The sequence below is a fragment of the Agelaius phoeniceus genome, chromosome 17, assembly GCF_051311805.1.
Source record: "Agelaius phoeniceus isolate bAgePho1 chromosome 17, bAgePho1.hap1, whole genome shotgun sequence".
Classification (NCBI taxonomy): Eukaryota; Metazoa; Chordata; class Aves; order Passeriformes; family Icteridae; genus Agelaius; species Agelaius phoeniceus.
The window spans coordinates 5,946,959-6,210,556 of record NC_135281.1 but is presented as its reverse complement, the minus strand read 5'-3'; the positions used below and the strand labels follow the sequence as shown (position 1 = coordinate 6,210,556).

Genomic DNA, 263,598 nt, shown 5'->3' with positions numbered 1-263,598 from the left:
GCAACAGTGAAAGAAGCAGAAAGAGGCAGCAAAAATCTTAAGCACTGTGTAATCCACCATGATTTTGTTCAGTATTATGTAAGTAATTTCAATTTTTGGTGAGTGAAATGGTGTCTGTTGACATCCTTCTCCGTGTCCCCTGCACAAACCCAGACCCCTCTAAGTCACTTTCTCCCACCAGTTTCTGTAAAACCAACCTCCCCCCAGAACTTATTCCAAATACTGCAAATCAAATTTTTATGCCTGCAATGCTTGAGCTCCTTTTTACAGTACATACATATTTCAGACTTACCACTTAATACAATTATAGTTCATTTAGCCAGCAATTACAGTAATAGGAAGACTGGCAACCACTGTCATTCAGACTGGAAAATCAATGTTGCACAGAGGTACTTTTATTCATTCTATGGAGTGCCTCCTTCGTTAGATGCACATACTCTGGAATCACAAGGAAAGTTTCAGATCACTCTGGTTTTTATTATTATTTTTTTTATTTATCCATATACTATCAGGTTTCCAGACAGAAATATAGTGAATGACATCCCGAGGCCCTCTACAACCTGATTTATTCTATGATTCTGTGAATTATTGGTTCTGTTCTTTCAGCAGATCCATTTTCTATTGCATTTCACCTGACACAGGACCTTTGACAACCCATTTCTTAGCAGCAGCTCAAAATATGGCTGTCCATGGGCAGAGAAAGAGATTCTTTGGAGTTTTTCTTAAACCTTTAGTACAATGTTTGCTTTTAGGCCAGATTCTATAAACTTATGTCCAGGAAGGCATTTAAATAGGTGTTTCAGTTAATCCTTAATTTAACAGAATTTGGAAGAATCCACGTAAACATATGGCTACAGTTAAGCATATGTGCACTAGACAGGAATGAAGTGCTGAATTACAGATGTAGTGCTTCCAAGAGAAAGCTAAGACTATAACCACATCTCCTGAGTTTTAAATCCTCTCTCAGTCACTTAACCATCCTGCAGCAAACCTACTTTGGACTGATGGCTTAAATAGCTTAAATAGCTGTTATATTTGCATTTCATTATGTGAAAAATTAGGACTTGCAGAGGGCAAAAAAGGATCTGTAATTTTACCTGGAATATTCAGTCCCAAAATGGGTGGCTAGCAATGGGAGGGCTGCCTTCGTTGTTCAAGAAGGAGAATCCTTAAATCACTGCAAGGAGTTGTTTCAGCAAGGAGAATAATGGTATTTTTGCAGGTTGCCAAACTTTTGCTGTAGAAGAGTCTCTTGGCAGCAGATCCACTTGATTGGATGAGCATTACTGAATTTCCTCGTTGATCTGTTTGTCTCTGCATGGTGCCATCTTTTGACGGTGTTACATTATAGCCCCTTGTTCTTATGATAAATTATTTTAATCCATCATCAGAGCACACTCTTGCTCTAATGATGGATTAGTGCTATGCATCATCAGGGCGAGGAGCATTGATAATGTACCATACAAACCCCCACTGACAGTGGAAAAATCTGCCAAAAGAATTAGTTTGCACTGCACCAAACTGAGAGCAGAGATAAAGGTCCCATTACATCCCACAGGAAAAATTCCATAACTGGGATAAAGATGCCCAAAGGTGTAGGAGTGTTGTGTGGGTTCAGTGTCCCTACATGGTGTCACAGCAACTCACCCTGGTGCACAAGAGTATGGAGAGACCTGAATTCATTTAGGGCTGCATAGGAAGTTCATAGAATCACAAGAAACACAGGGTGGTTTGGGTTGGAGGGACCTTAAAATTAATGTGTTGGCAACTAATTGCCATGGACAGTGACATTTTTCACTGTCCCAGGCTGCTCCAAGCCCTGTCCAACCTGGTCTTGGACACTTCCAGGGATCCAGGGGCAGCCACAGCTTCCCCAGGCACCCTGTGCCAGGGCCTGCCCACCCTCACAGGGAGCAATTTCTTCCTAATATCTGATCTAACCTTACTCACTTTCAATTGAAAGCTTGTTCTCTGTCTTCATGCCTTCATCCAAAGTCTTTTCCCCTTTCTCTTGGAGCACCTTTAGGTACTGGAAAGTTCTATCAAGTCTCCCCAGAGCCTTCTCTTCTCCAGGATGAATCTCCCCAGCTCTCTCACCTTATAGGACCCATGGACCATGAACCATGGATCTTCATGGCTTCCTCTGGCCTTGCTTCAACACCCTGCTTACATTCAGGGCTCCATATAGCTGCCTACCTCACAGGTGGGTGCAAATCCTTGGTGCAGATATCCCCCACTGAGCTCCTTTCCTGTGAAGCCATACCTTATGTAAGGGCTGTGATGATTAACATCAAGAAAACATTGAACATCAAAGAAAACACACAATAAATTGAGCAGACTATCACTCACCTTCAGGTAAATCCATAATACAGAACATTAAACAATATTGGCATCATCAGAGGCGAGGCTCAACTCCTCCTGTAATTTCAGCAATAAAAGGGAATGAGCCTGTTGGCACGTGGGTTCTCCAGGGGCTGCTCTGCACATCCAAAAGTGTCTGTAAGTGCCTGGAGATTGTTCTCAAACAGAGAATTTCCCATGATTTGAAAGTCGAACTACAGAACCTGAGAATGGGAGATGAATTTGTGACCCCTACACAGGAGGCTGGTCCTTTTGGATGCAGCCATCTGCCTCTTTCTGTCAAAACCATCACATTTGCTCTTCATTCCAGATCAGCTATGTCAGCATTTTGCCTACCCAGTTTTTCTAGGGAAGGTGGAAGAAACTCTATAAACAAGCAGTGATGGAGAAATCTATGATTTGCCAGATTTGGGGACAGGATTACTGTTTTAGAATGAGTTTTGGCATGGAAAAGCTTGTCCTGATGAACAGTACCACTGAACAAGGAGTTCTGCATTAAAGCTAATGATTTGCTGTGGTTTTGGAAGAAGAAAGGCTTTCTTCTCATTAATTACCTTTGGCACATGGACTAGCCTACCCATGGAGGTTACTGAAACAGGGAAGGACAGGGATATGTGTGGGAAGAGCAGCTGTTGGGGCAAAACCCCTGTCCCCAAGCAGGTATCGAGGATTTGGGACCACTCACAACTTTGAGACTTTTCATCAGCTTTGCTGAGCATTTCCTCAGCTTACTGAATCAGCACTGTGTGTTTATTCCATGTCACCTTTGGGTTGTGCAGAGAATGATCCCAGGCAAGTACCAGGATTGCAATTAATTATTCATGTAGTGCACTAATGGATAGTTGGTCTAGGAACTAAACTTCCTGAAGTATATAATAATAACTACTTTTTTTTTAGTGCATCCTCTGTAGGACAAGTCTGAGCACATCTCCTGTCTGGCATTTCATGTGTAGTTAGTTCCTCAGTGCTGCCTTTGACCTGACACCTGGAGAGGATCCAGGAGGAGATTTGACCATGAAGGGGAGTATGACATGGAGCCTTCTTGACTTCTGATTGAAACCCCTGTGCCAGCCATCCCATGAATATGCCCCAATGGCTGTGATTTATTGCTGTGTTATCATGCCTGTCTGCCTCACTGCAGACTTTGAATTTTATCGGGCAGCTTGTCCTCCAGTGTCTGGTAACCAATTACTGTGGTCTGCAAAGAAGCCTGAGGTACTTTGCCAAACACTGCTAATAAACTGGGAAAGAGCCTGAGCACAGCTTCAGGTTGCCTTAAGGAAATTCCAGGGAGCACTTTCCACTTTATTGTCTAGTTCACAGTATGAACTGGGAATTATCTTGAGGAGTCATTCCTTACACAGAACTAAACTCCCCTTTAAAGATCGTGCCACACTGGATTACTGCACATGGACTTGCCTGCATCCAAAGACTGCTGAACTCAGTAGGAGTCTTTCAAATGACAACAGTGAGAGCAGGACTCAGCCCACAGTCTGAAACCAGATATTTCAGAAGAAAATGAAATAAAAAATAAAAATCCTTTATTCCTTTTTATGATACTGTAGCTAAAGCTGGAAGGAAATACCAGAATGGCCAAGTGTCTGCACTACAAGGGCAACATGAACCTGTTGATCCACACTTGTGGAAAAAAAAAAAAATCTTAATGGGTAAAATAATCAATAGTGCTTTTTGCAAGTCCTCTGCAATGAAGTGATAGTGTCATATGAAACTGTAGCATGTGCTTTGTTATATATATATATATATATAATATTTTCTTTCAAGGCTGGATTGTCCTAATGATCCAAGGAGGAATGAGCTGACATCCATCCTGCAGAAGTGACCACCAGCCACCATTCCATGGACAGAAAAATCCTCTTAGTCCTGCTTATTTCTCCAGCACTCCAAAGGGCTTCACCTGTTTTCTGGCAGCTTCAGGTGGCTTGGTGTAGAAGGTGAGCAGGCTGGGAGCCCTGCTCTCTGAGAAGGGCTGGGAACTGCAGAGCTGCCCTGCTCACATCCCCATGGACACACACACACACACACACACACAGAGTTTCTCTCTCTAATTTTTACTGCAGGGCAGTTTTCTAAAAAGTTTTTTTCCAGGTTGTAAAAGACCAATTCCATAAAGGAATGGCTTAGTGCTGCAATGACATGATTTGTGGCTTCCAGGCTACAAAGCTGTAATTTATTCAGACAATTAGCAGCAGCCCTGTATTCTTGACAAATTCTTCACTTGTGTGCAGCTACTACACAACAAGGTGCTTTTAAGAACTGTGCCTTATGGATTAAAAGACTCCCCCCTCCTTTTTCCTCCTTATTTGACAAGTTCTTTTCACAGTCAATGGAAATTAATACAGCAGGTTAGAGAGGTGATATGCAATAATCCAGCCAGCCAAGAAAGCATTGTCTGAAAAGAGCAAGCAGAGAGCCTACAGGAATGTTCAATACAAAAAAAAGGGAACACTCCAGCATTTGCCTTTTGCTGAAGTTATTTCACTCTTTGCTTCACAAAACCCTCCAGAGTTACCGTACCAGATGTCACCGTGCTGCTGTTAATAGGTGTAAATGGCATTTAAGTGTGGGTTAGCTGTCCAAAAATGCACATCTGAACGCCTGCCCCAGCACTCAGGTGGCTTTGCCTGGCCCATAAAGCAGCCAGAGCATCAGTGGCTGAGCACAAGGGGCCTGTGCAGAGCCCCCCACACTGTGCTGCTCCGACTCACAGAGGAGCAATGGAAACCCACCCAGAGCCCTTCTCACACACAAACCTGCAGGCAGAGCACAGTTAACAAAATCCAGCCCTGCTCTAAGTCCTGCCCTCCTCCAGCACTGCTGAAGGCCAGCCTGGCTGGATGCAGGCGTGGGGTCAAGGTCCAAATCCTGTTCTAGCTGGAGCCTCATCTTTCAAGAGCAACAGCCCTGCTGGAATGAGGGCTCTGCTGCCAGGCACAATGTGCTTTTTTTTTTTTTTTTCTGGGGATCTGTTAAAGCTGCCACATTACTGGCAGGATGAGCAGCCTCTCAGGATCACAGAATCACAGAATAATGAGGTTGGAAGAGACCTCTAAGATCATTGAGTCCAACCTATGCCCTCACACCTCAACCAGACTATAGCACCCAGTGCCATGGCCAGTCTTTTTTTAAACACACCCAGAGATGGTGAATCCACCACCTCCCTGGGAAGAGCATTCCAGTACTTTATTATTCTTTCGGCAAAAATTTTTTTCCTAATACGCTCCAGCTCATTCTGACACCAACCTCTTTCAGCAAAATGAGGACAAAACCAACCAGATCATGGTGGACTTGGGCAGAAACTCTCTCTCTTCATTGCAAAAATCCTGAGACGATACTTGGATTAGTTTTTGGGGTGATATTCTCTCGCTCATCTCGCTCCAAGGAAGTTAGCCATGCAGTGAGACCTCTGCTGAGGGCTCTCCCCAGCCTTCCTTGTGCTGTGGCACAGATGGGAAATGACATTAATGATCTATACTACCAATTTCACATGATGCTATATAAATGCCAACGACTTGGAAAAAAAATGGGGGTTTGGCCAGACTGAAATTTGTTAGCATGAAATTTTGAGCAAAGTGCAAGATGATAACAGATTTTTTTTTCACTGACTGTGGGCAGAGAAAAGGAGGTTTAACAGGCCAAGTATTCATAATAACTGATTCATCTGGAGCTCAGTTGCTGGTGTGAATGGGTATCTTAGAAATACTTGGAAGGTTACAGAGATGTCCATAAAATCTGCAGGACTTGGCCCACTCTTAATTTTGCTGTGAGTTACAGAGCATTCAGTTCAGTAACAGCAGAGCTACACTCCACAGCACAGGAAAATTCAAAGTATTTGGCCTCATGTGGCAAAACAAAGTGTTTGTTCAGTGGAACTAACCTAGGCAAATTCCTCTTAATTAATAAACAGATGTATTTTCTTTCAACAAAAGCAAGATTGCCATTGAAATATAATGAAGATCTTTTTAAAGATCTTGTCGTGTTTAGAAATGGATTTTTGTTCGCTACACTAAAAGGGAAAAAGATACAATAGAACAATGATTGAGTCAATAGATCTGTTAATTGTAAATAATTTGGAATGGTGGATAAAAACACATCTTGGAAAATTGCATCAGTAAGTTAAAAGCATTAATAAGGTAAAAAGAGAGAGTTGTGGGAAGAAAACCACATTGATGCAGTAGGCTGTGGTGCTTGCCCTGACTTTAACTCCTCCCAGGGATGTGTGTGCTGTTCCTGGGTCTTGTGTAAGTGGGTGTAGTTACACTGATTTTAGGGGAGTTGTGCTGATTGATCCCTGCTGGAGATTGATACACCTTGGTGTTTAACCCTCAGGTGTTAATGAGGCTCACAAAGGAAGAACAAGCCATTTTCCTTGCAAAGTTAATTTGTAAAGCCACCGGGATACAGGATTTCAAAGTGTTCGTTATTTATTTAGGAGCCCACTTGAACTGGCTTCCTTTTTCTTTTCTCTTTTATTTTCTTAAAGAACAAGTTTCCTCTCTCCTGTTTCATTGTCTCCTTTCTCAGCTACCACCTTGTTTTGGGTAAATTTCCCTAAACAGAGACATAAATACCATATCAGATTTTCTCTTTCTTGGCTGTGAGTCAGGCCTGCTGTGCTGTGAGTGCTTGCTGGAGCTGCAGAACCTGTCTCTGCATCAGCAGCTGCACTTTGCATTTGGAAAAGGAGGCAGGGAAAAAATACCTTTTAAAAATCTTTTACTCCCTCCAACCCTTCATTAATCTTATAGCTTAACTAGGAGAAAAAAAGAATTTAAAACAAATCAAAAAACCAAACCAAAGGGAAGGGGAGGATGGGATGAGCGTGTCTCATTTCTTCTAGCATGCAACATATCTTTATTCTCTCAGGTGAAAAAGCCACCAAAGACCAGGAATGTATGTTAGAGGGAAAATTCTTAAAAGACAGCTATGAAAAAAGTCTTGAGAAGATCCATCTATTACCAGTGCAGCTTTCTGGTGGGACTACCAAGGAGTGGAGTACAGGTTTTTTTTTGTTTTAGGCACTGGCAGGACCCTCTGGGCAGCATTTGCCAGGAAATAAGGAAAGGAGATCTTATTCAGGAGTATTTTTGGCATGCATTATTAAAACAGAGAACATTTCATCCTCTGCTTACCCCTGCTCAGAGCCCCCCAAAAGGCAGGAGAGCTCCTACAGTGAGGACTGTTTATTTTCTGCTCAGTTGGAAAGCAAAGGTCCTATTACAGTTACAGGGAGTTACAAGTATTCATCAAAGAAAGAAATGACCCATAAAGGCAGTTAAGTTAGTTTTATTCCTGCTGCATAAGTCAACCTCTTTTCTATATATAAAATGATGGGGTTAGAAAAGGATATTCATCAGGCAGTTCACTGATTTGATTGGCTGCACTTCCCCAAGTACTTTATAATTTGCAGTTATAAATAAAGATGTTTTTAATAATCAATTGGTATTTAAATAACATACAATAACTGTCTTATTAAATCCCACTTTTTAGAATGAATAAGCAGTTAGACATTAAAGACATGGGTACCAAACAGCCACAGGATTTCAGACCATTTTCTTTTTTACAGACAAGCCATAAATATCACTATGGAATTAGCTGGTTAGCCAAGGCCCTGGATGAAGCCAGCAGAAGACCCCACTCTCTGATGTTGCCTTTAAGTGATCATATACTTTTCTGGTAGGATGACTTTTTAAACAATAACCACATGTTATTTTCTTTGGCCACCTCGAACAGGTCAGAAGGGGCAGCCTCAGACTCCAGAGCTGAAGTAAAGTAATGTGTCCTGAAACCAGAGCCCCAAAAGCAAGGAGCATCTAATAGCAGGTTTGAGATGCTTGGTCTCAGCTGGGTCTGCAGCATTTCCAGCAGTCAAGTTCAGGCAGTGCCTCAGGAAGGGGGAAAAAATTTCCTATTAATTAGGAAATATAAGAAGTCCTACATACACAAGAGTGATTGGTTTTGTCTTTGTGAGAACACACAAGAACACATAAATACAAACACATAAATACAAACATTTAGATTTTAGAAGGAACAACTGTGCGCTGATCTGCGTCCTGTCCTGCTGCTCTGTCAAGGATTGTCTGGAATGGGGATGCTTTATCCCTGGAATACCCTGGTTTTCCCTGGATGCCTTTTGGAGACAGACACCATCCTGCACAGTGGTGGGCTGCATGGGAATCCCCTCAGGAAGCAGCTGCCAGAATCATGCTGGTGGAATAATCTCTGTGTTCCAGGTGTCTCAGGGACTCCAAGTCCCAAACATCACCCACCTCCAGCCCCCCACGTCCCTTCATGTGCCACAGGAACAGGCTGAGGTGGGGTCTGGCCAACTGGGGGAAAAATGCAGAATGTTTGAGAGGAAGCAGTTTGTCGTTTGACCTCTTCTTGGTTAGGGAAAAGCACAGATTCAGTGTTGGGAATTGAACAGTTCCCTACCCCATTCCCAAACCTCATTCCCTCTCCCTGCATTCAGCAGAGGATGGTGCAGGTCTTTCAGGTCAGGCTGATGCCAGCAGATAAAAACCTCAATTTCAAGCTGGACCTGAAGCTGCTTGGGAAGAGAGGCACTTTGTGGTGGTGTGAAAGGGCAGGGGTGCATGTGCTGGCTGTGGGTCCTGGGGGCAGGTGTCCAAACAGGATGGGCCATCCCAGGGGTGTCCCTGCCTTCCTGCCCCTAACCTGCAGCCAGCCCCTCACACCTGTGCCTCCAGCAGCTCACCTCGCCCTTGCCCTTGTTGGGATCTTTAGCTGCTCACAGTGACCCTGAGATGTGTTAGAAAGTCTCTTTTCCCAGCCCGGTGCTTGAAGAAAGAGTCAGAGCTCTTCAGTTCTCGGTCTCAAGGTTGTTTATTGTTCCTTATCTATAAAATTCTCCTGTCCAGCTGAGGTCCATCCAGCAGGACAGTTCCAGGCACTCTGCCTGCCCCCAGGGCAGGGTTATGTCTTTATACTAAAAACTACCTGTACAATGTTTACAGTTACTTCCCAATACCCATCACCTATGTTAGACAGGGAGCTTCTACTCTAAACCAATCTGTAAGTGCCAACATCACAGCAGAAGATGGAGGCTAAGAAGAAGAAGGAGAAAGGCTGGACATGCCCAGATTCCTCCATCTTGCCTCCTGAACCCCCATTCTAAAAACCGCAAAATCTACTTTTCCACCCTGTGATAATTTCACTATTATTCTACCTAAACTGTTGCAGCTTACTGATCTTCATACAAGGTTGGTAATTTGCTCTACAGGTCACAATCAAACCCACAGGTGTTTTGGGCTCTGTGCCAGGGCTTCTGAGCCCCCTGGCAGGGGTCTTGGCCATCCTGGACAGCCAGAGGGATGTCCTGGGTTCCCATATGCCCTCTTCTTCTTTCCTTTTTTGTTTAGTTTGGTTTTGTTTTCTTTTTGTTTTGCTTTGGTTATTTTTTCTTTTCCTTTTAAGCCCCTGCCTGAGCTGAGATTAACTCCTTGGCCCAGAGCCCCTCTAGAATTTGCCACCACTTCACTGTACACAAGGCTCTGGGGCTGTCCCACTGGTGCTCCACGCTGGACCATGCTCTGCCAGCTCCCATGTCACCTGTGTCCCCAACAGCCCTGCCCAGCAAACCTGCACAGCTCCCAGCCCCACACCCTCTGTTGTGGTGTGAATTATTCAAATAACCCTCCCTCTGGAGGACACCACCAGATCACAGATAAAGTTTACCGCCATTCTTGCTCCAATAACTTTTCCCATCACGCTTTTTTTTTTCCCCAGTTATTATTTTTTCAGCCCCCTCCCATCCCCTCTCCCCCCCTCCTTATTTTATTTTAGGCGCCTCTGAGAGTTCAACTGTCGCCTGAGGCTTCAAACTAATTTTCTCTTCAGAAATGATTGCAGAAAGCCGCATGCATAATAAATCCCGTTATTGCTCTTGTTATTAAAATAGGTTGTTAGGGATGTGGACTTGGAGGCCTTTTTGTCTGATGACAGCAGTTCTTCTTAGCTTGGTGCTTATGGCTTATTGACTAAGGCTGCCAGGTTCAAAAAAAAAAAAAAAAAAAAAAGAATAAGAAATGAAAATCAAAAAGAGAAGGAGCCGTAGCTGCTGTTTAATAGTGAGAAAGTTGGGATGATTTGAGGCGGTTCTTTTAATCATGTCCATGGGCCCTGTGTGAAAGACAGTGAATTTCCAGCAGCTCCAAGGCTGTACTGAGGGCCCACAGAGAGTGTCTGTGGTGAGCTCTTTTCTGGAGCAATGATTAATTAATATTTCTTTGGCATGGTTTATTTGTATGATTAATTAATATCCTGTGACAGTCAGGACTGCAAACACTTACCACTTCTCACTTCCCAGTGAGAAGCAGAGCCTCTGATGAAGAGTCTGGAGGGATGAACAGGATGAGGGACTGCAAGGGAAAATGAGTAGGACTGTTCTCCTTTTTCAGGTGTGGAGCTGACATGCAAGGCAGCAAAGTGACAGGATCAAGGGCACCCAAAATCTCAGTGTCAGGGCTACTAACTGAAGAAGAACTTATGAATTCCTGTAAGGACAATAACAATATAAGTTCCTTATAAGGACAGTGATGGTTCTCCTGCCAAAAGGAGCAGCACAGAGGTATAGATTTGTCCATGGAGCTTCAAACCTCCAAGAAAAAATGACAACAGCTGGCACTGAGGCTGCCCAAGCTTATTCTGTAGTACACCTTCCTACTCAGCAGAACATGGTATATTGACCATCAGCTTGTGTTTCCTCACCTTGCTCCAACAAACCACACATTTAACAAGAAACCTGGGAGCTTTGGCAAACCAGAGCAAAGCCCCCTTAAGAAATCTGGTCAAAGCAGCAAAACTCCTGTGAAAATAGATTCTTAAAACAGTAAAAGGTTTTCAAGCAGGTTTGATAAAGGGAAGTACACTGCCCAATCATTAAATGGAAACCTTTTCTGGTCACCACATGAAAATATGCTTCATAAATCACTGTTGCCCTGTGAAACAAAAATCTAATCATAGATGGGGCCGTGCACTTAGCAAGTTTCTTATGCATGGCAGCTGTGAAGCAGGGTGTGCTCCTACCCAGGGAAACCAAACATGTCACATCCTTAGGGGAGCCTGTGCCAGGACTGGCAGAAATCTCACAGGGAAACCTCTTGCTGGAGGCACAGGGGAATGCACACACTGCCCAGGAGCACAGCACTTCCCAGGCCCTTCCAGTGCAGACCTGGAAAACACAGAGCATTGCTCTGAGACCTGAAACACAGCTCATTGCCTGGGCTGTGTGCTCTGCAGCAGCTGCTGGTTTGGGGTGAACAGAGGGGACAAATCCAGCATCTTCCCTGAGAGTTTGGTGCCAGTGCTGACTCTGACATCTCCCTTTAATGTACATATAGATGATGTTATGCAGTGTTTGAAAATTAATTATTATTATCATCATCAGGGATATGTGGGTGATTTAAATAATTTTTTCATGCTCAGGTCAGGATAGCTTTTATAGCACCCCCAAGGAGAAACCTCTGGAGGTTTTGCTGTCAAAACTGGGATACCAGGGTACTCCAGGCTTTGCTTCAGTTTCAAGCACTGGGAGATTTCCATTCAACCCCTGAGCTCAACCTCTGCAGCAGCAAATTCCCCAGGTGGCACAGAGAGCAATCTCAGGCACAGGACAGGTACCAGTTCACATGTCAGATCTATCCTTGGGACAACCAGATCAGGTCCTTTGGCTCTGAGATATGAAACCACACTGCAGGCTCGAGGGAATGGGGATATACCCCTCATTTCTGGTGCCAATGGGCAAAGATTTTGCTGGGGAATTCAGTGGAGCTGGGACTTGGCCTGAGCTTTTCATGAACCACGTTGCTGTTTAGGTTATGCTAAAAATAGGTGCTATAAACTAATAATATAACTGAATGTAACAATGCAGAAGAGTGAAAAAAGCTAAATCTAGGAAACTCTATTACCCAGAGAAGAAATATGGTCACTCAAAAGCTGTCAAGACTAGCTAAATTCAAAGACTCCTCTAGAAAATATAGAGTCCATTAGAGAAAATACAGACCCAGCTGCATATTTAACAGGTTGAGAGCCCCAGTTTGCAATTCTAGATCAATTAATTTAAAGTATCCATTTGAGTGTGGAAGCTGGCAGTAGATGTGAGTAAATGAAGTTGGACATTAATACTTGAAATGCCCAAATTGAAAACAACATGCTTGGCTTCAGCAAGGAGAAAGAAAATCATGCAGAGTTTCCTTGCCCATGTTCCACTTCTAGGTGGATTTTAAAGAATGCAATTCATGCCCCAGCAATACAGAAGCAATTACAGAAATGGAAAATGACCAAGTCATTCTCAGGTATTCATAGAAAATTGGCATCTCCTGAATATTGAATTGTGCTGGGTTCCAGCTTTCTATAAATACAGAAGATCAATAATTATCAGGGAAATGCTTTGCTAACGTCTCAAAGCTGGCAGGATTGAAATAAGAAATGCCATTTACGTGCTACTGCCTGAAAGAGAGGAATGGTCCTTCCCGTTCTCTTGATGAATACTCCACTCGGCCTCGTGATGAGGAATAATTATGGGCTGCTCCATTTGCACACTCAGAAAAGGAGAGAATGAACAAATGTTGGCTGCAGCTGACTCCTTCTCCGTGATGAACATTGCAGAGCTCCCAGCCTTTAGGGCCTGCAGGGCTGCAGCAGCACACACCTTCCTGGGGAGATGGTGGGCTAGGAACAGCTGCTCTTGAGAACTGGAGAGTCACTGAATAACAGAAATGTTTATTGCTAACCATCCAAAGGTCTTGGGGCACTTTTCAAAGCAGATAACATCACCTACCTTATTATATAGGGAAAGAACTCACTGAAGCTTTTAGGAACAGGGCAGGATGTGAATTAGTGTTGATGCCTCTGGACTTTGAGCTCCAGTCTCCTGCCTGTTCACTTTTTTGTTTCTTTTTTGCACCATTCCCTCCTGGGAATATTGCAAAGGCAGCTGTGCAGTCCAAGGACTGCAAGTTCTCCCTTCCCAAACTCCAGCATCTTAAGAGTTTTCTTCACAGCAGTAGACTTCAGAGTTTGGGAGAGTAAAGGCAGAAGGGAATAAATAAGATAGAAAACATATCATCATCATTACAAACATAAAAAGCTACAAATCTGTCACACTGCAGAAACTCTCACTTCATTGTTACTGTGATTTATTGGGGAGCTAATTTTAAACAAGTTTTCTTTTCCAAAACCACAACACAAAAACAAACTGAATAAGCAAGCCAGAGGACAGAAGCTAGTCGCTACCGGACAATTTAAGCAATAATCTCATTTGCTTTGTAGTATAAAAAGCAATAAAGGGCTGTTTACTGAGTGAATAAACACTGAATGAATCACAAAAAGCTCTTTATTGCGATTATACTCCAAGGCAGAGGAGATTATTGTTATTACACAAGAAGGCACAATGTGAAAATTTAACTCAATGCGCCAGATTTTCAGCCCGTTTCAGTGGTACAATTGTGTTCGGGGAGTACATTGTGTCTAATCTTAGCAGGCTGTTTTGACAATTCTGCATGCAAATCAGGTGGTGGGGTACAAATGCATTTAATTAACTATTTACAGCCAATTTATGCAAGCCTGGTGGCTGGCCACGTGTTTTGCACAAGCAATGGCATGTGAACTGGTTGGAGAATCAGTTGCCCTGTGTGATACGTTCAGCCCTGCACAGGACCCACGGATGCTCTGCTGTGAGGAGCCTCCTACATGTTCAGCCTCAAGGTGCACCATGCATCCTCCTCATGGGGCCAGCCTGCACAGCTCCCATGTAAAACTAGTTTTAAGGAGGTGGAAAAGTGAAGTATAAGCTGTTAAGAACTACACTGATGCATAGAACATCATTCTCTTCTTTTCCCATTGTGTGTTTTTTATATATTTTCTTTTTTTTTTTCTTCTTCTAGTCAGTAGTTTTGACTTGCAGTCCTGATAATCGTGGCAGTGCTGAGAAAACTAAAAAAAAGTTAAATCCATGCAGATTTTTTAAAGTTAATCCATGCAGATTTTTTTTCCCTCCTAATTTTCCCTACTGCAATCTCTTCCTGCTGTCAGATCAGTGAAGATGGAAAGAACTCTGCAAATCTGACAAACCCTGGTGCAGTTGAGGCGTGCAGTGCTCAGTGCTGCAGGAGCCAGCAGCCTTTGAAGGTGTGTGTGCCAGGTGTGTGTTCACACTGCAGCTCTGCCTCGTGCACAGGGACATTGCTCAGTCTCTGGATGTGGCCCAATGTCTTCTGGGCACCAATCTCCTCTCAGCTGACACAATGGACATCATCTCCTTCAAATAATTACCTTGGGTGATGGGGTTTGCTAATTCTCCACTGGGGCCCTTTGTGTCCTCATCCCACAGAAGGATTTGGTGAGATGTGATCTTTCACTGCTGTCCTGTCTTCCAGGGAAACCTGCAGCCTTGGCAAAGCACTGGCCCCTGCACTGGGAAATGGCAGGAGAAGATGCTCCCAGTTACAGAAGATGCTCTCAGTTAGAGAAGTTTTTCCTGCTAGGACTGTTCCAGATTAAAAACTTGTATAGCTCATGCACAGAGCTGGATTAGCAACACTTGGTCACCAAGTTGTTGTCGAGTGAGAAAGTGAGTTAAGCCCTGATGATATGGCAACTTAAAGCTTTATTCTCCTTTTAACATGGAGCTGGGAATCTGCTGGGGTTCATCTCCAGTGTGGCTTGGCTGGCATGAGAACCAGTCAGGTAGATATTTGAATTGGACTTTTTTCCCTCTTGGTTTCCATTTTTAAGGTGTTCTGGAGTTTATGACTGACTGTAACCACTGATGGGCATGGAAGAAAACCCAAGTAATGCAGGGGCCTTTCTGTTATGTATTCATTAAAATAAAAGAGAAAAGGCCCATAGCAAAAATAATATAGTTTGTTAGAGAGGAGACACAGTTAAAACAGCAGGCTGGAACTCCCTTTCAAAATATGCTTAAAAAGGTCATTATGGATTTTTTGCTTGTTTTTAATTGCTCTTGGTTTTTGTTTCCCCCTCCTCCCTACCTCCCATTTGGAATGCTTCAGCCACACAAGGAGGGAATAGAAACAACATAATGTGATATTGGCAATCAGTCTCATCAGACAATAATAATCAAATCCAACTACTTGGATGCAGCAGAAAAGCTTCATGATTTTTTTCTGGAATTGTAGGTCTGCTCTGTGCATTTGGTCTGATTTCTGAGATATCCAGTAAAAAAGGAATGAGCTAAACTCACAAGAGTAATTTGTAGCAAATATTTCAGATTTCCTCTGGTACTTGCCCAGTTTAGGGGGCAATTAAGTAGATCCCAGGAATTGAGTTTTATTTATTTTTTAATGAAACTTAAGCAGCCTCCTGATGACACCCTTTGTGAAGCTCACATTGAACTGTGCTAGCAGCACAGGGAACAGGCACTGTAGAAACAGCCTTAGTGTTGATACTTGAAAATATGGCCTTTTTGGGTCTATTTTAGGCCAAACCTCCCATGTGGAAAAGAGGCATCAACTGGGACCTCTCAGGTAAGGAGGAGGAGTGTAGGAGGTTTTGCCATCAGTATTTCCTCACCTCACCTATCTTACTGCCAGTATAAGGAAAAAGCAAGGGCTGTAATTGCCAGCAAGAGCAAATGATGGTTAAAGTAAAATAACAAAAGGAAAAAGAAAACATAGAATATTATGGAAAGTGTACATGGAAAAATAACACCACAGACCTTAAAAATATCAATTACCTGAGCTCAAAGCAATGGATTTATTTTTTAAATTGTTAAATAAACATGGGACAGGAACAGAGGGGGCTGTCATGGATGAGAATAGAAAGCATTTTGTTGCTGATAGTTCTAAATCTCCTTTGAAGGTTTATTTTGTGAAGGCCAAAGCTTTCAAGATCCTGAATTCAATTCCTTTGGGCTCCTGGCCTCTGTAAACACTTTCATGGGCTACCAGTGCATGGAGAGGAGCTCTGGCCCTGGAGAAAAAAGCCTTCATGTTCAAGACACGATTTCTGTGAGTAAAATGTGGTTTTGGCTGTTCTGTTGAAACCACTTACACCTGGTTTACTTCAGCAGTGCTGGGCAGGATATGGTAAAAGACTTGGAGTGCTAGGACCAAGCATACCAGATCTTCCTGCACATACATTCCCTGTCACAGGGAAACTCCCAGCAACAGCCCTGTCCCCTTCTTCATTCCCTTGACCACAATTCAATAATCTAAAAATCTAAATCTAAAGAAACATTAAATCTAAAAAATGTAAAATAAAAATGTAAATAAATAAAATGTAAAAAAACATTAATTAATATAACATTAATTAATAACATTAATTAATAAATAAATTAAACAAAATTAAACAAAATTAAACAAAAATAACATTAATTAATAAATAAAAATGTAAATAAAAAAAAGTAAAAAAACATTATTTTTGAAGTATACATATTTTTCTTCTTCCCCCTCTGATTCCCATTACCCTTCTGACCATGTCCAATTTTAATTCTCCCTAGCAGCAGGGCTCCTGTGTTGTTAGCATTTGCTATGTTGGATAATTCCTGGAATATTTTTTTCCATTCAGACCAAGAGTTCTCTTCTGACAAAAGTCAGGGATGATCACTGCCCATCCTGTTTTCATGTGAAGGTGTGACAGCCCTTCTGGGAGGTTCATCACAAGCAGGGCCTTGCCTGTGTGCGCTCCCACCAGGACATATGAACGTGGATGAGGCTGATGAGCAGGGGAGGAAGGATTTGCATTTCTGAACAAAACCTTGTCAGGTTAAATAGGAGAAAAGCCAACATTCCCAGTGGATCTGTTCCAGGTTTCATTCTAGTACCTCCTGAGACAGGCCTCTATGAATATCAGGCTTACAAATCCTCAAGCTGTTCAATAAATCTCCTTTAGTAGGTACAAACCAGTCCATTTTGAAGACACAAGGAGATGTAAGACCTCCAAGCCTGACTTAAGTTTTCTCCTAGATCAAGAAAAAATGATAAGCCATAGAAACAGATTTAAAAAATCCATTGAAACATCACAGCCCCTTGTCAGAGCCAGTGTGGCAGCCTCACCTTCAAACTGCCTTTTCCCCAGACCAGCAGAGAAGCTGCTTCAGCTTCCAAAGTGTTGTGACCACAACACCTGTTCACAGATCACAGCTGCACAGGGACAGCAACAACTCATTGAGGGGTGACCATGGTTGTAAAGAGGAGATCTGGCCTGCAGGACAATGATGGTTCTCTGCCAAAATGAGCAGCATTCAGGTGTAGATCTGTCCATGGAGCTTCAAACCTCCAAGAAAAAATGACAACAGCTGGAACTGAAGCTGCCCAAGCCTATTCTGTGTTACACCTTCCTACTCAGCAGAACATGAGTGGATTGTTACTGCACCTGTGCATTTCAGTAATTTTGTCTTTTTAAGATTTTTAAAATCTCTTTCCCTGGCACCAACTTCTACATCATCTTTAATTCTGATTAATCTCAGGTAGCTGAAACTTGTTGGAGTTATATTTAAATGGAGAAAGAGACAAGCTGAAATAGTGCCAATATTTCCTGCTCTTCACTTTTTCTGACTTGTCCATCTCTTCAGTGCACACCAGCCTCCCCAGGTCAGGATTGTGTGACATCTGACATTTCCTTACTGGTCTGTAGATGCTGCACCAAGCAATACAAGCAATACCTGACAGTGTTTAAATGCTGACATCTGAAGTTCACTTGTTGAGAATTTTATAAGGAGAAAAGAAAAAAAAAAAAAAAAGAGCTCACTTTATATGTAATTTTACATGTCACAGCTTTGTTTTTCATTCCCAAATATCATCTCTTTCCCTCAATTAGTCAGCCTTCCATTGCATGAAATGACTGTCATCTTGTGAATGTTGTAATTGCCTTTTGCTAAACCAAAACCAGATATAGGACTAAAAAAACCCCCAAAGCCCAACCACCTAATGGGGCAAATGCTGCAAATATAGCATTTGTTTAACTTCAGAGGTGGTGGGAGTGGACTGGCTTGAAAGGAACAGACTCTGCTCCTTAGCAAACTGTTATTGAGGAAAAATATTTTGGCCCTACTTTGTGATTTAAATAGTAAAATCCTTACATCTCTAGAGCTTTATCACAAGTGATTTCAAAGGCCTTCGTAGCACAAGCAGAAACTCTTCTGCTCCATCCTGAACAGCAGCCAGCCCTGGGTGAAGCAGTAGGGCTATTTAAAAGTGATTTACAACACGAGGTTAAGAGGAGCATTCGATGCAAATGAACTCACTGGATGATTTCTGATGGCTAACATGCCATTAGCCTTCCTTAGATCAAGCCAACATCCCAGGCTTCTGCGAAAACCACCATGATTTTCTTAATAAAAGAAAAATATAAAAGCTCAAAGGGCTTATCCAGGTGGAGCTGGGAGGGTGGAATTGAATTTTCTTCATGAGGTGCTCTCCAGGTGAAATTTCACTTACAAAAGAAAGCAGTTTTTTTAAAAAAAAATAACCTGTCTGGGTGGAACCTGGCAGAAGTGCCTAGACAGGGGACTTTCCCTGCTGCCCTGCACTAACTTGTTCCATTAATCCTCCTAATTTTGTGCATTCATTTTTACACAGCTTAGCTTGTTCGCTGCATGCCAGTACAAATCATGTTTTGCTCCCTCTCCTCTCAACGTGCTGCTGTGTCTGACAGGGCCTGGCTGCTGCTGCAGTAACTCATGAGCTCTGGCAGCTGGGGCACGGGGATGCAAATCTCTTCTTGTCCCCTTGGGGTGCCATCGATACTTTATTAAGAGTTTGCATCCCTCTTTATCCACTGAAGTGATGGACTAACTGCATTTTCCTTCCTCTCTAGTGGTCTCAGAGGACAATAAATAAATAGATATTCTCTAAAAACGTCTAGTAAAGAAAGGCTGAAGGAGAATCAGCCCATAATATATCTAGGTTTTCTTAAAACTGAAGTTTGTTCTAAAAAATGTACGTTTCAAGTGTCATTTCCCCCCTCATTTTCCTGAAGCCATGTCATAAAACAAGTTAGGGATGCATAATTGAGATTTGTTTGCACTGAGTATCCAAAACTGTCTCAAAATCCAGTGCATCCACACACCAGATTTTGCAAATACAATCTCTAAATTATATTCAGCTGGGGACCTGATTTCGATGTGATAAGTTCTCCCTTCTGCAGGGAATTCTTGGAGCTGTGATTTAATTGAGTGACAAGTCCTAACAAACACCTGAAATTTCACCAAAGCTTCACAGCCAATAGCTTAAGCTCACCCCAAGGCTGGCAATGACCAGTTTGTGCTTCATCTGAGGTAAATGGCAGTGAAATCCTCAGAGAAGCTTCTCATTACATGCAAAGCTAAACCCACACTTTGCCATTCTTCTGGAAACACGGGAAAACATTTTTCTGAAGCCACAGCATCACCCTGAGTCACTTGGGCACACGTGCTGCAGCACAGCTGGTCACCCTCTGGTTTTCTCCAAAGCCCTCTCAGTATTTTCAGGATAAAGGTCAGATGCTCTCTCTGAAAGAGCAGCTCCTCCATATTCTATGTTTCCCCTGCCTAAACACAGGGCCCCATGCACTATATATGGCACATCTTTCAAACCCTTCATCAAGTACAGAATTATTCATTTCCTTGTGGGCTTTTCAATAGGCTCATCAGGACAGCATCCAAATGCTTCTCAAATACCCACGGATGTTTCCTCAGAGCAAGCTGATGAGGATGGGAAAAGATGAGGTCCTGAAGGAGGAAAACTAGGACAAGTCACTGAGGTCCTGAAAGGTGAAGACCAGGGTAAGTCATTGTGAGTTTGATGCTTCCAAGGTAAGATAAGGGAGCAATGTTGTTTTCAGAGCTGAAGTTACTGGCACTTCTTAGCTCAAGGCCCTGCTCCAACACCTCCAGGCAGGGAGAGCCCAGCACCCCAGAGACCTCCCAGACCTGCACAAAAGGAGCTCTGTGGCAGGGGCTGGTCCAGGACTGCACCCTGGGAGAGAAACCCTGTTTCCCACCTGTGCTGTTCACAGCCTTATTCACTCAGAGCTTTGTCACCTTCTCCAGGAGAGGAGCCTGGGGCCCCATGGCTTTGTCCTCCCAGATCTCTTGGTAATGCTCTTGGTAAAACTCACTGGGCACTGATGGGATGTGGCTTTGTCCACTCTGAACTTCTCCACTATTGGTTCTCTTTATTCTGATGGAAGGTACTCCTTCCCAATCTTGCTTGTAATTGTTCTTCTCTATGTTCTAGCTTCCTTAAAAATATTCCTGGGTCCATATTCCTGGGTCCATATTCTCAAGAAGCTGCTATTTCAATTTAAAAAGTCACTGTCTTCACCAAAGAGTTCACCCTGTTTGTCAGTCTCACCTTGCTTCACTCCCTCTCCATCCTTCAAGACTTATGAATGGATGACTTATGAATAAGAAAGGTTTGTTTAGCAAGTAAAACTGCAAGATGACTTTAAACAGAAGGCTATGAATAAACAGAATACAGAGCACAGGCATTTAGCATGGCAGTTGGATCACTCTCTAATTGCTTTGTCTTTGTCTGGAATTCAGCAGGTCTTGCCCTGAACATGAGAGTGCACATGGCAACATTTGGGAGATAAATGCAAATACTCAGCTTGAAACCTGGTGTATCATGATCCCCTACCACATGCCCATGGGGGTGAAGGCTGTCCCATTTCCTCACATCATATTTTAAGCAAATATTTCCTTCCCATCTGCAATCTTCTGGCTTTGTAGATCTTGTTTTCAGCACCCCATTACACAGACACCCAAAGTTGCACACACCATGTTTCACAGCCCAATTAGACTCATTTAATTTCCAACTGAATTTCACCAGCACAGTGACCACAGACTTGTGCTCCACACTACTCAGGGCTCCAGTGCTGTGCCCCATCAGGGACTCTTGTCCCAGCTTTCCCAGCTGCTAAGGAGCAGAGCTGTCAGTAGTTCAGGGCTTCTTCCACACCTGCAGGCTGCACATGCTGCACCTGCCAGCACCTTTCCCCTGGGCTGGATTCTGGCACTTCACAGTCTCATGGCCTTTGTTCCTTTTGTAGATGGAGCCTGGAGCAGGAATATTTGCTGTGCATCTTTTCCACTTCCTCCAGAATCCCTTTTGAAGATTGCACCTGAACCCCCCTACACCATCTCTTTTGTTTGTACATGAGCACACATCAGACACAACACCTTAAGACTCTTGATTAGCCTCTTCCTAATTGCCTTTACCACAGCACTCATGGACCAGTAAAGTATTTACAGTGGATGTAAATATACTACAGAAGGTTCAACTTTTACCCTTGTAACTCTTATCTCAGTTTCTCCAGGCAGTATTCTCTTTGAAGAGTAAAATGCTCTCTTCTCAGTCTTACTTCTGATACTCTTATTTAAAACAGAGGAGTCTCACTTTTCTTTTAATCACCAGTAGTTTCCTCAATCCCTTCCCATCTTCATAATAAGATGCAGAGCTTTAGTTCTGGACAGGTGTAATGCAACATCTCTAGGATCTCAAAAAGCCACTGTTCTTTTGGAAAAAATCAGGAGAACTTAAGACAGTAAAGAACAAGTTGGACAACAGTTTGATGATGGAGCCAATTCTGCCTTGAGTCATGGAGAACTAGATGACATCTTAAAGCCTCTTCCACCCCATTGTATTATAAATTTTATTTTATCCAATGAAAGATGATCAGAGCACATATTTTCCATTGGCATTTCCCAGCTTTTGAGCATTTGTAATCTTAAGAATGTTCTTTTGAGGGGAGATTCTTGCACATATGGGCACCCTTTGTGCAATAAAGAGAAGATAAAGTTGTTTGAACACTGTCCTACAATCATTCCATCTGTCACAGGATTGTATGGGATGCTGTCAAACACTGCTTGGAAGAGAAGGAGAATCACTCAGTCTCTGCACACTGAGGAGCCCCACGGGCCAGCAACTACACCCAGCTCCCCACACCGTGTGCCTCGGCAGTGAGGCAGTTAACAAAACATTTTTGTTCATGTGAAAATACAAAGCAGCTGCTTAGTTCTACACTTGGCAGAAGACAGCAGCCCCCTCTGCACTCCTTGTCTTCTGCTGCTCTTGGATCATTGCAGACCTAACCAGCTGTTGCATTCCACATGCCAGTTACACCAGTTTGGGAAAGCAAGGGCAGGGAAAGCTGTATGGCTGCACAAAAAGGAGTGAGAATAATACACTGCTGAACCAGAAAGGACAATATTTATATAATAAACGTGTTCAGGAGCATAATGATTCCTTTGTCATCAAAATTTTGGAATGGCTAATTGTGCACATGAGAAGTGCACCTAATGCACACGCTCAGGGGCAGTTCGTGTGCTCCCAAAGTGGCTGTGCACTGCAGATCTGGCCATCTGCACAAGTCCTCACAAAACAGGGTGGGCAAATGCACAAACACTTCTGAAAATAAAGTTGCATGCATGAAATGCCTCATTTTTCATGTCTGTGAATATGCAACTCAGGGGATTTTGTTTCCAAGTTTAAAAATAATGTGCTAAACCGAGCTCTGAGGGTTTATTGCAAAAAAGTTCTTGGTGGTTCTGTGCTGGGGAGGGTGTTCAGGTATGAGCTGCAGTTTGGTCTTGAGATATGGTGGACACAGTCCCAGGCATCAGCTGCAGACTGAGATTCTGACTCAGAAGCTGTCTGCTCCCTCAGATGGGACTGAGTTCTGTTTCTGACTCAAATTTAGAGCAAAAATCTATGTGAGTCAAAACAAGCTTAGTGTGAAAACTTTCCTGATACTCAGTCTCTAGGAGTCGATTTCTTATGTTTGATTTCTTGGATCTCCAGCTTGTAGCAGCATTTGCCAGTAGTGCAAGTCCTCAGTGGCCACCACATGGATTCCCAAGCTTTTTTTTTTAAATGCAAACTAAAAATCTTTAGAACAGGGGAAATACAGCCAAATGTCAAACCAACATTAAATGGCATCCAAGCAAATGGTACTTGAAAGAGGAGGGAAAAGATTTTTTTATGTTCAAGACTTTGAAATTTCTGAATCACTTCTCTCAACAGATTTTTGTTTTAGAAGGAATTATCTGAAACCTTTTCCTTTTGCCATAATACATTTAAATTATACATACCATAATGATATCATTAGGTCAATAGAGAGATCTAAAGATTTAGAACATTGCTATTTCATAATTGGACTATTTCCTATCTGAAGAAAAACTATTCCATCTTCAAATTATGAAGTCACTTTCAAATGAGAAACACAGCTTTCTTTATGAAAATGTTGAAAAGTCCTTGTTCAATAATTTCTTTCAAAATTCCTGAGTGTTCATAAAAGGCAGCATTTCTCAGAGAATTAGGTAGATTTCACTGAAGTAACAATCATGTATTAAACCAAAGTCCTTGAGCAACAGCAAAACGCTTTATTAAAATAATGAAAAAAGCCTTTTCTTTCCTGTACAGCTCAGGAGGTGAGCTCAGTGAACATAATGAAGTATGGTGCATGGTTGTCTACTCTGGTTAATTTGTTATATCCTGTAATGCAAAGAGGTTGGAAACTTGACTTGCCCTCCAAAGAGCTTTCCCAGCACCTCCCTTCCCCATCCAGCCCAGGGCACAGAGAGACTCAGCAGAAATATTCCTCCAGGACAGCTGCTCCTGGCAGTGGGGCTGCCTGGGGTGCCCCATTGGGGCAGGGTGAGATAACTGCAGGGAGTGCTGGGTGCTGGGTGATGCCCACCTGGGAGCTGTTCTCTGCAGGCTGGAGGATAATGGCTTGTTGGTCAGGCATCCTATGTCCAAAAGAACCCTTTTTTCTTCATGATGGAGTGAAATATCGTTTTAAGCTAGTGATGTGTGGGATTTGTGTTAATGGCTTTACTAACTGAGTTAACAATGCAGTGATAGTGCCAGGCTGCTCATTAATCACTTGTAAGGTGCTTTTGGTATTCAGGTCTGCTGGGACTGCAGAGATTTGGGTCTCCCCCTAACAAATTGTGCCAGGGGAGATTTAGATTGGATATTAAGGTTGTCAAGCACTGGAAAAGGCTGCCCAAGGCAGTAACCACCCCTGAAGGATTTAAAAGACATGTGAAAGTGGCACTTGGGAACATGGTTTAGTGCTGGCCTTGGCAGTGCTGGGGAAAGTGTTGGACTTGATGATCTTAGAGTTCTTCTGCAACCCAAATGATTCTACTGTTCTGTGAATGGCCCTGCACTCACCAGCAGTGGGGTCACTTCAGCAAGAGCTCATCTGAAGGTTATCCCTCCTGCACAGCTTTTCAATAGCACCTTTTAAAGACATCTTCTCTGTTTTGAGAGCTACACATCAAGTCCTTAAACTTGGTTGTGCTTCTGAAATAGAGGAAATAACCAAGTATCCCTACTCAGTCAGGCAGATCTCTTTGAAACCCTTGCTTTACAGTTTGCATGAACACCAGGAGAGCTCAGAATCCTTCACTGTTATTTTACAGTGATGGTTTTTCTGTGTAAGTAACCTGCACTTTCACTGGGACTTGGGGTGGAACACAGCTCTCCTTTACCCAGGGCTAGTGGTTATTCCAGAATTTATTCCTCTTTGACATTAGAAACCTCCCTCTTTATTCCAAAAATTTGTTTCAAAGAACTGACATTTTCTAACCAAAAGACTTTTAATGACAAAATTCCTGAGCAGCTGTAATTATACCCTATGGCTCAGTCTGAGGGATAATATTGTTATCCTCTGTAAAACAGCCCTCCAGCATCCCATTATGTGTCCCTAATCCCCAGGAGCCTGGAGGAAGGAGCATTGGTGAGAAGCACAGGAATTTGGGGGGCTGTTAGGTGAGTCCACACTGCTTCTTTGGATAAATTAAACCCTGGATAAATTAGACTCATTTAGTTCCTGCAACTGCTGCAGGAACAAAGCTGGGTGGAGAAATTTTACAAAAGCAGCTGTGCACACAGTGGGAAAAGAGACAGACAAAGGACATCCCCACCTCACCTGTCCAGCCCCAGCTGAAGGCAGGTGAAATCAGCCTCCTGCTGAAGGCAGCAGCTCCGGGGGCTCAGGCTCCAAGTGCTCCCCAGCACCAGGGTGATGTCAGGGGCCGTGCGTGGGCAGCGATTCCTCAGCACATCCTCCAGCTCTCCCTCCAATTTTGAAAGCACATCACCAAGCTTTGGAGCTAAGGTCCTAATGAGGATAATTATTATTATTACATGCACATATATATATATATACATAAAACCCCCAGATCCCTGTGAGGTTTCTTCAGATTGTCCCAGAAAGAAAACATTTTCATTGTGTGGGCTGTGATTGGGAACACATGGACCCGCCGCACCCCACTCTGGTACTAATTACAAGGGAAGCAGAGCCCAGTGCAGAGGTTTCTTTAATTCCTTGGGTTTGGAGCCTCAGCAGTGGAATTACCTGAGGAGGCTGGAAGGTCTCTGGGGTACAATCAGTCATGCAGCCTTTGGGTTAGGCCAGGGTGGGTAATCTATGCACGCTGGCAGCATCGTGCAGCCACCCAACTGGGGAAAGAGGAATTTCTCTTAATTAATGGCATGATGTATGACACGTTAGCAGCACAAACTCTGTAATAAACCCCGATGCCTCCTTTTACAGCTCACACAAGATGAAAGCTTGCTGGGATACCTGCAGGAGTGGGGCATTCAGAAATGCTGGCAGAGCAGCTTGTGGTGAGGGAGCTTTAATAGCTGCACACGGAGCTTTTGATTCCAGAGTCGATTTTAGACAAAGCTGCCTTGGAGCAAAGGAAGCAAGTTTCACTTTCAACCTTGCCCAAGGCTGCTACCCAGAGATGAAGATACCAGTGAAGACGACTGAAATCTTAATTTAATTAACTACAAATCCCAATAGGGCAAGTTTGGGAGGTTTGGTTCAGAGCATGTTTACCTGAATCTGAGCTAAAGTACTGGCTTTCCAAATTCCAGTTCCAGTTTTTGTTTGGCACAGGACTAAGAGACAGGCTAGATGTAAAGCTCAGATTCGCTCAGGTTTGCCCAAAGCATGAGGGTACTCAGATTTTCAAAATACATGTTTACATTTAGAATAAATTTGGCCTTTTCCCACACTAAAAGCTGTTTATTTAAACCTCTCATTTTGGTCATGTCTTTTCCATCTTATATTTCTTAGACTGCTAGGTCAAAAAGTGAGTAAATAGGTCAAGTGTTTCATAGAAAATGGAATACAGAGGCGATGTGGCTAGGACTTGGACTCCAGAGCTCTAAATTAAGCATATTAGCAAAGACTGCTATGAATTACTATTTATTCTTATGCTCTTTGATGGTCTTTGCCTCCTTGAAGACCAGTTTTTGGTTTCAACCAAGAAAGGGTAGGAAATGAAAATGTCCCAGCTCTTGGCAGCTGTGGAGATTCCTCAGCTGGGATCCTGGAAGCACAAAAACCTCAGAAAGAGAGAGATGGGGACAATAAAAACAAAATATGAAGAAAGTAATAAAATCAGGGCCCACCAAATTCCACAGAAAAACCAGGCATGACCCCTACGGCTCAGAGAAGGGACACAGACCCCAGGCTGCAGATGTGACAGGAAATTTCAAACTTGCCTAATCATAAAAACAATTTTAAAAAGCATTTCAGGACTCTTCTGTAAGAAACTTACAGCATCTTGTGTCACTACATTTACAAAGGGAGGACAGATGTGTTTGACCTGAGAGCAGGACCAGGGCGCTGTGTGACACTGTCCAACTCAGATCCATGAGATCCATGCAGGGCAGACTGCAAGGAAAGAGCCCATGGGGCAAACACAGAACATTGGCCTTATCTCTGCATCACTCACCACAGCCCCTTTGCCTTTCTCCCTCTTCATGAAGGTGAGAAACTCATACGGCTTTCCATAAAGGTGAGAAACGACAAAACTCTCCAATGAGTAAAAAAATAGCATTCCTCAAAAAGGAAAGGAAAGAAGAAAGATCATGCTCCAAACCTGCTGCTTCATTCCAGTACAAAACTTTCTTATTTTCCTTTTCTTTTTTTTTTTTTTTTTGAGAGAGAGTAATTTAGTGTGGCAAATAAAAGCCCAGCTAATTTTTAAATCAGCATGTAGCCAACTCAGCCACCCAGTAGCTCTGTCCTTGGGCAATATTATTGAAGCACACACAATCTATACTAAAGTGATCAGCTTCCCTCAGGCCTGCCAAGGGGATGCGTTAGGTGAGCCCAAAATATGACAGAAGGAAATTTATGTGCAACTTTTACACATAATATCTCATTATGACTCTCCCCAATCTTTCAATTTTAAAAATAAACGGCCTTTGTAATGATTTTACCAGGAGCATGTTGGAAAAGAGATTGAAAAAGAGAAAGGAAAGTGGCTTTGGCCACAGTTATTTCTTTTGCTCTTCTTCTCTCGGGTTTTTCTTTAATTTTCCTGAAGAGGTTTCCACTCAATTTAGGAAGAAATGGAATTTCCCCCTCCCTGCCATCACTCTTTTTCTGTTTTGCCCACGTTTTCAAAGAATGGAATGGCTGACATAATGAAGCCTATGTCAATAGCAAAGTCATTTTGACCAGTTGGTAAATAATGAAAGTTTCCACTTAACGTGCAAGCCAGCTCACCCAGGGGACGAGGGCTTGGTCCCCTCCCAGGCCAGCAAACTGTCATCCCTTGCACAGCACACAGAGCTGAGAGCTGTGCCTTGCAGCAAGGAGAAACCAGAGTCCAGCTGAGCCCGGGGCCAGATGCTGCCTTGCCATGAAGAACATGCACTTTTGGACACTGGAGTGCTGGTTGCACAACCTCTGGCAGGACCAAGCCCAGAAGAGAATGGGAAAAAAAAAAAAAAAAAAGCTAGAATAAATAAGTATGCACAAATAAGAGAGGGGAAAGCCCCAGTGATGATGGATCTGCCATATACAATTGCCAGGGATGAGCTCCAGCACTCAGTTTGATAAAGAAAGGGCAATTCTGTTACTTCTCCCTTGAGATGCCAATCCTGACATGATTTCTACTGTTTCATTGTGGGAACCAGCAGGAATGGTGCTGCTCATACTCCACAGACCACAGCTTGAGAGCCCAGGGGAGGAGCAGATACCTGAAGTGAGAATCAGTTACAAACATTTTCGAGAACTCCTCCGAGTGGGGGTAAGGAAAACAAGCAAAGGCAAACTCTCACAGCTCCTGCTGGCAGCAGAGTGGGATGTTCTCAGAGTGGGAAGCAGAAGCACTGCCAATGTACACTGACTGCTGGGGAGAGAGTTCCCACTGCGGGCAGATGGGCAAGGGACCATTGTCAGGCAGAGAGAACTGGAGCAAATGTAAAAAATATCCCAATCCATACAAAAAAGCTTTCACTGCTACACAGCACTGTACTGTGTTTCCTCTGCATCCCAAATATCTTCTGAGGACACAACAGTCCTTATGTCTGATTCCTCTCATCCCCTCTCTGAAGGTCCTGCTTTTAACCATATTTCCTTCATTCATACATACATGGCTGCTCACTTTTCTGTATGACTGCACACTGCTTGCTTCTCATTTTTGATGCACTTGTGAGACCAGCAGTAAAGTTATTGGAACCAAAGATCTGTAAATACCTTCTGGAGGACTCATTATTCTCCTCATCAATCCCACACCCCTCTGGTGTGTCCAGCACTGACAGCTCATCAATATCTGCCCTCCTGGAGTCTGTGGGTGATCCCTTCCCTCAGGTGGCTTCAGCCACATCTTTGCTCTCAGGGATGAGTTATGAATTATTTGTGTAGTTCTGGGCAAACCACGAGAAATATTGAGACTGGGTACTGAAGTAAATAAGAAGAATGTATACATATATATATATATATATATGTTCAGCAAATGGCCATGACAAAAATAACATCAGAAAACAAAGACAGTGGAAGAAAATATATATATTTTGACAAGAAGTCTGTGTGTTTTTATTGTATTTATGATGTATTAGTTCTACATTTGAAGAGATCATTCAGTTTAGGCAGGAAAATTTCCCTTTGTTTACTCTCTTCAAGACAAAAAAGACAGAAGTCAAAAGGCTGATCCTCAGTAGCTTATTCCATATTACCTAGTACAAAACAAGTAGAGGTAAGGACTGAACCAAGATCTCTCTCAGGTGATTTTACAGACTAATTCAGCTCTTTTAACCATCCCACCACAGCCTGGAAAAAAAAAATGTAATTCATAAAAGGAATCTTCCAACAGAGAGATGAAACTGAACATACTGAATTCAGAAATATTTAAAAGCAATTTACCAGTTAATGGTGGTCAAAAGCAACATCACTGCAATATTTGTTTTGTGAGGGAACAGCTACATGAACTCTGGTACCATTAATATTAGTGCCATAAAATGTCATCAGGTGGGTAGAATTTAGGAGAGTGGCAGAAGATAATAAATCTGGGAGTTCTTGTGGGCATAATGCAGTCAATGAATTCTCTGGACCTCATTTTTCCCCACTGTAAAACAGGTAAAATCCATTAGGTTGGTGAGAACTCATTTGTTCTTAGATGCTTCTTTGAACTTGGCATCTGCCATGGACACACAATGTGTGTGAAGAATGGAGGAATCTTAGAATGGTTTGGGTTGGAAGGAACCTTAAAAACCTTTTCATCCCAACTCCCTGGGCACGGATGCCTTCCACCAGACCAGGGTTCTCCAAGCTCCATCCAGCCTGGCCTTGAAACCTTCAAGGATGGGGACTTCAGAGCTCATCTTGGACACCCCTGACTCAGGCTGTACATGAAATACCTGGCAGTAAAAAACCTGAACACTGAGCATCCAGAGCGAATTCTGCAAGTCCACTGACTGCAGCAGAAATCATGAAGTGGTTGGAAAAGACCTGTAAGATCAGCCAGTTTGTGTTATACCATAATTGCTCAGCTTGCAAATCAAACAGCAAAACAATTAGCATGTGACTGTACTTCACACACCTGAACATCCCTCACTTCACTGAATCCTTTATATGGAAAAAAATTGCCTCTTACTTTAAACAGATTTAAAGCAAATTTGCCTCAGATCTTTCCATGCTTGCCACATTGCCAGGTAATACCTGGCAGTGCTACTGCTCTCACTGAGCAATGTGAGGCTAAAACCCTTGAAGTGAAGGCACCTTTGTTCCACCACTGGATTCTTTGGAAGTACAAGGCATTGGACACATCCCAAACCCATTTTTCCATTTGTAGAATGAAGAGTCTTTTCTACTCAGTTGTTATAACTGGATCCACCACTACAGCAGTTGGGTGTATCTTTGCCATATTTTCTACGTGGGGTATGAACACATATTTCTTTCCAAACACGTTTATTTCCAAAAGAACAGACTGGCTAGAAGTCTCAGAATTTAAGAATATTAAGAATGACAAGAGTCTGGGAATGAGGAGAGCAGAGTACACTGCAGTGGGGTCATTTCAGCCTCATGTTCTTTTTTGGAGGCCTCCTGTCCCAGGCCAATGTCACACTTCTGCTCCCAGGATGGTGACCACAGAGGAGAGGACCTGGTCTGGCCACTTGGTCACAGCTACCTAAGGCAGCCAAGAAGTTCAGTGCCTGCCTGTGGTTTCAAATCCCAGAACCCATAAAGCACAAATACAGGTTTCAAATGCGAGGCTGTGACCTCTCCACTCACCAATAAAACATGCCCAAAGTCATAATAAACAAAACATTACAATCCAGGGTGGCAAGGCATAAACCAGTCATATGTATTTTCTTTCTGGCCACTTAAGCAAATCTTAGGCTTTACCAAAAACTACCTCGGTGAACTAAGTTAGCAAAACAATCCTGATTACAACATAGGTTAGAAAAAATAAGTCAAATAAACTTAACCTAGAGTTTCTCATGGGATGTTTTATGTTCTTGTTGCTGCAGAGTGGAATGTGGGCCAGGGTAAACATGGAAGGGACACAAGTGTGATAATATAATGACACCTTTTATTAGCTCAAAGACCAAAAAAAAAAGAATAACAGAACTTTAGATAAATCAAAGCTCTTTTTTCTTCACTTTCAAGATGCAGAAAGGAAAAACCACAGCTTGTATATTCCTGACAGGGCTCATCTTGTCAGGAGCATGAACCCACGTTGTTGGTTTTTCATGTGTCTGGAGAGCCAGAAAAGGAGGGGGAAGGGGAGAAAAAGAGTGGCTTTGTAGGAATTGAAGGAACTGACATCTGGTTATACAAGGATACAAATTTCCAGGTCACACTCAAGAGCACCAATAATAAACTGCAAGGAGTTGCTGGCCACTTTCAGAGTGACACTGTGGTAACCCTGTTAAGCTGCTTTCCCTGGGCTACCAGCACAGCCCCAGCCCATCACAGTCAGGGCAGCAGCTGAGGCAGAATTTTAGGAAATACTTTTGCAGGAGATAAAGATGGGCACTCCTGTGTGTCTGGGGATCTTCACAGAGGGGACAAGATTCAGAACTGCTGGATGGAAAAGAACCCAAACCAAACAAACACAAAAAAAAAACCCCAAATAAAACAAACAGTGCCCAAGAGGAGATAAACCCACAGATAAAAGAGATGTGCTGGCAGTCTGGTATCTGCTGGCTATTATCAGAGCTGGTGCTGTGGATTAATGATTTCTTTTCTGTCCTCTTACATCTTTTCCAGCCCCTGCCATCATTTATTATAGCATCCTTACTTTGCTGCTCAGATTGACAAAAGGGAAATAAACTTTACTCTGCAGGTGTTTTCAGGAGAACACCTTTTCCCCAGGAACTGGATACTAGATTTAGTGAGTAACAGCTATTCTTCCCAACAGTTCAAGACAGTGTAATAGCAGACACTTTTTGCCTGGGTATTTCAGATATGCCCACCTATGTCCTAAATAATACTGGTCTCCTGTGAATACACATTTTTAAATGTGGGAAGTATTTTACAGCAATAGGCTAGAAAGTGTATTAAAGGATCTATCACATTGATTTTAAAGGATTACATTTTGACATCTTTGATGCAGACACACCAAGAAGCTTAAAATGTATTTATCACACAAGAACCAGATTAAATCCATTTTGCTCTTTCTAAATAGATCTCAAACTTCCTTAGCAATAATGGCATTTTTTTCAATTGACTAAAATAAAAAGAGGGATTAATAGGATTTAGGATGACTGGAAAAAAAGAAGCAGTCTCTAAAGGAAATTTCAGAATACAGACAAGGGAGATGGACAGAGGGGGCTTTCCTAACATATTAATACCCTCCTACCTTCATTTAGTGCAAAACTACAAATCACCCATTTCCCTAAATGTTAGTACACAAATACAAAATACATATGTAGTTATTATTTATTACATATGTTTATGGCTGAAGAGATGCAAAGAGGGAGAGCAGGAGGAGCCTCATGCAGGGAGAGGCAGCCAGAGAAAGGCTGCAGGAACAGGAGAGAAGTCATCAACTGATCAGCTCTATCAGGAGCCAAGGATGGGCTCAGCAAGTGCTTGAGAAAGGCTCAGGGAGAGCCTGGCCCCATGCAGGGAGTGCAGCAGCTGAAGGAGCAGCCACAGGCCTTGGTTTGGGCTGCAGCGCTGGCTTCTGACCCCATGCCTCTGCCAAGCAGTTCTTCATAGAATAAGACATTACATTTTTAAATATTTGCTCCAAAACCAGGACTCTGAAACACAGAAGCACAGTAAAAGAAGGAGAACAAAAATCTGTATTTATACCAGGAGCAGTTTCTGCATTTTCCATAGAAGAAGGAACCTCTGGACAAAGTGGAAGTGCTGGGAATGTTCTGCGGGGCAGCCCTGGGAGTGTGAACCACTGCACTGCAACCCAGGGCTCAGCCCTGCCGAGCTCCAGAACTCCAGGAAAAACCTTGATGGATTTTAAAAATGGCTGGAGAGGACCAGTTCCATCTCCAGGATTGCCTGGAAGCCTGGAGCATGGCACAGGAGTTACCCCACTGCCAAGGCCTGCAGGGAGGATAATTCAGCTGGTGCTGGGCGTGCCCTGGCTGATTCAGATACTCAGACAGGACCAGGGAGAGTGCCCAGAGACTGGAGACAGAGGCCACACTGAGCTGGTAGCTGCAAGCACTGGGGAGAGAAACACTGCTGGCCACCTCCTCACTCCCACCATTGCCCCACTAGCTCCCTAAACCTAGGAGAGGGAACCAAATGGCAAAAAAGCAAAAATGCCTTTATATCCCTTAAAATTGATTTTCTGCATTTCTCCTGGTCTCCTGCCAACCAAGCTATTGTTTGCTGCAGTAGCAAGCTGAATGAAAATGAAATCTCTTTGGAGTTATTTTTATGGATTATACAGCTTTTAGTTAACAATTACTCTGCCACTAAGGCTAACATGATTTAAATGTTCTCTTTTTTGGAAGAGAACAAACTGGCACATGGACACATTGACAATGCCAGGTTGCAAAGCACCTCTGATGTCCAGTTAACATCTGGGCAATTTCACAGGACATAGTCCATGGGCTTTTTTGCATTTCTTTGCCACAGGAAACTTTGGAGGGTGAATGTTTTTGGAGACGAGGCCTACAGAACAGGTCAAACAAAATGATGCAAACACATCAGCTTTACCTAAGTGCACTGCACCTATATCCAGGTCTAACTTGAAATACTACTCTTTGCAATAAGCATAATGAAAAGAGAGCAAAACCCATTTTTTGCCAATTTTGGAAGGGCAAGGTTGATTTCTACTGTAGCTAACTATACATGGCTGTTTAGACAACAGCTGAAATTGGCCTTGATACAGGAAATGCAAAAGAAAGCGAAATGCATGAGTGATCCATAGCATTATTTATTGTAGCAGCTTTGGGTCATTCCACAGGTCACATATTTGCTTTATTGGATTAGAAGTGAACACATCTGTGCATCACACAGAGCAAATTCTTGTCTCTTTTGGTCTGACTTTTTGGTTAGGTGGCAAGAAAATACCATTTTTCCTTTACCATAGTGAAGGATGGTAAAACACTGAGAGAAAGCTTTACCCCAGCACCTGCCAGCCTCACCCCAAATCTCTGTCCAGCTCTCCTTCAGCCATGTACAGGTGTCCCCTTCTGGTCCCAATATGGTCCCATTAACCTGAGCCACTGCTTCAGCCTCCCCTCCAGGCCATTCATGCCTGTGGAGTGGGCAGCTGGCTGCCAGTCTCAATCCTGGTTTTGTGGAAATCAGACAAATCTCCCATTTCTGGAAGGAGTAGCTGCCCTAAATCTCCGTCACTGGTGCAGCTCTTTAAGAGCACAGTAATTCTCCACCAAATTGAATCTTCCCTGACAATTGGCAGCACATCAGAGACAATTCACAGGCATATTTTTTCCCCTTTCCTAACAGGAAATAGGGCTTGTGTTACATTTACAGTGACCTGGAGCTCCGGGGGCAGACTAATATCTCACCTAAACAAACAGACAGTATTTCTTCCCTGATACAGGCAGATGGGCTGAAAGGGAAAGCTGACTTGGCTCTGGCCTTCCCAGCTCCCAGCAGCAGTGTGGGAGGCACCAACAAAGTGCAAACCTGTGAACACCAACACAGGGATCCCCAACGCAGCACAGAAGTTTGGAGCTGCAGTTCAGCCTTTACACTTGGTCTCTCTTTTTGTTTTTTATGAAATTACCATTGTCTCACCTCCTGTGGATCTCACTGGGGTCCCTCTGATGGTGTGAACTGGGGGGTTTATTGCTCAATCCATGGTAAAGCATGGAGGACCCAAACAGCCTCCTCTGCTAAACCTCTCCACCTCCTCGCAGTCTGCAGCATTTCCCCAGGAGGTTCCCACTTGCCTTTGTGGGCACTGAGAGATAATTCTGGGCTTTATTTGTGGTGGATTTGAAAAAGCAAACTCCAAACTGTGTAAAATGACTCTGGGGGACAGTAACTTACAACAGATGTCACAATTGTTCAGTGTCTGACTGACGAGAGAGCTCTCAGAAATAATAAACGCCTACATGTGCTTGCAACACAAATAATATTCAGATACTATTTTTCTTGGATTTCCCTGCCCTGATGTGCTACATGTCTGCTTTGCCCTGTTCATCCCTTGTAAAAATCAGAGAAACAAACCCAAACTTGATGGGGAAATCTCCCGATTGCAAAACTCCACACCATAAGTACATCGCACCAAGCATGCACACGAAAAGCAGAAGTGAAAAGAAGTTTCACACCCATTAACTCAAAAAGCCAAAGGCAGCAGAAAATACTGCATGTTTCAATGACTCACCTATCCCAGAAATGGGATTCACCTCTCTGCTGCCCACAACCCCACTCAGCTTAGCAGGAGCTGCTGCTCTGGAGTAAGAATGCATTGCTTGAGATCCTCAGCTTCCCCCAGTGTGCACAGGATCAGACCTCACAAACTTCCCATGCCTGTAGGACAACCAAGGAAAGCACAGTTTAGAGGTGAAGGCAATATGTCTCCCATGTCTCAAATATGTTTTGCTTTCCAAAATACCATGGAGAACTAAAAACTCTGCAGCTCCTCCCCTGCATGTCTGTCCCCCATGGCAAAGAGGGAGTCACAGCAAGGTAGAGGCACTCCCCAAGAGCTCGGGGTGAGCACCCATGTGAGGGAGCCCCTCTGTGCAACACCTTCCTGAGCCTTGGCCCATCCAACAGCATTCCTGTCTGAATCCAGTACAGGAAAAAATACACTTCAGGCTGCTGAGAGCCAGACAAAGTCTGCCTTTCTAGACAAAACCAGAATAGCGGCAGGAGGAGTGAAATCCAGAGTGGGATAAATGTCTGTAGCAGAAAATATTCTCTGAGGGAGCAGCAGAGAGACAGTGTCAGGGGAAGGAGCGATGCTGCTGGAATGACTGGCTTTGAGCTGTGGTGTTGGCTTCTCAGTGAAACCACAAGTCTGTTCATGCTAGGCACAGAGCTCTCTCTCCCTGGTTGTTTCCAGGAATCGGCCATCGGCAGTGGACAATTAGAGGAGCAGTGTGAGAGCTGTGGCTGGCTGGGCTCCGCAGCTCCGACGTTCTTGGTTCGCTTTTTTTGCAAGAGAAACAGCTGTTGACCTTCGGTTTTCTGTGTCACTCACGGCCATGGTGTTGGATTGAGGTATTTTAGGATGACCATGTCTGTTTACACCAGCAGTTACAACAGATCCCCTACAAATCTCACCTTGTGGGGTGGACAAGCCATATGCCAGCCAGCCACCACTTCTACTTGTGTGGATACTCTCTAATCATCCCCTTCTCTACTTCTGCTAGGCCAGGGCTGAATTTGGGAAAGCAACTGAATTTTAACTCCCTTAATCTATTTTGGGGCCCCCAAAACCTCCTGCTGAAGCTTGGTGAAACCCTATGCCAGCCTCAAATGAGTGAGAATTTTCTGTGACTGCATCCTGTGGTTTCAGCTGGTTTTGCAATTAAGTTTGTGTCCTAGTTTCATTCTGAATTTCAGCTGATGCCATGCTCAACTCAGATAAATCAGAACCTTAAAATGAAGCTCAACCCTGTGTGAGCTTCTTCTCTGAACTAACTGCTGCCTGACATTTTTCTGTTTTGTTGTTGCTATTCTCTTTTTCCCACCTCACTCCCAGTCAAGTCAAACTCTCCTCTAGTCACTTCTCATTCCTTTATGGCATAAGGAGTCTCTCAGGGTGTTTGGAGGTGGCTACTGGGCCTTTCCTTGCAAATTCACATTAATCAGAGGCTTTGCTTTCAGCCCTCATGAGTTGCTGAAAATATAAATGCAAGCAGCTCTGCTCTCCATGGATGAGCTTGTGCTGATGGGCTTTGAATACTGGGCTCAGGGTGCCCCAAAAACCCACCTGGGGTGCACACATGGGTGACTGCTGCCTGTGCATCAGGAGAGCTCAGCACATATGACAATGTTTGTGTGGACTGAGAAACACTTTCTTGCCTTGTTAGTAATAGTCCAGAGCATGAAAAAGCAGGAAAGATAAGCAATAAAATGAAGAAGAGTGGTCAAGTGGCTCAGGTCTTTAAAGGCTCAAGGGCTTCGTGTCCTTCCAGGAGTCTGAAGTTGAGAAGCTGAAATCTGGAATTTAATCTGAAGCTGAGAAATGAGAGGTCAGAGGGAGGAGGCCACTTGTATGTGCTGAAGGTTGGGAGATGCAGTCCTGAGCTTTTGGTTTTGCAAGCAAACGTGTTTCCTCCATCTGTGTACACAAGGAGCAGAGAAAGTTAACATTGCAGGGGAAATACAGGAGAGGGAAAGAGGGCTGAGCAGGTTTTGACTACCCAGCAAAAAATTGATGGAATTTCAGCTTCAGCTCAGTTGTGTCTTCATTTTCCAATACAAAGCATGAATAAAGAGCAAATGCCCAACAAAGGGAGAAAGGGGAAAGACCTTTTGAGGGCTGTACCAGCCAGGCCAGCCACATGACCTGTGAGAACTCAATTTGGATTTTATGTGGTGGGAAGTGTGCCTAGGACTCTAAATAATGCTGTGTTGTCTGGAATGTTTCACAGAGTCCCAGCTAGATGGGGTCCTGGGTCGACACAGCTGGAGGGAAAACTCTGCAGGAGTCCCATGGATATAAATAAATAGATATAAAAAATTCAGCACCATTCAGATATTTATAGAGGTTTTGTTATTAGGTACATTAAAATAATCCCCAACAGCCAATGAAGTCCTTAGCTGTGTTACCTTTGTGTAATTAGTGATCTTTTAAGTATTACCTCTGTATAAATGCATAAATTTTTTGTCTGCTTTATCCTGATCTGCCTTGCCCTACCCAATATTCTCCAGCCTTCCCTTTGTTCCCCATAACTTCTTTAGAGGTTCTCTTATATATTCTTTCAGGTGCATCTAATCTGCTGGATAAGACACTGAATTTGTTAATTTTGCTAAAAATCTCCAGGAAAAAAAAGGATTTGCTTAAAGCTTGTCATGTATTAGTAAAAAAAACTCTGCCTAAACAGGGTTGTAATCAAAATTATCACACAAAGAGCTAATAATGAAATATTGAATAAAGCAATTTTTAAAAAGCTAGATGATCAAATCCCATGAAATCTGTGAGTATCTGAGATGTGGCTGGATTGCAGAGAAAAGGTGCCCCCCTGCAGATCCTGCATGCTGGGCACTGAGGAGCAGATCCCTGCTGGATGTCACTGCAGATCCCTTCTGGCCTGTGTGTCCTCAAGTAAAACCTGGGTGTGAGGGGGTCAGGGAGAGCTCTGCTCCAGCAGCAACTTCCACCCAGGAGCTGCAGGGGCCGGGGCTCACATCTCACCCAGGGCCACTGGAGGAGCTGCAGGCTCCCATGATGGAGCCTGGACAACTGGAATGAAAGTGAAATATCACAGTACTTTTAAACTGTATGAAGGAAATATTAATGATGGACAAATAGAAAATGTATGTAGTGACTAGAATAAAATGACTGAAAAAACCTTAGAAGCTCTTACAAGCAGCTGGCATTGACTCAGGCTGTGTATTCATTGAGACACTAGAAATCTTTCACCAAAAATAATTAAAATCAATCTGTGGAAAAGCTGGTAAAGTTTCCTTTTCTTAGCTTCGAGTGAGGGCCTATAATACAGATTTTTTTTTAAGCTATCAGATAATACCAGATGCACAAAGCTTTCCCTGTGACCCTCTCCCTGTCCCACACAGCCCCCAAATCAGATCCAAACCGGATAGTGTGGGCAGAACAATGGGAAGCTGATAGCATCTGGTGCTGTAAAACTAAACACAAAAGAAAGGAACAAGAAGTAAAATCACACACCAAGTACCTAAGTAACTGTCTCCTTCCCTCTTCCACCTTTTTTTTTTTTTGTTTATTTTTCTGGTAACTTGATGGAAATTCAAATCTCAAAGCAGATCTTCAGGGTGGAGAGCCAGGGCTGGAGAGGAGGAAGGGGATAACTTGCACTTCCCCAAGCCCTGGCTGCTGCCTTTTCACACAGGTATTTTGTTGAGAGAAGCTGGGCAATGACTTCTCTGGGCAAGCCTTTACTCCCTAAAATGAAGAGGAACACCTGCAACCATCCATGAACTTTGATTCCACACTTAAACAAGGCTCTTTACTATTCTATATTTACTATTCCATATCAACAGCACTTCCTATTTTTCTGCTTCAAAATTGTCAGGCAGTGAGTCACAGAGTGAAAAAAAAGAGGGATGGATTTCTATGATCCATTTTGTACAGGCAGTAATATAAAAGGTGTAAACAATGTATTATTGCTGGCATGGTTTTAAGAGCATTTAGGAATCCACTGGATTCCTCTATCACATCCCAGTGCAAAATCTTTGTAGAATATACATAAATTGTGAAAGTACTTAATATGAACTTCAGGTCTTCTTTCTCCTTTTTTCTGTGTATCAAAAAAATCAGTCAAACAAACAAACAAACAAAACCAACAAAAAAAAAAAAGAAGGAAAAAAAAAAAGAAAACCTCAGCAGATTCAATGAAAACACAAAGGCAGCTTTTGAAAGATCAGAAGTCAAAATGAGATGAAATGCTTCACTCCACACAAATACATGAGATTTGTCCTGCCAGCCTAATTACATGAGGAGCCAGCCCTGTGCTCTACCCTTTTTATCCCTCTTAGCTGTGTAAACTACTCAAAACTGGAGGGCACATGTCACTTACACTGACATGCAAATCATTACTGCTTTGTCTGCCAGGAAATTTGTGTAAACCAATGCTGAGTTCAGGTTCATTATATTGACATTTTTACCAACAAGTAAATTGAAAGGTTACATTGTTGACATACCAGATGTTATGCAAACTGCTTTTCAAACCATGGCTTCCATACATCTCTATAAATAAATAAATTAGACACTTACAAATGGTGTGTGAATCAATATATGGTAAATCACCAATTTATAAACACATAGCAAAAACTACTGTGTGCAAACCCCATATTTCACACAATGTCAAAACCTCCTTTTCCACCCAGTACTTTTCATTTCCCTGAAAATAGCTGTCATCTATGTAAATGTTTTCCCTCAAGACCAACTGTTCTTCATGGTAAGAACAGTGCATGGAAACCTGGGTGCCTGAATTAGCACATGGTGTTATCAATGAGAGTTAAGAATCCAAGTGAGAGTTGAGCTACAACGCAGCTTTAAGGTTTTGAGTTTATGTAGCTAAAAGAGTAGATTTGCATGTGCTAATTTCAGGAACATTCATTTTTTTAATATGGATTTGCTCCAGTTTGGATTTAGCCTCGGGGTATTTTGACCCCCTCCTTCTGCATTCTTTTGTCCCTTGACTCGAATAACAAAAATGAGCAAAACGCTGTTTGTCCAATGAGATACTCATTTCTCATTTGAGACTGTTCTCCCTTCTTGGTGATGCAAATCAGCACTGACCTTGGAAATTCAGGCTCCATGAAGCACATGAGGTTCACAACAAAATCTCAAGGCTTGATACTGTGATTTTAAAATGGTGCTTCATTCCCTCCATTACAGGACTAAAACTAAGAGGGGCTGCCCCAGCTTAGCTTACTAAGGACTTCAGGTACCTCAGGCTTTACTGCTGCAGCACAGAAAATGGAGTTTGGTCCTTGTTTGGTCTCCCACTGCAATCACTATTTCTCTAGGAGGCCCCTGCAGTGCCCAAGATTTCTTGCTGTGCCCAGTTTCCAACACATGAATTTATTGTGGTGTAAATCAGGGCATAACAGATAGATATCTTAAATCTCCAGCTGCAGAAAAATGAGATTTCTTGGAATGCCGGTGCTGCCTTCTGCCAGTTGCCTCATCTCCTGATCAAAGAAATGTCATAACAAATCAGCTTTTATGTAGGACCTTATATACATTCAACATACAGATACAGAATGGTCTCAATACACTCCAAAAGGCTCCTCCAAGCTGGAAGAAGCCTTGATCAGTGCAGACCCTTCTCAAGCAGCTGTGACACAGGACTGTGTCTTTCCCACTTTATAATTCTTTGCTGAGTGCTCATACTGAAATTGTTTCATAACCACATGAATTTGGAGTTTTCATTTCGCCCTTGGAAGAAATGTAGAGCCTGGCACACTGACAAGTATAACAGTGTGTAAAAGCACAATTAACTTATGCTCCCACCCCATTTTTTTACATTTCTGAGGAAGCCCTGAGATTTCAGAGTGATTGTTTTCACTTCAGAGCCAGCAGCACACGAGCACTTCATCAGCAGAGCCGTGCAAACCCGGCACATTCGGCCACTGGCACGGGGAGAGCTCACAGCACATCCTGCTCCTTCCCCCTGCCACAGGCTCCCCAAACCAGGGAAACAGTAATTAAAAAGGCCAAACACCAATTAAATACGGTGCTAACAGACTTAGGCACCATAATCCCTAGGTTTTGTCTTAGTACAACCAACTTTTTAATTTCAAAATGTGGATTTGTCTATGCATAAGCAAGTAGCACCTTAGAGGCTAAACATCAAACAAAGTTTTTCAGAATATTTAAGTCAGTTTATGCCTAAAGATGCTGAAGTTATCTGCTTGCCAAGTATTTTGATTGAGATCCTGAATTCTCAGCTCACCTTGATGAAACACAGACAGCTAAAAAGAAAATGGTTTAAGTCACTCCATGCCAAGATCCCAACACTACAAATGTTTATGAACTTTGGTATTTACCTGTTTTCCAAAGACAGCTTGGGAGAGCAGAGTGATTGCAAATGTTTGCAGAATGCTGTGTTACTGAAACAGAGCAGTCTGTGAAAGTGGAGCTTACTGAGGCAAGAAAGTTTTTAATTATTTTGAAGCTGTTAAATAAGCAAGGCTGAAGTTCCCTGTGCTGAACATGGACGCTGTTTGCTGTGAACCATTGCTCTGAATTTGGTTCCCTGATGAATTCAGCTTCTGCCACTTGCTTCCCTGAGGTCTCAATGACACCATGTAGAGCATCTCACTTGCATTTCATCTTCTTCCTGAGTGTAGACTCCCAAAACTCTGAAATTCTTTGCTGGTCTTACAACAGATCTTAGCAATTGTCTATTTTCCTTTTAGTCACCCCGGTATTGACCTATCTTTGGCAGCTACATCTAGATATCTCCCTTGTAAGTGGTGATAACACAGATCAGAGCAGCTTTCAGATGTAATCACCCTCATAATCACCTTAACAATCTTGAGGGAAAAAAACCCCAAACCAAACTTCCAGAGTTCATCTGTCTTAAATTCTCCTAAAGTTTGCTTTAGATACCCACCAGCCCTGTCTCTTCTAAGAGAACACACTCTAAACCCACTATCAAGCTGACTATCACTTCAGAACCAGCATCCCTTGGACCATAAATGGCACGGGGCTCCAGCCAGGTCTCCTATTTCAGCACATTTGACAGATCTGCACATGCTCTGCCTTTACCACCAAGCCCATACAGACATTCTGCCAGACACCATCATCTCTGGCTAGCCTGGCAACCTGCAAGCACTCCCAGGCACATGGTCTGGAGAGCCTGGCTGTTACAGGAGGAACAGCCAACTGCAGAAATGGATAAAATTGCACCTAAAAACAAAATAGAACAAAACACCATGAGGCCTCTTGAGGCCTCTGTGATCTCTCTTTCATAAGCCTGTACCCAGGCTTAAACTCTGTTTAAATACATGGACAAATCAATTAAAGTACTCGGCCACTCCCAAAAGTTGCAAGGGTCACAAATTAAGAGCAAAACACACATATATCCACCCAAAAGGCTAAGGGGACTGGTTAGTTTTATATTGTGATGCTTTGCTCTGTGGATTCTGATTCTTTTTTCTAAATTGATTGTTCATTTTTAATGGAGTTCTAATGAAACACCCTTAAGCTCTGCAGTGGTTTGCATCTATGGTGAGCAAGCCAAGTACCAGTGTGTTTTGTTTCACAAGTAGCATTAGAGATAAGAGAGGGTAAGATCGTGCCCTGGTTTTACAAGGCTGTAAGAGGCACTTAGGGGCCATACAGTCTCCTGCTTGGCTGCCTAAAGCCTCCTCTGGTCATTAAATAATGTGAAAGGCTTATAATAACAGCTGGTGACTAATCTATTCCCTTTGTACAAATGTTTTACATTTGTCACTATAACCATTGTAGAGAGACAGCTCTGCTCTCCTGAAAGCTGAATCTTTCCCAGAATTTTTTTTTTTTTATTTACTTAAAACTGCACCCTCACAAGTCACCACTTGCCAAATACTATCACACCATGATGAGAACTTATATTCTGTAGCAGGTATAAGCAAAAGATTGTAGTCACAGGATCTTTATGATACCAAGGTAAGATAAAATATTAAGCAGGAAAAAGGAGTGGGAAAGGTGTTAAAGAAACTTTTTCTTTAAACTAATTGATACCACACTTTGCAAGAGAAGTTTTCCTCAATCTGCAAAGGGAAAAGAACCCCTTGATTTTCTGCAAAGTGAAAAAAAAAAAAATTAAAAATACCCAGTAGAGCACTGGGAGTTGAGATGCACCACAGATGCACCACAGCTAAAGTTCTCCATTGTGCCAGTCACAACTGAGGCCTGTCAGACATTGACTCTCTGCTTTCCAGACACACAGGTTCATTTTTTCCCACATTTCATGGTTTTAACAGATCACATATGAATTGCACATGAGAATCATTCACACCAAACATGCCTCTCTGCTGGTTCAGTGCCTCTTCACTCTCATTAAAGAAATAATGTTGCATTCTTGGACATCACAGGATATCTATGGGTCACCCTAGGTGAATGGCAAATTATTTCACTGAATGACTTCTCCAGTTGAGACTTACACAGTGAGGTAGAGCCTGACAGTGAGCATGAACCTGGACTTGACCCTGATTTCCTGGAGAAGCACCAGCAGCCTCCTTGTTCTAAAGAAATTTTAATTGTTCACCTTCCACTCCGTGTGGTCATTTATATCTTTTCTGCTGGCCGACTTCCAAGTAAAGGTCCAAGTATTAACCTGGCTTCCCAAGCTTCAACTGCATTTCTCAGGAATATCAGCCACACACTGTCCCAGGTATTTCAGAGCATACAAGTTCCCTTTTTTCCTCTGACCCTCTGCCTTCCTGGCAGTAGTGTGGAAATTTCATATTAAAACCCCTCAAAAAGTTAAAAATTCCAGATAACAGAGATGATGACACTTTTCTTCTATTTTTATAGGTCAGATTAAGACCAAAGAATTTTACAGCCCTTGTCTTGAGTGAAGCCCTGCCCTATCTTTGGCAGTGTCTTTGTATATTCAGGAAGGTAGAAGAGACAAGATTGATGCCTAGAGCTTCTCAAAGTGTTAAAAGAAAAGATTTCACCAAAATCTCATTTCTCATCAACCAAAATGTTCTTCAGTTCTGTGTATGTTGATGCAAAATCTAGATGTTTAAAATACCCTTCTCAAACCATAAAACATTTAAATGTTTAGTTTTCAAGTCTTCAGAAGGAAATATCTGCATTTTTCATTAACAGTTTAAAACACTGATTTTTTTTTAAATTTCAAGCTTAAAAATTAAATTGACAAAATCAATTAAATTAACAAAAATTGAATTCAATGTCCCATTCAACCCCAGAAGGAGCTGACAGCTTTTCAGTTCACACACTTAGATTGTTTTTGAATGCACTCAAAAGTTCTTCACAAATATTTTGCTGCATGTTCTCAGAATTGCCAGAACATAAAAACAGCCATGGCTGCACCAGTAAGCTCCAGGACTGTGAAGGACACAGACTCACGTGGCCTCCAACAGCTGTATTCCATCTAATTCTCCTACTGCAGCTTTAGTTTCCTATTGGTTTGGCAACTCTGAAGGTCCAGAATATCTTGTGGCTAACATTAGGCACGAGAAAATAGGTAAAATTTACTCTGCCTGGAAACAGCAGAGAATTCATGGACATTTTCCATCTCCTGCTGGTCTTCCAGGAATGGTGCCACTCTAGCCCACCTCCTTCTCCTACCTCTGTGTAGGACTCTGTTCCAATGGTACATTTGTGCTCTGCAAATCCATAAATGCACCCCAGTGGTGCCAAGGAATAAAGCAGGGCTGGCTTCAGGTGAAGGGAAGGAGAATCTTGCCAATGGAAAAGAAACCTGGGAGTGATGAGCCAACCAAATTCTCAGAAAGTGAGCACTGGGATGGGATGGGATGGGATGGGATGGGATGGGATGGGATGGGATGGGATGGGATGGGATGGGATGGGATGGGATGGGATGCTCTGGTGACAAAAGGAGATGTGACTCATAGAAAGGTCATATGAAACAAAAATGTGTTGCCCAATGGTCCCTGCCATATCTGGGGATGGCTGAGTCCTCACAGAGGTATCCCCAGGAGGAAACTCTGCTGTTGTGTGTGGCCACCTCTTCCCTGAAATCCAGACTCAGAGAATGAAAGAGGAACTAAGCAAGATTCTGCAAAACTTGTGCTTTTTCATAAACCTTTCCTAATGCTGCACTCTTTGCATCAAGCTCAGCTGTGGAGCTTTCTTTTGTGACTTACACTCAATATCTATTATCATCATCAATTGGTCCCCGATCAAGAGCTCCTCTGCAATAAATCTGTGACTGTTAGAACAATGAAAGCCAAATCAAGCTCTGTCCAAGAAGCTTAATATCTAAATGCAGGACAAGAGAGAGACAGAGACAAACAAACAAGAAATAAAAGAGTTCTGAAAGAGAACAACTGTGATAAGCAGGAGTCCCAGCACATCTTGTTCCCTGGCATTGCCAGCTCCCTTTGTAGGCATCATGGCAGGAGAAAACTTTATTCTCTTGGTCCAAAAAATAACCTATATTTTGAATGTTTTGTTATAAATCTGGTTTGATCAGATATGGGAGCTCTGGAATGAGAATAAACACAGGCTATCTCACCAGACAACTCATTGGGTGGTTATCTTTGGGCTGTTTTTCCCAAATAGTTTTATAATCTACACACACACACATATATATAATTGCATGCTTTACATGAAATGCTGTGCCTTAGCCTCATCATGAAAACACATTTTCTGGATAATTGAGATATTTTAATAAAAAAAATATTTTATGACTTGTAGTGAACATGATCTTTTAGCAGTTTCTGGCTTGTGAGGTTACAGGGATCAGGCCTGTGCTGTACCTCCTGTGCTAGGAAGCAAAGATCTTATATGAAAATAGCTTGAATTAAGGAAGTCAGCAAAGAACCATAAATTATTTCTAAGATAACCCATCCCAAACTAAAGTTGGTGGAAATACTCCAAGTAACATCAGCAGAGGCAAGTCCTAAGTATAGCCCAGACAATTTTATAAAATAGAAGTGTTGGCATGTTGTATTTACACAGAATTTTTAAATTCTTTGAGATATTCATATGCAAGGTCCAGTGAAAGTTAAGGCTCTGTCTCTACCTGAATCACCCCTAGAACTCAATGTGTCTTGCTCTGTTCCCACACACAGGAAGCACAGATAATCCAGCCACAGAGGAAGAGGTAAATTTAAAATATTCAGTGCCTTTCTCATCCAAGCAAAGAGTGGAATTACAGGGGAGGAAATGAGGCAAGCCTCAGCTCAGCGTGCTGGCAAGAGCATCTCAGGCTGTGTGGGGTGGGAGACGGGAAGGCAAAAAGGCCTCCTGAGGTTAAACAGCCACCAGCAAATTACTGGCCTCCCTCAAAGTGGAGGAAGCAGCAAGGAGAGGGATTTGAAGGGATACTGAAATTCCTGCCCAAATTAGCAAAAGGATGATGCAGTTTAGATGTCACCTATTGCAAAACCTGGGCACAACCAGTGGGAACAACATACAACACTCTCAGGCACAGGGTGGGATTTCTGGGCTGTCCTGTGCAGGGCCTGGAGCTGGATATTGATGATCCTTATGTGTCCCTTCCAACTCAGGGTATTTTATGATTCTATGAGTTATCATAACCTAGTGCAGAGAAATCCAAAGACATCTCAAGCTTTTTAACTTAGGTCTGCAGATAGATATGGATCTGAGAACCTCCACCTGCCACTGCAGTGAGCAGAGGCTATTTTCAAATAGGACAGTGGCTCCCACCCATGATGGAGCCTCTAGCACCAAAACCATTATTGGGGTTTTTAGTTTAATTCTCTATAATCCATAGCTCAAGACACCAAACTATTTCCCTCTGTGTAGCTTGTCCAAATTGGTGAAAAAGTTCACTGCTAAAAAGCAGTGTATTACCATAAAAAATAAGAGTTTGGTGGCTGAAATAAGCTGCCAGTAGCATTGATGAGGCCTCAATTAGGCAGAATTTAGCTGTACCACCAGCATTGCCGAAAGCAGGATGGAAAAGGACTGTCTGACCACTGCTTCCCTGGGGACCTCCAGGGAAATGAGATGCATCTCATGAGCTTCTCAATCAGCAGAAATTGGAAGAAAAACAAATAAAACAGTTGGTGGTCTCAACTGTGTTTCTTGTGGGCAGTCACCCATGTTGCAAAAGCTTTCCCTGTGATGGGCACTAATTGCTCTCCCTTGTCAGAGATCTCAGTCAAGAAGTCAGAAGTGAAATTACAACAGAGTAAAGGTCAGGGTGACAAAAGCATTTAGGTGCCTTGTCCTAAATAAGGAGGCAATGGCAATGCTGGGCCCTGCGTAGGAAAAGCCACCTGGACTCACCTGATCCACACTAAATCAAATGTAGGAAATCAATAAGTTTCTGTTTCAGAGTTTTTCTACTAAGTAGGAGGAAAGGCACCTCCAAAATCAGATCAGAGCTTCTGTGGGACACACAGCTTCTCTGAAGGTGCCCATTTCAAATGTCAATAGACAGAAAGTGCTAAAACCTCAGAAAAGTGCCCGACCTGAGGTGTCCTGCCCCTTGGCCTGTGTATCTACAGCACTCTGCAGACCAGCCCTGGTTCTAGGATCTCTCTCACCTCATCCTATTGCCTAAAATACAAGTGTCTAATTTAAGCTGGTCTTCCTCCTGCTCCCTGTTGGGAAAAACTTCTCCACTGACCCAGATGGACCTTTCACCAAAATTTGAGGCTTGGAGCATCTTCAAGCAGAGCTTCCTCTTTTCTCTGCTCTACATAGCCAGTGGACGAACCTCAGAGCTGTTGCCAGGTTGGAGAGGAAGATCCTGAGTTTTGGATTTGAGGTTTTGATTTCTGAATCTTTAGTGAGTTACCACAGTTATCAGAAGTTGCCAGGCTGAGAGAGGGACACACCCTCTCTGCCGTGAAATCTATGGAGAAGTGAACGAAATGTGAAAAAGCAGTTCTGAAACTGCACATTTCCAAAGAAACCAGATGAAACAGGCAGGCAGTGATTCTCAAACCCAAATGTCAGTTCTCTAATCAGAAAGCAAGTCCTTGAGTGCTCCCCGTGAACAATGTATTTGTGGTTATACAATCTGTAAAGGCACAGTTCCTAATACAAATACAATACTGTCATTGCTAGTAAGCTCAGTACATAATTGTGGGTTTTTTCAGTTAAAAATATGTTTTTAATTGCATATCTAATCTTATTTTCAATAATTAACATATAGGCTTGTTTATAAAATTGAGATTTCTAGGAAAAAAAAATTGTAGGAAATACAATCTCTTCATGTTTATCCACATGTACCTAAGAACAAATCCTGGATGGATTTCTCATTACAGAGATACTCTCAAACCCCTGATTTTAAGGAGTTCCCAATCACAACCTTGATCTTGAGGGATCATGGGGAGCTGTCAGAGGGTTCTCATGAAAGACACTCTGAAATGGTACCTATCTGGTGGCAAGAAAGTGGCATTGGTGTGATGTGGAGGCATGGTCCTAGGTTTTATTCTTCTGATGTGTGTTTCCTGCAGCAATAATGTGGAGTGGCAAATCTTCAGGCAAGAAAATTTACAGCTGGGCCATGTCACACAGTGTCAGAGGATGCATTCTGGAGGGTACAAAGAAACAGAAAACAGAATCAAACGAAATATTAAAAGTCAGATTAGATGTGACAAAACTGGAAGTATGGAATTTTATTGAAATAAGTTTAATATTTCTAAGAAGATATCTGGTTGGTATCTGGTGGGAATGATTTTCTAATGTGATATTTCAGCACTCAGAAATGCCAAATTTTTAAAAAGTCACCAATGGTGGTGTTTCAGTGGAAAATGTTGACATTTTTTCACTTGAACATCACTGATTCTTGGGGAATATTTTATTCTACAAAAGCTTTCCAAGACACAGCCAAGAGTACATACATACTCTCAAAAGGAGAGTAGAAGGCTAAGGGGGACATTCCTAGCAGAGCAAATGGAGTTTAGGATGACAGGAGTGGGAAGGTGAGTGTGTGCAGTAACTGCTCTGATCTGAAATGTGATGTCCAACCCCGTCTCCTTTTCAACTTCAGCTCAGAGCGAGTGTCAGATCCCAGTGTAAACTTTCCCATCTGTGTTATTCTATTAACTGAAAGGGAAAGGGATTAGCATGTGTACTTGTCACATCTTTTGACCTGTTGCATACTGAGACCCAAGGTAATGTTAAAGCAAACAGCATTCTTCTCCCTCTGCCAGGATAAGCAGGGCATGGAGGTGGCGTTTTGGGAGAAGAAAAGAAAGCCAGGCCACGGAAAACAAAGTATGCACCCTGTGCAAAAATAAATCCTGGACGTTGAAGATTTCCAAAGGGTATACCTTAAACAGGGTGAGAGAGAGAGAGAGAAAACATTTGAGAGGAAAGTTCCCTTCCCTGCCAAGCAGCAGATGGAGGGCCTTCCCACGGAAATAGCTGCAGAAGACAGATCACTGACAGGAGCCTCTGCCAAGAGAAGGGGTCCCACTCGCTGTGCTGCTAAAATCTCAGTGCACAAGAACAGAATCCTCTGATTGAAACTCCTTCCCCAGAGAAAGGGGTTGGAGTGTGGCACAGAGCTCTATAACAGTGTGGCCCACCCCAAAAGGGAGGCAGGTTTTGGAAGGATTACATGGTTTGGGGTTTCATTCCTTCTTTTCATACAGATCCTGTTTTTGCCCTCACTGTGAGTTTATAGAGCACATGTGCACACACACAGACATGCCTAATGGCAACAATAATCTGCTTTGCCTCTCCCTTCTTCTGCCTTTTATTTCCACAAGGCCTTTGCAGTGATTGGGACAAGATGAAGTGTTGGATGCTGACACTGATAGAGAATCCATTTGGGTATAGAGGGTTTAATGAAGCTGGGCACCAAAAATCTCTTTTTCAAATGTTTCAGTTAACTTGGCACTAAATTATTCATAGAAGAAGAAATTGAGGGCTTTCTGCTCCTTCTGCTTTTTTTTTTCCCTGGGTGTTTCTGATTCCTTTGTAAAAGTCCATAGGAGTGCATGTACTTTGTGAAAGAAGAAAACAAACTCAGCATCTCCAGGACAAACCAGTCAGTTCAAACCAGTCAGTTCAGCAGTGAGAAAAAAGGCAATTAATTGTATTGCTATCACAGAGAGACAAAGGAATGGGACAGGATGACCTGGGTACAGTGTGTTAGGAGAGAGGTTCTTCCAAGCAGGCCTAGCAGGTACTCCCTGATATTCCCAACATTTGAACCAGAGCCATTTTATTACTGTTCTGGCCAAGGCTTGATCATCTGATGTCAACAGAGCATACAATTAATGCAAAAATTTAGCCACAACTGAGGCCCAGTTCCACTTTTGGATGGTTTTCTTTGCTTACCCTGCAAGAACAACATCAACAAATTAAATTGAGTCCAGCAGTAGACTCTCAAGATAGCAAAACACATGAGGAAAGGATGAGGGAGGTGAATTTGTTCAGCCTGAAAAATCTAAAAGTTAAAGAAGGGACTTTAACTGGTGCCTGCTACTACTGATAGATGACTACACAGGAGATGGAGTCCAACTTTTCTCAGATACAGTGAAAGGATGAAAGGCAATGATAACCAGTTGCAAAAAGACAAATTCCTACTTCATTAAAAAATAAATTGAAAGGAGGACAGTTAAGTTCTGGAACAGGTTGCACAAAAAGATGGTAAAACACCTAACCTTGCAGATTTTAAAACTTGACAGAACATGGCCCTGAGAAACCTTAGCTACCTTTGAAGCTGGCCCTCTTTTAAGCAGGGGCAAGTTGATCTACAAATGCCAGTTTCAATCTGAACTAGTCCATGATTCTGAGAGTACCAATTATAATTTCTGCATTGATATAGACAATCACCTTCTGAAATCCCCAACTCTTACCTCAACCCTAATGTCCTCCTCTAAATGAAAAGTTTTTCTTTCACTCCTACAAACCAAAAAAGCTTTGCTGGAAATAGAGTCTGCCCTACCTGCCCTTTGTGCCTTCATGGCAGGGTTTTTAAATTCTCTGTAAGCATCATCATCATCATCATCATCATCATCACCATCTGTGACAAAGAAGTCTCCAGAACAGTGCAGCAATATTGGCAAAAAATTCCCCTGGAACACAGTGCTTTTCTGCTCACTGGCAGAGCCACAATGGTAGGAATCTGGAGAGAAGACCACTAAGGGGTATCAAAATAAACGTATCAGGGAGAGACAAAGAGGAGTATCCTGATTTTCCCTTGATCATTTTAACATAAAATAATTCCCTGTATTTTGCCAAAGCTGGGTTAAAGCCGTAGAGAAACTCAAGGGAGATGGAGCATGGAGTGTGGGGAGCACCACTGAGCTTGTCCTGTGTTGTGGGGCACCAGATGAGAGCCCAGACTCCTCACCATGGCTCATGGTGTTCCCAGAGCAGGTATTGCCCCTCTCTGAACAGAATCCTGAACCACAGTGGAGGCAGGCTGTGATAATAACTGCAACCATTTCAGTGCTGTGATTGGAAATGTTTTCAGGGTGTCATTTTTGTCTAAATAAAGAAGGCATTTTCTGGAGGCCAGGTGGCCTGGGTCATTGTTTTGCTCCAAGATAAAAAGAGATAAGAGCCCTCCCACTTTCACCAGAGCTGGTCTTATCCCTTCTCATGACTGGAAGGACCCAGGCTGAGAGTACATGGCAGTGTTATCCCAAATTTCCTCATACAACAACATAACCTCCTCATTTTCTTCTCAGTTCCTGAATCATCTTTATGGACTTAGAGCAGTACATAAACTGCTCCTTCCTCAGGCTAAGGCTCCACATGCTGTGCAAGCACAGGATGCAACCTTGACACCACTTCCATGGTGCCATCCCTCCAGAAGAGATGTACACAGTGGTATTTGTACAAATTTATAGCCTGATGCCTCTAAAATGACATTTTCTAAGTTCACTGTAAATGCACTGGCTGACAGAATAATTTCAAACACAGAATCTTGACAATACCTGTGCAGAAGTTTGTGGATTTATTCATCTCTAATATTAGATATCAAGAGGTTAAATTACCCAAAGTCAGATGTGAAGGTGCCTGGGTTCTAGGTTTGATATTCACACAAACAGACTGTTCTTTTTAATCAAGTAATTACCTTTTTTATAGCTGTTTCTAATAATGTACATGTAAATATGCATGCACATAAATACAGAAACACCCACATGTTTTTGTACTGCACACTCCAGATAAAGAGGAGCAGGGAAAAGCACATCAGGGCCCTGTTTCTCATCACAAAGTTCCAGTCTCCTGAAACACACAGACAATACATGTTTTCTCTAGCATTATTCAATCTGTGCACCAAGTCAGTGGCTTTAAAAAGACCCCCAAACTTTCAACTAGGACGGCTCAGCAGATTTCCACTCTAGTTCTAGAGTTCTAGGTCCTAGAAAAATGACCTGCATCATTCATTTTAAGTCTTAATTAAATTTTTCTTGATTTATTTATTTCATTTTTAATTCTGTCTGAAGAGAGTTCAAGTATTTGTAGCTCATTTGGTGATGTTCTGACACCAGAATGCCAACATTCCCCCCCAGGTGCTGAAAGACAGAAGGATGCACACACCTGTGTGTACACACAGCCCCCAAACCCTGCCATGCTCTGTGGGCAAGAAACTCCTGATGATTTATCCTTGTTTAGTAGCAGCAAGGTAAAAGGAAAACATGCTGTGGGACCTTTCAATGCCTTAAGGCTTTCAATTTACTTGTTTAAATAATGTTTCAGTTTTATAAATCAGGATTGTTCAATACCTACTTTTTCATAGTCTGTTTAATGTAACCATAATCTACGTCTTCAAATTCTCAATTTCTAGCAATTCTTATCATCTGCTTTATGTCAGAGCTGGTGGGGTCTGAGTTCTGTACAGAGTGGTGACATTTCTGATAAGAATATCTTCAACTTTTTATTCTTTGAACAGGTGAAAAAAAGGATCATCAAAGCATTTTTCAAAGTTGTTGCAAAGATACAGAACTTTCTTTACAGGGAGGAATCTAGACCAAGTCTCTCTGTAAAATAATAAGTGATGGTGAATGGCACTGCTCACATGGCTTAGAAAAAGTAAGGGTTTTTTTACCTAAACTGTGAAGGGCAGCAAATTGCAAATCTTCCACTGGCTTCACTGGAGTTGGGGTTTTACACTGAGCGTTCTGAAGGGCAAAATATATCCTCTGATTGCATAAGTGGGAGCAGTATTTGGTTTGCACTTGATCTTCCCTAATGTCACTCATCATCCCCAGCCTTTGGCTACCTCTAAACTCAGTGTTTTTACTGTTTTTACCCTGTTCTGTCACTATGCTCCCTGCAATCAGTGCTGTCCACACACTTGGTATAAATGGTAAAGAAAAAGCAACTGTACCAGTGAAAAGTAATTTCAGATTTATCTGTCTCGCTTATGTAGATATGGTGTGAATAACACAAAATATAAAAGTAGAGTTCATTCAGAAGCAGTTTTGAACCAGGGTACATCATGGTCTAGAAGCAAATTACTATCACTTTGCTTATTCCTTCCCACTAACAAAGTCTGTCTACACCAACACAAAGTCCACAGAGAAGTCTCTAAAAGGAAAAAAAAATCAAGCTAAATCAACTCTCAAATTCCCATGTAAACTGAGTTTAAGAGCGGAAAATTTCTTTTACCTATTCTTTGGGTGGTACAAAAATCTAAAATTCCTATAGCCCTGCTTCCCTGGGCCAAGTCAAACAAGGATATTGTCCTTTTAATGTCTTAAAGGCTCTGTTTTCTTGTAATGCCAAATGCAATATTTTTTTGAAAACACTACACCAGAAGTTTCCCAGCTGAGAAAACAGGCTGGTGAAAAATGGTTTCAGAAAATGAAATAAACCATGCAAAAGCTGTTCAGGGTGTGTGTATGAAATGAACATCTGGATTTGGCTTGTTAAACTGCCTCTTTTTTCTACCTCTCTGCCCCCACCCTTTCTTTTTCTCACAGCTGTTCGAAAGAGTCCTAAGGGCAAAGAGACAGGTCAATGGACTGGGTTACACCTTTTTTTCTTTTCCTTTTTTTTTTCTGAACCTCTTTGCACCTACGAAAGGAATCCAGGCCACATGTGTGTTTAATAAGTAGGCACAAACACAAGAGAGAAGAAAAAAAAAAATCTCAATTCCTGTTGGTTCTTAGGAGAGACACTGAAGGAAAAATAAACTCCGGATTTCAAATTTTCTCTCTCAAAAAAAGAAACCTTATGGTTCCAATAAAATATTTCTTAAAAAACCCAATGGGTTGTTTTTTTAAAATCATGGTCTTTGCAGAATATATCTTTTTCTATCTTCCTTTGGAGAGGAATAACAAAGGGTTAATCCCTTACCTGCTGCAGCAAGAGAAAATTATGAAATGCCAATGGCCTGGGTTCACTGAACTGAGTCTTCCTACAGACGAAATAGATACACACATTTATACTGAGTGGGTTCTTATTTAATTTCAGGCTGCAACTTCCCCAGTCCAGAAATGAAACAGAGAACAAAAGGAACTGAGAACTGATCTGGAGGTGAGATTTTCTGAGTAGCAGAGGACTCGCTTCCTCCTGCCAGCACGTCCCTGACACTGCTCCAGCCATGGCCAGGAGCAGGGCATCTTCCAGCTGTGCCAGGGCTGGAGGAAGCTCCCTCACCTGCCTCTTTTAGCCAAGCTCTGAGAGTTCTGTTAGGTCTAGCCTTGGGTCCACTGTCTTCACCACACATCTCAACCACGAGCCAGTGCTGCTAAGAAAGCTCCAGCCCACTGACAATGGCCTGCATGTAAATCCCTGTTCCTTTGAGCCACTGGAGCCTCATGGGGACACCATGGAACGAGGCCATCCAGCCTGAGCAGGCACTGACAGCAAACACACCCTCTCATCTGCAGCTCTGCCTTCTGCCCAGCCATGAGCAGTTTCTGTGCTCCCTGTGCACACATCCACACATTCCACAGAATGATGGAATAGTTGGAAGGGACCCCTCAAGCCCATCGAGTCCAGCTCCTGCCTGTGGGGGTCCCAGTTGTGGGTTTCTCTGGGTCTGGATTGAAGGCACTTGAGACAGTAGTTCATGTTCACACTCAGGTGTTCATTGTTTCTTATCAGTAAAACAGTCTCACTGCTGTGAGTTCAGCAGCTTTTCATTAGAAGGCACAAAATGGCCAACAATCTCTTGGTACAAGGTCTTTTAAGACTAAACTGTCCAATTAAGAACTGACACCTGGATTATTTTCCCTTTTAACCCAATAACTGATCCCAAAGAGCCCCCAATGCAGATTTTTCTGCCCAATTACAAAATGCCACCCAAACCCAGGAAGAAGAAGCATGAAGAAGAAACCTAGGATGACACCCTGTGCCCTCCATCTTGCTTCCATTCACAACACACTAAAAATCCCAAAACCTCAATTTCTCACCCAGTGACACACCTACACTGCTCTCTATAATCTATTTCACACTTTTGTGGATTCCAGTCTATCTTGAAGTCTGGGAAACTTTCTCCACGAACGAGGGTCAAAGTCAGTGCTGCCCTGGGGGTCAGGGCACCCCAGAGCTGACACAGAAATATTCCCTGTGCCCTGGGTTTCCCCATATGGCCCTGCACAGGACACCCCAACAATCCCACCCTGTGCCTGAGAGTGGTGTCCAAACACTTCTAGAACTCAGGCAGGCTCAAGGCTGTGACCTCTGCCCTGGGAAACCTGTTCCAGTGCTCGCCCTCTGCATGAAAACTTATTTCCTGATATCCAACCTAAACCTCCCCTGACTCAGCTATTCAGCTGAGAAGTATTGCACTTGTGGGTTGATCTATATAAATACCCACCTCCTGCTGCCCAGAGGGTTTGCACACACAGGTGGAAGAGTTTATGACCCTTGTAGCAAAGCTGAACCATGAATATTTACTCCACTTCCTTTTGCTGTTGCCCCTCTGAATTCTGCTTGGGGTTGGTTACAACACTGCAGTCCAGCAAGCACAAAAATAAGTCCCCAGATCCTTGAGTTTGTTTGAGGAATCTTACTTTGGATAGAAAATTGATGCTGAAAATTAAATATCTGAGCAAAAACCCTCTGCAAAACACAAGTGCTGGTGCCAGGAAAGAAGCTGTATTGCTTAGAGTTAATGCTATAACTGAGACAAGGCAGTGATATTTCCTGGAAAAAGCCTTTGCACAGTAGCCTACATGGAAAAGCCAGTGCTTGGCCATGGGGGCTGCATGTACAGAGCAGATGAAACACACAGTGACAGTGCTGAGCTCTGGCAGGTCCTTCCACAGAGGAGAGGGCAGTGCCTTTTGTTGGTGTGATGACCCTGGATTTGAACTACATAAATACCACCAAAACAAGTGAACAACAAACAAACAGCACATAGAAAAAGGATCCCACTCCAGCCCCAGTGCTGGCTGCTTGTCAATCCTAGGTCTGCAAGGGACCATGACCTGACAAATCTAAATCTGAAATAGAAACCTACCAGTAGGTAGGGTTTTATTTTTGGGGTCATTTTACAAGGGGAATGGCTTCAGACTGAAAGGGAATAGGTTTATATTAGTTATAAGGAAGAAATTGTTCCCTGTGAGGGTGCTGAGGCCCTGGCACAGGGTGCCCAGAGCAGCTGCCCCTGGATCCAAAGCCAGGTTGGACAGAGCTTGGAGCAACCTGGGATAGTGGAAGGTGTCCCTGCCCATGGCAGGGGTGGAACAAGATGACTTTTAATGTCTCTCCCAACCCAAAGCATTCTGTGATTCTATGGTGGTTCTATGATTCTTGCATTAAGCTGGCCCAGTGATTGTTGTAGGCCACAATGTTTGGCCAGCAGAAACTAATTTGCTCATATCTGCTTCAATAGGGCTCAAAAACAGAATTACCTGAAAAATCCAGCTGAAAGTAAAGTGAATTCCCCTTCTTTTCTCTCCTACTATATATATATATTTTTATAAAAGACCGTGAGAAGAGCATGGAAGTGAATATTATTTATGGAGCACCTAATAAAAATGCTGTGGGGAAATAATTACTGGAAACATCTGACTGTGTGACTGTAAATGCCTGGGCCCCAGCACACTGATTTAATGGACCCCTGCTCTACTCTGTTATGCCTTGTGCTACTGACTGCAAGCCCCCTGCCCTCCTATTAAACCCCTCACAGTGCTGGTAGATCAGGACTGGATTCTGCAAGGTTTGTGGCAATTTTCCAGAGAGGGATAATGTGAGCAGGGGTGACTCTGTGTTCACAGAGAGGCCTGGAGCCAGCCCTGGGAGAGAAAAAGTGCTTCATGAAGAAATCACAGTGAAAACCTGGAGAGTTTGTGGTTCTGGGACTGAATAATGTTTCATAATCCAGACACCAGGTGCTTTAGGTATTTCTGAAAGACACTGGTTAGATGTTAACTCTTACCCTTTTTTTTTTTTTTAACCCATTTATCATTCACAAGCCACCAAAGATTTTCATTTTTGGCTGTTACTTTCTCTTCAATATCCCTTTCTGACCTCCTGAACCCAGTGGTACAAAGCCATGCAGCCTCCCTGCTCAAAGGCCACTTCTTACTTCAGAAATACTTCCATCCCCTCCACTGTTTCATGGATAGATGCAAAAATGTTAAAATTCACCAAACACCTTGTAAGTGATATGAAAACCACAAGGATTTGAAGTTCCTGCTTTCATTTGCAAAAACAGTCCTGAAGAAAGACCGGAGGGCTATCGTTTAACTGCTGCTGCTGACTTGCTAAATGAAGAGGAGAAAGTAAAAGGCAGCTCACTGCCACACTGACAGCAAGAACAAAATCACATCCACTCCCTCTGAACCCAGCAGTTAGCACGTTTTTTTGGGGTTTTTTTTCCTTTCCTTTTTTTCTTTATTGATGGTTTTAATGTAATATTTAAGTTGGAGCTAAAACAGACCCATGGAACATTAAATCACTACCAAATGCAAATTTACCTATATATCTGAACTCCATTTTCTCCTGCATTTACAAAGCAAAATTCTACCATTTGAACTGCAAGCTCCTATTGCATTTAATGGGAGGCAGCAAACTCCAGACATTACTTGGAATATACATGCACTTATCTTGTTGTTACAGGTCTCCCTTGCAGAACTAAAAGAGAGCTTTAGTACCAGACAGTATCTCTCTGGGGTCATACCCAATGAATAGTGTTTTTTGAAAGGATTATTTCAAAGGAACTCTGAAAAAGAATCTAATGACTTGCAAGCTACAGGATTGCAGCATGGGAGGAAGTAGATAATGGAATATGACAGCAATGTATTTTTCATAAACCCAGTGATTTCTATCATAACGAGAAGCCCATCTATAATTCGGAGAACTCCCCCCCCAGAAGGAGACCTGCGCTGTTGCAGAAAGTGCACTGGAGTACGAAATGAAACAATAATGATGATGATGTTACTGATGAGTCCCACAGCTCTGGCTTCCCTTCTGTCTCGCTGAGGTTCAGGCAAGAGGAGCCGTTGCAATCCCCCTCTGCCTCGGCATCACTGAGCAGGGAAGCTCAGAGCACACATCAGAGACCTCCCGATAGATGCGGAGCCCCGGAGAAGAGGCTGCTCTTTATCTGCCGAAAGTTAAGGCCTGCATCTGCTCTCAATTAGCAGGCAATTAGGGGAGTTGAAAACAAACCTGTTTACATTGGCTATGAAGTCTAAAATAATTTGTGAGATGTCAGGGCAGGATATTAAGATGTTAATGATCTTGTTTCTGCGCTTTGTTGCGCGCGCTGTAGGGTTGCACCTTCCTTCCGCGGCTCCGCGCACAGCGCCGGGTTGGTCCCTTCTGGGAGGGAGAGAAACCCCCAGAGGCTGCTTTGGATGTGAGGAGAAGTTCTATTTACAAATATTATGTATGGAAGACCTGAGGACAAGGGCCTTTTTTCAACTTCTTTGAAAAAACAATTAAGGGGAGATGCTCATTTGTAATTGTGAAATAATGTCATGTCATGGATTACAGCCTTCAGAGGTTTCAACCACAATTCCCATCGCAAAGGCCCAGGCTGTAACCTCCTGTGAGTGTCAGAAATGGTGACTGAAAAAACCCAAAAAAGGCTGTTTGCAACCCTTTGCTGGGCTTATTCCCCCAGCTCTCCCTCCACAAAAGCACACCCAGGCAGGTGACTGTGGCACAGGGAGCTTGTTTGCCCCACTGAGACATCTAAGGACAACTGTGACCTCTGAGCTTCAACCTAACATTTGAGATAGGCTCCTGCTTATTTCTGTGTCACTTCCTTACAAACATCTATTTACACCTTTAACTCTTCCAGAAGAAAGTTTTCACCACTGACCTCTCATTTCAGCAGCATCACCAGGGGGACATTGCTTAATGTTCAGCTTCTTGGCTTCACTTGGGCCATTTCTGGGCAGCAGCATGAAAAAAGGTTTGCACAAACATTTATTCTCCTTGGGCAGAAGGATGAAAAGCAGCATCAGCGTCCTTTGTTTCTGAAATCACAGAATTCGTTTCCATCAGCACAATACAATACAATAACAGTGGAATTGATGAGGAAAGTGCAGAAACACCTGCCTGGAATGTGCATTTTGTACCTTATTTAATACAATCAGTACATTCTTACTGGCTGCCCACATTAATTCAGTCAAACTTGCAGTGGGGCTTATTGCCATATTGACCTTATATGACACAGTCATCACATCTATCTTTCAGCCACCAAAAAAAAAAAATAATTCTAGTAAATAATCCACTCCAAGTTGACAAAATTAAATTTTTACTGTTCCCACTAATGACCCCTGTTACCGTAATTATTTATGTCATGTAAACAGAGCTCTGAGCTCAACCTGCCCTCAACAATTCAAAAAGCCAGAGAACAAAAAGTGCACCACAGGTGCCACTGTGCCCTCTTGTGTTCTCCTTTGGGCCATCTCCTCTCTTGTCCTCTTGGCTTTTTTCACCATACAATATGGATCCAGCTCTAATAAGAGCCAGGTGCTCAAGCCCACAGGCTACAAAATAGCTTTAATTACAGTATTAATAGCATTCTGCTAAATCAGAAAAAAAATTCCCAAATAGGTCAGTATTTGTGGTTATATTTTTCAATGTCCTGGTGCTTGTTTTCTTTCCAATTTTTTGTTTCTTACCGGTATTTATAATGCCTAAGAGACATTCCAGAGGCCAAAATAGAGGTGATCTGATCTTCACATGATATTCCTAACTTTCCACAAGAAGAAACAGCAGGAAGAGATCAGATCTACGTTACACCAGCCCCAGAGGTACACCCTTGAGTCTTGACCTCCTTAGATGAAAAGCAGAAGAGCTCAGTATTATTAGTATTTATTGTTATTATCTTAATTGCTACTATTATTAAGCAGCCCCTGAAATATATGAATATAAATAACACAAACACAGGCATTTGAAACATGAATTCAAGCACAAAGAAAAGACACATCCTATTTACCAAATATTAAACTACATTTCTTTAATACTTTCCATTAACAACTCTTGCAGATGCCTACTGCATGAGTCAGTCAATACTAAAGGTTAGGATGAATGTGGACAGTATGGGAATGCCAGCTGAGCTCTTTGCTGGACACTTACTAAAGGATTAAAAAAAGGGGGCTTTGTTAAAAGAAAAAATAGTATATTAATGTAGGTTCTGTCATTAACATTGAGATCCAGCTAGTTCACTTCAGAAGTTGAGAAAATCAAACTCTTGTTCATTTGCAGCAGGTCAGGAGGGAGCCTCTCCTGCAGCAGGGGGAGAGGGAGCCATAAACTGACAATTCTGTTCCACGAAGCTTGGAAAGACTCTTCTGTTCTTCAGGGTGCTGGAAAGAAAACTTTTCCAGAGCTTTCCCAGCAGGAGAATCATGGCCATGGGCATCACAGCTCTCCTGACTGCGCTCCCCTCAGGCAGCCCCACCATAGGGTGCCAGGCAGTGATCCCTCCTCCACGGCCTCTTCATCCCAGACAAGGAAACCCACACCTCAACATCCACTGGCCAAATCATGTCCCTTCTGCTGCTTCCACCCCTCTCACCACCAAAACACCTGGGCAGGCACCAAACCCACTGTAAGCAGCCTGGCCTCGTGCAAAGTGTCACGGATTTATTTTATGAAAAATCTTTTTGCTAAGATCTTTTCTCCTGAGAAGATGAGAGGCCTCAGAAATTAAATGTAAACAATAATTATCTGCTGCTGTGGAATGCAACAGGTGCATTTTTGATTAGTGTCATGTAGTTGTTTTTAATTAATGGCCAATCACAGTCAGCTGTCTCAGACTCTCTGGTCAGTCACAAGATTTTATTATCATTCTTTTCTATTCCTTGCTAGCCTTCTGATGAAATCCTTTCTTCTATTCTTTAGTATAGTTTTAATATATCATTTTCTTTTAATATAATATATATAATAAATAATAATTTTTATAATAAATTTTATAATAAATTTTATAATAAATTCTGAAACATGGAGTCAAGATTCTCATCTCTTCCCATGTCAGAGTTGCCTGCAAATTCAACAAGAGGGTGGCAAGAGATGGTCTTTGAGATCCCTTCCAGCCCAAAGCTTTCCATGATTCTGTGATTCAGCTGGTGACCGTGCAACGAGCTCAGCACTTTCACTCCCAGCTCTACTGACTCTCAGTACCAGGAGCAGTAAAACATGTTTTTGTCAGTAAACTACAGTGCTGTGACTCAGCCCCTGACACACAGGGTGCAGTCACCGTGTGTACAGTAACACGGTGCCATATTTAGAGTTTCTGACCATAACCACACTTGCAAAAAACTGCATTAGATCAGCAGCCAGTTTCCCGGACTCCCACTCCTTGTTTCTGACTTCAGGAATTCAGATTATTTGTCTTGTACCAAATAAAGTTGCTTGGGAGATAAAACAGTAAGAAGAAAAAAAACAGAGGGGCCTAACAATTAGCTTTAATCTGTTCTGTCTTGAATAGATAATGCTTATAGAGGAAAACAGCAGATAGTAAAGACACAAAAATTGTAGCAAATTTAAACCTAACATGAAAATAAACCTTTTCCCTTGATTTTTATTTTTAAACTTTGAATGTTATCCTTAGCAGCACATAAGTAATTTGCAGAAATATTGTCCAATCCTCATTAACTATATTTGTCCTCCTTAAGGCTGCCTGTAACTATCACCACAGGCAGAGCAGAAGACCCACAGAGGAAGGTGCCTGAGTTTGCACCGTGGCTACTGCTGCTTTCTGCACTCAGCTCCCAGGAGGGAATGATGCAGCTGGCTCTGTTCAAGATTTTTTTTCCCATAAAGAGCAGGTTTGCTGCAGTGTAAAGACTCTATTAGTTTTCTTTTTGTTGGCTTTTTTCTTTTTTTTTTGTTTTGTTTTGAGTTGGTTTTTTTCATTGTTTTGTTGGGGTTTTTTTTTAATAACTTCAGGTTTTGCTCGTAGGATGAAGAAAGTGGAGAGACTCAATCATACAGGATGTTTTGGGATTAGAGAGGATCAGAAGCTCATGCTTTCATTGCAAGAGAGAGTGTTTAACAGTGAGACCAGATGAGATCAAAGATACCTGTCCTGGGAAAAGAAAGGCAGATAAACATTGTCACTTAGAGAAGGTGATGAGTGCTGGGAGAGGGGATCCAGGACATATCAGATAACTCTGACCTGGGTCCCAAAACATCCCCTGTCTGCAAGGAAAGGGAGGCCTATACAGGTGTATTTATTATTTTGTCTACACTTGTTTCTTTCCCATGCTATTTCAGAGAGAATCACCTGCACACAGCTGCTCCCAGGGAATTGCAGGGATAACACCTGCGGGCTTGGGAGTCTAAGAAAAAATCACGGACCTCAAGTGCAAAAGGTCACGGCTGGTGCTGTGGTTTTAGGGCACCACAGAGCTTCACTGCCTCCAGCACACTGCCAGGCACTGAAGGAGAGAGTGTCCCACAGCTGAGAGCTGGCACAGAGGCCAGGGGAAGTCCAGAGTCTGGAGAGCTGCCCTGGAGAGCAAACTGAGGCCTGTCCAGTGTCCACTCACTGTCCATTGTCGTGGGCAGAGCGCACAGCACTGGCACCCTCCAGTCAGTGCAGTACTGAGTGACCTCTGCATAGCAGAAACTAAGGCAAAACTGGGCTGGAAAGCTGCTCAGCATATTCTTTTCTTTATTTTTTAGTCATTCTTTCAATGAATATACACAGCCTCTGTGATGATGGGGTTTTGTTCTGTGTTTTCTTTTTTTTTTTTTATTTTTATAGAGTAATGTGTTGGAAGGGACCTTAAAGATTGTCTTGTTCCACCCCAGAGATGTCACCCTGGAGATCAGGGTGCTCCAAGCCCCATCCAGCCTGGCCTTGGACACTTCCAGGGATCCAGGGGCAGCCACAGCTTCTCTGGGCACCCTGTGCCAGGGCCTCAGCACCCTCACATGGGAGAACTGTTTCCTAACATTTGATGTAAATCTCTCCTTCTAAGTTCAAACCATTGCCCCTTGAAAACACAAGATAACTGTAAAAATGGTCATAAAGAAAATTGGCTTTTGACCTGTTTGGATTTGTTTAAGTGCTGAGTTTTGAAGAATCCTTTTCTATCGATAGGACTAATAGATCCTACTGACCTGATTCCTTTGGGTCCATTTCCAGGGCAGGGAAACAATTGTGTCCAGCAATCCAACTGAGACTGAAACAAGAAAAAAATCACAATTGTGATAATTGAGACACTTAGCAGACCCTGGAAATCCTTTAGGTGGGCTCTCTCTCCTTTCCACCCTCCTCTCCACTACAGAAAGCCCAGAACAGCTCTGGGTCACCCGCAGCTCTCTGGAGGCTGGCAGCTCCAGGACAGGGGGCTGGCTGGCTCTGCTCTCTCGGTTTATTTTCTGGGAAGTCAGGCCTGGTCAAGTGGAATGAATCTTGTGTTCATTTTAAGAAAGTTTATATTTGACTCTGGTAGGGCTGGGGAGGAGGTGAATGATAGGAAGAGGAGGGAAGGACCAGAGACCTTGTGGGGCTGCCCCCACAACACCACAGGCAGCCCCAGGGCCAAGGCAGCAAGGAAATGAAGAAAAGCACCAAAATCAAACATGCCTGTTGTTGTTTTTTCTTTCTTCAAAGCTGAGAGATGACTCTGAATCTAAATCCAGCTCTCACTCCACAACTGACCTTGTACCTCATGAAAAAAAATGTAAACTAAATCCCCTACTTTTAAAAGTCATCTTCTAAACTGTGGAAAGAAACACTTCCTAACACTGCAGCAACAATCTCTTTTTGCTACCCACACCTTGTGGAACTCAAAGTCTCATCTGCCACTGCTGCCTGCAAGACAAAGCAAGAGGATGCTTTCTTATGCAGTTCTTGGAGCAGTTCTGTTGGGACAAGGCACAGAGTGGAAGTGGTAGAAGGAGCTGAACCAACCTGGACTTTCACATGAGATTTGCACAGTTGCATGAAGTGTTTTAAAAGTTTTTTAGGCTGTATCCTCAAAGCAGGATAACAGAAAGGGTTGATGCAAATCCGTGGCTCTGCATCTTTTGCAGGGCATCATTCCCTGCCCAGGAACTGTGTGGAGGGAGTGTCAGCAATCCTGCCTTGGCTGCTCACAGAGGAAGCAGTAAATGGAGATACTCTGTGCAGACTCTGTGCTCCCCATGCGGTGTAAACCAAAACCAGTTCCTGCAATTCTCTGCAATAATATAGAAGGTTTGCTGGCTACTTCTCCCATCTGTCTCTTGTGGGTATAGACTCCTGGCCTCTGAGGAAACCAAGAATGACATCCTACTAGATTTATAATCACAGGGATTTATAAAATACAGCGTTGTTGTTATGTGAAAGGGGAAAATAAATAAATAAACGACATGGGCGTCGCCACTGGAAAAAATAAATAAAAATCTGATCTCAATCAACCAACCACATTTACTACTCTGCCATGGCCAGGCTCGCTGCATAAACCACCCCTGTCAGCCCTTCATTCTTTCCAATACTTCTTAGGAGCATCCATCTTCTTCAACACAACATCCCTGATTTGAAAAGCCAGACACAAATTAATTCCGGGAATCCTACGGCAGGGAGACATTAAAACCCATTTAGAGGTTTCTGTGGAAGGCTCTCTCTGAGCCTATTTCAGGCAGCTCAGCCCCAGCGTGGCTCGCTGGAGCCAGCCTGGAGGAGCAGGAGGTCACAGGTCTGCAGTGGATGCAGGGACACGGCAGCAGCGAGGGGAAGGCTGGGAGGAGGACACTGGGCAGATCTCTGTTGTAGGGAATTAAATTAAAGATTCCTTTCCTTTCCTTTCCTTTCCTTTCCTTTCCTTTCCTTTCCTTTCCTTTCCTTTCCTTTCCTTTCCTCTCCTCTCCTCTCCTCTCCTCTCCTCTCCTCTCCTCTCCTCTCCTCTCCTCTCCTCTCCTCTCCTCTCCTCTCCTCTCCCTCTCCCCCTTCATTCTAAGTTCAAGGCATTAAATCTCGCAGGTTTCAATTGCAGACCAGCAGCCTTCAAGATTTCTGCTACAGCTCTCCACAGCTAGGATAAAAAAATGTAGTAAAAAAAGGGAGGGGGAGTTGAGCCTCTGTGTTCAGAAATATGTCTAACACATCTCCTGGTATCTGAAGAAAGAGGCTTCCTGTAGATTGGAGGGTTAAATTCCCCCTCAGGGTTAGGAGTTAAGAAGCATCACTCCTTCCAATGTTTATGATCAAGTATCTCACTGGTTCTCCTTTCAAATGGCTGTGCTGAGATGTGCCCATGGCCCATCTGGGAGGACAAGGACAGGGACCTGTCCCCTGGCTCACCTGGCTGCAGTCAGGAGGGTCCATGGGTCACACATCAGCTGCACTTTAGCTGCTGGCACAGAGCATTGCAGCACATTTTCTTCTCTCCAGCTCATAAAAATCCTGCATTTTGTCAATAACCCCACCTATTTTTATATTAATTTTATGGGGACTTTTTTTTTCCGGGTATTGTCAAACCTTGCTCCAGACAATCCATGGGTAAAATAAACATTTCCTGAAGATACATTTCCTTCCTTTGTGCTTCAGAAGAGGAAGAACACCTTGTCCTAAGCGGATATGGTGAAAGGTTTGGGTTGTTTCAGGGAATTGACCATCATTAGGAGCTAAGCTCATGCCTTCATTTGTGACTTACCTGGTATTTTTAAGAGCAGAAAAGAGCACTCAGTGTCATGTCCACCTTTTAGGACTGGTGTGATCAATACTGAATTGCCTCAAAACTCCCTGGATCCACATCTGCAGTGGATGTTGGTGAACACCCCCCATCTTCAGCAAGGACCAACCCAAAACCTGCCCCAGCATTGGGCTCTGTTTGATTATATTGGTTTACATCCCTTCAGGAACTACAAGCTGAAGCCCAAGTGGTCAATTGGTACTCAGGGAAAACAGCTGGTGAGAAAAAGAGTAAGTTGCTGTGTTACCATTGACATCTCCTACACCAACAGCCAGGACTTGGGATGAAGGTGGCAAAACTCCCCAGATATTCAGGTGTTGTGATAAACAAGAAACAAAGCCTATTACAGCCTTCTGGGGGAGCCAGTCCAACCACAAAGACACAAAGGAAAATCTGAAAAAGGACATAAAAACTTATTTTCAGAGGAGACCAGTTCTTACCAGTATTTCTGCCCAACTACTTACATGACATTGTAGTTTATATGATATTTGTAGTGACAGGACAAAAGGGGATGGTTTTTAAACCAAAAGACAGTAGGTTTAGATTAGATATAAAGAAGGAATTGCTCCCTGTGAGGGTGGGCAGGCCCTGGCACAGGGTGCCCAGAGCAGCTGTGGCTGCCCCCGGATCCCTGCGTGTCCAAGGCCAGGCTGGACAGGGCTGGGAGCAACCAGGTCAGTGGAAGGTGTCCCTGCCATGGCAGGGGGTGAAAAGAGATGATTTTTAAGGTCCCTTCCAACCCAAACTTTTCTGTGGTTCTATGATATTTCTGCATTGTGGGAGTCAGCAAAGTGAGATTGCAAAGCCAGTGCAACACGCTGATATTTTCAGTCCAGACAACAACAAAACAGACATTTTTTTACAGGTAGAGATGGACAAAAGAGTATTATTTAGAACCCCCGGAGGCCTAAGATTCAGACAGCTCATTTTAGTAGTTTTTAGAGCTCCATTACTGTTTTTCTTTGTCTTAGTCAAAGGACAAGACTTGTTCTTGCCCATTATAGAGACCTATAGCTTGCCTTTGGCAATCCCACTTCAGCTGCTTGCACCTCAGTTTCCAAACTACCCCAGGAGAACAAAGAGAGCTATCTGCCTCCTTACACACCTGGGGCCAAATGTTTTCTGCCCAAAACAGACAGGAACTGCTATTAGAAGTCTGCCTTAGACACAGACCATGTATAAATGCTTGAGAAGACAGGTTCAAAAGCAACATTTCAGGGAACAGAAACTAAATGCAAAGGAACAGAAACTAAATTCCTTGAAAGATCTATAAGGGGAAAAAACACAACAGACACATTAATTATTTAGCAAAACTCAGATGTCCATTAATGGCCACTTAGACAGCATTTTGGCAGGATATCCTCTTTACTGGGCCACTCTTGTATCCCTGTAGCTGCCCATTTTGCTTTGGTGTGTTTGTGAGTCATTTCTGCTCCTGTCAATGAGCTGAGGCTCTGCAGCTCCCCAGCTCGTTATGGCCACTCCTTATTACCACACCAGCTCCAAAAGCCAGCACCCAAAAGCCTTCCATGGACCAGTGAACAACAAAATCAAGTCATCACCCCTGGGATGGAAGAAACTGAGGCAGATATTAATTTTTTTTTCAGCTTGAAATCAGTGAAGCCTCATTTTACTAAAATGTGGGATCAGATCCTTGTCTCTGGTCCCCAGGAAAGTTTTGTAAGGTGACAGAGACCAGAATCTGGCCAAGGAACACACAGAGCTTGGAGAAGTCATATTCCATGCTCTTGGGTGCCGCCTGCAGGCTTTGGGACTTCAGGCTCCAAACCCACACTGAATGTAGTCACTCGGGGAATAAAAAGGGGACTCGTAGCATTAAAATTCTAGAGAAATCAAGGATTGAAAATAATGAGGTTTTTTGAATCAGTTTTGAGTAAGCAGAAGCTGAGATGGGCATTTTATTCTCACAATGAGTCTTCACGATGATTTAAACCCCCAAAATAAAATTTAATAAACAAGCCAGAGAGCTGTAAACTCAAGGAGATAAGCTTGGGAGGAAACACATCCAGGAATATCCCCAGATGCTGCTCTCTCTAACACAACATTGTGCTTTGATGAGGCCTCACAGACTTTCAGCCACCTAAGTGCTTTGAAGGCTACTCATTCCAGCCCCAAAAGGCAGACCACATACAGAGACTTGGAGAATTGCTGCTATTTTCATGCTCCTTTTTCCTTTTTTTTCCATTCATTTTTGTGATGCTTCCTGCTCCTGCACTCCAGAAGTCCAGAGGCCTTGGCCTCAGTGTCCAGAGACAGCCTGGTCAGAGCTGTGATAGCAGGGCAGGGATGTGCCAGCTGATATCACAGACTGGAGCTACCTGCTCCAGTAGGGCTGGGCTCTCCTGGAGGTCTGGCATCCCTGGTGCCTTCCTGCACCTCTTTGTTCTCTGGCTTTTCCCCCAGACCTCAGAGCAGTTTCCCAAAAGGCTCAGCATTTGTTCTGGCAGCCATCCATACTCTGCTTCCTCACAGTCCTCTGGGTCTGAGGCTGCTGCTGTCTCCCCTCCTGCTCCTGTCCCACCACTTCCTCCCCACGTCCCGTGCCCGAGGTGGGACTGGGCTCGTAGTGACCCAGTTAAACAAACACGGGTTATTTGTTTACGGAGCACATTGCGCGCTCTGAGCCCACAGCAGCTCACAGGGGATGTGGGGGCCCCTCCTTGGGTAAGGAAAAGCTGTTCCTGACCCTCAGCAGCCTGAGCAGGGCTGGGGATGTGGGATCTGCCCTGGGGCTGTGTGTGCAGGGCTGCAGGGGATGGCAGAACCCCCAGGGGTGGCACAGGGGATCCAGCAGGGACACACAGGGTGTGGGGGCGTCCCTTGCTTGGCCCTTTGTCTGCTCTGAGACAGGTGGTGAGCGGAAGGGAAAACAAAAGGGGAAGGAGTCAAAACAATTTAAACAGGGGAAAAAATAATTTGCCTTTTTTGATGATCTCAGACCCAGCCAGTGTTGGATCCTGGCTGTTTTGACCTGTGATAGCGATGGCCATTACAACTTAGCTTTCAAATTCCTATTTAAATTCCTATTTTCTTACAAAAATACAAGTTTGCTCTACCAGCCTTGCCCTAGAAATACATACCCATTTCTATAAAGAACAGTAGATTTTTTCAAAATAGATCCATAATGGCTTTCATGTTTTTGCCAGCTTGATTCAAACTGAAAATACTGATTTGGTTTTAAAATTTATACAATCATAATAAAGTCTGAAAGTTGCTGGTTTACTGGTTGGTTGAGTTTTTTAAACTTTATAACTGGGAGTTATATGTCTTGTATAAATACAAAAGAAAAATGAAAATAATAAAAAGAGGGAATAGGAAAAATCAACAAGAAATACAGAAATGGTAGGTCTGTAAAAAGACTATATTAATTTTAAATATTTTTTCCCCAGAAAAATGAAACCTTTTGCTACTCTAAGAATTTTTCATGGAAATTGCTGCATTGTCAATCCGACCATACTCAGCTTAAAAAAAATTGTACTTCAAGAATACATTTTAACCATCACTTGTAAAATACAGTCTTCTCTCTTTTTCAGTGCTTTCTCTCATATGTCAAATCTCTGCCAGAAGTTCAAGGCCCTTCTCACTGAAGAAGAAAAAAGGGGATGAGGCAGAAGTGAGAGCGAGTGAGATTGAAAAAGGAGGAGAGAGAACAGCCCTGACACAGCAGAACTGGGAGCAGTTCTGTGTCCTGCTCAAAATCTCCAGCAGGAGCCACTGAAATCCATCAGTGTCCTGAGTGCCTGGCCAGCTGGGATTTAGGGACACACGGACAGACAGACGGACAGACAGACGGACAGCAGCTGGGCAGGGAGCCCCTGGCAGCACAGCAGAGCTCCCAGGGATGCTGGGCCCAGCACTGGGAACGTGCAGGGAACAAAACCAGCAGCAGGCACCCCATGGGTGCAGCCTTGAGAGGGGCCAGGAGCACACATAGATTGATCAACCCAGGGCTGGGCAGGGGAAAAGGAGGAGGAGATGTCCAGCTGGCAATTCCAATTAGCTGTTAGAGTTTAATAGGGGTCTGAGTGATATGTTGCTGCTGGTTTGGGCTGAAGTTTATCTCTTGGTGCTTCTTCTTCTAGGGAAAAAAAATCCTAGCCAAAACTCTCTAAAATATGGCCATTCTTCTTATGAGGAGGTTTTTCTTCTAAAGGAGAAACAAGATCTAGAAGGGTTTATGGAAAGTGTTATGATTTCTTTTCTCCTCTTACAGAAATCCAGAAACTGAGTGTTAACATCCATGTGAGAATGTGTGGGAGCAAAGAACATGGGTCTGACTTGATGGAGTATTTTTTCATCCAGAGGATCCCAGTGGCACCTCCAGCACCACTAACACTAATTTTACTGGAGGGCTATGAGCCCACAGTGAGTAAATAGGCAAGACACCAAAAAACAAGGTCCAAGACCTTCTGAAGACTCCAGTGATGGGCTCACTCCGTGCCCAGACCTGTTCCTTTAGTGACAAAAGTCTCCCTTCTACCTCAACTTGACATGGATCTGGTCAAGCCTGGTCTTCTGTTTCTTTTGAAATCAGCAGGAAAAATCTGGTGTGAGAGAGAATCAAATCTATTTCTCTGTCTCCAGCTTCTCCTGACTATCCTCATGCAATGCAACCTGAAGGCTTCCACTCTGACCAGCCCTGTTCCTTCAGCCACTTGGCTTGTCCTCTGGTGTTTGGATTCTGGAGTCCCAGCAGCAGCAAAAACAGCTGCCAACATCCTGGGAATATCTGCCTTGGAATCTCAACTACTGTGTGAAGCTGCTGCTCTTCAGTTTGAGATTTGTGTTTGCAAAGGAAATCTGTCCAACAACAACATCGAGAGAGGAAAAAAGGAGGAAAAAGGGCTTTGTGTAACAGAATTAACAGAGCTGTTGCAATAGTAACATGAAGTTAACAGGCAACTTTTCCTCCTCCTTCTTTCTTCCCCCACCCCAATCTCCTCCTCTAACAACAGTTTAATTTGTTTTTGTTTCCAAGCTTCTTTTACTGGCCACTCACACAGCCCCGCACCCTTTGTCTAATTTGGATCTCGAACTTCCATGCAACAGACTCTTGCTGTAACTGTAAATCTTTTTATGGCCCTTCTGCCTCTGAACTGTAAAAGCAATGCCACTGTAAGCTGCCTAAATGGGTCGTAAATCCACTTAGTGCACTGAATGAGGAAAAAAAAAAAAAAGATTTTAAGGGAAAGAAGGAGAAAAAAAGACAAACTAAGGTAGCTAGAGGGACACGGGGAAAAAAAACCCAAGAGTGAACTTGCTAAATGGAACCAAAATACCAGGAGTCAAAGGGAAAATATGAACATTGAGGTGGGGGAAGGATGAAATAATGCATCTTGGTGGTAAAAACAAACGGCTTCTGCAGGGCTGGGCAGTTCATTAACACCCAGGATTTACGGGACAGTGTTGGTTGCCCTCTCCACTCCTGCTGGACCCACTGGGATCTGGGAGCACCAGGAGGCTCTGCCAGCCTGCTGGCATCTAACAGACTCTTCTTCCACTGGGTGGTCAGGGACTGGTATCTGGGTCTAATTCCAGCTCTTTTTCACTGCCTTACTTCCAGGTTTAGCCGTGGCTCTGCGTCCCAGTTTATTCCATTCTGTAAATGGGAGATAAAGATATTCCCCTTGTTTGCAAAATGTTTTGAGAGCTGCTTAAATGCCACCAAGGAAGGGGCAGAATCAATTCCTGTGGCAGTCAATAGCAACAGTTTAATTTGTTTCTGTCAAAGCAGAGCTAGCCCAAAATGGGCCACCTTTGTCTGTGTAATTTATTGCATTTATCACCATGGTATCTGAGCTCTAAGAGTATTATCCAAATTCCACTGAATTCACTGAGTGTCTTTCCACTGCTTTCAATAAGTTTTGGATCTGACCCCAAAGTCACAAAAAAACCCAAACCTGAGGAATATGTCAAAAGAATGTAAGTGGGTGTGAGTTGAAATTGAGGAGTTTGGAGACAGGAATATGCAGAACAGTAGCTATTTAAAGACCCAGCTCGCTACTGAGTGTTCCCTTTTAATAGGGTTATATAAATACATTCCCGTCTCAATACATGTGGAAAAACAGGCAGTGAGGTGAGACTCTGTTGCTTTATTTCTTATGGGAAATATTGTGCATAGCTAAACTCCCACTTCCCCTTTCCTCACCCACCACCCAGAGTCCCTGGAAGCCTTCAGCAGCTGTGTGCAGTGTGAGGAGGCACAGCCAGCAGCCCCGAGAGAGTTAAAAACTTCACAGCTCTGCCCTTAAAATAAAGGCCCTGTTTTCACTGCATTCTCACCTTGCCTTACAGACTTGATCTGAGTTTTGGCACTCAACATGTCAGAATGGGAGGGGAGACTGGTTATGCCTTTTATTGTTATTATTATTTTATTGGTCTGCTTCTTTGCAAGGAGTGTGGGGGAAAAATGTTCTTGCTTGGTTCTCTGTGAAGAGAAATGAATTTCAGTACAGCTCCCCAGGCCTGGTGTGTCCCCACTGAAAGCAGCTGCCCAGGTGGGCACCAGTTGGCATCTCAATTCCCATTCTCAGGACAAAAAGCCAAGGATAAAAGAGAACTGAGAGGTGAAGCCTCTCTTTTTCCCCACTGGCTGATAGCTCAGGTCAGGAGATGCTGATACTATAACTTAAAAGAATACTATGAAAATGATGGAAATCTTTGACTATGAAAGGTGGAGACTGCACCTGGATAGTAATTACATTTCAAAGGAAATCCATCTGGTATTTTATTGCTTATTTTCTCCATGTATTCTGTGTACAAGGAATATACAAGGGCTGGAATATTTCATATCGGGAGATTTCAAAAAAAAATGTTTTTTGGAAATCTCCCAATTTGCTCTGTCAAGCCAATAAGCTACACAGACTTTTACAATATTATGTCAATTAAGGATAACAACTGGAATATACTCTTTTTTAAAACCCCTCCTATCAACACTGGCACAGCTCCTTGGAGCCATCAAACTCCGAGGAGTTCACGAACAGAAATGCAGTGAAGTCTTCAGTGTCTGGAAAGTTTTACAACTACAGCTGAAGTCAAGGGAATTTAATTTTTGCCATCACCAGAGCTGGAGGAATCTGCTTCACTGAGGACTGAACCCTGTCTGCATGAGGGCAGTGGGACACAGATGTGCCAGGGTGCAGTACAGGGCAGCTGGGGAAATCCTTGGGCCAGGTGAGAACCAGCCCCAAGATGAAGACTGGTCATGTTTTAATAACACCAAGTTAGAGCTGGACTGGGCTTGTCTGGTTGCAAACAACCCTGCCTATATGTTACAAAGAGTGCATTTTAAAAGAAAATCTATATAAAGTCTATCAGTCTTTAATCACCCAAAGAATGCAGCAACAGTCTTAAAATAAAATTACATACAGGCAGAACGACCTGATGACAAGACAAACTCTCCTTCACTGCCAGCTCAAGTGATTTTGTTAATTCCTGTGAATATATTACAGGTCTCAAGATGACTGATGCTTTCATTACCACCTTGGCCTCAGCCATTAGGTGATTGTCATGAATCTCAACTTTCATTTTCAAAGTTTTAGCTGTCACTATTTGAATAAATAATGAAAACAAAACTAAGAGGGAAAAATGTAAGGTAAACCCTACAGAAAAACAGAAGACAGTTAAAAATTATGATTATATAGAATATTTCTTACCTACCTTGAACTTTTAATGATGATGTTTGATGGCTAGAATAGAGGTTACTGGCTAGCTGACAACAGCAATGTTACTGTAAATGAAACCCATGCAACAGAATTTGGCTATAACCCATACTTGCTTTAAATTTGTGCAACCTCTAGTACAGAACTAGGAAACAGTCACAGATTTAATTTACTTTTCACTTCTGATGCACTCTGCATATTGTGGGGGATATGGTTTTGGCAAGGAGTTTGCATTTATTAGCACGTATAAATATACCAAGAATGTTTGGTCTTGCTGTTAAAGCTCAGATCTAGAAGACAGGAATATGTCAGAAGCTGAGTGTCATTTTTAAAAGCAGACTTCAATCCTATGTATTTCTGTTTAAATACTTCACAAGTAAACCAACTGCATTCAAAAGAGTTGAGAAGGCAGAAATTAGACATAACCCGAAATATTATTTTTTTAAAAATGTCATTATTTTTAAGTTTTGGAAAACTGATTCACGATTTCTAAATAGTTGGAATTACAAATACTGCCCTTAACTGCTTGTCATTGTTTCACATAACATCCAGGTGCAAGGACAGATTTCTGTCTCCCTAACTAAATTGGAGAGAGAAGATTTATTGCAATCCTGTGCAGAGCCACACTCCAGCAGGCCAGGCTCAATAGCAGATGCTGACTCTGGCTGTCCCTGCCCATTCCTGTGCTGACATCCCTGCAGGCATCACAAGGCCGAGCATCCCAGGGCACTGTGAAGTATTTGGGAGGATTCAGGTGAGGGATTTTGCTGTGAACCATCCTGTGTGACCCTGGCACAGACCAGCCCAGGTCCCTTGGGAGAAGGGTAACATCACACTGGAGACAACAACATGGCAAGAGATACTAAAATATTCTTATTTCTGAAGTGTTCAAAAAGCTGTTTAGAAGTGTTATAGTTCAGAGAAGCCCTTTTATTCTTCCTTAAGCAGGTTAAAAAACCAAAAGAGATTTTGATGAAGATTTGTGCCTAGCTCTGAACTGCCTCTTTATTTCTGCTTGCTTTCTTTTACTCCTTTTGTCAATGTTTAGGATGAGAACAATTTATTTTGGGGTCAGTCTCAGCTTTCTTGCTCATGTCAGTTTATTTTGGATCAGATTCCTAAATCCATTTACATCCACACAGAGCATACTCACAGGACTGAAGGGAAGAAGCTTCCTCTCAGCTTGAGGAGAACCTGCTGCCCACGAGCTCCTTCTCCTCTGGACCACAACCTTTGACTCCTCCTGTGGGGGAGAAGGGAGAAATGCAATCAGGTGCAGAATTCCAACACCTCCCTCCGGGCTGCCAGACATCCAATTTCCAAGCAACCATTGGAAAGTCTGTGTGGAATTTCATTTTTAATACGAAGCAACAAGGAACAGGAGAAGCCAGGGGCGAACTCATGCCGGGTGTTGCTCCTGCCTGGGGCTTGGGACGGGCTCTGAGCCTTTCCAGGTGCTCTCCTCTGCACAGAGCAGGAACTGTGGGGAGCAGCTTCAGCACACTTGGGGTGCTCTTACATTTTATTATTTTAACTAAGAAACTAGCTGCTTGGTCCATTTGAGGAGGGCACAGCTTTGAGACAGATGTGGAAATAATCTGAAAACATGAGGGTCAGGCAGTGGAACACTTCCAAGATTATATGAAACATTAAGCAAGTGAATGGAGAACATTTCTTTTCCCACCCCAATACTGGATTTCTCAGGCTTATCTTCATATCTGCATTATAACTGACCACTAATTTTGTTTCCCTCTATATTTTTTTGTGTTGATCACAAAAGTTCCAACCTAGACCCTCTCCTTTCATACCAAAGAGTTGTTTTTTTCCACCTCTGGCACCAGCTGAGCAGCCAGGGGCTGGCTGCAGTGCCAGAGACACTGATGGACTGCAGGGACATGCTGCAAACCCATGGACCTCTGGAAATGAAGATGAAATGAGGCTCCATTGTGTGCAGCACATTGATAAGATTTTGGCCCCCATTTCAGTGTGACCCAATAGGTTTAAATTGCTTCATTTCTCAGCCAGCCAAGAGCAAATGGGTGGTAGATGTGATATGGCTGTTCACTGGAAATCACCCTTGATTGATTTACCTTCTCCTCCTCAGCAGTGTATGGGCTCAGTGTGTGGCTGGGGCACATAAATTACAGAGGAAAAACCTTTTGTGGTTGTGTATAGTCTATATATGTTGTCACCCCATCAGAGGAGAAGCTTTTATGAAGTATTAGCTCTAAGTGTATACAGAATAGAAATGATAATTTTTATTTGCTTGTCAGAAGCTAAGTCACATTCAAAGTAATATTTGTCTGTTAAAATCAAGTAGAACCAAGTAACTTTGATATTTTTAATTTTTTTTTAGTTAAAGAAACAACCAGAAAATGCTGTTGCTGCTTATAAAAAACAAGAGACTTTTTGTTTGTTTTCTGAAAACTAATAAGAGCTGTGAAATTCAAAAGTTTTCAGTTTTCATTAAAAAATTGCAACAGTTTGGGGTTTGCTTTTGCCTTTTTGAAAGAAGATACAAAGATGTTTCATTTTAATGTGTTTGCAGAAAAAAAAAAAAAAAAAAGGAAAGGAAATTTCTACCAGCACTGTTACATTCATATTTCTGGGGGCTGAGTAACAAGAGATTGGAGAGCTATTCCTAAGATTCATATTGGTGATTTAAACACTTCAGTGTGATTGGAACACTGCCTAATTCCAGACTGCAATACTCACACTGCCACCCCCTAGGACTGAGAACAGTCACCTGAACCCAGATTAAAAAAAAATTGGGATTCAAATCAGGGAACAAAGAGAAGCGTTTGGCTCAGGTTTGTGCATCACATGAAAGCTGGGTCCTGATTGCAGACTGCATTTCCCAAGGACACAGCACTGGGAATTGTACAGAAATCATGAGGAACTGGAGCAGGGTCTGCTCTGGGCTGGCTGGGACACTCTGGAGAGCTGGGCTGGGGCTGGGAATGGCAGCTGTGAGAAGAAAAGGGAAGGAAGGATCTTGCAGGCCTATGCTCAATATTCATTAAAATTGGGGGTTAGATCTGCTAAATATGGACAAACATGCAAGGTGAGATTTTTAGATTCTTTATCTGAGTATCCCAGTTTTTAGGACACCTGTATTCCACTCACCTCTAACCAATCTGCCTCAAACCTGTTTTCCTTACGCTCAAAACTTCAAAACTACTCCAAGTGGGAAGACTTCTGTTTGTCCATGCCCACACCAGCTCCCACTGAAGGCAGTGATTCACCCCCCAAGGTTTAGATTTACAAGATTCAGATCTATTTTAACATTTTAATGTCCCTTTGGAAATCTGCCGTGCTTCTCTGGTTGCTGTAAGGTAAATAGTGCATAACTGCTGACTGCAGAAACCCTGGAGAAAGTCACCATCACAACCTTTGGTAATTAATAGTTACCAGCAAAAATTCCACTGTTCAGATCAACTTAGGTGATAGAAGAAGGGAAATTTATATATTTTAACCATAAATTGTTACTCATCCAATGCAACATGAACTTCTGTAGCATAAAGACCATCCTGGCAAACCACTGCCAGTCTGCCAGGATGCCAACCAAGGCCTGCCCATTTTCCCCAAGAAAAGCTGTGCCCTGAGCAAAGCACCCCTGCCATAAACCCCAGAGCATTACCAGCACTCAGCACCAGCTGGTAACCCTGTGGCTGGGGTGGTGCATGGCATTCACCAGCTCTCTCCCCTCCTGCACATGCCCCTTTCCCCTCCCTCAGGCATTTTTTACGGTCTCCAGTGTCTCAGGCATTGCAGCTCTGTCCCAGCCATCCAGCTGGGTGACAGGAACTGGTGGCTGCAGCTGTCCCCTGTGCCTGCTGGGGACAGGGGGCTGCAGGAGCCAGGGTGTAATTAACGGGACAATGGAATGGGCTATGGGACAATGGAATGGGACAATGGAATGGGTTATGGGACAATAGAATGGGTTATGGGACAATGGAATGGGACAATGGAATGGGCTATGGGACAATGGAATGGGTTATGGGACAATGGAATGGGGCAATGGAATGGGTTATGGGACAATGGAATGGGACAATGGAATGGGACAATGGAACGGGTTATGGGACAATGGAATGGGACAATGGAATGGGTTATGGGACAATGGAACGGGTTATGGGACAATGGAATGGGACAATGGAATGGGTTATGGGACAATGGAATGGGTTATGGGACAATGGAATGGGTTATGCCTCTCTGATTTCAATTAACCCCTGAACTTTGCAGTGACAAGATCTCATGGTTACCAACTAACTTCAGCAAAATCCAGGTGTGATAACTGGTTAATCTCAGGGTACAGGGGGGTTTGACCAGGCTCTTCCCAGATCACTTCATGCTCTCCAAAAGGTAAAGGAGTCACTGTGGGGCTGAGTGTTTCATCAGAGCTGGAGTCGGATTTGTTCCCATTTCAAATCAATAATGGGAGAAAAATTCAGTAAAGAGACACAGAGAAATATATGAATGGCATTAAGGACACTGGCATTCAAAGCTTGCAAAACAGATTAGTGTAAACAGTCAGATAAACAAGAAGAAAGATCTTTGTTCAAGAAAGACAGAGATAAGCACAGAGCTGACATCAGAGAACAAACCAATCTGGCTATGTTAGGAATAGAGCTCCCCGTTATTTGCTCATGTATTTTAGAGAGCACTTTTCAGTTTTAAAATCAGCACAGAGCTTTAGAGTTTCAATACAAGAGGTTCTTCTAAAATCCTCTATGAACTACAAAGATTTCTAGCTTACAACAAAGCTACAACTAAGAATTAATATTTCTCAAAAGAATGCAAATTTTTTAAATTAAACATTCTTTCCATTGTTCAAACTTTAAAATTCAGATACTAAAGGAAAAGAATCCTGGTTTTGTTGGCCTTTCTTTTCAATATAATTTTGTCACTTAAATTGTTGACCTTCTTTGGTTATTGGAATAGATTTAGTTCTGCTATCACTAATAGGGCTGCAATGGCCAGAGGATAAACTGTTATCACTTTGCCTATTGGCTTAAATTAATTTGTTCTTAATATTTAAGCAGTTATAAATGAGAAACTAATCTGAATTTATGATAGCAGACTGTGAATTTTCATGTGGTTGTAGTTACAGTAGCAGGTATGAGAGACACACAAAATTGTTGAAGCAAAACCAAGGGTTACACTGCAAAAAAGATTACAAATACCAGAAACTGGGACCTGACTCAGAACATCTCAAGCAGATGTATTATCCCATAAGCAATATCAAGCAAATTTAAAAACAAAATCAGTGTTGATGACTGGATAATAAACCTCAAATACATTAATAAAAATATAGGTTTAAAAAGAAAAAAAAATGCAAAAAGATTAAAAATTTATTTTAAAAAAATCCCCTGATTGAACAGAGCAGATTATTGTCAACCACTACTAGGACTTTGTTGTGCAGTTCTTCATAGCTTAAATACCACAATTCATCAAATTAATTGTAAGCCTGCAAATTCCTTATTCATACCATTAAATAACTACATCTATTAAATAACTTTCTTGCAATGAAAATCTCATTGCCTGGGCTGAGATCATGGTGTGTTTTTATCCTAATGGACTTAAAGCACCTACTCTAAACAAGAGCCAAAAGTCAAAGCCTTTTTAAAGCAAAATAGAACACTTTTAATATGTAATAAAATTTTTTCAGACACCTGAATATGCCCATGTCAGAGCAGATTTCAACTCCTTACACATTCCCAGCCCTATTAATAAAGGCTCATATCCCAGTGAAAGAAGCATCTGGCTCTTCTCCCCTAATCAATAACATTCAGGAAAAGTCCCTTCTTCCAGCAGCAGCATAAATTACCAGATATATGCAAATAGACTTGCTAATGTTAATTGCCAGGGCTGATTGGTGATTAATTTTTTGATTATGATCAATCATTCCACAGGAATTTTAATAAGACATTCCAGGCAATCTGCAAATTGATAATAATTAGGGATCCCAACCGGTAACACATCCACAGCCAAGTAAAACACAACCCTGTGATTGAGCATGTTCCTGTAAAAAACAGGCTCCAGCTAGGGAGAAAAGGAATGATCCAAAGCTCCAGAGCCTGCTGGGACAATGGTGTCATGTCCAACAAGAAGTTCCTTTTTTGCCATTTTTAGGCAAGATGGGCTTTGGCATCCCCTAGCACAACTGGCCACCTTCTTTGTGTGCCTCAGATGGCCAGAAACTAAAGGGAGGTTCAATTGTGTGACAATACCTTGGAAATATCACCTCAATTTGCAGACTTCCAGCTGGGAAAATAAACACAGGATCCCAAAAAAACAACCAAAAAATCTCAGAGCAGTCCTGCCAGACCTGCAGGGAACATGGCTAAAGGCAGGACACAATTAGATTTTTAGGCCCTACAAATTAAAAAAAAAAAAGGCCAAGCAGAAGTTCATACAATATCTTTTTTCTCTTTCTTTCTAGTGCACAGCAGGCAGCAGCACTAAATTTTTAGCAGCAAGAGAAATGTTTTCCCTGTGTGACACTTGTTTGTGTACTTTATGGTGAAAGTTCAGACATTGCTGTAAATACAACAGCTCAAAATGCAACATGATTAATAATATTCCCTTTTAAAAGGAATTCTCCAGCAAACATAAATATCCTCCTACAACACACTCAACCCAAACTCTATGGTTGTGTACAAACCAGAAAGTGCGAGTGATGGGAAGAGGACATGAAGTTTTCTAAACTTTTAGAGCAAATGTTTGACTGCTCTGTATTCAAATTGGGCACACAGACCTTGACACCTGCAAAGAGGAGCTTAAAAGGCATCACCTGCTGTCAAAAATGAGTGAAATGCAAGTGAGAGATATAGAGGAGAGTAAATTAAGGGCACAATATATCTCAGCACTGCCCTGTCATGTTCAACTGATACTGAAAGCTTTTGAAATTTCTGTCTCCGTGGCCTAATTCTGATTTGCACAAAATACTCCTCTTTAGGTGTCAAGAATGGCATAAAGGAGTTTGAATATAAATGAAAATAAATCCCTGAGGTCTAGAATTCTTTCTGTTCTTTCCCTGCTGCCAAATGGACCATTTTATGATGAGGTGCTATGTATTTGCTCTTTTATTTGAAGAGCTTGCAGTTAGTACAGTGTAAGTAGCTCAGCTTTTGCTTTTATTAAAAGGACAGAGTAGGATTAGTCCCAACTTTTATGTTACATTTTCTGACACAAGGTAATTTCCAGTTGAATGTTATTTTTTCCCAGGAAATATTTCCTTCCTGAATAAGTCAAATTTTCATTAAGACAGTGAAATACAGGTTTTACAAAGTGCAGTTTTAAGTGAAGCTTTTAAACAAATAGGGAAATATTTTCTTTTTCTCCCAACAGTTTCAATAGGAAAAGAAATACCAAGCAATAAAGAAGTGTGTGTTGCTTTCAAGCAACACATATCCCTGTGGGTTTTAACTATAAAATTACTTTTATCGAGGTGTTTTTAAAATCTTGGCTCCATTCTTGCCTTAATCTTCAAATTCCTAGCCAGTTTCAAGAATTTTAGGCACTTATAGAGGGAATTTACTGGCCACAGCAAGCACAGATAAACACAAGGAGTAAACACGAGTATGTACCAAAGGAATTTACCTTAGACAAATCCAGCCCAATTCTTTTCCAGTTGTTCCAGCTCAAGAACAACTCCTCTATAGTCAGGAACAATTCCACTGTTAAATTGATATATTTGATAAACATATTAGGTCCTTAATTTTTAAATCAACATTCCGCTAATTTTATTTTTTTTAATTCTGCATATTTTCCTAAACCAAATAAATTAACAAATGTTTAAGTTCCCTGTTCAGCTGGGGTTCTTCACTGCTCCCTTTATAAATCTCTCTCAGGAAAACTGAAATGCTGACATGTTCCTTGGATTTGGTCTGTCATTCCTCTCCAGCTCCTCGCACTTGTACAATTCACAAGGTCACGAGTACAAAATGTGCTTGTTAACTTACACAAGAATAAAGCTGTCAGATGGGCTGAGGACTCCTTGTGTACCAGTTTGGTGAAATATGATTATCCAAGCTGTAAAATGGATAAACCTATTAAATTAATAAATCTGCTGCCCTGAAGACTATGACTGATGTCGTTGCCTTACCTACAAGGCACCCTTTCTTAAATTAATACTTGATAAAGGAGTAAATCTTTTAAAGACACACACTAAAGCTTTGCATTGAAGAGTTATCTTTTGTGTTACAAAATGTAAGTACTTTTTACTGCAATGGATGTAAGTGAGAGGAAATGAATTCCAGGGGAAAAAAAAAAAAGGAGTCTTAGAAAATGTTATTACCCAGCTAACGCTGTGGGCTGCTTCTTATCTGTACACAACTAATCACATCCCTGTTTCTTTTTTTATTCTAATGTGTGACTGGATTTTACTGCTCATGAAAGTGAAGGATAATTAGTAGGGTAGTGGATAAAGTGGAAGGCCACTGCTTTATCAAAGGCAGATTGGGTCAGCTACACATAGGCAAAAGAAATCATGATTCTCTTCTTTCAGCTGCTTTGATTTATTACTCTCAAGGTCCAACAATGAAGTTTCACATCAGGGGAGAGAGAAAGAAAAAGAGTTTCAAAGGGTTCATCCTTCTTGACTTCGTAGAAAGCCTTTAGCATATTGTGTTTGTTAGGGCCCAATATCGCTGTTCTTTATGATTATTAATAGTCTATTACACAGACAACCTCACAGAAACAAAAAAACACTCTAAAGGCACCGACCAAATATAGGCCAAGACAAAATATCTGTCACTGAGATTTTACAGTCTAAAATAAAAACCTTAAAAACTGGAAGGGAAATGAGCACACACATACAAAAGGAGCTGCTTTAAGATCACATAGCAACCAAGTAGCAAAAATATGGAACAGAACACAGATTCCCTGATCCACCCCAGGACCCACTGATAAACTTATACTGCAATAATGCTAAAAATGAGACAAAAATAAAATCTCAGTGCATCCAAAGGCATCCAACATCTTGCTCCAAACTCAAAAGTGAATTTGTAAAAGGAAACAGGAAATGAAAACTAAAGAGGGTTGACATGATTACGGGGTGTTAATAAGAAAAGACATAAGCCAGGGGCCTTGATGTACAACTAGACAACAAGAGGTTACATTTGGAGTCAGGGCTATGCTAATTTGCAAACTTGGGTCCATTTCATTAAGTGAGCTGAGAGACAGGCTGTCTCAGTCCAGCAGAGAGGGTTCTCATTATCCATGTAGGGAGCAAGAGATAAGAATCTTTTAATAATTGCTGGGAAGTTTTTTTTTTTTTTTTTTTTTATGATGATATGGAATGCCAATTTATGCCTCTCCACTCAATGTGGATAAAAACCAGCCTCCTTCACAGTTCAAACCAGCACCCCTCTGGCTGTGGCCATTAGGACAGGGAGGGAAAACAGAGACTCATACAGAGCTTGCCCGGGAGACCAATGCTGCAAAACTCCATTAAATGCACTTCATATTGGGAACATGTTTGTTTATGGTGCTTGGAATGCTTTGCCAAAGCTTTTTACTTAATTTTTAATGGCTGTTGGACTTAGGACCAAATCCAAACCCCAGTGCAGCCAATGGGCAGGACTGCTACTGACAACTGGCCTTTGGATCAAACCCTTTACTCACTCCTTCTCAAGGAATGGCTCTGAATTGACACTTTTGGAAAAAGTTGAAGAGCTTATATTACTTTGGCAAAAGCATTGTTTGCAGTGCTTTCCCTTTGTCCCTCTCTCCAAAACACATCCGTGGCAGCCATGAGAAAGGAGCTTTTAGCAGGCAGAGGTTTGTGCAGCTACTCCCTTCCCTGCTGTGAGTATTCTGCCCACTTCAGGCTGAGCACAGCACAGATTTTGTGATAGGGACAAGTTTAGCCTATGAAGGACTGGTTTTGAGAGGCTTGTGCCTTTTACATGACAGCACCAAACACAGGTCTGACCACCTCTAAAAGCATTTGCATAAAAAAGCTGGGGTAAAGTTAGACAAGGTGTCATGCTCATGTTTTACTACATAGTATTTGCTAAAATCTGAGATACAGACACAAAACCTGAGCAAAATCACACTAATAGCATTAAACCTTTAGGAGCAAACTTCTCCCTCTGCACAAACTTGCACTGCAGGGAAAGGAGGAAGCTGAACTGTTCCCACAGCCAAATTTGTTCATTTGCTTGAAGTCCCTGGGTTGGACTGTACATTAGTGTTGGAAAACACTGTCCAGGGAACTCTGAAGCTGTGCTTATCTCTAAAGCTGGCTGCAGGATTTGTTTTTATGCACCAGGTCAACCTAAGGACTATGTACAACTTATCTATCTCCTCAGCAGGAACTAAATTATAAGGCTCTCTTCAGCTGACCTTGCCTCTTTTCCCAGTTTCTGGCTGTTCATGAACCATCTTTAATTTCCCTCATGCCCATTTGCCATTGGAAGTCATTTGGCCAATATCTTTTGTGAAAGGCACTGCCAGACTTCACTTTGCAGATATGACTAGAGACAAGAGGATTGACAAAGAGAAAACTGATTTTTTTTTTTTTTTGATAAAAATTTCATGTTCTGGGTCCTTAATTTGATGGGAACAACGTAAGAATCACCTACTCTTACGTTGTTCCCATTATTATTATTATTCTTATTATTCTTACCTATTCACAGATACTCACCCAGGATGACAACAGTGCCTCCTGCAAGCATGTAATGGTACTTACATTTAAGGAAAAAAGAGAAGGAAGTGCTGGTTTAAGTGTGCTCCCAAGGACAAGGCTAGTCCAGGGAAACCCAGACATCTGGGGAGAGGAGCAGAGGCAGGAGTGGCTCAGTAGGGCACACATTTCTCCCTGGAGATTGTGCTCTCAGGACATGCTAAGCCAACAGAAAGTGTCCCATCTCAGCACTGAGACTGATGGTGCTGCAGCACAGCCCCTCCTCTTCCTCACAGCTGGAAGAAAAGAGTGGGAGATTCACAGAGAGCATCTTCTCACAGCCTCACTGAGAGGGGTCTGATGCAAACTGCTTTTAAGCAGCTGCTGCTCAGTTGTCTAAACCAACAGTGCCCACCACCACTGTCCCACCCCTCAGGGCTGTGAGGAAATACAGGAAAGGCTGCAGGAGATTGTGCCCAGCCAATATTAAAAGGCTCTAATGGAGTTTACACAACACCAGTCCTCTTAACCGTCCAAATGTTCCCTGTAAAGACCCAGGGACTCTGCCACAGAAAGTCTTGGTCACTGGGCAGCACCAGCACTGGCAGGAAGCACCAGCCTTGTTCTTGCCAAACACCTTGAGTTCCTGGTATCTTAAGACTTCTCCTATAAAGTGATGTTTGCAGTCCTCTCTTCTAAATATATTTAATGCACTGGAAAAGCCTCTATACTAAGCATGTTGTGTGAGCTTTCATTACTTGTGAGCTGAAGTAACATATAACACAGTTTCAGACTTGGAGAACATTTCAGTAAATATTCATCAAGCCAATATGCAAATTCTTTCACTTTTTCAGCTTTTTTTTTTTCCCCACATCCATGCAATTACTGTATTGTATCACTTCACCCATCACTTTTAAAAGCTTCCATCTCCCAGTCCTCTGAGCTAAGGATATTCCAAGCCTTGCTTTGTCATCATGGTAAAACATATGGTGATCTTTCCCAGTGGATAAATGATTTCCACTTAGGGGCTTGTGTGAATTCACTTTTGGTTTTGAATTAGGTCACCAAATTTCAGCCCAGGTATTTAAATTCATAATGTGACACTCCTGAGGCTTCACTCTGGTTCCTTTACTCTCTTCTGTCTACTGCCCACAGGTTCCTGTTTTGAAGTTAGGAAGCACATATCCAAGTTACCTTGGCCTGAATTTATTTGCAGTGTACTGAGATAAAAGTTCAGCTGTAATATAATTGGAATTAAGTGGGGTAATAGGCTCCAGATTTTTTAAAACATATTAAAAGGAGATTTCTCTTTCTCTCTGCTTATGCTTCATAATTACAATATGAATTTAAGGCACTATAAAATTAATAGAACCCTGGCTGGTGACTGAAGTCTCCTACACAGGCAGACAGACAGCCTGTCCCTGCCTGTGCCCTCCAGCTGTGACTGTAACCCTACACATGATAACAACAGCTTTACCTCTAGGCAATCTCATTTATTGACCCTTTAAGATGGATGTTAAAAGACCAATTGAAACTAATAATGTGTAATGCTTTCCGTGAGCTCAAACCTGGACCATACACAGAAGATTTTAAATTACTCACCTCATTACATGCCACAGAAAAGCTGTGGGAAAATCACCCTGTACTACTGATTTTATACATACATACATACATACATATATATATGTATATATATATATGCACACTCACACAAATAGGGAGATTTACAAGCTGGAAGTGCAGATATGGCAAATTCACCTTTAGCCTATGATGGGTATGGTTTTATTTCATGTTTTAGGGAAGTTTTGGTAAATTTGAATGGTAAAACAAGTTTCCTTGTCTCATTTCATTGCAAGATATTTTTGACCTGATGCTGCTGTCCAAGCAGGTCAGGGCAGAGTGGGCCATGGTCTGGAGATGTCACAGCCACTGTCCCATGGCCCTGAGGCTCTGAAAAGGATGCACTGTGCATCTAGGTCCACTTAGGAAAAAAAAAATCTGTTTTTTGGGCTCTCATTTCACAAATAGGTGTGGTCATAGCTGGAAGGCAGTGGCTGTGTGTTCTGAATGCAAGAGAGAGGAGATGGCAAAGGAGGCTCTTGTTAGCAGCTTGAGAAGATGAGCACTGTGTCCAGCCATGTACCTGTGAGATGTACAATAAACCAGGTCTGTGCACACAGGCACATTCACTCAAATGTAGGATATGATATAATTATAGCCAATTAAATCATTTTCCCTAAGATGCTTTTTAGAAATCAAGTTGTTACTTATTCATCAGGCTGTCAGTAAACACAACTCTCTCACACACAACATGTTTAACTTCTGCTCAGGTTACATTACTTGAACACAATCCTCATGGTAATTAATGACAGCTCTATCAGTTCCCAGCTTTTCCAGACCTCTGCAAACAAACAAAAATAATAATTGAGGGAATTTTCCTTTACCCATTTGAGAATGGGAGGGCTTGGTAAGTTTGGTTTTTTCTACTCACTGTTTCTATATTAAATACAACTTCTACAAGTGGGGGGAAAGTCACTGTGACCCAAGTCCTGGGAATCTCAGCCACGCCAGCACCTTCAGGTTAGGGAATAGATCACAAACAAGAATTGAAAAGTTCAGCTTTACAGAGTTCAAGGCTTGCTTTGCTATATGTGCATTTGAAAGTGATTCCTATTCACTTCACAAATACATATATATATATATATATATATATATATAAGCATACTTATTTTTGCCAGTTTTTATATATATATATATATATATATATATATACACACACACTTATGTGTCCTGTAAACACATACAAGTGAGCCCTGGGCCTGCAGCCCAGCTTATTTAGCTCTGGGGGTTAAGTTAGTTCTGGCTCAGTTTTTTTTCTGAAGTTATATCTACAGTTTTCCCTTGCATAAGGCAGTTCTTTCAGAGGCACTTTGTGTTTCAGCCACAGATGAATAATGATGCATTGCCTGGTCCAGAAACCTCAAGTGGACTAGTGAGAAGTGCATTTTGGGATGGTCCTGGCAGCAGCATCACTAAAATCCAGTGTGCAAAGCTGAAAGGCTGTCTTAGCTCCTCTACAAGCTGGGCTTGTCCTCAGCATCTACCAGCTAGGCTCACTTTAATTCCTCACAAACAGCTTCTGTCTTTATCCTAAAAAAGTCATGGAGCTTAAACAATGTTATTTAACCTCCTGTGCCCTCTGCCCGTATTTCTACCAGCGCCAAACTCCCGTAAACTCATTCCAAAAAGCCACACGTTACCCAACCAGTGCTGCCTAAGGAAAGCATTCAGGAGTGTTTATGGGGCAGCTGAAGTGTAATGATTTAGTAGATGTTTATAAATGTTTATACTGTACAGATTAACATTCCCCAGGGGGCCTGTAATGAAGAGAGTGCTCCAACTGGAATCAAACCAGCCTGGGCTGAAGGAGCATGAATGAATCCTGCTGGCCTACCCTCACGAGCTGTTTACTCAGTTTGAACGGATTTCCTCCATCCATGCTCCTTCAGCATTTTATTTTGGGAGAGGCAGTACAGGAATCTGGTGTCAGAAGGAGCACAGTTTGGAAACACATTAGAAAATCCAGCCCATCACTTGGATCGTAGGAATTACTCACAAATTGCACCAGACAAAAGAACAAAGGGCCCAACCCCTGGGCTGTGGAAGTGGAGGCTGAAACTTCTGTTGACTTCAAAGGGAGCTGGGTCTCTCTCTCAGAACATGGATTTCAAACATCATTTCCAAGTGTAAACACTGACAATCATACAGAAGCAGCCAAGCCCTGCTGCTGGGCCTTGGCTTTTACAGTTTGTTTCACATTAGGCCACTATGGTCAAAAAAGGTGACTGCAGGTAGTGAGATGCTGTGCCTGAGATTCCCAGAAATGGCTGATGAGAGAAATACTGAGTTATTGTGGTGGGCAGCTTCACCAAATGTCTCTCTGAAGGTGATGAACAGTTTTTATTCAGAGTAAATGAAGGAACAACTTCAGTTTTTTTCAGTGATGGCTCAAAGAATGAAAATATCTGTCCTGTTACTGGCTGCATGAAATGGGTTTTGAATTACCGTGGGTTTAACAGCATGAGCACCAAACTTAAAAATTAAGACTGGGAACTGGTGGATAAAGCTGGGCCTGTGCCTCAGGAAGCAATGAGCAAACAGGTTTAAAAGATCCTAACAGTCTAATGACCAGGAGAAGTAAGAGTGGAAGACAATTTCTCTTGGGCATGGTGCCAAGTGGAAAAAAAAATCAGCCTTTGAAATCACAAGTGAAGAAACAAACCCCACAGATTTCTGCTGTGGTCAGGAGAGTAAGATTTTTGTACATGACACATGTATATATTCAGAGACTGAATCATCTCAAGGGGGCCAGGGAAGGGTGGGAAGAAAATAGAAAGGATCATGGCATGGCCTTAGTCAGCATGGACCAAAAAGAGTGACCAGAAACACCAAGCAGAAATCTGTACCTTCTGCTACCAGAGGATTTGTGCAGAGGGCTTTTGTCCAGGGGTGCTTTTCCTTTTGCTGCTGTGATAAGATTTCTCAATTCTCCAAAGGTTATCCTACCTCTGACTCTGATAGTGACATGCCTGCATAGAAACAAACAGCAGCAACATGCACTTCAGGTGTTCTCAAAACAAAATACCAAGTATTCCTTGCAAACTCTTAAACCACAGCACTGGAAGCTGAAAATGTGTGCTGTGATTCTGAAGGCTCTCCAGTGGGTTAGAGAGATGGAGAGAGCTCAAGACATAAAATAATTACTTTCAATGGCTCTCTGAGATGTTTTTAAAAGGCTCAAAAATAGGTTTGCTTTGAATCTTGAATGGACACAGTGGACAAAAGCAATTTTGTTTGCAGTGGTTTATTTGCCCATCTCATGAAGCTGTCTGAGCTCATTACAGCTGTTGGCAAACACTCCTGGTACAAGTTCTGTGCTGCAACCCCACCTGGGTCTTTAGAGCAGTGGAAAAGACAGATACTCGAAATCTTCTAGAGCACAGTAACCATCAGGTAATTAGCTGCAGCAGATTTACAGGGTAGGAAAGGCTCGCGAGAGCTCTGAAATGAAAGCAAAAAATGCCTCCTGGAACTAATTTTAGAGTGGCTTGAAGTATTTAATCCTGCAAATTATTGCCAGTGAGGAAACATCAAGGTACTGCTGGATCTTAATAGTGGCAAAGCAGCAGGAAGGGTTCACCCTGAGCTGCCTCCTGCTGAAGGCTAAGCAATCAGACACGCTTTACACCCCTCACAAAGTGCAGGGGCAGCTGTGTTTTGTTCCCAGTGACTTGCAAAGTGACGGGGATTGTTCCTCTCTTCTTTGTGTCTGGGAAGGATCCTTTATCAGAGGAGCCAACTCAGCCCTACTTTGCAGAGAATAAGGAAGAGGAGAGCAACCACTGGGGTACAGACAGCATCCCCACTGCATCGTGCTGGACCCCTCTCCCATGGGGGCTCTCCATCCTTCAGAAAGCAGGGAAGGGTTTGTAGAGGGGCAGAAGGAAGCAGAGCCCTTCACTCTTTCATAACTAGGACCTGTCTCATTTGGAAAGATGCTTTTCTGATTCCTTGCTCTGCTCATGAGTCCTCATGAATGAAGTTCATGAGATTGGATTCATTCTTTCATCCCTCCAGAAGCCAATTTCTCCTGTGTGGAGAAAAGAAATGTCAACCTTGTGAGGACTGCTTTTAGCAACAAGAAATGCCAGATCTGAAACCAGAAACAGGTTTCTTAGGGTCTTAAGCCTTATTTGTCCTCACAGACATCCTCAGATCTGCAAACCCCTTCTGTATTTTTACCAGATTCTACCTCAGGATGGACAGTGTTCACTTAATAAGCAGATATTCAATATTTTGCTACAGTGCCATTATTCAGTGTGTGGCTTGGGGCCTCATTTACCATACACTACTCCAAACCTGCTTGGAAGACACAATTGCTGATTTTTTGTGAGTTTTTCTAGGGCTCTTATCAGTATGGCATATGAGTGTTTCACAGCCCTCGTTTCTCCTAACAACACCCTGTAAGACGAGAGGATATTATTATTCTTGTTTAACAGATGGCAAACTGAAACACAAAGAGATTCAGGTCAAAACATTCTGCTAGAGTTGAGTCCCCAAACTGAGATGTCTGGGAATTGATTTCTCAGAATGTTTAACATTGTACAGCATCATATGTCAGGAGAAAGCACTGGCAGTCTACTCTGCAAATGGAAACATGGAAAGCAAAATAAAATTAATAGCCAGTTGGGAAGAATTTAGTGCAAATCGACTTCTCTGAGACTGGATGAAAGTTTTGCAGGATTCAGATGCTTGAACCATGAGATTTCACATTTTCTTTTCAGCTCTCTGCCTTTTACTGTGCTCTCCCTGCTTCCACAGCAAAGCCAGGCAAAGTCCATCAGGCATCTGCCTCCTCCTGTCCCCAGCTCTGACTCATGTCCTGAGCTGCTCCACCTTCTGAACTGAATGAGACCAGGGTGCTCTGCTAAATATAGCACATGGTCAAGTAATTAAAGACTAGACCAAGCACAGGTACAAAAGGAAGCCAAATAAACACTTTGCAGGAAACCCTAATTTCATGATTTCCCGATACCCATTTCTAAATAATAAGCTTTTCAAGGAGAACAGTCTCCCTTACACATGTGTATATATATAAAATATAAATTTTATATACAAATGTAATTTTAAGCTAAAATAGAAATGTATTTTACATATGATAAATATATAAAATGTGATAAAATGTTATTATATATGTGTAATAATATAAACTTATGTATACTTATACTCTTGATCCTGATTCATAATCAGTCAAAATTTTCCAAAGACTGGAAAATGTACCTGGTATGGTATATTATGCCCAAATGATTCAAGTTTTCTGTTTAAAATTAAAGGCGAACAAAATCTGCTCAATAGGTTTCAGTTCAGCCTTCTGACTGTGTCTTTCTGTTTGAGGAAATCAGGATACATGTGCCTGGGTAAATCAGAACCACTTGTATTTTATAGCATTCCCTGCTGAAGCAGTATGTAGAAGCAGAACTCCAAATTTCCAGTATTCAGGAAATTCAGTTATTTCATAATTTCATTTCATTTTGAATCATGGGAACACCTATGCCTCCCCTTCCTCAAACTTCCAAATTCCCTTAAAATTTTATTTGTGTTGGGTTTGAATTGTTTTAAATAAATCAACCAGAGCTGATACCAGCACTGGAAATTTTAATGTGAATATTTGGAGCTTGACAGAGTTACAAGGAAATAAAGAAGCCTGGAAAGTTTCAAGCAATCCTTGTTACAAGCACAACACCAGCTATTTCTAAAATACCATTGCAGTAGCATCTACATTTTGTAATAAAAAACTTATTAAATGTGCTATGTGTTATTTTCAATACAGTGACAGCCAGGAATAGATCCTCATTTTCCAGGTACTTTTACTGTCTCTCCCATTTAGAACAGAGTGAGTCCCATTTAGACAGACACACACAGGTCTGTCTCATTTCATAGACTCATGAAAAAAGACCCAAATCTGAACATTTTTAACCTAAAGGATCCACCACCAACTTGTGTAAGAAGGAGCAGCAGGTCTGAGTTGCCATCCAGCAATGGACTGAGGGCAGAGCTGGCCCACCTCAGCTCCCAGCACAGAGCACACACTCGTGGCTAGATCAAGGGGATGAACCTTGGGGTTCATTTAAGAGATGAACCTGGGGTTTGGGTTAATTAAATGCCATAGAAAGCTAGCCTGGCAGTTTCACTGATTAATATTTTGCTCATTGTTTTCTTATCAAGGGGATAAGACAGGCAATTTGACTCATCCACCTCTGAAGGATGCGCTGGGGCTTGTGTGAACCTGGGCTTCTCCCAGCTCTCAAAGGAACAGTCATGAGAACCGTACAATAATAATAATAAAAAAAAAAAGAAACAAAAAAAAACCAAAAGAAACCAAAACCCCCTATGTCAGGATCTTCTATTTTGAAGGGAGGTGAGCAGTCAGAGCTCAGCTCTCAGCTGAGCAGGGCTCTTTCCGTAATGCTCGGGCACTGGAAACCGCGCAGTGCGGCCGCTGCCAGCAGCCAGCGAGGAATTCCCCTGTCATGAGGGCCATGACTCACACGTGCCCCTGCTGCTCCTCTCCCTCAGATCTAGGGCCATGCTTGTGGTCTGGGATGTGTCAGGAGAAAGGACCTGGCAGAGCTCTCCTCTGTTACACAACCCCGCTGTCCCTGCCCAGAGCCACGCTCCACCCAGGGCCGGGAGCTGCTGCAGGTGGCACGGGCTACAAAATCCTTTTGCAGCTGACATTTCCTTTCTCTCTTCATTTTCCTTAACCCTTCTGCTCCTCTGGAATAACCAGAGTAACCCAGTCAGCCCCTGAGCAATCACAATACTGTTGTAAAAGCCATCCCATAAAAAAGGGGATTTTTAGCATCGGTTTTAGCGGTGTAAAATGAGGCTCCACACAGAGCAGAGCTGACACAGGTATGGAGATCCCTCATCAGTTTTGCTCAATAAATTCGCAGCAGAGCTGCTGCCACAGCAGCATGAGCAGTTTGCAACATTTGTATTTGTCCTCTGGCTATTTATTACTGTGCTTTTCACAAGCCCTTTTAATGCCTCCAGGAGTAATTTATGGGGACAGAATAGCACGAAAAGAGCAGATCCCACTTATTTAAATCTCTGGATGATGAAAATCACATGAGAAGAGCAGGTTTCACATTGTTTCCTCTCCATAAATGGCTTTCTGAGGCAGTAAAAGCCATGTAAAAGCAAACATAAACACTGTACAAACACCAAGATATTCAGGTTTGTTTGGACTTATCCAAACACTGCCCAGAGATTGTCAAGTTTTTTTCAGATTTGGGTTCTGTTTTAGCTCATTCCATAAAACATTGCAGGTTGTAGTTAGTCTTAATGTAACCAACTAGATATATGCACTAAAATTCCCTTAACTAATTTTACTGCACAAAAGGAGTACTTTAATAAAAACAATTCTTAGTACAAATCTTGTTACTTTTCAGATTGATGAGTAATGTGTGTGACTGTAGTGTTTCTTTTTTCTTTTTTTTTTTTTCCCTTTATTTGGCAGTTCTCACAGCTTGTGCTCCAGCACATGAAGCAGACTGATCCGGACACCCAGGATGATCCAAGTTTCCAGCAACTGACATGCTGGTTATTAAATTTATAAAATAAGCAAATTAGTGAAGCATGACTAACAAACTTTTTTGATCCAGTGAATGTTCATTTGTGCAGTGACATTAGGAATCATAACCTTTTAGTACTGAGAATAACAGCAGGGATGTGGAGAGGCCACCACGTTGCCTTCCTAGGCCTGGGGGTATAATTTTGGAGGTATCTGCCACACACAAAAGTTTGAATGACATGAAATTCTTAAAATAAGTAGAATTTCCCTGTCAAAGTTAAATTAAAGAGGTTTCTTTGCCCTGTCTTTTTTCCTTAATTAACATTCTCACTCCCTAACTTCCAGATAAAGTAATGGAATCACAGAATGGTTTGGGGTGGAAGGGACCTGAAAGATCATCTCATTTCAACCCCCTGCCACCTTCCACTGTCCCAGGCTGCTCCCAGCCCTGTCCAGCCTGGCCTTGGACACTTCCAGGGATCCAGGGGCAGCCACAGATTCTCTGGGCACCCTGTTCCAGGGCCTCATCACCCTCAGAGTGAAGAATTTGTTCCTAATATCCAATCTAAACTTGCTCTCTTTCAGTGTAAAGCCATCCCCTCTTGCCATAGGATACAATCTTTTCCACTTCAGCTCTACTATATTTCATGTTTTGCCTCATGAGACCAAATTTATTACAGTGAGGGATGTAATTTAATAGTATATTTCAAACAACCACAAGTGTACCTGCTTGGCTGCTCATTTTTCACAAAGTCTTTCTAGGAAGCATTTAAGAGTCAGAAGACTGCCCCAAAATTTGTTTGAGTAATCCAGGTTTCGTGATTCTGCAAGAGAGAACAGAAAGTTAACTTGAGATATTTCCTCTGCTGCTTGTCACACCAAAATGCCACAAAGGCAGGCAGATCCTTTACCTGTTTTCCCACAGGTTCATGGAGAGAAATCTCAATGTAGACCTTCATCCAGCCAAAAATCCTGAGCTCATTCTCACCTTCCTTCACTGGTACCTCTGTAAAATCAGAGGAAATAATCCACAGTGCACAAAGCAGCCATCACGCTCAAAATATTTGCAAAATCCCAGCCCCTCCAGACCTGAGCTGTGCAAAGCCCCAGGATTATTCATAATTTCACCAGTCTGATTCAGCAGAAAGAGTGTGGAACCATTTTGAGTCACATTTAAAGCTGTTTATGGGTATGGGGAAAAGTTGTGTCCCTTGATCAAAATGTAGCTTTTTCTCAGCTTCATTCCTGGGTTAGAGGAGAATTAAACAGTTCTGGAACTTGCTGGGAAGAGGGGGAGCAGGGGGATAGAGAAGGACAATTTATCTCTAAATTACATTGCTCTTCAGAGTAAACCACAGAGAGCTGTAATGGGACAAGTAATTTTTTTATATAGTATAATTAATTAGAACCCATAAACCCCAATTAAACAGCACTTTTGAGACTATCAAGTGGTGCATGTTTGAAACTGCAAATATGACAGTATAAGTACATTTTTATAGCTGGGCACACTCCTCAGGATTATTTTCAGTGCTCTACTAAAATGGGAAATGGCACCAGTTAGGCCCCTGCTAATAAATCGCTTGGAAACAGGCGATATTAATAATCTTTATGGGGGTAGGATGGAAGCCAGATGGGGCAGGGAGGGGAGTGTGAAAGTGGCATAATATATTGGCCTGGAAAACACAACCCAGGCCAAAGCAGAAATGTGATCTTGGTGTGTATCAGCGAGGGCCGGGAATAGAAAAGGAGAGGTGATGGCTGAAAGGGGAGATCAGGAGGAGGATTTCTGAGGTAAGGAAGGTGACACCCTACAAGGTGAACACAGGTGTGGGGGGTACCAGTTGTGGGTTTCTCTGGGTCTGGATTGAAGGCACTTGAGACAGTAGTTCATGTTGGGGCTCAGGTGTTTATTATTTCTTATCAGTAAAACATTCTCACTGCTGTGAGTTCAGCAGCTTTTCATTAGAAGGCACAAAATGGCCAACAATCTCTTGGTACAAAGTCTTTTAAGACTAAACTACAATTAAGAACTGACACCTGGATTATTTTCCCTTTTAACCCAATAACTGAACCCACAGAGCCCACAATGCAGATTTTTCTGCCCAATTACAAAATGCCACCCAAACCCAAGAAAAAGAAGGAAGAGGAAGCATGAAGAAGAAACCCAGGACCACACCCTGTGCCCTCCATCTTGCTTCCATCCACAACATACTAAAAATCCCAAAACCCTAAATTTCTCACCAAGTGATACATCTACACTACTTTCTATAATCTATTTCACATTTTTGTGGATTCCAGTCTATCTTGAAGTCTGGGAAACTTTCTCCATGAACGAAGGTCAAAGTCAGTGCTGCCCTGGGGGTCAGGGCACCCCAGAGCAGAAACAGAAATATTCCCTGTGCCCTGGGTTTCCACACGCCTGCACGGGCAAGGAAGCAGAGGAAAGAGGTGTTCCAGGGGATTTAGCAGCCCCTGCAAGGAGAGGGCTTTGTCCCTTGGCTGGGAAATGGGAACAGCACTGGGAGCTCTGCCCTGGAGGAGCCGTGCGTGCAAGCGATGGGACACGTGGGCATGGGCTCCGTGCACAACCAGCGTGAGGAAAAGCTCCCTCAGCCCTTGTTTATTCACACGAGGCCCCAGTTGTGTTTCCCTTGGCAGGGGGAGCCCTGTGCTCACTCCCCTGTGCTCATTCCCCTGTGCTCATTCCCCTGTGCTCACTCCCCTGTGCTCACTTCCCTGTGCTCATTCCCCTGTGCTCACTCCTGTGCTCATTCCCCTGTGCTCACTCCTGTGCTCACTCCCCTGCGCTGCCCTGGCGCACACCTGCCAGCCATTAGCACCCGGGCCTGTTTTGTTCTCACATTTCGGGCACTGACCCTCAGCCACGGCTCCAGCAGACACTCCATCACCTCCCTGTCAGCACTCCAGCCCAGCAGCCCCTGCCCTGCCAGCCAGCACCGAGTAAGGAGGGCTGGGAGAAGCCTCCACCTCCAGAGAGACTCCGCACAGACGCTCCAAAATATTCCAAACCCAAACAAAGTCATCATTTAAGGAGCAAGAGGCCTTCTTGCTCCTTAAGTGATGACTTTGTTTGGGTTTGGAATATTTTATCCTTCAGAAAATAGCAATGCAGCGTGATAAATGAAAAACTGGTGACAGCTGAGCCTTGGTGACACGAGCAGACATTAAATTCTAGCACCCCTGTTCAGCTGTACAGTGCTCCTCGTGCAAGCTGCTCCAAAAAAGGGGCATCTTTATCTTGGCAGTCACTCATCAACATAAGAAGAAAATTTAATCTAGAAATGCAGAAAAATATACTTTCAGGTGAAGGAGAAATGGAGGGAACAGCTTGTCTGGATAGAAAGCATTGTGGGGCAAAGACTCACAACATCCCAGGGAAGATCTGGGGAGGACTTAAGAGCATCAAGGAGATAAGAGCTTTCTGCAGAAATGCTTTGCACTACATGTTATGATCTGTGGAGGTCTGCATAGTGCTGTCACATGTTTTATATACATGGGGAGGCTACTCAGCTCTTAGTTTTTAAGAATCCATTTACTAAATTAGAGAATCTTATAAATATTTGCGTTTCTTAAGCCTTGAGCCAATTTATGTGCACTGAGACCCTTAAGCTTTCTCACCAACATAAATTATTCTAAGATCTGACTCCTTAGCAGCTCCAAATGCTGTATTTTAGTTTGATGGAGACATATCTTTCCTTTCTATTTACTTTGTGCACAATTTTCTCAATTCAATATCAATAGGGACTGAGACTCTGACAAGGCAGTAGTCAGGCTGCAGACAAGTTTTGGACTAAGTCCTTATGAAGTTAAAAGGAAGGAATGGGAAACTTAAATCACTGGAGAGGTCCAGATTTCCATGAGAGAGAAAAGCATTATAATTCTTTTCTATGCCAATCTCAAGGCAATGGGTGTTTCAGTGATCCCTTAAAAAATTATTTTAAAAAAAGCAAAAATTCCAAACAAGCAAAGACTAATTTTGGATTTGTGTTAGAGGCTTTTTTCCAAAGCTCTCTGGAGCCAGCATTGTTGAATGTGTGGTCATTTAGCACAAGACCTTACAGTCAGATCTACAGTTGTAGATCTAATAAAATACTTACATTGTGTTTTCAGACATTGCAAAAGCAGTATTTTACTGAAATATATTAAGTAGATGCTGATATTGACATTTTTTCCTAAGTCTGTATGGCTCACATGTAGCTTCTCTACAAGCCTTGTACTTAAGGTCTCACTTTGTTCCTTAAACTCTTGGGCTTTTTGGAGGATGATTTCCCACTTGAAAGTTGAGGTACTTGTAGGCAGGATATAAAGGGATGGAAATGAAAGTGGACCTGAGCATGTATAAACTGGGATGATTTAATGTAAAATACTTGAGGTTCTTGCTCCAATGGATGAAAATATAGGTTTTATTCCTAATACAAGTTTTATTTTTCTTAATCCAGCAAATAAAGATGTGTTTGGCATCGTACAAGGCATAGTGAGATGAAGAACCCTCTCCTCAATTTAAGCAACAGACATGGCAAGAATAATCTGTCTGGCCACTGCAGAACTGGACATTTAGTAGAGATTCATGAAGGCATAAACAGGATCACCATATAGTGAAGGAAGGACAGAAAAATTGCTTTAATCTTAAATCCTGGTTTAGATGTTTCAAGGAAAAAAAAAGCACCTTTTAAGGAAATTGGAAAGCTCTGACTGCAGCAGACTCATGGTCTAGTTAGTTAGGGGGTAGAAGCACAAAGAATATCAGCAACCATCAACAGGATGGCAAATGCCATTTGAATAGACATGTGTCATTGCTGTACCACAGCCAAGTGAAACTACAAACACTATTAAAAGTATAAAGAGGCTTTAATTTACATTCCTGCTAAGGCGTCTTTCTGTTGCCAGAATATTGCTAGTGGGCTTAGTATAAATGAGAATCTGGCCTTAATATTCTCAAACAGAAAAGTGAAATACACAGACATATTGACTTGGATTCGTGTGCTCTGTTCTGTTAACCCAAGGTATCTGCACGGACCAAAAGTGGCAGAAAGAATATGAATCTGTACCTACAGTGCATAGCAGCTTCAGTGAGCACAAATGATCTACAGAGTCACTTCCCATGACAGCTAAATCAGCCCTGTGGAATTATAAAGGTTGGAAAAGACCTCCAAGATCACGGAGTGCAACCATTAACCAAGCACTGTCAGGTCCACCACTAAATCATGTCCTGGAGTATGCATCTAAACATTTCCTGAACACTTTAATATTGTGTATTTCCTTTATTTTTAGCATCACATCCCCCAACACCACACAATACAAAACACCATCTACTTCACTTTCCCCCTGCTAAATCTTGGTGCTAAAGTCAGAACTCCAACATCCACCTAAACACAAGCCACCCAGGAAGATCTAATACTTTCTAACAAACTTCAGACTTTTAACACAAAAGACAAAAAGCCTTGAATACCAGCAGTGCCTGGGGTGGGAGCTGTGTCCTTTGCTGGAGAGAGGCACAGCAATAAAGCAAATGGCAGCAATCCCTGCCAATGTGACCAGGGGAAATACACACCAGCCAGGAGCTTCCTTCTATCACCAGAAGCATCTCTGCACCCTGCCCATCAGCCCAGTGTCAGCTGTGGCCCATTCCAGATGCTCCAGAGGAGGAGGGAAGAACAAACAAACCCAGAGGGCAAGTTAGGCATGAAAAAAAGGAGGAAAAAACAAAACAAGACATCACCTCATGCCTGTGAGGAAGCCCTCGAGCAAAGGCGTGAGATGTGTTTCAGACTCTAAAAAGGGCTTTCCACCAAAAAGGAAAAAATCATCATATGAAAAACACAGGAGAGGAAAAAGGTAGCTCCAAACACATGCAAGCAAAATGGCAGGGGGTTGGAACTGGATGAACTTTAAGGTCCATTCCAACCAAAGGTTTTCTATGATTCTATGAAAATAGACAAAATTCTGAGGTGTTTGAAATCAATAACAAATCCCTCAAAATTTATTTGTGCTAGATTTTGAGGTGAACACATTTAAGTAGATTCCTACATTTATTTCTAAATAAGAGATGTGTAGCTCTTGAAATGTCTTCTTGGGATGTGTTAATTTTGATAGGAAAATGAAAGGTGCTAATTTGTCCCTGTCGCCGTATAATATTAAACAGTTAAATGTGGGCTGATTTTGGAAACAGTGCATGGCAGACACACTTGAAAAAATAATTCAAAAGGTACTGAAAGAATAATCTTTTCCAAATCTGTCAACAAGATTCTATCCACTGTTCCTGGCAAGAAATCTAGCTTAATTTGGTAAAACAATCACTTTTGCTCTCCCAAACATTGTAAAACAAGTGGGGTCATGGAAAGAAAAGTAGGAACATTAAAAAGACCCTTGATAAATACTCAGGGCAGTGCTGCTGTTATCGTGGGGTATTTCCAAGGACCTGCACAGGTTTTAAAAGTACAAGTAAATGAGAAGGGCAGGAGGGAGCTCAGACTGCAAGGGCTGAGGGCTGCAAATTCAATTCACCGCGTGGTTTTGCTGTGAATGCTTTTCCAGCTCTCACACCATTACATAGGATGTAGCATCATAATGATGTCAACTCTTGGACCAAAGAACAAGCTGATTTAAGTTTTATGAGGGGAAGGATGAATACTTTCAAAGGAATGGTGAACCAAATAATACAGAAGTGGTAGGATCACAGTTCAGGGAACTCACGGTTAACACTTTGAACTATTTTTGGAAAGGTTCTGCAAGTTCAGGGATAGCTGGATGGAAAAGGCCTGCACAGCTCAAGCAAAAGCATTGACAATTTTCTACCAAATTTGCAGGGAGAGAATCAAAACCTCTCTTCCCTTTTACTGAAGGTGACTGCTGTAGCAGGGCTGCTCTGTGTGCTTGTGAATGAGCATCAGAGGCTGTGCAAAGCCTTCCCTCCCTGGGACAAAGGACACACACTCACCTTGCATTCCAATCAGCACAAACCCCTCTCTGCTTTCTTCAGGATTCTCCAAGGCTCAGGGTGGTGCAGGATCCAGGCTCCCTCCATCCCTGCCTTGCCTACAGCAGGAGCAGCCCCTCCTCGTCAGTCCCATCTCTTCCCAGGTGCTGGGGCCTTGTCCTGCCCAACCGAGGAGGTGCTGCATCCACGTGGTTTTAGCCCCAGCATTTTCAGTCTATAGGGAAATAAAACCTCCCTGGAATTCAGATGCAAAAGAAAGCACAGGTATGGAGGTTTTCAATCAAAGCCACTGCTGTTTCTGCATGGGAGCAGGTTAATAATTCCTTCCCCAAACTCCCTTTGGAAAATCACTGCAGATGACTTCTGCCAGCTCTTGCTATGTTTTTCTCTCCTTTAAATGCATACTTGAGAATACCCAGTTATTGCAGATCACCAGGAACACACAAGGAATGGGTTGCTTTATAAGCTTTACTACAATTATGGATAATGTTGGAAATGTATACTGTATATTTCCTGTATGGTGGGACTGCTACAAGCACAGAAAATCCACATTGAAGGGGATTTCTATGCAAGCTATGCAGCAGATGAAGATTGTATTGCAAGCTTGAATTACTGATTCAAGCTGCTTCTTTGCCTCTCCCCACCCACTTCTCTAATAGCTTTTAAACTTAAATAGCCATATAAGTTAAAATGTTCTTTTATAGGGTGAAATAAACAGATTTTATGGTTCAGAAACTGCAAGTTTAGAGATCAACACTTTACCACTAATTCATGCAGGTTCAAGCTAAGGAAATGGCTCATTTTCCTCACTACAGTCTCTGAGACTTTTTTTTCCTCAAAAAATCCTAGATGCATTTTAAATTAGATGTTATGAAAACTCTGGGTGCAGACAATGCTTTCTCTTGACAAAGTACATCTAGGTTGCTGCATTCCAGGTCCCAGATCACATGAAATCAGAGGAAAATGACTGCTGAAAACCTCATATTTGCTGAAAATTGGTACAAAACTTTAGAATTTACTGTACACATTATTAATAGCACCTTAAAGCACACAAATAGAAAACACCCAACAAAATAATAATTTTTTAAAAAACACAAGAAAGCTTACATATGCCACTCTGGGAATCTAAAAACTCTCATGACTGCAAACGTAATTTATATTTAAACTTCTTTTTAACTCTCAAAGTACTGCAAAGAATATTTATCCCCAGTCCATTCAGTACAATTCTTTCCAGTGGAAGAGTAGGAAATACCAGTTCCAGCTGTCCCAGAAAAGCTGAGGAGAAGCAGGACTGACAAGCCCCATACCTCCTACAACACATTCCCATTACTAGAATTATTCATTGGACTTCATGGGTAAGGCTGGCATTCCAGTGAGCCAGGGGAATAACCATGACCCAGAGATGTGAATTCCAGATGCATGCAGAAATAATTGGAGGGTACAAAACCCCAGGAAGATACAGCTTGGAAAGCTTGGTATGATCTGAATGCACAGAAAGTTATTTTCAAACCAAGGAAGAGCAAGACCTGATTCTACCGAGCAGTGGGAGACCCTGCCCTAAATACTCTAAAGAGAAATTGTGGTGCCCTGGTAATTTTATCAGAAAAATTACAGTGATTATGTTTCACTTGTCCATCTATCTGTTTATTCAACCCTCATCACTATGATTTTTGAGTGTCTCATATATCCAGTAACAGCATGGGTGTATTTTTCTTCCCGTTTATCAGCTACATTAACCAGCATTTAAGTGGTTAAAATGGAGGTTTTGTTTCCAAGCAAAGATAATCCTGTTCCTGAGGACACCAGTAATGGTGGTATATGACAACATAATCAGCAGCACAAGGATATAAACAACTCCCAATTATCCCAAACCAAAATTTTTGAACATCTTGTTACATTTTTTCCTTAGGCCTTAAAATTACTGAGTTGTTATGGTTGGATGCTTTGTGGTGAATAAATCTAAAGTAATTCCCTGGAAAGAGTGAATTGCACCGAAATTCTGTTAGTGCAAAAGACCACAGTACCAAGCTTGCCCTGGCTTTCCCATCCATGGGGGAAAAAACCAGACCACGTTCTCATGGTGTGGGGACAGGAGATAAAGGGGGAGGAGCAGTGGGATGTGATTTCTAGGAAGGGGGAAGCAGCTGCATGGAAAACAGGCAAGAGGGAGAGCGCATTGAGAGCGCCACGCAACAGTGGCATTTCTTGCACTTTTGCTTCTGTCAAAGGGCCAAATTCCCTGTGCCTCCAGGTGAGTAACAAAACAACAAGTATGAGAAAACCCCACTGCACACAAACACAACCTGAATGGAATTTGAGAGGATCCATGGGCGCCGTTTCCCACACGGGGTGCACGGAGCGCCCGTCGTGTCTCAGAGCTCTCACACAGATAGGAACACGAGATTCTGTGCTAGGAACAGAGATGTCACAGGACAAGGCATCCAGATCTGAAGACAGATCAAAGTAACCACACTGAGAGCCAAATCCAAGCTTGGGCTTTGAATATACCTCCAAAACATGGATGTTTTTGGAGCTAGAGTTTGGGTTCTGTCATCCATCTAATCTTGAAATGGGTGGATCAAAGATGTTCAGTCTGAGGCTTAGCAAAGTGCTAACAGATACTTTTGAATAGAAACAGTTCAGTGAAATGCTCCAAGCAAGAAATAAATTTGTTGGTGGGCAAGTCATGAAGCGAAAAAGTGAAACTGGCTGAGGAAATTGCTGGGTACCTATTGATTGCTTCGATATGTTACCTTGAGAGGTTGGATTTACGCGCAACAGGAGCGAAGGAGAGGCACAACGTGGTTGAGCAATTGGACCAGAAAGTTGGTAGCAATGCCAGAAAAGGCTGGAAATTAAGAAGGATGCCCAGTGGTTTGAGCGCTGGCTTGGAAACCAGCAGCAATCATATGTTTGGTTCTCCATCCCAAATTTCCTGTATGACCTTGGCCAAGTCATCCAGTGCCTCAGCTTCCAACGACTCAAATGGAGCTCATAAACCTTGCTAAAAAATAAGAAAACTTGTAGGGATGAAGGACCATCTCTCACCCACTGCATCCTCACAGCTTAAAGGTGGCTTGATAAAATCATTAAACAAAGGAGACTGGATGGCTTGCTGAATTATTCCAAATAAAAACACAGATACACAATTGTAGAAAAGAACTGCCTGCAGAACACTTCAAGCTGTGGAGACAAGCCTGGCTATAGATCTTCCAACATTTCCATGCTCTAAGGAAGCCACACTCCTGTTCAAGCTATAGGAAAAACACACAAAACATTGCACAGCTCTGGCTGGCACTGGCATTTGCTCTGTAGATGGCACAAGTGCTAACCTTATTTTCTACAATGTTTATGCCAATGGAAAGTGGAAATAACTGTAGGAATGAATCCTGACATACATATGTGTGACATCTGGCCACATCAGCACTATCATTTATTCCAGAGCATGCATTTTCCTGGCCACCATTTTTCAGCCTACCTTAGTCAACTGGAATAACAATTTTGGCCAGTACAAATTTTTGACCTGAAGTCTGTGTAGATCTGAAAGGAATTTCCCTTTCAACACACATGATCTTCCATTAAGCAAAGCCAGTTCCATGATTCCTGGAAGAATTAAGAGGTACAAATACCCTGTAACTCTGGAACCTTGCAGTTAATGCTTTGGTCTCCTTTTAAGGGACAATAAGTTAATTCTTTCACACCTAGTTCTGGTGGGTCATTTAGGGACAGTCTTATCACTCCATGGGTAAAGGTACTTTCCTAAATAATTCAAAATCTCAGATGCTGTTTATTCTTCTGCTCTAACTGACCAAGTGCTATGCAAATTTTAGAGTAAAAAATATGCATTCAGGCTTGCAGATGGAATTACATCCTAGATGGGTTGCTGTGTTCTGGAGAAAACAAAGGATAAAAATTTAAGAATCATGGAGAGTTTTCTCCTGCTGTTACACATATTCACTTCATCAATAGTGGCAATTAGAGAGGACCAAGAATTTCTACTACTGTGTCATCCCAGCTTGGCCTATAGCACTTGCTGGAGAAGGAGTTTTCTTGAGGAATAGATGTCAAGGGAACAACACCCTTGGGGCAACTGTTAGTATAGAGTATAGAAAAGAAGCAACCACCTAAATACCTACAAAATTAGAAGTTGAATTTCTGCTGAAAGCCAAGTGAATGTTTGCATGAAAGGTCAATCTTGATAAAGATATTTGGGCAAAAAAAACCAATGAAAATTACCAAATCAATCAGTAAAATCAGAGCAATGGCAATAATCAGCAAACACATAAAAAATTAAAATTGAACTTACAACAAAATATGGATTTAAAAGGAATTAGAAGTTGAAGCTTTTCCTCCTCTTAAGTATTCCTTTGAGCTGTGATTTTCAAACTTGCATTCAGCTGCTGCTTAAGCCTGATAGCTGTGAAACTCAGGAGTGCCTGGCAGACTGTATTTAAAGTCCCCAGAAGCCTGCATGGTGCTTCACTTGCAGTACAGAACTGCCCTGTTTGGAGGGGGCAAAGCTGTTGCCTTCCTGCTGGAAATGTTAAGGCAAATTGTGGAAAACAAGGGTTATGTCCCAAACCTTGCTCCCTCATTGCTTTACACTTTTCCACATTTTGGGAATGCAGCTCCCATTGACACTTATAACTGGGAGAAAATGCTGGGAGAAGATGCTCAGGTCTAAAACTTGGTATTTCCTGTCTCTTGCAGGGAGGTTACTTAGCAAAGACATCCAGATCCATGCATCTATCTCATGTGAGGACGTGGTATTTTCCTTTTCCAAGCAATGTCCAGCTGCAAACCACAGAAGCCTCTTTAGCCACAGAGACATAAAGATGCATCAGAGAACATTCTCACAAATTACATGCATCTTTATGCAGAAGCAAAGCCAAAGTTAGCTGCTTCCCCCTGTACTGTAAAAATTCCTGTACAGATTATACACCTTATTAATTCTAGACCAGTGAACTTTCCTCCTAGTTTATAATGAAGTGTTACATTATTAGTCAGCCTTCCCAGCAACTTTTGATAAAAATGGTGTTTTTATTGCTGTATAAAAAATACAAGGCAAGTTAAATGTTCAGTATTTTCTTATAAAATATTTAAGTTTATAAACTGTTGCAAACAGGCTGGTGTTTATATAATATTCACAGACATCTCTAATGCCTCTCATGAAAGCTAATGTGTAAGCTCTTAGCTACTGCAAAAGGGCTTTAAAGATGCTCTGCCCATCTTAAAGTGTAATTCTACATAGTCTGAAGAGCTACTTTGATAACAGTTTGTTTTGAGCTCAATGTTTATTCCTCCCACTGCTGTCTAGGCTGAAATTTACTTACTTTATGAGTGAGGGCCCCAGTGCATTTAAAATTTAAATACCTGACTAGGACACACTTACTCAGCAGAAAGCACACACATGCCTAATTTCAGGTACATGCTTACATCCCTTATGTCTCAGGACTCAAATCATACGCCCACATTATTTAACAGACAGAAAAGCAGTTGGAAACACAGACATTTCTGAGGCAGAAGAATGTATTTCCCAAAGGAAATAAGCTCTAATGACTTCTTTTCCAGGTATTGCCCCACTCTCTACCACTACTAAGAAACAAAACAGTTGTTTCAGCTTCTGAGTTGCTGTAAGTCTTGTGTGCTCCTGTAGATATTTTATTTTTGTTGCTAAAATCAATAGTAAAGCTACTGAGACTACAAGCACACAACTGCTCCTACATCCAACAAAATGCCAAGCAGAAGTGGGATTCTTCCCCCCACCAGCAGACTGCCAGCTGTCATATCTGCACCTTGTGACACTTTGATGTGAAACACCAGGAAGAGTCAAGAATATTTGTAATTCTGAGTGCCTTGTTCAGCACAGCACCAAGAGAGGCTCTCCATGGACTTCTCCTTCAGCTCATTCAGAGGCAGCAGAGCTGATGCAAGAAGACTGCAAGTCTCAGCCACACATCCTGATGCCAGCAGCTGACCAGCACAGTCTGAAGAGAGTCGTGGCATTCCCTTCAAACCTATTTCCACTACACTTCAAGTGTAAACTTGGATCAAATGTGGTTCTGAATCCAAAGGCTCAGAGTGAGGATCTCAGGTTACACTCATCTGGCTCCACTCAATGTCTTCAGAGCATTGAAGCCCAGCAATCACTTTATGGCTTCTGCAGATGGAGCATTTGCAGCACTTTATACTTGAAAAAGGCCCAGTGGTTGGTGATCAGTACCAAACCACCAACCAGCTCCACTGAATGTCAGCCTTTGTGCTCCCTCACACAAGTCACAGACTGAAAAACAGCAGTGCAAGCTCCCAGAGCAATGCTTGCTATGAAGGAGCAATTTCCATATCTACCTCCTCCTTCTACATTCTGTGAGCTCCACCACAGCAGATTGCCAGGGGATGGTCAGAGCTGTGGTCTCACATCAGGGGCAGGAATGTCTCACACATGCTTTGGGCCAGGTGAAGACAGCCACAAGCTGGATGGCAACTCCATGTCTGAGGAGCAAGAAAAAGCTGCAGGAATGGAGCAGATGAACTGTAAGCAGGTACCAAAGCCTGAAATGGGGATCACATGAGTGCCACACAAATAAACCTCATGAAAGGAACAGCTCTGAAATTCTGTGAGATCTGTGAGTTCCAGGGTTTGGGATCTGATGGAGAAATATTGCCAGGATCTCACTGTGTACTGGATAAATAAGGTGCACACTGACCCTCTGCCTTAGCCTGCCTGTGCTGGGACTTTGACCATCTAAATGAAATCACAGATTAATATGGTGGGAGTCAGTCAAGTGCTAGAAAAAAGTTCTAAAACTCACTTATCCCAGTCAAAGGACTGATTAAAGGAAAGCATGTCACCAGATTATTCCTCTGGTCAGCCATACTCATAAATAAATATGGGTTGTAAAAGGAAAGGAGCACGGGCAGCTGTAGGATACACTGGGAGAGTATCTTTCCCCTCTACAGCACACAGATGATCCCAGTCTCAGAGCTTTTTCTATTTATTTGTGATGACTGAAACATAGTTTGTACTTGATTTTAAGGAAAGTTACAACGAGGAGTAACATAATGTGCTGTTTTCCAGGAAACATGTGGCAGAGCTGGTATTCATCAATGTGCAGCACATGTGGCAGGTTGTCTGATGGGAGAGGAAAACCTGCACTTGACACAAAGTGCATTCAGAGAAGACTTAAAAGAGAAACTAGATGTTCTTATATCCCACTCTGTTACTCATACAGTGCCCAAAAGTAACTCTAGCCTGCTTTTTCTTCTTTACATCACCTTTCAAGGGTGTGGGGGAGTACTTGGCACCTTCTGTTGTCTGCATCCCATGCTTATAGATAATCTGAAAATTTTCTGGTTTAACCACATTATATATAATAGCCAAAAATGTAGGGGACTGGAGCTGTCCTCAGGGTATTCCCAACAGCTTTTCTCCTGTGAAGAACACCAGATTTTTATGTTGTTCCCCTGTGCAATTTACAGGGTCTGTGGTCATGGAGGGGAAGTTCCACAGCACTAAAAGGCCTCAAGCAACTCCAGAACAAGAGCTCTTATCCTGTGAGAAACTTTTCAGAGCCCTTAAAGGTCTTTTTACTCCTGCATTAGGTGTAAGCAAACTATTTTTCCCCATCATTGAACAGCTCTGCCAAATTACAGGTCTGTGTCCTTGAGAAAACTCATCCTCTACAGTAAATGCAGAAACACCTAAAATTCCCCCTCAACTCTTGCAGAATGACAGACAAAGCCAGTGCAGCAGAACATATTTCTGCTAAACTCACACAAGCAGTAATTCCTTCACAGATCCAGCCTTTCTGGAGGATCCTTCTCCATCCACATCTAAATGCCTTCCCTTAAAGCTTTGCAAGCCAGGACTGGGCAAAGTGACAGGTCCTTCCTGCTTTTTGGGTTTTGATATACAGTGATTTCATCTCTGGTATCTGCACACAGTGGCCAGAAAGGTGCCCACTCTTTTGGTAGGTAAATGACATCTGATTCATAGAGCAATACAGAACAACACCAATACCTGCACAGACAAACAGCTGTTCTCAAAGATCCTCTCTACAGTGTTAGAGGCACTGAAAATGACCTTCAAAAGTTCTTTGTGTGGTAAATTAACTCTCCTCAAAGCATGAATTTATAGAAGGGAAAAAAACCCAGAGAACATCAAGACTAAAGAGCTTTCCTTTTCAGGAGAACATTCTGGTAAATTAAAAAAAAATTAAAATAAATAATTATAAGTGAGGAACAGCCTGAAAATACTCCCATCTCTGCCCTTTTTAATTTAATGAGGGGCATTAATTAATACTGCCAGTAATAGATTGTTGTGGTAACTCATCACTACCTCTACAACCCAGCTGTAATCAGACAGAAAGGTATCAAGGGTTGGCCAGTGCAATCATTATCAGATTGAGATTATTCAAAGAAAGAAAAACAAAAAAAAAGAGCAAGAGGGTTTTTTAAAAAATGAACCTTTGTTTATTTGATTAACTCCTTGCCATCTATTTTAATTCTTCCCTTTTCTTCACGTAGTCATTTTCCACTCATCTCTCCCAGCTCCTCTGCTTGCTTTGCTTAGCAATGCACTTCTTGCAAGCACATGAAAACTATTCCAATGGTACCAATCATGCATATTCTCAAAAGGCAGGCTTACCCTAAAAAGCACTCAGAGTCAGAACAAGATGCAAGACAAGTGGATCCAGCAAATGAATAGGAGGCATCACAGTGAGACAATTATGATGAATATAAATAAGCTGGCGAAAAGAAATATCATTTCACTGAAACATGCAATTTTGCTGAACCCAAAATCATTCTTGGAGACAAATCTGTCTTCAGAGAGCTTTCAGGATGAGGATTTTTGAGGTTGCGTCAGCTGTGATCAAAGGGAGCAACATCACAGATATTAAACTGAGTCTGTCCTCATCCTGCAATGGCAAATCCTGAATGTGAGAATTGCCATTGTCTGACCATCTCAGGGTGCAAAGCTCACAAGAGCCATTTTTGGGAAGGAGAATGGTTTTAATGCACTTAGTCCACAGCCTCTCTTGCTCTTATTTAGAAGTCAATGTGCAGCACTAGGTAGAAATACCTGAGCTAATCCAGCAGGAAGCAGCTGGAGTGGAGAGAGCAGCACAGACACACTCAGCTGCCCAGAGCCATCAGGGGGAGATCCCCACCAGCACACACTGCAGGGGAGCAGCTCGGGCAGGTACAGGGCTGTACAGCCTCCTGTGGACATGCACAGCCTCCTGTGGACATGCACAGCCTCCTGTGGACAGCCAAAGCCTCCTCTGGACATGCACAAACTCCTCTGGACATGCACAGCCTCCTGTGGACATGCACAAACTCCTGTGGACATGCACAGCCTCCTCTGGACATCCACAGCCTCCTGTGGACATGCACAGCCTCCTCTGGACATCCACAGCCTCCTGTGGACATGCACAGCCTCCTCTGGACATGCACAGCCTTCTCTGGACATGCACAGCCTCCTCTGGACATGCACAAACTCCTCTGGACATGCACAGCCTTCTCTGGATATCCACAGCCTCCTCTGGACATGCACAGCCTCCTCTGGACATCCACAGCCTCCTCTGGACATCCACATTCCCCTCTGGACATCCACAGCCTCCTCTGGACATCCACATTCCCCTCTGGACATCCACAGCCTCCTCTGGACAGCCTCAGCCCACTCTGGACATGCACAAACTCCTCTGGGCATCCACATCCTTCTCTGGATATCCACAGCCCTCTCTGGACATCCACAGCCTCCTCTGGACATGCACAGCCTCCTCTGGACAGCCACAGCCCCCTCTGGACATCCACAGCCTCCTCTGGACATGCACAGCCCACTCTGGACATCCACAGCCTCCTCTGGGCATCCACAGCCTCCTCTGGACATCCACAGCCTCCTCTGGACATCCACAGCCCCCTCTGGACATCCAGAGCCCCCTCTGGGCTCTGCACACACCTCTCTTCTTTAGCCTGAACAGTTAAAGCTGTAGAAGCTCGTGGAGCACTGCACATTTCTGACATGATCAGACAAATCTGATCACCCAAACACTGCCAGTAAGTCAGGTTAGCAATGATCTAGAGGATGAAAAACATCTACCAAAATACAGCAGTTTTGAGGGGTTTATTGTGGGTTATTTCTTTTCACTTTTTTTTTTCTTTTACTTTTTTGCCCATTAGGGAATTCCTAATAGTTCCAAAGTGATATTAATTGGCTTGCAGCTCCACGTACAATGTCAAACTGCTGATCAGCTGGTGGGCACACCGTGCTTTTTCCCAGCTGGATTTGCCATCTGAAAGGTCCTTCCCATTTCCAGCTCTGCAACCCTTCCAGGCAGAAGGGAGAAAAGGAACAGGCAGATGCCTTTCCACAGAGATGTAACAAGCCTAGCAGGTTCTCATCATGTCAATAACAATCTAATCAGGCTGCATTATACTGAGGGGAAAATGAGGTCTCTGACTTTGCCAGAACACTTCACACATCCGCTTGCTCTTACAAACACATACAACACACTCCAGTTTCCAGATGCAGATAAGGATAACCACAGTGTGGAAAACAATCCAAGAACTAGGCTAGCCAACTCCTAGCTGGACCTCAGCCTCTTTCCACCTCCTCTCCTTGCTCTGGAATAACAATTGCTGCCTGTAAATTTAATGAAATTTCACAGACAACTGCTTTGTGTTGGTGGGGCAGACAGTGCCCTGCTGCTCTGAGCAAACACAGGAAAGCTGCTCCCACCTTGCCTCTCCCCCTGTCCTGCTGTAATCACAGGGAAACCTGCAAACCTAGCTATGCCCAGGAAGCAGGGATTTGTCCTGGAAGAGTCCTGATGGCACCTTGAGAAAGAACAGCTGCAAGGATCCCTCCTCCCTACAAGGGCAACCAGCTGGAAGAACACAATACAGAATACAGAATACAGAAATGCCCTGCAGCTCACCAAAAATCAGTACCCCAGGATTTTCTGTGCAGTCCAATTCCTACCAGAGCTCCCTCCCCAGGCAGGGCTGATTAAAGCTGACCTAACCCTGAGGGTCTGATCTTCAGATGACCATCCTTAAACCTGAATTAGTCACTGACTTGTGAATCAGAGAGTAAAGAACCACTCCAGACAGCAGAGCTGCATGCTGGCTGCTTCTCTGGTGAGCTCCAAGGCAAGGACTCATATCCAGTAGCAATCTGTTTTTGTGGGGGAAAAAAAAAAAAAGAAAAAAAAAAAGAAATTATAAAACAGCAAAATAGGATTCTGAGTCCAGACTCACTGCCTTCAGGAAGGGGGAGGATTTTTATTTTTTCCTTTCCTGGCTGATTACCTAAGGGGAAAAAAAAAAAATAGAGAGAAAAAAATTACAAGCTCCAGTGAATGAAAAAGAACCTTTTAGTCCAAACTCCTCGGTCAGGCCATCCAAATTCCCGGTTGCCTTGATCTCTTTTCCAGCCAATGAGTTCCTCTTAAGCTCTGACTGATGGTGTTGTATATTTAAAAATGTGTTTATTCTGACAATTTGCTCCTCTTTTATGTAAGAGGACAGGGAAGCAACTCATCCCCAAAACCTCAAGGAAAGAGCACAAACCTTGGCTGCAAGGCTATTTGGCTCCCTGAAGACTGTTGATTCTTGGACAAACTGTTATTCCATCCCTAAAAGATGTACTTACCCTGGAAAAAAAAAAATGCACACTCAAACATACAACTGGGTATTAAGAGCTTTGGTAGATCTGTGACTCTGGCCTTGTGACTCAAGTATCAGCTGCTTCTGCAGCAATGGACATGGTAGTGGAAAAAAAAAAATAAAATCCCAAACCAAAAAACAAAGGAAGGGCGAACACTGAGCTGCCCAGAGCTGGACTGAGCTGAACTTGCATGGCCAAGCCACTAACCCTGGGTTCTCCTCAGTGCCTCAGTGTCAGTGAGGTTATGGAAACCAGAGAGGCAAACAAGTGGGAATTTCTAAACAGATCAAGGGCTAAAGGAAGGGGAAAAAAGGGTGTGGGGGAGAATAGTCAGAGAACATCCGTTCTGTGGAGGGCTGGGTGTTTCTCAGGGTACCCAGGAGAAGGGGAGATATGGCTGCACAAGAGAGGTCAGCGGCTATGAGATCACATCACCCCTTTCCTCTTCCCCTTGGCTGCCTCTTAACTCTCCCTTCTGAGTGCATTTCCCTTTGCTTGTGGGAAAAGCATATTCCACCAGCCCTCTTAAAAAGCATGTTACAGTGGCACAGCCTGAAACAGAAACCAGATTTTTGCCTTTCAAGACCCCTGCCTTAGCCTCCACTGCTAAGCAGAAAAGACAGGACTGGAAAGGTGTGCACAGCCCCACCCAGAGAGCACATGAATTACTCCAAACAGACCTGGTGGGCCTCCTTATTCCCTTTCACTCCCTTTTCCTAATGAGTTCAACCCTGGTTTTAACAGGAATGCCTGCACAGACATGGTGGAAATACATCTCCAGATCTGCATAAGCCTCTGCATGCTCAGGGGTCAGCAGGCCTGAAAATGATGACCAGAGAACCACATTAATGGAGCACAGGCACCAGATTAATATGGACTTTTAAGTCCAGTTTCAAGAAATCCCTATTTCAATGAATCCTCCTATTTTTGCTACCATTGCCTAACTTAAACCACATTTAGTCTATTATTTGTCTTGTTTTTGCACAACCTATTTGTAGTTAGCACAGATCGCCTTTAAAAAAACCAGAAAGCAGCACCTGAGCTCCTCATCTCCCAGGCTGCACCCTCACTCTCCATGGCCTCATTCCCAAGGGTTTCCCCACTGAAGGTCACTGCTGATATCCAGACCCTGCTCTTCTGGGACATCACCCAGGTGCTGTTCTGGGGAGAAAATGGGCTGAAGGTTTCACTGGAGGTGGCAGAGAGCCATGGGAGCCCCAGGGAGCAGCAGGCAGGCTGAGTGAGTCCCTGCCAGCCCCTGCCTGCAGCTGAGCTGCTGGATGAGCCCTTGGCCAGGCTCACACTGAGCACCTGCCCACAGTTCAGAGCCCCCACCAGCAGGACCCCAGTGCTCTCCTCCATGCCCACTTCCAGGCTGCTAATAAGAATGGAAAAGGAAAAGAAATCCATGCCTGGTTACCTTCAGATGGCATTGGCTCTGGAATTCAGCCAGACAGCCATCCTGGACCAGCAGCTTCCTTGCAAAAAAAAAAAAAAAAAAATCCTGCAAATCCTCCTACCTGAGGCAGCCCTGCATTTCCCACCCACATTCAGTTTTCCCTGAATCTTTCCAGATGGGACATGTGGCACTTAGGGACATGGTTTAATGGTGTAATTGGCAGTGCTAGATTAACAGTTGGGCTCTATGGTTTTAGAGTTCCTTTCCAACCGAAGCAGCTCTGTGATTCAGGCAGCACTGGAAGGGCTCGTGACCTGCGGGGCAGTGTCAGGGCTGCCCAGATCCCATTGATCTCCTCCCTTTTAACTTGGCAGAAAGCTCAAGTTTTCACAAACGATTCTCTTTAACCTCTGTGAGGAAGGAGAGATCGCAGGGATTTGGTCTTAAGGCTGCATTAGCAGGCAAAGGAGCTCGTTTGGGATTCTGCTCAGGGAAGGGCGGCTCAGAGGAGCAGGTGGGAATGTCAAAGGCAGAGCAACACCAAAGGAGATGGTTGTGTTTTTCAACGAGCTCTGCTGCTGAACATGCCAGAGACCAGGAGCTAGGAGGGAGGGAAAGGGTGAATGGTGACATGGAGTAAGGGAGAGAAAGCCTGAGCCAGCAAGACAAGCATCCTGAGTCACGCTGCTGGGGAGGTGAGGCTGCTCTGCCAAGGAAAGGCTGACAGAAGAAGTCAGATGCCTGGAGTAATTCCACAATGGTGTAAAAAAAAAATAAAAATAAATAAATAAATTTACAAAGGGCTAGTGCAATCCTAGCCACAACCAGAATGCAAAATCCCACTGATGTGGACACCAGCCACCCACAGCTCCTACTGCCAGAGCTGCCCCTGTTTGTGTGTACGACCAAGGGGGCGAGCAAGGGGCTGGGCACGGTCTGTGCCAAGGGTTTGGGTGAGCTGCAGCCCCAGAGCAGCTCCTGACTGATCACCAGGCATGGAGGCAGAGGGAGCTCCATGCACAGCCCCTTGGCCATGGCCAGCACACCTGCAAGCCTCCAGAGGAGCCGGGGGCTCAGCCCCAAAGCCCAAGGTGGGAGGGAGCCCAGCCCTGTGCCCGCCCCAGCCCCGCCTTGCTCGGCCCTGGAAGCACCACAGCTGTGAGCATGGCCAGGATGAACATTTTTAGATGAGAGAGGAGCTTGTTTTGCTGACTCATAGATGTGATTTTCATAAAGATGCAGGGAATTTGTTGAACCCTGGTTTCACTTTGCTTAGGTCTCCAGAGCTTCTGTCTATGGTTATAATCCTTTTCTAACTTCAATTTTCTGCCGTAAAACCTCCTACATTTCACTGAGCTTTTAATTAGAAATGCAACAATGAAAATCTTTACAATTTTTAAATATATATCAGAAGCACTATGCTACACACCAAGGCCTTTGAAAACACACCAGAGTTTCTCTGCTAGCAAACCTCAGCCATTTTTTTTAACTGACAAAGTGTAAAGTGAATACAAAATCCTAAAAAATGAAAATAACCTTTTTTTTTCCATCATTACTTAGGCATTAATAAAGCACAACATTTCCTAGTCCTCTGAGAACTGGGGTAAAGTTGGGACTGACAACAGGAGGAAACCACATTTCCATTTTGTCTTGTAAATATTTTTCTTGCACTGCTTTTCTTCAACACCAAGGGTCTAAGGACTGAGGCACAACAGTGTGTGTAGGCAGAAATGAGATCTTTCATTAGATGAACCGGAATAGCTGGGAAAATTAGATAAGTTTCCAGGTGCTTCCTAACCAGTCTCTCTTACACAGCCACTAAGACAAATCTATTGCAACCCCTTGAGCTGCAGGGCTCTGTGGGCTCTGCTGAGGTTTGCTTTCAGTCCTGAAGCACAAGTGCTTTTTACAGCCTACCTGACTGAAGGACAAGGGTTAGATCTCTTCAGTTGCAGAAAAGTGTCTGCTCGCTCCTTAAACCAGCCAGAATCACTGAAATTCTTTAGCAGCTCTGCTTGCTCCCAGGCTCCTTTCTTTTCAACTGTGAAAAGAGTGATTTAGAATATAAACACACAAACCCCATTAAAAAAAAAAAAGCACAGATAAAACCAATTCCCTAATATGAAATATCATATCCACTCTTCTTAGTCCCTTCACAAGTTCAATTCTCACCAAAACCCACATCAGATAATGTCTGGTTGCTCCCAGAACAGCAACGTTGTGGTGTATCTGCTGAGAGCAGAACAGATGCCAGCTTATTTCAATGCCCTGTGACCAAGCCACCAGCTCCATCCCAACTCCATAAACCTCACAGAGAGAGAGGAGGAGGTTAAAATGCCCAGCAGTGAGCTCTGGCCAGGCAGCACAGACCTGTTATTCTGAGAGCTCAGAGATACAGATGGAAATCACTGATGGAAGAACAGGACACCAGAGAACAGAGAACCCTTGGTGATCTGAGTCTCAGCTTAGCAGTGTGAGGGGCTTCTGTGCATATGCACTGGAGGAAAAGAGCTCTCAGTGCTGCTAAAAATGATCTTAACCTCTGCAAATAAAAGCAATGATTGTGAAAGAGGTGGCAAGGTTGTTCTGGATGCTCTAATTGAAAAGTGCTGCCATTTTCCTGCCTCCTCTGAATATGGTACTGCAGTTAATCAGAATTCAATGATAAATAGTGCTGGGAAGGAGAATGGGTTTTATTTGCTCTAAGCAGAGGACAGTCAGCAAAAAACCCACGAGGGGCTGTGAGGCAGAGATCAGCCTAACCTGGCACACAGACTCACCAGAGGATTTCAGCACCATCAGGGCAGCAGCCACCATGCCCAGAGCTGCTGGAGCCCTGCTCACAGCTCAGCAGCCTGCAGAGCTCCTTCACACCCCACCAGCAGCCCTCAGCAATGGGGCTGAACTCGGAGCAACAGGCCGTGCAGAAAGCCCAAAGCATGACTGAATATGAAGTTTTTCTTTGGAAGAACAATGGAAAAATCATCCAGCCAGGATCTGAATGAGTAACTGGTCCTGACACCTGAACTACCAGCAGTCCCAAGGGCTGCTTTAAAAAGAGTAACAAAATCACAAGATTTGTCAGCAGATTTTCATTACGAGGAAGCTGAGGTCAACCATATCTCTAAATTAATTTTCTAGTACATCTTGGTTAGACTTTAGGTAATAGTCCCTCCTCCACCCTCCCCCTCCTTTTTAATAAGTACAATTTACTAGAGTTGCATAAAAATGAGTAATACATTCGTTTCACTCAGACCCAATATGAAATGAGTCATTTCTTTCCAGCACATGACCAGGCTGTTATGTCTCTCCTAAGCACACCACAGAAAGATAAAGATGTTACTTTCTGCCCATAAACAGACACAGTAAATCATCTGATTCTTTGAAGTGACAATGAGTTCACCTCCTGAAAAGGTCCATTTGAAGTGCACCTTTCCCTGTCCTACCCACATCCCCACAGCTGTGTCAGGCCCTGGGAAAGGGGCACATTCTTTGTTCCCAGATAAACCACGGCTATCTCTGGTTGACAAGGGGGGAAAGTTTGACAATGGGGCCCCAAAGGGAATAAACATGGCACCTTTATTTACAGATCCAAGGCTTGATAATCCAATCACCACATGCTCCATCCTCTTCAGGCTTTGAATGACCAGTATTTATTCTTGCCCTGGTTTGGTTTTTCTGCCCCTCAGACACTCTCCCTTTAGGAAGGTGCTGGGTTCTGCCTGGGACTATGAAGTGCAGGGTTTGTGGAGATAACATGATGGCATTGAAACTGCTTTTCTGTCTTCCCCAAGCTCAGCTTTGCCTTTTGGCTTTATCCCTCATGTTTGCACTAGAGGGAACTGCATAGGCCAGGGATTCCTAATCTTCTCATAAATTAGGCTAAACATAAGAGAACCTGGCCAACTAAACCAAGACAATTGTTCTCTCTTACAACAGATAAATTTATTTTTAAAACTAAAAACTCAGCAGAAACAAACTCTCCAGCACAGGGTAGAGCCCTTTGACCTTTTAGCCCTTCCATCCCAAAGCAAAGGAGGGTATTTGGCATCCACAAAGCTCTGCAGTGCTCCCAGTGCTGAGCCAGTCCCATCCCAGCAGCACCACACCTGGTTGTTCCATACCCCAAATCACTGACACAATGAAGGAGGGATCAACCCTACCTTGGCTCTGCAGTGGCAACAACATTCCTGCAAAATCTGTCAGGTTACACTGAAATTAGGGTGGATTCATTGAATTATTATTTTTCTTTGCTAAATTCACCTCTGACCAGTCCTTTGGTAAACATGGGTCTAAGTGAAACTGAAGAATAAACATAAGTGCTAATCAAAGGCAGGATTAATGGTAAAACCAAAACCAGTTATTAACCTATTTACTTTAACACAGCCTGACAGAAACAGGTCATTGCATCCAAAATCTCACCTTAGGGAGGAGCTCCCATGTCCCTTCCACATCTTTTATATCTTCTCTGGCCTCCTTCACATCTGAATGCACAGAGCATGTTTTAAACATGCTGGTGGACGCTCCCCAGTGTCACTCTCATTGACAGCTCCCATCACTGTCAGCAAATGTAGCCTGGCAAGTCTCCCTGATAGAGTCTAACCCAACCTTGCCCTTCACTGCCCTCCAGAAACCAGCCCATAACTTACTGACTACAGAATTTGTCTTTTTCCTTCCCAAGGAAACCTCTTTACTGGACTAACTGACTTAGCAGGAAGAGACAAAACACCTTTCCTGCTCCCAAACCTCTTCTCAAGGTCAGGAATGGGAGCAGGAGATTTTTCATTCCCACTGGGGCATTAGTTTGTTCACTGGCTTTGCAGGACTGACTACAGCATTTACTGTAGTTCCAAATCCATGTGCAACTTTCAGATCTCTTACAGTAGTAACTGATGCATCAATTAACACATTTTCTGTGTGGGGATGCTCATCCTGCTCACAAATATCCAGCAGCATTGATGGCATCAGCAAAGTATTCCCTACATTTATGCATAGAACAAATTTGGTGCCAGCAAGGACAATTCAGTGTCCCACTATGCACAGAGATTTAAAGGTTTCCACCCTGCTTAATCAATAAGAAATTAGGAAAAAATGAGAGAAAACACAAAAATCTTGTTGTCATTTAAAGTTAGAGGCAGACACAAGATCTTTTTTCAAATGTTTTGATTTGGTAATAGTAAGAAATCATTGGTTTACACAAGACAACTGTATTCCTCTGGATTTTTACAAATGTGGCCAAGACCACAGTGCTGGTAGAAATTCCCAAAAGCTGCTCTTCTGCCTTCACATCTGCCTTGCAGATCCCATGACACTCCTGCAAGCTCAGCTCCCACCCACTTAGCACAATCCATGGAGCTACAAATGGGTGACCTGAAGCTCCCTTTCAGATCCCAAATCCAGGAAGTTCTCTTGTATTGCTCAAAGTTTGACCTGCCAATAGTGAAATCACTTTTTTTTTTTTTTAATCTTTTTATATGAACTGTATATCACCATCTCTTCACTTCACAGTCTGAGCCAGTTTTTAATCCATTGCCTTCCACCACCTCAGTCCTGAGGGTGCACTGAGGTCATGTTTCCTATATTTTCTTTGAAATCATGAAACCTACAGGGAAAGGGGGAGTGGTGGTGTGTAGAGTGTATTTTAAGACCTTCTGTAACTCAAGACCTGGAGCTATAGGAAAGGACTGTGCATTGCAGCACTGATGATCAAATCATGAGTTGGCAACACTGGGCTTTCATTCAACTGAACCACAAATGCACTTGAAACACTGACTGGCTTTTCTCCTTTTGTTTCAGATCTGCTCAGCATCTTTGCTGACATAAAATGACCAAGGTCATTTCTGCTCTGAATCAACATCAAAAAAGGGAAAGGAAGAAAAGTGAAAATATCACTCTCCAAATCTTCATCCCACAGCATATTCCAGAGGGCACAACTTGATCATACCTTCTCTCACTCTCCCATGACCTCTTGCAAAATAATCCCTCCTCACATGCAAGTTATAAAGCCAAGCAGTTCCTTTGACACTGAAAGTGCACACTGGCTGTGATGGCAAGATAAAAGTCATCCAACAACACACACAATTCCAGCTTATCTTGAGAAAAGTGATAGCTCAGCCACAAATGGTGAGGGCTGTGCAGTGAAAGCAACTTATCCAAGGTTATGGGGGATCCACATTATGGAGAACTCAGCCTCTCCCCCCCTGGGCTGATTCAGCACACAAGTCAGGAGAAAGGTCAGCTGCCCTAAATTGTGGATGGAGTACCCACACACCAAACTGCACAATAGTATCACCAGCTGGGGGCTAGGTACAATTCTCAAATGGGATGGGACTGCTGGGAATGTGCCTTGAGCTGTTTTATTTTCCAGCATCACTCTCATTACATGGTTATGACAATGGGAAGATGCCACCAGCTCACATCCCAGGCAGCAGACAAAGAACTTAATGTTACAACTCACTTTATAAGTTTTTTGACCAATCCCACCAAGCAAAAGCATATTGACAGTTGTTCTATCCAACCACCATAAGCACAGGTACCTTTGGTTAAAACAATGCTTGCTTATTTCAAATACAATACCTGCTTGTGAGCCTTAAAGCACAGTGCACAGAGCTCCATTATTAAGCTTCAACCTTCCTAATATCTTGCTGGATAAACTTTTCTGTAGCTTAGGGAGTTATTCTAGACACGTGTTAATACACAGACCATTGTTCTATTTGTCTTTGCTTCTCTACTTTTTAAATCATTTTTCAGCTGACCAATCTCATGGCTGCTGCTTAGCTCTAATCACAGTTCTACTGTCTGTGAGCCAAACTGCACAACAGCACTCATCCAAAGCAGGTACCTGTCCCTTCCCAGAGCTCAGGAAGCACTTGCAGGACACGGCTGTGCTGTGCAACTGCCCCCAGACCAGCAGCCAGATGAGGCCTCTCCCCATCACCAACACAAACCCTACAGCAGGTGGCTCTTACTGGTTCAGGGTTGAGGCTGCTTCTCACTGCAGCCTGTGCAGGAGGGAAGCCAGCCTGTTTGGGATTGTGCTTCTCCTCCATCCTCAGGCACGTGGGTGTAGGAACCACAGCATGCAGGGCCTAACTGTTAATCTAGCACTGCCAATTACACCATTAAACCATGTCCCTAAGTGCCACATGTCCCTAAGTGCCACAGCCTCACTGTAAGGATGGAAACCCTCAGCCCTAGGAAGTGCAGCATCATTTCCAGCCCAGGCTCTGCTCCTGGGGAAGCAGCCCCTTCACACCCATCTTTCCCTCAATACAATCCCACCTATTCCACTGCCCAGCAGAGAGGCAAACACCAAGCTCCAGATCCCCAAGGGTACTGCAGGTTCCTTTATGTATCAACTGCAAAAGCTGAGCCAAGCCCAGGGACAGCTTTAGGCTGTATTGTGTATCCAGGGGAAAAAGCAATTCTTGATCCTCTACCAAGGACCTCTGCTTGCTCTCAGACTCTCATCTCTCTGATCACAGCTAAGGAGTGAGAGAGGAAGGGCATGTTGTATTTTTTCCCTTTAGACAACGCTCCAAAAATTCCTGTGTTTGACTATGGAAAACGCAAATGATGTGGGTGTTTAAACTGATCACCCTGGCAGTGATTTAAAAAGGAACTACACAGAGCCAGGAAAGCCCAGATTTATAGAGCTGCAGCCTTGTTTCCTCCTAGCATGAAGCAGAAAACCTGCCTGTATGCACATGTTTTTCCAGCCCCCAAATTTGTTATCTGTCCTGGTCTCACATCAGAAAGTATTTCTCAAAGATTTCTTCAGGTAAGCAGGAATAAAACCACAACCCCTTTTCAAGCAAGCCAAAAGTCATGAAGGCAGATAAAGCTACGGGCCTGTCTTTTTGCCTGCTCTTGGACACAAACATTTAGGTCACTGAGCAGGAGAAACTGTGGGCCAGTCTCTGCTCAGAAACCCCCAGAATACATTTCCAAACAACAAATGACACCTGAATAAAGAGCTGGCAAATGGGACAGGCCTGCTCTACTGCCATAGCTCACCTGCCATATGGGCTTCATCTCTTCATGTCCATCCTCAGCTGTTTTGCTGCATAATCATGCCTTTTCACAAGGTGCAGTGCTTTCTCCTGCTAACATATTGGGAAGCCAAAGCACTCCAAATGCATTGGCTGGCATTAAAAGGAGAGTTATTGTTACACTTCTTACCCCTAGTTAAGCTCGATTTGGGCACAGATTGGAGGTGCAGAACAGACAGACAATTGCTGAAAGCAGAGAAAACACTGAAGTTCCCTGTCCAAGGCAGAAGAGGGGAGAGAAACAGGCTGGAGGATGGCTTGCTAATCGAAGCAAGCCATCCTCATCAATATCACTTTGCTTTGGCAGCTCTTCAGGATGGAAAAAAAAAGGAAAAAAAAAATCTCACTCCCCCTGTGCAACATGCTTTAATTGCTATGTGTATCACACACGGACGAGGGAATCCAGGGGGGCAGCAGCAACACGATGAGCTGCACCACCTTTATTGCTTCCAAGAGAAAATTCCTGCAGTTGGGGAGCAGGAAGGGGGAAGGTGCATCCCCCTGTGACCCACAGGGCACATTCTTTGCCTCTCCATCTGCCACCCCCAGCTGCTAAATCCTCTGTCACCAGCACAAGGTGATCTCGGAGCAAAGGCACTGCTAACATATGAAAGGAAACAATTTTGGCTGGTTGCCTCCTTAAAAACCCTGCTCTCCCCACCCCCTTCCTGCTCCTGCTCCCTGACATGTTTAAAGCATCTGAGCATCGAGGTACTGAGATATCACAGAGCGAGTTTCCCTTTCCCATCCTGCTCAGATGGCTCTTGTCAGCAGCTCCCTTCAGCCCTGCTCTCAGGCCCCTGTTTTCCATGAGGATTTCCTTCCCTCCTGCTCTGGAGCCACTGCTCTGGAGCTCACATTATTTGATTTCTTGGAGCCTACAGTCTGGAGCCAGAAAGGTTTGTCTGCTTCCCTGGGTTCAGCTAATAAATTGGGATCAGGGGGTCACACAGCAGGGGACTTGGAAGCCTGAGAGCCTCTGACACCATTTTTATTAGTTTTTACTATACATACCATTTCAGGAGCCGGGATGCCATCCCAGTGGGGCCCTACCCATTGCTTAGTAACTAAGATTTTGTAATCTAAGTTTTGACAAGGTCATTTTTTACCTTGGGAGAGGGTGGGGGAGGGAGAACCCCCACATACATTAATTACACAAACACTGTGGGGACAATGCAAATAGGAACCCATTTCCCTTTTGCATCAGGGCCAAGAATGAAAAATCTTTTTACTCCAAGGCTATTACAAGCCACGCAGGCCAGGATATTTTAAAAGAGACACTGATACAGTCCTGTCCTCTGCTTGAAGATTGGATCAGTGCATTTCAGCCTTTCTGCTGTCTATCCCTAAAAACAACCTCATGCCATCAGCCAAAGTGAACAAACCTGGAGGTAGCCAAACAAACCTGATGTATCCACAGAGCCCTCATGCCCAAGCTATATTAAATGTCCCCATGCCTTTGCTGGCAGCATAGGGATGACCCTGATCAAGCTAAAATTAAGCAAAACTTCCACCAGCATCAGCATCCCCATGCTGGTGATCACCTGGTGTTTAGCTAATCACCACACTGGCTATAAATGACCTTTTGGCAAGCTGTCCCAAAAACAAAGCTGTGAAAAGCCAAAACACCATGGTCCTTCTGGTCAGCCAGAGACAGGTTTTCTCCCTGATAGAAAGTTTCTTAGGCCAAAAAGCAGGATGTTTAGAAGGCATGAGAAACAGGGCAATCAGGTCAGTGCTGGGACAACTCCATGAGAGCAGGCACAGGTCACAGCCAAGGCAGCAGCAGTGCCCTGGTGACACTGCCATGGCCACAGGGAAATAGTGCTGGTGTGGGGAAGGAGCTGCCAACCCTCCTGACCTGCTGAAACAAAGCAAAACAGGCATTTTGGCTCAAATACACACAAGATGATGTAGGAAAGCAGCCATTCTGCCTTCCCTTGTGCACTCAGTGCTGCTCTCTTCCAATGCAGCTTTGCTGAGTTTGATAACCCTGAGCATACTTTTCTGTTTTTTACATCTGCTGTGATAAATCCACTGTGGAAAGAGGAAAACAGTCCTTTTGTCACTTCTACCTTTCCCTTACACCCTCTCCCCTGACCCAGAGCCGTGTGAGGTGCATGCCTCTGATGTGGTTAGAGTCAGGCTGAGGTTGGTGAGGCTTTGAGGTCCCTGGGTATGAATCTTGCTGCCTGTCACCTCAACAGGCTCCAGCACAAGCTTTGAGGTTAAGTCCCAGTGTTTGTGTTTTGGGCCTTTGTTGTGGTTCCTTGATATGTTCATGATGGCCTTGGCTCTGCCACCCCACAAGCAAATGCAAAATTCACAAAGTGGTGACTCAGTTGTTTTATCCACTGGCAGCAGAAGCAGCAGCTGGCAGAGGCTCAAAACAGATCAGAGAACAGGGCAACAAGTGTCTCCAAGATGGATTGCAGACAAACAAGGAAAAATGAAAAACCTGAAAAAGCATAGGGAGAAAAAGCCCGCCATTAAATAAAGAGACAGCAAAACAGCTGGAATGTCCACCATAGGCTGAAGGGATCAAAAGTAAATCAGCTCTGTGACAGACAAGGAGATGTGCTGTGCCTCAGAACAGGAACACTCAAAACACAGTGACTCCCTGGCCCATACAGATTGTTCCACTGGTTCAGCTCAGCCTGCACGTCAAAAGAACTTGCTTTGTGCTGCCAGCACTGGAAGCTCAAAGCAGAGCCTACAGATCAAGCTGTTTTCTTCCTGCTTGAGGCAACAGCCCTAAAAATAAAATGACCCTGGAGGACTCAAAGCTGGCTTGCTCGTTTGGCTGATAGTGTATGAAGTAGGATAGCAAAGCTTGTGCTTGTTCTTCTGCAGTTGTATGGGCTCTGTGGGTTTTCAAGTAACAAAACACGTCCCCAGATGTGAAGGGGAACTTCACCATGACCTGGTTTTACATCATGGTAACACCTTCATGCCTGGAAGAGAAAAGAGTGATCCTCATAATATCTCCTGAGCTGTCTGAACACACAGTACCACAGGCACTTGCTCAATGCACACACAGAGCTGTGAGGAACATCAGTGAGCAATCCCTGCACCAGGCCACACGTCTCAGCTGAAGCTGTGACCCTGCCAACAAAAGCAAGACACCAGGAGCTATGGTGCACAGAAAAAGGATATTTCTGTATTAGCCATCTTTCTGGCTGAACACATGAGAGAGCATCACATGGGAAGGGACTCTATAACCAAATATCAAATTTTTAGAAGAGGAAAAGATGGCCTTGTGCTTAACACAGCAGTAGAATCACATCTGGATCCTGTCCTTGGTATGACCCATGGTCATCCTGTGAGACCTCAGGCAAGTCTTGTCTTAGCTATGTAGCAGTTATGAAATCATTACAGTGTGCAGTGATTTTTTTTTTTTTTCAAGTATTTTTTTTAAACAATGCTCAACCATTTACATTCAGGGAGCTTTACAACTCATTTCTGTCTGTTTGATCTCCAGCCCCAACTTTTCTGGCAAAATAGCAATTAGAACACAAGTGCTGAGCTGGCTCTTTGTTGCTGCCTGTGCCCTATCAGACTCCAAAAATGATTGTGACTCAGTCACCTAAGCTGCATTTTGTTTATTCATGTGTAAACTGGGAATCATTAGAATTGCTTTCTAAGCATTAATTGATTATTCTTCATAGCACTACTAAAGAATTCCTAGAACAGAGACGAAGAAAACCAACACAAGGAACAGACAGCAGCAAAATTGTAAACTGCCAATAGTTTTTTGTTTACTTCTTTTCTCTTTTTCTGAGCATGGTGCTATGGGAAATTTGTTCTAGTCGTGTCCTGACTTCCACATAGTGTACTGTGGTTTGCTCTGGGACTTTGATCCATCCATCCCAACTTTTCTCAGTTCAAACCCAACTCCATTTTGGAAGTGAAACTTTGCTTTCTTAGGGGGCTTCCTGATTGCCATGAAGACAATGAAGATATGTCCATTTATTTAATTCCCTGTGTTTACCTGTCCCTGTCATTAAGGGGCAAGATAGTCAGATGGATTTCAGATGACTCAAGAATTTCTAGGAGCAGTTATCTCCTACAACTTCTCTGTGCATTTATGTAACTTCAGTCACTGCTCTGACATCCATAACCATTTTCTCCAGCTGGCTGAAGTCCTCCTAAAGGTCTGCACATGCCCCTGTTTGTTAAAAAGCAAGAGGCTGGAAAGAAATTGTAACATACTCATCTGCATAGAGAGAAATTAATTCCCTTCCTTCCTGGGCCTGAGCTGCCTTGAGTGGAGTATGGATGGAGCAGCAAGTAAATGTCCAAAGCAGGGAAAGAATTCAGTCAATTCAGAGTGGTAGTAGGTGTGTTATTGGGCAGATTATCTTCATACTCTTCATCATTTCCAGCAACAAAATAAATGAAATAAAACACAAATCCAACTGCAAAGCTCAGGTCTAGTTCTCCCTCAGGAATACAAGCCTAAACCAGCCATCCTTGGAATTCACATATATGGAAAGAGGCAGGTATATGGTGAAGCTGGGTAATGCAAACAGTCTCATTTTCCCTAATGGAGTACATGCTCAGCTCATAAAAAATACCATTTTACAGAGTTAGAGTTTTAGTTTTGTTTTTTACAGTGTTAGACTAAAATTATTTTACTGTTGTAGTTATTTAGTCACAGGTCAGTTAAGTCACGCAACAGCAACTGCTGTCACAGAAGATTAATTGGAAATATGGTCTGCACATTTTACTCATAAAAATTAGTTTCCTCTCAGGTAACAACATGGAAATGTATTGAAAGCAGAAAGGAACATTCAAACAAGCTGGTAAAGATTCAGGCAGATATTCTCAGATCTGTGTGTGTGAGACACTCAGAACTGTCCACCTGAAGCCCAGAAGTTTCTCATGGAGGAGGAGAAAGTTATTTAGGAAAAACACACAAGTGAAAAATCAGACTTTTCTGTTAGCAGACAGTTAGCTGAACACTCATTTTTCTCCTTGGAGAAGGTTTTAATGGAAAAACTGACTGATTTGGCAGAGACTGTTCCAAGACAGTGATACTGAGTCATAAAGCAAAGCTGTAGCTACCATGCAGCCTGATCCAATGGCCCTGAAGTCAAGAGGAAGGCTCTGGACCAGGCCCATACAAATTAAATAAAGTTTGCAGCGTGCCTCTTATTAGCTCAGACCCACTGGAAGAGCAGGCAATGAAAAGCTGCTGCTGCTGCTTTCAGAACAACTCTTCCCTCACTATTAGCAGTATCATCCCTGTCCGAGGATGTTCTGCAAATTGTGACAGGCATCAAACTGAGGAGTGTTCTTTGGACTTTGTTGTTCAAAGGGAACGGGGAAAAACAGTTTCACAGCTGTAGGTTGAGCATGAAAAATGTGGCAGGTGACAGAAAGAGGGTCACCACGCTGTGGGAGTGTCTCTGTTTGACAGTGCATGGGCTTGGTTTTCTGTTATATTGTGTGAATTTAGTGCTGGCAGAACAGGGAGAAATGCTAGTTACTTAAATCCTGGGATGAGGAGCAGCAGCAGCTGCCACTTAATAGGAAAAAACATTCTCCTTCAGATGAAGAAGGGAACAAAATCTATATAAAGGATAAGCAGTAACAGAAATCAGACCTGGGAGCATAAAAAGGGATACTAAAAAAAAGAAGCTTCTGAAGGGACACCGAACAAACCTAATTGATCTCCTGACACAAAGCACATCCCTTGAAGTCAGACATCCCTTTCAATCAGGGGTAAGGACCAAAAAATGACAAAGAACAATAATCTGTCAATTCTGGAGAACAGAGGAGAGACAGAGACAGGATTCTATGTTACAGGACAAAAAGGGAGCCCTTGACCTCCATCCCTCAGCTCTCAGTTTGGATGCAGGAGGGGAATTGCAGAGGTGGCAACAGCTCCTGGTGCTGCAGTGCTCAGGTGTCACTCAGAAGGACCCCAGGGAGGTGAGGAGGGCCCCCAACCACCATCTAAAAACTGCTGCACCAGTAAACCCAGCCCTTGATGGATTTCCTTGGAGACCATGGTCGGGAAGGTGCTGAATGCAAAGAGAGGATGAGAAGAAGAAATTATTTAATTAACTATACAACAATGCCAAAGGCCTGGGTAATAAACAAGGGGAAATAGAATTAGTCATTTATGAGCACTAATTTGACCTAGCTGCTATTACTGAACCTCATAGAAAGATTTGCATGACTGAATGTTTAAATCAATGTTTATAATCTACTTAGATAGTGCCTAGATCTTAGAAGAAAATGAGGAGTGGAAAAGATGTATTTACCTATAACCAAGTCATGGACAATTAATAAAAAAAGCTGTCCTGAATATTTCCTACTTGATAACCTGGATAAAGCAACAAGATGGCAAATTAGCTGTTATCCTCCCATCCTGCTGGAAACCAGGGTGATTAATACAAAACCTGTTTATTTGTGAGGTGTAGAATGAAAAGACAATCTAACCTCAAGGTCTCCCTCCTGAGAGGTCATTTCTAAACCCTTTTAGAACTGCTAAATATCCCTGCTGTAAATGTGGTGAGGTGGCTGAGGAAAACCTCTACCAACATCGTCTTGACAACAATGCAACAACCATAATACAATTAATTATGAGCCAATCTTGTTACAGGCAGCAGTACCAAATGATCTAAACTTGTAATGATGTAAACTTGGTGCCCTGCAAAGCTCTCAGCTTTCTGACACTGTTACAGGCAATTCAGGTGAGTGAAAACATCTCACTGACCAAACCTGACTAGGATTTGGAGCTGAAAGCTCCACATGCCAGAACCCAGTAGCCAAGAGGAGAGATGGTACTGGTCAAATAACTGATCTACACTAACAAATTGCAGAAATCTAATAAACCTTCCAAAGGCACTGTGCTCCTCTGAGGCCAGTTAATAAATATGCTCTGTTGGTAGGTCCCAATGGTATCCCAAATCTCTGTTTGTTGATATGAAACAACCAAGTTTTTAATTTGATTTAGGCCATACCCATTTTTTGCTGCCGTATCTTGCTCATCTCCAAAGCACACTCTGGATATATATTTTAAGGATATAAAAAGCCAAGGGGATGATAGCACTGGTGTTGAAAGATCCTCCAGAAAGCAAAACCCAATTCCTTGTGAAATGCTGCAGAGACAGTGGTCTCTGCTGAAAATCATGGAGAACAAGAAGGGAATCATCACCCACTGACCTTCTACCAGGCATGGCATGCTGTGACCTTGGCCTCATTTTTAACCTCTTCTGTGCCATGCCTTGATGCCAGCCCTGCAGGGTTGTGCCAGCTGAAGCTTCAGTGATTATTTTAAAGTGACAGATGGAGAGTCAAGGCAAACAGCATCTGTCCAAAGGGCCCCAGTAGGTGATGCTTCTCAGGGTATCTCCTGAACATCTGCAGTAATTAAATGCTTAAGCACAAACAAGATTTAATTTTGTGGGCTGTGTTGAATCAGATGTAGTTCACAGCACAGGGGTTCTTGATCTGCTCTGCATGCCTAGGAAATAGTTTTGCTTCTCCCTAGGCCCTCTTCACCCTGAACATCAGAATTATGGCAGCTTGTTTGTTCAAAAATAGGTCTTTAGTGAGTTAAATACACAATTTGGCATCCAACAAAGTTGTTTCCCATGTCTAAAAGGAGACCACAATCAGAAAAAAAGAAAATGAGAAGCAGGAGAGGAAAAACTTGGATCCAAGTGGGAGACATTGGAGTTTGATATCCCAGTGCAGGGATGAAGTTAATTCCCTTCCCTCCCATCAAAGGGAGGCAAAGCTTCACAAGTCAGTATCAAAGACACAACAGAGACCATTTCATTTGCTCCCATTTACACATACCTGAGGTATCCACCATTCCCTCCTTCCCACCTCTGGCATTCCCAGCAGCTTGAATTGGCATGCCTTGTAGCTTGACTCCCATTTTAAAAGGACAAGAAATACCTCATTTGGGAGAACAGTGATAAATCTGCTGATTTAAAAGAGAACCTGTACCCAGTAAAAGCCAAAAAAAGCAGTTGTAGAGTCAAGCCAAGAATTCAGGAAGCAGAGAGGTCTGGAGAGGAGATACCACTTCTTAAAACAGATGATGCCTGTCAGACCAATCTATCAAGCCTAGCTGTAATACCATGTACCCTACTGTAGCCACAGCTCCCAGCTACACAAAAAACACATTGATATGTCCTTTCCAAGACAGAAAGGGGCAAGGAAATGAAACCCTTTTGTACTGCATGGCAGGGAAACATGATTACAGAGGGACAGTTTTCTCAGAATCCCAAGCATCTGGCAACCCTGATCATTCTAAACAGGGAACAACTCATAAGATAAATGTTCAGCCTTCAGCACTTATTCCTCAGAGTGCAAGGTTCTCATATAGAGGTCACCATATGATACTGAATTAGTGTGAGGTACTATCTTGCATTCCTGATCAGGGAATCAGAGGATTCCTTGATCACCTGGAATCAAGGTGATTCCAGGTGTGAAAACTCTAAGAGTTTTTACAGAGGTGTTCACATCCATTGCTTAACTCTCCAGAGTTTATATTATTTTCTTCTATCTATTCTAGTGTGTTTCTCAGGCATCTGTCACTTTGGGATCCTTCTTCTAGGAGCAGTAATATACTCCCTGCACACTGGACAGATGCACCAGTTACCTGCCAGCACTGGTTTGTTCTCTCTCATTTTGCTGGGGAACCCTAAAAAGATGCACTGGTGATTTCACCCTTACCAAAAGCTGAGGCTGTTGGCCTGGAAATCTCACATATGAAGAAATCCAGTTTTGCTCCCTCTTCTTACTCAGTGCATTTCCTTTCCCAGCTACAGAGCATAAGTCTTCAGGCCACACCAGAAGAGGGTAATTCATTATTTTTTGTCAAATTTGAGGATGAGTAGGAAATTAGCTGAAATGACTGATCTTACTCTAAATCATGAATTACATTTAATTCTCTGTTGGTATTTGTTCTTTGCTCACTAAGACTAAACTGTTGACACATTTGATGGTGCAACTTCAGAGCCATAAATCATGGAATCATAGAACGGCTTGGATTGGAAAAGACCTTAAATATCATCCAATTCCAGCCTCACTTCTGTGGGCAGGGACACCTTCCACTAGACCAAGTTGCTCAGAGCTCCATCCAGCCTGGCCTTGAACACTTCATCATCATCATCAGGGGTTGTAACTGGAGAATGGGCAGAACATGAATTAATGTTTGGAGTCCAGGCTGGTGTGTGCCAGTCAGTCACACTGGGATATAATCATCCACTATTGTCCTTGGGATGCAAAAGGGTGATGATACTTCAAAACACCCAGCAAATGTTCTCTCCTAGATCTGACTCACTGGGACCCACAATGTCACTGCCAGCTCAAGTTTGTTCACTGTGAATTAAAAGCTTTTTATTCTGGACATAGTTTGCATAATTCTTCGAAATATTATCAAGAGAGACTTCTCCCTCTGACAAACCCCAGACCCACTTATGGAAGGCCTAAAGCCTCTCATCAAATCCTGCACCAAACAGGACTTTTGGACAATCCAAAAAACTCAGGAAGAAAGGAAAGAGATAAAAGAAAAAGGCTGTGAGAAGGAAGGGAAACTCACAACAGGCCTCATATGTGACTGGGGGATGGGGAAAGAGAAGACAAAATAAAGGCCATGCCAAATGACTCTGCTTTCCCCTCTATTTCATTTGGAGAGAAGATTAGGTTACTACAGTTCAACAGGACTCAGTTTGCTTATTGCTTTGGGCATTAAGAACTTAATGCAAAAGTAATGAAGTTAAACCTGTGGCATAGATAATGGTCATTAGCAGCCTTCTTTCCCTGTCATAAACCTGACCCTTGTTAACTCCCGTTTTATCTTTCTATGCAGATGATTCTGAATGGGGCAGGAAGTATTCTCTATCCTGGTCAATTTGGGAAAAGCATCAGCCAGTGGTTATGCACTGTTATTTCCAAAACTGGAGACCCTCTCCCCACATTACAGCCCAGGCTGTATTACAAACTAAAGGGAAATACTGGGAAAAAAAGATCAGACTATGACAGAAAAAGCACAACTCACAGTAGGCTGAGAGCTTCCAGAAGTCAGTTAGGATCAAAATCTCCTAAGGATGTTAAAAAAAAGACAAAGTTTAAAAAGTTTTAGCAAGAAACAAACCCTGTTTATTCTTTAACCCCTTTAATTTCTGTCCTCCACCTCCCAGATAATGGAGCTTGTTCCCTGCTCATTAATTAAGCTCTTTTAGAGTTTATTGACTGAGGGCAAGATTACCCCTTCAAACAGATCCTTGAGAGCTTCTGAGTGTTTCTGTGCCACTGTTCTGACAAAGGGAGTCCTGTTACCCAGCTCTATCAAGGAATATCTTCCCTTATGAGACAAATATTCTTTCACCTGGGACCCAAAAGGAGCCTAATTTTAGCCAAAGCAAACCCATTGTTCGTGACTGCATGGGAAAAACTCTGTATCCTACCCCAGGTCAGAAAAGATGCTCTAGTTCATCTGCTTTTAGAAGCACAGTGATGATTACCAACTTGTTTTGCTTGCCTAATAATGGTCAGGCTTTTTTTCCCTGGGGTGCATGAAAAAACTGAATTTACAAATTGAAGTGACCATACCAATGCCTAACTACGAATAAAGAAGAGCTGTACAGCAACATTGACCTTAATGATAAATTAATCAATGTTGAGGCTCCATTGCCAAGTGAATCCAAATGTATCCAAAAGGCAGCAGTAGGGCCCTCAAGCAAATTGCAAAATTGCATTACCTTCAAAGGATCATCTGGCCCTCAAATTAAAACTGCTTCATAATAATGTCATCACAAGAGTTACACCTATATTTGAGTAACAGGGAGTGGATTAGTCATCACTTGGTGAGCAAACAAAAAATGAATTTCTGAGTTATAGTCCCAGAGAATTATCTGTTTTCCTGTAAATTCACTGGAAGAGAGGAAAACCACAGACAGAATTACCCCAAGCTGAGATTTTAGTATTTCATGCTGAAATGGGGTCTGTACAGGACATTGCTGAATAGACAGATAAAACAGTCAAATTTTAAGGTGTAGAAGCCAATATGACTGCTTGAATCATCTCACATCTCCTGTTCAGCTTCTCATCCACTGTATTTACACAGACATATGCGATTTTGTTGCCAGCTGGTGATTTGGCAATAAAATGTAATCTGAGCCTAATGTGCCTAGAAGATTTGTTTGGAAAAAAATAAACCCAAGATAAAAAAAACCAAACTAAGTAGTACTTGTTTATAGAAACATTACGGTACCTTTGATCCTTTCTTCTGTTCTGCTTCAATATGCTTGAGTAAAAAGAAAATACGCTGTAAATTTCAGAGAGCAGCATGGGGGCTCCTATGTTTGTGTTGCAAAGACAGACCGAAGCCTTTAATCAAGACAAACTCCTGTAGGGCAAATTTCCCAATGTGGCATTAGTGTGGTGGTGTTGCTAGGTGGATCCCCATCCAAGCACTCTGCAGCTCCTGGAGCTGGGCTGACCCATTTCTGTGGCAGGGCAGCCCTGCAGAACGACTTGGGGGTGAGAAAGAGGAGAGGTGACATACAAGGAATAAAGGCACAAGCAAATAAACACAAAAATACAAGGAATAATAATTCAGACTGGTTGAGGCTGAAGATACTGAACTAGAAGTAGCAAAGCAAAAAAAAAAATCTTGTATTATAGAGCTATAGTATATATATACTATAGTATCCATCAGAAAAATGTTTCCCATACCCTGAATAAAAACACTAAGTCCCTTGATCTTTTCTATACAGCCATGTGTCAGACAATTATGTACACACTGCTCTTAAAATGTGATCTTTATTGTATCTCACATCAAAGCCTAACTGCACATGGACAGATTCTCATGGAATATGAACATACAATAAGCACAGAGGGAGGAATATGTCCTATAGAAATCTTAGGTTATAACACCTACAAATACTGGGTGCTTTTGTATAGGAAATTTTTGTAGCAATTACACTTAAAAATTAGATGGGCAAATGTACCCTCAAGATCTATTAGGACACCACCTTGCTAATCTAGACTTTTTCATTGGTTTACAGTTTTCAAAAGAAAACCAAGGGCCTTTCAAATGACTGTCTGAAGTGCATAGGGTCTACAGTACTGTGCTGTGCTACAAACTGAAGTACACTGAGAATTACAATATAGTGTTCAAATAAAAAAAAATATTAAAAACATTGGAGCATTTCCTTTAAAACCCCTGCTTTCAAGAAGTGTAATATATTCCTTTCTGACCAAAATCTTTCCTCTTTTCTCAGAAAAGCTGTGACTATACCCAACGGACTCGAATTCTCTGTGATCAGATAAATAGCTACGGTTAGAATCTCCTAGCAAAGACAAATCAGAAAGAACTTTAAAATGGCCAAGGGAAAGCATCATTTACCTCTGCAAGGATCCTGTGCATCACTGACAAAAGCAAATTAATTTTTAAATAGAAGTTAAAAATCATTACCCAAGCCTTGAATTATGGAAAGCGAGCAGCTGTGCTGTAACCCAGCACCCCTGTGCCCAGGAGCCAACGGAGGGACACGTGGGGGAATGTGCACTCCTGAGGCTACTGCAGAAGGAAAGGGATTAATTCAGCTGCCTCCTCACATCAGCATGTTGGGGATGGTGTCAGGAAATCCCACAGAGGCACCTGATGTGCCTGTGTGGGTAATTCTGAAGTCATCTCCACCATTCCACGTTTCTGCTAAGTCAAGCCTTTGAGTGCAGATGCTCCAAAGAGATGTGGACCTGATTTATGTCCTCTCAGTTAAGGGGCCACAGTGCAGGAGAGGCTGATTGCCATCAGTTTAGAGGCAACAGGAGCCTCATCCTTCTCCAGCTTTGTAAAGACAAGTGAAGGCCATATGCAGCTCCCTGCAGCCATCCAAAGAGAGCAGGAGCTGAGAGGTAACTCCCCCATCCACCAGGAGTTTAGTGCCTGCTGAGAACTTCCCTCAGCCAAATGTCCAGGCTCCCTGTGCTGCAGTGATTTGTGCAGCCTTCTCTATCTTTGAAACACGAGCAAGTTATTGTTGGCATACAAATCAGCTGGCAAAGTGTCATCCCATGATTCAGCATATCAAGAAGATAGAATAATGAATCATTGTGCAGAAAGGTTGTGCAACAGGGACTGAAACAGGCCATATAAAAGCACTGTTGCATTGGAATGGAAATGGCTTTTTCATGGAAGATACCCATCTGCCAAAAAAAACGTATCACTAATGGTTTATGAGCAAAAGATCCAGAGGCAGATAGAGGCACCAGGGCCTACTGTGACACAGACTCATGAGGAGATACTTTGGCTTGCCAGGATAATTTGCTTACAGTTGTAACATCTGGTACAGAAGGTTTTGAAAGAGATTCATGAATTGGAAAGAGGAGAAACGATGTCCTGCCTCTGATTTAAACTGCACTGTGAATTGGAGATAATCCAATGGAGTCAATGGAGATAACCTGGCACAAAACCATCCTCGATGCAAGCAGAACCAGAGCCAGAGAGCATCAACGTGCAGAGTTTTACTGTTTTACTGTCTTTCTTTATCCAGCCCATGGGAACATTGGCAATACATCAGGTTGCCTCTGCTGTTTGCATGAACCAATGTAATTTCACCCCTATGGCACTGCCCAGCAGCCCCCATTGCCATTAATTCCTCCCTGAGTGTTCTGATAGGGTCAGACAGTGCCACAATAGAGGATGCCAACAGTGCACCCCATGCCTTTGGTCAATCACTACCTGTCCTTCTCCCTTTGGGAATGGTTCTCCAGCCTGCTAGCTGGTTTTGTTGAGCTGGTCTCCAGCAGAACAACCACCTCACACCTTTCCTCCCAGCCTTTCCTCCCTGTTGGTAAAAATCAAGTGTCATGGTGAAAGGCTCCAAAAGACTCTTTTCTTTTAAGATTTAAAAAAAACACCCAGCCTTTAAAAACCCAACTCAGTGGGGTCTTTCTGCTGAAAGAACTGATATCCTTAGAAAAGAAAGATCTTACCTCAGGATTTTTTTCAGCTTATCTTAGATTCATGGACTAAGAAATCTGGTAAACATGTCTAAGAAAAGCAACTTCACACATCCCATGTGGTTGTTCCTTTGAGTGGCATTTTTAAAGGGGGGCAGTGCTGCCTGTGGGTAAAGGTTTGGAAAGCTTGAAGGGGCTTTCTCTGTAACTGCTGTCTGTGAACTGCTGCTGTGCAGCCCCCAGCAGAATGCTCTGTCCTCATCCTGAGGATGAGCCCTCCCGGCTGAGCTGTGCCAGATCCAGGCTGGGACCAGCAAACCTTTTCTCTGACACGCCACTGGGCTGTCTCAGACTGACCCTGGCCAGACTACCCATGACAAGCCAAGGAGAAAAAGCTCTTCACATCACGAGCAGCATCCCTCTGCATCCTTCAGGCTCCCAGTGCCCATCCTCCAATTCAGACAATGGGTTTCAGTGCCCTGTTCAACTGCTATTTTCCCTGCCTGCTTCCCTCTTTGCTTCCTCCCTGCTTCCTTGCCCCAAGACCTGTTTTGTCACCACTTTTCATACTCTATTTTCCTTTTATATCTGTTGATTGCCTCAGATGTTATTAATTCTGTTAATAAAGATGGGAGACACAGGCAGCGAGGGAGATAATAATAGAAATAATATAAATAGATCAAACTTTCACCCTACACACTTCAAATTATGGGAACCTAAAAGCAAGGCAGTAGTTAAGGCCCTCAGCCACTTGTATTGGCAACCCTGTCTTTCATAAGCATGCAATTTAGATTTAATAATATGCTTAATGAATGGTAATTAAAAACAAATTGCAATTAAAACACTATTTAATGAGGTTTAACAGTGATGTGATAGATATGTATCTATCACCAAGTTCAACTTCAATAAATATTTTCTTAATAACAAACTGGCATTTAATTAGTATGGGAAAAATGTTGCTGCTAAATCTAAATTAAATTAAAATATACTTAGAGCACTTACCCACTTAATAGTATGTGTTAATGAAAAATATTTAAAAGGCTTTTCCTTTCTTAAAGAATTTAACTGATTGCAGCATGTGAAGGCATGATCCAGCCCTCCACACAAACACTTTGTTCATTTAAGAGTTTCTTAATGCACAATAACTATCTTAGGCCATGCAAATGAACAAACACCCTGGCTACAATTTGAGTAAGATTTAACAAATGTGACATTTTACAAAGTCACACTCAAAATTCCCACCACACCTTCCCACTAACCTTTCCATGTCACTTTATGATCCCATTATCATAAATATCTGAGCACCTGCCAAAAAAATTTTTAAATAGAAATAAAGTGTTTTCTTTCTTCCTGCAGATATAAAGTTTAAATATTTCATAGATCGTTATTTGTTTAGTGGGAGAGGGCAGGAGAAGAAGTTTAGTGCTTTGAGCTTAGCATATGTCAACTATTTTGTTTGAAACTGAGGTTTGTGAAATCTTTATTTCTCATAAAAGGTATTTAAGTAGCTTAAACCCTGATCCTATCTGTCTCCTGTGCTCCCAAGACTCCTTATAGTGGCTGATACTTTAATTGCTCCAGCACTCATTATGACTTGGACTAAATTCAAATAGAAAATTTAATAGGGAAAAAGAGCTTTTAGGAGAACACAACATTTTTTTGAAGAAAACATGGACCCTTAATACATCCAGTATTTTTGATCAACTGATTGGAACCAGGAACGACTGTGGGAACACAAAATATAATCTGCAGTAGTATTTTATAACTCTTTTTTTAAAACTATTTTTACTGAGTATTTCAGGACAGAAACTGGGGAAAACCCCAAACCAAAATGCTTTGCCCACAGATACAACCAGGACTCCTTCTGTGTCTTCACAGAACTACCACAAGGGGTCTGGCTCACGAGAAGGACACAACACTACAGACGAGTTAAAATATAAACACAAACGGTTCCCTAAGGAAAAAAAAAACAAAAAACCAAAAACCTTCTCAATCTTCCACTTTGCAGATATTTTGTACATAATGACACTGTTTTATAGCAGCAGATGGGGCACATACAGGTGTTTTTCCCATTACCACTGACACTGTGATGTACCTCTCTGCAGACAGAAACAGGCACACTATTAAATGTGATTTACATAAAAGAAGGAAAATTCATTGGGACAGTATTTGCCATGAATTCACTATAACTTCCTTTTCTTCTTTTCAAATGGAAAGGACTTACAGGAACTAGATATTAGAGATACAATTTTAGCCTTTAGCTCTGCTCCTCTTGAAGACAACATCAAGAACAGGAGATGATAATCATAAACCTGGTCTCTCTGGACAGCTTCCCACTTAATCCCACCAGCAGCTGCTTGGCTCAAGCCTCTTCTTTTTCCTTACATATCACAAACACACTAGAATGAGGAGCACCAGTATTAAATTTCAGTTATTTTCTATTGGACTGAGATCTTGGTTTTAAGTGACTGGTGCAATGCTGCACAGTGTTATTTTAAAAAGCAAAAAAAAGAACCAGCCAAAAAAATATAAAGAACAGATAAGCAATGTGAGAATGAGTTACTTAATATAGGATATAATAATATGCCACACATAAACAGAGAGAAATAATTTACATACCCAGCCAACCCATGATTGGTCCTGAAAGCTTGGAAATATTAGTGCAGAATGTGAAGGATGTTTTCCTGGCACGTTCCAGCTTCAGATATGATGCAGATACCACTTAGCATTAAACAGTGCTCCTGTGATTCCAGTTTTCAAGCATTTGACAATTCCCTGCTAAATGTGACATCCTGTATGAAACAAATGACTTGATTAAGGACTTATTAACATTGAAACAGAACTGACTTCATGAATGATGACAGGTCCTACGGTACATGTCACACTGCATCAGAGCTGAAGGCAAAGACACTGTCCTTCCTTCAGGAAAATGCAACTATTTAGTCAGGGAAATACCCATTCCACAGCAGTTGGCAAAGAGGGAGCCTGGTTCCAGCAGACAGGACAAATTCACATCCAGCTTCCAGTCCAGGGTCTCCTAGTGCGCAGCGGAGGCTGTTGCACACCTTGCCACACTCCTGCTTGGATAGAATAAAAATCTATTTAAATTTAATAAAAATCTGGGCACCCTCTAAAATAATAGTTCAGAATCACAGCATAGTGAAGGGAGCTCTGGAGATCAGCCCATGCCAGGGCTGGCTAACCTGGAGTGGGCTGCACAGGAATGGGCCCAGGTGGGTTGAACTGTTGTGCTTGGAAGAAGAAAATCTTCCTCAACTTTCTGCATTTGGACTCTTTTCTCAGAAGACACAAAGACTCAACAGGGACATCAGAAAAAGGATTTATGATATGGACTATTCTACAATCATGGAAATGCCTCAGTATTACACCCAGTTTTGACAGCCAAGGGTCCTGCTACAATAGAACCCCCAGCTCAGAGTCACCTGTCCCCAGACATTCCAGTACACCTCCCTGTCAGACAGAATGAGGGATTGCCCTTGGAAAAGTCTGAGAGAAATTCATGAGGCTTTGCCTGTGCTGCAGCAACTATGATGGCTCAGACAAAACTGGAAGTCAATCAGATTTGTCTTCCTAATCACCTGAAGACTTTTAAACATTCCCTTTGAGACAGCGGAAAAGAAAAAGAGGATGGGAAGCACAGACTCAGAAGCTCTGAGGACCAATTTTTTTTAGGGTTGGCAGGACTGTGACAAACGTGCTGGTCACTGTCAGCCAGGAGAGCTGCTTCTCTTCCCAAGGGGAGAGCTGGCTACCCCTGCTGATGCTACCAAATATCTAAACAGTCAGGAACTACCCCTCCTCCCTCGAGTATTTCCTACCAAAAAATGGCAGTGAGATGCTGATAAAGATGGTGCTTTAACACCCTCAGCTCGTGGCCAGCAGTCTGGCATCTCTGGTGATGCTCAGTTCAGGCTGAGACAAACAGGAGGCCCATGCCAAGATGCTTTGCAGTCAGTGGCCTGTTGCCAGAGTGTCATTTTTCACAGAAGGGACACAATACCAGGCAATCTGGCTGAGAATGAATAAAAATGTCATCTGTGTTCGCTCCACTTCAAGGGCTCGTGCAGTATTGTTCTCCTCATGTGCAATAAAATTCCAATTGATCCAGGAGACAGATCAAAAGATGTTTCTCTGGGACCTATTGGTCAGTCTTCCAACCTTGACAAGGAACTTGCATCAAACCATTACATTTTATAGCAGTGATTAAAAAGGGTTCATTTTTTTTCATGAGCTGGGGCTGGTTTATTTTTTGCCTACTGGAAATTTGTCTCTTCTTTCACCCAGCAAAAAAGCACAAGACTGAGACAATGAGACAGCATGGAAAAGAAATACGCTTAGCAGAAATAGCAAACCACCAGATTTGCACATTGCTGGAGATACAAAAGGAAAGATGATTGAGAAAAGGCTGCAAAGCCAAAAAAGCACTGACAAGATTTATCTGCCATCTGTGAAAAAGAAAGGAGCAAACAGAAATAAACACACGCATGAGAAGGCAAAAGGAATGAACAGGGGTTTATTATCGTGGGGGACCTTTCAGTGACTGAACTTGAAAGACTTTGCTGAAACAGAGACTTGGTTTTTGAAAGAGTTTATGTAACTTCTGTCCTCAGTGGCTGTATATGCACAGTGAGACAACCTCAACTTGAGCCCTGTCCCAGTAAAACCATGCAAGAGGTACCAAGGAGCACAAAGATCATGGCTAGTTTTGATGTGTTTCCCTAGGGAGAGGTCTCCATGTTTTTCTGGCCCTTTCCACATCATCTGCACGTGCTGGAAGGGCAAAGCTGGGAGGCAACTGTGTGAGGTAAAGAGGATCCTTTTATTTTTACATGGTTAGGCTGAATTCACCACTTCTTGAGAGTTGTTCAGCCTCCCCATCTCCTAAAGACAGCCATGGATATTGGAGGTATTGAGTAACATGCAGAAAATCCCTGACAAATGGGCTGTGCCAGCTGGTAGTAATGGGAAACAGTAGCAGGGAGCTGGGAAAAGGGTAAAGCTCCCTTTGCCATCCCAGTGCATTCCTGCCAACAGCTCCTGATATGATCTGATTCTAAACACACCCCTCAAGACTAGATTTTCATGCTTGGAGGGAGATGAGGAACAGCTGACAAGTCTCTGTGAGCCATCATAATGAAGAAACTGTAAAATAACAGATACAGCAAAACAGGAGCTGGCAGCAGAGGAAAGCATGCACTCCTCACCCATTCCTGAGCAGGGAACTGAAGGGATGGATATTTAAAATAAGGAGCTTTTCTCATTTTCCCATGAGAGGGTTCTCCATCCTCAATAGTGAGTTGAACGTGAGCAAAAAAAATTGTCGCAAAAAATAATTTAAAAAAAGATGAATAATTTAAGAGAATCCCAAAGAAGACTTTTGTATTTTCAAATCTGAAGAATGCCCCAAAGTATCCATGCTCCATAAGACACCCCTGAACATGACTTGACTTCAAAAAAATCAGTACAGATTGTCTCACCTGCCACAGCCATTAGGATTCTCCTAATCCATGTGAATGGAGCTGCAGGGAAGCTATCCCAGCCATAACTGTATTCAGATCCAGCTTGCTCTGTGACCTGAAGGTTTACCTGGCTGCAGCCTGGGAGAGGAACAGCACAACAGCAGAGCTGCATTCATCCAAGGTGCACTGCACAAGCCATACATGTGATACATCACTTAAACAGGGGCTGCAGAAAGAACTTACCATAAACTTTCCATTCCAAAGCACTAAAATCTTACATTTGCTTATTAAATTTCAGCTGGGGCCCCAGGCAATTGAACAGAACACCAGTCTAGCTACTGCATTTTGCTTCACTTACAGCTACTGACATGCAGCCATAACTCACAGGGAGAAATCACAAAGCTTAGGACTCTAATCTTGGCTAACCATCCCTTCCACCTCTGGCTGTTGGGGTAAAGCTGACAGCACATCTTAAGTTTGGTTTTTACTTGGGTTTTTTCTTTTTTTTTTTTGCCTTCCTTTTCTTTTAAGAGCATTATGGGGTTGTGGAACAAAGGAAGAATGGCATATCCTCTGTTTAAGAGCTCCTGATTCAAAGAGCAGTTGAGACAAAGGCAGGATCCTGGTGTGTTTGGAGGTGTTTCAGGATAACCCAGGGAGTGCAGTTGGAAAGGCAGGACCCTCAGGGGCCTGCTGGGGATCTCTGCTCCCCTCTGCTTGCTGCTGCTCTGAGATGGCTGCAAAGACAGAGGGGTAGAAGGATGGAGCCTGGAGAAATCCCCCAGCAGCCTGAACTCGGTGGCAGCATCTCTGAGCTGTGCATGTGAGGAGCTGGGTGCTGCATTAGGGCTCTGCTCTTACACAACTGCTGCAAAGTGGGGTCTGAGCTGATAAAACCTGTTGCAACTGTGGCTCCTACTCTTTGGATGTCATTTTAATAGCAAAGACTTTGAAGCCCTTACCCATTCTCCTGTGGTGTTTCTATAATGCTCAGCACAGCAAGGAAGGATGAATTTTCTGTAAAGTTCTATAGAAATCTGATCCCCCATAAGCTAGGCTTCAGGGGCTCAAGGAATTGCCAAACACTAAGTGCTCAAAACCTGTCAGATCCCAGAAAGGCTTGAAATTGGCTTGAAAATCCTGAAAAATTATTAAGAAATACAGAAGATTTTTTATGTGTTTTTCAATTTTGGAGCCTAGGACATAATAACCACATTGTGTTTTAAGCTTTCTTCCACTACACCATGAAGACCAGAAACATGTGGGTTGGCACCTCTCTAGAAAAGCAATGTACTGGGGTGTATTTTTGGTACAATAAAAGTGAGAGTTCAAAGAAATAGCAAAACTACAACTGCTCAGGCTTTAGAACCCCCCTCCTGCATTTCTGGAAAGGTTCACAGTGAGAGACTCACAGTAATGCCACCAGGCTTGGTGCCTCCATACTCTTCCTCCAAGGTCAAGTCTCCACTCACAGCTGTGGATCTCCTTCCCTCAGGCAGCACAAGAGCAAAGGGGCTTAAGCAGTGCCAAGGAGAGACCAACAACTTTGTAAAATATGCACTAAACAATCAGGGCAGTAGCACCACTCAGCTGGTGTGGCAACCCCCTGAATTATGCTGGATAATTATTATATTAGCAATTCTTCAGTATTTGCTACTCCCAAAGGTTTATTCCACAGCCAAAACCAGTAACAGCCCAACTCAAATAAACATGCTTGGAAAGTTAAGCTTGGGGTTAAATATTTTACTGGATGGAGACCAGCTGAATTCTGCAGTTAGTTTATTGTTATCATTACTACCATGATCATGACTACTAAGCAGGGAACAGTTCATCTTAAAGCTGGCTAATCTTTTTCAAAATAATCTTTTCAAGCAATTTCTCCAGAGTAGAGTGGCATTTACACTTCTCAAGCTAATGATCCAAAAGGGTGAGATCAGTGCCTACCTGATTTGTTATGACAAAGCTGAGCAGGTCTAATAACTCCTCAGGTTTTGAGAATCTGTAGCACCTTAAAAACACCAAATGATGGAGCAGAATGTGCAACAAGTAAACACTGGCAGGAATCTTTGGATACACAGAGCAGAAGAAGGAGGGGAGTTTAGGCATTCCAGTCTTGTTTGTTTTCAAACACAATGTTCCTGCTTTAAAGAGAGGGTTAAGAGCAGATGTTGACATTCAAAACCATTTTTTTCTTATTTAAACTACTAATACTGAATAATATTACACCAGATGAGAGGATAGTGCTCCTCTAGAGAGATTTATCCTTTACTTTTTTAAAACCAATGGGCACTTCAGATGTTCAGGAACTGTGACTGGAACACATCTGTATTTTTATTTAATTACCCTTTTCCTAAATGAGGTTACAGCATGGCATGTGGTGTCTTTCAAACCAGACACCTGTAGTCAGAATTAGAAACTTCACAACTACCTCCCCTTAAGTTCCCAGGGGTTGAGGGGGTGGTGGGGAATTGTTCAGCTCAGACATGGGGAAAGCTGGCAACCTCATCAGCAGCGTTATCAAGGCCTCTGCAGATCTGAATGGCTTTCCTGTCTGCATATTTTTATATGTATGTATATGTATTTATTTATTCATTTTATTTTAAGGCTAGTTCCAACAGGAAAAAGGTAATAGAACAGTGAGAATTTCCTGTGACAGTATAACCAGGAAAAAAAAAAATAAGGCAGCCCATTAAATAAAATAAACCTAGACAAAGCTTTATGTGAAAATGAAATAAGGCTGAGGTACCCCAGGTGCAACATGGGTCAACTGTCCTTCCTACAGCTCAGGGCTGGAAGAGTGCCCAGCTTTTGTGAAAGGTCCCAAAGCCACACAGAAGGCTCAAGATGTTGCCTGGCCTTGGGCTACACACTTGGCTGCTGCAGAGGCAGTGACCTTTGTTCCTGACACAGGGACGGGATTAAATAAAAAAAAAAAATTTTTTTTTTTTTGTTTTCACCAGAGTTCTCCCTTCTCACAGGAAGAACTGCTCCACAGTCTGGGTTTTGCAGCCTGACATTTTGGCATCTGATTTTTTTTTTTTTTTTTTTTTTTTTTCACGGGCAAAACCATTGTTTGTTCTGGTTTCACGTGGCTGGCAGCTTCAGGAGATTCTGAGCTGCAATGCAGTAGCAGAGATGAAGACATCAGCAAAGATGAAGACATCTGCCTTATGCTATTTCTGAGTAAACAGATCTGCTGCAGAACTAGAAGACAACTTGAAGTTGAAATTTCAGCTTAATTTTAATTTGTTCCTGTCCCACACAGCCCAAGGTGCTGGGCCCTGCATGTACAATGCCAGGCTTCTCCATGGAACAGCCCAACAGGATAAAAGGAATGGAATCAGATAGGGATCAATGACATTCCCCTGTCTCTTCTCACAAACAAACTCCAACTCACTTTCTGAAAGTCCCCAGCAATGATTGCTGAACAGAGTGGACAGAGGACCCAGAAGTAGAATTGCACAGTGCTGGTCCTACCACTTAGAATCCTTTTTAATCCTTTCCCTTCATTTCATTGATGGAGCAATGAAAAGGGCTTGTGAAGGAGATGTGGAGTAGGGGTGGGAATTCTCCCCACCACACTTTTTTCCCAAGAATATAAAACCACCAACTTCCTCCAGGACCAATGCTTGCTCAGTGTTGCAGGGGCAACAACAAACACAGTGCTATTAATACTCTCTTTTAAAATTATTATTATTATTATTATTTCATATTACCACAGGCTCCCTTTGTGGGGCAGTGACCCACAGTGACACCATGCAGAGCCAGCACAAATGGATGGTTCTGAACCAGGGAGCCTTCACACCAAGCCATAACCTGGCAGCTGTTGTTACAGACCAGGGACACCACCTCTGCTCACACAGCCACCAGCCCCACTGCTCTGAAGGGTTTACAGCCAGCTAAGAAAAAGAGGTTTTGAGGAGAAACTGGGAAGAGAGTGATGCAGCTGCCTTGAGAGCACAGGAAACGTGTGGGGGTGCCTTCGGATTTTAACAGCTGGGGACCACAGAGTGGCACAGTGGGTTGATCAGAGGCCAAAACTGGCATCTTAACCAAAACAAAAATACTGTATTGGGTGGAAAAAGGTCCCCTTTTTGGGGGGAAAACCCAAATAGATTATGTTTGGTATGACCAAGAGCAGACGTTTGCAAGGAGATGCTGCGAGAGGGGTGACGGGCAGGAGAGGGAAGTGATTTCTTTTTGGAGCATAAAAAACATATGTGAACAGGGAGAGATTGGATTTGCCAGGGCCACAATTAGCAATGTGGTACCAGTGATTGAGGAGCACAGTAGTGACAGCCTGGACAAGCATGTGAGCCAGGATGGGGGACAGAAATGGCAATATTTAGAGAGGCTACACAGAAACAAATGGCCAGAGTTTGACACTACCTGCAGGTATGAACCTAGAGACAGGAGTCAAAGATAACACCCACAGGTCTGAGTGACTGGCAGGACCATAATATTATCCATGTTGCTTGAGAGATATAGGGGAAAAAGTCTTGTTTGAGGCATGTTGAGCATTACCTGATAGCTGGTCTTCTTCAAGGAGACATTGGGGGGACAGGAACACCACAGAAGTGGGACTCACATGGTGTAAGCAGGTGGTCTCTGTGGCATCAGCACAGGGGCAGAACCTGAATTTGGGGTTGCAGAGAAAATTGTCAAAAGATATGGACTAGAAAATTAAGGGACAATGACCAAAAGTGAATCCCTTTCAGCCCCAAAGAAACATTAGGACCTGTTCTGAACTCTGTTCTCCTTACACAGAGCTAAACTGCTCCCTCCTGGGAAGGCCCATCTCTAGTGCTTGGAAAAGCACTTCCAAGAAAGTAGCAGTGCTCTCCCCAGCCTCCATGCCCTCCCTTTTCAGATGAAATAAAGCAATGGAAAACAGGATGACTTCTCCAGCAAACATGATTTTACAGCACAAGCCTCATCACTCATCCTTCTGCACTTATTATAATAAGAGTATTTTTGCTGTTTTCAATGGGGAAAACAAACAAAGGAATCCATTCCACAAAACATATCCCTCTCCTTCACCGACAGAAACACTCCTAAAACATAAAGTTTGGAGTTTGTGGCTTGAGAACTCCCTTTCATGTCAGTACCCACACTGAAGCCTTGGCAGGGCAAATCACCTGAACCAGTGCCCACTCTCTGCTGTCATCCCAAATTTCCTCCTCCTCCCCTCTTCCTAAACATTGCCTCACCCTCAAAAAGTCCCCCGTGGAGAAACAAGCCCAAATTCAACTTTGGCTCTATGTAAATTACAAAGCAGAGTATTTGCCTGCTCCCTCAGCCCCCATCAATCAGCTCTTTCTGGGGCTGCAGGAGTCTCAGTGACGTGCAAGAAGTGATTCTGAGGTTGCTGCTGGAGGCGGATGCTGCAGGTGCCAAAACAGATGTGGTGTGGTACCTGCAATTACCAGCTACCTGGTGCTCCAATTCCTGCCATGTTTTGGCAACACACACTGTGTCCAGTTCCACTTCAAAGCTGCCTCTGTGCTTTCAGAATCACGGTTAAGTGCTCTCTTTAATTACTATGTGTTTCCTGTATGTTTTTAATCACCATCATTAAAGGACTGAACACAACCCACTGAAATGGTGAAGTGTAAACATGAGCAATGATTATTCCAACCTCTTTGCTGGTTTCAGGTAATGATCATGTTATATATTTAAAGCTGCTCCTTGGTTTATATAGCCTGTTTTAGGATCATGTTATTCCAGGCATTTCTAGTTAAGGGCAACTAAAGGTTAAGGTAGAGGAGGGGGAAGCCTGTTTTAAAATTATTTTAAAGGCTTTTAGCTATTTAAAGTCAATGCCTGTGACCTGTTAAGAATCAGCAAAGATGAAGACATCTGCCTTATGCTATTTCTGAGTAAACAGATCTGCTGCAGAACTAGAAGACAACTTGAAGTTGAAATTTCAGTATAATTTATGGTAGACATGCCACTGGAATTTCTCAGCGTAGAAACGGTGCTGTTAGCTTTAATCAAGCTAACACAGGTTAGAAGCACTCCAGCACAGCAGCCCAGCACTCACAGTTGTGCTAATATTTGCCCTAGTTTTCAAAAAACAAGTGGGAGAGGCAGGGAAGAGCTTGTCATTAAGGCATGGCTTGGAAAGGGCCTCTAAGGCCATCGGTCAGTCCCCGCTGACCAAGCCTCCCCTGCAATAACAGAGTCCTTTGTTGTCCTCCTCAACCCCTTCTCCCATAAACAAAGTATAGGAAGTGCAGTTTTTCCCATTTAATTTTGTATCCTGCTCCCATTTTTGGCCACTCAGTTGACAAGGCCAGGCTGTGTTAAGATGAATAATCCAGAGCTCACCTTCAGCTCGCCTGCCTGCCATCACAGGCATGAGCAGCCACCCCAAACATCCACGTTTTCTTGTTCTGGCAATGTCCCAAATTTTACCATTCCAAATCTGATTCATGTGTCCTTCAGCAGCTTCCCAAATCCTTGGAAAAGGCTTGAGGGATTAAATGCATGAAAAAGCTGCCCAAGTGCTTTCTGATGGATAATAAATATCTGTATACATCACTTAATGCACAGCAAGGATGTGCAAGTTGTGAGACAGATTGGCTGCTTTTCCTTTAACTGTTACATGAAAGACCTCACATTTGCCATGGATGCAAGCAGGAATGTCTGACTCTGTGTGTCTAACCCTAAGCTAAAACCTTTCCTGAGCAAAACTGTTTGAATTGTTTTTAACAGGAGGCATGTATTGTTTGGGCTTTTGTTGTTTCACTACTGTCTTGTTTGTGTTTTAAAAAGTATTTTTCCTTGATTTCCAGTGAAATACCACACATGGCAAATGATTGTTGACATGGTTTTAAAACCTCATGACTTTTTTCTTTAATTTATTTTTCTTGGTAAAATATAAAGGAACTCTCTGGCCACTGGAAAGTTTGATATTTTGCAAATATAATATTTGCAAAATACCTTCTGAAAAAAATTTTGATGACCTTCCACCAGACCCATTCCCGTTTATCCTTGCCTCTGATGTGGAATTCTTGGGTGACCTCCTGACACAATTTTCTGTGCCACCACTCCCTATTTGTTGAGATAATAGGAATTCTAGTCTCCAAATAAGTGATTCTTCATCAGAAAAGCGACAGTTCATCAGATTGAAGGTTACTGCAAAAATATATCAGCTTTGAATAATTACAGTGTTTGTGGGAAATATTTCTCCAGTTCAAGATGGAGATTCCAGTGAAAAAAAACAAACAAAAACCACTCCATCAACTTTATCACAATAGTGAAAATAAAACACCCAAAGCAGGCTATTTCAGAATATAGCCAGGCTTTGTTTTTCACCAGCTCTCTGGCAGAAATATCAGGCCAAGTTTTGACCAGGGTTGCAAAGGTGGATTTTCATTGAGAGCGCACCAACGCCGCCCACCAGTCGTGCCCAAAACATCCAATATGTAAATGAAAATCATTAGGCATAGGCTGCAAGCAGGCTGACTCCCACTTCCATGGGTGCAGTCCAAGGCATGTCCCAAACTGCTGCACAAAGCTGGCAGCAGCACGCACAGCTCCATGCACCCCACTGCCCATCGGCCATCTGTGCCCACAGGTGGGGATGGGAAGAAAGGCAGGCTCCACCCTGTTCCCAAAGGATGCCTTCAACCTTTTCCCCCATGTGAAAAGAGCTCAGCCAGGCTCACAGTCCTCAATTCATAAGTGTTCATCTATGAAATCGGATTCCCACCCCTCTCCACTAAGAATCTGCTATTTCAACGAAGCACAAGATGTCAGGATTTTTGCCAACATGAGCACAGCTGTCAAAATCTCATCCTTGGAAAGAATCCCAGATAGACACATGTTTTACCCTAGCCAAAATGGTCAAACTTTGCAGAGAAACATTCAGAGAGGAAAAAGGTTCCATATTGTCACTGCGATAGCTTGGGATTGCTCACAGCCAGACAACTGGGATGTGGTGTTTTAATAGCTGAACCATTAAAAGCAACAGGCATCTTGCTATTGACAGCAATAAGAACAGATTCAGTGCCTTTGGCACAAGATTATCAAAAACAGCATTGCAGGAAAGGAAATAAGCTTGTTTGAATTTGGGAGACAACAAATGAAGAGGAAAATATGCTTGCAATTTTCTATTTCTCTAGCATGTTTTCCTAAATAACTTCAGCGCTTTTGCCTGGTGTTTCCAAACGGACTCTGAGGAGTGTTGGGTTTATGTTGTCCTTGGATTCATGTCCTTCCAAGCCCACCTGAAAATCCAAACCTAGAAGAACATTTTCTGTCCAGCCTGAACAGAGCCAGATTCCCAACCCCCTGAGTAGGGGCACATCAACCTATTTCTTCTGATCTGAGATGTGAGGAGAACAAATGTCTCTGCTCAGGTCACAAGTAGGGGCAGTGGCCAAGCTAGCAGAGGCCCAGCAATGCCCTGATCCTTCCTGCAAATGAGTACATGTTGCCTTTCTTAGCATGGCCCAAGCAGCCCACAGGCAAGAGGTGAATTCCTACAGCTGAAGGGGTGGGGAGGGGAGGTGGCATCAGGAACAGCAACCATTATCCTCTTTACTGGAAAACTTGTATCTGAATGGCCAAATTTACTAGCTGTTCAAGATCTTTATGAGATTTATGAGGCTCAAGGAAAAAAACTTTATTAGAAAGACATAAAACTTCAGTGGTTTGAAATGGAAATGTTTGCAAAGGACTTGGGATCAGCTGGTTTCAATTGCAGGCCTGTCTGAAGCAGGGAGGGCTTCACTGCAGGGCTGAGGACCTCAAATCTCTCCCAACCTGACCCTCCCAAGACAGCCAGAGATTAAAGCTGCTTGGAGAGCCAATGCTCCATCATAGGGAGGAGCTGTGGTACCCCAGATAAAGGAAAGACACAGATAATGGAAATGATGAGGAGCACATGGCAGAGACATTGAAATCTTCTCGTGCAAACCAGCTCAGTCCTGCAGGGTCAGTCCTGAGCTCAAGCTAACGATACCTGGTGAATCTCAACTGCTTCCTGATCCTACTCCACCTCACCTGGCTGCTCCTCATCCTGCAGAGCTTATTAAATGGCAGGGAAAGCTCAACCTGAGCCATCCTTCTTCATTTATACCCTGCTGGGAGCAGTACAGGCTGATCTCCTGCCATGCAGAGCTCCAGGGAGCACAGCCAGGGACACCTGCATGGCTTGGCCTTTTCTCAGCAAAGGCACCCACCTCTCTGCACCCTGCTCCTTCTTTGCCTCTGCTCCCTCCTGGCTCTGACAAAGCACATTGCCCCAGACAGCCTCTGCTTTCACAGAGGCAATCCCAAATTCCAAACTCCATGGAGAAATCTTAGCTCTGGACTGAATTTGACCCAGTGCAAAACAGAAACTGAATTCCCCTCCAAGCATAACAGACAGGACAACAAAACATTTGGAAAATGTTGGTTTTACCATATCAGAAGCCCAAAACCACATTACACACTTCTCTTAATGAGGGTAATAAGCTTTAACTTAACAGCCTCTGAACTGAGCTCATCATCCACTTAGAGCAATCCTCCCTCCAGTGCCTTGTAAGGCACGATGGGATGGGTTGGCCAACATTTCACACCTTTGCATCTGCCAGCATTTGTTTCTGGCTCCTAAACAAACACAAAACACGCTGAAGATTTCCAAAGGGTATCCAGAGGGGGCCAAGAGTCGGTGCAGATGCTGCTGATGAGCTTATTGCAGTGCTCACCCCCTCCTCACCTTTCAGGATGCTTAATGACAACGGGTTTCTGTGGGATTCACACCTACAGCTCACAACTGCTCCGCTGAAAGGTGCATGGGGCTCCTTCTGCCTCTCTCCTCCCTCTGAATTACCAGAGAATATTTCCCTTCCTTCTTCCTCTTGCCTTTTTCTGCTGTCCTGCACACAGGTGTGCATCTGCCTGCCTCCCCTGGCTGGCAGACACTCACTGGAGACAGCCAGGCAGCTCCCAGTTCATAATCCTCTTCCCTGGGACTGCCTTCCACCCTTTCTAATTCAACACACAAATGCTGCATTCTAATACACAGGACAGTTCCTTTATGCAGAGGCCACAAGGACAGCAGTGCTGTGGGTAAAGGATTTCCCCAGCAGAGCAGCTCACCTGCCTGAGCTCCTGCATCCCAGCAGCCTCATGCTCAGCAGTGCCACATCACAAATGCACTTGTCCATATTCAGGGTTGCTGTCAGAAGAGGCAGAGTTTCACATAATTCTGCTCACTCGTGTATGTCTCAAGGAGTGAGTTTTGGCTCACTTTCTCTAGCTTGCAAATTACTTACAGCACTTACTTGTGTACTGGTGTTTAGAAAATCGTCTTGATCTGTTTCAGACATCCAACTTCACAGCTTGTCCTGATAGCATCTCCCAGGAGGAAAGTCCACAAACTCACCTTGCTCTGTAAAAAGACAAATTTACCTTTTAGAGTGAACATCAGCTTTATCTTTGCATGATCTCTTACCAGACAAGAATGGTTATGAGCCTTTTCTGGCTCTGAAACCAGTTTACTCAGGTAGTTTCACTGAGCAATTAGGTTTTGAAACACAGAAACAAACTTCACAGTCTACATATAGCAGTAGTCAGGAGCATCTCACAGGCTGAGCCAATGCTTTTTTGATCAAGATTTCTATAGAACTGGGCAAACATATCTCCTCAAAAACATATTGCTTCAAAATCTGTAAGTTTTGGTAGGGAAATGCAGATTTGTGCCTAGCTCAGAATACACTGGGTTATGTTTTCTGCATCAGCAGCCTCATGCAAGCTATTGTCTGGAAGGAAGGACAACTCTGGCTCTCACCTCCAGCTCAGTGCAGGACACAAAGCATTTGCTGTTCACTCTCCAGAAATGCAGGTCCTGCTGCAGTTTCTCCAAAAAGGTAAATGACTTAGGGTGCTTGCCAAGGCATTCTCTCCCCCCAGGACTCCCATTCCCTTTTCCTTGTCTGTGATTTCAGGAGGAAAGTTTGCTGTTACAAACACAGTGTTACAATTAGCTAAGTTATCTGCAATGTGCTGAACTGTGAACTGCCTCTCATCACACAAATCCTAAAATTAATCAAGCTTCACTCCCCTATGTCCATAAATGGCCATCCCATGGTCTGAGAAGGTTATCACCAACTTTTTTTTTCATTTCCTCATTAATATGGAAACAGGTTTTATTTTTTTCCCCTCCACATTTCACTAGATTCAGATTTTTTTAGATAAATTCTTTACATGAACATATTTCAGCCAGCAGGTTGCTTCCAAACCCTTGACTTTGATTATTGACCACAGCACCAGGCATGATCCAGGACAGGTCCTGCACAACTGCTCACCTGAGACATGCAGGGCTGTTCTGTTCCTGGCTTGCAAGGGCTGTAGCTACACTTGGAAGGAGAATTTCAATAATTTACAGGGAACTATTGGCTAGAGCAAATTAATCTTCTTTTCTGTGAATTTCCATGAAAAGAAACGTAATGCTGATATGAATAAAGTGGAAAAGGGATGTGACTATAGAAGTTTTTGTCCTTGATCTCATTAATATTTCCCAGTGAAAACACTCACACTATTTTCACTGTAGTACTATCCAGGCTATCAAAAGAGTTCAATGTGAATTTCTATTTTTTACTCAAATATGCTTTTATGTTGTTTCAACATTAAAAATTAGAGTGCATTATAAAGCATATGTTCATATTTATGCTTACCTGACTATAAACTATCACTAACTTTATTTTTCAAATACTGCATTCATGAACAATGATGTACTCAGCTCTATGAAAGACATTGCACTTCACATTTTTAAAAAATTAATGTACTTCTATAATCCAATTTAGCCTTTTTTTAGCTGTTCTCTATTTACCTTTTTTATTTATTGTGTATTTTGCAGACTCTTGACTAAATGCCCACACTTTATCCAATTAGTTAATGAGCAATACCATTAGGAAGGAATTGCTATTTTCCACAAACCCGAGAAATTATGAACACTGAAATAAGAAATAATAAGAAATAAGAAAGAGATCAACCAACTTCCAGCCTTTTCTTAGTATTTGGTAACACACAGCTGTTAACATTATCTCCAGTATTATTCTTTCTCCCTTTATCTCCATCTCAGAAGGATTTGCAGCTCAGGTCACTGTAATACATTGCACTCTAACATGTTGTACCTGAAATTTCCAGTAAGGCACACAGCTCTTCTTGGCTTTCTACAGGCATCAACTGCTAAGTCTTTCAGGCCTGTCTTTAAATCTCAGCCTTTAATGCTGCTGGATATCACAGCACAGCTATAGATTTACTACCATAGGTCTCTTTAAGCAACTGAAAATAAAGCATGACAATATGGCATTGCCACTTTGGGGGATAGGCTGCTGCAAAGGAGATGGATGAGGCCTGGAAATTGATTGTTTGAAGAACACCAGGACACAGATAGAGGGAGAAAAAATAAGAGGGGAAGAGAAAGAGGGACTGGTTTGTAAATGGAGACAGATCCTTCTTTAGATATCATTCAGGGGAGAGCTGGTTTTACTGGTCAGATATAGTTTGTCTAATGTGACTTCAAAATCATTGTTCACCCCTTAAAATACCTTGGTTGTATGAGACAAGAGATGAGTCTCTAAGAGGCTGGCAGGGTGAAGAGAGGATGAGAAGGAGGGAGACAGAAAGTCAACAGATCAATAAAAGCACTTTAGGATAATGGCTCTACCTTGAGCAGAGCAGGTCTGGATTCCAGGCCAGCCCAGCACTGCCAGGAAATGTGGGTTTGCTTGAGTGAAATGTTGAATTCCCAGTGTCGTGGCAGAAGGTGAGGCTCTGGCTCTGCCCCATCCTGTTCCAGGAGTGTGTTCCCCTTCCTGCTCCTCCTTGAGCTCAGGCTGAGTGCTCTTCCTGAGTGTGGTCAGCAGGAACAGGGAGCCTGTCTGTGGGTTTGCAGCTTTTTGGAAAGAAAGACACTAAAAGAAAGCACTAGGACAGAGTGCAGTGAAAAGTTGGGGCACAGAGGTATAAGAACATTGTTTCCCCTTTCCCACCTTTTGGTTTTTTTCTCATGAGAAGTTACATGGAGACAACAAAGAGCCTGAGTTAGGTCAGGGATGATGTTCCAGGAGTCAGCTCCAACATACTGCATCTGGGCACCACCTCCAAGAGACTTCCCAACTCAATGGAATTTTATTACAGTAAGGGCCCCATCTACTGCCAAAAATTTGCAGTGAATCAAAACCACATATTAAAATATCTTGTCTTTCATTGAAAGACTTTGATTAAATAACTCCCAACCATTCCACTGCACTTTTCATCTTTCACTGTCATCCCCACAAATGAAAGAGCATCCATGAGCCCCAGCCAGCTTCACCATGTTGAACTGAGCACAGTCATGATGCACAAGTCAGAAAAGGCTGCCCATGGGCCAGGAAAAAAACAAAAAGTCCTGCAAAGTTTACCTTCTTACTATACAAGCTGAACTTAAAAACCTTCCATACAGCACAAAGATTTGGGTTGCTCAGGAGTTTGTAACAACATATATAAAACCTATAGTCTTATGATTGTGGCACAAAATAAAGTGTTGGAAGCAGAGGAACTGAGACCTAAGTAGAAGAAAAAACTACTAATTTCAAACAGAACAGAATATTTATACTAACAGAGGTGGTAAACTATGGGGGCAGGTCATGCTCAAGGTTTAATTTCCACAGTTTAAGCTACTCTTAGGCTGGTAGAGTATTTTAGAAGCTATCAATATTTTTCAGGGAAACTATTTTTCCCATTAGCTCAATAAAAATAGTCACACAAGTGGATGGCCCTGTAGGCTGATACCTAGAATTTCTGCTAGGTGCCAGCACTTCTGCAGGAAGAACCTGAATTCACTGCAAGGTGCAAGAGCCTGGCAGGAATCAAATGGTGAATTCCTGCTGCAGAGCTGCCTGTGCAGCCACCCCCGTACCACCCTCCCCTAAAGAAAGCAGCAGCTCTGTTTCTCAAGACCAGGTAAGGGAGGCACAACAAATTGAGGAGAAACTGTAATAAGAGAAACATCAAAGATTGTTTCTTTTTAATTACCCTTTCTCAGTATCTTTGCTCATCAGCTGGAACTCCCTGTCGCTTTTTTTAAAGTAAACAAAACAGTGAGGGTTTTAATGCTGACCCACCTCACTCCTTTGGTCTGACTAATTGCTGAAACTGGGCATAAATTGTGCATTTTGTGACACTCTGAATAGCCTCATTTATTCTGGAGGGCACACATCTGTTTTTGTGTGCACACAACACACGTGCACACTTACACAAACACTCGCCTCTGTCCCACGGCTGGGGACAGCCAGTGTACAATTTCAGCCCCATATTGAGATTTGGCTGGTGCTGAGGTCCCTGAGGCTGAAGAGAAATAAAGCTCTCAGAAGGAAAATGGCATGTAAACACAGCTCTTATGCTCCTCTGCATGGAAAATGTTCCCTTCAGACAAGGCTGGTGAAGGAAGCACACGAGGAAGGTTGGGAGCAAGCTGCTGGCAGCAAGGTGGGGGGAAACACTACAAAATGCATCTGTGCTTTCTCCTCTTGGAGGAAACAGAGCCAGATTCCCACTAGCCTGGATAGCCAGCAAGAGGAGAGCACAGCCAGCCAGGGGAAGGCATAGACCTGAGCCAGGCAATGGCTGTTCAGAGCCTTGGTTCATGTTTCTGACATGAAAAAAATTGCACTTTGCACATATATCAACATACTGTAAATCTTAATGAAGAAAAGTTCTAACCAGCCAATCTAGCTTCTTTTTCCCCCTTTTCATAAAGCTGAGTAACATGTAAGTAATACTTTCATCATGGTTGCTCCAAGTGCCTTAGATGTAACAGTCAATAAATAGGCCAGTTCATTTTAATCAGCACTCTCTCTCATATGCACAGGTCCCAACTTGTTGCTCACTTAACACCTAACCTATTTTTTTAAAATCAAACTCCACTACTTTTCATCAACACACTAATGACAGACATGGAGGAGGGGGAGGAATTGCTCTCTGTGTGTAATACATATTTCTGATGAACAGCAAGGCAATGGCCTTGGCTCTTGGGCTCACTGGGGGCAGGAGCAACCTTAACCCTTTTCCAGGGCAATTTGGAGCCTTTTCCCCACCTCCACCTTCTCCTTTTCTTCATTGCTCCTGCAGGAAGCAGAGCAAATGGCTCAGAAAACTGAAAAGAAGGGATCTATGTGTAAGTGCAAAAATTCATTGGGAAGATGTTCAGACATTTTCACTCAATTCACACAACCCTCCATTAACACAGAAAGGAGAATTTCTCAAGAACTCTGACAGCACAAAACATTCAAGGAGTTTCATGGGGTTTTGTCTTTAGTCTTCTAGAGGATTTTTTTAATTCTTTATTCCTGGTGGGAAAGCTTGCGCCTTTAATTCTATAACCATAAACTAAATAATATATCAGGGGTTTGGGCTTTTTTTTTTCTGTCAGGCATAGCAATGGTACTGAATGTATGCAAAGTTTCCACTAAAGGTTTTTGTAACTTAATTTTCCTCCAGAGATTAGAGGAAGCCAGATATTCTGTTTCTTGCTGGAACTTGGCTGGTAGCCACGCTGCGCTCCCTTCCCCTGTCATCCATCCCCAGCCCCCGGCACTGTTAATCAGATGGCTGTATCTTCCCTATATTTCTCCTGTCAAGCTTTTAAGGGGATAGGGAAGAGAGAAAGAGGAGAATCAGCTGAGATATAAACCAGCCTGGGTCCCAGAGTGCCTCTCCCCCTCCTCAAGGTTGAGCTTGCTGTGTGACTGCACACCCTCCTGTCAGAGTGAAGGAGGAGCGTGCTTTCCTGCCCCCAGAGTACATGGCTGAAGTTTGCTTCCCAAATGAAAAGGCAGTGCAGAAATTCTTCTGCATAGAGCCTTCACAGCCCTGTAAAAACACAAAGTAGCAGCACAAAGAAGGAATAAAATAAAACACCAGAGCCTGGGCTGTAGGCTGAAGATGTTCCTCTCTGGCCACGCCGTGCCCCTGCTCGCCTGGAGGAAGAGCAGCCTTGGCTGGGGCTTTATGGATGTGATAGCAGAGAGTTATCACAGCTCCCTGGGTTTTGGCAGCTTCCTTTGCTAGGGAATTGCTGGCACGTGCTCAGGGCCCAGTGAAGGTGGTTGGCTGGAGAAAAAGCTTTGTAAGGTTCACAAAGAACCCCCAGATCCAAGTCAGGTTTAGGGCTGAAAACACTGATTTTATCACATCGCTCCCTCCTCCTCTGCCTTTGAAGCAGAACAGAAATGCTCAGTCCAGCACACTCCATGTCTGTAGAGAGCTTTGCCTCCCATTGAAATGGTCCATGGGGACCCCCCTATCTTCACTAGGAGACAAAATTAACTCCCCATTCTGGATATCTTAAGACTTTGAAAATAGTTGGATCCCAGCATTTTTGGCTGGGTCTAACTCCCATCCTTGTACATATCAATAAATGAGGAAAGAAAACTGGCTAACACGGCTCCCACACATCAGAAACAACTGCTGCATGATATTGGCCTAGGCTCTCTTTTTGTAACCAACCAGGTAACAAATAATCAGGAATACCATGAAAATACTCAATTTTTCTAGTAATTTGAGAGGCTGTGGCCCTGAGACTAGGCCCTGAACTCCAGCAACCAACTGCATATATATTGATTTTATTTCAGGCAAATCCACTTTGCTGACCAGTTTGATGATTTTAAAAAGCACTTAGGTTTTTAAGAGACACTCAGTGAGGTAGAGGCTCACCTGAGATGTTTTAGAGAATGCAATTTAGATGTAAAATAATATTCACTTAGGTAATCCCTAAGTTCCTTTGAAAACAGAATGCTCACGTCTAGATAAACATCTCTGGATAAGCATGATGGCACAATGGGTCACTGGACAGATTGTTTTTCTAAATCTACGTTTAACAAAAAGGAACATCACATTAACTTACCAATAGCCAAGTTTCTTATACAGGCAAAACATTCTCTCATTTCACAAAGGCTCTCAGATGAAGAAATGAGATGACAACTTCTGAGTGCACCTTATTGATATGTTTACTCTAGCCATCCTCTGGCTAGGCTTGAGTTCATTTCTTGGTTTTGGACATGCTAATAAAATCAGTCCCTTCTCTTTGGATTTTTTGGAGTGTTTTTTTTTGTATCTAGAAAGGGAAAACAAAGGCATTTCTATCAGCAACAGAGCGAGAGAAATTTTAACAGAAATGCAGCTTGTGTTTCTAGATAAATGTTTGCAATAAGTCCACATAAAAGGAGGTGAGAAGGAGCACAGGAATGTGTGTGTGTGTGTGCCTGAAACAGCAGCACACCTCCCCATCAGACATGTGAGGAGGAAAGGTGCCACTGAGCTCTTCTCACATCCTTCTACATTCCAGAGCAGCTCAGCTCTCCTGTTCAAACTCACCTGCTGGAGCCTCCTCCCCAGCCAGGCTGCCCTTGCTGCAACCTTTTGTCTTTCACTCGCCTTTCCCTCCTTTATCTCTGCTCTATAACCATTATCTCCATCAGCATAACTCCTTAAGATACACCTAGACATCATTTGGCCAATGAATGCATTTCACACAACATTAGTCATATTGTACTGTGGATAATTTTTATGATATTGCTGTGCCTCTCCTTGGTGCGTTGTTACAGTTTAATTTGTACATATTCTGCTGCTGATGTAGTGTCACTCAGCTGTAACCAGAGAGAGCATGATGGGTTTGTATTATTGCAACAAATTTTCCCTTAAAAAAACAAGAAAAGAAGAGAAAGAGAAAGAAAGAGGGAGAGAGAAAAAGAGACAGAGGAAAAAAAAAAGGCAAGGGAAAAGGGAAGAGAAAAAGGAGGGTTTTTTCTTAAGAGCATATTTGTCTGCTTTCTAGGATTAGTGAACTGCAGACAGGCTGTCCTGAAGGGTCATTGGAGAGCCAGATCTCAACTCTGCCCTGCAAAAAAAGCATTTAGATTCAGGGTTACATCTCAGGCACATTACATAAGTAAGTATCTGCTGAAAATTTGTGTGTTGAACCAATTTTCCACAAAGTTCAGGGTAAGGGTTTCATATCTGAAAGAATTCTTCAGACCCTGTCCAGCTACTCATCTTTACCAGATGAGCTAATACCAGTTATCTGCTTCCCTTCCAAATGGTGATGCCCATTCTGTGCTTGGAGTTTAATGTTACAGATCAATTTTCAGCCCCAGGCATCAGTTTTACATTTAGATGTGCAGGGCAGCTCTGCTGAAGCCTCTCAACAGTTCTGGGTATTCAGCAGCCCATATCAGCATCTACACAAAGCACTGACCACACTGTTTTCAGTGCATCTGCTCAGTGATAGAGTTTCCCATATGGAAATGTTTTGTAAAAATAAGGGATAACTTGGAAAGACACTGGGCTAACCCTGCTGAGTATCTGCTTTTCTTCTTCTCAGTTCTCCAGCGTGGAACGTCACTGCTGGTATTTTGGACAGTGACCATAAGGTCATAAGATTGAGAAACTGAGACTCCCTCAGCTCTTTGTTTACCTCTGAGAGACAAAACAACTGATAATTTCACCTAATAAGCAAGAGTTGTGTTTAATTCTTTAAAAAAGCCAATTTATTTTGAAGCAGCTGAGCGTGTCCCACATGTTTGAACCCAGCCTGACAGAAAACATTCCCTTGAGCAATGCCATCTCACTCTTGTCACAGCCAGCCACAGTGTAAACCTTCTTTCACCCAACCAGAGCAATACCAGGGACACCTGCATGTACAGGAGGCCCCTCCAGGTGACTCTGACACCTGGGAGGCCAAGCCAGGGACCCTCCTGCTGCCCACAGAGTCCTGTGCAGGCCCCCTGCTTTATTTCAAGTGGAGAAATGAGCAGAGAAGAAGAATGGAGGCTTCTTCCCAATGTCAGTGGCATTCTTCTATATAAGAACAAGCCCAGGCCATGCCAGAATGTGTGTGTTAAAATGGCCATAAGCACTTGGGCCATATAGAAGTTCTTATCATGCTTTGCCCCTGTGAATCAATCCTTTCAATTAAAGTAGCTGGGGGATATAATGATGTTTTTATTTGCAATTATAGCTTTAAATTAGGATCAATAGAAGCAGCTACAGCCCTGCCATGCCAACAGTCCTGAATGGTTCATAAGTTTTCAGAGAACACATTTCTAAAATAAACTCACTTTCTCTTAAAATATCATAAGAAAAAGACTTATACCTTAGTGCAAGAGAAAAACTCGAGGAATACCACTTGATTTTTATTTTGTTTTTAGGCATCAAGCCAGCAAGACCTTCTTCCCCAGGGTTGCTTTCCCTGTGGACTTTCCATGGTCACATCTGGAATAATGCAGGTGGGCACCCAGCCAGGTCAAAGCTGACTCTGTCAGAAGAGAAGAGGAAAATACACAACTATTAGCTATCAACCTGTATTTCTGACTTCTTCAGTGTAAAATTGTGCTAATAAGAAGCTTCTGCTATAGAAAACTTTTGCTTGAGTTTTTTTGATAGACTCTTCCAAGTAAGGACTCTGTGTAGAAAAACGTGCAATGCTTCAATCTTGCACAAACTGTGATTATAAGAAAAAAAAAAAGACTTTACTAAATTTAAATTTTAACAGTTTTCTAGAAAATTGAGGCTCGTTACCTTAGTTTTAAGAAACCAGTCAAAAATAAAGTAAGCCTGTATCAAATGAGAGCTTTTCTGAGAATGAAATTGCAACAAAAGAACCTATTTTTCATGAGTTTCAAATTTCCCAGCATATTTCATAGTTGTTGTACAAGTTGGGGTAATATCTGCTGTGATTTATAGAGAAGCGGCGCTGTAAGAAGCCTCCCTTCTAATTATAACTGGTTATGAGGTACATCACTCATATCAGCCTGAAATTTACTTCCATCTCAAACATGAGCTTTTTTCCCCTGTTTATTGTCACAAACTGGCCACAGAAATGCTGATAAAGACATTACAGAAAATGCTATTAACTTAATCCCTTCCCAGCTGAGGTTCCTTCTTTTAACACAAACTTATTTTGAGTCTTTGTTTAGGCATTGCAATGTGCCAGGCAGCCAACATTATCTCTCATGGAAAGTTGTGCAATGAAAGCCTTTCCTGTTCCATGGGCTCCATTAGGCAGAACTGACTTTGACAGAATGTGCAAAGAAACCTATAAATCCAGTGATTCCCTCCACTTTTACAGGCACTGTGTGCAAAGGCTTCACACGTAGAGTAGATGTTTCATTTGAATGCAAAACATGCTAAAATTTGTACTGAAAAGCACTTAGGCTTTAGAAACATGCCATAATTCTAAGAAGAAAAATGCCTGACATATCTTTTGGCTGATTTCAAATTCATATATATTTTAAATGATCTATAGAGCCTAAGCTGTGCATTTTATACAACAGAATGATAACCATTCCCATTCCCCTCCATCTAATCCAGGGATGGTCTTGATTTATTAGCCAGTCGTGCATAGTGCACTGCCCCTCCCGAAATTCATGCTGTAATTTTAATTTTTGTTGTTGCTGCTGCTGCTATCTGGATGCAGGGCTTGCCATGAAGATAGCATGGGCTTACCCTGTAAACATAATTGATGCTGTGGAAGATAATGATTTAGGATATCATCCATCTCCAGTACAGCTTGCCATTACGTGACTTGTTCTTGCAGGTATCTGATTTGTATCATAGACGAGCTGGCTTGATTGCTGTTTTGCCATGGAGTAATAGTTCCCTGGGTTCCACTGACATGCTGAGTCTCCCTTGATCACTCAGGTGATCAGTCAACACACGAGTTAATTATGGGTGAAGGGGTGTCTGAAGCCCAAAGATCAAAAGATATGCACAAGGTCTTCTCCAAGTCATTATTCACCTCCTTAAGCATCAGGCAGCCAGTTCAGATTCCTGCCTCCTGCACTGTCCTTAAATAAAGTGATATAACAGTAGAGAACCTGAATTAGAGCCTCTGTAAGACACAGAATGAAACATTCAATTTCTGCACAAGAAGAGAAAAATAAATCCACATGGGCAAGATTGCCTACATCGGGGAAGTCAGGGGTACTCTCATTTAGTTATAATTTTTTAAAAAAATCATTTCAGTAATCAGTGGTAGGTGTTTAGATGTAGAAAACCCAACAGTTTGCCAAAAGAGTCTCACCAGCTTCCCCACTAAAAATTCTCAGGTTTTAACTGGCATTTCAAGGAGATATTGTCTCAGATATTGTCATCATCTTTACATCTATGTACAAAGAATGGATTGGCAGAAGTTAGGAGCTACTGGACAAAATCATTAGAAGCCCTCCTAAAATGTAAAGGAAAAGCAGTTCTCAAAACTTTTTTTCTCTGTTTCAACCACCTTCAAAACTCAAATGCATGCATTAATATTTCCAGAAGCTAATTATAATTATGAACCTCTGTGAGATTCACCCTGCTGGGCCATGTCCTGCATTACTGCGGGGCATGGGCACCACAGCTCCAGAGTCTCCCTCCTGATTTAAGACCCTGAGAGCCAAATCAACTTGTTGGACAAGTCTGTAGAGCAGGTGAGACCCACAGCAGCAAAGAGCATGTGGTGTCATGCTGCAGCCACAGGATTATTTGTGTGGGTAGAAAGAACAATCTCCCCAGCAGTAATTACCTGAACTCACTTGGGTACCAGCTCAACACCACTGAGCTACACCTGTATTTGCCCACCAAGACTGGTTTCTCCACCTCTGTGGTTTCCATGTTCCTCTATTAAAGGGAAGGCAACTGAGCAATACACCTCAAAAGATTTATTTCCTAAAATAATATCGTGATTCCTCCAAAAAGTCACCCTGCCTTTATTTTGGAGGCAAAAGGAACCGAATCTCGCTGAGTTGCAGGTTTGAAGAGATACTTTGTAAGGTCAAACCCTCAAAGGGCTTCAGTGCAAGTGTAACTCAGTGCACACAGTTCCACATATGCTTTCTTCCATATGCAAATAAATGCTATGGATGCACAGCCCACTTGCACGTATCTGCACATGCCAAAGGGATTTACACATGTTAATACTTGGAAAGCAAAGTGAGAATGTATATAAAATGGCATGCACAAAGTGCATTCATCCATGTGCATATCCCTCTGGAGGCAGCACTACTTGGATGTGTTTCTAAGAGGAAAACCAGTTAAAAATTGATATGTCACCCTCTCTCCAAATCCTAATGATTACAGTCTGTTAATTGCACCGCATCTGATGGAACTTTCAGCAAATAAATTGTGGACCTGATCTATTATTTACAATACCAACAGAAACTGCAAATAATGTTTTAAAGTCTCACATATGCAGAGTGGTTGCAGAAGCAAGCTATGCCATGCTGTCCCTATCCTGTCACTTCCCCAAGCAGGTACCATATATTGTGACAAAGCTGCTATAATAACCTCTTCTAAATTTTACTTTCTGCAGATGGAGAGAAAGCAGTGAGAGAACATAAAGACTCACATAAAGGAAAAGAACACTTAAAAGATGTTCAAAATATCATGTACAATTAGTCTTAGAGTAGCTCTGCAATACTCTAGGCCATGTCTTGCCATTGCTTTGAGCCAAGATTCCCACAGCCTGGGATTCACTCATTGCTTTTGGAAATAGGCACAAGGCAGGGTCTGCTGGGGAGAGAGTCATCTTAGCATGCCTTGAATTTAGGCTTTAATTGTGGCATCTCTTCTCCTGGTGCAAAATCCACATGGATTTGCTGAATTCCCATGCTTTTTAAGGCATTTGAACATTGTTCAAATAAAGAGTCGCTGATGTGCTCTGCCTTGCACAGAGCCCTGAAGCACAGCCCCATTTCCCACCACCTCCTATTCTCTACAAGCATTACCTGGAGTTACCACTGCTGTGGTTTCTCCAGTTGAACAATTCAGCCTTGAAGCAAATAAATGAATATTTTCCCCCTCAAGAGCTGCCCCAGCAAACAATGTAAGGTTTGAAAGTTGGGTTGTATCCCCTCTTCCTTGGCTTCCTCAAACCAGTAACAACATCTCCCCAGAGCAAATGGCAATTGTCTGGTGTAAACTGGAGCAGAATTGCCACTTTCTGCTGTGCAACAGGAACAAGAGCTTTGCACTCATTATTATTACTCTGAGACCTGAGCATTGGTTAGCTGGCCTCGTTACACAACTCCAGCCAGCCCACTTATCCACCAGAAAGCAAATCACCACTCAGGCTGAAGTTTATGAAACTTCTGGGATTCACAAATGTGTTTCGTGGATTTCTGGCAGTTGTCTGAATGTTCACAAATAATGTGATGCCAGTAATCACAGCAAGTCAAAGCTTGACACTTCTATTCATAAATCAGGAGATGTTTTATTTTTACTGCTTGAACATTTCTGTTCCCAAGCACGATTGGATTTGAACCATCAAGTTGGAGGTGAAAGGACCTTTATTTAATGTATTTGTTTAGGTTTATATGAAATATAAAAAAGTGTCTATGCAGGACTCTAGCCACCTTTACCATATATTAAAAAAACCAGGCCAACTCACACAGACAAAAATAAACTTAGTAACTTTCAAAAGGGAAAAAAAGCACAAAAAAAGGCCTCTTGGGCAGAGACCTCAAATCTTTCTATATAAACCAAAAGCTTTTGCAGACACTGTTTCTCCCATCTCCAGAGGCTGGGACATGAAGGGATGTGTCCCTCAGGTTAGCAGAACTGGGACTCTCCCAGGCCAGGGTGGAAAGGGAGCACTCAGTCATGCTGCTGCTGAGCAGATCTAGCCAGTATTCTCTCCTTTAAACCAAGAGGACTTCAGCCAAAATGCCTCTGTGGCTTGCAGCTGCAGCACTATCACTAGGGAGACAGAGCAATCTATTAAGCAAAGAGGTTCCAAGATCCAAGACTTGATGCCAAGAACTATTTTAGCCTCCCCCGCAAGCCTGCAGACACAGGGCAGGTCCTGCAGCACCGGTGGTGACTGCTGGGGGTGCAAACTCCCCCTCAGCACCCCATGGGCACAGAGAGCACCCACAGCCCACCCTGCCCAGTGCTCCCCTCCTCACGCTGCCCCTGCCCCCAGCCACCCCTGGCACAGGGATTCTCTCACTCACACATCATGAAATACTTTCATTCAACCAGTTCCTCCTTCCACAGGCAGAAAATAGCCAAGTTATCACTCAAAGAGTAGAATGTGGAAGAGAAAACCAACTTATCGACTTTGAAGCCTAAATTAAAATGAATCCATTAGGATTTTCTACCACAAGGGAGATCGTCCTGGCAGACCAAGTTTTGTCCTTCTGCTGCTGGCATCAGCCAAGAGCACCATCCACTGTCCCACCATCCACTGTCCCACCTAGCATCCTCTTTCCTTTCAGTCTCCTTTGGAGTGTGGGAAGGCAGGGACAGAGGAGTGAGACATACCTTTATGAAATTGGCTTTTCTTCTTGTGTAGTCAGAATGCACAAATCTTTTAGTGACAGCTTGGTCTCTTCAGAGACAGTCTCAGTTCTCCTAGAGACATCCCTACACAAAAGTGACAGAGGATGAGCTCTTTGCTCTTTTGAATGCTGCAGAAAGGAAGTGCCCAAAAGGTTGCAAACAGTTGTCACTCTGACGTGCTGTAGGTGATATTTTTCAAAACCAAAACACCATGTCCATGTTTTTTCATTCAAAGCTGTCAACTTTTAGAAGGGTTTCTGTTCAATACATTGAGAAGAGGTTTCTCTTGGACAAGAATTGCCAGTAGGAGACAGGTTAAAGGAAAACCAAGGAGCCTGTCCCTTCCATCCATCCTGCCTCTGAGCAAGAGCTGCATCCCATCAGCAGCTGCCAGGAGTGAGGGGAGGCTGCATGCAGGACAAGAACTCTGTCCCTGAGGCTCTGCTCTGGCCAGAGTAGATTTGGATGAGGATCAGGATCCAGTGCAACTAGGCATGTAGAGCACAGTCAAACTTCCTCCCTCCAAGCATCTGAAAAGCAACCTGACAGGATTTTCTCCTGGACAGCTCAGCATTTGAACAGGCCAGTTAATGAAAAGCACCTCCCAACTGCAATGACATCCTGCTGCCTTCTGACACTTGCCACTTCCACAACACCATTTACAGCTCCATTGTTGTAACAGGAAGCCCTGAGGAGGAACTGGCTCCTACAACATGTTGCTATCACATTTTAGCCAAGGCTGAATGTAGCTGCAAATCTCTCTACAAAATCCAGCGGAGATCTATTAAATGCATAATTTCCCTGGCACCAAAATGTTATTCTTTTAGCAGGTCTGCTTCTTCCCTGGGATTCTGATGAAGTGTGCTCTGCTGTACTATGAAATACACCATGTCTGGCTGTGATACACAGAAAACATCTTTGTTTAACACGGCTTATCTTTTATCATGTCACTTTTCTATTGGATTTCTTTTCTGTGCACTGGAAGCACATTCTTGTGACAGTTACACTCCTTTCCAGGGAGGCTTTGCTGTGTGACCTGCAGTGTCACAGGCAGGACCAGATCCTGCCCAAAAGCACAGGCTGGGCAGCTTGACACAACAGAAAGGAATATGGAACAAATAAAGAACCAGGAAAAGCAATACAACACTCCTATCCAAGTGGGCTACAGAGGCATTTTCCAGCCTGAAACTCAGATCTGCAATAACCAACAAACCAAAGCAAACAAAACAAAAAAAAAACCAACCCTGAACTGCTATTTCTTGTATGATGCTCATAATTACCTTTCTACACACTTACCAGAGTTAGTATGAGAGCTCAAGAAATCCGGGAATGCCACCAGCACATCCCCTTTGCTAGGAAGAGGCAATGTGGTAACAAAGCACAAACCAACCCCGCCAAGCTGGAGTCCATCCCTCTCACAACTGTCACTGGTAATTTCTTCCAGATCCTTCAGAAACTGCAAAGAGGAACACATGGTAAACAAAACTGCTTGGCAGAGGAGGATTCATTTTCCTGCTTCATTGTGGCCTTCTGCAAACACCTGGCAGGATGAAGCCCCACGAGATACTTGTTCTGAATAGCTCCCCACTGCTGCACTCAGTGTGGTGAACTGGTCCAGCAGAGCTCTACCAAAAGCTGGGTGGTACAGAGACACTTCTCCCTTTTGGCAGGGGTGAACTGTCAGAGCAGCCCAGCCACTTGGCACAACCTGCCCTGTGGCTGCCTTCATTGGAACAGGAGATGTTCCCCATCCCCAACCCTTTATGCATCCTTGTTTCCATCTGCATCTGGGCATGTCCCCAGTTGAGCTGGGCTGCACACCAAGCTCAGCCCAGCTCTGCCTGCACTCCACAAAAGGGTGTTCATGTCCCCCAGTGCCTTGCAGGAGCTGCAGGTGAGTACCAAGCACTCCCAGGTGGGTGTGCTCCTCCCAGAGCCTGCTGCTGGGGCCTCCTCTGAGCCAAACCCCACCACAGCAATGCCACTGCTGCTTCACTGAGTTACTCAGCAATCCTCAACTCCTGCAGAAATTCCACTTCTCAACCAGAGGGCTTCAAATTAACACTTGCCATACCCCAGAAAGATCCCGCTCTTCACCTCTCCTCCTGTCAAAGCCTTGCTGCTTTCACAGGCAGAATTCAAGTTTCATTGAGTGAATGGGCAGAGGAAACACCATGATTTTCTTTCATCTCATGATGATGATGCTCACTCAGGGATTCCTTCTACTGCCCTATTTTCTGTAAATAATATAATGTGAAAGATGGGATATATATTTTTAAGAAAGATGATGTCACAGCTTATGTACCTTTCAGCTTTGAGCAAAGACAGGTTACCCTGAACTTCTTTGGCAACATCACAAACCTCCAAAAGGAAGGATGGACTAAAGTTCCTTCTAGGACAGCCTAGAAAAGCTAAAACTTTTTTTTTTTTTTTCCCTGGATTTTACCTCCAAGTTCCTTGTACTCACATTGAGCAACCTGAGATGCTGATTGAGGACCCAAACCCTGGATGAAGTTAGGGGTTGTGGTGACAACATCATTGTTCACCCTTGACACTTTGGGTACCTGCTGGTGTTTTCTGAGCCTGGTGGCTTAAAGCAGTCATGTGTTTTCCCCATGTGGTTATTCAGGAGGGGACCAGCATCTGAAAAGCACATTCACCTAGTCCAGAGGCCAAACCAACACTTTGATAGTACAGAGATTGGGTTCAAACCCAAAGCCAGGGCCCAAATTCATTCAACAGTGGGTGAATTTTTGACTCCCCCCTGCACCTCAGTAGCTCCTAGGCAAAGTACACAGTAGATCACACTTTCAGGATTACTTTATGGAAAAGTTTCATCAAAGGCAATTCAGGTGCTTCTGGTAAAGAGCAGGCAAGCAGCTGAGGCAGGAGGAAGCTTCCTTCCCACACCCCTCATCACAAGGGACTTTCCAAGTCCGATGTTGGATTTCAGATTCATTAAAGCCAGGCAGGAAGAGATGGCTCATATGCACACAGTGCTTTTCCTGCTGATCAATAAGCTTCCTTCCTGCCTGATAACTAAACCACTCATAATGTTAACAGTGTTATTTAAGACCTGTAGAAACTCTGATTCGAACAAACCAGAAATATCTTGACCTAGATACTGGGAACAAAACAATATTGAGTAAACTTTGGGATTGCCCGTTCATCTATCATTGCACTTGACATTTTATTGAGGAATTGCAGCAAAGCTGCAATTTTACCCCAAATGTTCTTACACCAATGTACTTATTCAGAGAGAAAAATCTTTTGGACACATTCCCCCTCTCAATTTAGATTAAAAGGGGTGCATTTTAGAGTCCATTAATAAGGGACATGAGCTGCCTGTTCAACAACTGCAAATAGCAAACACTATTATATCAGAACACATAAATGAGGCTCAGCCCTATGTCCTTCTGAGGATAAAAGGAGCATGAGGAAAGAAAGAACACAAGGAGTATTTCCACCAGGTTACAAATGCACAGTCCCAAGGAAGAGGCTTGCACTGTAAGAGATGGTCACTGATGCAGAATGGCTCAATAAATGTTTTCAGAAGCACCATCAGGCTGTTGCTTCTTTGGACTTTAAGTAATGCTGGGCACATTTTGCAGCACCTTTGCAAATCAAGCCTTTGTTTTCCTCAGGGTCTGTACCAAAATTCATAGGTTTCCACAAGAAGGCACACCTGCACAGCTTGTCTAACATATCCAACTGCAAAGCTCAGGATGACTTGAGCACCCAGCCTTCTGTCCAGAGCTGAAGCCTCACAGGACCTCACAGTTTAATCTAGCTTATTTCTGCTTATTCCTCTTATCCATGCAAATTTTAGTGCTCACCTGTATGTGTTTCAGGAGATGAAACATTTCAAGTGTTTACCTACCTGGAAGAAAGTCGGCTTAAAAGGTAGCAAAGGAAAAGAAGGACTTTCAGAAAAGATCAAATACATCATAAGCTTGGCAGACACTGTAGCCCTGAAACAGCAGTTTGAAACTTGCACCATAACAAATCTTCTCCTATACATTATCTCACAGGAAACAACACATGATAAATTCTTAGCACAATGTGATTCCCCTCCTTCCTCCTCCTCCCCACTTCAGAAAGATTTAACATCTAATTCAGCTTTTGACGAGCTGCTTCATCACTGCGGGAATGCTGTTGATCTCTGTCGGAACCCTGCGGCCTTGGACAGAACAAACTGAAAGGGGAAAAAAAAATTTTGGCCGTCTGTAATGATAAATAAATACATTACAGGATACAACTCTGGGGAATGGAGGCTGACACTGACTGAGCACCATGACCTCCACGCAACTGCCAAGTCTCCACCGCTTAACAAAAGTCAACTTTTGTTTGCCTTCTCCCTCCCTCAATGACAATTTCTTTAAGAGCAAATGCAGGATGGAAAAGGGAAAAAAAAATAAAACCAATAAAAGATAGAGAGCTCCAAACCCTCCTCATCTGCTGCCCAGAGGCACTTTGGTTTTGACAGAACAGTATTTTATTTCTTTGGTCTCCTGGAAATTGGGGGAAACCAGTCCATGCTGCATCAGCAGCAGCGGGACAAGGAAGCTGTGCCACAGGGAATGCTCAAATCCCTTTAAAAATTTTTTTGCATTAGGATGTGCCTGCCTTCAGGCTAGTTCTGGCTCCAATTTGATTTTCTGTCTACTTAAGTCCCACTCACAAAATCAAATATGTATTTCAGCTGTTGGGTCTTCACATTGATGGCAACAATAATTAAGTAGAGAGGAAGCAATTGGTTACCCCATCAGACAAGCCACCTCCTCATCCCTGGAAGCCTCACCCACTTGTGTTAACCTGTTTCCTAGACTCTCCTTTTCCATATCTCTCCAATCTCTTCCCCATTTCTCTTCAATCATGCAGAAAGCTGATACCTGCTGCCACCCATCTTCATTTTGCAGATGCACAAAGAGATAAATAGTGTCATGACAAAATCAGTCAAGTCAAAAGCCAGGTATGGACTGCAAGCATTAACTCTTGTGTCTGCATTGTGCTTACCATGATTCCATTAACTCCATGCACTTTATGGGAACCACAGAGGACTCAGCCTGATCCCAACGTGTCCATGGTCAATCCCTGCAGACCCATCAACACCTTACAGCAAAGGACAGCACAAAACCCCCTCACTAACTCTGGCACAGCTCACTCCAGCCCAGGAAGAGAAGCTGGTCAGCCTCACTGGCTCAGTGAGCGATCCATCCCTGGCACAAAGCTGATGTAGCTACACCACCCCTGCAGCCCTCACCAGCATTGCTTCCAGGGCTTCACTGCACCGTGCAGAGGCTCCAGCTCACCCCGAGCTGTCTCAGGGATACAAGGCACAGCTTGTTCCAAGAGCTCCTTCTGCTCCCCTCACTCCCCCATGAGATGTCTCCTGCCAGCTCTGCCCGTCTCACTGCCGCCACACCGGGCTCTATCTTCACAGCTCTGGGCTTGCAGATCATTTAACTCAGCTATTCACCAAAGCACCTATTTAATCCACTCTGCTCACAGTTGCTACTATTAAAATACGAAGTATTTTCAAATGTCCTGTGACTACTTATGCTTCATAATGTCCTTCTTATTTCCTCCGTCGCCTGTCCTTTGTATACACAGCAAAGTGGATAAGGGAGAGATGATTACACTCACCCAAACAGTGGAAGACTCATGATTCAATCCCTTTATCTTCTGTCTCTGGTTGACATTTTTAATTTCTCAATCTATGTTGTTTCTTCCTCCTTAGGTTTCGAGGATTTGAATGATTCGCTTTCAGTTAAGGGTAGGATCTTTCTAACATGTCTTCTTATAGTTGAATATTCTCCTGAACATTTTCCATTGCTTTGAAATTCCCTCTGAGAGTAACTGGAGAAAAGTAGTTTTCTTCAGCTTCATCAATTCCCTAAGACTGTTCTGTTGGGGAATACTTATTTCATATTAATTATAACTTTGGTTGTCCTTGTAGTTGTTCCCTGCAAGTGTAAATTGAGTGCATTACAGTCTCTGTTAGCAAAAGGCTGTTTAAGGCATTGTGGGGGCTGCACTTACAGACAGATTTCCATAAAATCAGACAGGGGATGTAAGTGGTGCACAAGCGTTCTCCCAAACCACCACTGAGCTCATGTCTTGACCTGCCCAACAGAACAAGACTGACACTTTCTAGGAGAGAGTGGATAAGGAGCAAAAATATCAGAAATAAATACGAAATCAATTTTCAAAGCTGTACATCCCAAACCTTTCACTTGAGTCAAATACACAAAAAACCAAAAAGCAGGACAAAACAGAAACCAACCCAAGTGCAGAGAAGCTCTGCCTCTGATGCAGGTACCAGAGAAACATGAGCCCCCATCTCAGTCAACAGCTTTGAATGTGAATTCCTCCCTTCAGAAACCAAAGAAGCCTTTGCTGTACTCCACAGCTCATCCACCGCAGGCAGCAGCAGCAGAGGGGATCTGCTGTGACCTGTGCGTGTAGCTGAGGGGAAATGCAAAGCTTCTGCAGAAGTCAAAGTGGGTGGAAATCAGCTGTGGACATCTGGGTGGACATTATCTGCCAGCACAGTCCTCTCTGCTGGCCTGCTTCTCCCTTGCTGCTGCACATCTCTTACGTGTGCAGCCCTGCCTGTGTGTTTAAACAAAAAGGCTGATAAGGAGTACTTTTCTGTCAGCAGTATCTGAAGCCCACGGCTCTTTGAGAGCATTTGGGTTTACTTGGCGGGTCATGCTGACTCCTTGTGAGCCATTTATCATGACAAAAAACTCCAGAGATTGGCACCACGCCAGTGTCTTCCCTTCTCTTCCCTCCCCCCAGCCCTTTCTCCCCTCCTGGGTATTGATGCTACATCAAAACAAACCTCCAGTTCACATAGCAACAGAACATTTTTATATAACCCCTGCACAGGAACGCTGCACAAACCATTGGACAATCCCTTGCAAGCACGTTAGGTAATTCCAGGATATTTTGCTGGTTTTTGTCAAAAACACCCCTGACTAAATGAACTATAAAAAGGGAAGAGGATCTTTTGCACATGGGCCAGATTTGAAACACGACTTGGCACCAAGGACATCAGGGGATTAAGGCACCTATTGGTTCCATGTTCTAAATTTTGCCATTTTCTGTCTCACTTGGAATCAAACTGGGGAGTCCAAAGCATTTAAGCCAGTTTGTGCATAATGTAATTGAAAGCAAAGCAGTGCTGAAGGGATCTGCTGAGTCAGGGCTTTAATAAGACAAAGACAGAAATTTAGATTTTGGTGGACACTGAAAACTCCCATTGCTATCCAAAGCAGGGATATCTGTACAGATTGTGCAGTTACCCAGCTATAAACCAGCCAGGTCATCCTAACTTCATTTCTCTCATCCTGTCACCAAAGGTTAATATTTTCAATAAGGACATAATAAATATGCTACTTTAAACCTTTTCACAGCATGCCCACCTCACCTTTGGGTTAATCCCATCTCTCAGGTCTTCCACTACTTTGCAAGGATCACAAAGGGGGAAAAATTGACTCTGAGGATTTTTACTGCTTTCCCCTGATCCCCATCTAGAACGGGACACCAAGACAGGCAAATCAGGACCTACAGTAGCATTAGAGACACTGTTTACCCATTGGGATATCTTACCTGTGTGCACTGAGCTCAGCTTATCACAAGATCTTGGATTAAGGACAGAGCTTTCCTCCAAACCCAACTGATAGCAATCACTCACGACTTTTTGCTTGCACTACCAGCATCCCAGGATTTCTGGGAATTTCAGCAAGTTGCTTGCAGTTCCCAGGCTTTAGGACACTGCTGATGACTTTGACTTCTCCTGTTCTTTTCCTCTAGTGTAGTACAGCTTTTTGATCTTTTTCATTAGGTCTTAAGTAAGTCACTGGAAACATTTTGTGGTGAGTAGGTGGAATGGGAAATATATTCTCTGCACCTTTCCAGACCAAACATCTGCAGCCTGATTGCTTCAGTTGTAGTGTAATGCACCAGTGGCTCCTGCACCATTTGGAAAAGATAATAGTTAAGGTGTATCTATCTATCTAGGTTATTATACAGTGCACATCATTAAAGGATAATTCATGCAGCAGCTTGAATACAGGTAATGTATGACAACAATGATGGGCTAACTTTTGTAGCTCTAGAGAAACTCTTCTATGCACCATTTTCTTGACTTCAATGATAGAAGTGGAAGGATGTCTCAATTAAGACATTCTGTCCCCCATTATCTCTGAATTCCTTTGGATCATTCCCATCTTCACTGTACCCCTTCTCCTCTCTGCACCAGGGAAGATGAGCAGGTCACTCATGCAGCAGCCCAGAGGCTCTCTCCTCATATACAGCCCATGCACAACGTGCTGGCCTTTCATGCAGAAAATTCTTTAAACATGTGTCTCCCAGCCTCAAACTGGCTCAAAAAAAATCATCTGAAAGTCTCTAACTAATTTTGCTGCCCCAGGAACACTCATGACTTCATATGGGCTTCAGCTTTTTTGAGTCCTTACTCTAATGCCTTTCAGAGCCACAGGGGATTGTTAGGAAGTGTTAATGGGCTGCAGTGGCTCTGTAAGCCAGCACTGGCTGGCAAATTATCACACCCCATTGTCACTTCATCAGCTGGCAGCTGGGACAACTGCAACAACACAGGGGCCTCAGTGCTCAAGGTTGCTCACATTGGTGTAGAGCCCAAGAGAGCACCCAAAGCAACTCCACCCTCAGGATCAACACCAGAGCCCTCAATATTCTGTGTAATCTTTCAAGAGAGAATCTGCTTTTTTTCCCCCAGCAACTTGCTCAGTAGCAAACTCATCAACTGCTTTGTCAAATTTGCCTCCACACATATCTTGTCTCAAGCTTTCAAAAAATTCCTGTGCTTTTGTTTCTGGGAACAAACTTGGAAAGCCTTTTGGAGAACTCTCAGTTCCTTGCTTTGTAGAGATAAAGCAGAACACAACCAGCATATCTAAAAGGCTGACCACATCATCCATTTTAGGTATATAACAGAAGAGCTATGCAGAGAGAAACATCCAGGAGGAAATCCAAGGCCCTCAGACAGGTTCTGTGAATCAGCATGAACAGCTCTCTAAAATGCAAAAATAAGAGAAACCAAATGTATGCAGTCAACTTGGTGAAGCTCCATTGGCAACCAATTATGCCCCGAGCCTTATTTTCAGAAGTGTGTGCATGTAATGGTGTGTGCAAAAATGAACAATCAATAGTGTCCTTCATTTATCTGACTTGCCATGATTGCATCCTGCAGCCATGGTAACTGTGCCCCCACCTGAGGGGCTGCAGGAGCAGATATGCAGATTTGCTGGTGGGTTCCCATCCCAGCTGCTGGGAACACCTCATTTCAAGGAACCTCAAACCCCAAAGTCATGTGTGATAGAAGAGCCTCTATATGAGCAAAGGGGTTTGTGTGTGTTACATGGATATAAATGCACACGTGATATTTATATGGAAATAAAATACATATTTATATGGAAATAAAACAATGTGATTGACTCCTTCTGTTGCATTAGTGGTGACAGGAAGGAAGAAACATCAGCTGAACACTTTGTACATCCTGCTGCTGCTCACAAGGGCAGGACTCCTCTGTGCCCATTGCAGATCTATGAGCAGATCCTCGTGGGGACAAAGGGGTGACTCCAGACATGCCCCAGACAAGGGGACAAGCAAGGCAGTGCCTGACTTCTCTGGGGAGCTCAGGGAGTGCTGGCAAGGCCAAACAAGCAGGTGTACAACTCTTCTACAGAGCACGAGCATCCCTCAGGCTCTGCTCTGGTTAAATAAATACAAAAGAGACTTCTGGAGAGTAAAGAAACCTCTTACTTCACCTTTTGTTAAAGCAAGTATAAAAACCATGCAGAAACCAGATGTTTGCCTCTGACTTTGTCCGGAAAAAGTCCTTCTCACATTCCCAACAAGGAGGAAAGGTTGTCCAGTCCCAGCCAGTGCAGTTTTTGGAATCCCAAATCTCTATTGAGAGAAGCCCAAGGGTATGATGGGGACAGTTGAAATTACTGAGTGATGCAGATACAGCTGAACTGACCTTTTCCTTTTCCCCTGGAACTGGCCAGGAAAAAAGCAAGAGGGAACAAGAAAAATATTTATTGAATCTACAACTGCTCCCTTTCTCCATGCAATGGAAACCCTTTATGTCATAGTCAGTGAAGAGAGGAGAGAAAACCCTGCAGAGCTATTTCAAGCCACAGCATCTCTGTTCTGGTGTCAACTGTTTTGAGGAGGAGCCTGCACACTGGGGGAGTCCAAAGAGAGAGACAGGCACTGGGTGGGTGTCAGGAGCATCAGAAGTGGTGAAAATGGATTGAAAATCACTGCTGCCTCCCTCACAGCATAGACTTTGCAGTCTGCTCTGGCCCAGAGTTTCTGTCCTGTGCCCTGCAAACGCACACACTTGGCTGGCCTTGACACTGCCCAGGTCACTCAGCTCCTCATGGGTTTTGTTTATTGCCTGGTATTTTTGAGAAAATCTTTGGTGAAAGAAGTCCTAACAAGAAAAACAAAGCTTGTTTATCCAGTTTAACCACTGGATAAAGCCTACACACATTGGATAAATCATTCTACAACTTCTACATTCATTACCAATTAATTATTGAAAGGGTATCTATTGCGTGTTTTTAATATGCATAAAAGTAAAGACAATTCCAGTTGCCATGCAACTGGCTGAGGATCATGTAAACATAAATGTAGTACTTTCATTTTCATGAATAATGTTATGTGTCTGGAGAGAAGGGCTCAGCAGAGCCACCACAGACCAGAGCAGAGGAACATTAGGGTGCAGGGGAATTAACCCTGAGCCCCCCTTTTGGGTATTAATTTGATTATCACTGTAGCAAAAAAGGCCAGGACCTTGTATCCATGGAATGAGGCACAATTGTTTGGCCCCTGGAATTGCATCCTGAGAGATTGACACGGAATATTTATATACAATGCAATCAAGAGAGGTCTTATTGACAATCAGCCATAGCTCAGCATGCAGCTTGATAAGACTTGTAATTATACAGATGAAAAAAGAATTGACAAAAGATGTATGTGATGATTCCAGCTGATCTCTACTGCTTCACACAGACACCATCAATCTCTGCTTAGTTTGGTTTAAAGTACAGATGGTTCCACTAAGCATCAGAGATTCCAGTGCATATCCAGAGTAAGATTGCATACTTTCTCTCTCCAGAAATTCACTAAAGAGATACACTTCAAAAAACCAAAAATCTTTGTGAATTGAGGCAAAATGTGGGTGTTATTGTGGTAAATAAGAAAATTGTAAATAAAAAAAGGTTTTTTGATAAAATAGAATTAAACAATGCATTTTTAATTCAGAAAAACTACATTTAAAGTTGACAAATAATTATTTTTTACTTTTTCTTTGCATTATTCTTTCCATTTCCCCCGGAACAAACTTTACTTCTTGGCATGGTTACAATGAAAAAAAATTAAAAATAATTATTTGCCAACTGTGTAGACTGAGCAACACAAAACCAGCAGAAATATCTCCCACACTTAGAAGCAGCAAGTAAACACATAGTTTCAATTCTATTCCATCTCTTTCTCTGAAACCTTTTCTCCTGTAGTCTAAACAATCTGATTTAGTCATTAGTAAGCCTGAGTCCTGCTTTTAAAGCTAATTTACAAAGTCCTGAGGTTGTTTATTTTCCCTGCTCCACTCTTGCAAAGGCTGCAGGGTGCCTTATTCCCACAAAGACCTGCATCCTTCAGGTGATGTAAATCTTATTTTCTTTATCTGTTTCACTGAGTTTTTTCTTCCACCTCACTTTTCCCTTTGCTGCTGACAGAGCTGCCAGGGAACACCCTCTCTTAGGTTGTAATTTAAATTACAGGAGTGAGAACTTGAACCACATTTGTGTAACTGATTGATAGGTTTAGCCGATATTTGTTTTTTCTTAGGGTTTTGTTTGTTGCTGGTTTTTATACCTGCATAGAATTTATTAGAGCAGGCAGTATAGTCTTAAACACAGCTAATATTACTCCTTAATACACTCAAAAGAAATGTTTGGCATTTAACTTTATAATAAAAGGTATCAATTAGGAACTGTCAATGTTTTCAGTAGTGATATCTAATTACTGTAACTTGCTATAGGCTATCTTGTTAAATTCTAGTTGAATGACTAAGTATTCCTGACAAGTTTAATGCATTATTAAAGGTGTAATTACTTGGTTATTGCTCATGTAATTCTGAGTTAATTACATGACATCTAAATTCATCATTTTTATGTTTATTGAACTTTGGTAAATTCACTTTTAGCTTTTGCTTGGTATTTACACCATGACTCTCTTCCACTCATTTTGGACTTAAAGGAGATTGGAGCTGCACTTTCTCAGTACAGCAGGAGAAGCCAGGAAGGGGAAAGGCTCTACAATCACAAGTCTAATTTTCCTACCAGTTTTTCATTTTCCTATGCTTTCCTTGCCTGCTGCCATTTAACCACATTGTGATTTGCTCCGTTTTCAACAGAAGAAAAGGAGACTACAAGTTTTCAGATGGTGTGAAATGCTGATCCTACTGAAATGAGTGGCAAAGCTCTCACATGGAATAGTGACAGGAGTTCACCTTTGGGAACCTCTGTTCTGGGGGCAGAGAATGAAGCCCCCCAAGGGCACTGGGATACAGGATTTCCTTGGAGCTGGCATCAGCAATCAGATGCCAATGGGGCGTCTCCAAGAGTCAGTCACTGTAATTTCCACTCACAGCACTCAGGAGAAATGTATAAATAAACAATGCATTTGAAATTCCCTTCTGCTGTTCTGCCTCCTCCCTGTAGAATGCCTCATCTCCCAGCCTGGATTGGCAAACACAGCCTCTTGTGCTTCACCCAGCTCCTACCTCAGCCCTCTGCTCCCAGGGTCCTCCCTGGGCTGACCCACAGCAGGTGGAACAGTAAATGCTGTCCATGCCACAGCTACAAATGAAAGCCTTGACAGGCTCAAGTGCCATCATTATACACTCAGTGAATCCCAGGTTATAAATCTTGCTTCATTCCCATTTGGAAGGAAGATCTTCAATTAAGCAGAAATTGATTTTCTAATGATTTTTTTTTCTTCCTGCTCATGATTGGTAAATTGTTTGAAACTGTTCCAGCCCAACAACATAGAGGCAGAACAATTATACATGTATCCTAGCTGACAGCAGCACTGATTTTAAGTCAGCGAATTGAATTTAGCCCTTTGATTTTTTGGCAAGAAGTGCACCTTGCAACAATTAAAAAGAAAAAAAAAATATTATCCTAGCTAACCTTTGCAACTCTCAAGCCAGTCAGAAAGCAAGGAGGAAATGCAGTGGGGCTTGGGAAGTTGTTTCTGATCTTATGGAATCCCTCACGACTCTGCAGTGCCTGTAACACTGAAGTTAGTGCAGTTTCCAATTAAATAAATTACTTAAGTAGTTTGTGATGACTGATATTAGTGGAGGCTTGAATAAGTTATTTGGCAGATCAAATGCCACGTTACCATTGTTGATAATGATACTTAAGGAATTAGGGACCCACAATCACAGTTTTCAAGGCATATCAGAATTTTAGTGTTGATGGAAAAGACTCAAAATGGATCAATTCAAAGCCCACTAAGCTTACTTGTAGTTTTCCCATTAATTTCACAGCTTTCTACACCAAAATTTAAGGCATAGTACTATAAAATAATACTTTCTGTGCACAGAGAACAATCAGAATAGGATTAAAATCCTATTAGATGTGAATTAAGCTAATAATTTAAACCTTACTCTGTAATGATATGCTGACAGGCACTGGTTTACCTTCTAAACTCTCTAGATGTAGTTCTGATCCTTCTAATTTTGTTAATAAGGTATAATTAAAAGCGAGATCCTTCCATCTACAGGACAATACTGAATGCAATTACCCCATGTTGTATTAATAATTAGTGGAGCTCACCTTGATTCACCCTCCCTGGAGGGATTTGGAAGCTGTGTGGCTGTGGTGGTACCTGGGGCCATGGTTTAGTGGTGGATTTGGCAGTGCTGGGCTGGACTTGGTGATCTCAAAGGTCCTTTCCAACCTTTCTGTGACTTCCTGTGACAGGGAAGATACAAGCACAGGACAAAAAGACAAATTGCTCCAGGAGAAGTTAAAATGTCACTGTCAGAGCAACAGACAGCAGACTCAGAAAAATTGAGAATGCAAAGAAGCACAGAGGCAACACTATTTGTCAAGAAAGACAAGATCCAGTAGCTCACTAGCAATTTAATCCTTGTTGTAACTTTGTGGGCATCCCAGACTTGAACAAAACCACTGGAGCACAGGCCAGTGCAGAGCCAGCCTGCACCACAATTACAGTCATTGCAAAGCTGGACACGGTATGGCTCCAGTTTAATCCAGTTTAATCTTTTTCATCTGCAGATGATGTTGGCCAGGAGAATCTAAACCTTGCTAGAATGAGTCAGTAAAAGTAGGTGCCACATTTCCTTGAAGCAATCAAAGTAAATCCCATTTTCTATCAGTCTAATAAGGAAAGTTTGGAGATTTTCAGCTTGCATTTCCTAGTATGTTAATTTCATCTTTGCCCACATATTATTCTGCTTGATCTGACCTGAATCTGACTTATTGCATTTCCCAAACTACTTTTCATTCAGCGGTTAATTAAAAGATTTGGTCCCTGACACACTGCTTACAGCCCTTATTGGCACCCATTAGCCCAGCTAGACTAATTCTCCTGAAAAGCAAACCTCCTTATATTCCCAGGGTCAAAAGTTCACAGACAATTCCCTAAATCTTTAACATTCACTATTAGTTCATTATTTGAACCTACTCTGCTGTAAGAGGCTGTATTCAAATGTAGGCATAAAAAGTCATTCAAAAAAGACAGTTTTCACACAAATCCATCACTTGCCAGTTCCCTCCATCTCTGTCTGCACAACAATAGGACTGTACAGTGCAAGAAATATGGATCTTTTTCAACTTTCCTTTGAGTACTTTTTTGCCTAATATACAATCAACAAAGAAATGTTCTAATTTACACTAAGCAATTAGCACATGCATCCTGCCTCTAAATTACCCCAGCAGTCTGTTTCCCTGTGCACACACCCAGGGCATGGCAGTGCCTTTCAGGCTCATACAGGACTAAAATCCATGCATGGACACCAATATACACTGAAAGCAGCAGCACCTGTGTTCTCATAGCCCCACTGAAATGAAGGGAGTCCAAACTCAAGAGCAGATTTCAGCTGAGGTTGGAAATAATACACACTCACATCCACACACACACCACCACATTCTCTCACACACATGTACGTGCACACTTACAGACACATTGAAATTCACCCCATTTTAGAGATAAAAGATAAACCAGAAAACTGAGATTTGGATCTAGGTGGTGGAGCCCCCAAAGCCCTGAAGCTCTGACAAATCTGGCTCTTGGACTTTGGTTCAAGCCCATCTTTGCTGTACTGAGATGAAGCTGGAAACAAAGTCACTTGGGCAGGTGTGTGGGAAGGGAAAAAGGCAAAGTTTAATCATTAAAACTATGTGGCTGTGCAAGCATCCTACTTAAGTTAAGAGGAGTTGTCATTAAACTCAACCTTTCCCCCTTGAACCTGGTGTCTGGAATAGCTCAGACACCAACGATGACCTTATGTATTTCTTTTAATTATTCTGAAGTAACCTCCTCCAGCTCACTACAAGCACTCAGCTACTTCAAGCAAAGACATTCTAATGATTTCGATTAAATCTTGGCCTCTCCCCAGCAGAGCACAAATTAAAAGCATTACTAGGAGGATACAGGCTTCAGCGCTTGGAAGTGTTATATAAAGAATGGGGAAAGCTGCCAAAAGCTTGTTGTCATTTCATACAGAGAGGGGGATGATTAACCCCTTGGTGGCTTTGCATACCCTGCCAAGATGACACATCTCACTTCTGGGGGGTTTGCTCCTCGTGGCTGCCCCCCACATTACACTTTACACCCTTTTCAACTTGATATTTGGATAATATATTCTCCCAATGAAGCACTGTCATATTTAGGCTCTGAAATGAGCTGTTATACTGACAGAATTTGGGGAAAAGAGCTCTAGCTGGGTTCTACAAACCCCATTCCAGACGTCCTCTACCCTGTCCAATCCATGGCTGCACTTCTGCCCAAAAATTATGTAAATCATGATGCATGCCTGAAATAAATGCACAAAATCTTTTGTAAAACAATTGTCTCAAAGTAACTATCAAGAATGGGAGCTAGGAAAATGTGGTTTAGATCCTGTTGTCATTATAAGCAACAAACTTGTATATTTACTCTCTCTCCACTTTCTTTCCCATTTTCTATATTGTTAAATTGCAAATAATAAATCTAAATTATTGAAAAGTAATTTCAGATATTTGGATAAAAAAAAAATTAAAAGCAAGACCAACCTGTTCCTAGAAAGGAATAATTGTCACATCAGTAAAAGCTGCTTTACCCAGGCTCCTATATGCAAAACCATCATAAACCTACAAATTCTGAATCTTCTCCTTTACACTTGGCCACCAGCACTCAGGCAAATGAAAAAAACCTCTGAAATAGTAACCATCCATCCACGCCACCCACTTTGCACAGCACTATTTGAGTGCCTGGATGCCAGGCAGCAGCTGCTCTGCCCTCTGAGATGCTAAAAGCCCCCAGTATTCAGACATGCCACAGGCTCTCAATGCAAATCAGAGGGTCACAATTAAGTAGTTTCCAGTAAAAACTTAGTGGGAGAAAAGATTTCTGTGTTCAAGTTTTTGGTCCAGTATTAAACAGAGAGCTAAAGCAGACCAGAAAAACCTTCTAGGATTAATTTAGGGAATATATTTTGAAAGGTGGGTGAGATGAGACACTGCTCTGGGAGGTGGCGTGGGGGAGCTGACACAGCCTTGCAATGTCTCATCCTCCAGATTTATACAAACCAAATCAAGGAAGCACTAAACCAGCAGGGGATTATTATCTCTAGAGATAACTACAGACAGTTTCATTTTAAAAACAATCAGCGTCATCATCACTATGTATTTTCCATTTATTGAAACACAGGAACGTGATGGAATATCCAGCTCCTTCCAGAAGTCACAGCAACATCCTCCCTAAAGACAAATTTCCATAAAAAGAATAATCAACTCAATTCATTTGTTCTTTTTTTTTTTTTTCCTAAATGCTGTGCTGAGCCTCTGCTTGCCCCCTGCACCTTGACAGCCCTAGTCCTCACTGGTATTCCTATTTCCATAGAATACATTGGCTGCACTTGCTGTGGTCCAGAGGAGGCCATGGAGATGCTCCAGGGGCTGGAATGCCACCTCTATGGAGACAGAGAGTGAGGGATGGTCAGCCTGGAGAAGAGAAAGCTTCAGGGAGCCTTGGAGCACTTTCCAGTGCCTGAAAGGGCTTCAAGAGAGTTGGGGAGGGACTTTGGACAAGGGGCTGGAGTGACAGGACAAGGGGGAAACAGCTTTAAACTGACAGTCTCTATTTAGAGCAGATATTAGAAAGGAATCCTTCCCTGGGAGGGTGGGCAGGCGCTGGCACAGGTGCCCAGAGCAGCTGGGGCTGCCCCTGCATCCCTGGCAGTGCCCAAGGCCAGGCTGGACAGGGCTGGGAGCACCTGGGACAGTGGGAGGTGTCCCTGCCCAGGGCAGAGGGTTGGAATGAAACAACCTCTAAAGCCCCTTCCAAAACAAATCAGTCTGTGACTTCATGACCTTAATTTCAAGGACAAGGATGTAATTGCCCAGATCACATAGTTTAAACCTACAGTAATGCTACAATACCAGATTTCACCCAGCTGAGAGGTGTGAATATTTCTTTTCCCAGAAGCTCCCTACCAAAGAGCTCCTCCTCTCTCTTCCTTTATCATCCATTTGTTATTTGGCATTGAAAAGAGAGGGGAAAATCTGAAATTCAAAACATTACTCCAGTTTTGTAGTGAAAACATGCAGATTTGTCAACTTTTTACACGAACCCACTTCATATTTTTCAACTGGCACTACTTTAAAATTGTTTTTAGAAGTTCCACTTTCTCTCAATAGAAGCTCTGAAGCCACTTCAGAAAACAGAAGCACAAGGTTGAAGCTAACAAGAGGAGAGGGCAAAAAGATTATTAACCATGTGTAACAATCACAGCACAGAAATTTATGCTTAAATATGTCTCCTTTTTTTTGATCCCTCATTTTTATCCTCTTGTTGCAATGCACCAATGCTGTTCTGCTGAGCAATTCAGGATGAATATTCCTTAATATAATAAGAAATCCCCAATCAATTAGCATGTCAAATCAAGAAATAATTCCCTACACCACATCAAAAAGACCCACTCCTACCTTTTGTCAGTCAGTGGGTTGAAATAAAGAGATAGCTGCACACAAAGCAAGCTGTCATGTCAAACAATACATCCTTCACTCACTTGAGATATAAACACATTAAAATGTGGCAGGAGAAGAAGAGTCAGTGGAAGCTGTTTAATGGAATTGGCTAATTGGATAAATTACACTTTGATAATGATGATAATCATCCAGGAGACATCCTGTCCCATAGTTCTGCTGTTCAGAACTTGGCTTGCTACTTCCCCTTCTCACTTGGTTCCTTTTGTTAGAAAATGCAGGGTAAAACACCTAAAAGACCCAGCTCTGCTTGACTGAAGGTTTCATCCACAGCCCTTTATGTAACCCAGGATTCTGGTGCTGTAAGAAACTCAGCAATTTGGGATTGCAGTCGCAATAAGCAAACACAGTTCTCAAAACCAGGTTCCAACACACGATGGGAAACTGAAAAATTACTTGCTCTGAATACACATCACTTTTCATGCACACAAAATTCCTTCTATGAATTCATATTGCCAGAGAACATGTAGGCTGGAATAAATAATATTAACCAGGCTGCCATTAGCATATGGCAGGCACACACTTTGAGAAAACTTTGACACTAAGCAAACATTTAATAATTAGTGTAACTATCCATTAATAGAATTGATATATACATTTAATAATCAGCGTAATTATCCATTTATGGAATTGAAATATTTGGTTCTAAAATAATATTTTTAATAAAGCATTTTTACTAAATAATCTCTCTTCCTTTTACAAGCCAAGCAGAAATTTAACAAATGCATGATGCAAACTACATATCTTTCACCATTGTGCTAATTCACAGTCATTAACACTGCACAGAAATCAGTGCAGCATGAATGGGGTTGACTTCCAACTCAGGCAAGATTCTTGAGCCCGAGGTATGGAGAACAAGAACATTTGGAGGCACGAATCTCTCAGTTTCACACTCCATTTCCCAGGGGTGCAGTCAGCATGGGCAACACCCACCTTCCCCTGCCCAGCATCCCCTCGCCCCTGCACTGCTGCACTGCCAGACCACCTTTAAAATAACAAAACTCCATGTATTTATTGGCTTTTTACAACAGAAGCCCAAGCAGAACAGCCACCAAGGGAAACTTAAAATGAAACTGCAGCTTAGGGTCTGGAGGTAAGGAAAAATGCTGACCTGGTTGGAAATGAAGATATTCCACCAGCTTTCTGCTCATATTCCTCATGCCCCAACCATCCTAAATGACTCTCAATCAACAGCCCCATTCAGAACCAGACATCTCCAAATTGTATACATTGTAAAACATTATGAGGAACAATGTGAATCCTGTTATGGGTCATTGGATTTTTTGTGATTATTAAGATAAACTCTGAGAGACAAAAACATTCTGCAGAAAAGAGAAAAGGCCATGTGATAATTGATTTAAGATGAAAATTGATCAAGTAGTTTTTATAAGGCATAAAAAGATGGCATTTTCAAAGCGTAATAAAAATTAAAAATATTCATTTCTTATATCCCCTTAAGACACATGAGGAGTAGTCAGCCAAGATCTCCTTATCAGATGGTTGGCACCATCCAACAGAAGCAGACTTCATTTGCAATTTGATTTGTACAGCACAGGGTTGAAATGAAGGCCAGTGAATTTCTGAACTACTACATTATATGCATCCAGCCTGGAACTCCATTTTCAGGATGTATTTTGTGGTTTAAGTCACACAATATTTGACTAAAAAGTAAATGGTTTTAATGATGTTTACTACTATTACTTGGTAATAGTTAAGGAGAAGATGGTTCATTGGTTAATTTAGCCAATTTTATTTTTCCTGTTATTTTGGAAACGTGTAGAAGCTCATGCTTGGCAAGGTTCATGGTCTGGCAGTTCTGCAAGATGCAATCTTTTAAAATCAGGACTTGGGAGCCCAGAAGTTAATGTTTAGAGGGAGCTATGTTATTTGGCTCCTGAGGATTCCTCAAGATGCACCAAACACCTTGCCTTTCCTCTTGCAGCATCAAAAGCATCTCACACTAGTGTGCAAGAGCAGATAACCAAGATGAATAAGCTGCACATAACATTGTGGTGTAAGGAGACCAATACCCATGAAAAAGCAGTTGAATAAACCAAGCCTACATTAAAAACATGACAGTGTTCTCAAGTAAAGAGATTTGTCTTCCCTTCCCTCCTTATTCACAGGTGATTTGCTACTGCAGTGTCCAGGCAACACCACCTAGAATAAACTATCAGACCAAATCTGGCTTTTCTTCCTTCCTTTGGCCAGAGGAGACTTTGCTCCTCTTCCAGCCACACATCAGTTGCAGGCTAAAGTGAAGTCTATTCCTGTTTTCTCAGTTATTCCCCAAAAAGCATCTCTTAAGTGACTTTTTCCTCTTGGGTATTTTTTTTCCATCTTCAAACAGGTAAAACAGATTAGTGATCAGGCCAGTCATACTTTAAAATGCCTAGAGGTGGAAGGAGGAAACAGGCAAGGGAGGAGTGGGAAAAGAGAAGAATTCAACTCCACAAAATAAACCTTTCAAAGAGGGTTGGGATTTTACTTCCATTCAAAGGGTTGTGAACAGGTAAAGATTTCCTGAGATGATTTTCCTTCAGGTTCCCAGTGGACAAGTAATATTTCAGGGAAATACAGGCTGCCTTACTGATATCCTCAGCCTCCTTCCCATCCCCTCCTGACAGGAGGTATTTGCAGGGTGCTTTAGAGAAACACAAACACTAATCCAAAAAACAGTTGGGGAGTGGGAGTGGAAAATTCCTAAATTCTTAACTGTGCAACATGCAGTGTATCAACAGCTTTTGAAAACATCAACAAGCCATGCAGCTCCCAGCACTTTGCAAAACAAATGTACTCAGATATTAAGGCCACAGAGGTGACTTTGTCAACCAGCAGAAAACATGACAACAGCAAAGCAGGGAATGTGGGGGGAAGTTGCTTGGAATTTTTATTATTGTCAGCCATGGAGATGAAAACACAGAACTCGGCATCTACTCCCACAGGAAAATTGCATTCAGCCTGGAAGTCTACTTGAAAAGAGAAACAACAAATAACAGAAAATGAGCAGGAAAAAACAAAGGCTTTCGAGCCAATTTCTCCATTCCCTATTTGGCGCAAGTCTGCGAGGAGGAAAGAAAAATTCAAATTTAAGGCATCTTTTCACCCTCTGTGCTCACCAGCATCTCAGCTAAGAACAATTTAGCAGCTTGAGCTAATCCTACCCATGTGTGGTTTAACCCAGACCCCAAAAAGGGAGGTCCCACTTCCCTCTAAGTTGGGAGGTGACCTGAATGAACTGCAGAACCCCTTCAATCAGCCCTTCAGGGAGCAGAACCAATATGAAAATAAGCTTAATAAATTATTTTCCTGCCTGAATTGCCTCCACTCAGGATTCCAGAGGAGCAAGTGGGAGCTTCCCAAAGGAAGAGCAGGAGAGGGGATGGAGGGGAGCTGTTCCTGTGGGTGCCAGGAGAAGCTGCTGTGTCTCCTGGGTTGCAGTGCCATGGGTGCCCTGTTCCCTGTGACAGTGACACTTCCTGGGGATGCCAGTGTATCCCTGCCATGCCCCTCTCACCCCCTGCTCCTGGAGATACTCAGCATTACACAGGAATACACACACTGTTCAAACACCAGCCTGGTGAACAGCTGATTTATGAGTCCAAAAGTGTCACAAAATAGTGCAGGTGTGATTTGAGGGTTGATTTTGGTACCAGCACCACCACTGCCACACTTAGCTGCCCTCCCACCCACACTTGTTAGTGCAAGTATTTCTAAGGAATCACTATGAAACGGTGCCACATATAAATAAACTTCATAAAATGAGAAGAGGTAAGTGGAATGCAGATATTAGACATGATCACCTCAAAGGTCTAACTCAGGGATCAGATCCACAAATGACTGTCAGCTCAACCGGGGGAAGGAAGGAGAATTATCAAGATGTCAGTGAGAGTGAGGCCCATGGGGGACACAACCTCCTTAAACCATCTTCTCTACAAGCATCAGAACAGCTGCTCTGGAGCAGTTTGAGATGGGTTATTTACACCTCCCCAAATCCTTCACTGTCCATGCCATCAAGAGCACTTGTAAATCAATCTTTTCCTAAACGCCATTTTCCTCAGTGCTTAAACTGCAGGTCAGCCCAGGAACAAAACCAAGTGGAAACTCGTTGCACACATATTGTTTTAAAGTGGGTGGGGAGAAACCTAAAAAGAATTTCAGTTCTTTGGGACTAATAATGTTCAAAGACAGGAGCAGCTTTTTGTATCAGGCTTCCATCTGGGCTGTACCCAGGATTCCCATCTTGAAATCAATGAACCTTGCAACGTTTTATCTTATAGCCCTCAAAGGCAGTAGCACGTTGAGTATAATCCATTTTTTAAACGTACAAAACAAAGGAATATATTTTCCATATGTTTGTCACATGTTTAATTCAAGTTCCATTGCCAACTCTTAGCACAGATGAGTGCAGTGGATTTGTAAGGCCTGACCTTGAAAGAGTTAGGTCTTAATTGTGCATTTCTGTTTAATTTTGCACAGCCACTGCAATTGTTTCTAAGTACTGAGCAGCCATACCTGAAAATATCTAGTAAGTGAAATCTAGTAAGTGTGTAAATGAAATGCTATCATACAAAATATGCTGTACAACACAGCTATGAAAGTTTGTTAATTCTCTTTTATTCTTTTTAAAGAGCATATGTACATTGAGCAAGGACTACAGAAACTACCTAAGGGAAAGCAATACAACATCACAGACACACACACTACTCGTACATGCAACAACGTGGGTTTTATCACCACAAGGTTTGAACTTTCTCCAATTAAACAGTTCCTTCCTTCTCCAAATATAAAAGAAATAAATCTTATCGTTTACATGGATTTATATAGTGTGTGGAAATGAATTAATGTTTTCACTTCTAGATTACTGAGTTTTGTTCAACTGTGTTCTGACTACAAGTATCTTTTCTAAAACCAAAGCCTGGTGTTTTTTACATAAATTATTTAGCTGATGAATTACAGCATTTTCAAACAAAACGTAGAATGCTCTCTCATACAATTTTTTTTTCATTTTTCTCTAGCAAAATTCAACAAAGTTGAATTTTTTTTTCCTTCAGCCTAAGAAGAGAAACTGAAATTCATCTTAGGTAAAAGGCAAACCAGAGACACTTTCCACTTGGTTTTCATAGTTACCTTCCCAATAAGAACCAGCCTTGGTGTGAATGCCATTCCTAATGTGTCTCTACTGCAAAAACAGAACAAAACAACCCCCAACCACCAGGAGCCCGTGTACAGAATTCCTTATTCTCAATCTCTAAAAAAATAAAGCAGAACCAGTAGAGAAATTCAACCACACTCTTTTGAGTAAGGAATAGAGCAGATTAATCCATTGCAATCTCCTCTGCACCAGGCTCCAGCACTCAGCTCTGGTTCTGCCACCAACGCTGCTGCAAGGTCTTGACTGAGTCACATCAGCTGCCATTTTCCCAGACCTATTCCAGTTTGGGGTTTGATTTTCTGTTTAGATTGGAGGTTTTCCAAGTCAGGGAGTGGATGCCATGATAAACCAGTTTATCACTACCAAGGGACAGCTCTCCACTATGGCCCCCGTTCTTGGGCAAGGATGGCACCACATGGGCACCACACTGCCTTCATATCTGGTTACAGAGAGGCCAGAGCCCCTTGTACCTTTTCAAATAATTACTTTTATCATGTCATGAATGGGCACAGACCAAAGAATTTAATGATCCTAAAAGGCCCATGGAGACCTGAGAGTGCAAAATCATCTTGGGCAGCCAAAGAAACAAGTCACTGGGCTTCTATCCATCTATGAGTGATGGGGAGCAGGAAATAACTTTCTGATCATACACTTTCAGGTATCTTCAGAACTAGGGGCATTTTAATTTGGGATACTTTGGGTAAAAAATTACCTCTGTATGGAAAAAAATTAACCCCAAGCCCTGAAGTTCAGCCCAAGCCTGCTCAGTCACACAGAGCTGGGCTGGTTCCTCAGCCTGTCTGGGGTTAAAGGCAGGCATGCAGCAAACTCCTGCCTGGTTTGGTGTTTGCAAGCCTGTGTCCCTTCACTACAGCCCAGAACAAATGTCCTCCCACAATTCTCTGAGGACTCCATCTGTCCACATCACCTCTCCTGTTACTTACTCCATGTTCTTTCTTGGGGTATAAATTCCCTACATAATACAACAGTGTACAGCTCCCAGTGTCACTAAAATTCTCCTACTGGTGAAAATGGATATTCTCTTACTGGTGAAAATCGGGATTCTGCCCCAGTCAAACCAGAATACTCCATGAACCAGGGAAGGATGAGTTGTTTCAGGCCCTGCTCCAAAGGGTTAAGAACTTTAAAGGCCCTACAGGCAACTGCTGCTGAAGCACATCCTGTCTCTACTGATGCACTTCTGCTAAAGTACCTGACAGTAACACAGCTCCCTTGTTAATCAGGTATTTTCCCTTTCATTTGCATATGCTTCAAGCTGCTGTGGATGCCAGTGTCAGTACAACAACTGCATACACAATCCTCCACTACACCTCTGCACAACAATTTTTGCAACAAATCCTCATTATCCAGCACAAAGGTGGACACTCCACCTTGTACTACAAGGTCCCTGTGCAAGTTATTAATGATTAAAAGCAATTTCCTACCTTTATGTTCACATCTCCATTGCCCATGCACTTTGAGAAACAGAATCTAATACAAATGACACGGCTTCCAAAAGTTTCTGCTTTACCCCTGGGCAAAAAACAATAAACACCTTGATGGAGCTTTTATCAATCAATTTTCATTTAGTTTCTTTCTATTAAAAAGTCTTAAGATGCTATACTGAACACAGGGAGCAACAGCAATGTACTTCAAGGTAAAACAACAGTATTACTCAAAACAATGTGAATGGTATGTTCTGCAATTTGTGGAGGTAGATCCCATTGATCAACTTTATTGCAAATCACAGCCTATCATGGGATTAATTTGTTTTTTCAAATACAAAGCAGAGGACATTACTCTGACTTGAAAGGATTTTATTTTGTATTAAATCGGCGAAGTAGCAAATGCCATTTGATATACATTTACCAAGTAAAAGCAGCTATACATATTGGGCAGCACACAATGGCACAAAATTATGGCTTAATTTCCTGAGGGAGCAGCTATGAAGGTGCAGATATCCTATTCCTAATAAAATTCTAATTATTATATAAATAGTCAATGAAAATCAAAATCTGGTTCCTGTATTAATTTAAAAGCTTGACCTAGTCTGAGCCAGTGGTGTAAATCCAGAGAAGTTCCTATGAAGTTCCTCTGGTTTTACATCAATCTGTTTGAAATCAGAAACTTGGCCCAAAATGCTAAAAAGCACAGAACAATTGCCTATTGATGTCTGCATAGATTTGAAAGCTTGATGCAACAGCATTAGCATATTGATTCTGTCCCCCCAAGGATTTTGTGAGAAAAGAAATAAAAATTCAGTGTTTGATCCCAAATGTGAACAAACTTCAGGGCTTGCTTACTGTTTGGTACAGAAAAACAAAGCAAGGGAGATAAGAATGTACAGACTTCAGCTCACAGCAGACAGATACAAATGGGCTGCACTGACCACAAAGAAGACAAGAGGCTCTTTTAAGTTAAAAGAAGAAAAGAAACACGGGTTGGAAATTATTTTCTTAGAGTGAAACATCTTGCAATGAAATGACTGAATACTGAGGAATCCAATTACTATTGTGGGGAAAGAAGCCTTTACAAATGGGCTATTTAAACACAAAAGCAATCTTATTAAAGATTTCTTCATCAAACCTAAGGTCTCATTGGAATTACAGATCACTTAGGCACCAGTCTGACAGGCATCTAATATGGGGCTGACCCAGCTCCTACTCAAGTAAACTGAAAAAGTCCCACTAACCTCAAAAAGCAGGGCCTGAAACAACCAAAACTGGTAAAAAAAAAAAAAAAAGGATTTACAATTAATCAGCTGCTGGATTAATGGGAATCCATCGATTGTAACTGAGGATGAATTCAAAACTGGAGCAATTCAAGGGAAACCAGTTTGCCTATCTCCCTTTATTTGAGAAAAAGAAGGTTCTTTTCTATTCAAACTCCAGAAATCTTTCAAAACTAACTAGCACTTTCACCTGGTCACTCAAAATCTTGGCCATACTTTGGGCTAATCATCCAAAATTGAGTGGGCTAAATTCCAATATCTCAGAACTGGCAGTGGGGTAATTCTAAAGTTCTGCACTGAAAATTATGCCATGATGCAAGACCAACTTGGAATCCCAATATTGTTCCTTCACAACACCTCAAGCACCAGAATATTAGGCTTCACCTTAAGTTGGAAAATTACGAAGATAAAAATTCAGGGAATTCGGGACTGGAAACAGCGCCTGAATTTTATATATATTTTTTTTTTAATAGAGGGTGTAGTGAAAGGATTGCATGATATAAAACTTTGTTTCTGCTTCTATGAGCCCGGAATAATCAGTTCCACAAATATTTGAGCCAGTATCACTTGTCAGCCATGAATATCAGCCATCAAGATGGAAGTTTCCATCCCACCTCTCCTCTCTGCTCTGTTCCTGGTCAGGGTCCCTCCCAATCCTTTTCTCTCCATGGGCATTCACCACCCCCTGCCAAACCTGATACAACTCTCTGACCTTATTTTTCTATCCCATGGAAAACTTTACTGAAAACACAGTAGGAAGCAGAAGCCCCCTGTGCTGAGGACTGCAAAATGAAGAGAAAAAAGACAATCTTCTTCCCCAAGAGATCACACCCTCATAGTCACCTTTTGCATCTCAACATATATTAACTGTCCACATAGGATTTCAAATTTCTTGTCTTTTTTTTTTTTTTTTGCTTTAGCCATTTACTCCTCCATCCCTCCTTTATCACCCCAGGCAATTGCTGATAATTGTTATTTATTTGAATAAAAAATTAGAACACATAAAACCACTTAACATCATGTCCTTAAAACCAGCCTGGCCTGTACCTGAGTAAGCACAAAACTGGCACCATGTACTAACCACAACCATGTGCTGGCAGAGCTTTCTCTCCTCACATACCCTGACTCTGTGTTGGGAAGAGCACTTCAGCTCAATCAATGCCCATGGGATGTGCACCAGCAGCCATTTGCTGACGTGAACAGAGTGATTAAAAATATTTTCCTGCTCAGTGTTTAAGCCTTGGCTACTTCTTAAGTCTACCCAGCAGTAGATGGAGTGCCAGCTCTGAGCATGACCCACGATTTCCAGGCATGGCTCTGCAATATTCCCTGAGGTTTGCAGCTCAAGCAGCTCGTTCTGGGAGGCCTTTACATGCAGATACAGGCTGTGGTGAGCAATTCTGTGAGGTTCAAGAGCAGGTTAAGCTGTGTATGTAGACACAGCTGAGTGAAATCCTCATCTTCAATAGGGAAGTTAAGCATTTCCTCAACAAATATATGAAAAGTGACAGCGACCACGTGCCAGCTCCTCATTCTGGTACTGACACAGGTGTGGAACTGTGCTTGCACCTGAGTTTTCTGTGAACTGGTTAACATTTCCACTGGACTTTTCATAAAAATAAAACAAAATCATCAGACAACTCTTCTAGCATAACTGCACTTTCCAGCACAGCTTCCAAAGCTGGAAACATGGGTCAACACTGGAAATATTTCACATGGCACCTAACCAGTGTGGAAACAAATGCCAAGCATGATCTAGTGTCATCCAGATTAGCTCCTGCTGGTGCTTGGATTCAAATTAATGGGTTACCCTCCCAGCAAATGTCACAGGAAAAGCTTGCCAGGAAACAGCTTACAAAAAAAAAAAAAAAAAGGAAAAAAAAAGTCCTATTTCATCTTGAATGAGGGATTCCATTTCACTGAAGGTTCCTTCCCATAGCCTCTGTCTGAGCACAGCTTGGGAAATACTTTTGGGAAATGAGATCAAGCAGCATAAACACCAACTTACACAAGGAACCAAAAAGGCACCCAAGAACCCAAAAGCATCAAGTCCTTCCCCCTGAGCTTATTCCTGCTCTTTAATATTTCTGATTACTTTCAAATATTAAAAGCTATTACACACCTTTCAGAAAGGACAAAGTTACCAGCAAGCACCTTCAAAAGACTTTGCCTTTTTCTTGTTCTACAGGAGGTTCAAACTCTGATAACCATCTAGGATAGGAGGATATTTCCCACAGTGTCTAAAAATCGAGACAATTTCCTGAAAATCTTACTGACCAGAGGGAAAGGACTGTCAGTTTTTCTCACTGTACCTTAGCTACAAACTTCCACCTTCAAACAGACAAAATGTCCATTTTAATTACTTTTCTATACCTTAAGGTAGATAAGTTTCCTCTTTCTGATCCAAAGGGCTAAACTGGTAGGGAATTGGTATTTTCCCTGCAGCATCCCTCAGCCAGTTCAACTCCTTGGCCTGGCCTCTCCCTCTCAGAGATGCCAATGTGCACCAAAAATGGGGCAAGGATGGGCAGGTGGGGTTGAGGATGGCAGGCCTGGCCCCTTTGGCTGGAGTTGAGCATTAGAATGTCACACTCATTAGTGGCACCCTGAGCCAACCCCCCTGGCTCCCTCACAGCCCAAACTCACCAGCTGGGGTTGGGGTAATTCTGAAGAAGTGATAACCTCACACAGCCATCTGTAGGTACAGCTTTCCAGAGGTGCCACAGCAAGAAATAATATTTGTCTGGCATAATTTCATGGACATGATGGAGCTCCTTTCCCCACCACAAAATAGAGGGACTTAAGTTCATTAAGTTAATTTCTTTTATTGGGAAGCCTGAATGATGACATTTTCTGGGTTTCCTCTATGGACAGGAAAACTAGAAATTGTCTTTCTTTTTTTGAGTGAGATTTCTTACAAAATGAGATTACAGCAGAAGGAAAACCATTAAATAATGCAGTACTCAATTAAATGGAATGAGCTCCAACAGGGGACCTTGACTACACACATTTGGGTTACCCTAATAGAGCTCTGATTCTATGAAATCAAATGTACTGTTAATCAATCATAATAGAAAAAAAAATTGAAGACTTTTTGATGAAATGCAGAACCTTTCTAGCTACTCTGAGATACTATTTCTCTGAACCAACACCTGGAAATCAAGCAAGCAGGTGCTGTAATCTTTCTGCCAGAGTCTCCTCAGCAAAACCAGGAAAGAAACAAGTTTGGGTCAATGTAATTTCCCTCCCTGTAGTGAAATTCTGTGCCCAGTGTTATGAAACAACATTGGTGAAATGCTGCAGACCAGTGAGGCAGTGGCGATCCATGGACATTCTTCAGCAAAATGATTTTAACTTCTCCAAGTGACACCAAAAACTGTGCCCAGAGCTGCCTGGACCAGCCCCAGGTATTCAGGGCTACCCAGCTGCATCAGCATCAGTTCAGAGGCCTGACAGTAACCTTGGGAAGGGCTGGGCTCACCCATTTCCTCACTAAGCTGGAGCTGGGAGAAAACACGTGTACAGCCTTCTGAACAAAAAGAGGAGACTCCTTCCTGCAAGGTGGAAATGTTACATTCACCTAATATAATTCCACTATATATAAAATGTAATCTAAATGCATTTAGATCTATTACATATAGATCTAAAACCTAAAGATCTAATAATCTTCATATTACTTCACTTAATATAAAATATAATTAAAATTCAGGAATCAAAATTCCTTGTCTCTTCTAGTATTTAGACTGGGGAAAAAATAGTTAAGAAACAGTTTACTTATTATCTTTTCTGCTGTTTGTTTACTCCTTTATGCCAGATGGCTTGGACTGTGAAAACAGATCCACGAGATGACACATAATCCTGCAAATATTCGGTGCCTGGACCTCCAATGGAGCTCACTGGAAGTCCCATGCACATAGTGCCTGAGTGACTATTTCATTTCTGTTTATAATCAGCTTCATTTTCTCATTCTCACAAATTAACCAAGTATTGCCACATTCAGGCTGCAGATAAAGAATGTACATCCCACACATAGCTGTTCAATAAATTTTCTTAAATAGGATCAGAAATCTCTGTTTATGGTATGGTTCCCCACAGCCCACTTTGCCTATCAAACCTCTGGATCTTTTCATTACTTGTCAAATTGTTTCTAGAGGTGACTTCCCCTTCCTGGTTTATCTGATTTTCTGCTGTGACTTAACAATGATATTGCATGTTTGGTATCACAGTGATTTCCATTGCATAGAATCATTTAGGTTGGGAAAGACCTGCTGTCGAAATAGATGGAAAGATGGGAGCAGCACATCCCCAGGACTGCAGACACCTGTTTAGCACATGCCAGCACCAGCAAGAAATGAATCTCCCTCCTCCCCTGCCCACCTCAGCAGGGCTTCCCTGCAGCCTCACTCAGCCCCTGCCTCAGTCTGAGCTACTGCTCTGCTCCTGCCTTCCCCTCCAGCTCACCTGGGCAGGTACCCCTGCACATCCTCCTTAGGGTCCCACCTGCAGTGAAACACCCACCTGAGCTGGGACAGCACCTCTGACCAAGCACAAGTGTGTCAGGGGCTGAAAAACCCACAGGTTACAACATCCCTGTGCTCCATCCACGTTCTCCAGCTTCCCCTCCAGATGGGGTCAGGCCTCCCAGACAAACACCTGCAGCATTTCTCCACAGCCCTGCCCACCTGGATCTGCCTGAGTAAAGCTTTGAGCCACTTCACAAAAAGCCTGAATAGTCTGTAAATTAATTCATGCTCCCTCAAAGCACTAAAGGAAAGAGGGATTTTCAAATGGATAAGGTACAATTAAGCACCCAGAGCTCCGCGGTCTTTTAAGCCACAGTGGTATTTAATTAATCCTGTCTGTGGCAAATTAATAAATACTAAAGTCTTGAAGCTTCCTTCCAGGATTTCTCTGTGGGGGAATCCCCTCTCCTTGTCTGCCCACCTGGAATTGATACTAAAGTGATTCCAAAAGTGTCAGACTGTGCCAGGACTGGTGCATGTTCAGTGTTGTATAGGCAGAGGCAGACATCACCTCTCTGCCCATGGGAATATTGCCTTCTTCATTTTCTGAAAAGCATTGAATTATCAGCTGGATTATGGTTGATAACACCAAAAAGAGAGTGCATGTGTATCCATCATGCTGCAAGAATGCACTCAGATTTCCTTGCAACTACTGTGAAGACCTACAACTATCAAAAGTAAGAGAAAATAACAGGGCAGGAAAAAAAAAAAAAACCAAAAAATCCACCTAGGGGGCAGGAAGAAGATACTGAGTGTAATTCTAAGGGATTTTGTAGGTGTAAATCTGTAAATCACACTTAATAACATATTAGTTTTAAAATTACATGCCAGCTGCATCTATCCAAATGTATCAATGCCTAATGAAGTCAAGGCAACTAGAGTAAAACAACACCATTTTCTAAGGTAAAACTTTTCCTTTCCATTACTTTATCTGCATTTAACCTCCTAGAGGCTTCAGCCCAACACAAGCCCACAGAATTAAATTCATTATTATTCATTATTCAAACACCATCCCTTTGTTTTCTGGAATAGCTTTGTAGCCTGGAGTCAAATGAGCTAAAGTAAAATTATGTGACTTGGCATTGAAAATATATTACCTCAGCTGCCAGAACGGATTTAGCAGAATATGTGCGCAGTTCGTCACTTCTTCCACAACTGCCTTCATGCACACAAAGGGGTATGACAGCCCCTGAGTTATGAGAGGCCATTCTAGGGGCTGTGATGGATTAGATTGTTTCATGCACTGACTTAAGATCTCATTTCCTGCAACATTCACAAGTGCTTTCTCCACGGCTGAATAGAAACCTGTTCTGTCCTATGTATATTGCCTTCCCTTGTTAGCCAGGGAAGCTAGATGTGGGGAATTCACACCAGAAAAGCTCCCACTTGCTCAGGAATTCAGGCACAGTCTCCAAACAGGCTGAGACATTTAAGAAGTGACAAGCAGGTTCTGCCCGTGCTTTTTATTGAGTCCTAATCGATTTACTCTAGAATAAGGGGAACAGTGAGCTGCTTGCAGTGAGAACAGAGTGGGAAGAAAATTCTAATCACAGCTTTGACAGGCCTCACTTTGCAAACCTTAAACTACAGAACTTCAGCTATTAACAGGGGGACAACAGGATGAACTCTTCATCTGGGGCTTTCTGAGCATTGCTAAACCCACTCTTAGCTGACCCTACAGTCTGAGCAGGTGTAAATGAAGTTTTAGATGCAGTAGTCACCAAATCAGGAGTGCCCTGACACAATACTAACTTAGCTGGGCATCTGTATGGCACAGACTCAGAGGATTGGAATTGAGCTGGAAAGCATCTTAAAGACAATCAAGTTCCAGAGCGAGCTGTGGGCAGGGACACCAAGGCCAGGTTGCCCTGGTGTGGTCTCACAGGTCTAAAATCACACAGTCCCTCCTGGAGCCTGCAGGCTGGGAGGAGAACAGTCCCAGGGTGCCTCCCACCCTGCACTCTGCTGAACTCAGAGACAGCAGCACTCCCTCTCCACACTGGATCCAATGGAAAATTTTCTATACAGATCCCACTGGAGCCTGTGCCCTGGGTGATGGGGCAGTGCATGACTGTTGCCACCAGAGCTGAGCCACACTGCAGAGAGCAGTGTGTGAAACACAGCTAACAACTGCCCTCATCCCACCACTGAGATTAATTCCACCCAATAAAGCATTAGCAATTGAAACACTATTAACCTGACAAATATTGCCACTGCTATTTTTTTAAGTCCTAGAAAATCCCCAACTACATCAAAAAGAGTACAGTGTGTATAAATAAAGTATAACCACTCAGAAGTTCTTGCATCACACAGTGACAAGCAACTGAAGACCACGAGCACGGGCTAACACATAATCACAGGCTAATCAGCTGGATTTTCCCCCTGTTCCCTTTGCTTGAGTTATATCATAATAGAATCTATGAACTGCAAGGTACATGGTAATTAATCTTTGAACTACTTGTTAACTTAGAGTGTGAGTGGAATATTAAGTCAAATGTGTTTGCAATCACTGTCTTTAATAAAGGTGTGTGGAAAAATTACCAACGGAATGGAGAAAGAAGAAAAGAATATCCAAAACAAAGCACAGAGCATCATCCTGTCCCAGCCTAAATAGGGGGTGAAGGGGGCTAAATAAAGTCAGCGGTAAAAATAGTCTCTTGAGGAGTTCTAGGTTTAATTTAACCCAGTGCATTGTTAGCTAGACGTGCCCTGCAGTAATACAGTTACAACCAAAGGCCACCAAAACAGGCTTTGCCTCTGGGGAATTCACTGCCTGCTCACTGCAAACCTGGCACGTGAAGGAAGGAATTTCTTTAAAAGTGTCTTCTTCCCCCAGCCTCTGAGTTAGACGAGGAAAGGAGGAAGGGAGAACACAAACACATGCACACTTCTCTCTCCTTCATGCATTTTTTAGTGCAAAGATGGCAACAACAATATTAACAAAAATTAATGCAGGCAGGCGTGGGGAAAATATAATACACTGGGAAAGAGATGCTCAGGGAAGCCAGGCTAGTTTTTAAAGAGGAATCTGGAAGGCTGAGCAAAAAGAGACCTTGATAACTATTTTTGTGGAACATGAAAAGTTTGAAGACTTTTTTTATTCTCCCCAATTCTGAGCAATGCTGGAGACCAGAATGCCAAGCTAATGTTTACTATCATCAATATGTCTTTCATATGTTTCTAGTCCATCACTGCACTGTGCATGTGCCACAAGACAGACTCTGAAACATGTTTGTAATTTGCATTAACAAGAACTTCATTCTATACATATTCAATAGCCCAAAAGATACCACATAATCCAGGCTCATTTTAACCCACCTGCTTCCCACCCTCCCTCTCTGCCTTTCCACCACATTTTTAAAATGTTTAGCTCAGGGCTCACTGGATTCAATGGAAAATTTTCTATACAGTTCAATGAAGAGTAGGTCCAACCATAAGACAAAAGTTAATCAGCTTGTTTCTAGTTAGCATGCACTTAATACTGAACACATGGGCAACAGATTTACTGAAAAGATAGATTTAAGCATGGGCTTAAAGGCCTCCTCAAACTACAGCCTAGGAGAAAAAGAATCCTAAAATGATGCACAACTACCAAAATATTCCACTGTTTCAACAGGCTATTTGACACATACTTGCTAATTCTGAACAGAACATTATGAAGTTATTTGGTTTAATACTTAAATGTCCATCAGTATATGGTTATGGTACAGAGGCATGACAAAACTATATTATCCAAACATGTTTGTGCACATCTTGGTAGCAGGATATAAAGTTCTGGAGTGGGACTATCAGATCACATTTGTGGAACAATCAGAGATTCTGTGGGACCTGTTAATGAAATGGTTCATTTATTGGTTACAACCAAAAATCAGAGACTTTGGTGCACAAATGCAGAAATATTGTGTTTACACACAACCAGAAACACAGTTCCAATAAGGATTGACGGGGTTGGCTGGCCCTTTTTCCAATAAGTGTTTCCACATCTCTGTTCTAATTGTTCCCCTTACTTTTCTTAGTCTGACAAAAGCATCCCACCAGTCACCCTATATATGAACACAAGGTGGAGCTTTGCTCTGTGACGCCACCACTTAGGACTTTCCTGGGGTGGTGACCTGGGGACACTGGGCTGTTACAGGACACTCAGTGCAAAGTGCCAATACAAATTGTTTCCTCTGTAAGAGGATAACATTTGAGTAGTTGTTTTTTTTTTTTTTTGTTCTCTTCCTTCAGGAAAATGATGAGCTGAGCTAAAGCCTCCTCATTTTTCAGACAATTTTTTAATATATATATACATATATATATATAGCATGTATTATACAAACTTTGGTGTATTGCCATGAATATGTTATTTATAATATCCTATATTACTATAATTATATTACTATAGTGTCTTATTAAATGCAAAGAGATATGCCTAGTTGCAATGTAGTTATTAGATGTTCAATTCCAATTGATTGTCAAGAACAGTCATTAAGATTAAACATCTGTTTAATAGGTATATCTTATTACATAGTTGTACTTAAGTCCACAGGCAAAATCTGATTTAACATGAGACATAGTTTAAATAAACTAATTATGTGAGCATGATCTAAAACCAAGCTAAACATGGACCTTTGAAAATGACACATGAGTTTAATCAAAGCCAGGGCCTCAAAGTGAGCAGAACTTAACCACTGGCCTGACTCATGCGTGTGTTTTGATTTCACAGCTGAAACCAGTAAAGCCAGCACCCTCTGGGGGCTTCCTGACTCAACAGTGCCTTCCCCACCCACAGATTACAAAGCAGCAAGTTGTCTCTTTGGGTCGAATTACAGGAAACATCGCTGTGCTTTGTTTGGGAAAGTGCAAGGCATCACCTCTGCAACAGTAGTGGAGTCTCTGGGGGCTGGCTCAGTCAAGGGGATTGCCCCAAACACAGACAGGTGTTCCCACAAAGCCCCCTCACACTAGGATTCCATCCAACAGGAGACACCAGACCCATCACAGACCCTGCCCTCTGCAGGTTTATCATCTGTCCTAACTACCAACTTAGTGCTCCCACCTGAGGGAAAAAATCTGGGTGTGAGAGGGCAAACCTGGCTTTCTGCAAAGGCATGGCAAGGAAGATGCAGTCTGGAGGATCAACAAACCAATCCCTGTCCCTACAGCCCAAACCCAAGGTCCAGCAACATAACATACAGGAACTCCTTACCCAGGCAAGGAAAGCCCAGTCTGGTTTATTTTCTGCTAAATTTAGGATTTAAGGGGAATAAATCACATATTTGGATCCAACAGGACTAAAAAGTGTTTCCACAAACTCAAAGCAGGTCTCGGACAAGCCTCACTAATATTTTTTCCTGTTTTATTAACGGCCACACTGTCAGAAGGTTCAGCTCTGAGTCTCCAGGGAAATAATCCTGCGTGCCTTACTGACAGTGGGAGACTGGCTGAGCCTTTTGATACACCCAGTCCTCAGTTCTTTCCATCCTTGATGATTTTCTCAAGAACTCTAGCTTATTGCCACAGGAGAAATAGAGCTGGTCAGGAAACCAGATATCAATTATTTAAGTTTCAGAATTTTTTCCATCTGGATTCAGAAATCAGCTTCATGTCATGGAAGTGAAATTCAACTTTAATATTGAAATATGCCATTTCCAGAATGAATTACAATCTCTCAGATGTCCAAATACCTTCCTGGAGGACTACAGCAAGTCAAACAGCCTTGGTCTCTACAGCCCAAGCCTGACAAAATTTTTGTTGGCTTCAGCACCTCCCATCCCTGCCAAGCAAGGGTGAAACAGCATCTCAGTAATTTTGCCATTACCACTCCATGTTGAAAAGTGTCACATTCATTTTCAAATCTGTCGCAGCCATTTGGCAATTAAAGACCTCTGAGATCCAAAGGCCTGTGAAAACCACAGGGGGCTGGCAGGAGGTTAAAATCACAGACATCTCAGAATGGCTGGGTTGGAAGAGACCTCAAAAACCAACCAAAATCCCACCCCCCTGCCATGGGCAGGGATACCTTCCACTAGACCAGGTTGCTTTCAACCCCATCCTACCTGGCCTTGAGCACTTCCAGAGATGGAGACTACACAACCTGTGCTGGCTCCTTTCTACTCTAATAGCAAAGAATTTCTTCCTAATATCTAATCTAGACCTTCCCTTCCTTCTCCTTCAGGCCTTTTCCCCTTTTTTTATCACTCCATGCCCTTGGGAAAATTCCCTCACTCCAGAGGAAGACAGGTGAGGATCTGGGAGCCCAGAAACACCGTTCCCCCAGCCCCAGGGCCCTACATCAGGGTCAAATTCCCAAATTCACCTGTTCCTCTTCAGCCCACCAGAACTGGCTGGGCTGAGGGCTGAAGTGACTATGGGCAACTGTGACTATTGGGTCGGACCAAGTCTTTGCTTCAGGTTCACAAACAATTGAAAGAAAATTTGATGGAACCTCAGAAAAACAAACTATCTACCAAAACTTGTTTGTTTCCCATGGGAAGTCCTCAAAATTTAATAGTTTCTATAAAATCTTAATGTGTATCAAGTCAGTGAGTTCTAATGGCTGAAACAAAGAGTTTCTGTGATTTTTTTTTTCATTTGATTTCAATTTTTTTCCCAAAACAGCTTCATCTTTTTCAAGAATGTACGTCTGGTACTATAGCAATGCTGAAAACCTCAAAAACAAATGTGGGTGCACCCTCTTGATACAGAGGCCAGAAAAATGTCAAATTTTTGTTCTCTTGGTTTTTAATTGCTTAGAGATGGCAGTGCTGGCAATTGATGCTATGGAATGCTACTTCTTTTCCCACATCTCAGTAATTGTTCTAATGATCTCCTTGCAACATATTGGTGGAAATGTCAGAAGATTTCATGACAGATATAAAATTCATGTGATTGCCAGTAAAGCAGTATAAAGACTCCAAAAAATATCCCACAAATATTTCCCCACATTTTTTAATACAGCCATGTCAGGACTATTCACAATCTTTTGTATTTGTTGCATGAACTGGGTATCCACATCCCATCAGAAGACAGTGGATTCCAGAAGTCAATGGATATTTTTGTGTAGCTTTATGAAACAAATATTAAGCCCCCATTTGCCAAAACTATGCCTTTTAGAATGTAACATATAATAAACATTGGAAGAAAACATATTATCTAAATTAATAATATAAATAATACCTATGTCTCCAAAGATGTTTTCAGCGTTATCCACCCAAACCATTAAACTCACTAAAGCTACCTCTTCTTACTGCATTCTGAGCTGCTACACCAGCAGGGAGAGCAGAAATAATGGAACAAGATATCCAAACTCCACCCCATTACATTCCCTCAGCTGTACAGGAGGATATCTGTGTATTTCTTAGCTGCAAGTGAAATAAGCTGTTCATAACAGGTACACTGCAGAGATCAATTAATAAATTAATGCTTATATGGCTACATACACTATAAAACTACCTCAGGCTCAAGCTTGACATTGTGGATGAAATTACACATTTTCTAGCTGGTTTAGGGTTTTATTTTAATTCTCCTCATCAGATACAGTGCCCTGAAATAAAGAGCGAATAATTCTCCTCAGACTGGTTCAGAACTCTTTTTATCCAAGACTCCATCTCTCTACTACCTTTTCTTTTCCCTGGCATCCCCACTTTAAATAGAAATAAAATCCCCTCCACATCACAGATCCCTGTTTCCTGCAGTAGAAAAGCCTGTGTTCCTGTGCCATTCCACTTCAGTGCCATCAGTGTTGTGAAGCACCTGTTGCACTTCTCTGTAGCAGCTCCACGTCCAAGGAGCTTTAGGCACAGCTGTACAGAACACCCCAGCTCAGTCAGTGACTTCAGACTGATTCCAGGAGCAAGCAGTGAGTTTTGGCAACACCTCAGATAAATAAAGATGTTGTATCCAAGGGTTGAAGTCTAATAATTAATTCAAATTGGTGCTTCTTTCATCACACTCTTTGGAATCTTTCAGAGATGGTAAAACCATGTAAGTTCTCCCCAGGAATAACTGAAAATAAGTGTGATGTCCAAACAATTATCCAAGAACAAGTTTAACCTGAGTCCCTCACCTGGTTCCACTCAGACCCTGCCCCTGTGCAGCACTGCCAAAGCCAATTGAATTTATACAAATTTACAAGAATTCTATTTAGTATCAGAAAAAATGCAAACCAAACCCCCAAACTAGTATGGTTTTTCCAACATTTCAGAAACCTTATTTTACCTTCTTCCCAGTATAAATGGAATTAGCAGCCAAGTCCAAATCTGAAAGTGTTTGAAAGCCCATCCCAGTCCTGGGCCATTTCTGACCTGCTTCTTTCATGCTCTGGGCCAATATCCATAATATACCAGCACTATTTTCCCAGATTTGAAGATCCTCTGACCTTCAGAGGAGAGCTTTCCCTACCTGCATCTGGATCTGATTGCTGAGAACCTGGCTCACCTCTGTTCAAGATGTACTAAGGCCTTGGATTCACATTCTGCATTCCTCTGCAAGCCAGAGAGCCTGCCATGATTAATGTGCTCTGAATGAAAACCATAAGAACCAAAAATGATTTGCAACTGATTCATTAAAATAGCATTCATCATGATAATTGATTGGTTAATTAATTATGGCCGTAATGCAGATGTCATCTGCATTTCCATAGGAATTCTTTGGTAGTTTCTGAATTCATTCATTAAAGCCTGGCTAGTTCACAGTGCTACACCTTCTTGTGGGGGACACTGGTAGAGAAAGCAAATCCAAAGAATTCTGCTCTCTAAAAGAGACAGTTTCTTCTAGTGTTGTGATAGAATTCTTTCTGCAACTCCATCTCAACCTCCTCTCATGACTAACACTGGGTTCAGGATGATCCAGTCCTGTACAGCTGGGCAGTGCAAGAGCCAGACTCCTCTTACCCTACACCCACCCTGTCCACACAAAAACCACTGGCAGAGCATCTTTGGAGAGCCAGTGGGGTGGCAGCACCCTCAGCACTGCAGCCCACAGGAAGGATTGTTACAGAACAGGAAATGTAAAGAAATATTCTTGTGAAAAATGCCAAGGGATCTTTCTGGCAATGTGCATCAAACATTAGCAGTTTTAGGGCTCTTGTTTGAAAGAGGTGTGCACAGGGAAAATGCACAGCTAATGGACACAGACTTTTCAAGTTTCAAAGGACTTGCTGTCCAGATGTCCAGTGGCCTTGCAGACAGAGCTGTTTGTCAGCTACTTGGAATCTCTACCTTTAGCATGGTTATTCTCTAGCATAGATTTAGAAAGCTGGACTCAGCACAGCACAGATTTGATGTCTGAACTCACCTGAAAGTGTTACAGCTCAGACAGGCCAAAGGCAAGGATTTTCTTCCAGCTGTGATCTGATATAGCAGATTTTGAGTTATGGGGATTCATTTCTTGCCTCTGCCATAGGCTTTTCTGCATGGCCATGAGCAAAACCTTCATTCCTCTGTTGCTCCAGTTTTCATCTGAGAGACAGAAACAATGGCAACCCTCTCTCCAAGGCTGTGGAGAAGATGAACTCACCATATTAATGACTAGGAAGTGCTTAAATATAACAGCTTCAGGGGACACAGACATACCCCAAGAAATAATCCACAAAGAGCAGCACAGAAAGAAGAAGTTGCTGAAGCTATGTTCTCCTTAGTTCTTCCTGTTAACCTCTTTTTAATTTTTTTTCTAATCCCCTGGTGCCATAAGCACTACTGGAGTACTTGCACACTGCTGCCAGGCAGGGGATCCCTCAGGCTGAATCTTTAGCTATAGAAAAGCAATGTCAACCCATTGACTTTATCCATTTTCACCCCTGAAGATCCAGCCCACCACATTCTCCTCCTGCTCAGGACTGATGGACATCTTCCCCCAGCTCTGAAAATAAATGTTCCTGCACAGGAGAAACCTGCAAGTGCAGGGTGGGGAGGGAGCCACTGTATGGGCCCTCCTGGCAGAGCATCACCTGCTCTCAGCCAAGCAAGGCACTGGCAGGTACTTGAGGAGCACCATGGACATAAACTCAAAGGCCTACATATGGCCTGCTATCATTTAATAGAGTTGCTGTTGTTTGAATTCAGTTTTAAAAGGGCAGAAATCAGTAGAAATGCATGTGTGCTCTCCTTTTTCCTTTCCCTCCCCCTGAATCTCTGAACTTCGTGGGATAAAAACCAAGTCAGGAGCAAGAAAAGCTCTTTCTGCCCCGGTAGCCTAAAAGCACAGGAGGCCTGTAAGAGCTTCCCAGTGCCAGATGAGAGCTGGGGGTGTCTCTGATTTACCATTCCCCATCTCTTCCTTTGTTCTATCTCCACCTCGACTGTCAGCTGTTTTGCAAAGGGGCTGGCAGTCAGGGGGAGAGGAGAGAGGCTGGTGTGTGTGTGTGTGTGTGTGTGTGTGTATCCAGTTCAGGCTGGTTCCTGGCTCAGGGAAGCATTTTATTGGATTTGTTACTCTTTGATGCTGATTAAGCCCATGGGGTAGAAAAAAGCAAAAGAGAGGGGGAGTTTGGGGGGAGGGGAGAGATGCAGTTTCCCTGTGGCTGCGATGTTTTTAATTTATTATTAACCATCTCTCATGTGTTATCTGACAGCTCTGTTGAATTCTGGATGCAAAGGAAAGCAGTGCCTGCATTTACAGTTTTCTGGGGTGTACGTCCCCAGTCTCCCCAAATCAAAGTCCAGGCTGCTCACGGTTATCTTTGTAGATGCTAATTTTAAACAAATAGATTAGTAGGAAATTAGTTTCCTAGCAGTTGGAAGGCTGCACCATTTCAAGGCCAGGATCGCACAATGGAGAGCTCAGAGCCAGCCCAGGAGTGCAGGGTGAGACACAGAGGAGGGAACATGCAAAAGGAATTCAGCAAGGCAACCCCAGAACAGCCCAGACTGTGCTCCCAGCTTCTTCCTCAGGTTTTTTGAACATGCCTCCCAAAAATGGCTGCATTTCCCCATTTTCTGGACTCTCCTCTCATGTCACAGGCACTTCAGTCCCTGGACACAACTACAGGCACCATTCTGATTAAGTTTTGAGTTAAGTTTACACTTTCAGATGCCTTCCAAGAGGATGTTTCCTCCAGGCACACAAGTCCTGGTGCCCTGCTCCCACCTGGACACCCACAACAGCTGCACATTTCCCCAGCTCTGACACATAAATGCCAGAAGTCAGAACCAGCTCAATCTTTCACCTGAAAAGCAGATGCTGGCAATTGGAAGCCTTGTTCTCTGTTATTTTACATAGTTATGTACAGAGCAACGTTTCAAAGCTCTAAGCACACCAGCAGAGCACCAGCATGCTCATTAGGTGCATATTGTGCCACCTCTCAAGCTGGAGAACCCAACCTACAACTTCAATTTTCAACGCCCCCAGGTGGTGACCACAGCAGGTAGGGATCACCCCTGAGTGGTGTTTCTACCCAGCCAGTGAGAACAGGCAATTTTTCCTGACATCTCTTTGAAGAGGCTTGGAACAAGAAGGCCTGGAGCTCGTTCAATGGTTACTGGATAAGCACATGTTGTCCTTGATGCTGACTGTATTTTATGCTGTGCTGGTTACCAGCACTCCAAGGCAGGGTCCCTGTAGAAATGGACTTTCCAGTCTTGTGAAAAATCATGGCTGATATGAAATAATATGTATTATGAGAGAAAGTCAGTGAGATGGGCTTTCCTACTGCAGTACACACAGCTGCAGGCTGGGATGTGAGAACTACAAGGTCAACATCTTTGAGCATCTTCTTGAAACAGTAATTCAAATCAAAGCCCACCACAACTGGCATAAAGAGGTTCTGCTGCAACACAGCCCTCTCTCCATCCTTAGGCCAACCCATGTTTCTTCTCCCATGAGATTACCACCGGATATTTGTGAATTCCTGGTTGATGAGGACCAGGGTTGGTGCAAGGACAGGAGGTCCCTGACATGCAGGATGCTCTGCTCCTGCTCTTAAACACTGCCATCTCCTGGGGCAGGGGAGGCAGCACAGCCCCTCCTCTTCATCAGCGAGGTGTTAATTACAAACCAGGGTTTGGATCACCTCTGTGGGCATCAGCAGCTCCAGCTCTCAGTGTGGCCTCAAGCCAGACAGAGCCAGCCACTAAAGCAGGCAGCATCTGGAAGGGACACTCTCCTCATGTCTCTCAACAAGACCTACCCACCACCACTATGTTTGCTGACAGGATATTTTTCAAGGCCATCTGAAACATGGTGCAGTACAATTTCAGGCAAAGTTTTGCAGTACAGTTTTAGCAAAGTGTGTGTATTTGGTGCACTGTGCAAATGGGTGCAAGAGGAGGCTCCTTTAAGTTCATACCTCAGGGAAAAATGGAAAAATAATTTTCACTTGATCCCAGGCTCCTCCACAAGTATTACTCCCAAACCGTCTATATCTCTGTTGGTAAAACCCTTCACACCATGTTTTATCTTATTGCTAAAAATAAATCACTTGTAAATTGTTTTATAAATTATGTATAAGAAGAGACCTCATAGTCTAAGATGTGCTACCAGTGTATTCTACATGATAAAAAAAAATGTAAAAGGATCTCCAAGGGTGGAAGGGGGAAGGGAAGGGAGCACTTTTATAAATAATATATTCAGTGGTCAAAGAAAGTTATCACCTTTTATGAAGTGTTTGGGATTCATTATGCATAAAAAGTGCAGCACTGCTTCTCGTGTGCACGATACCAGGATGTGATTATTAAGCATTACAGCCACCAACTAAGTGATTATTGGTGTCATCATTTGTTTATCTAACCAAAACCTAGACTGCCACCTCTCATCAGTGGAAACAAACAGCTGATGTGTTTGACTAGTGCCAAAGGAAGGCTGTCGATTATTCCCAGGGAGATGATGTCCCCATCACTGTGGGTTTCATTTGGTATTCATTGTAATAGCACTGATCCTAATGAATTCATTTGGTATTCATGTGGATGTCACATGTATTTCCAGAGATGTTCTGCTGTAATTTAGCATGGGTTAATGGACACCTCTGTTAAAGTGTTATTGAAAGTTTGACATTCAAATAACCCAGTTTAAAAATCAGACAAACCTAGATATTAAAGCTGAAGGGAGGGTGGGGGGAGGGTGCTGGAGTAAGAGGCAAGACTGCAATGCCAGGCAGAGACAGTAACCCTTATCTGTCTGCAGGCAAGGGAACCCTGTCCTGTCCCTTCCTCCTGCTCCCTGCTCACCAAAAGCAGAGATTTGGCCGTTTTCAGAGACTTTCAGGGCCTCTTTCCTGTCAGGGTTGGCCTGGCTGGTTCCTCACCTGCCAAACACTGCCCCAGGAGAGGGAAGAGCCTTTGGGGGCACCCAAAACCACAGGCAGGGTGTGACAGCACTTCTGCTTGCCTTGACAGACAAGGCTCAGGCCCAGCTAATGCAGCACTATGGTCCAGGGGTGAGGTTGAAATGAGCAGTGCTTTTATTTCCCATGTTTTGAAATACTGGAGCTGATCTTTCTGCTTTGCAAATTCAGAGAACAGAGGATAAGGATGGCTGGATTAACCCTGGTAGCAAGGACAGTGTGAACTAAACAGTGCAATTCCCTGGGCACTTTCAAGGAGCTCAAAGCACTTATCCCCTGCATTGCCAAAAATCTTGAGATGCCACAGAGAATCCCATTATAAAGAAATAATATCCAGAGAGTCTTAAAAAAAATGAACATTTTCCTTTTTTCTAGCAGTTCATTGCACAGGATTTTGACAATGAAGAAGCCAACCCTTTCAGGTAGAGTGCCACAAGTGCTTTTAAGATACTGAATTTATAATATTCAGGGTATGCCAACAATGGAATATATTATGAGAAACTGGCAGTGTAAAGGTTTTGCTCACATTCACTTGGGATGACCTGCACAGATAATTCTTACATAAGTAAGAATTTGACCTAAGGGAAAGTTTGAATTGGTGAGGAACGAGACAAGCCCAGACCTGATAAAATCTCAGTACCACACCACACCACCACATCATAACCACACATGCAACCCATATACAGTAATTGTTTATATTAAACACAGAGTCAGTGTACCACATGCTTGGGGAACATAATCATCACTTAAACTGATATTTCCCCAACCATGAAATAAATTGTAAGCCACAGAATAAATTGATTTTTTTTCCTGCATTGTAGTAACACCACTTGGCTCCACCCCTGCTAATGCAGCCCTGTTGTCTCCATGACAAGTTTGGAGCATTTGGAACACAAGAAACCTAAGTACAATATCCATCCTGCAAAATACGTGAGCCTGTGGTAAACCCAGAGGTTTGAAATGCCACTTGTTGCTCAGCCTGCTGGCTTTTGTTGAGTACCTCCATTATACAACACTCAGAGCAATGCAAACTTCATCCTATCATGGATTTTATATGTTCCTGCCTGCAGATTAAATTGCCAGCTATAACACAGCATGTGCTGTTTGTGGCCGTTTTCCTAAATGCTACTTTGGGAACAAAATACACAGATGCCTGATGTAAACTAACCTCCTCCTGTTTTCCTGGCAAAGGTTGAAATTCAACCCTGTGCAGAGGTTCTCCACAAGCCTATTTATTAAATCCCACTGAAATGTCCCAAACTGGAGTTAATTAGGATTTAAGTGGTACATAACTTTATGAAGGTCCATTAAACAGCTTTGACCTTTATCTCTGTGGCTGTATTTGCACATTTGTTCTTGTTTTGGTGATAAAATACATTGCTTTGTTTTCCACCACGTGCCATCAATATTGCTTTGAGAACATCAGGGCTGAAATCATGACTCTAACAAGTCAGAGGCAAAATTCCCATTGACCACAGGAAGGGAGAGGCTTTTTCCTGATCAGGTCAGGTACCTGCCACCACCTCCTGAAGCTCTCAGACATCGAGGGGATGAGGTATGGGTGGTTGAGAATTGCACAGACAACAAACTCCCTCACAGCTACATGCACAAAACAGGAATTCTCCATCCAAAAGAAAAGGAGAGCAAGGTTAATAGGTAGGTTCTGAGAAAATAATGAAGCTTTTCTGAGCAAAGCTGAGGTTTGCATGAATTGGAGAGACCTTGCTTTGTGGCCAGCCCCAGACTGCCAAAGTCTCCCCAGGAAAAAATAAGGACTGTCAGAAACTTCATTAACTTCTACTCTTAATTGCAAAGGATACATTGCACATTAGGTAAGACCTCACTATTTGGGAACTTAATGCTAAATGCTTGGCCTTTACCCCATTTCTGCTATATCTTGCTTTGTAAGAAGGATCTGTACAGCTTGATGTAGCAATAAATAATTTTCATAAGTTTTATTGCAATGCTGTGTGCCACTAATGGACAATTTGGTACTATTCTCAAGCAAGGGCAGCAGGCTGAATCACAGAGCAGCTGTTAGTGTTTCATTAGAAGCAAAAGTCCCTTCCCTACTTCATTTCAAACACCAGTCAGTTTTCTTTGATCATTTCTCATCTCTCACCAAACGATGGGGAGATCCAGCTCTTCCTGTCCCATAGTAATGGTCTCAGAGCCCTTATGAGGGGCTGTGTAATTGGGCATTGCTCTGTTGAGGTGTTTTAATGCAGCCATGGCTCCTGACCTCCAGCCAGCAGGAGGAAAGAAAAGCCCTTGCCCAGCTTCATCTGGAGTGGCTGCACACTGGCTGAACCTCTCTCATCTGCATTTTTCCTTGAGATTAATGAGGAACAGGGAAGGTCCCTAAACTTAAATGAGCTGGAATAAAACTCTGAAATAAGCCTTGCCTATTAGAGGTGGTGTTGGGAAGAGGTTTTCAGGGAAAGTCTTTCTCTGGGAGCAATCATCACAAGGGAGGCAGAGGTTCAGCTCTGCTTCAGGAGCACAGCTGAGATCCAGTGGATGCAGGTTCCACATCCATTCCTGCTTTCCCTGCCTGGCACATGCCCCTCTTTATCCCTGTCCATCTCTGCTGGGGTTCTCACAGATACTGACTGTACTGTAATACTTCAAAATGCCAAAATTGGGCATCCTTACTTTTTACACAGCCTGAGATAGCTGCAAAGACCTCAAGATGATGAAAACAAACCCAACAAAATCACACAGCCTATTTTCTATTGCCTTCAGATCATGAAAACTCGAGGGTACAATCAAATCAACTTTTTCAGTGTAAATCTGAAGTGAAAAACAATCTACTGTAGTTACAGATTTCAATTAATAAAATCTAATTTCTGATTTCTGATTCCAAAAGCACAGGATGTGGAAAACCCACAGACAAATATTTCAAAAATTCTACATAAAAGCAGAATTCTCATTCTCAGAAATTCTTATGAAAGCAGAAGCATCAAATGAATGAAAAGATGACTGGGAAAAAGACGATAAGAGTCTTATTACAAATATATTTGGTTTAGATACAGCTCATAAGAATTCTGCTATTAGAACTAAAGATATCCACTTCCAAAATAAAGAAATTCACTTCCACTGTTGTTTGGAAGATGCAGCATTTTGTGGGTCTCTGTTGAACTCTAGGTTGCAAGTTTGCAGGAAAACTCGAATTCATGCTCAAAGTGCAATTCCAAAAACACAAAACAAGAAAGTGCACGACCAACGTTCTCTCAAATGATTTATCACTCATACAACTGTAGCTGTGTTTTAGAGCTAAATCTACACTCCTCTTATAGGTTTTACTTTTTAAAATACAAATAGCCAAGACCAATTGAAGGAATACCAGCAGATTTTCTGAACTAACCAGATGTAATGCACTGTGCCATCATCCCACAGCACACTGCACCGAGTTACCTCATGTAAGGCATCCCCAGGAGCTTCAGGAGAGGGGGAGATTTATTGGTACAAACACAGCCCTAATCAGTGCCCCCTGTCCGTGCTCTATTTAGCACAAATGCAAAACCAGCTTAGATGGAGAGCAGATGCAAGCAGAGATCAATGGAAACACAGGGAGCTAGGACATGACAGGCTGCTCTGATTACAGTGAGCCACACTGAGCACCTGCACGTGCCACCTTCCTGGGGGATTTAATGTGCTCCCAGACATACTGAGGCTGTGGGGTTGAAGGGCTGGTTTGAAGGATGGCACAAGACCATAAAAACCAGCTCAGCTGGGCAGCCCCTCATAGCACCATCACCAGACAGCAAAGTACCCTTTGCAGCAAGAAGGGAGATCTGCCACGGTCAAACTTCATTCTCTCATGCACTACAAGAGCAGAGCAGCCCCTCCTTTCCCCCCTCACCTAAAGAGTCTCAGCACCAACCTCATTTTTGCATCCTTTCTTCTTATCAGGGGCTTCACAGCAGCTGGAGGCTTTTCTTACTGGGCAAAGTTTGAAACACAGCAATAAACTACAGTGGCCAACAACACACCCCCCAACACCCTGTTCCAAGTCAATAACATATTTTAAGTTCTTGAAAATCTATACGCCCAGCTTTATTATGAAATAACCCAGTGACAGTACTGGAAACGTGATACAGTCACTGGAAAAGGCACTTGGTTTGCAGACATCAGATTAAATTAGATTTACAAGCTGCACTGTCAGATGGGCTGCCTGCACTTTGTGCCCTAGGGGCCTGCAGGGCTGTGTCCCACCCAGAGCATCCCACCTGAGCTGCTCCTGCAGCAGGACAGGGCTGCAGAGGATGTGGTGCTGCTGGCTTAGGGAACCAGCTGCAGGTCTGTAAACTGAAGGGAGCTGATCTGTGCCGACTTAAAAACAGATTATTGAGCTATAGTCCACAAACCATAATGAGACTGGAACAAGTCAACTGCCAGGCTTCTCTCAGTGCAGCTTATTTAGCCATGAAATACAAGAGCTGAACCATCTGAATTCACGTTCACATACTTAAAAAGTTTGGAACTGTTTGGCCCCCAGCTTGTTTGATGCATGTTTTTGGCAGCAGCCCTCTTGCATCCTGTTCATTTTAAATTTAGGCCATGCTTGTTAACCTTGTTTGATACCTTTGAAATAATTATATAAATAAGTATGCCTGTCTTTCTATGTCTCACATGCAAAAACATTCATTATTTTTGGTTCCCTTTGGGCCAGATCCAGAGGTCTTCAAATCAACAGGAGCTTTTCATTTATGTCCAAGGGCTTTGGATCAAACCTTTAATTATAATTGCATTGCCCCTTTAAGATGCAGGACCCTCTCATTTCCCCTGCAGGTTTCTGCTAGCAACTCTAGGATCCAACACAAGGCTCTCTTAACACCTGATTAAATATTAATCCAGAGGTGGGGGACTCACTCTTTTATGATCCTTTCCCTAGAAGCTCCTATTAGTAAATCACAGTCCTGCACAAGAGGAAATGTGGCCATTCCATTATCCTCTGCTCACAAAGGGACATTAATTCTTAATAAACTGGCCTGATTATAATAATACTCGAAGGATGCAAAATAAGGAATAGACAGGTTTACACCCATGTCTAAGATTAAACACATGTATGGTGCTGGGAGAAGAGGTGGGGAGGGAATGGATGTAAAAGAAGAGGCAGAGAGAGGAGGGAGGGATGTAAACTGTAGCTTGAATTCTCAACACAAGAGACTAAAGTGACAGTGGGCTGGTAAGTTTTTCTGTGCCTTATTCACAATGTTTATAAAGGAAAAGAAAAATAAAATTGAGCTTTTGCCTTTCTAATTTGGAGCAGAGCAACCCTCCTCCCAAGAAGTGGCTACTATCAGATGCAGCATTTCAGGCTCCAAGGGAGGCAGTTCTCAAAGATTTGAGATAAAGCCCTGTATTATTCTCTTAAATGCTGAGTAATGTACACAACTCTGTTAAAATACAAGGACCAGGTTCAAAAAGAGAGATGAGACTACTTCAATATTCTCACAGCAGCATTCCAACCCTTTTGCTGGTTTGCAGGCAGTGATCCTGAGCAGGGACCATGCTGCAGGCCACACACTGCTCTGCTCTTGCTGCCAGCCTGGGCTGCTGCCAGAGCAGCCCCTTCCAAATGCAATTTGCCATGGCTGCAAGCAATGCTGGCAGGTCTATGGGGCAGGCCACTGCAACAAGTGATGGCACAGGAATCACTTCATGATCACTGCATCCTCCTCTGAGGTCTTGCAAAAGCCTATCTAAATACCACTAAGCAAGAGGGATTTGCATGAAGTGTGCCACATGCCAGAGGTCCCTTCCCATCCCCTGCCCAGCTCAGTGAAAACTTGTAAGACTCCACAAACACATTTGTAAGATGCTGCTGGAGTACAGGAGTCACATCAACACTTATCAGCTGGTCCATGTGGACCATGAGAGCCTCGAGCACTCCTGGAAGAGCACCCAGGGTGTTCATGCAGTTCACCTGCCCCCAGCCCCCTGCTGCCTTCCTGCCCTTCCTTTTAGGGAAGGGAACAACCTCACCAGTTTGCTCTGGCAGTGTGACACTGTTCATGGCATCATGTGACTGGTAAAAGAGGTGGCTTGATGAAGAAAATGTAATACAGGCGTGCTGGAAGGCACAGAAGGAGGAAATGTGAATCCAAACTTTCCCCATCCACTTCCAGATCCCAGCCAGTCCTCCTCTTGTGGTGGCCTTCCCTCCAAATCACTTCAATATGCAACAAGTTTGGACTTGAACGTGTTCTCATGCTTGGAAAATGATATATAGGCAGGGCCATCAATGAGAACAGCCCTGAGATGTTATCATAGAAGAGAGCCATTCCTCTGACATGAGTGGTAGTGATGGTCCTGGCTGATTAGAGCAGTTAAAACTTTATAGCACACCGTAGAGAGAGGCTGTTACAGCCTCCTAGGATGGACATGCAGCTTCTCACATGCAATTTCCACATTCAGCTGCTCCCAAGAGCATTATTATCTTTTTACTGTAGTGACCAAACCATGCAATTCCTCAAATCCTTTCCAAATGTTAATGAAATCAAATAAACCATCATACACTTCAGGGAATTGTACAGAAATAGCAAGCATTTAAGAGGAACCAAACACTGGCAAACCTCTCTGGAATCAACTCTTTAAATATGGGAAAGGCAGGATCCACTTATATGGGGAAAGCCTGAGGCTGTTTTAAATTTTGAAAGAAATTTTGATAGGTATGTAAGAGAGATCAATTATAATGCAAAGATATTTGAAGCCTTTGATGCCTAGTCATTATCTAGTTGTACCAGACCTAAATTCAGAGTTTAGGCCAGAGGTTTTCACTGTTTCCACTGAAGCTTAAGCGATGGCTGTGGTTTATCTGGGCAGGCAGTGGAACACCCCACAGCTGCTCACTCCCTCACTCCCAGTGGGATGGAGGAGAAAATCCAAAAAAATAAGGTGGGGTGAGATAAAGACAGTTTAATAGGACAGGAGAAATAATAATGGAATGACAAAAGAATATACAAAAGTAGTGATGCACAGTGCAATTGTTCACCCCTCCCTGACTGATGTCCAGCCAGTGCCCCAGCCCTGGCCACCTATCCCTGTTTATAGATTAACCACAAAATCCTATAGCCTGGGACAGAACTTGGACATAAATATATCAATTTATTTTGGGGTCAGCTGTCCCAACAGTGTCCCCTCCCAGCTTGTTGTGTTCCCATCCCTTTGCTGTCAGGGCAGTGTGAGAAGCTGAAAAGTTCTTGAGTTTGTACAAGCACAACTCAGCAACACCTCAATACCAGCCCCTTTCTCATCCCAACTCCAAATCCCAGCACTGTACCAGCTGCTGGGGAGAAAATTACCTCCCCCAGCTGAAACCAGGACAGCAACATCACAGGTACACAAATTAAATAATAAATAGAGCCTCCTGGTCAATAAGGCACTAAAGTGAGAAACCTAAAAAGCTCTAGGGTAAACACTGAGTATATGACTTAATTGCAAGGTAACTGTAATACTGAAAAATCCCTGATGTTTAAATAATACCATTGTAAATTGACAGTTTTAAAACTGTGATTTGTTTTCTATTATTTTTATTTGTAGCTGGAATCACTACACATCCCAATGTGTAGGATCCTTTCCTATTCCTGATGGGTATCTTTAGAAAATATACTCCCATTTAAGTCAAAGCTGAAGTGAAGGAACAAAGGAAGTAGCTGGAACAAGATTATATTTGATATATCAATGCAGGACCTCATTCTCCAGCCATCTGAGCAGTGGTGCCCCCACCAAAGCACTCTTTTTTTCCCAGGATGTTCAGTTCCCACCTAAGCTGAGCCATTTCAGAGCTGCAGCTGCCCTGTGGAGCAGGGGCAGCAGTGTGACTGTAGCAGATCTATTTGAGCCCTCTGGAGATTGGTGCCAGAGGCATTGGCTCTCTGCATTTTAGCTGCACTGGGTTTGAACTGCCACACTGCAGGCATTTTCCAGGGCTGGGCACACTTACCCATCTGCTTTCCCAAGGGAAGATACACAGCCAGCAACAAAGACCAGAGCAACCATGGGCCTTGAACAAGCACCAAGAGAAAAAAAAGCTCTTTTTTTTTTTTTTTTCTATTTTTTATTTCTTCCCTATCCTGGGGCCAGTCACCCTCTGTAACTCTTGCTGACTAAAACAATGCAGTTTTGAGGTACTAAGGGACCTGCTGTTCTGCAGCACAGAAAAAGATGCTGTGAGCTACGTGAGCAAAGCCCAAACCCAGTAAAGTCACCACAATTTGGCTCTGAAGGCACCTTCTCATTCATTTCAGTGGACTCTGTCACAGAACCTGTGAAAGCACCATGGAGGTCTCTGCAACCCACCCCACTCCTGCTGCAGAAAAAGCATTTTGATGGTGTCTGTTGCCCTGTTCTGGGTAGTTTTACATAAATTAAGTGGTCTTTTTAAAAGATCACGTCCATTACACCACCAGCACCAAGACTATTGCTGAATTCCACATCCCTGCTGTGAAGGATTAAAATAAAGGCTACTGCTGTTCTGCACTGAGCTTTCCTGTTCCTTATCTCACAAATAGCATTGGAAGGATTCCACTGAAATTCCAAATACAAATAAACACAGATTTTGCTCCACTCCACAAAGATAACTGTCCTATCACCAGCTCTCCACACTGACAGAGAGGGAAACCTGGGAACACACCACACCTGGGTTCAGTGGAGGACTAGTGCCCTCTTTTGATGTCACTTTTACCCATAGACTAATTAGGATTTTGTTTTATTGCTGTACCTGCAAGACGTTTTTCATTTCCCCATATGCTACACTTGGAATAACAATAACTAACACCTGAGTTTGTTTTACCTGACAGGACCAGGGAAATTGCTAAACATTTGAGGTAATACAGCACTAAAGTGTTTGTAAATCAGCTTCAAAGCCATTAAGGTATGGCAACTCTGACAGGTGCAGAGCTGCTAATGGCTTTGTCTGAAAAATTACTGAATCCATGGGGAGTTGTGCCTTCCCTTTTAAGGGGCTGAACAAGGCCACCAGGGATGAATGGCAGTCAGGTATCAGGTATAGACAACACCTGACCTCTGGAAGGAAGTAAAACAGCAAATACAGCCAAGAGATTCACGTTCTGCACGTGCCTGAGAAGTCACACAAGCTCTCATGCTAAACCTTGAACAATTTGCAACACATTTCACATAAACCCCAAGCATCTGAATTATTTTGTGCTGTTTATATGCACTGAGAACCAAATTGAACTACCAGTTGAAGTGCCTGTCTATAATCAGCATTAATATGATTGCCTGTTATGTCCTTAGTGAGGGCTCAGATGTTCACTCTGCCTTGTTATGCAAAAGGCAAAATCTCCTTGATTAACTTAAAACTGCACCTTCTGCTGTACTTTGGTGGTTGTGAAATATTTAGACACACAGAAGGATGAACTAAAACATTACAATGTGTTACAAATTTATGTTTCCCTGTAGTCTGAAGGATGCTCTCAACAGACTTTTCAGTAAGTGATTTTGGAAAAAGACAATAATTTAATAAAAATGTTACTAAAAAACCTCCCAACCAAACCAGAAAAACACTAAAAATGAAGCCATGCTTAAACTACAACAACCTCACATCTCTGTTCTCTGGCAGTGAACTGAGCTAGACTGGTTCTAAGATAAGATTTCTTCTGCCAACAGAGTTTCATACCAATTTTAATGGTATGAAAATCTTATAAATAATACACTGGTAGAGCTGAAGGTACCAGCACCTGCCATTTTATTATGTTTACTTGTGCTAAAACTAAACATTAACTCAGGACAATCTTGAAAACATGAAAAAAACAATGTCAAGTGACAGGACAGAAGTCAAAATGAAATAAACATTGAAGATGTGAAAATTCAAGCTTTAACTCTACAAATATGAATTATTAAAATATATATGCCTTTCTTGGTTTTCTGTATAGCAGGGCACAGCGTATCACACTCAGTAGGCTGCAGACTATTTAGTAAATATATCAAATAAATTGCCCATGACGATATATTTGCTTGATTCCGGCCATATTTATACATCATGGACTTGCTTTGTTCAGCAACCTTTCACTGGTGAAATGTTGTTAAAACCAGAAGAAATTCTTTTAAAAGGGAATGAGAAGAGTTAATCAAACCATAACATTCTCTGTTTCTTTCCTGATCACGTAGACAGTGACCAAAAATAGAGCAAGCGCGTTAGCACCACTCGTGTCTTCTTGCTAATTGGGGTGTTTTAGATGCAGATGTTCTTCACTTCCAGAAGCTGATTTTTTTTGTATTTTGAGGAGTACTAAATGTGCTGGTTTGGCACTTCTGAACCCAGTGAAACTTTGAATTGCTGTACTGAAATAAGTATCAAACACCAGTAAGGAGCAGCGGGTTTGCGTTTCGTCATCTCTTACTGTGAGGATCTCAACTTTCCCAAATTCCAAACACCAGTGTAAGAGATCAGACACTGAGACAAGCATGTTGGAAACCTGTCTGCTCGTAACACAAATCAGAAAACCAAGATTCCTCTTCCACCCCATGAAAACCAGTGCTTTAAAAACTGATAATCAAAAGTACATTGGATCTAACAGCCACAACCTGCTCACACCACATGGCATGGGACAGCTGTGGCAGATTTTGAAAGGTTTGTTTTCACAAGGTACTCCATGATCAGACACTTATCTCACCTCTCTGAAACTTTAATCTGTGTAGTTTCAATGCCTCCAGTTTTTCCAGCCAGAGCTGGCAGAGTTTAAGTCAGGTGTTTTAGCCTACTATATACAAACACCAATGAATCAAATGGAAACCTGTGAACATCTTGTTCAAGATATGAACTGAGCAAGAGGTGAACTGAGAGCCAAGCCAGCCACACTTTCATCCAATTCAGTTTTTACATCAGCCTGAAATTTACAGACATTGCTGCAATACAATAATAATATTGTGATAGAGAATAAACCCCTTTCTTTTCTGCTAGACTAAAATAAATTGTTCTTTAAGCACTTACACTTAGGCTCACACTTCTGCCTGTCAGTAGCATGCTCAAAGTGACTTAAAACAGTCCTTAAAAGTGTGGACATAGCTACTTAAATATGTAAATTAATTGACTTTGCACATCTAGACAGAAGATGTGCTTATAGGTCAGTTATTCAGTGTGAGTAGGTACAAGGCAGAAAAACGCCCATTTGAAATGACAAGGCAGATAAATGTCCAGGTGAAAATGATCACGGATCATTTTTGAAATCTGACTCAGGTAAAAGGCTGAGAAGCCACTTCAGCTGTACCCTGTAAAGCTAAACTACTCATACAAAGCAAAGGGTAATGTTCTGTACAGTGGACAGTCACTAAGGTAAAATAGGAGAGGGATTTTAAAATCAAAGTAGAACATCAGAAATTTTTCAGATTCATTCTAAGATGAAAGAAAAAGAGTTGAAGAGCAATAAACAAGTTGATATTTCATTAAAAAGCTAATGGCAAGTTGTATACACTCTGAAGTTCGTAAGAAACATTAATTACAATTGCTACTGGCAACAGATCATTCAGAAAAACACACACATAGTTCATATGGAACACAAATACAGCTTCTAATCTTCAGATTGACATAGAAAGAAGACTTTAATCATATGACTTGAAAGTACAATCTGAACCTCCTGATTTCTATGCTTTTAAACCCAAAGGGAGAGCTGGATGCTTAGGTAACCAACTGCCTGCAGAAAACACTCAATACATTTATGCACCCACCAAATTAGACATGGAAATTATATCCAAATTGCACAAAAAGCTGTAATCCAGATTCAGATCTCCTCTTTGGAAATGCCAGCGAGGATTTCACTTTCCAAAGCATCTCACAGCTCCCATTCAGTTCAATTGTACTCAGTTATGCTCAGGACTGCAAAACAACGTGATCGCCACTGCAAATGCTTTCCAAACTCTGTCCTTTGTACTACATTTATTCTATATGTTGAATTATATGCCATAAAGTGGCTCTGTCAGGCATTCAGAGCACAGCTGTGATGAGCAAGAGCCCATGATTAATTCTGTCCTTGCTCTTCATAAACTATTTGTCTTGTCTAATTAGAAAAAAACACAATAGAAGTTACAAACATTTTCACCATTTCCAACTGGCCGTCAAAAACACGAGAGAAGCCAAGTCGCCTTTCATGAGCAGTGATGAATAATGTATAGAAAGACAAAGTCTCAAAGTTTACCCCATTTTGTATTGCATTGTTCCCATTGCCTTCTTCCACACCATTTCTATTTTTCAAAAACTGTTCTGAAAGCCACTGCAGCACGGCTACATGGACCTTTATCAAACTTACAGAAACCACTTTTTAGCTTTTTCCTAATTTTTCAAGCTTTTTTCCCCCCTGTCACAAGCATAAGCTTAGGCCCCAAAGTCCAATTTTGCAGAATTCATTGAAAAACAAATATAAGTAAATTGTCTCAAAACATAAAATCTCTTAAATGCAAAACGAACACAACATGCAAACCTAGCAATGTCTTCACAAGTGCAAGCAATCACCAGAATTCAGCACAGGGGTAATTTTGTCACTTTTGGAACAACCAGGAACAGCTCAGCAGGACAAGGACACGGCAATCCCTGGCTGGAAGCAACCCTGGCCACTTCATATTCCTGGGGTGCATTAGACCACCCTCAGCATGCCCAGGGTCTCTGAGGAATCCCAGTAACTTCCTTCAGTATCTGATGCCAGAGATAATGTGCATATCTTGCACTGCCCACACCTTTATCACCGGCCATAGTGACAAAACTGGAATAAAACAAGTATATTTTCAATGATATGCATTTTGCCAGATACTACCTAAAGAATGCACAGAGAAAAAGCATTTAATCTGTAAGCCCTGAGACTTACTCAGCTTTCTATAAGCACTTTGTGATGTATATAGAAGCCTGAGACATTATTCTTTGTCATTAAGCTGCCTGAACACGACAATCTTTGCTGCAAAGAGGAATCTAAAATGTTCCCAGAATTTCAGTTGGTTGGGCCTGGGACATTTGCTCAGCTCCTTAAGGAAGTCAGGACAAGCTGCCAAGTCTGGACCCTGCACTTTCAAAACAAACAAACAAAAACCTTCAGGATGTTTCAAACAACATGCATCCTTTGTTAAGGCAGAGAAAAGGAGACTTGGCAAAGTCTGATTTCACTTTCAGAGCGAAGAAGGCTCAGCTGAGCCACCGCGCTCACAGCAGCATCACAGCTTTCCACCCCTGAGCCTCGCAGAGCTCTTCCACGTGGGCTGCAGCAGTCGTTTGGGCTGGCAGGCTGTGGGAGCGCAGGTTTGGAGGCAGAGCTGTCAGGGATTAAAGGAGCAGAGAGCTTTGCTCCTTGCTTTGCAGGAGCAGAGAGCCTTGCAGTGACTTTCTGCGGAGCTCAAGGTAAAACGCGCGGCGGTGGAGCGCTCGCTTCCATCAGAGAGCGGCAGCCATCTGCTGGCAGGCAGCCAGCAGGAGGGCAGGCACCAGGGCTGTCCCAAAGCCCTGCACTCCCAAGCACATGGAAAAGCCACCTCAGTGCTCCCAGGAGCAGCCCACTCCTCCTTATTTAAATGAAATCCTTGAAACAGACACCGGAGATAAATGTAACTGGGGAAGCGCATCCTTAAAAAGCAGGGAAATATCATGAACATCATCAAACAGCCCTGGAGAACGGGATCTAAAGCCACAAGTCATTTTTTGGAATTCTCAGTGTTATCTAAAGAAAGAAAGATCGCCGTGTCTTTAATCTACAGACGAAAAGGAGCCAGCTGTAGATCTGAAAATCAGCTGCGTATTGATCCTGCTCCTGTTAATATTCATGAAGGTGTATGGTAAGACTGGAGATTTTAACACAGTGCCCCCAGACTCTAAATCAATTCCCATTGATTTCAATTGGCTTCTCCCATCCATGCATCGACCTTACCCCTCCCTTGGAAGCATGCTCTCAAGGTCCTTTGAAACACACTTGCTGTATAATGAACTCTGAAGGATTGCATGTGCTTACTGGTATGTTCTTCCTTCTCCACCCATGGAGCTTTTGAGAGGGTGGACACCACTATCTGATTTTATGTGAACATTTAAAAATTTGAACCTACGCCCCACAGGGCTCCCATCAGTTCCTAGAAGCCAGGATAAACTCCTCCTCTTCATTTAGATCTGTCTGAAAAGTTCAAGGCTAATGCAGTCATCTAACAAAATTGCATTTCTTGACACTGCCTGCTTGTGGGAGAAATACACACTGAAGTGTTTCTGGTTTCTGTTCATCAGGCTTTTGGGTACTACAGCTAAAATGGGTTTCCAGGAGTGGCAGATTCTCAGAAGAGAGTGTTGAAGGGTGAACTTAATCTGCTCCTGTCTCTGAAAATGCTGGGCCCTTGAGTCTGACCTTGCTCCCTGCTGAACTTTCTAGCACCTGACATTCCAGTCTATTCAGAGTGAGTTATGAGGAGTTAAGGCAACTTAGCAAATAGGCCAAGACACACCAAAGCTGCTGCCTCCATTAGGAGTCTATATCTAATGTGATCATTATTTCACTTCAACACACAAAGCAGGGGTTGGCTACCCATGCTTCCAGTTGTATCTTGGGTGAAAAAGGGACAGAATATTTTTAAATCAGACATTTTTCTATCAAAACAGTTTTCTGAGCTTTTACTTGCTCAATTGACTAAAAAACAAAATGTAACCAAAGCAGAAATACTAGCAGTACTTAGCCATATGTAATTACTGGAAGGTTTAGCTGATGTTTCAGCAATGATCCCTGTGTGAGCACAGGGCTGGCCCTCAGCTTCATTTACAATTTTGTTTTACCACCCTTGGCAGCATCACAGCCAAGAGGACAACCCTGCCTATCCAATTGGTTAAAAATTCAGCTGAAAACATGCAGGATACTCTTCCTGCATTCAACCATCCTCCCTTTCCTGATATCAGTTAGCTGGGTCTACATCTTATTTGTTCCACATAGATTATTTGAGAAAGATGCATTGAGCAGCTATTCAAAAGAAAGATTTTTTTTGGTTGAGAATACTACGGTGACCAAACAGCTTTAAAAAATTTAAATATATGGCTTTTGCCATATATGTTGAAATCTAAATAGTTGAACTTAATGTAGCATTGGTTTCTAGCTGCCCTCAAAAGTCTTTCATAGAACTGATTGAGTTACACTTTGTCAGTTCCAATCAACCAGCAGGATTTTTCTTGCATCTTTGAAACAAAATGAATCAATAATATGCAGGTTTGCAGAGGAAGAGTGACATCTGAGATTCTCCAAATTTTACAGCCCCAGCAGGGCTGCCATCCAACCCAAACCAGCAAAACACGTCACCATCATCCCAACATCATATCTACAATGAGGCTGAACAGCATGGAAATTCAGAATAGCCAACACTAATCAGGGTTGTAAAAATAAACACACAAAGGAAAAACTCGGTTTTCTTCTACAATCATTTTCCTTCCCAGTCCTGACACTCTACACCAAGGCAATGTAGATGCTGACCCTTTCACAAGGGTTTGCTGCCAATCTCACTTGCTTTCTGCAGTGATATTCCATTTATCACTACACAAAAATCCCATGTCCCTGGAGAAAAGGCACCTGAGCTCCAGTCCTGCTCTCTCAGCCTGGGAGCACCAAGTGCCACAAATGCTGTGCCATGGAAAGGCAGGTGCCACATCACTGAGAGCTGTGAATGCAGAGGACAAACTACAGACTCAGAGGGAGCTGTGTGGGGAAAAGCAGCAACACAAGGGCAGCAGAGGAGTTAAAAAATCAAGCCAACCCCCTTCAGATTCAGGGAGTGGCTCTAAATTTGGAGAAAATATTTGGATTTGTTCTTAGCACATCAGTCAGCTCTCCCCAGCGCAGATTGGGGAATACGACACAAACCCCAACATCAATGTTCATAGAGGACTTCTGGGGCCAAACATGCTGGTGCTCCAACCCTGGTAACCTCAAAACAGGGCGAATTCAGCTCTGTAATCCCAGAACTGCCTCCCACAGCTTCCAAAGACCACGGTGCAAGAGATGCTGATGCTGCCTGTGCCCCTGCTCCAGTTCCCTGTTCCTCATGCAGGGCAGCTCCCACTGCCTCCTCCCTCCCTCCCTCGCAGGGTTTTCCCTCTCTGCAAGCTCCTTCCTGTCTCCCCAGGCTTCTCCTATCGGCCTGGCCATCAGAGGAGGCCGGACACGGCTCTGCTGAATGGGAGGAAGGCTCTGTAATTAACGGGATCCTTGGCTGTTTACACAAACACTCAGGATATACAGACAGCTGAAAGGTCAGCCCCAGCCAAGGAGGGCAAACTCAGCGGAACACGAGGTGATTATTACAGAGAGCCTTTTAACTAATGAGGTGCTGCTCCTTTGGAAAATGAGTCGAGTTTTTCCTTGGATGCTATTGATATTCTGAATTAAAAAAAAAAAAAAAAACAACAAAAAACACCAAAAAAACCCCCAAATAAACCCCAAAACCAAACCAAAACAACAACAACCCCCCCCAATAAAACCCAAAACAAACAAACAAACAAAACAAAAGAAAACCCCAAAACTTTAAGTCTATCTAAGAAAGCAACCTACAAGCAACACACAAACCAACAGAGCACAGCTGGTTCTGAACAGGACTCAGCTTGGATAGATGAGGACAAGTTAGAGGATTATTTGCACACTTGGAGTCAATCTCTCTCAGTTATTGTTTTGCTGTTATCTACAAACACTTACTAAATTTCTTGTTATTCACAGGTTCATTTGATGAAAAATGTTATGCTTAGGGCTACTGTGAAAATAAGCTTATAATCTTTCTTTAAAGGTAGGTGAAATAGAAAATGGTTGGAAAGTTATACATAGACAAACAAGATCAGAAGTGCACCTGGTATGTTTTTTTATCAAATTACCATAAGGCTTATCTCAAAATAGCCCAAAGATTCATGACAGTATCTCAAAAAGCATTGTTTCAGAGTATTTACAGAACCAGAAATTTAACAGAGATTTGTTCTGTACAAAATAACAAATTAGAGTTTAATTGCCATTAACTAGAATCTGGAAAAACCATCTGTTCTTATTTATACATCAACCACAGCAAGCCACATTCATGTCATCCATCTTCAGAACACTGAAGCATATACTCCAGCTTTAAGGAGATATTTAAGCACCTCTCAAGACTAAAGGCTATAAGCACATACAAAAACTTGCTTCAAGTCAGGCCCCCATCAAATGATTGCTGACATTTATGACTCAAAGAGCTGCAATGACATTAATAGCTCACAGCCTGCACTTGTGTCTACAGCAGAGTCCAGGCATGACCAGCCTTCAGCTCAGAGCGTTGCTGAAATTCTCTGAGTCAGTTTCAACAGAAAAGCAGCATTGAAAACCACATTAAAAACAAAAAAAATGCATTAATTGCAATACAGTTCAAAATTAATAATGGGACAATTTAAGCACCTTGAAGCTCTCGTGCTGTGTTTCTGTTAAGCAGCCAAATTCACCAGTGGAATAGCTCAGAGAAAAGAAATCATTAAGCTTATTCAGCTGAGTGTTATGTAATGTTTTGAAAATATTATTTTATAAGGAAAGGCATCAGAAAACCTGTGTATCATACAGAGACACAAAGTAGAACAATCTTGCCTACCTACCCACTTAATATGTTATAATTAGAGATGAGGAGGCAGTGTGAACATCTAAGCTAGGTTTGATGGAGGATATCAGAGCTCATGATCCAGCTCTGGGTAGAGAGACAACTGGGATTTAGAGGCTTGAAACTGCCAAAGGAAAAATGTTTAGTTGCTGATTTCCCTCAAATCAGGTGTTCTGCTGTCCCTTTGCAGGTGGCATTTTAAAGAGAGCACTTTGCAAAGTCAAGCTACACCTAAGCATTGCCAACATTTATAGGTTTTATTCTTCTCTTCAATGGAGCCACCTGCAAGGATAAGGACAGAGGTGGCAATGCCACCCCCCCTACCCCATTTTCTCCTGACATAAACCAGAAAACAACCTTCCTGTTGGAGACCCCTCCCTGCTGCTTTGTCTGATGCAGGTGGGACATGCAGAAGGAACATTCCTGCCTCTGACAGATGCTCCTGGGCTTTGCAGCCCTGCCACTGTGCCATGACAGATTTTAAATTTTGATAATCCCTTTTTAGCCCTTTCAGACTAAGGCCATAACATGCCACAGCTCAAACAAAACCGGGCCCTGTCGGCCCATGTTCATACAAATAGCCCAAACCAAGATGATTTATTTACAACAGTTAATACAATTGGTAGTAACGACTTTATAGGCAACCTCTAAGTGCAGGCAAGATGAAAAATTTACTAAATTGGAGTATAAAAATTCATAAGAAAATGTACAGAATCAATATTTCATGGGACTTGCTTTACCTTGCCTTACACAAATCTACTCCAGAGCTCACATTAAAATTTAAACCAGCTTCGTGCGACAAGTTCAAATGCTGGGGCTGTTTCATATTAGTTTAACTTCGCAGGGAATTTTTTTTTTGTTTTGTTTGTTTCATAAATTGGAAAAAAGCACTTAGGGAGCTGCACAGTTTGAGTGCTTGTGTGCTGCTTTTTCTATTTTCCCCCTTTTAAGAATAAACTAATTGCTGTCATAAATAGGGAGGACAATGCTCAGAGAAAAAAGACCCTGAAAATACCTTTGTATTCTCTTTACTGCAGCATAGGAGATGAAATCCCTTTGCATTCCCTTTAATTCAATGCACAGAGCCACTGTTTAGGAACAATACCCACAGAACGCTCCTAAGAGCCCCTAATGTGGGAACAAAGCACACAAAACCACAAGGCAGCTTTGGTAACAGCCCTGCTGTAGGAACAGAGAGCTGTGGGCATGGCTGCAAGGCACAGCTCCCATTGCCCCAGGAGCCTCAGCCACTCTGCAAAAACCACAGCACTCAGCTGGAACCCGGGGCTGCTGGGTTACTGCAGGGGGAGTGTCCCTTCTGGCTTCACCAAGTTAATTTATTCACACTCATTCACCAGAAGGACCAAGGCCTTGGAAGAGTGGAAGATCTTTCACTGCAATAGGTCCAGAGCCCAACAGCATCATCGTGGTGGAACCTGTGCCGCCCAGGTTCCATTCCAGGGGTTACTCACCCCACCTGACCCTGTCTGCCTGATTTTGCAGCTTTATGCACCTCTCACCTTGGCATAACCCAGCTTGTCCCAAAGAATGAGCTTTCCTTCTCTTTGAGGGTACCAGAAAGGATTGATTAAAAATCACCTCCTTGATGTTTGCATACGGTTCTCAAATAATAGAAAGGATGGAGCCCAAATATAAGTGGGGGGGAAATCACCTCCAAGTATTTTGTTTGTACCTGTGAACTCATATATATTCTGTTGTGGTTCATGTAAATAATAAAAAAAAAATAAAGAAAGAAATTAAAAAGTCACAGATGTTTTTAAAGGACACAAAATACATTTGGAAAAATATACTTGTGCTACTGCACTCCGAAATTCCACAAGAATATTTTCATCAGTTTGAAAATGTGGGGCCAGATTTTCAGTTTAACTGTGCAACTGCATGTGAAAATGAGGTTAGTTACATCACCAACTAATTGGAAGAAATGGAAATATTTGCAAAATTTAGGAGAAAAAGTAAGTTTAAAAACTTTTTCAAACATGTGACCTTTAAAGGGCAATCTCAACTTTTTTCTTGTTGACATTATCCTACTGGACCAAAAAAAAGAAAAAAAAAAAAAGATACTGTAGTCTACCAGTTATATTACTTTAAAATCACAGTGTTATTAAAAACAATTCTTTCACTGGCACAAACAACTGTCCTAAGAAAATTTAATGTTCACTTCCTCAAGTTAACAGCAGACTTCAGCATGTTAGCAAAAACTAGTGATCATTTATTACTTATTATATTGTAATTCATTAAGGTTGTAAGAAATATTTAGATACTTAATTGGCATTTAACAAGATAACTGTAGAGAGTAAATGAGACATTAAATCCTTTTCTAAAATGCCCATTAGGTTTGGGTTGGAAATTAATTGATCTAATTCACTTGTGGTAAACCACTGTGGTCTGTGCCAGTTTAGAACTTGGAGATATTAATGACCCACAAACCCAGAGCTGCTGGATGTCCTCACACAGAGATTATACTCTGGCCACCTGTATTTATGATGCCAGGGGAAGCATTTATGTGAAATGGCTGCTTCTCCCCCCCGGGCTCTCCATCACAGCCAGGATTCTCCTGGGCACCATCCCCACTGTCAGAAGGGCTCTCTGAAGGCTGCAGAGCTGCACCTGCCAGCCCAATTTACAGCTTCCACTTCTGTTTACACCTGAAATCCTCCTGTAGCCCCAAAAGAAACTTGGAAACTTAAGGGATTTCTACTCTGAGAAGCTCCCATTTGACCTTCGTTCATCCTTGAATTTTTCTGAATGCATTTTTTCATATAAAAAAAAAAATCATATTTTCAGAGTCCATTTCCTCTTCAGGAAACCTTTCTTTTCTTAAATGAGTATATACAGCAGGTGAGAAAACCTGCAAGAGCCTTTACAACTTGCTGTTAACTTCTGCTGCTCCCCAGTCTGAAGCAATGTGATAAATGCCCAGGAGAGCCCTAACTCTTCTCCTGAAGCCTCCATTAGTATTTCACATCTGTACATGGAGACACTCATATCAATCACAACACTGCGTGGGAGCCGTGTTCCTTGTTAATAAAGTGCCTTGAGGTCCATCAGCTTCTGCCTAATAGGTATTAAATAATTTTTACATTCTCAGCAACTGTTTCTAGGCAATTTATTGCTCATTTTTAGGAATAAAACAATCTCAGTATTTATCCGCTATTAAATATCTATTTTGATCCTCAGAAAATGTCAGGCACACTTTGATTAATTCCCAAGAAACAGGGGAAGCACAGGGGGCTCTAATGCTGTCATAACACCACAAGCAACATAAGACTTACACAAAATTTACATTTGGTTTCCAAAAACTATTTCCAAACTGAGGCCAGTGCCTACCATGAGAGAAAATCCCAAATCTTTGCCTTAGCCTATATCTTTATAAGGCCTAAAAATAATGTTTAAAAGACATATGATTATCTCCTTATGACCAGAACGTAAGTTTGGTTCTTTTGTTCTTTTTTTTCACAGCTCTAGAAAAACTGGCAAGCCTTGGGAATAAAGCTAAATTCACTGAGACAGTCAATTACTTCCAGTGGTGGAGTTATTACAGACATCAAGTCATACCTACAATGCACAATTTTGCTAAGAACCCATACACAGAAATACAGGGACACAGAGCTTCCAGTGAACATCACCGTGCCAGGGATGCAATCACAACAGCAGAACCCATTCTGGGTCAGATGTGGCCCTCTGGGGATCTTATTGCAGTTGGAGATGTTGGAATAGGAGGCCAGGAAGGACAAGATTTTGCTGGCTCTGCTGGAGGAAGTTTGCCAGTACATTTACCAGCAGACCAGCACTGACAAAACCTCTGAGAGCTGACAAGGCCACCAGTACACATTCCTGTCAAGGACTATTTACAATTTATGAAGGTCAGCTCTTCCTCTGGTGTAAATAACTCTTGCTCCAGTGACAGCAGCAGAGAGCCACCAGTACACACCAGTGGAGGAACTGGCTCCTTCCATTCCAGAGGTCCCACTGCTGACACCACACAAGCACAGCAACTCAAACACAAGGAAATTCAAACACAGGCGACTGCTCTCCCTTTACTGTCAGGGCAATTGTCAGTCTTTCATGTTCTTTATTTTCCTTCAGGGAAACATTAAGGAGCTACTGTTGATTTTTTTAAGGTGGCTCATTAGTATCTGGTGGCACCAGAGCAGCACCAAGGGCCAGCTGTGATGGATTTCTCCAGCATGGAGAAAAGCAAGAGATGTGCTGGTGCTGCCCCACCTCAAGTCCTGGGTGCAGTTTTGGGCACCACAGTGAGAAAAAGGTATAAATTTACTAAAGAGTGCCAAAGGAGGAGCACTGAGATGTGAAGGGTCCAGAGGGGAAGCCAGCTAAGAAATAGCTGAGGCCAGACCTCAACAGGGTTTGCTTTGACCTCTGCTCTCTGTGACCAGGGTCAGGACCCAAGAGAATGGCACAGGTGCTGTGCCATGGGAGGGTTTGGTTGGATGAGGGGAAAAGATTCTTTGCCCAAATGGTGCTGGTCACAGCCCCAAGGTGGCCAGAGCTCCCAGGAGGGCTTGGATGATGCCCTCAGGGACAGGGTGGGATTTTTGGTGTTGTCCTGTGGAGAGACAGGACATGGACTAGATGATCCTTGTGAGTCCCTTCCAGCTCAGCATATTTTAGGTTTCTATGCTTGGGACCTTCCAACATATTTCCTGAAAAACATTTCACAGCCTGTAACTTCCATGAAGCATTGCACAGTGGCTATTTCCATAGAAAATACATCCTAAAATCCTGTACCACACCAAAGAAAACCAGGGAGAGCCAACAGCATCACCTGCACCCCCTCCCCCAGCTCCAGAGTTATCATTTCTGAAGAAGACTTGCATTTAGCTGAGTCTTGCAGGTTTTTCCACCTGCCAAGTCCTGTGTGAGGCCCTCTTTGTAAATGCCATGCCCTTTGCCTCCCAGGCCATTTGAGGGTTAATCTTGCCATCTCAAGATCTCTCTAAGATGCCAGTCAAGCTCATCATCAATTTGACACAGATGTCTTTTGGGGAATCTGGGTTGTTTTTTCTAGGGGCACTGTCCATTTGACAGACAGGAGGCTGTGCTGCAGCAGCCCCATCAGAACCCTTAGCTATGTCTGCTGCTGAAATCTCTGAATTAAACATTTAGAGCTGCAATTAAGTCTTAAAAAAAAAAGAAAAAAAAAAGAAAAAGGCAGCAAACATGTTTACAGAACTTCATAGCTAATTTATAAACTTTTCTATTCAAGCTCCCATTTTGCTTAACTACTTTAATTTGTAGAAGAAACACATCTCTGATTGTGCAGGGTGGTGGATCAGAATTTGCCCAGGGACAGGTAGTGAAAAATGCAAAAGGCTGAGCTGACATCGCTAAGGTAATTTTTGACATGTATCTAGTTTTAAACAGCTGCTTAGAAAATTAGGGACATGTATTTTTTAAAAGTTTGTCACTGTGTGTGTCTGTCATGAGTGTGCTCTTTCAAAAGCGTTTATCCCTTCTTGCAACTAGAAACTCAGATTGAAAAGAAATGTTCAGAGGGCATGAAGATGTATTTCCTACTTCACATAGATATGATGATAAAATCATATCCCTCTCCACACTCATGTTTTAATTTCTTTCTCATGCTGGATACATAGAATATACTTTGCTCAGGTGGCAAATAAATCCTCACTACACACCTATGCCCATGGCTGGATTTTCAGAGGTGCCAAAAATAAACATCCACAATTGTTTTACAAATGCTCCCTCTCTGCTGGAGTCAATGCAGTTCAGGGCTGAGCAGCACTCAGTGTGAGTTCTGCTGAGAATAATGGCTTCAGTTCACTGTGGTTCATGGAAAGTCTGTTTACTTTCATCTGAGCTTGCAGCCCTCGAATTTCTGAGTCTGAGAGAACTTCAGTCAAAAATCAGCCATCAAGTCCTGTCGAGCCCATGCTCAGGCTGTGGGTTCCAACATAGGTTGGCATAAATTTTTAGTGCAGGTTTTCCACCAAAAACTAGAGCAATGTTTAACTTAGTGTGCACAAAAAGAGCTCAAGAATGATCCAAGCTTTGAGTGTTCAGAACAGAAGCCTCTGTGTTTGCTGGCACACACTCACACACTTTCAAAACAACGTTCTGCAATAAAGACTGTGATTCCAAGAAGCATCAGTGGGATTATGAGAGATCTTGGGATGCATGGGAATATGAACTGCAATATAAGGAACAGACTTGCAACAGGAGCAAGCTAAAAGGAACAGAAACCCCTCAGCCACCCACCAAAAATAAAAAAAAAAGCACATTGCTGTACTTTTTCTTATTGCCTTTAAACTACACAGCATCACCTGAGTCACCTTGGCTCTCCAAAGTTTCTGCAGGTGAACAAGTCCCTTGTTTGCAGTTTTTGGCAACTGCAAATTTCAGTCAGGATCAAACAGCTCAGCCCCACCTGGAGGCACGACTGGGGAACCAGCAACAGCAACCAGGAATCACAGAGAAAATTAAAAGCTTCACTTTCCTTTGTCAGGCAGAGACAAAGAGATATTTCCACATACTTTTACATTTATCCATATTTCAGAAAGTTGCCCCTGGTGTTCAGCCATTTCACACATCACTGTTCCCTCCCTCCTGTTTAAATTTCTTTTTCAGGACCTTGTGGATTCAGAGTCTCTCCTGGCAACTCAGCGAGCTTGGTCTGACAAGAAAACTGAAGTATTTTCCCAGCAGCTCTTATCAGGAAACAATGTGTCAAACAAGATGAAACCAGCTCTCTGTTCTTGGAAGATTTACTACAATTCCCCCAATGCTCACGGAGGCAATGTTAACACTAAGCAGCCACAGCCCAGCAGTGTAAATCTGGGCTGCTCTCCCAAGGAACAGCTCCTAGAAGAGCCTGGGCAGGCTTTTCCACCCTGCACTCTGATAAACATCCCCACAGGGCATATGTGGTGTTCTCAAATGTGTTTGGGGAAAAGGGACGCTGATGCCATAGGATTTTAGCTTTTATACTTTTCATATATTTGTAACCCTGTAATTCCTTAGTGTATAACTTTAAACTCCACAGTGAGAGCTGCTGCTTTCCTATTTTGGTTGGGCACAATTCCTCTCTAGCCTGGGAATCAAGGACACCTCACTGCCTCAAGAAATGTAAACAAAAGTGAATTGTGAGGGAGGCAAACTTGGGGTAAACTACTTTATTACCTGAAGCTGTAATTGGAAGATTAACCCATGATATGCAAATGGACCAAACTTATAAAAGTGTGAAAATCCATGGTCCATTTTGGGTGCAGCCCCTGGGGAGCTTCCTCTGCCCAAAATGTACCTGAAAGCCCTTCAATAATAATAACTGCTTTTTATTCTCCTAATTTTGTCTGGCCTCTGTTTTTAGGTATCAACACAAAAGGATTTTCCCTGGGGCATCCCTGCCTTGCCTCTCCCTTGCCCTGCTCCAAGGCAGCAGCACCAGGGGTGGTTTGGATCCTCCTACATGGAGCAGAGGCCAACAGGAGAGTTTGGGATATTCCTGCAGGGAACAGCCAAGAGGAGATGGATAAAGGGGTGGCCACTCCATAAGTGATGGATAAAGGGGTGGCCACTCCATAAGTGATGGATAAAGGGGTGGCCACTCCCTAAGTGACTGCAGAAGCAGGGGGAGGATGGGGACAGAGTTATTTTTCTGGGATCCTGGAGCATCACCAGCACAAAGGGAGATAAATGGAAAAAATATGCAGATGCTCACCTGGCACCAAGTCTGTTACACTATTTATGACCAGTGTTCTTCCTGCCTGGAAGCAAGGATGTGAGTGATTATTGACTCCTTTAAAAATAGATGTCTGTTGCTAAATAAATAAAATAAATGCAAGTGTGTTCTGTTCTATGAGATGTCCCCAGATTTGGGTTTGCTTTTTTAATCCCATTTTCAACAGTAAAGCACAGGGGAAAACAAAAATTAAGGGGTTAAATGAAGGATGGTAAACAAAGCAGAAACACCTAATCTTGTATGCATCTTGGTTCTGAACCTTTCTTCTGAGATTTATTTTTTATGTTTGAACGCTGGGGTCTTTCCAAGTCCAAGATCCCTTGTTTACACCAGCCAGAAGAATGTTAAATTATGACCACCCTCATTATGCCATTTGATAGGGCCCAAAATACAGAATTGGGATAGTTTAGGATCCTGAGTCTCCAGGGAAAATTAACTAACGCTATAAATTAAGAACACTCTTCATGCCAGTAACTTCAACTTCCAAAGCAAGCAGAAAAACACAGCCCCAAAATATCTTGCTAAGTGCTTGTCTGTACTAGACTGTGGGGCTGCAGGAATTATGGGTTGATAACACTGGAATTTATGAGGGACTGGATGGTTTCTGGATTTGTTAGGAAAGCAGCAAACACAGGCACATTACACTCATCTGGCTGGGGCTCCTGGCCAGAGCACGAGGCAGAGCATAAAACCCACCAAACAAATATTCACAGTTCCCAAGGTAAAAACGACCTGTTGCCATATTTGTATGTGCTGTCAGTGTTCTTGTGGCACCCAGACAGGGTAAAAGATCAAATCTTTGAGAATATGGCCTGGATTGTTGAGCTTATGAAAGCGAGATCAGAATTGGGCCCACAATGCTGCTTGCAGAATTCTTGTTCCATTCCCACTAAAACTATCACCTTCCCTTATGCTGTCAGCCTTCTTCCAAACGTATCTGACAGCTTCTTCCATGGTTTATAAAATGACACCTGCTGAAACTTAAGCTATGCATGCAGATAATAGAGCCATGGAGGGCATTCATGTTTTCCATGTTGTCAGAGTAATTTGTTTTGTTGTTTGGGATAGGTTCTACTAAGCATAAATATTTATGTCTGTGTGGATGTCAAATACTTTAATTAGGAAGTACACCTAGAACTGGGCTGGATTTAATTGAATCTTTGAGCCAGCTAGACATTTTCAAGGCTTCAGCTGTTTGTCATATAAATATATTGGATTAGACCTCTTCTGGGATAAGTTTTTCTTAAGAAAAAGATTACTTGTCATTATCTGGAGTATTCTACAAAATGCAATGGCTGCTAACACTGCAGGGAGAGCAACCTTCAGCTAAAAGAAGCCACGAGATGCATGGAGGAGAAGGAACAAATGAGAAATGTGAGTAGTGAGATTGCCCAAGTCTCCCTCCTTACATGCCTCACTCCTGAGCCAAGCTGTGCTGCCCAGGCTCAATGCAGCCCTGCAGGACCCAGCTGGGTCAAGAAGCCACTTCAGTTACTGGAAACATCACAAGAGCTCATTTTATTGACAAAGAGCTAAATTAGTGCAGAGGTGCTGCACTGCAGAGCCTTCCAGTACTAAAATAAAGTTAATCTGGGTATTACTGCCAATGGCTCCCAATTTAGTTTGCTTGGGTACAGCTGGAAGCAAGTGCAAAGAGCAAACTGAACACCAGTAGCACCCAGCTTCTGCAGTTCTGTGGTTTTTACTGCTAAATTCCCAGCAAAGAACTTAATCCTCTTCTCCTCATCACCTCCCCTCTGCTTCCCTTGTACCCACCTCCTTAAATCAACCTTTCATCCCATGCCCTTCTTTACAACACTTCTCAAAATTGAAGCTATAAGTCTTTCACCCACAGACCTCACAAACCCCGGGCCCTACCTCTTCCTGCTCCACACAAGGCAGACATGAGGAGCTGAGGATTCTTTAGGCACCCACACAGGGTTTCCAAAAGAGCAGCTGGAGGCAGGGGATTCTCCTTCACACAGGAACAAACTGCAGCCCCAGAACTGCCCACAGAGAAGTCCTTACCTTGGGTCAGTTGTGAAAGCAGAGGCTCCAGATGCCAAGAGCTGCTGCTGTCTCACTGCCAGGGCATGGAAGGGAAAGGCACACGGGCATCTCCACTTTTTGGAAAGGTTTTTAAATCCAGAAGACACCTAAGAGGCAAGGAGGAAGCACCCAGCTCCTGCTCTGAAGGAGTCAGGGAGGGGATGTGAGATCAGCAGCAGGTGAGGGCACTCAGCCCCATCAGCAGCCCAGGCTGTGCTGGGCCCAGCTGGGTTACACAGGTGCAGATATCACAGACCAGGGTCTGGCAATGAGAATTCCAGACAAACTGGCTGTGCTATCATGCCTCAGTGATAGTGGGTTTTTCAGTTGCACAGATTTTAAGATAAAATTCATTATGACCCCCTAGTCTGGTTCCTTGGTGGGAGCACTGGGTACTGCTCAGCTGTGGTTTCAAAACACAAAAAGCTGTCACAGGAGAAGCCTCAGAGGAGCTTAATTCAATTTAGCCACCTTAGCTACAGATTTTTATGTGTTTGTGGGCAATTCTGTCCCACCCCTTTGCCTCAGTTTCTCAGTCTTCCCCCAGGAGATATTGGGTAAATTCACCACTTCCAGCAAAATGTGGATGAGATGTTATTCTGGTACTTGAGACTGAAGAACATCCACTCAAATCACAGCACTGATCACTTGTTGATCTTTAAGGTCTTTTCCAACCTTAACAATTCTATGATCTTACTCCATTAAAAAAAAAAAAAAGACAAAGAAAAGTCCCTACAAAGCCCTACATTGTGAGCCCTGTATACAATAAAACAACAGTAACTCTCAAAATGGCTGACCATCTCTGCAGATGACAAATTTTAGGATTTAACAGTGTCAGATATCAAAAATAAGATTCCTCTTCTGAAGTCCAGCCCTGCAAGGCTGGGAGCACACAGCTCTGCTGGGGATTTCGCAAGGGCCAAGAAGTTAGACAATTACTTCATTTTGAGATGGTTTTGTGTTTGGGACACATAATCTCTGAAAATTACATAAAACTGTATTAAACACGCTTCACACACTGCACTGAATATCCATCAAATGATAACAGCTGTCATCAGGCTGCCCTGGTCTGAGTTTGAACCTCAAAGCTCTCAGTGAAACAGTGTTTATCAAAGATATATCTACAGAATACTCCAGACACAGAAAGCTATCAGTGTGTAATCATGGTCTGTAAAACAGCTGATGACTTCAGTATGCTTTTGCTACTCCTTAAATAATCTGCAAACCCTCTCAGGAGCGTTCAAATCCATCCTTTGGAAAATAAAGTAAGATACAGTATTAATAAAAAGTTTGAGGGCCATGCTCAGCTCAGTTTGTGCTTCTATTGACCGTCACACACTCAAAAAACATTAGAGGAGCTTGGTCCTCCAGAGACAGCGAGAGAAAGCCTGGGCAATTATGTAAAGGCACCATGCTCCTGTTTTATTTAGCAGAGAGAGGGCTTTTTTTTTTTTTTTTATCCTTACAGCCCTTTTGTGCTCCCAGATGTTTTAATTACTGAGGAAAGGGAGCGGATGATTCTGGCCATATGTCTCCATTCCGCACAGATAAATTTTGTCGCCAGCCAGCGCGGATCCGCGGAGCTGCCGCCGATCCCGCTGACACCAATGCTGTCGGGCCCGATAAGCATCTTCAATCCTTCAGTGAGCATGCTAATTCCAGGAACACTGAGACTGATACCCCATGAAAATATTCAATCTAGAAACAATTAGGCTCATATTGCTGCAAAATGGTACCTCTAGGAATTTGGGTGCTCGCTTGATTGGAGCCTGGAGCAGAAGCTCCGAGACGCCGATGGGAACAAGCGAGGAGGGGAGAGCAGGTGAAATGGGCTCTTCAGAGCAACAATTGCTCTGGGAAGTCTCTGTGGGCCACATTTGCCTTTCTCTGGCCTGTTCACAGAGTCTTGGGGAGCAACAGCTTAATAAATAAAGGGATTTAGTTACGACTGCTTTATGACTTTTGTTGATGAATGCACGCAACATCAATTGTTTTTATTGCAGGGTGTTTTGAAACAAACAATGGTCAGGCTCTGGTGGTGTTAGACAGCATGAAAACACAGTTGCAAACCTTCCCTTTGCAGCTTTCAGCCTAAATAAACAGTCTAATATATCCCCCAGAAAAGAATACACAACCACAGTGGCTGCGGGTGGTTGCAAACAAGTTGTGAAAGTTGTTAAGCAGAAGGGAGTAATTTAAGAAGAAAGGATTCAGCTAAATGAACTGACAAGGAAGAGGCAGGCAGGACAGGGCAGCCAGTGACAATGCCAGGCTGTGAGTATTCCTCATTTTTCCTTCATGGACAGAGCACCAAGGCCTCTCAAATCTTGCTCTTCATCCAAGGGTGGATGGGCCTTATGGAAGGCATTGGAGGACAGCAAGTGAGGGTGCTTTTTTGTCACAGGAGAAATTTTTTCAACAGCTGAAATCCCAAGACAACAAATTAAGGTATTAGCAATGCATGTACAATCCTATTTCCACAATCAGACTAATAGGTCATAATTAAGACCTTCTTTTGAAGTAAAAATGCCTTTTTTAAAAAATTATAGTTTTCCAATGAATCTGGACTCATATCCTTCAAGCTTGTGAGCCACAGCAGTCACTGCCATGAAACAAGAATCGCTGTTTGTTGAGCTCTGTGACCCCACTTTTATTAGGAAATATGCAAAGCCAAAGAAGGGTGCAGGGGGATTCATCACCCCACCTCAATGGGACCCAGCTGCTGAGGACTACTGGGGTTTTTATGCTGGTCCCTCAGGAGTGGCAGAACAAGAGGACTCGTGCTGCCACACCTGTCCTTTGTGGGCAGACAGGACAGCCACCATGTCCAAAGCTGGTCAGAGCTGGGTGAAAGGGTCCCAATAGGCCTCCAGCCCCTCTCACAGCTGCATATTTTACAAAATGCTCAGCTGTAGACAATGGTTGTTTATTGTTGCCTCCTGACTTAATTCTGAGCCTACTAATTCACAGGTGAATCCTGATTTTCACTGGCAGTACACAACCAAAAGTTCTGTTTGATGTCCCAGGCAAAAACAAAAAAAAACAAACCATGGGATTGAGACATGAATGGAGAAATTAAGAAATGCTGGGCAAAGAAGAAGGGAAAAACCTGCAGCTCATCCACTCAACAATTCTGTATTTGTTCTCTAGGTCATGACACCAGAGAGAAACCAGCTTTAAAGAACACTTACATATGGTACACACCTCAGCAGAAGCTCTGTCCAAAAAAAGTCTGTGTGGACAGAAGACAGGAAACATTAATTTGTTCTTTTCAGTGAAACTTTTTCCACCTACTCTCGTTTTCAGAGCCAGCTCTCTCCAAGATAACACTCCAAGTAAATCAAGCTGGGATTGGAGCAGGAGCCAGGCTGAACACAGAGTTTTGAGGAGCACGCCAGTGCTGTCTCCCATTAGCAGAACACACGTGGCTGCTCTCAGAGCCAGTTATATGTCAGTGGAAACACCTGGGGATAAACCAAGATTCAGGAGGTCCTTGCTGTAAATGAAAAGACTCTGAAAGAGCCTAAAACTTTAGGCTCACTTAAATCACCTTTGAAGCAGCACATTCTCTCACCTCCCTTGGACTGAACCGCAGCTACGAGACATAGCAAAAATCTGAGTGCTCCTCTTACACAAGAAAAGGAGGCATTCTTGAGACACTAAAGGATATTTTGAATCATGATCAAGGCCATAATAAAGGAGAAACTCATGGCTAGGCAAGCAGTGAGTCCAGTCTGCTTGAAAAAGGGATGGTTTTATCAACAAGGTAAAACCTGAAATGCACCTACAACTGAGCTTTGCCTCCTTGCATCATCACTACCTGTGCATGCACACAGAAACACAGAATCAGAAAGGCAAAACAGTTTTATGCATAACACCCTGACTGTCAAACAACTGAGTATGAACTTAAGAGCTGTATTAGATGTCACTGACTTAAATTTTACCCTTGGTGCTCCATCTGAGGTAAATATGGAGAAATCAAGAATCACTTGTGAGCTTGTCTCTATTTTAAAAATATGAGTGTTTTCAGCCACCTCTAAACCAATCAAGGAGATTTCCCTTAGTCTAAAACACCAGAATGTAAATTTTGTTTTGTACTTCCTGATATTGTGAATGGGAGCAGAATGAGCAGCACTGAAACACTGCAAAGAAAGCTGCTCCCAAGACATTTCTGACACAGCCAGAATAGAAATCTCCAGCTGGGATTTCCAGTTCACTTTTGCCAAAAGAAGAGACTGAGATAAGCATCTGATTTTAAATCTCATCCAAAAAATAGCATATGGAGAAAGAATTATTTTCTGTTGAGCTAAAGCACAGGATGAAAAGTCTGGAGATCTGAATTTTAATCTTTGTGACAGTAATTTTGTATAAAAGGAAAATCTACTGACATTAATAACTATGGAAGATTTAAGATTAGCTTAAGCAAGGTCAGAATCAGCATGTAGGTTCTGGGCCCAGCAGCATTACAGACTCCCACTGTGATCTTGGGCAAAATCCATGTAGTGATGGATTCCATGGAGTGATTTTAGGAGCCTTGAATTTTAGATGACTACATTAAGCAACTCAAAGCAAACAACCACAAAAATGATGTACTTAAAGTGCTCTGAAAACCCTGAGCTTAGCTGTTCTATGATTTAGATGTCTCGCCTTTAAAAAAATTATCATTGTTACAATGACGACCAGTTTTATAACAGTGACATTCTTCTTGAATTCTTTACTAAAAGCAAATTACTTTAGGATTCTCAGAAGGCAATGAAGAAGCTTAAAATTATGTCTAATTTACCAGTATTTCTTCAGATGTATCAATTATCAGTAATGTAGATGAGAAAGAGGCAGGGAATGTATCATTTCACTCAAAAAAAAAAAGAAAGCAGACCATAAGGACAAAAAGTAATTTTCCTTTCCTATTCATGTCCCTAGTCATGACAAATGTCCCTCAGTTCAATTATGACTGCTCAGAGTGCATTTTTACACACTTACAGAGATTTTATATTAATATACATATTTCTGCATATGGTACCCATCTTACTACAAATTGCTGGTACTCAGATTTGTTACAGTTGGAGATTGCATCTGCACAAAACTTAGAAATTTACATTTTAGAATGACCAGTTCATTCCTGTGACTACTTCCAATATGTTTTTACTTTGTTGGTGTTTTGTAGAAGTTTTTTTTTCAAATTAAGAATAGGGAAAAACAAAGTCTAAACCTCTGTTCACCACTAAAAACTTGATACTTGAGCTATGAGCTAAAACTGTGACCTTGATAAAAATATATTTCAAGCATCTTCAGCCATCAGTATTTATGCATGTGTGATAAAACATGTGAGGATGGATGATGCCTTCTCTAGGACCAGAACTTATTCCAATCCTGTCACATTTCCATCACGCCTCTTGCAGCTCGTATTTCACCCAGCTCAAAATTTGTATAACAGGACATTTTCAAATTTAAAAACCACCATCAAATGTACATCAGTAACATCCATTCTGTGTGAGGAAGAGAAAGAAGGAGATGATTGTTGGCACAGGGGGATTTTTACTCCTACAGCAGTGGCAGTCAGAGATCATCAAAGCACAACCACCACATCAGTAACACAATAAAGTCCTGGCCCAGCTTAAAACCTCAAGTGAATTCACATGTAAATTAGCCCTGAAGACTTTGAAACATATTGGAGGCAGGAGGAAGATTTTTCACATAGACAACAGAAAATTAAAATTAAAATCTGTTAAATGCTATGAAGAGAAACATCTGAGGCACTCTGAGGACAATATTCCCACCTTCCCAGCAGCATAAAGGGGGTTTTGTTTGGTTTGGGGGGGATTTTTCTTTCTAAACTGCCTCCTCTTGCCAAGATTTTATACCATAAATTGAACTACATCTCATGGGAGTATCAAGCATAAAACAAACAAAGAAACTGTGCTTTTGATGAGCAAACAACTTCAAAGAGCACTCTCATGTTTATCTTGAACACGGGGTTCCCACCAGAGCCCAGATGAACCAAGTTCAGTTTCCAACAGGACATCTCCCTGCCAGAGCTCAGCCACAAGCATTTCTGAGGGCTGGGGGGAAAACTTTATCATCACATCAATTCTAGAGTCATCATTTTTTCTGTGTTGCAAGTGTGCTTCAGGATGCCACTGGGAGCAGAGTGGATATGGCTCTCTCTTAACCAAACAATAGCTGCCTTCAGGAGGAAATCCCTCAGGAAGCTGCCCTTGAATCTTGCAGTGTGCTGTGCCTTGCTTAACACCTGCCAGCCTTCATGGACCCCCACTTGGCCCAGAGGTGATTCAAACATAGATCTGCACTCACAACACGAGGGGTGAGATTTAAAACCAAAGCTCATTAACACAGATCAAAATGAATGATATTTTGTATTTCCATCAGCCTGAAATCTATTTGTGTACCACCACCAATAAATGAAATCTCAACAAAGCACAGAAAAATAGCATTTATGTGTGTCCAGAAAAAGGAAATGTGGATTGTGAAATAAGAAAATACCAGGTTTGGAGCAAACTGGTCTAGTGGAAGGTTTCCCTGCTCTTGGCAGGGGATTGGGATGGGGTGATCTTTAAGGTGCCTTCCTACCCAAACTATTCCATGAATCTATGAAGAAAATGCTGTTTATATAAGCAAACTACTCTCCTAGCCCTGTTCTAGAACCCAGACTTTCTGGGGTAACAACAGGTTTCAGAAAGTTAATAGCAACCATTAATGGAATTTTCTTGTACTGTGAGCTCACAGGCTTGGAGTGCCCTGCTCAATTATCAACTATTTCATTGCATAAAGGAGGGACAGAATTAAGAGTGGAAACTGTTCTCATCCTGTGATTCTAGAGCAAAGACTGCAGATGTGCAGAGTTATTCCATCAGTGCCTTGCTGGGAAAGGTAGTGCTGCATCAGTCTGTGGCACCAAGGACAGACAAACCATGTTCAAATGGATTTTCTCACAGTGTTTGCCATGCTTCAGCCCCTAAACAACTTTCTGTCTCTGAAGAGGCAGATACAATCATCTTATGAATTCATGAGGAAGCTGAAATTTTGTAAGAAGCTGATGGCAAAGAGCTGTTTTAATTATTCTCCAACTCGCTGACTCCACCTTAATCAGAATATATTAAATAAAATGTATGGATGCTGGAGACTGGAATGCTGCAGTTCATAACTACAATTAACCACTATTAATTAATATCTGAAAGATAAATGAGCCATGGGATCCATTTATTCCTGGGTTGGGAGTATTTAAATTCACAGTAGGATGCCAGCCCATTTTTCACAGCAGTGAATTAAGGGAAGTGTGAATCAAAGCTCACTGCTGTAAGATGCAGGAGATTTTCAGATCTGTTTGGTTCTTGTCCTTTAAATGGGGAAAGAGGAGATGGGCACAGATGCACTGAAATTTCACCTGGAGAACAAAGAGAAGACGACAGTGACCCCATCCAGAGAGGTGGAGCCTGGGTCTCAGAACTCCCCATGCTCTTGCCCAGTTCCATCCTCCTTGTCCACCCAGTTGTGTGCAGGGTGGACAGGGGGGGATGGATTTCCTGAGGCTGCACAGCACCGACACTGCCCTGCCCTCAGCTGAGCCCTGGTGCCAAAACCCTCCTGGCCAACAGCAGAGCTTGCTCAGTGTGAGAAAAACACATCCAAGCAAACATTCATGATGTTCTTTCTCCTCTGCATCAAGGACTTACCTGGACCCTAAAAATTCAGTCAAGACTTGTTTTGCCCTCTATTGTCTCCTCGTGCTTGGAAAATCCCATCCAAGACTTACCATAAAACATGTGGGTACTTTCCTTGTCTTCTCCAGGAGAGCTAAAATGTGAAGTTTCTGAGAATATGATGTTCTTTCCAGAACTGTAAGCAAAGTTGCCATTCTAGCTTCAGTAGAGCAATGGTTGCCATCATTATCAGCAATTGATTTGACAGCAGCCTGAGGCTTGCACAGGTTAGGAAGGTAGAGTCCAACCCCCGTGTTGGAAATGCCAAGTGAGCTTTCCACATTCTCCAGCTGCTTCTGGCAGGAAGGGAAGGCTGCCCAGAGAATTATCTTGTGATGAGCTAAAGACTTAGGTTCTATCCTCTGACACAAAAAAGTGCAGAAATGAGGAAATGAGACCCTATATTTAGATAATCTGAGTGTTAAAGTAGAGAAATGACTGAACCATAGAAGGACGGAAATTCAGATTCTTTCCTACATTTTCTATCTTTACTAACTGGAGTTCTATTTGAAGTCATGTGCTCTGGAAACTCCAGTATTTTTTAATTTGATTTTTCTTCCCAACTGAGATGAAAATAAAAATATTTATCAAGGGGAATGTGTAGAGCAGAAAGTTTCAGTTTTTTTGCTGTTAACACAAAGCTTTTAAATATCTCTTGTTAGAATCAGCTTAGAGTCCATTCAACACTGAAGTGCATCTTCTTCAAACTTTGTGATGTCTGAAAGCACAGGAGGGGAAGTTCAATCTCCTGGGAGGACCATGTTACACCTCCTTAGCAAAAAACCTTTGAGTTTTAAATACTTGATTTTCCACCAAAATATCCTAAAGAGTTTTCTTTCTAAAGCTGCATTCTGGAAAAGGTTCTCCATATTCTCACAAAATATGGAGAGGTTTATAATAACTCCTGCTTCCTTTTGAGAGCAGAAACAACAGACTTACAAGCAGTATGTTGGCACTTTCAGCCCTCCAGTAATAACAAATATGAAATCCAAAAGTATTTATAGATAAATACTTTTCAGCAAAAGATTTAAATGAAAATTAGAGATGATTCCTCTTGCAAAAAGCCCTTGTTTTGTTCTGAGTCTTTGATACCATAAGATCTTCTCAGCGCCTCAAAATGGTCTGGTGGAAAAACACATCAATGATAAAACCTCTCAGAATCCAGGATATTGTTTTTGTTGACACAAAACTGTCATTAATTAAAAAAAATGTTTAACCTAAGTTACTACACAGTGGCAAAAGACTTAAATATTCCCCAATAATACACAGATGTTATCACTTCATGCAGGAAATACCCAATCTGCTCATTTGTCCTTTGTATGCAACAAAAAGTGAGGAATTTAATTACTGGTCCTCAAAAGAGTCTGGATACTTTAACACCAGACCCAGAGTATGCTGTATTCTTCCCACAGGAAAAAAAAAAACTAAAAAACAAAAACCAAAACCAAACCAAAACAAAATCAGTAACCTCTGCCCCAATATCAAAGAGGAATTATTTTGTCAGGAGCTTTTTTCCAATGAAAATATGGAAATAAAAAAGAAACCAGATTTCACTGCTAATTATTTAGCAGGTTCACAAGAAAACAAAAAGCACTTGGTTAAAATGATTGGGCCATCAAGCCCTTTGTCTGTGAGGAATGACTGTTTCCAGCAGCAGTGTGTAAACAGGACTTCTGGCAGGCTGAAGAACCAAATACACAAAAACCTAATTATTCTTTTCAGAACACCTTCATTTTGTTCTGGACACCCACTGTTCCTACAAATACTTTTTTATGGCTCAGGTGGATTTTCTGCAGGTGGGCACAGGCTGGACATGCCAGGCAGGGTTTGCTGTTCCAGCTCCTGCCCTGGGGAATGCCAGGGCATCCCTGCAGGGCTGTGGAAGGAGGAACGGGCACCAAGGGTGGGGTTGGACCCTGCCCACACCCCTGGGTTTGGGGCTGCCAGCAGGGACCCTCCAGGCTCAGGTGTGCAGGGCAGGGGTGGGAGCTCACCAGCACCATTCTTGCTTGGTTTGGGACCTAAGGAACCCTGTCTGTCACCACCACATGGCCTTTGGGACAGGAAGGGCTCAGCTAAAGAGAGCAGGAAATGCTGCCCTGCTGGAGCCAAATATCCCTGTATGAGTGAGGAAGACAAAGAGAGTGGCTGACAGTGCTTCCTTGTGCCCATAAATCTTAACTAACTTAGGTCAGATTCTGCCACACCGGTTGGAGGCAGAGTCTGGAGCTGCTTTCTCAGTTCTGCTGCTTTTTCCAGTGAAATAGGAATACACTGATTTATAGCCTCTAACCCCACAAGAAACAGTGAATATCAGTTAATGTTTGTACAGCTCTATTGTTGGAGCTTGTCTCTTCTCTGACCCTGAGTCAATGAAACTCCACTTCCGAGCTGCAACAAGAAGGAGAAATGTAAACTAACAGCATTACAGATCATTAACCCAGAATACAACTCCTAACACAAAAAAGCACTGGACAAGATGATGCTAAAAGGACAAAACTGAACACTCTGGTGCTCGTTTTTAACCTCATTGCCTTACCTCCAGTAGCACAACCAAATGTAATTACAGCCAGCAGCAAAAGGAAAATCAAGATCACAGACTCAATCCCGATTAAAATAAATAAATAGGGAAAATATAGAAAGCATATGGGCACTGAAGAGCAGCATATGGATCACGTCCTGAAGTACAAGGCCTGCCATATGCTTCCAGAGCCTGGTTCAAAGGAAAACCTCGCTCCCTCCTCCCGATGTCTTTGGCTAGGTCACGAATCAGCTGCCTCCCAACATCTTGTGCCATTGGGCAAGTTTGCTTTTGAATAATGAAGCAAGTTTCAGCTCAGCATGGGGAGAATCCCAGGTAGAAAATGGGCAGATGGCTGGTCCTAGTTAAGCAGGCAGAGACTGAGACGAAGCATTCCCCTTTTCCTTCTTTCAGGCCAATCTTTGCATTGTGTCCTACACCAGCTGTGTGGATCTAAACCTCTTTACCTCCTGTTTCCTTAAGAAAATAGTCCTTAATTTTTTTGACCTCCCGTGCTGACCTGCCAGCCCTGTAGGGAATGTTAATGAGCTGTTAGCATTGCTTGGATTGTGGCACTCAACCAGTTTGTGGAGTTCTCCAGCCTCTTCCTACCCAGGCCCCTGTTTTTTCATGCTTCACTGGCCCCAACCAACCCCATCTGCCTGTGGATGTCTAGCATATGCTCTGTGCCTGGCAGTGCCCGGCAGGAAATGATGCCTTGCAGCCATCCCGGTGTCTGGCATGAGATAAGGACAATTTAGATCACAATCAAGGAACAGCACTGCACAAGTGTGGGGCTAGGAGAGGAGGAAGGAGACAGCAGAGACTGGTCCCCAAAGAGAGGATTTCCTGCCATGCTGCAACTGCAGTGATGGAGGGCAGAGATAGACTCTCCTAGATGGATGCAAAGCCAGAGCTGATGACTTTAAAGCACCAGGAAGCACCAAGGTCTGCACTGCTGTGTGAATTCCCTGCATGCCATACATGAAATGTACTTGCAATTATCAACGGTGTCACTGTGATCAAGGGGAGCAGAGACAAAAGCTGCTGCTCAGGGATTCTCTCTGTCTTCACCAGATTGGGCCAGGGAGCCCTGCTGGGAGCTGCATGCTGGGGAGCCCAGGAGCAGGCGGTGCTGCAGGCTGGGTGCTGCTGACAGCAGCACTGCTGGGAGCCAGCTGCCCCAGCAGGGCAGGGCAGGGCAGGGCTCACACAGCAGCTGAGCACATGTCCAGGCAGGGAAAGGCTCCCGTCCCATGGCTGCACTGCTGGCCCAGGCTGGCAGGAATTGCTTTCTTCCTCTGGCTTTTGGTAGCAGCAAGTTTGATTTCACACTGGGGCCACTTACAGAGCGCACGCAGGGGCAGAACGGGGGCGTGCAGGTCAGCCCTCCCCACCAGCAATGCCTCTCCAATATCAGTCTAGTGCTGTCAGATCTGGGCATTCAAAAGTCAGGGCTCAGAACTTAAGACCACAAAACAATAATAAAAAAAAAAAATAAATAAAAAAAAAAACAACAAAAAACAAAAAAAAAACAAAAACAAAAAAAAAAACACCAAAAAAAACCAAAAAAAACCAAAAAAAAAAAAAAAACCCACAAAAAACCCAAAAAACCAAACCAAACCAAAAAACCAAACCAAACCAAACCAAAACCAAAACATCCCAAAAAAAAAAAAAACCCCAAAAAATTCCAAAGGAAAAAACACCACCCACCCCCAGTCTCCTCCATTTCAACCAAAAGCCATATTTTCTTTTCAAATTCTAAATCACTGGTTTTGCTCAAGATCCTGAATTTTCTCTTCTGGAAGGACCAGATATTCACCTGGTTCTGGGATATCAAGAACTGTGGCTTTAGGAAAAACAGTCTTACCTGATAAAATCCAGGTAGGACTCTTATTTAGCCACAGCACTGTCTGGTTTTTATGACAATACTAATGTCAAGGTGAGAAAACTTGTGATTCCTGCCTTATGCTGTGCATTCAAATGGTTTTAAACTTGCCCTCATGTGGGGAAGGAGTGTTATTTCACTGCCTTGATAATTTTAAAATTATGCTTTTAAGAAAAACAAATGGAGGGACAAATGAATACAGAAAATGAAAGCTGGAATCCTAAAAAAGAACATCCTTTTGTTAAAAAAAATTACACAAAAACCTCACCCAAAAAAAAAAAAAGCCCACCAAAAAAACCCCACAACTGCTCAAAGCTTGAAGTAGCCATAGCCAAAAACAGGAAGAAATTTCATATTGTAGACTTGGAATGTTGAAGATCTATTCAAGATACAGTGATAGGACAAGGAGGAATGATTATGATTTTAAACTAAAAGAGAGAAGGTTTAGATTAGGTGTTAGGAGGAAATTCTTCACTCGGTGGGGGCTGAGCCCCTGGCCCAGGGTGCCCAGAGCAGCTGGGGCTGCCCCTGGATCCCTGGCAGTGCCCAAGGCCAGGCTGGACAGGGCTGGGAGCAGCCTGGGATGGTGGAAATCTCCCTGCCCATGGCAGGGGGCTGGAACAGGATTATCTGCAAGGTCCCTTCCTCCCAAACCACCCTATGATGGTGTGGTTGGGAGAGAACTAAAGTTTAAAATACATCCCTTCATTCTCAACCAGCTCAGTGCTGAAGCTCCTTTCTGTTCCTGTGCTCAACACTTAATTCTGGCTGGAGCAGAACCCATTTCCTTCCTCGAGACAAAGTGTACTGTGCAAACTGTACTGAATTCTGCAGAACAGCCCCCAGCTCCTTACAGACAGATTCACCTCCCTCACATTCTCATGCACAGCAAACCAGATTGTCCTCACACACTCACCAAAGTTTTGCAAAGGAAAAAAGGGAAACCTCCAAGAATGCCAACAAAAACCAAGCCTGGTAAGGGAAGGTGACTTACAGCTTCAGTGCCATGGGAATAAATCCCCTAGGAAAGGGAATGCTAGAGCAGAGTTTAAAATTTTGACATGAAAAGTTCACTGTGTTATCACTTTTCCCTTTAGATCAGGTTTTCCACACTCTTTGGATTGTTTCACAGAATAAGCTGTTTTCTTCTTATGACACAGGCACAAAACTGACCAATTTCTAATTAACAGGAATAGCTGCTAGGAGAATATGATTTAATATATTGGGATATGAAATAGAACAACCTGATCTCTCTTTCTTGCACATATCAAGACTCTAAACCAATCCTGGTTTCCAATAACACCCCATAAATAAAAAAAAAAAAGGGCCTATCCTAATTCTATCCTTAACATCTAATTAAAATACACTGAAAGCATAGGAAATGTTGCTAGGTCGAATGACTGCTAGCTGTAAAAAAAATACGCAGAATTTCACATTTCAGATTAATTTTCCATCAGAATGTAAGATTTATATTGAAAAATAAAAGCTTTATTTTGCACAATTAAGCAAAATGCATATAATCCTAACTGTGGCTGACGAGCTCACATTTTCTTTTTCCTTTTTTTTTTTTTTTAAGAGAGAGTATAAGATAAATTTGACACATTATCATGCCTAAATTTAGACAAGGAAAAAACAAATGTGTCATTTACTTACAGTTACTCAGTTTGAACCTCATATACATAAGTGATTGGATAAAGTTTGCTACTTCTTCCCTATGAAGACATTGTGACATTTAAAGGGAGTATGACTGAAGGAACAGTGACAGCACTGAATTTTGGATTTGGAATTCTGGTTAATATTTTCAGTTCTCCTGTAGATCTGTCATATAACCTTGTAGGGAAAAAAAAAACCAAAACAAGTCATTAATCCTGTCTTAAAATCCAAATCCCAATTAATCTATCAAATAAAACACTTCAATAGCTAATTAAATTGGCTTTCAGCCCCTCAGAAAGAAGAGGGTTCAGAAGTGCACTAATATTTGCAAATTCTAGATTACGTTCTCATAGCCTGACTCCCTGTGTTCAGATCCCCTGACACTCTGGAGGTGTGAATGCCTGCACACAAATAAAGCAGCAAGGAATAGAGGTTCCCATTTCACTGGAATGCACAAAGGTAAAACTCTGTGCCTGTCAAATAGAGGATTAGGAAAATAAGCATGTAATTGAGTGGGAGGCAGCAGAAGTTGGAAGGTGTCCACAGGATAACTTAGTTCAATTGGAGGATCAGTTCATGACCGTACCTTCCTACAAAGCAGAGTGGATTTGTCAGTGAAACTTTATTTTCTGATTGTGTAGGGAAGTGGATCAAACAACAGCAGCCTTAGAGATCATGATCTGATGTGAACTTCAAGAGTTTGAATGAAAAAAACATTAAATAACAGAAAAAAAAAATTTAAAAATGTAGGTGGGAAACACCCAAGGTCTCCCCAAACAAAGAAAACAAGTGCTGATGAAAGAAAAGAATACTCATGGTAAATAATGTTCTCTTGGAAGGTGGAAGATTTGCAGAAGATGAAAACTGATTCTCACTCAGGAGGGAGTGGAGTGTGCCCAGGGAGCTGAGCGTGTCTCACGTAATTCTGGTTAGGAGGAGTGGCTGGGCAGGAGCCAGAGCTGGATTATCTCAAACTGATAGAGGGAGCACACGTGGTTAGAAAGAAGAGGGAGTGCCAAATATGCAGCTCCTCGCTCCCACAAAACATAAGGTGTTTTATTTCTGCATCAGATGTTTCAAACACAATTGACTTCTATTAAGTTTCAATGTAAACCACTTTGCTTTCCTAATGTAGCATGAACTTTAACTGTGGCCATTTCAGAGTTATTACATGGATACCATATTACCAAACAAAAGATACACATTTGCTGTCTCAGAATTATGGGGTTTTCCCCTTTCTCTCTCACCCTGTCTGGAATCTGGACTTTTTTCTTCTTTTCAGCTCTTTCTCATTTATATCCATACATGTGTTATATGAATTTCCCAAAACATTTGTCATAAATATTATGTCCTTGTTAGGAGACAGAAAAAAAAAAAGAAAAATAAAAAGAAATAGAGTTGGCATTGTTTTATTTTGTAGGATGTAAATAGAAAGGAACTGAAATAATGTTCTAACTAGAAGGCATTTACTGGTCAATGGTATGTATTTTATGGACACCACAAAAGGCAATTTCTCTTCCATCCTAAAGGTTGGGCTAGTCAGGGGCTATTTGAAGGGGGCAGTGCAGTTGTGCTGAAATAATTTGGCAGAAAACTCATTGTTCTGCATTCACAATTACTGGAATGTGCATCCCTGTGCATTACTGATCAAAAGGCAGGACAGTATGAAGGATCTCATTTAATCAGGTGATGAGAAAGGCTGCTGATTAGTTGGCTAATTCTGGCTCACAGGCTAAAACTTGATCACAGGTTTTCTAACAGCAAATTAAAGGTAAAGCCAAGGAAAAGTCAGAACTTTCAGCTGGTAAGAGTTCACGGGACTCCCTTCTCCAGTTTTGATTCCTAAGTAATTTTGTGTAGCTCAACTTTCAGGTTTGCAACTAAAACCTTACAAACAAAACTGAATGCCTTGTTTCATGGCTAGAAAAAAACTGCACATTCCTTATGAGAGGTGCAGTGACAGCAGCTTCAGGTCCTGGTCTGCAATTCTTGCTGAACTCTTTGCCCCACAATTTGCAGGTTGCATTTTGCCTGGTTTTTGGTACAATTAATCCCATTACTTTATCAAGCAATCAGAGATAAACAGAGCTATAATAAAGCTCTAAAGAGGTACCTGCTTGAGAAAAGTGAAGGGGAGGAGACAAAAAAGCAGAAACCTCATCCTGAAAAATGTTGTTCCATCTTTCAGGAACTTCCCATCCACTCCATCAGAACAGAGCTCCTGGGATGGATCACATCCAGCTGGAAAGGGATGGCTGCACTACCCTCAGGCTGGCTTGTGCTCACCTGGGCTGGTTTCTCTAAGCCTCTGTGCCCTGCCTGCCTCCAAACTTGTTCTCCCAGAGGACATAAACACATCCAGCCACACTTTGTGTCAAAAATCCTACAGTTCAATTATTTCTCAGCCTGAGTTCCCAGAGCCTTTTCAAGGATCTCCAAATTGGTCAAATAATCTGAACCAACCTAAAAGAGAAACTGTGGCTACCCCATGCCTGGCAGTGTTCAAAGCCAGGTTAGATGGAGCTTGGAGCAACCTGGGACAGTGGAAGATGTCCCTGCCTATGGAAGATATGGAACAAGATTGTCTTCACAGTCCCTTCCAAGCCAAACCATTCTGTGATTCTATGAAAAAGCAGCCTGAAGCTCTTCAGGAACAACCCAAAGCTCTGGAATAGTATTTACGGCCTCTTAAGAGAAAGGAAGAGCTGCCAATAGGATACACACTGGGGTGCCCTTGCCCTCTGCACAAGGCCCTTCCCATGTACCCTGTATGAAATCAGGAGAGGATAACCATGTCCTGTCTCAGGAGTCTGCACCAGCTGCAGGAGCGAACAGCAAGTGAACCCACTGCGCACAATGGATGAAGTGTGAAATTAGTTCTGTCATCTCCACACACACCACAGTGAATCAGGCCTTCCTGAGGGCTTCAGCAGATCAAAATTTCCAGTTGTTTAATCTGGGATCAAGGCAGGAGCGTACGGGACCCTGCCCTGCTCCTCTCCGTCGGGCTAAGAGGCTGAAATAAAACCGAGGCTAAACAAACCTGCAGGGAGAAGAGATGAAGAGACGTGGGGGGTGGAAAGAAATGACCCCTTCACCTTTTGCTGCTTTTAGTGGATTCTAATTAGGAATCTGGCAGTGCCACCCACTCAGCGGGAAGCCCACATTATTAAGGCTGGCATCAAAAGCAAGCCGACTGCAATCTGCAGGAGCGGCTGCCGAACTGGCACTGCCTCCCCTCCGCTCTTGGCCACAGCACCACAACAGATGTCTGAAGGGTTGGTGTTTCTTTTCCTAGCCCTACCCCCGCTTTGCATGACCTTATGCCAGAGATTACATGTGCAAGAGCCAAGGTAAAGGTCCTTAATGGGTCAAAGAAACATCCTTAAGAGGGTATTTCTTTTAAACCTCTCTAATTTTGAACGGTACATTGAGGCTGCGAATGAGCATAGTCTTGTGGGGGACACAGAGAAATGTAGAACCATTCAGCTGTAATTATAGTAATCTAGTATAGTCAGTGTGAAAAAACAATGGCCTTTCCTCTCGTTATTCTGAATCATTTGTAGATGTTCATGTTTTAATCATATTTTCCACATGAATCGATATGAGAGAGAGAATGACAGAGAGATAATTATGTGCGCTGAACAAATATTCTACCTAACTGAGGTTGTGCTGGGAAGGGCTGCTGGTAATTAATGAAGTACTGCCACACACTTGTCAAGTGCAAGCAGCTCTTTAAGGGCAAGCCATCATTTCAAATTGGGAGCTCGCTGAGATTTAACAGAATTGGAAAGAAAATAATAAAGTTTGGTATCATCTCCTTCAGCCCCAGCTTCCAAGAGCGAGCAAAGGAGGTTTGCACGTGGAATGCAAAAGGTGCCTGGTGTCTGCTTGTGCTGTGTGAATGCAAAGCATGGCCTTGGCTCGTTTAGAGTGTGATCAAGGGGCACAATCTTCCCAGAGAGATGTGGAACTAAAGGAAAGTGTTACGATTGCATGGCTGAAACACTAAATGTTTATTTCTACTCATTTCTCTGCCTCAGAAAGTCCCTTCACACCAAGGCAAACCTCTCAAGGTACTGAGTGGGATTTTTAAGGACCCACGATTAAGCAGAATCTTTGAAAGCCTTCTGTTGGTTTCAGACCTGAGAGGGGAAAAATAAACAAGCCCTAAAACCAAAACAGAAAAATATTTCTTTTCCTACAGATCCTAGAGGAAAGCAGAGAAGCCACACTGAACTCCCAAGCTCTCAAGCAGCACCCCAAGTCCTGGGCTTTTCAATCCCTTCCTGTTAAATTCAACTTCCAGCATTCAAATGAGTGTTATAATCACTGCGGCACAGCCGACACCGAGCTTGAATTATAATATACTACCAGCTCAGTGTGCCAAAAGCACTTCCCTCTCTCTCTCTCTCTTTCCACACCAGTTCTCCGATTTCTCAGCTTTTAAATACCCTCTTGTTCTTTCTACGCACTCATTGTGCAACACAATTTATTTCTGCAACACATCGTTCCAGCAAGGGAAGTGTGAGAGGAGGTGGGGACAGTAGACGCGCAGAGGTGTGAATGGGTGGTAACAAACTAAGTGCTATAGTGAGCCACCAGTCAACACCTTGAGGCTTCAAAGGAAGGGAGAAAGGCGGGCAAAGAGAAAGAAATGTATCTTCGTGTGCTTTCTAACTTCCACGAGTATTAGAGAGCCCCTGTGCCAAGGCAGATGCTGCATTACCGAGGCACAGTGCACTGTGTCAGCCACAAAGAGCACAGGCCTGCACACGTGCCAATATCAGCACTCCATCACCCATCCTTGCAGCCCCTTTGTCTCCTTTTGCCTCACTTCTTTTTGCAAAGCTTCTCTCTCCACAAGAAGGAAATAAATGGTTTGCAAGAGGAGGAAAAGCCCCCGCCATTTCACACAAGCATCCAAACCAGCATTCTCAGGCACGAGATAAAGACACTCAACAACCACAGGGAAAACCTCTTACATTTTTATATTAATAATATTTCTGAACCAATTTTTAGCATTATTTTTCCATCCAACATGTTCAATAGCAACACGAATTTTACTGGGGGTTTTAGGGTGAGATTTGAAGGATCAAATCCTCTCTTAACAACAATTTTAAAACTATTCAGGAGGAAAATGCAGCTCACTACAAAAGCTACAAATTCAGTGAAATGTTTGTACAGAAATACTGTACAAACCATCATTTGTGTAGGTGTGATGAAACTCTACTCATAGTGACTTTAGAGGAACTGCAGCTTCATCCTTACACCCCTCTAAAACCAGGAAAGGAAAACCTGTAATGGATGAGGAAAGCCAACAAAGCCAGGAAAAAAAAAAAGCAAAAAAAAACCCCAAAAACAAACAAACAAAAAGCTATGAAAAAAAATAATAAAAAAAGGCTTAATATTATTCATGATATTAAATAAATATCACCCAAGCAGTCAATGGTAGACCTGACATTCTGCCACCTTCACCTCTCATTGCTTGTTGGACCAGGGAAGCACTGCCACTCTGAAAAGGCTGAATGCCAGTTACACACTGTGCCCCATGTTCCTCTGCACAGGGGAAAAAACAAAATGCAGAGAAGCCAGAAAAGAGGCTTTTAGCTGTGAATCAGGTCCTCAATCCGCATGAGACAAACTGACCTGCAGTCTGTGGGCTGAGACATGGGAACACAAATTGGGAGGAAAATAACTAGGGAGTAACTAGGCAGGGATGAAGCATCACTGGCAAAAGAATGAACCCCTAAAATATCCTGCACCTTCCAGCACAAGCACCTGCACCCCACATTCCCTGCCTGAAGCTGCTGCTGCAGGTGCAGGAATGCCTGGGCAGTAAATGGGTAACAAATGATAAAATCTGTTGTGCAGGAGAGAAGGGCAATTCTTGGATGGGCAGCCTTTTCCTAAAGACCAATATCTCCACACTCTGAGTGACCCCATTCTTTCCAAGGGGGTCTTGGTGAGATTTAAGGGATCATAACTCACTCATAAGTATCTGAACTACAGCCAAACTTGGGCAAGTATCATGCAAGTTTCCAGCCCCAGAAGCAATTTTTTTCTGGACTTTGGATTTAGTACAGAAAATCACATGCCTGTTTTGAAGTTAGGATAGTTCAAAGCAGTTGGAGCTGATGGTTTCAAATGGTCTCAGTACTACCAGCCCATTTGGGAATCCCTTGCTTTCCTAAGAAACAAACCTGGGGGATGGCTCAAGGACAATCCAAGCCCTGGCAATGCTGCCCTTTTCTGTCTTGGGGACAGAATTTCACCTGATGTCCTTATCTGGACATTGGCCAAATTATTACAACATCAGCTGCACCAGATTCTGGACACAGCTTGGGGACCAACCTGCAGGAAAATGTTTCACACTGGGAGACCAGAACACGAAAATTCAATATAAGGGCTAATAGTTATTTTCTTTCTTAAGGTGACAAAAATACAAATATTTCTACATTATTTATCACATAATTTAATAAATAATGTCTCCTACTACCTAATGTTTACAAGGTCATGAAAAATATAGTTTTTGTGTATATTCCAAATCACAGTGGTCATGATTCCCTCATAACATCCAGCCCCAGGTAAGGAGACACCAGGGGCACAAACATTAGTCATGAAACCTTGGAATGTGAAATGTCCAGAGACAAGAGATCTTGTCCTATTCTGGGACATGAAAAGCAGCCTTAGAAAACAGAACAGAAAGAAGATGGATGAGAGAGAAACAAGGGAGAATGGTTTAAATAGGGCATAATTTTGATGCTCATTTTGACAAACACACATCTCCAGTAGACCAGGAGAAACTGCATCCACTGTTAACTGAAACCAAGGCCTGCATTCCCTAACAGAGTTATTTTCTGTGAGATTTTCCTTTAGAAGAACATCTACAGCTGTATCTATTTAGCTGTAGCCTCAGTGATGTCTACTGTCATCATTCAACTACTTTATGAGTGGGTCACCCTTAAGAGAGAGCACAAAACTCATTTCACACTGCCAGAACCACAGAGGGAACCACTTGCCTCTGTTTTGCACATTAGCAGTTTACTGCAATCACTGCAGAACATTTTCATTTTCTGTCTGCATTCTCTGCTCCTGCTGTGGAGGCTTCCCTCCCACCCTGACATTGCTGTTCCTGCAGAACCAGGAGCTTCTTTGCTCACCACTGTGCCTTCAACAGGTATTTCTTCTCAAATGTGTGAATCCTTCCTTTCCAGCTGGGCCACCATCCAATCTTTACAGAACATACCTTACATGAGCAGGTGCCTCATATTGAGCACAGATGCCCAGAAAGGCACGAGCCGACACATTTGGGTAAGAAACATTGCCAGCACAAGCTTCCTCATTAGGTTTCAGTTCCATCCTAAGCTAGTGCTGCAAAAGTGAAGCAAACAGAGTTTTACACAGAGCCTCACAGCTCCTGTAGCAGCCAGAAGTGGTTATGACTGAATATGCATGGACAAAAAATAAACAAATCTGGTATATTAAAAACAAATAGTAGCCTAGTCCTGTTTTCAAAGAGGGATTTCCTGGCAACAGGTTGTGGATGCCTTCCCTACCTAGCACTCAGTGGCAGCCTTACAAGAGCAGCACATATCTCTGATATAAACATGCATCAGTTTCAGATTCTGATCACTGGGAGGTACCTGTGCAGAGAAGGAAATGTGGCTGCACAGTTATTTGTACCTGCAAACTGAGCAACAATCAGCTACAACTCAGCCATCCATGGCTTGTACACCAGGGCAGCTCTTGGAGTGCCAGAGATCAATTAGGAAACTCTGGCCAAACACAACTGGAAGCAGTGTTGAGGCTCATGTACATGCCCACGCTGACAAGCTGGCATGCTCATCCCTGGGTGAGCCAGTGCCACATCACCCATTTGCAGAACAACCATTTTTTGTTGTTTTTGCAAAGCTGACAGTGTGGCACTTGTGCAGTTTCAGAGCTCCAGGGAAGCCTTTCACACATCACAGTTTCCCCTCCTGTAATAACAGCAGCCCCTCAGTGCTGCTGTGGCGTGCAGGAGAAGCAGGAAGAGAGACCAGGTGGATTTGTGGATGACTTAACTTTAAAAATAACACTTTAAAAATATAATAACAACAATAATTAAAAAAATATTTCCACTGGCCCAGCCTCAGCACTGCTGGAATGTCTTATTTACTCACATAAAGAGGAGGTGAGGGGGGATGTAGCTTCTCTCAGTCACTTTCTTATTCAGCTGGCGTGAGGCTGAGGAACTGAAACACACTCAATTAAATCTTGTAGTGTGGCTGCTTGGGGTGTTTTTTCCTCCCCCTCCTTTTTCCTTCTTTTCTCAATCCAAGATTCAGACAGGAAAGCAGCACCACTTTCCACTGAAGCCAGGGTGCTTTGGGAAACATCTCAACTGGTTTGGAAATCCCATTTCCAGGACCTGGGAGAGCTTTCCAAAAAGAGCTCTGGCCCACCCACATCCAAACAGCAGAGACTCCAGAGGAGTCCCAGCCAGCCCCAACCTCTTGCAGGATACATGTGGGTGTGGGCCTCTGAGTTTTGGACACTTGCTGAAAAAAAAATAAAAAATAAAATAAATGGAAGGGGAACTTCAAAGGGAACTAGCTGAAGCACTCCACAAATTAATCACGCCTGGTGGAAAAGATGATTAGTGGCTTCTTGTGCTCTGGTTTTAAAGCTATTGATCTTGGACACAGGAAGGAGCTTTCATATTCTCCACAAGACACAGATGGTCAAAAGGGTCCTGAGAGGAAGAGACAAAAAGAAACCACAAGGGAGCTCCAGGCAGTACCAGAACTCAAGGTGTGTCCCAGGGATCCTCTGAGAAGGATGCACTGGAAAATCAGGCACAGCAGCAGCAGCAGCTTTTGCTGTTTCTCCTTTTCCCAGTTCCCTCAAACCATTATCTAAGATTTCTGCCTTTGAAGCAGGTGAGTATTAAAAAACCATTCCCAACACTTCAAATACACCACACCAGGAACACCAAATGAAATAATTTGCCCCAGCTTAGGTGCTGTTTTCAGATCCACAGACTATGACTACACGGCTCACAAGCAGAAAGGTTGAAGCAGAAACTGTAAGAGGAAAACAGCAAGGCTTTTCATCTAAACCAACAGCTGGGTGATTGAAAGTAATGTAATATCTCTCTCTCATGCTCTCTGCCCAGTTTTATAGACTTTTTGCAAGCTAAATTTTCCACAAAACAGACAATTATATCAGCAAATACAAACTATAATCCCTAAATTGCCTCCAGTGTAGTTGTGTGCAGGGTCAAGTTTTCTTCTGGGAAGCACTGTCCATTTTCATCTCCAATCAAAATAAAATTAGATGTATGAAATAACCAACATTTTTCCATAGCAAAAACTCTACATATTCTTGCTCTTATTATAGAAAACCACATATCTTTTAATGAAATTGCTGAGAAAACTTGAAATTGCATTAGATAATAATATTATGACAAGATAAACATGCCAAAATTTCCCATCTAGGAGGTGGTGGTGGTGGTGGTAAAAGTCTGGAGTGGGACTTACTGAGCATCCCATTGTGGCAGGAAGAGGTGGGATCAGGTCCTGCTTCTCACAGCATTCAGAAATTCAGGTGCTGGTCATTCTTCATCCTGAAATAGATTATATTATATGTGTGAATATATATATATATATATATATATATATATATATATATATATTAATTTTATATTTTAATACCTTTTCATTCCCATACCCATCCTGGCCCTAATGAAAACTTGGGCAATTTCATCTGTCTGTCTTCTATTTCCTGTAAATTACCTCAGCTTTATGTACCCAGTTCCCTGGTGACAACGAGCAACAACTGGAATGGCACAATGACAAGGCTGGAGCATAAAGAAACAAATAGCAGGTGTGTGAGCAAAGAGGGAAAATGGGGCTTGTTTGACTTGGCAAGTGTTCCCCCAGCCAGGACTTCAGGGAGGAAGGCAGAGGCTCCAGAATGCCTTCATGGAAAATAAAGCATATTTAAACTCCAAGGAAGGAACTGTTCCTCTGATCAGAACCCTCTGAAATCAATTCAAATAGCTGAGGCAGCCTGGGAGCTCTTGATGACTGTATTAACATTTTGACATTTCTTTGCACAGTCACTGGAATTACTTTATTAGCAAGGATCTAACAGCCTTATGCTCCGCTGTGGAATACTGGAGCAGGAGAGTGGAAAGAAAAATCAAATCAAATCACAGTAGATGCTTTCCTATCCTTCTGACAGCAGCATTCTTCCCACAAGAATATGCCCCCCTGGGAGGAACTGTTTGAGAAAACCAAAAAAAATACAAACTGCTACTGATTTTTTTTTTTCAATATAAATAGGAAAATTTAAGAAAGCCATTTGTGTGCCATCCTACTGGTTGTTTCAGAGACACTTCTTCTAATGCCAAGCAAAACAAGAAAAAACAAATCAATAGCCAGAATGCACTACCTGCAAAATTTTTTAGTTGTTTGGGAGCAGACCAAGAGAGAAGGGAGAGAGAGAGGAGAAATGGAAATACAAAGTTCCAGTCATCTCAAAGCACAGAACAAGCACATTGAAATACAGGGTGCCACAGCACAGGGTGGCCCAAAAGTCTCACCTGGGGAACAGCATGGAATTTTCCTGCAATGCATCCAAGATGCTCAGAGAAACTGGGCTGCAGCAAGCAGGAAACGAGTCCCTAATCACGACATGCATGGTTGGAAAGCACGAAACATCTAATTTTATTACCAAGCAGAGCTGTGAAAAGTGTTTCTCATCAAAAAGTAAAATGAGTAAGGTTTGGCTACTTTACTGTAAAAATGTGATAATGTAGGTATAAAAAGAAAAATGGGCAAAGGAGTTTTTTGCAGGCAGAGCAGTGCTGTCTGGAGGTGAGAGCAGGGAACCTGGGAGACCAAGAGCCTATTCCTGGCACTGCCACCTGCTCGTGGCAGCACCCCCAGCCAGGGCCTGGGCACCCTGCAGTTCATGTCACCCACCTGTCCCAGGCTGTACAAGCACAGCCAAATGCAGCCCCAGGGCACTGCCCCACTTCTGAAAGGAATAAGAAGTTTATAATAATAAATATAATAATTAAATAATTTAAAAATAATTAAATATTAAAAATATAATAATATAATAATTTCTTTTAAATAAGAAATTATTACCTCTCATATTAACATGAAGTTGTCCTAATTGTTTTTTTAATGGCAAAGGAAGTCCCACAATCATAATGTTTACTGATTTTATACAGTGCTTTCAATGTTCTAGAGTTAATTTGAACTGAGTGATCTGTTTGCCCTTTCCCATGGGGTGCCTGTTTTTCTACCTCCAAAAACCTTTCCTCCTCATGGCATCTTTTGGATTTCTGTACTTCTATAAGAGACAGCAAACAACAGCAAATCAGCTCTCAATATTTCCAACACAAGATGCCAATCAACAACTCAATAAAACAGCAGTTTCCCCTAACCAGGGAACAAAATGGTGACACATCCCCACGTGATCCAAGATCATTCCAGACCTTTCTACTACAGCTGAAATTTCCTTTCCTTCCTGTTTGACACTGATTTTCTGCAGTTTCTGTTCAATGCACTTTTTGTAGCTCTCTGGTTTCACTCTCTATGAAACTGTGTAAATTGATGTAATTTACACATTAATTACCCAGACTTAAACTGTTAAGGCTAGTCCAGAGTTAACAAGTGCCCCAGTGCTGCTATCAGATCCTCTGTGTCAATTTGTTGATTTGTTATCTCAGGTCAATGTGGTTTCAGGCAGGAGGATCCAATTGCAAAGTTCTCATCACTGAGATGGGAATGCTGGCATGGGACAAATGAGAAACTCTCAGGAGAGAAGCAGCACTGAGTGAGTACCTCAGCCTCTTAATTTTCCTTGATCACAGCACTTTTGGTAAAGTATCTCTCAGCAAAGCTTGAGACAATTAATTAGGAAGCACCCTGGAGTGTGAACAACAGAGCATTTCTGTCATTTGAAGCCAGTCTTTATTAATCTCTCCAATTTCTCTAAGGCAAGGTTACATAAACCATGTTCTTCTATATTATACATATTTGCTTTGGGTCTTTCTTCTGCTGGGGGATAAGACTTAAATGCAGAGGGATTTTGCAATCTTTAAAACTCAGCTGTTAAATATCCCTTTACTAATAACTTACCCCATTTTGCCATCTGAGCAAGCACTTCAAACGCTTTAGATAGGCTGCAGTGCAGGAATCAAAGAAGAAATATTGGGTCATTTTCCACTAAATTCTAATTTCATTTTGAAGCCCAGTAGGCATTACCAAACTGATGACAACAGAGCTACAAAGAGTTTGATGTTTAAAGCATCTACACTGAAAAAGGCAGAAAAATAAAGAGACCTTTAGACTGGATGTCTCAGCTTTTCATATGGGTGGTTGACAAGCTGGGCTATAGGGTAAACCATAATGTGCCAAGCACCACGGAGCCTGCAGCCAAGAAAGGGATAATTTCAGGCAAGACCCAGTCTCTAAAGCCAAAACCACTGGCCTGAAAGCTTTTCTCAGAAGGTTTGCTGTTCCCATCACTGCCAGGATGAATTTTAACTCATTATTGATCAAGGGAATTTTAAAATCAATTTTAATTAAATGAAAGATTTCTATCATGGCTTGTTCTGTGTGGGAGTCACACAAACAACATATAAATATATGGAGGCAGATCATGCAGAGTAGATTTGTAGCAGTTAGGTCCTAACCAGGTGAGAAAGAATCCAAAGTTACATCTGAAATCAAAGTTGTTGTAGTGAATTACCTATAGTACCTGTCTATTCCCCTCTATTTTTGCCTTTGCTATGGAATTTAGCCAA

General features: G+C 42.7%; 3 long non-coding RNA genes across 3 annotated transcripts; all 3 read right to left on the bottom strand.

The window, feature by feature from the left end:
• Positions 1–23,733: 23,733 nt before the first annotated feature.
• LOC143695420 (uncharacterized) lies at positions 23,734–138,942 on the bottom strand. The gene is made up of 17 exons (XR_013184580.1): positions 138,823–138,942; positions 138,487–138,659; positions 133,172–133,204; positions 131,957–131,999; positions 115,796–115,919; positions 111,889–111,987; positions 100,809–101,043; positions 94,762–94,856; positions 94,577–94,674; positions 75,238–75,327; positions 63,845–63,906; positions 60,394–60,548; positions 59,586–59,742; positions 37,087–37,345; positions 35,438–35,583; positions 25,285–25,476; positions 23,734–24,656 (listed from the first exon to the last, which is right to left on the bottom strand). It is a non-coding gene; the product is annotated as an uncharacterized LOC143695420 (long non-coding RNA).
• A 2,276-nt stretch (positions 138,943–141,218) lies between these two features.
• LOC143695397 (uncharacterized) lies at positions 141,219–155,217 on the bottom strand. The gene is made up of 7 exons (XR_013184536.1): positions 154,012–155,217; positions 152,131–152,299; positions 151,625–151,731; positions 151,440–151,518; positions 145,872–145,981; positions 142,760–143,488; positions 141,219–141,485 (listed from the first exon to the last, which is right to left on the bottom strand). It is a non-coding gene; the product is annotated as an uncharacterized LOC143695397 (long non-coding RNA).
• Positions 155,218–160,402: 5,185 nt separating this feature from the next.
• Positions 160,403–261,434, bottom strand: LOC143695423 (uncharacterized). Its single transcript, XR_013184585.1, has 4 exons — positions 261,382–261,434; positions 260,315–260,400; positions 166,938–167,097; positions 160,403–160,638 (listed from the first exon to the last, which is right to left on the bottom strand). It is a non-coding gene; the product is annotated as an uncharacterized LOC143695423 (long non-coding RNA).
• Between the last annotated feature and the right edge of the window lie 2,164 nt (positions 261,435–263,598).